This window comes from Zootoca vivipara, chromosome 15 (genome assembly GCF_963506605.1).
Source record: "Zootoca vivipara chromosome 15, rZooViv1.1, whole genome shotgun sequence".
Classification (NCBI taxonomy): Eukaryota; Metazoa; Chordata; class Lepidosauria; order Squamata; family Lacertidae; genus Zootoca; species Zootoca vivipara.
In genome coordinates, this window is record NC_083290.1 from 8,877,110 (window position 1) to 9,154,975 (window position 277,866).

The window sequence follows — 277,866 nt, forward strand, 5'->3', positions numbered from 1 at the left end:
GGATGGTGTTTAAAACTGAGGTTTGATTCTGAAGCCTGTGCTAGATTTCTCCGCTTGGCCATGACCCTGTGTGTGTATTTATTTACTTTACATAATATATACACACCCTTATTTGGGAGGGCTCAAGACTTCACTGCAACGGCTACCGATACGATTTTCTTTAAAAAGATAAAAAGTGAAGATTCTCATGGTATTGCTGTATGCAATACCCAACCTTCCACTTGCAAAAAAAAAAAAAATGGACGCAGTTGCCCCTTGATTATTTTTAATGTTCCAATAGGGATATCTCTCCCCCCCCAATGTCTTTTAAAAATGCTGTGGAATTAGTTGTCTTCTGGCAAATTCAGCATCTGTCATATGTTCTCCTTTTTTTTTTGCATCATCCAGTGCCAGAATGGAGCTTCAAAATAAATCAGAGCCGAGTGCAATCACTGCTTACTCATAACTCAGCCGTTCTTTCTCCTGCCCCCTCTCCCCATTTTTGAACTATTTTCGCAAGCATTTCCCAGGAGGAAAGAATGCAAGCCTCTCAAAACAAATTTTATTTCCGTTAAGACAAACGTGGGTCTTAAATTGAAAACGTTTTATACGTTTGGGGGGGGGTCTGTAATCATTTTAAACAGAAATTCACACGAGGCCCTGCCTGCCTGCTGCAGATGGCCTGTATGTTTATTGCAAGTGCATGAAATTCTGATGACCAGGACAGAAATACCTGTTCTGTCCTCACTTTTGCAAGGTCTGGGACTTGGCTAGTTGAGTGTCCAATGCACAAGTCCTTTCTATATTTAATTCTTCAAACTCCAGAGGAAATCCAGTACCAACCCCCAGGGATGAAGAGCCTATGTCCCTCCTAGATGTTTATTTGGACTCCAACTCCCATCAGCCCCAGCCAGGATGGCCAGCGACCGGGGATGTTTGGAGCTGTAGTCCAGCAGCATCTCTAGAGGCCCTGTCTTTGCAGGCATTCCTCTGTTCTCATTAGGCAGATGTGGAGAACCTGTTGTCGCCGAACTACAACTCCCATCATTCATGGCCACTGGCTGTGCTTGCTAGGGACTGATGGGGATTGTATTCCAGCAACATCTGAAGGGTCAAAGGTTTCCCACACGTGCTTGGCCATGCAGAGAGTCTCGAATCCCACCTCTGGCATCTAGTAAAGCAAGGAATGTTCATCCTCCGAAAACCTGGAGGGCCACTTCCAATCAGTGCGAAACAACTCTGAGCTTGAAAGATGGAGGTCTCAAATTCAATCCCTGCAATCTCCAGGTAGCGCTAGGGATTTTCTCTGCCTGAAAAGCTGCTAACAGAAAGTGTCAACAATGCTCTGCTTGATGGACCAATACGAGATTCAGTCCCACAGCATGTGAAGGGCCGCTGGTTGCCGGCCCCGGTTTAGAGATTGGAGATGAAATGGCATGTTTAACAGTTGCACAAAGCACTTGGCAGAGCGGCTCACGCCTGGCTTACTCAGCCAGCTTACTCAGAAGTAAATCCCATTAAAAGAGCAAAATGTGATTTGCTCGAGCCTGCACAATTGTCTCCTTGGTGCTTTATGCTCTTTCCTAGCTTGCTTTAAGAACTAAATTACATTCCCTGTCAACAGTGTCTGCAAACAGCATAGAAGCCATGAGGTATTGAAACCCATGTCTGGTGCCGGAAATGGCAGGCAAACGGCGAGAGCTAAGAAAACAAGCAGAAACAAATTTAGTTGTTTGCTGATGATGCACGTCTTTGCACTTTGATCCTTGGGATGTGCAGTTTTTCTGGGACCCATCTTATGATTGAAATTTGTATTTAATAAAGGGTTTCCCAGGCAATCTCAGATCCAGGTGCTTCTGACATCAGAAGAATGTCATCCTTTGGATGGTTGCTTGCTCAGGGAACCTCTTGATTCCTTCACTGACCAGTATGACAGGGCTTTTGTGGTGGTGGCCCCCAGCTGAGATAACCAGTTGCTTTCAGAGGAGGGTCTGCCAAATTTCAGCATCTTAGCCCTTTTGAAAACTGGATCTAAAGACTGCTCAACTTAGCCTTTATATTTGTTGTTGTTTAGTCGCATAGTTGTGTCCGAGTCTTCATGACCCCATGGACCAGAGCACGCCAGGCACTCCTGTCTTCCACTGCCTCCCGCAGTTTGGTCAAACTCATGTTCGTAGCTTCGAGAACACTGTCCAACCATCTCGTCCTCTGTCGTCCCCTTCTCCTTGTGCCCTCCATCTTTCCCAACATCAGGGTCTTTTCCAGGGAGTCTTCTCTTCTCATGAGGTGGCCAAAGTATTGGAGCCTCAGCTTCAGGATCTGTCCTTCCAGTGAGCACTCGGGGCCGATTTCCTTCAGAATGGATAGGTTTGATCTTCTTGCAGTCCACGGGACTCTCAAGAGTCTCCTCCAGCACCATAATTCAAAAGCATCAATTCTTCGGCGATCAGCCTTCTTTATGGTCCAGCTCTCGCTTCCATACATCACTACTGGGAAAACCATAGCTTTGGTGCCTGCTAAATATTATGGACTTCCCATTACCCCTGACCATTGGCCATGCCCTAAAGGCTAGCAGGTTTATTGTGGCATAAGCTTTTGTGGTCTGCTGAGCCCACATGAATGGTTGTCCTCAGTTGGAAGATATGTATACAGGGGGAGGGTAATTGTAGGGAAATTGAAGCAAATAGCAGAGGCCAACATGGTCATGAAATCCAACAAGTTTGCTCTGTGATACCCTATGCTAGGGAAGCACAGTGAATTTACAATGACATAAGAGTGATGACAGGGACCCAGGTGGCGCTGTGGTTAAACCACTGAGCCTAGGGCTTGCTGATCAGAAGGTCGGCGGTTCGAATCCCTGTGACGGGGTGAGCTCCCTTTGCTTGGTCCCAGCTCCTGCCAACCTAGCAGTTCGAAAGCATGTCAAAAACGCAAGTAGATAAATAGGAACCGCTACAGCGGGAAGGTAAACGGCGTTTCCATGTGCTGCTCTGGTTCTCCAGAAGCAGCTTTGTCATGCTGGCCACATGACTGGAAGCTATACGCCAGCTCCCTTGGCCAATAATGCGAGATGAGCGCGCAACCCCAGAGTCGGTCACGACTGGACCTAATGGTCAGGGGTCCCTTTACCTTTAAGAGTGATGACACAATCTGGGTTGCCCGGGGCAAGATAAGCAACTAACATATTCAATAAATAAATAATCTTCCTAGTTTGTTATGCCAAGTTGACACCTGATTTAGGAGACAAAGCCCTGGTGCCGATGGGAGTCCTCCTAAACAAGGAATCAAATGGGCGGGGTATTTTTATTTATTTATTTATTTATTTAAACTTCCAGTGGTGATGCTAAAACATCTCAGCAAGCTGTTGCCCTCAAAACTTGCATTTTAAAGTTAGTACTATTTCTACACCCACAAAACAAACAAAGAAACATCAGGACATGAGGCCTTTCCTTGTTTGGAGGGCCAAATATACTTTTCTTAAAAAGCAATTTATTTTTAAATACTGCTGTTTTTTGTTTGATGATATTTTAGTGACTATTTCTAACTTGTAAATATTTGACTGTTTTCAGAGACAGTGTGCAGAGGTTCAGAGTGTGTTTGCTCACTTGGAAGCTTCTCCTTTTGGCTAGCAATTAGATAGCAATAATTTCTTTGGCAGGAGGAGAAGTGTTAAAAAAAAAAGAAGAAAGTGAAAGCTTCTTTGGAGATCCAAGCTCCCTCGTTGTCATTTTCAAGCTGTAAGGAAAGTTTATAGCAAACAGATGGCAATGCCAGCCTTAGAACGAGAAGTGGTTTGAGCTTGCCACGAGAAACAGGACTCGAATCTAATTTCCATTCAGGAACGTAGACGAAAATCAGAGTCCCTCTGCATTTTTATTATTGCTCATTAAACTTTATTAATTCTCAAGAAACATATGGCAACCACACCAAATAGCTAAATACAAACACTATAAACACCTGTCACGTAGAACTCTTAATATTTCACCATACAGAAAAGCTATTATATTCATCCACATTTATTCTGCATTTACTCTTTCCAAATTCAGTTCGAGGATTCCATTTATCTTTAAAATGTCCTCTCTCTCTCGGCTTACCATCTCTCGCTCTGATGAATTCTGTAAGTTTGCACATCATTGCAAGCTTCTGGATTTTCACTAACCGTCCTTTCCCTGTTGGTGGGGCCCCTTTCCCCCACCCCCCCACCCCATTTTGCTGGGAGTAAGCCCCAATGAACGCTGCGAGGCTTCTGAGAGACATGTATAGGATCACGGGCTCGATGAGGAGTCCTGTGTAGCTTTAAGCTGTGTGCTCCTGCACTGGTAGTTGTTGCTTGGATGCAACAACACATCCCTTCACCTGCTCTGCCTCCCTCAAAAACAAGAGGGGACGAGATCAAGAACTTGCATGTATGATATACCCTGGCTGCACCGATGTCAAACCGAGGGATCAGGTGAAAAAAGATCCGGTAGCTGTTGTGCATCACTTGAGCATTCCATGGAGGTGGCAACATGATTCCACCTTCGTCTCCAAGGGAGATGGCCGTTTATGTCTCACATGAACAGTATATCCTGGTGAGAAATGGATGGTGAAAATCGTTTAGATTTGGGGAGTCTAAATGCAACCGGAAGTCAAAATTACTTTGTTTTAAGAGCATAAGGAAGATGCTTCTGCTGTCACAGTGGCCGTCCAGGCAGTTCTGGGAACCTGGAATAATAATAATAATAATAATAATAATAATAATAATAATAATATATTATTTATACCCCACCCATCTGGCTGGGTTTCCCCAGCCACTCTGGGCGGCTTCCAACAGAAAAATAAAACACAATCTATTACATTAAAAGCCTCCCTGAACAGGGCTGCCTTCAGATGTCTTCTAAAAGTCTGGTAGTTGTTTTCCTTTTTGACATCTGTTGGGAGGGCATTCCACAGGGTAGGCGCCACCACCGAGAAGGCCCTCTGCCTAGTTCCCTGCAACTTGGCTTCTCGCAACGAGGGAACCGCCAGAAGGCCCTCGGCGCTGGACCTCAGTGTCCGGGCAGAATGATGGAGGTGGAGACGCTCCTTCAGGTATACTGGAAAGCAGGACAGGAGCACAACAAGGCTCTCCCCACTTGGGATTCCTTGCTACTGGTGTTCCTTAGTTGGTTTTCCAACTAGAGGGGTGGAGGGGAGAACCGTAGAGTCTGGTCCAACCCCCTGCAATGCAGGAGTCTCAACTAGATCATACATGGCAGATGTATAATCAACCAGCTTGAAAACCTCAGTGGAAGGAGAGGCAGCAACCTTCTGAGGGTGTCCATTCAAACAGCTCTTACTGTCAGAAAGTTCTTCCCAGGCATGATGCCTTGCCCCCCGCGATCGAGGGGGCCCAGAGCCGCGTGACATCAACACACCGCATGCCCCAATTCTGGCCAGAATATTCCAGCCTCCTGTTCTCACAGCGGCAGGGTTTAGACTAGACTCTTAGGCCGTTCCAGCTCTACAATTCTATGCCAACCAAACGCCTGTCGGAAACCTCCAACCAGACCCTGAATGCCACACTCCATTTCCCAAAAGCTGCCATCCAGAGCCCTACTGACTCCGACATGGGACCAGACCGACCCCAGAGGCGGTGGGTGGGCTGTTCTTCACTGAAGGTTTTCAGGCGGTGGCCGGCCACCCATCTCCCAGGGCTGCTGAAGTTGCAAGATTCCTGTGCCGAGCAGGAGGCTGACCTCTTAAGGATCCCTCCCACCTGTATTAACTCCTCGACTTTTATGTTCTGAGCACACGAGCCACGTCGCTGTTCTCGGTGAACGTGTCAGTCCTAAAAAAAGAGAGAAATCGATGATTGGGAGTCAACAACTGAATCGGTGAAGAAATAGCTAGGAATGCCAGAAGGAAGGGCTTAGAATGCATCTGTTGCTCCTCTCGCATCTTTCCCGAGCTAAACCTCTTTGGTCCCTTTGACTTTACGGCAAATAACTTTGTTTAACGTGCCACTCGCCGTCTTCGCTGCCCTCCTCTGAACCCATATCTAACTCAAGAGGGCGGCAATCAGAGCCTGGAATAAGAAACAAATAAAAGGAAATTCTGCAGCAGCGAATTCACGCCTGCCTGCATCCGGATGATGAGGTCATGCGAGAGAGAAGAGAGAGTACTTCCACTCATGCCTGTGTTTTCGTAAACGGAGGAGAGCTCTTTCAGGGTAGCCCCTCCGCAGCATCTTGCCCAGCATTTCTGAAAGCAGCCAACCAGGTGCTTATGGGGGAGCACTAAAGCAACAACAGACCGGTCTCCAAGTGTGTCTAAGCAGCTGGGGTAGACTGCCTCTGAGGATGGAAGCTCCGTTCCTAACTTACGAAAGGTACAAGACAGGTGGGAGCGGCTACACAAAGCTGCAGGGTGTGGAGGGCTCCGTTTTAGGACACTCCATTCGATTTCCCACTCAAGTTTTCTTTTATTTTTTCATCCCAACAACTAGCAGGTATTGCAATCGGCTGTTTTAGGGAATATTCCCCTCTCTTGGGGGGAGAGAGAGTGAGAGCACACTTCTTACACTATTATTATTATTATTATTATTATTACTACTACTACTACTACTACTACAACAATTGTTTTTCTGATCTTCTGCAAACCCCAAAGCCTCCTAATACCTCCTTCTTGCGTGTGGCACAATAAGCAAGGGCACCGAACACCAGAAACAGAGGAAGAGTGATACATAAATATTCTATTTATTTTTGCTTTATTTCTTATGCCCCATTTCAATCACTGAGATTTCTGATGGGGATTACTACTCCTACTCCTACTACTTAATAGTCACTTGTCTCGCCTGCCTCCTTCCAGCAACTCCTGCAGCCAAACACCTTGCTCTGCTTTCCTTTGGACCACATCAGCGAGGCCAGGGGGTGGGTCTTGTCCTCTGGGAAACCCAGGACCTCCATACACACTGCCCAGGCTTGCAGCTCGAAGGTCTTCAAGCAACTTACAGCAGAAAAAGAAAAAGATCTACATTACATAAGGGGGGAAAGGGGTGAGAATCATATAATACATTAATATTTCATATAACATAACATCCATGGGGGGGGGGGGATAACCATACCAGCCATATAAATAGCAGCAAGCAGTATTAACAATACTCAAAACAGTCAACAAAGCCACACACTGACCCACTAATTTGCAAATGAGCAAAACCTTGGCCTCCCTCAACCATTCGTATCAAACCAATATGCCCCCTCTCCCTGAATCACCCAGAACTCTGGGGTCAAGGCCAGTGTTACAAATTGGTGGCGGGTGGCTCCAGAGTCCTCCAGGGATGGTCCAGAAAAAGTCTCTCCTCCGCCTCCAGGGGGAGCAGCAACAAAGCAAAGCAGGAAGATGGCAACGAAGGCGCTTACCTGCTTTGCAGGTGACCCAGGTACTGCTCTGCTGGTGGGGGTGCACTTCTGGTGGCACCCCATGCAGGCCCTGAGTTTCCCTAAGACTGATCCCTCAGTGTAGCAGGCCCTGTCCTGTGGAACTCTCTGCCAGTGTTCAGTTTTAATATTATCAATTAATGCACTGATTTTCAGCAGTTCCCCAAGGTTGCAGGTGAGGGCCTCTCCAATTCCTGCCTGGGGAATTGAGGGATTGAACCTGATTGTTTTGCATGCAAAACAATATGAGCTACAGCCCTTTTTCAATGCAATGTTGCGTTCTGGGCCTTATACCCTTGAGTTCTTTAAGCACCAAGACTTGGAAATTTCTCCCTCACGTGGCATTCCTGCACTCTGCACTTGTCCAGGGGCACCATTTATTTTTGATTTCTCAATCATATTTTTACCCCAGCCTCAGGATGTTGTGCCAGATACCCACACTATTTTATCTTGCACAACAACCCTGTGAGGCAGGGCAAGCTAAGGGAGAGAGAGAATGTCATTGGCTCAAGGTCACCCAGTGAGCTTCATAGTTGAGTAGGGGATTTGAACCCCGCTCTTCCTGGTCCTCATCTGACACTCCAACCGCTACACCACACTGCCTTTTAAATTATTCCTTTGCCCATTTTACGGTTGAGTATCAGAAGGGCAGTGCGGTGCAGTGGTTGTTAGCACCCCTGACTCCACAGGGAGCCCCAGGTTTAACCCCTCGCTCTCCTGCACTGCAGGGGGGTTGGACTAGATGACCCTCAGGGTCCCCTCCGACTCTACAGTTCTACCATTCTCTCCTCAGACAAGCTCTCCCTCTGTCTCTCACCCTGACCTACCTCACAGGGCTGTTGTGAAGACAAAAGCCCAGAACAAACCCTCCCTACCTCCATGAAGCCCTTAGTGTTGGAGGAGCAGCTTCCCAAACCCATGGAAGCGCCAGGCGGCGGGTGTTTGTGTGAGCGAACGTCCGAGAACTTTGCCCATGCTCCGGATCCCTCTCGTCTCCTTCCTCTCCCAAGCTCACACATAGTAAGGTAGGCGCAACGTGCACCCGCCCTCACAAAAGCACATTGTTACCAAATAATCCCCCCCCCCGCGCGCGCTTCCCGTTTCCTCCCGGCTCCCCGCCCCCACCCCAGGGAGGAAACCCCCCCCCGCCAAGGAGGCGGGCCCCGCTCGGCTGACGTCAATGTGGGGGCGGGCTCGGAAGATGGCTGGCGCTGGAGGGAATGCCCTCTTGCAACCGCAGCGCCGAGCGGAGCGCAGGCTTGGCGGGGCCGCGCGGGGGACGCTGCTCGGGCCGGATCGAGGAAGCGCCCACCATCGCCCTCCTTTTGCACCAGCGGCAGGGATTGCAATCGCCGCCTGGGTTTTAATTTTTTAATCTCTATATCGATCTATCTCTATATTTCCTTCTTTATTTTTTATTTTTTGGAAAGAGTTCCCGTTCGCCACCTTCCCTCGTTCAGCCCTGAAAGCACCATGAGTCTCCCTGAAGATGCAGTGAAGGAAAAATTGCTCTGGAATGTGAAGAAGGAGGTAAGAGAGAGAGGGGTGGGTGGGTCCTCCTGAGCACTTTTTTTGCACAATTCTTTTTGAGGGGGTCGTCCCTCCCAAGGGACTGATCCCCGCCCCAAATCATCTTCCATTTTTCCCATCTCTATCTCTCTGGAGTCTTCCTTTGCAGTTTAGGTCTCTTCCCCCCCCACCGCCAGAGGCCAGATAGATTCCCCATCCAACTCTCACCCCAATTCCGGTGTTTGTTTGTGGGCATTTGAGGAGCGTTTCGTTCAGAGGTGCTGGAACTCGGCTCGGCTGCAGCTCGGCTGCGAAAAGGGGGCTTGGTTTGTTTTTGAAGAACGAAGGAGTTGCTTTGAGAAAGGTCTCTGGGCAGCCATGCCTCCCCCCTGGGGGTTGGGGTGAGTCGGAGGGGCCAGCACCCCCCTCCCCGCTTTCTCAGCCCAGAATTGGGGATCAGGTGGAAAAACGTGTGTATATATGCTGTTTATCGAATGGCGAAGGAAAAGCACTCTGTGCAAGCTCAGAGGTTCCCTTTCCCCCTTTGCTCACACTTTCCATGTTGCAAAGTACTGGGTGCAGGTGATATTTGGATTTCAAATGAACACACATACATACACACACTCTTTCTGTGTCTGTCAGTGAACACCATACAGTATATTTAAAGCACACCTCCCTCTCCATGTGAATCCTGGGAACTGTAGTTTACTCCTCGCAGAGCTACAGTTCCCAGGATTCTTGCAGGGTGTGTGTGCCCCCAAAGTGAATGCTCTCATATATATTCTGCGGGGCGAGACTTATGCCTTATTCTTAATGGGACTTACTATGTATTTAATGGGACTGACTCTCTGGTAAAGAGCACACAGCAGAACCACAGCTTGGATTTGACCTGGGGGCCTAGGACTCTATAGAGCCTGATTTCTTCCTAGGTTCTGCTTTCGAAACACCCGGCAAGCAAATCTGCACCCAGTTTGGAAGCTGCTGTGGATGTTTTTCATTCGAGCCTGGGGTTTGTCAGGCTCAGCTGTCAAGCGTTTGGGCTCTGTGAAGAGAGCAGTTTCCCTGGTGCATCTTCAGTTAAGCTGATGGCTACGTCCTCCCACTCCCTACTACTGGTTGAGTAACCAGTCGCCAGCCTGACACAGTGTCTCTGGGTGTGTGCAGAGTGCCGTTCTCCCCACACATAGCTGGAAGAGGACTCCTTTGTAAGTCTGTAGTCTGACTAGCAGAGCAGAACCGGGGAAGCAGCCTCAGACCATGGCTCCATCATCTAGCTCACTATTGCCTACATCGACTGGCAACGGGGCTTCAGGCAGGGGACGTTCCCAGCCCTACCGTTGGGGATTGTGACCTGGCCGGAGGCGAGACAACAAAGGCATTTTACTGGCACCTGGCTGGTTCACTTTGAAGACTCTGAGCACACTTCCCCAAATGTCTTTGGAAAAAGCCTTGTCCTCTGTAGGCAAAGGTTGCCTATTTGTGTGGGGAGGGAGATGCTAAAAAGAGGGGATCTGGAATACATTTTTTGGGGGGGGGTGCAATTTATGGCATACTGGCTGAAAGCACCAAAAGTCTTCACCAGCTCACTTCCACACCCACCCACCTTGCCTTCAATGAGTCTTGCACAGAGATAGAGTAGCAATCTCTCTTTTTTTGGGGGGGGGGAGAAGGATGGCGATGGATGCTTTGGTTTTGGGGTGGGGACAGCAGGATCTAGAGGGTTTATCTCCACGCTTTCTCTCTCCTCTTCTCCGCCTTCCCCCCCTTTATCAGTAGCCGCGTCCTCAGTGACGCAGATGCTTCTGCCTTGCTGGTGTGTGTGTGTGTGTTCATCGAAGTGTGTTGGGGACATGAATTCATTCAAAAATTGCAAGAGCTGTATCCCCTGATGCATGTTAAGTAGCCCCGGCAGCTTGATTTAAAGGGATCTGCTGTGAATTACCTGCCTGGGTTCTAATCCATCACTTAATTGATCTGAGAGCTGCATAAATTTGCATATGAATGACAAACAGAGGTACTGAAGTGGGAGGGAGAGAAGAATTATTATCTTTCCAAGGAGTTAGTTTAGCTGGTGCAAAAATGGAAAAAAGTTTCCCCAAAAACACATCCGTTTGTGTGTGAAAGAGAGAGAAGGAAGGTACAAATCTTCCTAAGAAAGAGTTGGAAGGAGCTCCTTGTGTGCGAGAGAGTGTTATAACAGTCTCTTCCACTCACAGGGCTTGCAATATGATTATCTTAAAGATGTACTTGGTTGTATCCAGTGTTTAGATGTGCTTAGAGCAGACCCAATGAAATTAATGGCCATGGCTGACGTAGGTCTATATTTTCAGTGAATCTACTCTGAGTAGCCCAATATGTTTAGAATCCTAGAACTGTGCAATCAGAAGGGACCCCAAGGGTCGTCTAGTCCAACCCACTGCGATGCAGGAATCTTTTCAAATCCACAACCCTGAGATCTCATGCTCACCCAACGGAGCTTTTATTAAGGTGGCACTTTTCAGTCAATCAAAACTCAGATCTATCCAGCTAATCAACGCATGGCCTATACCAGGCAGCTTCATGCAAGCCAGGAATCTCTCGTGGAAGATGTGAAAATTGAGATTAAAAGCATAAGAAGAGTTTGCTTGGGAGGAGGCCAAGGTCCATTCAGTCTAGCATCTCAGAGTGACTGACTAGATACCTCCGGGAAGCACATAAGCAGGGCAAGAAGCCAGTAGCCCTGTCCTGACCCCCCTCAACCCCTATTAAGAGTTAGGGATGGGCAAGGGATTTGATTTGGTTTGCATTTAAAGCCAAATCTATCGAACTCACGCAGTTAAGGGATACACTGCTCCTCAACACAGAGGCTCTATTTCTAGCTATCTGTGTTAATAAGAGCAGAGTCCTTTGAATTGTGCTCAGCGGCCAACTAGATGCCTCTGGGGAAACCCCAAGAAGGGCTCTGAAGCTACAGCCCTCTCCTGGTGGTGTCCTCAGCAAGCTGGAATTCAGAGATAGGACTTGAACCCAGGGCTTCGAGTTGCAAGAAAGGGAAATCCGACTAAACATCAGGAAGAACTTTCTGACGGCAAGAGCCGTTCGACAGTGGAACAGGCGCCCTCAAGATGGGGTGGATTCTCCTCCATTGGAGGTTTTTAAGCAGAGGTCTGTCTTGCAGGCTTTAGTTGATAATTCCTGCATTGCAGGTGGTTGGACTGGATGACCCTCGGGGTCCCTTCCGACTCTTTGCGATTCTGTGATTCCAGGTAGACTGCCCCTGGACGTGGAGGTTCTACGCAGCCATTATGGCTCATTCTTAGTCCTCTCCTCCTCCATGAATTTGCCTGTATCCCCTTTTTGAACCAGCTGTGCCCATGGCAGCGAGTTAGAACAATGAAATAAAGGCTGTGTGTATTAATGAGATTCTCCGGGCTGCTGAGATGGCTTGCCTGATTGCAGCTGTCAGCAGTTCATGAAGCAGTTGCGGAATATGCGCAAATCTCTGGGGTCCTCCTAGGCCCAGGGCGCCCCAGGTTTTTGGCAGAGTTGCACCCAGGTTCCCAGGAGATCTCTGCCTCCCCCCCCAACATTTATGGAGGGTTTTATAAAGGTTTATATAACACAGCCAGCAATTGAGGCGTGTCTTGGAGACACAGTTTTCTACGCAAACCCTGCTTCCTGATAGGTAGACAAACAGGAAAGTTGGGGAATCCTGGAGGCCGCACTCCCTTCTGGGAGGCCATGTGCCCTGGTGGGCAGGGCCAGAGGCAAAAGTGGGTGGAGCAATAAATGTGAGTTTTACCTTCTTGCAGTTTTACCTTCTAATTTATTGCACACTCTTCTTTGCCCTCTGTCCAGCCAATAAAGCAGCATTATAGAAGTTCTTAGCTGCCAAGTATCCCATTTTTTGCAGGAAAATTTTTCGCAGGAATATTTAATCCGTTTCTCACTGTTCTCCCGAATGGAGAAAAATCCCAGAAATTCCCCCGGATTTCCTACCTGCCAGGGAGCCTCCATTTTGGGTGCCGCTCTTCCCATGTGTGGGCACCTGAAATCGGGCAGAGCGGCACCGGAAGTCGCTTCTACGCATGCCCGGTGGCCATCTTGGTGGTGGCCGCATGGCAGTGGCCGTCACCAAGATGGCCGCCGCCATGCGACCACCACCAAGATGGCTTGTGGGCATGCGTAGAAGCGACTTCTGGTGTCGCTCTGCCTGATTTCCAGTGCCCACACATGGGAAGAGCGGCCCCGGAAGTTGCTTCTACGCAACTTCCGGTGCCGTGCCACTGCTGATCCCGCATTTTTCAGCGGGAGGCTTGGCAAGTATGGAAGTTATGCCCGCCATGCAAACATAGCTGCCAAGTCCGGGTCCTAAAGATCCGGGATCGGCAGTGCGCGCATGACCGGAAGTTGCGTGACGCAACTTCCGGTGGCGCTTCGCCCTTCTATGGGCATCAGAAAATGGCGCCGCCGGCGCCGGAAGTCGCTTCCGCGCATGACCGGAAACACGTAAAAGCGACTTCCGGCGCCGGCGCCATTTTCTGATGCCCATAGAAGGGCAAAACGCCACCGGAAGTCGCGTCACGCAACTTCCGGTCATGCGCGGAAGTGACATCCGGCGCCGCCGGCGCCATTTTCTGGTGCCCATAGAAGGGCAAGCGGCACCAGAAAAATGGCCTGGTAATTCTCCTCCATTCATAGCTGCCAAGTGTCCCGATTTAAGGGACAATACCGGGATTTTCTGCTAAACGGGAGACCGCCGGGAAACGGTAAGAAAAAAGGGGTTTTCCCGGCGGATACGGGATACTTGGCAGCTATGCATGCAAAAGGACCCGAGGCGCTTTTAGATTTCCCACAATGCCTTGGTGGGACACTACATGGCGGCCATTTTTAGGAAATTTAAATGGCAGCCAACTGCTAGGAAAAAGTGGTTTCAGGGCAAACGCTGGCAGTGGGCATTGGAAGGGCAGTAGTGCCCCTGGTACCCAAGAGTGCCTGGTGTTGATGGCAAACCTGCCCCCTCAAAAGGTTCCGGAAGCTTCCTTTGTGGGAACACCCAGCCCACCTTTGCTTAAACCACTTCCTGGCCACGCAGATGTATTTTGATTGCTAAAGTGTTCTCTGATTTCCCCCTTTCCCCCGTGGTGTTTAATTCTTCTGCATCTTTTCACGCCGAAGCAGTAAATTAGGCTTTTGCGTGCGGCAAATTGTTGCCCTTGCCCTGCTTGGGAAACTGCTAAAATTGAGTTCCTTTTCCTGAGCAATATGTTTCTCTGTCTCAAACTGATCCGTTTCAGGTAAATCTTCGTCCTTGGGGGAACATTTAAGAACTTATTTGCAGGCTTGGATTTTCTGGCGGCCTTGCTTGCTGTTCCCACTGGGAAGCAATTTATTTCCTTGACTTTAAGAGAAAGGCAGGCCTGTAAAATGTCTCGAGAAATTTGGCTCAGTTGCCTCCCGACATTTACCTCCTCTTTGGGGAAGCCTGTCCTGATGAGAAGTGTTGTGAAGCTCGCTGGTCTTTCTCCAGCTGATTTATGGGTTTCTGCAAAACTGAACCAGATCGACATGGGCGATCCAGCTTTGGCCCTGGGCGACTACTCAGTATGGGCTGTGCAGACCCACAACTCCCAGAAGAGTGCAAGAGGTGGTCTCTGTGCTGGGAAGGGGGTCTAGAGTAGTCAAACTTCTTTTGGCCAAGGAGCTACTCTCACCCACCACTTTTCCACACAGCTTTCCCCCTCCTCAGCGGTGTTCGAAATTAGCCAGGTGCCTTTTCCACCTGACTATTGACCATTTATGATCAAGTGAAGATTCCTGGACACCAGGATGGTGCCTGACATCTCCACCATTTGGAGATGCATACCTGGCGATTTTACATTCCGTTTTGGCGACTGCAACTTTGGTTTAAGGAGCCATTTTGCACGGTAGCTTATGTAACTGAGTTTCTAGCACTGCTCTCCAGCACTCGCTTTACAGGGTGTCACTGGTAGTTTACATCTTTGCTCATCCCGACGCCATGCCTATCTTTCTCTCTTTGCCACTGCCACCAAAATCAGTGGGGCGTTGGGGGCTTTTCAGGCTGGAGGATAGTCAAACTAGAGTCTAGACTAGAGGTGTGAAGGCATTGAGCAGAGAGTTATGACTCAAAAATGGTCTGTGTTCTCCCACATCCTTCTGGGCCTTCACATAGCTAGTCTAGACCCCAAATCCTTGGTGGGCTTAAAGGTCCAAAGCAGCCATTCTCAACTTTGGTTCCCCAGATGCTCTTGAACTACAAATAATAATAATAATAATAATAATAATAATAATAATAATAATAATAATAATATATTATTTATACCCCGCCCATCTGGTTGGGCCTCCCCAGCAACTCTGGGCGGCGGCTTCCAACAGATTAAAATACAATAATCTATTCAACATTAAAAGCTTCCCTAAACAGGGCTGCCTTCAGATGTCTTCTAAAAGTCTGGTAGTTGTTTTTCTCTTTGACATATGATGGGAGGGCGTTCCACAGGGCGGGCGCCACTACCGAGAAGGCCCTCTGTCTAGTTCCCTGCAACTTGGCTTCTCGCAATGAGGGAACCGCCAGAAGGCCCTCGGTGCTGGACCTCAGTGTCCGGGCAGAACGATGGGGGTGGAGATGCTCCTTCAGGTATACTGGACCGAGGCCATTTAGGGCTTTAAAGGTCAGCACCAACACTTTGAATTGTGCTCGGAAACGTACTGGGAGCTGATGTAGGTCTTTCAAGACCGGTGTTATGTGGTCTCGGTGGGCGCACCCAGTCACCAGTCTAGCTGCCGCATTCTGGATTAGTTGTAGTTTCCGGGTCACCTTCAAAGGTAGCCCCACGTAGAGCGCATTGCAGTAGTCCAAGCGAGAGATAACCAGAGCATGCACCACTCTGGCGAGGCAGTCTGCGGGCAGGTAGGGTCTCAGCCTGCGTACCAGATGGAGCTGATAGACAGCTGCCCTGGACACAGAATTGACCTGCGCCTCCATGGACAGCTGTGAGTCCAAAATGACTCCCAGGCTGCGCACCTGGTCTTTCAGGGGCACAGTTACCCCATTCAGGACCAGGCTCACTACTGGCCATGCTGGCCAGGAAAGATGGGAGTTGTAGTCCAACAACATCTAGGAACCCAAGGCTGGCCTAGAGTCTGGACCCTGAACAGGAACATTTATAATGTTTGGCTTCTATTGTCATTGCAGCTTGGCAAGTCACCTTTCACACTGGATGCCAATCTGTTTCCAGGCTCAGTTCAAGTTGCCAGTCCTGGCCTATCATCTAATGGTTTCAGCGGCTAGGGGAATGGAAAATCAGGAGGGAGAATGGATTGGAGTATCATGAACAAGGGCACTCTGCGCTGCGAGATTTTGTTGCAGGGCTCCCCTGATTTTAATTCCAATTCCTGTTTGCTCCTGTTTTCTATGCAAGGTCACATGGCTTCCCCCAAAGAATACTGGGAACTTTAGTTTAACCCTTACAGTGCTATAGTTCCCAGCACCCTGAATAAAGTGGTCAAAGATCTTGTGAACTGCCCTGAGATCTTGTGATGAAGGATGGTATATCATCATCATCAAAGCAGCACACAAAAATCAATGAAGCAAGAGTAAAACATAGCCTATAATACATCTGTCATATTAAAACAAGTAAGCCTTTTGTTTTTTAAAAAACCACTTATTTATTCCTCATTTTGCCGTAGTATCTTGCTTGCTCTTCACAACACAGGAAAGAAACACCTCCAGGTTTCTTCTTCCCTGATTTCATTGTGTTGGCCAGGTGCTGAAATTTTTCATAGAGGCTTCCCTATATCCAGGGCAGCAAGATCCTATTATCTACGAAGCCATTAGCTAAATTAAATGGATTTCTGCCTGTTTTGGAGAGGGTTCAGGGCCTCCAACGTAAGACCCAATCTGTGCTCAGGTCTGTGTGGGCATGAAAGGAATGGTGCCCATTTTCAAACTGCATCTCCAGGCAGTTTTTCAGGGCAGAATCATAATTCTCTAGCTGGTCGGAAGTTGGGGGCGCGCGCACGAAAGTCTCTTACACGTTTTTTTTTGCTCAAAGCGAAGCAAAAATGCCCAACTGTCACCAACGACCTGCGTCTGATTCAGAGAGAATGGATTGTGTTGCTCCACTGCCTGTAGCATCTTAAAACTTTTGCGGTTGTAATGCATGGTACGTGTCTAGATCTGGAATTAGGTATGTGGGGTGGGTGGGCACCCCCCTCCCATGATCAGAAATACTGCCAGCATGTCTGTCTGCCACCACTGAGTAATTCTCCCATCCTCGACGAGAGGGCAGGAGGAAAGTGTGATCTATCGCAGTCCTCCCTGACATAATGTGCAATTTGCGGTTTCAGTTGGACTAGAATATGCTTGGTGGATTTGTGCCCATCTGGGAGACATTTTGCTTGTTTCTGTTGCTTCCCTCTTTGTAGTGATGGATGGCTGTATCCTCTAGACTCCCAAGCACAGAGAAACTTGCACTAGTTCTGAGCATGGGGTGAATAATCAGACACCAGCAATCTTTGCTCCCGTTTCTTTCTTTCACAAGAATTCTCTTGCCTTCCCTGGTCTGCAGTGAGCTCTTGTCTGCCGCTGGAACTGGCTGCCATGTGGGGTCCCTGCCCTGGCTTGCCACATGGGGTCTTTTGCTTTCCATGTAGGGTCTCCCGTTGCGACGTGGTGTCCCTGCCTGCTGCGTGGTGTCTTTGGTTTGACACGATGCCTTATGGAAACGATGCCTTTGCCTTATGAGGAGCGGCTTAGGGAGCTGGGGGTATGTTTAGCCTGGAGATGAGAAGGTTAAGGGGTGATATGATAGCCATGTTCAAATATATGAAAGGATGTCATATAGAGGAGGGAGAAAGGTTGTTTCCTGCTGCTCCAGAGAAGCGGACACGGAGCAATGGATTCAAACTACAAGAAAGAAGATTCCACCTAAACATTAGGAAGAACTGACAGTACGAGCTGTTCGGCAGTGGAATTTGCTACCGAGGAGTGTGGTGGAGTCTCCTTTGGAGGTCTTTAAGCAGAGGCTTGACAGGCATATGTCAAGAATGCTTTGATGGTGTTTCCTGCTTGGCAGGGGGTTGGACTGGATGGCCCTTGTGGTCTCTTCCAACTCTATGATTCTATGATTCTATGATATGGTGTCTCTGACTTGCCACTTGGAGTCTCTGGCTTGCCACATGGAGTATCTTGCTTGCCATGTGGCGTCTCTGGCTTGCCAAGTGGCTTCTCCGGTTGCCACGTGGTGTCTCTGGCTTGCCACATGGAGTCCCCTGGCTTGTCTCAGTCTCTTGGCCCTTTGTTCTGCTCACTCCCCTCAAAACCTGGACCTTCCCCAACGCAGAAATCTATATTATCTCAGGACAGTGCTTTCTGGGTCTTCTGCCAAGGCAAACAGGGAATGGAGCTGGTTAAGACAACACTGCTTGTTTGAGCGAGCAGGGAGGGGGCCGCTCCGTAGTTCAACAAGGGTGCCCAGGTGTTGCCTTAGTGATGCCACTTAGAGGCCCATTCCCACTCCCTCTCGCTTCCTGCTTGTCAACGTGCCAAGCTTTTGCCTCCTGCCACTTCTCCGAGAACCGGCTTGCATCCCGGGAGATCTGCCCGCCTTTCCGAAGTCAAAAGACAACCCGATATAGTTCCAGGCCGGGCATTTTCCCCTCACGGAGCTACCAGTTCTCAAACTGGTTCAAGAAACATTCTTTCTTTTGGGGGGAACTCTGGGAGTTTGTGAGGGGACGAGGGGTCACCTAGCACCCCTCGGCACCTTTAACAAACGACAGACCCCAGGATTTTTGTGGCTCGAGGGACCAGGACAGCTTAAAGGGGTATAATGCTGCTTCAAATGTATGGGGCAGGTGTGGCCCTAGTCGTTCAGGGGCCTCTTTCTATAGGGCCTCATCAGTTCAGGATTTTCGACAGGCTTTAAAAGCCCACTTCACTTCAGGTTTATTTTTCTGCTAGCGTTGATGGTGCTTGTCATGGCCCTTGGAGAGGAGTTGCGGCAGGGAAGTCGGGCTTCTTCAGGGAACTAGGCCGGAGGTTTGAGGCAGTGAAGGACTTGCCCATGGGGCAGCCCCAGATGCACATATGGAACAAAAAGCAGAAGAGGAGGCCAGTATCTCCTGACCCAAGGAGGTTTCGTTACCCTCCTGTGGTTCCTGGTTCCTCGGAGCGACTGATTTCTGAAGCAATATTTGAGCTCTGCTGTTCTGGAGTCTCCAGCCTGAGCCTCTTTCTTAGTTGCCCGGTGCTATCAGAACAAAGACAATGGAGGCATAGCAAGCTGGCTTACGGCAGGCCAGACTGCCTGTCCATCTATCGCAGTGGTTAGAGGGAGACCTGGGTTCAAATCTCCTCTCAGCTACGAACCCTATCCATAACGATAATAATGATAATAATAATATATACCCTGCCCATCTGGCTGGTCTGGCTGGCTTCCAACAAAATATTAAAAATACAATAAAACATCAGACATTAAAAACTTCCCTAAACAGAGCTGCCTTCAGAACTCTTCTAAAAGTCAGATAGTTGTTTATTTCCCTAACATCTGATGGGAGGGCGTTCCACAGGGCGAGGCGCCATGACACCCAGGGCGGCAAATTGCCATGCACCCGGGGGCCGGGGCATGGCATTGCTACGTAACGACGCATGCGTGTTACGTGACGACGCATGCATTGTTACGTGGCGGGGTATCGATGCCCCCGCGCCTCCAAAGCCCCGCGCATCCAGCTACAAACTCCAGGTAAAAAGCCCGCTCAGCGCTTGGTGTGGACTTTTTACCGGGAGGCTCTAGGCTCGGCTTGGGAGTCGCGGGGGTGGGGGCGCCAAGTGGCGCCCCCCCCCGAGTGGAACCTGGGGCGTACTGCCCCACCCCCCCATTGCAAGGCCCCTGGGCGCCACTACCGAGAAGGCCCTCTGCCTGGTTCCCTGCAACCTCACTTATCGCAGGGAGGGAACCGCCAGAAGGCCCTCGGCGCTAGACCTCAGTGACCGGGCTGAACGATGGAGGTGGAGGCACTCCTTCATGTATACTAGGCCGAGGCCATTTAGGGCTTGAAAGTTCAGCACCAACACTTTGAATTGTGCTCAGAAACATACTGGGAGCCAATGTAGGTCTTCCAGTGTTATGTGGTCTCAGTGGCCGCTCCCAGTCACCAGTCTAGCTGCCGCATTCTGGATTAGTTGGAATTTCTGGGTCACCTTCAAGGGTAGCCCCACATAGAGTGCATTGCAGTAGTCCAAGCGGGAGATAACCAGAGCATGCACCACTCTTGTGAGACAGTCTGCGGGCAGGGAGGGTCTCAGCCTGTGTACCAGATGGAGCTGGTAGACACAGAATTGACCTGCGCCTCCATGGACAACTGTGAGTCCAAAATGACTCCCAGGCTGCGCACCTGGTCCTTTCGTGGCACAGTTACACCATTTGGGAACAGGGAGTCCTCCACATCCATCTGCCCCCTGTCCCCAAAAACAGTACTTCTGTCTTGTCAGGATTCAACCTCAATCTGTATAACTCTTGAGCTCCTTAGAGAAAAGGTGGGATAGAAAACACAATAAATAGAATAGATAGATTATTGAGAGTGACAGGCAGTAGCTCTCTGGGGTCTCAGGCAGAGGTATTTCTGCCCCCAGCAGAAAGATCCTTTTAACTGGAGATGAATGAGTATTGCACACCTGGGATTGTCTTCTTGCAAAGCAGGTTCTCTATCTCTGAACTGCGGTTGCTTTCTTCTCCTTTTGCACAATCTTTTTATTAATTTTTAAAAAAGATTTTACAAATTCTTTTAGACAACACTCAGAGCAAATCTCACATATCCCCACCTGCCCTTCCATGGTGTTCTTTTCTTACCATATAAAAAACGGCTATATTACTCATATTTTACCCATTAATTCTAGCTTGTTAAACTACCAATTCTCATCTGTTGCTATACTTTAAATCCTGCGTACGTTTTAACGTAATCGCGATCTTTTTTAAAATCAAATATTCCACAAAGTATTTCCATCCTTCAATAAATTTTCTTCTTTAATTCTATCAGTCAGGCTAGCCATCTCAGGGTATTTCATCATCTTCATAAGCCAATCTTCTTTCATCGGGACTTCTTCTTTTCCACTTATTTCATTTTATTTTTGATTTTCAATTTTATACATTTCAGTAATTTTGCAATCATTTTAACATTTCGAGGCTCGACTGCCTTCCCCCTCTTTCTGCAGTTCCTTAAATTTATTTTTTGCATTTTCCGCGTTTTCCAAATTAACTTAATTTACTCATTTATTCATCTACTTTAAATATCTACTCTTATTAAACTGCAGGTTATTACATTAATCCTGCCAGTGTTCTTATCTGTTTACAGTTTATTTATAAATATGCAATAAACCATTTCCATTCTTTCTTTTTAAAAAAAGTTTGTGGTCTTGATTTCTTATTTTTCCGGCAACTTTCACAATTTCTGCATATTCCATAAGTTTTTGTATCCGATCTTTTTCGCTGGGACTTCTTCTTCTTCTTCTTCTTCTTCTTCTTTCTCTTCTTCTTCTTCTTCTTCTTCTTCTTCTTCTTCTTCTTCTTCTTCTTCTTCTTCTTCTTCTTCTTCCTGCTTTTGCACGAAGACTATTCTTGCCGCCATTGTAGCATACGTAATCAAATTAAAACAATTCCTTCGGAAGCTCTGGACCAGTTATACCTAACAGAAAGGCATCAGGTTACTTGGGAATCATTACTTTAAACATTTTTTTAAAAAAAACTCATTATAATATAATCTTCCAATAGCCTTTCGCCTTTATGCAGGTTGAACCGTGTTTGCTTTCCAAGCATGCTGGTGCTAGGCCAGCTTGTCCACTTTGGCTGCGTGACACTTGGCTCCTTCCTCGACGGCAGAGCAAGTCTGACCAAAATCGTCTGCAAAACCTATCCAAGAGCACTTGATCCTTCGACGTCTGCTTCTTCTTCCGTCCTGCTGTGGCTTCCAGAGATGGATTTCCCTGATGGACCAAACTCCAAGCCTGGAGTGTATTGGCGACTGCTATCTGCCTTCTCTATCTGCCCTGCTATCTGCCCTGACTGCTATCTGCCCTGAGTGCTCACTGGAAGGACAGATCCTGAAGCTGAGGCTCCAATACTTTGGCCACCTCATGAGAAGAGAAGACTCCCTGGAAAAGACCCTGATGTTGGGACAGATTGAGGGCACTAGGAGAAGGGGACGACAGAGGACGAGATGGTTGGACAGTGTTCTCGAAGCTATGAACATGAGTTTGACCAAACTGCGTGAGGCAGTGAAAGACAGGAGTGCCTGGCGTGCTATGGTCCATGGGGTCACGAAGAGTCGGACACGACTAAACGACTAAACAACAACAACAATCTGCCTTCTGCTCAGCGATGTAGAATCACAGAATCATAGAGTTGGAAGAGACCACAAGGGTCATCCAGTCCAACCCCCTGCCAAGCAGGAAACACCATCAAAGCATTCTTGACATAGGCCTGTCAAGCCTCTGCTTAAAGACCTCCAAAGCAGGAGACTCCACCACACTCCTTGGTAGCAAATTCCACTGTCGAACAGCTCTTACTGTCAGGAAGTTCTTCCTAATGTTTAGGTGGAATCTTCTTTCTTGTAGTTTGAATCCATTGTTCCGTGTCCGCTTCTCTGGAGCAGCAGAAAACAACCTTTCTCCCTCCTCTATATGACATCCTTTTATATATTTGAACATGGCTATCATATCACCCCTTAACCTTCTCTTCTCCAGGCTAAACATACCCAGCTCCCTAAGCCGTTCCTCATAAGGCATCGTTTCCAGGCCTTTGACCATTTTGGTTGCCCTCTTCTGGACACGTTCCGGCTTGTCAGTATCCTTCTTGAACTGTGGTGCCCAGAACTGGACACAGTACTCCAGGTGAGGTCTGACCAGAGCCGAATACAATGGTACTATTACTTCCCTTGATCTAGATGCTATACTCCTATTGATGTAGCTTCTGTCCTGTCTTCGTGTCCTCCTGGATCAGATCCGCGGCTGGCTGGGCCTTCGCAACGCACGGCGCTGTTGCCTCACCTGCCTGCCCACACATTCTGTGGCTGTGAGTCAGCTGGGGTGGGCAACCTCTTGCCGTTGCACCCCTCTTAAGTTGCCCGGTCGTGGTCGACAGGAGAGGAGAACAGGTTAGCAGCTAGCTGCCTCTTGCCAAGTGCTGCATCACTGTTTGCTCGAGTGCAGGAACCTGGGAAGATTTTGGCAGCCCACCCACATTCCCACACCGCGAATGTGCTTCTCAAGTGGTTTCAGGATCCAAGAGTCTTGCCTTCTGCACCCACCTGTTCCACCAAACTTGTAACTCGTATCATAACAAAGAAACGAGATTCATCTGGCATTGCTTGTTTTTGAGAAAGCCATAGGATTCATCCTGCAGTGTTTTTACTCTTCACCGCCTCCTCCTTTTCAGACAGACACCCTAGACAGGCTTCATTGCCCTGCACAGCAAGCACTTGGGCTCAGAACTGGTTAAGCACTTGGGGTTGACTCCAGCTGTGTTTCGATGCCCTTCTAAAACACACTTCGCCAACCGGCTGTCCTCCAGATGTTTGGAGCTTCCAGCTGTCATGCTCCCATCCCAAAACAGAATTCCCCAGGGGAAAAAAGGGATTGATTGTTTAACCGTTTTGGGAACTGTAGCTCTGTGGACAGAATAGAGATTCTCAAACCACACTCAGTGCCCTTCAATTTCCTGGGATTTTTTTTTTGGGGGGGAGCCATGTTTGAAAGTATTTAAAGTGGCTTGATGCTGTTTTAAATGTGTAGTGCAGATGGGACTTTAGCCAGCATTCCTTAGCCAGCAAGTGAATTTGACCATAGAATCACAGAATTTTAGAGTTGGAGTGGATCCTGGGGGTCATCTAGTCCAACCCCCTGCAAGGCAGGAATCTCCACTAAAGCATCCATGACAGATGGCCATCCAGCCTCTGCTGAAAACCCTCCAAGGAAGGGAAGTCCACCACCTCCCATAAATGGGATGTGGGTTGGTTTTTTTTGGGGGGGGGAGTCAGTGTCTCTGATTTTTTTTTCTAAAAAAATGTTCTGCTTCTGCAAATCTCAAGTCTGCTGATCCGTTCCTTTTGTGGACGGGTGGCGTGGTTTTGGCTGTCTGATGAATGGCAGATGCAGCCAGAACGCTGGGAAAAGAAGGAATAAATAATCAAACAGGATAACCTGGCTGTGGCTGTCCACTCACATTTGGCTTGGCCCAGAGATCCAGAGACAATAATGTTTCCCAAAGCAAGCGAAGAGGGGTGGGTAGCACACCATGCTTCTTCTTCTTCCTGCAGAGGTTTTTGCCCGTTCAGTGTGCTCCTCCGTTTTCCTTCCCTCCTCCTCTGCCTTAAGCCAATTGCTTTCAAATAATTCTTCTTTCAATTTGCTTTCTCTCCAGCTGTGTCGGGAAGCATCTCTCCCCCCCCCCCCAGTGGTGCTTGCTGCAAAATGTCAGTGCAAACAAAAACTAAACCCTCGGTGCCTTCCTGCGCGGCCTCCTGTTCGGTTTGATCTGATCCTGCACTCGTTTGGCTTCGTTCTAAGGCAGGCTTGAAAGGTCACTGCGAGACATCTTTCGGGGATGCTTGGCTCCTCCTCGTAGGGTGGAGATTTGTTTGTTTGTTTTTGTTCTGCTGCTGTTGAAAAATAGCCGAAAGCACAAAGTTAGAGCACTGCTTTCTTTAATCGACTGACACAGCAACGCCCAGCAAAAACTAGCGAGGGCCATGGGATTGTCACTTAGACTGAACATTAAAGCAGGCTTGCGTGTTGGACAGAAAGAGGTGGATAAAAGCTCCCTTGTGACACCTGCTTGTTTTAGGAGGATTTGAGGGGGTGATTTGGAGCAGAGGAGGGGTGTGTGTGTTTGTGGGTGGAGATGGCACTTCAATTAACAGTTTTCCATCTGCTACTTTTTCTCTTTTGATTCCTAATTAACTGCCCCCCCCCGCCCTTAAGAGAACTTAGTGGCAAGAGCTCGCCCACTCTCTCATCTGGCGGATATAAAGGATCGACAGAGACACCCATTGGCATGAGGGGGCCACCAGAGGGCAGCCTGGCAATGGCCCCCTTGACATCGGCCGGGGTAAAATTAGTCCCCAAGACCCTGGAGGATCTTTGCCAAGGGTCATCTTGTCCAACCCTCTGCAATGCCACTGGGATAGATGGCCAATACATTCCTCTCATTCACAGAGGCATAAACCTCAATGGGAATATAGGACAGAGAACTCAGCCTTCTACTGAATCACAACATTGGTGCATCTATCTCACTGTTGTCTGCACTGACCAGCAGCCGCTCTGCAGGGTCTAGTTAGCCCTACCAGGAGATACTGTTGAGGACTGAACCTTGGATTTTTTTTAAAAAAAATTAAAATTTGCATAGAATAGCAGATTGCGGAATTGTGGAATTGCAGAGCTGGAAGGGACCATGAGGGTCATTTATTCCAACCCCCTGCAGTGCAGGAGTCTTTTGCCTGACGTGGGGCTCGAACCCACAACCCTGCAGTTAAGAGTCTCATGCTCTACAAGCTGAGCTATCTCAGGCCTGCCTGATGCCCCGCCACTGGGTGAGCTGGGGTCTTGCAGCCGAGAAGCAGAGCACATTTGCCTGTGAAACTTCTGTGTTCAATGCTTGGCATCCCCTGTCATGAAGGAATCAGGTACCAGGTTGTGGGGAAAGGTCCTCGCTCTGCCTGAGGCCCTGGAAGCCTGTGGTCTGTTTAGGTGAAACCTGCCTTGACAAACAGCCCAACCTGTTGCCGGACTCTCTAAGGTTCTCCCTCTGCGTCTTTATGATCCATCGAGTGTCGCTTTCCACGCACAAACTTCTTTATTTCTTCCTGTTCAGGTGAAGCAGATCATGGAAGAAGCCGTCACCCGGAAGTTTGTGCACGAAGACAGCAGCCACGTCATTGCATTGTGCGGTAAGTGAATAATTGTCGTGTTACGATGCACAAAACCGTTGCGTTATCATTGCATCATGCAGCAAGTGAAAATTGTTGCCTCGCCGCTGTATTATGTGGTAAGTAACAAAATTGCTGGAGCTCCAATCTGGTGTAAACTAGGGTGTCCTTTGTAATTTTCCTACCATGCAGACTCTTGTGTGTGTGTGTGTGTGTGTGTGTGTGTGTGTGTGTGTGTGTGTGCTGCAACAGCTTTGCAGCCCAACAGAACCGCCTGGAATGCATGTTGCAAATCATGACTACATAAGCCACAGTTGACTACACCAGCTTTGATTAGATTGTAGCGTTTAGAGAGCCAGGAACTTTATTGCTGAGCCGTTGTTGGGAGACCCCTCTCTTCCCCACACAGAACTACAATTCCCAGAGTTCCCTGGGAAGACGGCTTGATTGTTAAATTACTCTGGGAATTGTAGAGAAGCATATGAATGCCTCCAAACAACTCTCAGGCCCTTAAACAACAGCACTTTCCATTATTCTTTGGGGGAGCCTTAACTGTATGATACGGCTTTAAATGCATAATGCAGATATGACCTATGAGATGAGAGGTCATGTTACAACATCAACTTCATTGGACTGGTCATGTTGTGTGGAAGCCTCATCATCTTCCAAAGCAACTACTCTATTCCAAACTTAAAAATGGAAAGCGTGATGCTGGTGGTCAACAAAAGAGGTTTAAAGACTGTCTCAAGGCAAATCTAAAAAAATGTAGTATAAACACCGACAATTGGGAAACACTTGCCTGCGAGCGCTCCAGTTGGAGAACAGCCTATACCAAAGAGGTGTCATGGGCTTTGAAGACACTCGAACTCAGGACACAAGGGAGAAACGTGCTAAGAGGAAGGCATGCTTGGCAAATCCACACTGCGATCAGCTCCTGCCCGGAAACCTATCTCCCCACTGTGGAAGCACATGTGGATCCAGAATTGGCCTCCACAGTCACTTACGGGCTCATTGTTAAAACTGTTTCTATGGCTACAAGTGATTGCCAAACAAGTTACAATGCTGTTGCTGTTGTTGTTGAGGAGAACTTCTTCCACAAGTCCCAAGTATCTTTAATTTTGTTTAGGAATCACTTCCTATCTAGCATAGCATCTCAGAATTATAGTGTTGGGAGGGACGCTGAGGGTCATTTAGAGAAACCCCCTGCAATGCAGGAATCACATATGATAATAATTCATTAATAATCATTTTATTATTTATACCCTACCCATCTGACTTGCTTGCTCCAGCCAGCTAAATAATCCCTGATGGATGGCCGTCCAACCTCTGTTTAAAAACCTCCAAGGAAGGAGAGTCCGCCACCTTCCAAGGGAGACCGTTCCTGGCGTTTAGTTGACGGGGTTTCAGAATGCAATGCAAACATAATACAGAGCACAATGAAAACATAAAGAAAATGACCGAGCGGGATGGAGTGGAGTGGAAGTCGAATGGGATAAGTGACATGAAACAAGTGCCATTGGTGGAGATGTAAGGCAGAATTTGGGTGTGATGTGTATCACAAGAATCTGCATTATGCCAAAGCATAATGCATTGGGTCCATCTAGCTCAGGCATCCCCAAACTGCGGCCCTCCAGATGTTTTGGCCTACAACTCCCATGATCCCTAGCTAACAGGACCAGTGGTCGGGGATGATGGGAATTGTAGTCCAAAACATCTGGAGGGCCGAAGTTTGGGGATGCCTGATCTAGCTCATTATTACCTACACCAACTGACAGCAGCTCACCAGGATTTCAGGCAGGGAAATCTCTCCCAGCCCTACCTAGTAATGCCATTGGAGATTGAACCTGGGAGCATTTGCAGCCAAGGCAGATGTTCTGACACTGAGCTATGGCCCCTCCATGGTCACCAGCCTTTTTGAACCAGTGGGCACAGAATACCCCGTGTGCCCCTCTGCAGGAGGGAGGCAATGCAAGGCCTTTTCAGTGGTGGCTCCCCGCTTGTGGAATGCCCTCCCTGGGGAGGCTCACCTGGAGCCCCCTCAGTTTAGTTTAAGGCACTCTTGGCCCTTAGTCTGAAGGGTTTTTAAGTATTTCTGACTTCTTTTGGTGGGGCGGGATCTGCTGGCGCTGTCTTCTATTTGTATGGAGGCGCGTGTTTTGTTTTTTAGGTTTTAGTGTTTTTGTCGTGTTAGCAGGTCACTTTTGAGTCATTCTTAGGAGCAAAGTGACTAATTAAGTAACAAATTAATAACAGTAACTCCCTTAGGAAGTACAGGCACTCTACTAACCCTTAAGATATTTGAAGGTGGTCATTGCATGTCTCCACCTCGCTGGTTTCCCCTTCTGCTTCCTTCTGTTGAAAAGATTGTGGATGTACTGCAGAGCCTGGCACTAGACAGATAAAGATTCCATTTGGGACAAACCTCTTTCACATGGTCCTTCTATGTAGTACATTCCCTCCTGCTCAAGTATTTGAGTGAATCATTTTATGTTTTGCAGCGCTGCCGTGCGGAGGCAAGTGCCGTTCCATTTGATTGACACCCGCTGTTCAACAGTGGTGGTTTTTGATTGATTCCCCACTTTAAGGAAATAAAATAAGATCCCCCCGCTAGGCCTCTTTACTGGCACAGAGGCTGGTTTCGTTTCATTTTGTGGAGTTGTGGCTTGTGCTTCAAGTGACAATTTTACTGGCAACGGGTGTTTTGTTTTGTTTTCCATTTCGCTTTTTGTTAACAACGCCTGAAACGTTAGTTGCTTGGCAGCCCGTCCCAGCTAGGAAAAGGTTTGTATTACAAGCTGCTTCCCCACCACCCCAGGAATGGTGTTTTTTTTTTTTTGCAGGCCCCATAGAGATGGGAAGTGTTTGCAAAGTTTATGTAGCGCGTCCTCAGCAGGTCAGATGGTTGAGCTGAAGGGAGGCGAGGCGCAGCACAGGGTTAACCTATGGAACTATCTGCCACAAGAGGCCATCTATTTGGATGGATTTAATAGAGGATTGGACAAATCTATGGAGGACAAGGTTATCAAGGGCTGCTCACCACGATGACGTATGTTCTAGCTTCAATGCCAGCAGCTGTAATGCTTCTGAATGCCAGTAGCTGGAAACTACAGGAAGGGAAAGGGCAGGTTTTGTGTTCGGGTTGTGCTTGGGGGTGTCCCACAGACATCTGGTTGGCCACTGTGAGAACAGGATGCTGGACTACATAGGCCACCTGATGTCTGTTCGTCTTGCGTTATTCAAATCATTACGTTATTCAAATTATCAGGAAGTTTTTAATGCTTGATGTTTAATTGTGTTTTTATATGTTGTTGGGAGCCGCCCAGATCGGCTGGGTCAGCCCAGTCAGATGAGTGGGGTGAGCGTTCGAAATTAGCCAGGCGCAAGGTGCATTTTGTGTGAGCTGGTCTGTGACCGTGAATAAAATTGAATTGAAAAGGGTGCATTTTGCACCTGTCTATTGGCCACTTGTGACAAAGTGATCTGGTCTGTTTGTTCCAGCATGTTGCCCCCCCCTTTTAAACATTTTTCAATTAGATGTTGTCAGGGGATTGTTGCGGCTACTCTCAAGTAAAGACACTCCAGTCCGCTCTGTCTTTCAGAGTTTTATTGTGCATATTATTTACAGTGCAGAGATATCAGAAAACATGGCTGCCTAGTCCGGTTCAGAACCCGGCAATGGCTTCCGTCGCGTCTTGGACCAGCATAAAAGCCTGGGCACCCCAAAGCGCCTCCCCCTAGCCCTGCATGTGGGCGTGCACCTCAATTCGGGCGCCGGAAGGGGCTGCGTTCCTTCTCCCGTCCTTTGGCTGGAGTGTTGCAGAGGCTCCGACACCTCACTGCGCTGCCCTTCCCTCTCTGGCCAGCTGGGTGGTGCCTTGGCTCTGACGGGTCTGAGAGCCCTTTCTCCACCCCGCTCCATTCCTCATTCCCTCCTCCTGACCCGCTGCTAGTCACTGGGCCAAGTGCTGGTCAGGATGACTGGGGGGAGGGTCCCTGTAAGGAGTCCCCCTGACAGATGTATACTAAAAGAGTACAGTAAAAAACTGAAATGCAGCATAATAATACATCGACACATTCTAGAAAACGTTATTATACCAAAGCACTTAATTATCACAGCAGTGACTATTTAATAATCTTAAGGTAAATATCAATAATATCAGTGATCAATTATGAACCTGCCTGCTGTTGTTGTTGTTTAGTCGTTTAGTCGTGTCCGACTCTTCGTAACCTCTTGGACCAGAGCAAGCCAGGCACTCCTGTCTTCCACTGCCTCCCGCAGTTTGGTCAGACTCATGTTTGTAGCTTCGAGAACACTGTCCCCTTCTCCTTGTGCCCTCAAACTTTCCCAGCATCAAGGTCTTTTCCAGGGAGTCTTCTCTTGAGGTGGCCAAATTATTGGAACCTCAGCTTCAGGATCTGTCCTTCCAGTGAGCACTCGGGGCCGATTTCCTTCAGAATGGATAGGTTTGATCTTCTTGCAGTCCATGGGACTCTCAAGAGTCTCCTCCAGCACCATAATTCAAAAGCGTCAATTCTTCGGCGATCAGCCTTCTTTATGGTCCAGCTCTCACTTCCATACATCACTACTGGGAAAACCATAGCTTTAACTATACAGACCTTTGTTAGTAAGGTGATGTCTCTGCTTTTTAAGATGCTGTCTAGGTTTGTCATTGCTTTTCTCCCAAGAAGCAGGCGTCTTTTAATTTCGTGACTGCTGTCACCATCTGCAGTGATCAAGGAGCCCAAGAAAGTAAAATCTCTCACTGCCTATTGTGTTCAATTGCAATCTCCCCCCCAAGCTTTTTTCTTTAAGTCTTTAAATTCGCAGCATTTCATTGCAAATTTCCCTAATATACTCTGCTCAATATAGACATTTTTGCAACCAATTCCCCCTAATACGGTGCATTTTTGTACGTCATTTTCACTAATACATGCATTTCAATGCGTTATTGTGAACACCTTTAGCCTGGTATATGCATTCCTTAGCAATAGCTGGAGAACTGCATTGCAGAAAAACAATTCACCCACCCAGGTCTTGGTTACACAAGCCAGTTCAGTTCCCTCATCCATGATCACATCATTGATAAGGCTGGTTTTTACTCCCTCCCTGACCTGCCATTGAACAGCGCAACCAGGTTAGGAGCCTCTGTAGCCAGGCAGCCAATTCTCCGCTGGATCGGATCAGTCGAGGGGAATAGCCTGAATCAACAATTAAATGGCTTTGTCTACTTGCAAATCAATCGGGTCTCTCTTGATTTAAAACCAAGCCTGATAAGCACTTTTTTTAAAAAAAGTCAAATAAGCCTGAGCTTTGCAGACAGATTGATTCTGTGCACAGTTCCACATTCCACACACTTGCAGAGAATTGCGGTCGATTGACAGCCCTGGTAATAAGCGATGTTGTGCTTCCTGAGGCCCAAAAATCGATGCAGATGCAACACCCTGATCTCTTGTCTGTCTTGTAGGAGTTGGAGTCAAGCAGCCTTCAGGGCATTTGTTGCCTGTGGTCGCTGAGCCTAGGAGCCGTCTGCAAATAATGCATCTGTCTGGAAAGGGTGTGTGTGCGACTTTGAGGCTTAAATGCAGGCCGCCCCGGTCAAACTTAATGCAGCTTTCTGGACAGTGTTAGAAACTCAGATAGATAGATATATCAGCTAATCACCAACTGACACCTTAAATCTAGGTTATGGTCACCACAACAGAGTGTCTAGGTGCCTTTTTTCTATACATTGCAATTAATAATAATAATAATAATAATAATAATAATAATAATAATAATAAATTATTCATTTCATTTCTAGATCTCTATATTTTAAAGGGGGAAAATCTCAAAATGGTTTACAAGACTCTAAAACATCAAATAAAACAAATTGAAGCTTCAAGGGAAATATTTCAGATCCTTCTCTAAGTGACATTTTGCTTTCTCCATGCTTGTTTACCTACTTAATTTATAGAGCTGCCCCATAGCAGAAGTGCTCTGGGGAGCCGGTGTGGTGTAGTGGTTAGAATGTCAGACCAGGACCTGGGAGATTGGGGTTCAAATCCCGCCTCAGGCCTGAAGCTCCCTGGGTGACCTTGGAGTCAGTCACACAGCCCCTTAGCCTACCTCACAGGGCCGTTGTAAGGAACTGACCGAGGAAGGAGGTGAACCATGTACTCCTTGGAGAAAAAGGCGGGATATAAAGGCAATAAATAAGCTCTTCTGCTTACCTGCTTAAGAAAACTGGAGGGGCCAGCCAGATGGAGACTAGAATCACCAAATTGGCATCCACTTGGTCGCCATTGGACCTGCGCCAATCGCAAAACGCACCTGGCACCAGGGGAATTTCTCACCTGCCCACCTCTCTGAAAATCCCTTCCTCTTCTGTGATGCTTATGTGGAGGAAAGCAAGAAAGCGCTTGGGGAAGGGACCTTAGCTCACTGGTTAATAATAATAATAATAGTAATAATAATAATTATTTATTTATTTATTTATACCCCACCCATCTGGCTGGGTTTCCCCAGCCACTCTGGGCGGCTTCCAACAGAAAAATAAAATAAAATAATTGATTAAACATTAAAAGCCTCCCTAAACAGGGCTGCCTTCAGCTGTCCTCTAAAAGTCTGGTAGTTATTTTTCTTTTTGACATCTGGTGGGAGGGCGTTCCACAGGGCGGGTGCCACTACCGAGAAGGCCCTCTGCCTGGTTCCCTGTAACTTGGCTTCTCGCAACGAGGGAACCGCCAGAGGGCCCTCGGCACTGGACCTCAGTGTCCGGGCAGAGCGATCGAGGTGGAGACGCTCCTTCAGGTATACTGGACCAAGGCCGTTTAGGGTTTTAAAGGTCAGCACCAACACTTTGAAGTGTGCTCGGAAACGTACTTTCAAGACCGGTGTTATGTGGTCTTGGCCGCTACTCCCAGTCACCAGTCTAGCTGCCACATTCTGGATTAATTGTAGTTTCCGGGTTACCTTCAAAGGTAGCCCCACATAGAGCACATTGCAGTAGTCCAAGCGAGAGATAACCAGAGCATGCACCACTCTGGCTAGACAGTCTGCGGGCAGGTAGGGTCTCAGCCTGCGTACCAGATGGAGCTGGTAGACAGCTGCCCTGGACACAGAATTGACCTGCGCCTCCATGGACAGCTGTGGGTCCAAAATGACTCCCAGGCTGCGCACCTGGTCCTTCAGGGGCACAGTTACCCCATTCAGGACCAGGGAGTCCCCTACACCTGCCCGCCTCCTGTCGCCCACACACAGTACTTCTGTCTTGTCAGGATTCAACCTCAGTCTGTTAGCCGCCATCCACCCTCCAACCACCATCCTTTAGACGCACCCAGGTTTGATCCCTGGCAGATCCAGGTCAGGCTGGGAGCATCCCCTGCCTGCAACCCTTTAGGGCTGCTTGCCAGCCAGTGTAGACCTGTGGTTCTGAAACATTTGCTCTTGGCCGCCCTTTCAGAGTAGTAAAAATTTGCTCGCGCCACACCAGGTTCATTATTGATTAAGAAATACGTTGGAAAATACAAAGAAACAAATCCTAGCAGTGCTTGATTCGTAACACAGAACACGGCTGCTTTATAAGATGATCGTGAGGCATCCGGAAAAACAATGCAGCTGCGTAAGAACATGACTCAAGCCCCCCCCCCCCAATATAATGATAAAGGAGCCTCTTACACAAACTTAAGTGAGAGGCGCGAGCTTGCTTTTGCCGGGATTCCAAAGGCAGATCTGTATATAAAGGCAACCCGGCGCTGCTCCTGGCACCCAGGAAGCCCCAATAAAGAATGGGAGAATGAATCTCCACTGACTGGCAGCGAGGCTTGCAAAACCCCAGACCCAATCAAGAGCGCCAAAACTGTTCGGTAAGGAGAAGTGTGCTTGCAGGCGAGTGACTCACCCTCTTGTGTAGGGCGGCTTTCAAAAATAGAACGGGAACGAGCCTCACAACAAGCTGGATGAGAGGGGAGATAAGCAGATGTAGATAATATGAGAACGTAAGAAGGAGCCTGCTGCTCTGGCATCCTGTTCCCACCATCCTGTTCCCACCGTGGCCAGTCAGATGCAGGTGCAAAACCTGCACGACCCAAGCGCATGAGCGTTCTCCCCCTCCGTGGTCTCCAGCAAGGAGTGATCAGAAGCATTGACCGCCTCCAACTGTGGGAGCAGAGCAGAGCTATCATGTCCAGTAGCCTTTTGTAGCCATGAATGTGCCTCATCCTCTAGGCTGGTGGCCCTCGCTGCTTCCTGTGTCGGTGAGTTCCGTAGTTTCACTATGCACCGCATGGAGAAGTGCTGTATTTTATCTGCCCTGCATCTTCCATCATTCAGCTTCAATCAAATGCCCACGGGTTCTAGTATTACAAGAGAGGGAGGAAAACATTTCTCTATCCACCTCTTCCACGCCAGGCTTAATTTTATAAACTTCCATCCTGCTGCCTCTTACTGGCGTTTCCTCTAAACTGAAAAGTCCCAGGCGCTGCAACCTTTCTTCATAGGGGAATCGCCCAATCCCCTCAGTCAGTTTGCTTGCCCTTTTCTGAAACCTTTTCCAACTCCTTTTTGAGGTGGGGCGACCAGAACCCTACACAGTACTGCCAAGTGCAGTTTGCACCGTAGATTTCTATAATAGCATTACAATATTATATTGGCAGTTTTTATTTTCAATTCCAATGATCCCGAGCGTGGAATTTGGCTATTCGTACACACAAACAATTCATAACCCCCCCCCCCCCAACACAAATCAAGGCCATTCTTCCAAACCTGTTGGAAAGGCTTGGCAGTTCTCCTTTCAATTAGCCAAGGTGTGATCACAACAGCCAACCTCACCTCCGTTGATTAAAAACACTAATTACAGGCACCCTCTCACATTCCGTGTGGGAAAGTGGTTTCCTTCCCAAGCCTCACTAGGAGACCTTTGCAACTGCGAGGCAGCTGGCGAGCGATTAACTTGCACTATCATATCTATCAACACATATCCAGAGGCAGATACTAAACAGAAGCAAAGCAGTATCGGATTCATCTGTGATGCAGTGGGGGAAGCCAGAGGTGGAGGCTGAGCCAGAAGCAGGCAGAGTTTGCAGTACTGCAAGAGTTTGCCACTGCCTCCTATCTCTGCCCCTCCCTCTCATAGAGGTGTTTAAGCAGAGGCAGAAGAGGAGGAGATGGAGGGAGAAAGTGCAGATAAGCAGGCCTGGAAGGATGGAAGAGGGAGGTTCTTCCCTTGTAACTCTAGATTTCATAGAATTGTAAAGTTGGAAGGGACTGCAAGGGTCAAAGTAGGAATCTTTTGCCCAACTTCGGACTCAAACCAATGATTGAGTCTTATGTTGCTACCGACTGAACTATCCTGAGATGGCAGAGAGGGGGAAGCAGATCGGCCCGCTCTCTCCCCTACCCCTCTTGCGGAGTGCAGAGCTTCATCACTGGATTGGGCGGAGCACTTAGGCCTGCCAGAAGGAGAGGGGGCGGCAGCAGAGCTGGCGGCAGAAGGAGTACCACCTTTGTAGGTGGGATCAGACACACTTGCCCAGCAGGTATGTGGTGGAGCCGTAGGGGAAGAGAGTCCCATTAATGAGTCCACTGCCTCTTCTTTTAAAGCTCGGTGGGAGGGATGTGTCCTTTGTTGGGACATCTTTAGGGCTTCCGTTCAGTTCTAAACGCTCCTGTTCCTTGGCGTCTTGTTTTCTAGACCTTGCCCTTGCAGCTGAGCCTGAGCTACTACCAGCCTGAATAAAGACCTCTTCCTTGCTTTTCAAAGAACAGCTGCTGCCTTTGTGTTTTGGGGCGGGAGCTTGACAGCTTCCCTCCATCAGCTTTATGAATGAAGTCTGGGAGCATCGTAAAGGCTAGCAGATTCCCAGCCCACTTTCTCCAATCTGTCTGTAGCCCCTGAAGCCTGTGCCACAATAAATCTGAGCCGTTTCCCCCTGTGCTGTGAGAATCTTGTTTGGCAGTCAAGAATAACCCTGAAGGCCTAAGAGCAGCGACTAGCATCAGAGGCCTTTGGAAGGGAAACAACCGCATTGTCTCCTGGAGCTGTCCGTGGTGCTGATCTGGTGCTTTTCCAGTTAAGCTCCAATATCCTTCAGGCTTTAGAGAACACCCCTTCCTCTCCTTTCATTTAGCAGAGCTTTGGCTCATTTGATATTTACCCAGTGAGGGCTTTTGAGTGGAATATGACTAATAGGTTCTGTTCTTTGTGCGTGCGTGTGGTATTCTGATCTTGTTCTTTTTGTAGTTGCTGGTAGCCTTGGGTGCTCTTTGAATGGAAAGTCAGGTTAAAAACCCTAAATAAATAATATCCGACTAGGAGGAGAGTTGGCTGGCACAAAACATCACAAGGTCTTTGTTCCAAACAAAACACAGGAGTTATTTTCTCAGTCCTTCCCATAAGCCTAGGTTGGTGATCTGGGCAGGGCAGCTGTGAACTTGGTCAACGCAGAGAGCAGGACCTTTCCCTTGCTGTGACCCACACTTCGCCTTCTCTGGCTCAAAGGTCCACCCCCGGAACCCTCTCCTAAGAACTCTGAGCTACTGAACACAAAGTTACAGGCCTGGGATTCAGAGACAACTGACCTCTTCCCTTCCGCACATCTAGGAGGTGCTCCCAGGGGGCAGGGTCTCACTCCAAAGGGGTAAAAGCCTTTCAACAAAAGCATTTATCCAAGAGAGTAGGGCTCCAGGTGCAGCATAGTCTCAACTAATCAGGGTCATGGAATCGTAGAATTGTAGAGTCGGAAGGGGCTACGAGGGCCCCCTTCAATGCAGGGATCATTTGCTCAACGTGGGGTTCCAACTCACGACCCTGAGGTTAAGAGTCTCATGCTCTACCGGCAGAGCTATCCCAAGTCCATCTCAAGCACAGAGAATCAATCTAGCTTCCAAACATAATCCAGGAGCAATCAGGAAACAGTCCAGAGTCGATATCACAAGGGAGGGGGATTAGAAATGGGAGCGCAGCCCACAAGGAGCCGGGGGCCTGTGTGGTTTCTGGAAGGCTCAGTAGGGATGCCTTCTATATGGTGGCTTCCAAGTCCACAGCCTAACCCTAGCTGCTGGTAGTGTTGCTGCCCTGGGCTCCACTGGAGGAAGGTGTGGGCACATAAGTCTATTCAACTGATCAAGTTCTAGGGATTCTTTACTCAGGAGCTGACAACCATTACGCCTGAGTTGTGAGATGACTGGGCCTATAGATGAATGTAAGAAGCGCCCTGGTGGATCAGGCCAATGGCCCATCTAGTCTACCCATCCTGTGCTCACAGTGGTCACCCAGATGCCCCAAGGCAGGAGCTGAGCACAAGAGCTCTCTCTCCCCACTTGCGCCCCCCAACAACCAGTGTCTAGGGGCGTAATGCCCCCGACAGTGAAGTTCTTCTTTGGCTTGGACCTTTCAATGCTCAAGGAACAAGGGTTGGCTGCCCATCCCCAGACAGCTCCAAGGGTTTCCCAGCAGGTCACCCACCAGAGGGTATCTCTGGCACCAGTTCCAGGAGACCCTTGCCTGCTCCTCAGGTTCCTCCACCTGTGGACTGTCTCATCCGTCCGTTGAGGACTCGGTGTCTGGCACTGGGTCACAGCTGGGCATGACATCCCCCCCTCCCTGACTCTAACGCCACCATCTGACAAGCATGTTCCACCAGTGTGCAACCCTGGAAGGTTTTGCTGGTGTGAGGTTGGAGAATCCAGCGGCGAATTTGCTCCCTCCATTCTGTGACCTTTTTCTTTTTCTCAGGCTCTCTGCCAGCAGCTACTCTGCAGTGAAACGATTGGACTGATCCGTCCATTGCAGTGTGAAGAGGCACATGCTACTTCGCTTGCAGCCATCACACCCTTTAAGGGAGCGATGTGGCCATGGGGACAGGATATGCTCCGCCTCTGTGTGCCACCTTGTAGAGCCAACAGAAACACTGCTCCAGAGTTCAGGTTGCTGCCGTCATTAGATGACCAAGCCTTTGGCAATATCTTTACTGCCGGCACAGAGTAAATTCTTTGAATCGCACAGCCCATTAAGTGCTATTAATAGCCATTGATGGTACAATATAATGGCAGCACATTGCTTATTACCAGCAGGGACCAGGAAACTGCATAAGACCTCTGTGTTTCCGTGTGGGTTGTGGAGAAGCTGCACAGGACCTTCTCTGTAGTGGCAGACGTAAGCCGTGGATATCCCAGCAACCATCTCCAGTCTGGAAATGGCTCGCTGATGTGCTCAGAAATGGCGTTGCTTGAAAACTCATGCCACAGGGAAGGTTGGTGTAGATCAGAGGTAGGGAACCCGTGACCCTCCATATATTGTGGGCCTCTGAATCCCATCATCCCTGATGTGAGGAGTAGGTCAACAATAAATCACATGGCATAAGTGAAGTTAACCCTTCAAACAAGGTCTCCTCAGGAGGTCATGCCTAGTGAGCACAGCAACTCAACCCGGTTGATCTTGCCTCTATGAGGCAGTTGTGGGGACAGAAGTCTTTCCACAGTTGCCTAAGCCTCTTCCTTACCCAGGTCCTTCCTAAGCAATCTGAGACCACATCATCATGTCTGGCTTTGCTCCTCCCTCTTCATGCCTCTTCTGGTTCTGGGAGATCAGCAGGAGAGGCAGACACCCTGGCCTCTTCACCAGCCTGACTCATCTGTGCCTCTTGGCCTCCCTTCTCTCTGGCTTCCACCTCTGCTTCTGATTCGTGACTTCTCTCTGCCATACACTCTTCCTGCTCACTAAACCCTGTTGCCTTCTCCCTCTAACCATTCATTGTCATCCCACCATCACTGTCCGGGCTCTGAGTCTTCTTCCCTTGGGGGTTCCCCAGCCTCCCACCACTCCCCTGCATCCGGCCAGTCCATGACACCTGGTCATTGGTCATGATGGCTGGGACTGATGGGAATTGGTGGCCATCAAGTTCTGGAGAGGTGCAGGTTCCACACCCTTGGTGTATGGACTCGTCTTCTTCAGCCTAGTTCTCTCCAGATGTTTTGGACCCTGGCTCCCATCAGCTGCAGCTAGCATGACCCATGGCCAGGGGGTGTTGGAGGCCTACAATATTTGGAGCGCCACAGGCTCCCCACCTCTGATCTACACCAACCCTCCCCTGTGGCTATGTTCCCATCAACCTCAACGTTATGCTGCCATTCTCACTGGAGCTGAAGGGAATCGTTTCCATTCTCCACCAGTACGGCTGATGGCCAGGAATGATGGGAAATGTAGTTCATTAGCATCTGAGGAGGCCAGAGGCTTCCCACGTCTGCTTTGCCGCAGGGAATTAAAAAAGGGGCATTTACATCTCCAGTGTTAAATATATTTGCATAGGCCCTATTTTGTCAGTTCAGCGTGGCTTGTGACATATCTGGAGGCGGTGGAGGGGGCTCTGAACTGCCGCCGTAATTGCTCTGCACGGCTGACACCCAGGTCTCTGGCAGCCTCTGCGTTTCAAATTCCCCTTTTCACAAAGTGGGTATCAGCCTTTCTAAACCGTATACGCATTTCTCTCTCTCTCTCTCTCCCCCGGCCTGAAAGCAAAAGCCTATTACCGGCAATTAAACCGAATGTAATTTTCAAACGCAGAAGACAACCGTGGACAAATTGAAAAGCCCACATTCTGTTGAGAAGGCTTATCTCCAGAATTGGCTTTGGCGATTAAAAAAAATAAAATCCAGAGGGAAATGTATTGCAAGGGATAGGGAAAGAATTCTTTCCTGGTGTGCCTATGAGAAGGAGAGATAACTTTCCACACTTCCTGAAATGTGTAAGAATTCACACAATCAATTTTGAGGGGTGGGGTGGGGAGATCTGCTTATTTGTTTGCATCATTTCATTTCATTTGAACTGATCTGCATCTTGCAATCATAGTCTGAGGCCCTTCTTCGTATGCCTCCTCTGTCAAAAATCTGGAGAACGGGCATTGTTATTCTTTTTGCTTGTTACTGTTTGTTCCTATGGTATGTCTTTTTTGTGTGTTTTCCTCTTGTAAACGGCCCTCTGTGGTCCTTGGATGAAGGGTGGTATGGAAACTTAACAAATAAAAGTTAAAAATAAAATATCTGTTTGCTGGGGGGGTACCATAAATGCAGTTAATTGGGCCTGGTGGGGTGGAAGGCAGGGAGCCCAACAGTAGGTGGCGCCAGAGCCAATGACAGCAGTGGTTGTGGACACTCACTGGGACCCTGGGGCAGAAGACAGGGAGCCCAGCCCGTGGCTGGAGCCTGAGCCAATGGCAGGCAGATCCTGCTCATTCTCACCCCCCATCCTCTTCCCTCCTGCGGACTTCTACAAGGGGAACTTTGCTAGGAGGTGGAAGCTGAGAGGAAGGGGTTTGCACGGAACCTTGCCAAACAGAGCAAGATTTAAACCCTGCGCCACTTACCAGCCGGTGAGCGAGGGTTAACTCCTGCAGAATGGGCTGCCTGCACCAGTCCCCAGGGAACTGGCCTCCACAGACAGTGCAGGATTGAACCCCACCTGCTACCCATCAGCCGATGTCTCAGCTGTTGACCCAGGGGTTCTGGTTTCAGGGAAATGGCCTTCTGCGGCAAACCTCAGCTCAAAAGCCATCAATTGGTTGTCTGAAGCAGCTCCCCCTGGCAAGCTGGTTTGAGGCGTCACGAAAGGCCAGCAATTTTTTACCTCCTTAATTTATTAGTATTCTCTCTCTCTCTATCTCTCTCTTTCTCATCAACAAGAATTGGGAGAGTTGCTTGTAAGGTTTTCTGCCTTGGTTTGCAAAAAAAGCTTGACCCCTCCCCTCGGGGTGCTATGCAGATTGTGCTTGATGAGGGAGGGGGCTGTTTGTATTGCGGCCTTTCGCTTTGAATGCACCACATTTTGCCAGGTCCCGCAGAGCACATCTGGAAATCGTTTCCCCCCCCCCTGCCATTTTGTTGCCATGGTAGCGGCTGTTGGTGATCCTGAAGTTTTAAAATACCTCTCGCCACCTGAGGACGTGGTTGTCTCCCTCTCTTGTGTTCTTCTGCCAAGGAGCAGATTATTGGTTAATTGTTCTTTGTGTATCAACAAACCGTTATTTTCCCTGAGCTGACTAATAGGATCGTGGCGCTAATGGTAATGAGACAATTAGTGCAATCATCTCTCTGACCCGCCTCCTCCACTCTGGTATTAAACGAGCTTCCCGTTTTTTTGTGGCGGGGTGGGAGTGAATTTTTTATTCTTATTTTAATGGAGCTTGTGTTCCAAGAAGACCCAATAGGTGAAAAGGGGCCGGTGTAATTCTCAAAGTTCGGCAACTTGCTTTATTCAGTTTCTGGGGTGAAAAGCAGTTCTGCGCAGGCCATTTGAACGGCGTGTTCCTAAGTAGTGATGGAAATATCTGTCAACTTTGGTTCTCTCAATTTGTCATTGTTCACATTTCGCAGGAATCTGTGATTAATAAATAAATAAACCCTGAAAGTTCACCAGGATTTTACGGTAGTGCAAATGTCTCCTAGCAGAGGCATTTTCATATCCAGTTTTGACTAATGTACACATTTTTGCAAGCCACTTTCCCTAATAGTATGTATTTTTGCATGTTGTTTTCACAAATATCTTCATTTCCATGCACTCTTTCCCCAAATAAAATGCCTTTTCGGGAACATAGGTTGCTTGGAGACCTGCGCCACAAAATTCAGAAAAGAGTGAAATTTGAAGGATAGCTGTTTCATTGTGCATATTGTTCCAGAGGGCCCTTTTTATTTACCTTTACAGCTTCCGGTGCCTCCTCTTCCCAGTCTGCTCCCTCTTCTCCTTCTGACCACTTATCATCATCCCACCACCAATCCCTTGGCTCTGAGCCTTCTTCCCCTGGGGGTTGTCTTGGGGGTTGCCCAGCTAATGCATCCCACCACTTCTCTGCATCCAGCCAGTCAGTGACAGGCCCTTCCTCGTTTTAACTCAGTTTTAACTCAGTTGCTGAATCTGGAGGGGTTTGTGTCTTTAAGAGCAACCAGCTGTCGTCCCTTGCTACACGACTGGGAGGTTGTGTGTGTGTGTGTGTTTGCATGGTTTGTTTTCACCTCTGGTAACCCGTCCCCGCCAAGGAACAGTTTTAGGATCAAGAGATGCACAGGGTACTTGTATACAGGTGTATCGTGGTAAAAAATATACAAGGAGCTATGAAGAAGGCTAGCAAGGTAAATGTAGCATTAAAGATTCAGCTGTGCTTCCTTTACGGAGCTTATCCATCAAGGTTTATATATACCGGTAGTTGTTTAGTCGTGTCCGACTCTTCATGACCCCATGGACCATAGCACGCCAGGCACTCCTGTCTTCCACTGCCTCCCGCAGTTTGGTCAAACTCATGTTGGTAGCTTCGAGAACACTGTCCAACCATCTTGTCCTCTGTCATCCCCTTCTCCTTGTGCCCTCAATCTTTCCAAGCATCAGGGTCTTTTCCAGGGAGTCTTCTCTTCTCATGAGGTGGCCAAAGTATAGGAGCCTCAGCTTCGGGATCTGTCCTTCCAGTGAGCACTCAGGGCCGATTTCCTTCAGAATGGATAGGTTTGATCTTCTTGCAGTCCATGGGACTCTCAAGAGTCTCCTCCAGCACCATAATTCAAAAGCATCAATTCTTCGGCGATCAGCCTTCTTTATGGTCCAGCTCTCACTTCCATACATCACTACTGGGAAAACCATAGCTTTAACTATACGGACCTTTGTCAGTAAGGTGATGTCTCTGCTTTTTAAGATGCTGTCTAGGTTTGCCATTGCTTTTCTCCCAAGAAGCAGGCGTCTTTTAATTTCGTGACTGCTGTCACCATCTGCAGTGATCATGGAACCCAAGAAAGTAAAATCTCTCACTGCCTCCATTTATTCCCCTTCTATTTGCCAGGAGGTGATGGGACCAGTGGCCATGATCTTGGTTTTTTTTTTTATGTTGAGCTTCAGACCCTATTTTGCACTCTCCTCTTTTACCCTCATTAAAAGCTTCTTTAATTCCTCCTCACTTTCTGCCATCAAGGTTGTGTCATCTGCATATCTGAGGTTGTTGATATTTCTTCCGGCAATCTTAATTCCGGCTTGGGATTCATCCAGTCCAGCCTTTCGCATGATGAATTCTGCATATAAGTTAAATAAGCAGGGAGACAATATACAGCCTTGTCATACTCCTTTCCCAATATCCCCAAACCTAATATTTCCCCAATATCCCAATATCCCCAATATTTTCCCAATATCCCAAATATTTCCCAATATCCCCAAACCTAATATTTTCCTGTGGTGTAGCCCCAGGCTATTGTTTTCATGTTTAGCTCATCGTAGAAGTATGCGAAGGCAAGATATTCTCGTTAGGAGACCCTGCCAAATGCATTCGCAATTTTGCCTGTAGCAAAATTGCAGAGAAAGAGAGAGATAAGTATTTATGAAAGGGGCAGTGACATGCCTGATGTGGCCTGCTTCTGCATGCTGATACTTTGAGCTGATAAGCGAAAGGCTGATCGTCTGGCGATACTGCAGGAGGGGTGTGCCATTGTTTCGCTCCATTGCATGCTCCTCAGAAACAAACGACAACAGCGAATTCCAGGTCTCCAAGCTTTTCTATCAGGTGGTAACACTGGATTGGCACACTAGTATCACCTAACCCAGGCATAGGCAAACTCCGGTCCTCCAGCTGTTTGGGACTACAATTCCCATCACCCCTAGCTAACAGGACCAGTGTTCAGGGGTGATGGGAATTGTAGTCCCAAACATCTGGAGGGCCGGAATTTGCCTATGCCTGACCTAACCAACTGCCTGTGTCAGGAGGATTCTGGGATGTTGTGCTGCCTAAATGGTCTGTACCTCCTTTCTCTAGCCAGCAGGGGCCCAGGTAACCACTACATGTACTTTATTTATTTATGTTACAGTAATAAAGCATTGTTCTTCATGCAAGGTTTTATCTGGTGTTTTCCAGGGCTGCCAAAGCACTTCAGCATGCATTATCTTGGTAATTTGTTTACAGCAGCTCTGCAAAAGTGGCTCGGTACTTATTGTACCCATTTTACAGGTTGGAGGGAGGGGAGGGGAGGCGGCAGCCTAGAGGGAAAGCAGCCTGCTTAAAGCTGCCTAAAGAATTTGTGACAAGCTGGGGGCTTCCTTGGGTGTGCATTTCAAGTCTCTTTGCAAAGCAATGAGGGGCGGATTTGCGGGAGCGAATCAGGTGTCTCAGCGAAGCCTATAAGGAGGTTGTGAAGTTAGCAGCCCTCTCACTTACCCAAGGAATATGCTGGCAAACATGGGGTGTTGAAATGAAAATACAGCCGCAAGTTATTTTGATTTCATTTATTGCATTTACATCCCACCTGTTTCTCTAAGAAACTATAAGGAATCATGGATTTGTAGAGGGTCATTTAGTCTAACAACCCCTGCCCCCCCCGGCACTGCAGGAATCGGAACTAAAGCATCCATGACAGACGGCCATGACTTAAGGTGGCTTACATGGTTCTCCCCCATTTAATTCCCCACTATTACCCTGTGAGGTAGGTTATGCTGAGAGGCAGTGACTAGCCTAAGCATCATGGCTTAGTGGGGATTTGAACCTTGGTCTCTCAGGTCCTAGTATGGCACTCTAATCACTGTACGACACTGGGGCTGTTGTTAAATTAAATGCTGTATTACATTAAATATAATAATTATCAGATATTTCTTGTTTTGTAGACAAAGGCCACTGCAATGTAGTTCTCTAACAAGCCAGACTGGGCAATCCTCATAATTAATTTTTAGGAGGAATCTAAAAACATTCCTGTTTTGGTGGCTGAAAATTCTGTTCCTGGCAAACCTAAAAATATTACCTGTAGGGGGGGAATAACCCCCCACACACACACGGCTGTGCCCCTGCTCATTCTGCTTACCAACCCCCCTGTGATCTTGTTATTGACCCCTAAAGCTTCCCCTTCCCACCCCATGCAGAACTACTAGTTCAGTTTTAGTGAAGCCCCTTGGGTTTATCTCGATGCAAATCCTGGATTGTGATGAGGCACCACAATGGGGGCAGTGCGACGACAGCCTTACATTTCTATGTATATAGGGAGATATATATATATATGATGCAGTTACGTAAGAGTTAACTGTGAAGATTAAGGTTGTCATGTCTGCTGATCTGATGTCTGCTGAGGCTGCTTTTGTGAATCTTCTGCTGAAGGCAGAGAGAAACTGTGCTGGGAAGATAATTAGATTTTCTTCTTCTTCTTTCTGTCTTACAAATGCAATTAGGAGCCTCTGGCTGCCTGATTTCTGAAGCTGGAGACCTCTGTGTTTGCATTACTCTCCCCCACACTATCCTCAGGGTTCTGAGGTCCAGCTATGGTCAGAGAAGTCAAACAATGGCCTTTAAAACATTGCAGAAAAAGAGCAACAAATCGGGCGGGGAGGAGAGAATCACAAAGCAATCCTGAAAATAACGAGCAGTACCACACTCTCTAGTTTTCTCTCTGGGAGCAAACATTGGCAGGAGTGGCTCAGAACATAACAGAATTGTCCATACACCCGAGTCACCACTCTTGCAGGGAAAAAAACCATTTCTGCTGGTTTCCCCTTTTTAAGTGAATGTACCAAGAGGGACACGGGTGGCACTGTGGGTTAAACCACAGAGCCTAGGGCTTGCTGATCAGAAGGTCAGCGGTTCGAATCCCCGTGACAGGGTGAGCTCCCGTTGCTTGGTCCCTGCTCCTGCCAACCTAGCATTTCGAAAGCACGTCAAAGTGCAAGTAGATAAATAGGTACCGCTCCAGCGGGAAGGTAAACGGTGTTTCCGTGCGTTGCTCTGGTTCGCCAGAAGTTGCTTTGTCATGCTGGCCACATAACCTGGAAGCTGTACGGCGGCTCCCTCGGCCAGTAAAGCGAGATGAGCACCGCAACCCCAGAGTCGGTCAGAACTGGACCTAATGGTCAGGGGTCCCTTTGCCTTTTTTACTAAGAGGGTTTGGAAATGGCAGCTTCTTGAATGTGGTAGAAAACTTAGCAGGGGTGGGCATCCCTTTCTTAAGATAAGCATTTTGCAAATCTGGGAGATAGCCAGACAAGCCAGAAGTTCCGTTCTCTTACCTTTGTATTTGTGATGAGGAGGAAAATTGCTCCCAATAAGCTCCTCTGCTGAACAAAATAATGGGGTGGGGTGGGGCTCTACATCTTCCTATCTCTGTGTAAATAATTTTATTTATTTAATGTTCCTGTATGCCTTTTTCTTTTTGGTCATAAGAGACCCCAATGCAGTTTTACATGAAAATAAATAAATCACATCATTGCAAATCAGAGAACGCAATGAAGAGCGCAGTGGAATATAAGCAGCAGTGCTATAAAGCAAATCAACAGGACAGTACTATAAAGCTATAAATCGGCACCATAAAAAGAAACAGACTCGAGGCTCCAAAATTGGTCCAACCAGAAACCACCAAAAGTGAGAGGAAAATAGAGAACATGGTTTCTGTTGAACAGAGAACTTCTGACAAACGTGTGGCTGCTCTGCCCTCCTGAAGGAAGGAACGTTTCAAAACTGGGGGCAGCGCAATGTTGTTTTATTTTTATTTATTCCAGGAATTTGTAAACCACTTAATCACAGTCTTCCTCTGAGGGGTGTATAGGATCAGTGTTTTGGATTTGGATGTATCCCAAATACCAGGCAGATGTCCTTTGCTTGATAGGGATATATGGCTGGTCAGAGACAAAGTAGAATCTAGGGATTCCAGGGTGGAATCTAGACACATATTTAAAAAATGCTGTGAAAATGCTTTTTTTAAAACACGTTTTAAAAATTAAGTTGAATTTGCCGTAAGCTCACCATTGAGTATCACTTAAAACACGCTAAAAACTTCATTAGGTCTGCATAGTTCTGTCTTAAAGTATTCCTTTTTATGAACAGACGCCAATTTTATTCTTTGACCCATATATTTTTGTATTGTCTCTATGCCAAAAAAGGTGATTGATTGATAGTTTTTCTTGTCCCCAATAAACGTTTCCAGCACAAAAGACCCCAGATCTATTTGCCTGTAATATGGCAGACTTTATCCACTCGGAGGGAATAGCATGCCTGCAAATTTCATCTACTTCTGCCAAAGGGGGGGGGGAGCTGTAACCATTTAATTTATTATTATTATTATTTCCCAATAACAAATGTGGGTGCTTTGGGGGTGATGGACTCGGATCTGTATAGGAGAGCCTGTGAAGCTCCTCAGTTGAAGGCGGGGTGTTTGCCAAAGTGCTGAATCAGGGTCTGGATAAAATATTCCGGACAGTGTGCGTCCCTAATATGTGGCACCTCCCAGTTGGAACATGCTGAGCTATTATCTCAGGATGGAAGTTGCCAAAAGGAGCATATTTCAAAGGCAGGGGGGAAGCTCTGTTCAGAGAGTCAAGATCTAGGAACTCCTGGATTCAGGGCTCTGGGAAGGCGGCGCTGACATGCTTTTCAGAAATATTCTTGCAAGGAAACAGCAGCGTGCCGTAGGCCAGCTCTGGGCTGTCGTAGTTGAAATGATTTCCTGAAGCAATAAGGGAGAGGCAAGCACGACTGCGGCAGGAAAAGTCCAATTAACTCTTCTTTCCTGCATAATTGTCACCTGGAGTTAAATTATAAAGGAAGAACCCTCCTGACGGAGCCTAGGTTTTTATTACTTTGCTTCACTTTTCTGTTTTGATGCATGTGGTGCTCTCTCAGCCAACGGGCAGCTTCTCAGCTGACGTACGATTTCATTAGTTCCCTCTCCTGTCTCCGCGGGTGTTGTGCTGACTAGTCTAGGCTGATTCCACGGCCGCTCGCTTTCCTTAATGTTCAGCATTAGTTAGGCTGGGATAGCAGGATGGTCCTGTTGAGACCAGGGATGTAATACTCCCCGACACCCTTCCCTTTCTTGCCCCTTAATCAAGTCAGCCGACTGAGGATCCAGGATTGCCCTCCAGTGTTAAACTGCCGAATTCACATTTACCAGCTTTTCCTTAAGAACAGAGCCCTGTTCTTATATTTACCATTCTTACAGTGGCCAACCAGATGCTTCAGTGGGAAGCCCACAAGCAGAGCACGAAGACAAGTGATATTCAGAAGCATTAGTGCCACCAACAATGGATGGAGATCATACGGTAGCCATGGGCTGGCAGCCACCAAAAGCCTTATGACCCGTCCTCAACTGTTTTTTGACCTCCAGAGTTCTCCAAGTGTCACAGACTGGTTGGACGTAGAGAAACGGTGGGAGGCAGGAGGTGGGGGACGTCCTGTGGGATGAAGGCGCAGAGCCCAGGGGATTGGTGGTGGGATGATGATCAGCAGTCAGAGGGAGAAGCCTGGGAGGAGGAGGAGGAGGCGACAGAAGCAGGAGAGGCAACAGGGTTTAGTGAGCAGGAAGAGGCTGGAGCAGAGAGCAGTCCAGACTCAGAGGCAGGAGAAGAGGGAGGCCCAAAGAGATTAGTCCAGCTGGTGAACAGGCATGGGTGTCTCCCTCTCCCGCTGTGAGAAGCACCTCACTCTCCTGGTCTCCCAGAACCAGGAGAGAGATGAAGAGGGCAGAGGAGAAGTTAGCTTCATGCTGGCGGCGCAGTCTCAGATTGCTTGGGGGAAACCCTGGAGAGGAGGGGACTTGGGCAGCTGTGGGGAGGTGGGGGACCTTCAGTCTCAGCAACTATTTCAAGGGGGCAAGACCTGCCGGAGATGAGTTGCAGTGCTCCTGTGTAGATCCTGTTTTTACTTATTGAGAGTGAATTCAAACCTGCTCAGCACTCTCCCGTCTCCGGGGCTCCAGGTAGGGCGTCTCTCCCAACCCTACTTGGAGATGCCAGGGATCGGATCCTGCTTTGCGTTGGTGATAGTGTGCGCCTCCAGACTGTCGGGTGCTTTCTGGGAGGGATCCAAGCCCATACTGGAGCTTAAGGTTGGTTATTTCAAAGGAGATTAAAGGACTCCAGTGCAACAGATGTACCTTGAAAACACCCGCCCATCAAAATAGATGTTTTGCAGTTTGGAAAGTGACAGTGAAAGGCACAGAGAAGTGTGGGGTGAACAAACGACCAACGGGAAGATGTGCAAGCACCCTGAAGCAAATCGGGATGGATGCTGAGCAAGCAGTTCCTCTGAAGGGTCCCGGGGAACTCCCTCCATTGATCCAGACCTTCCGACAGTTCTGATCTACTGAGCTGACAAGCTGCCTGTCCCGCATTCTCCCCACCTTTAATTTTGTTGGAGCTGATAGTCTTCTGTGCACCCAGCTCATGATGGAAGCCAAAGACAGCAATCGTGCCTTCCTAGGCTGTGTGTGGGAAGCCCGGAAGGTGAAAAAGCCATATGTCCTGTCTCTCCCACCCACACAGGCAGTGGCTGCAATCTGGAGCCTGCCTCCCAGACACAGATGCCATCTCCAGGCAGGGCGTGTGTCTCCGTGTCCCCGAAATGGAATTAGCATGCATGCAGATTGGCTGTTCCCTGGCAGCAAATGAAGGTGTTTTAAGGATGCTCAGACAGGGGCGGGCTCGGTTGAGAGCTTACGGTGACATAGAATGGGTCAGCAGTATGGACAAGGGAGAGGTTTGATTCAGTGCACCTGGAAAAGTGAACCCACTGAAAACACAGTTCCTGAAGCAATTGCCATCACTTCCGACGTTTCATTTTCCCATCATGGGAGCACGACGTATTGTCCGGGCTTGCAAAGCACCGTACAGACCCCTGACAACCAGCTGATCAGGTGACTGCAAACCTCCTTTGGCCCAGCTGAGTATTTGCCTGCCCCTCACCCGATGTCATAAACGAGAGGGAGAGAGGAAGAGAAGAAAAAGGGGGAGGGAATTGGCTCCAGCAATGTGGGCCAGATCTCGCAAACAATTCCAAGTACAGAACACAAATGTTCCAAGTGTTTGAGTGTTTGTTTTGTTTTGGCGGCCGCTAAAGGCACCTTTTTCATGGGCTGCAAGAGTGGATAAGAGTTGCAGCAATATTTACCAGTATGTTCCTTCCAGTATTGCAACACTAGCCTTTTGGCCACCAATGTAGAGTCCACTTAACTTTGCCCCTCCATTAAGGCCCAGAGCATTGGGATGTTACTGTGTATATAGCATGGCGTCATGGACTGGCTAGATGCAGATGAGTGGTGGGTGACACGAGCTGGGGGACCCCAAAGGGAAGAAGGCTCAGAGCCAGGAATTGGTGGTGGGATGACGATCAGTGGTCAGAGGAAGAAGAGGGAGCAGACTGCGAGGAGGAAGTATCAGCACTAGGAGAGGTGACAGGGTTTAGAGCAGGCATCCCTGCTCTCGCTTGGACTACCGCGCTCTATGTGGGGCTACCTTTGAAGGTGACCCGGAAACTACAATTAATGCAGAATGCGGCAGCTAGACTGATGACTGGGAGCAGCCGCCGAGACCACATAACACCAGTCTGGAAAGACCTGCATTGGCTCCCAGTACGTTTCCGAGCACAGTTCAAAGTGTTGGTGCTGACCTGTAAAGCCCTAAACGGCCTCAGTCCTGTATACCTGAAGGAGCGTCTCCACCTCCATCGCTCTGCCCGGACACTGAGGTCCAGTGCCGAGGGCCTTCTGGCGGTTCCCTTGCTGTGAGAAGTTACAGGGAACCAGGCAGAGGGCCTTCTCAGTAGTGGCACCCGCCCTGTGGAACGCCCTCCCACCCGATGTCAAAAAGAAAAACAATTACGATAAGCCTTTGGTGCTTATCGATGGAGCTGTGTAAGTCGCAGAAAGATCCCCCCCAAAAAAGACGCAGAGTTTCCTCTCGCTCATTCCCCTTACATGTTTGAATGAAGTGTGTGATTTTTCTCCAGCTATGCCAGCCTGGGTGTGAATGCAAAGGCTTGGTATTTTTCCCACTGCTGTTGTTACGAATGTTCCGAGTTTGGGTCAGAGATGTTCTGCCTTTTTTTTCTTTTACAAAAGCAAAATGAAGTCTATCTTCCCAAATGGATAATGCTTTTCTCCCCCACCCACCCTCCCTCTTTTTTTTATATTATTTTAAGGCTGCAAAATGCGAGTTTCTTTTCCCCCAGAGGTTGCCCGCAGTAATTGACACAGGCAAAGGCAAGCACTTGTGGTCAGATCAATCTGGAAAAGAGGCAATCCACTTTATGTTATCATTTTCTTGGGGAGGGCTGTGCGGGTTGGAGGAGCCTGTGCTCCCTGCCTCTTTCTTCCCTTTCTCCTTTTCCGAATTTAATCACCGATCACCTGGGGTTGATCATGGATGAAACATTCCGTGGGTGTTAAGCGCCAAGATTGCGATGCGGCTCAGTCCACTTGGTAACTACAGAAATTCAATACGTGGGCATCTTCTGAAGCGGCAGGAGAACACATTGTGAAGGGCGGGGAGGGGGGGAGAGAGTTAAATTCAGCCTCCAGTAATTTTGCAAGCACGTTTCGGACTTCTTTTTCGGCACATCAGAGTGGTTAAACACTTCTTGCTTCCGGGTGATCAAAAAAGCAGTGCTGGGGTGCTGACCTTCCTCGCTTCAGGAATCTCAACCTTTATCGTCTGGTCTGCAGCGGGAGCCCTTTCTGTTTGTTGCTCCAGCAGGAAGGGATTTGGGGCAGATCCACGAGGAAATGGGAGGGGGTAGGCTTTGGAATGGGCACACTGCAAATTTGCAGGTGAAACTCGGAAAGTTAGAATATCGTCGAAAAGTGCATTTCTTTCAGTAATGCAACTTATTATTTTTTATTTTCCTTTTAACTTTTACAAATGCATTCTTTTGGAAATTCCACAGTAATAAAACAAATAGTTACAATAATTCAAAAATAAACATTGCTATTGTTGTTGTTTAGTCGTTTAGTCGTGTCCGACTCTTCGTGACCCCATGGACCATAGCACGCCAGGCACTCCTGTCGTGCACTGCCTCCCGCAGTTTGCTCAGTCTCATGTTGGTAGCTTCGAGAACACTGTCCAACCATCTCATCCTCTGCCGTCCCCTTCTCCTTGTGCCCTCCATCTTTCCCAACATCAGGGTCTTTTCCAGGGAGTCCTTTCATGAGGTGGCCAAAGTATTGGAGCCTCAGCTTCAGGATCTGTCCTTCCAGTGAGCACTCAGGGCTGATTTCCTTCAGAATGGATAGGTTTGATCTTCTTGCAGTCCATGGGACTCTCAAGAGTCTCCTCCAGCACCATAATTCAAAAGCATCAATTCTTCGGCGATCAGCCTTCTTTATGGTCCAGCTCTCACTTCCATACATCACTACTGGGGAAACCATAGCTTTAACTATACGGACCTTTGTCGGCAAGGTGATGTCTCTGCTTTTTAAGATGCTGTCTAGGTTTGTCATTGCTTTTCTCCCAAGAAGCAGGCGTCTTTTAATTTCTATTACATTTCATTAATTACATTCCATTTATAATTGACCCGCCTAACGTCAAATAATTACAATTACAATTACAACAAAGAAAGGCTTGACATACCTTGCTTTGCATGTCATGCATCTATGTCATATACTGGTTTCACCTTTTAAGTTGCATTACTGAAATAAATGTACTTTTCGACGATATTCATCTGTACGTGGGCCACAAACAGACTCGTTTGAATCCCTAATCTCTTGTTGCCATGGGTGCCTTCTGCCCCGTTGGGATCTGGCCTGGCCTGGCAGCTTCAGATGCGGGTGGGGGAGGAAATAGAAGGGGCAGGGCTTGGTCTTGTCACCTAGACCCAGGCGCTGCCTTCATAGGTGGGGTCCGTTCATGCACCTGCCCAGGTGGGCCATACATGTGGGGACACAGCAGGTTGGTTGGGTAAGAGGGTCTTGCTCATGCTGCCTCACCTTTAAAAGCTTGGCAGGAGGGGCGTGTCCACTAATGGGACATCTTCTGTTTGGTTGTGAACCTCTTTGCTTGATCGTGTGCCTTGGAATCTCGACTTCCAGACCTTGCTGAGCCTGGACTGCTCTTAGCCAGAATGAAGATTGCTTCCTGGCTTGCAAACAACAGCAGTGTTTGAAATGAACCAGGTGCATTTTGCGACCAAGTGAAGATGCCTGGGTGCCAGGGCCCAGCCTGACATCTCCACCATCTGGAGATGTGTGCTTGGAGAATCCTTGGATCTGGGCTGTTTTCACACACTAATACCCTTTCCCTTAGAATTCTATCCGTTCTTATTTGTCTGCACAATGGGAATGAATTTCTGGATCCAAAATGCTTTTTCTGTGCAACCTGAGCAGTAGCAATCATCATTAAGAAAAAGGGTTCGGAATAGGCCAATATATATGTGACTGTCCCTGGATCAAGTGACTTTTCTTCTTTAAATTGTTCTTAACCTTGCTCTAGGTTGCCACTTGAACTAGCCGGGTGGTTTACCGAGAATCAATCACAGTCAGTTCATTATTTGAAAAAATAAGACTTTAGAGCAGGGGTCCCCAAACTTACCTTGCCGAGGGCCGGTGCCACCAGCACCGATTACCCTGCGGGCAGGAGCGCGCGCCCATGCGCATGCACCCATGCGATTTCCGGCGCACTTCCGGGTTGTCGGAACACCAGAAATAGCTTTTGCACATGCGCATTGGCCTCCTCCGGCCTGGAAGTGCGCCGGAAATAACGCTTGCGCATGCACACAAGCTATTTCCGACGCTCCGGCGACCTGGAAGTGGGCGGCCGCGCCGCGCCGGTGAGAGCGGGTGGCAGCAGCGGGTGGCAGGGGTTGCCAGGGGCCGCATAAATAAGCCTTGCGGGCAGCATCTGGCCCGTGGGCCTTACTTTGGGGAACCCTGCTTTAGAGCCATCTTGCCCCAAAATGGCAACTAAACATTCTGTTTTGGCAACTTTAACCTTGGTCTAAGGAGCTATTTGGCACCTAGCTTATACAGTGGTGCTTCGACTTACGAAGGCGATCCGTTCCGCGGTGCTCTTCGTAAGTCGAAGTCTTCAGTTGTCGAAGCATCCGTTTTGCGCATGCGCGAAGCGCGATTTTGCAGAACGCGCATTCGGCGAAAAGACTTCCGGGTTTGCCGACTTTGTAAGTCAAAACCTTCGGGAGTCGAGTCATTCGGATGTCGAGGTACCACTGTACATCTGAATTTCTAACACTGAACAGCAGCCACTGTCATTGTGTTTTGTGACAGGAGCCTGATGCTAGTCAGAGGTAGTTCTTCATTTGTACGCCCAGGTCATCCCATCATGGCTTAGGATGGGATGCAGTTAGACTGCTGGCTCCTCCCCCTGAAGCGCCACCTTGTAGCTTTGTAGTCTTCGCTATCCAGGCTCTTATTTTATGCCTGGCTGTGGTTGACGGACCATCAAGTCCATCCACCCTGAGCTTCCAGGGACACCCACCCCTGAACTTTTGCTCCTATTGTTAAACAGGAGCCTGTGTTTGCCCCCGAGGCCACAGAACTCTGCAGCGGAGTGGTGTTTGCTCCTTGACACGCTTGCCTTCTTATTTCCTCCCAGGGGTGGTGGAAGCTTGCCTCCTGCACATGCTCAAGAGACGGGCAGCCGGCTTCCTGCGGACCGACAAGATCGCCGCCCTCTTCACCAAGGTCGGCAAGACGTACGACGTTGCCAGCGATGTGTGCAGGAAAGCCCAGGAGCTGCTGCAGCAGGTAGAAGGCAGGTGAGGGCTAAGGTCCGCCTCCGAAGGGAGTCCGCAGCTCAGTGATGAAACCTTGTTTTGCAGAATTGGCACGCCCACCCCACCAGCCCAGTCCCGGAGTTAGATCTGCAGCGTTTTCAGTTGCAAGACTGGAGCGTGTTCGTTTCTGCACACTGCAAAGGGTTGGCATTGGGGGGCGATATCTTTGGGCACCGGCCAAGGACCCCAGCACTCTCATGCCCCCACCCCCCGGCCTTGATGCCGGCTTGCAGGGACACATTTTAACAGACTGGTTCCAGGCATGCATTGCGAGGCTAAGAGAGACCTTGCTTGCACTCTTAAGAGGTCAACTCAGACAGGTTTTTCGGGTCCTTTATTTCTTGCCCCGTTTAAATATTTGCTTCAGCTGTGAGCTGCCACATTTTGAACAAGTTTATATTTAAACAGCCCATGTGGTGATGCAAAAGGGTTCTGTGATGGCTATGCAGCAGATATTAAATCAGTGCTGAAAGGGGAGGGGGAGCGTTTTTTTAAAAAACAAACAAACAAACATTTTATAACGTATATAAAATGGAGAGGACAACTGTAACAGCAGACAGAAATCAAAAGGCGAAAAAAGAAAACTATGAAATGGGCACACAAAATGAGTACCGTCGCTCGGGTTTTAACATGGGTTAAAATAACAAAATCCAAGTAAGGACTAACGGTATTATCAGATTATCACGTATAGTTCCTGAATTGCCAGGTTGGTTACAAGGGTTGGGCATAAAAAAAATGCCAAAGCGTTTTAAAAAGTGTTCTAGTCCCTCTAAAACAGGCATCCCCAAACTGCGGCCCTCCAGATGTTTTGGCCTACAACTCACATGATCCCTAGCTAACAGGACCAGTGGTCGGGGAAGATGGGAATTGTAGTCCAAAACATCTGGAGGGCCGAAGTTTGGGGGTGCCTGCTCTAAAATATCAAACTATGCATAATTTCCTCCATTATAGCTATATTCCGTACCATTAGTTTTCCAGTACCATTGATTTTGGACAACAATAGTTTATTTAGCAATATTTATTGTTTCTGTCAAAATGAAGCCATCCTTTGTTTTTGTGAATGCTCTGGGAGGCTACTACTGTACTCAAATTGGCAAGGTGTTATGGGGGGGGCGGCGGCGGCAGCCGGTCTCTTTCGCACCCCTTCTCCTCTGAGTCTTGTTCCGGTTTAACCCAGAATTCCCTGGGAACACACTGTTCTAGGTGCCGACTGTTTGGTCTGCGTTGGCCCAGACCCCAAAGGCATGACCCCCAAGTGCAAGTGTGCCCATGTGCACGCTCACACAAAAACGCCCCCCTCCCAAAAAAAGAAGCCACAAAAGAATCCATCTTTCTTTTTTCCCTTTTCAGGTCACCTTTAAGAAAGCTGGAGAATATAGCGAGGAGTTTCAGCTATCAGCCAGCGCTTCTTTCTCTCCTCAGGTTATTAGTTTATGTCAAGTGAGAATTAGAGGGGATAGTCCAGCCTGCAGCAATCTGGTGTGTTCTGGATGTTTTGGACTACAACTCCCATCAGCCCCAGCTCCCAAGGACTGCTGGGAGTTGTAGTCCAAAGCATGCAGAAGCCACCAGATTGCCAAAGGCTGAGCTAGATAAATAAAGGTTTTTTATTTTCTTTCCCCATAGTCCGGCAGATTGAAGGAGGGAGCAAAAATGTTTCCGATGGAATTATTTTTCTCCTCCTTGCCTCCCCCCCCCCATCCATCCTCTCCAGTTTAAACTAGTTTACCAATGTCAGTAAGGCTTGTTTAACTGCTAGCATGTTCTCCTGTCAGCTGTTGCTTCGACACTCTTTCGAAAACGGACCAATTAGGCCTCCTGGTTTGGAAATGGTAGTTCCAGCCAACGCACAACAACATCACAAGTGTGGTTCAAACACCTGTCTAATGCTAGAACAGGGAGGTATCCAAGGGAGCCAAAAGTTGGACAATTCAGGGCAGATAGAAGGAAGTTTATGGAGCGCATAAACTGTGGAACTCACTGCCACAGGAGGCGAGGGTGGCCACCAGCTTGGAGGACGAAATCAGGGACAAGGCTGTCAATGGCTACTAGCCAATGGCTACCAGCCATTGACAGGTGCTCTCCACCCCACCCCACCCCAGAAGGGACCCCCTGAGGGAATGCAGGCCTTGCATTTGGGGCGGCCACAGAGTTGTCAATCCCTCTCCAGACAAATTAACCCGTGTTTGCGATGAAGCTTTAAACTCTCTCTCTCTTTTGAGAGTTTTCAGGCTTTCTTTATTTCTCTTTAGCAGGAGAAGTCAGCCGGCTGGCCAGGAATCCCTCAAGAGGCAGACGTCCACCACAAGCAAAGCCCCTGCGCTGACCCCACAAGCGGTCAAGCATATCTGGGTTCGCACCGCTCTGATCGAAAGGGTGCTGGACAAGATTGTGCAGTACGTGGTGGACAACTGCAGGTAAGGGACGTGCCGGAACTTGGCTTTGTTTTGTTTTCCAAAAGGAAAGAGAGCCATGAGTGGCGCATGCTGTCGTTATAAAAAAGCTATCAATGGTGGGGGGGTGGGGGGGCTGGAGAACCTTTTCCAGCCTGAGGGCTGCATTCCTTACTGGGCAACGTTCCGGAGGCCACGTGCCACTAGTGGGCAGAGCAATGAATGGAGGCTCTCTCTCATCATTAGTAGTCATTTTGATTTATTGCCCATCTTTTACCCTAAGATCCCAGAATGGACCATATTAATTTAAAAAGCAATGTTAAAAACAAATGTTAAAACAGGCATCCCCAAACTGCGGCCCTCCAGATGTTTTGGCCTACAACTCCCATGATCCCTAGCTAACAGGACCAGTGGTCAGGGATGATGGGAATTGTAGTCCAAAACATCTGGAGGGCCGAAGTTTGGGGATGCCTGTGTTAAAACAAATTAAAATCACAACTTAGTCAAGTCCTTCCTTCCTTCCTTCCTTCCTTCCTTCCTTCCTTCCTTCCTTCCTTCCTTCCTTCCTTCCTTCCTTCCTTCCTTCTCTCTCTCTCTCTCTCTCTCTCTCTCTCTCTCTCTCTCTCTCTCTCTCTCTCTCTCTCATCTATCTATCATCTTATCTATCTATCTATCATCTATCTATCTATCATCTATCTATCTACAGTATCTATCTATATCTATCAATCATCTATTTTATTTTCCTTTCTTCTTTTTTCCATCTTGCTTCCCTTCTCTTTGCTCCTGTTTCTTTTCAGATTAGATTTTTTAAACACTTCTTTTATTCTGGCGTCGGGCATAATCCTTGCGTATCTTTTGATGAGTAGCACACCTGGAACTAGAGGCGATGCTTTCCTTCTCACCGGTCGACGCGGAGCAGCTGGCTTCCGCTGAGTCAGTTCCCCCTCCGTGTTAACAATATGCCTCAGAGAGGCTCCTGTGTGCTGTGCCCCCAAATCTGTACCAACATATGCTGATGCTGCCTCTTTCATTTTTGGAAAAAGATTGTCTAATGGGCAGCAGCCAAGGCAAGCCACCGAGGTGCAAAGGCAGCCCACACTGCTTCCTTTTTTTAAAACCAGGAAAATATTCCTAGGCGGTGGGAATGACATCAGCGCTCTTAGGGGGAAGAGTGAGGACTCCTGTTCCCTCTAGTGGTGAAATGCCATTATTCCCACCGTAGAATCAGAGAGTCATAGAATTGTAGACTTGGAAGGGACCCCCAAGAATCATCAGGTCCAACCGCCTGCGATTCAGGAGTATGCAGGGATAGAACCTGCAACCTTGGCATTATCAGCACCCACGCTTTAAGCCAGGCATAGGCAACCTCCAGATGTTTTGGGACTACAACTCCCATAATCCCTAGATAACAGGACCAGTGGTCAGGGATGGTGGGAATTGTAGTCCCAAAACATCTGGAGGGCTGGTTGCCTATGCCTGCTCTAAGCTAAGAAGTATTGAGGGCAGACTGAGGTTGGTGTGCCAGACCTCCCGTTTGCTGGAAGGCACCAGCCTCCACTCTGGCCTGGAGAACGGCTGCCAGTCAGAGCAGGCAACCCTAGGCTCAAGGAGCAAATGCTTTGCCAGGGTCTATAAGCCAGGGGCCCCTGTGTAAGAAAGCCAGCCCTGCTTTTTTGTTGTTGTTGTTCTGGGCTTTGCTCCTTTCAGAACGTGGCCTGTGTTTAAATAATAATAACAACCAGAAGAACCTCTCTCTCCTCCGCACGGCAAACTTCATTAACGCCCGTGCTCCTTTTTTTCATTGAAAGGTAAATGTTATTTTATCGCCAGTCGTTTTGTGTGGTTGCTCTCTTCCAGCAAATATTACGAGAAAGACGCTCTGCTGGCAGATCCGGTCTGTGGGCCCATCTTGGCTTGCCTGCTGGGTGAGCATCTTTCAAATGTTATTTCTGTGTGCTTTGGAAGAGCGCTGTTTTGACAGTCCCCGTGTGGTTCCCTGAAAAGGCATTTGCACAGATGATGAATGTGAGTCAAGAAACGTGATGCTATTGCACCAAAGGAAAGAGCAAGGATTCGAGGAGAGGAAGGGAGAGGAGGTTCTGTGAAGCAACAGGCTCTAACTGAGGCATGGCTGAGCTTTTGGCATCAGCATCAACAATTTTCAAACCCCAATTTTCCTTTTCTGGTAAAAAGAGGAGTGGGCTATATGTTCTATGGAGCTGGGTCTGGGTAGGGGAACCTGTGACTCTCTAGATATCATTGGACTCCAACTCCCATCAGCCCCAGGCAGCATGGCCAGTGGTTAGAGATGCTAGGAGTTGTAGTCCACAACACCTGAAGGGCACCACCATTAGCTGTCCCTGGTATAAAGGCTGATAGGTATTTAAATCCTGTTTTGCCAAGGGCCAAGATGCTGGATTTGGTAGATGTCCACAGGCAATTAGTTGTGTAATCTGAGGGCCACCACCAAGAAGCTCCTGTCACTGGGAATCAAGCAGTACCCAAATTTGAGATAACCTGGAAAACATTTTATTTGCCTGTTCCTTTAGACCAGGGATGAGGTCTTCCAGATGTTGTCGTACTCCAGATCCCACCAGCCCCAGCCAGTATGGCCCTGTAGTCAAGGATGATGGGTGTGGGAGTCTCACAACATCTGGAGCCCCCATCACTGGCTTAGATCTCTTTAGTTGAGGAGAAGCTGCTGACTTTCTTCCACCCCTGAGAAGGCAAAAAGGAGTTTCCCAATTCCATTCTTTCTCTCTCTCTTTTTGGTCTGTTCTCAGTTGGACCCTGTGCCCTGGAATACACCAAGCTGAAAACGGCCGACCATTTCTGGACAGACCCCTCGGCCGACGAACTGGTTCAACGGCATCGCATCCACGGAGCCCACGGCCGGCAAGACTCTCCGTCCAAACGGCCGGCGTTAGGAGTGGGTCCTTTTTTCTCCCTGATGTGGCAGCGCAGCCTTTACCATTCCGTGGCCCTTCAGATGTTTTGGGGGCTATAGCTTCCATCGGGCCCAGCCAGATGATGGGAGCTGAGGTCCAGAATATCTGGAAGGGTGTGGCAAACATGGTTATAAACAATTTAAGCTGCATGCACACTGTATGTTTAGGGCACTTTTGAAGCACGGCTCTACCCCAAGAATCCTTGGAAGTGTAGTCTGTTAAGGGCTCTGGGAATTGTATTTCTGTGGGTGCCGGGGGCAAACTACAGTTCTCAGAATCATCTGGGGAGGGTGCACTGAAAAGGCATGGTGGGTATGGAAGCACTGGGAGGAATTCAACTTTGTGCTACGTTGAACGTGCTTTCCGTACAAGCATTTCAGCTTGCCAGGCAGAACAACCTCCCCCTGTGCCGTGTTCTGAGTCCTCCTGAGCCAATTTTGGGATGCAGGGGAGGCACAGAGGGAGGAGAGTGGGTGGTGGGTGGGAAGTCCATTGCAAAAGCAGAGGTTCTTGTGCAAAAGCAGAGGTTCTTCCACCAATGGGACTCATTGGGGCACCCACCCCTCAGACTGTAAATCAGGCATCCCCAAACTGCGGCCCTCCAGATGTTTTGGCCTACAACTCCCATGATCCCTAGCTAAGAGGACCAGTGGTCAGGGAAGATGGGAATTGTAGTCCAAAACATCTGGAGGGCCGAAGTTTGGGGATGCCTGCTGTAAATACTATAGAGTCATCAAATTGTAGAGCTGGAAGGGACTCTGGGGAATGTGCAGCTGTTCCATATGGGGATCAACCTGCAAATATATATATTCATAGAACTGAAAGTGATCCCAGGGGCCTCCTAGTCCAACTCCTGCAGGAGGATTGTAGTGCCCTCATTCATAGGTTGTGCTTCTATGCAACAAGGGATTCACAACAAAACTCCCCCTCCCCCCCCCGCCATTACTGGGCTTACTCGAAGGAAAGTCACTTTTTTGCATGTGTAGGGAATTTTTTTAAATGTTTGATGTTTTATTATGCTTTTATATTTGTTCGAAGCTGCCCAGAATGGCTGGTGTAACCCAATCAGATAAATAATAATAATAATAATAATAATAATATAAAGAATTAATTTATAAATTTAATTACTTTATTATTTATTATTTAATTAATAAATTTATTATTTTATTATTTATGGGTTGTTTGCTGCTGCTACTACTACTACTATTACAGAAGCATAAAACTGAACATTAAAATATAGCAGGACTTCTGAATACTCCTCATTGGACAGTGAAGCCCATCAAAATCAATATGATTTCCTTCTGAGGAATTTAGACGGCAGCCTTGCTGAGAAATGCGACGCTGTTCCTCTTTCGGGAATCTAATATGGGGCGAAGCTTTTGTTGTTTCCATCACCCCAGAAAAGGGGACTTCTCTTTGGTGTCTTGTATCACCATTGCCCTCTGAGCCAGCATGACCAGGGGGACAGGATCAGGCGATGGCTTGAGTCTGGCTCCTTGCTGTGCTCTCCCCCCCCCAAAAAAAGTTGTGGCAGCAAATTGCGGGTCGATATGAGGGGATCGTGCCCTTCAAAACTCCATTTGGGTTAGGGCAGAGTTTCTCAAGCTAGGGTCTCCAGCTGTTTTTGGACTACAGTTCCCATCATCCCTGCTAGCAAGGGATGATGGGAGTTGTAGTCCAAACAACAACTGGAGACCCAAGCTTGGGAAACCCTGGGTTAGGGTAAAGCCAAGGAATAACCACAACTTAACAATGAAAATATAATTAACGTGAGGCCGCCTCTCCCACCAAAGCAGGAAGTTATTCACAGTTGTCTATTGCTGCCAATGCAACGGTATCCTTGCGTGTGCCCTCCCCCCCCCCTCCAGATTCGGAAACGGCACTCCAGCGGAAGCATGTCGGAGGATCGCTTTGCTGCCTCGGCTAGAGATTACGTCGAGTCGTTGCACCAGAATTCCCGGACGCACTTGCTGTATGGAAAGAACAACGTCCTGGTTCAGCCCGTAAGTGCTTGTATCGTGTGGCGTGGGGCAGAGGGACACATCTTTTTTATATTGGTGTTAGAAAGAGGAAGCTGTGCTTTTCCCCGGCTGTAGCTGTGGCTGTAAGGTAAGCTCTGAAAATGGTCCGCTACTCACTTGATCCGGAGAACCCCACAAAATCTTGCAAAGTCAAGGGGGTCCAACCTTCGTGTTCACTTTAAGAACACACGTGAGACTGCCCAGGCTATCAAGGGTATGCACATCCAGAAAGCTACCAAGTACTTGGAAGGATGTGACCCTAGAGAAGCAGTGTGTTCCCTTCCATCGTTACAATGGTGGCATTGGCAGATGTGCCCAGGCCAAGCAGTGGGGCTGGACACAGGGGCGTTGGCCAAAAAAAGAGTGCTGAGTTCCTCCTGCACATGCTTAAAAATGCTGAGAGCAATGCTGAGCTCAAGGGTCTGGATGTAGAGACTCTCTGGTAATTGAGCACATTCAGGTTAACAAAGCTCCCAAAATGCTACAGGGCTCATGGTCGCATTAACCCCTACATGAGTTCTCCTTGCCACATTGAGATGATCCTCACAGAGAAGGAGCAAATTGTCCCTAAGCCAGAAGAGGAAGTTGCTCAAAAGAAGAAGATATCTCAAAAGAAACTGAAGAAGCAGAAACTGATGGCTCGGGAATAAACATCTATTCAGTTCACAAATAAAAAACAAAATTTAAAGAATTAATTAATGGAAGAAAGGAAACTATGCCAGGAATGAATGAAAGAAAGGAAACTGTGCCAGGAACCCTGCTTCTGTTCCCAGCCCCCCTACAGATCCTGCCCCCCGTCTTGCGTGAGCTAGAGAGGTACGGGGCCTTGTTCAGTAGGGCTAGGAGATATATCTCAGCTGGTTCTTCCTCCCCTAAGGTGGAGAGAAAGAGCAGCAGAGGTACATTCCATACTGTGATATACAGTGATACCTTGCTTCTTGAACTTAATCCATTCGAAAACCAAGGCGTGGTTTCTGATTGGCTGCAGGAGCTTCCTGCACTCAAGCAGAAGCTGCGTCAGACGTTTGGCTTCCGACAGGGACGTGGGTGGTGCTGTGGGTTAAACCACAGAGCCTAGGGCTTGCCGATCAGAAAGTCGGCGGTTCGAATCCCCGCGATGGGGTGAGCTCCTGTTGTTCGGTCCCTGCTCCTGCCAACCTAGCAGTTCAAAAGCATGTCAAAGTGCAAGTAGATAAATAGGTACCACTCTGGCAGTAAGGTAAACGGCGCTTTCATGTGCTGCTCTGGTTCGCCAGAAGTGGCTTAGTCATGCTGGCCACATGACCCGGAAGCTGTACGCCGGCTCCCTCGCCAATAAAGTGAGATGAGCGCCACAACCCCAGAGTTGTCTGTGACTGGACCTAACGGTCAGAGGTCCCTTTACCTTTACCTAAACGGTCGAAAACTGGAACACTTACTTCCAGGTTTTTGGCGTTCGGAAGCTGATTTGTTCATCAACTAAGCCATTCAACAACCAAGATTCCACCATATCGGCATATCACACATTTAAGGTAAAGGGACCCCTGACCATTAGGTCCAGTCGTGACACATATTTAGCTGCTGGTATATCGCAATGCTGGAAACCAGATGTTGCCGAGCCCTGCTGTACCTTTAAAGCAGTATCATACCCCTTTAATCAGCAAATAACTCTCCATGGGAAACTCTGGGAATTGTAGCTCTGGGAGGGGAATAGGGGCCTCCCCGCAACTCTCAGCACCCTCAACAAGCTACAGTTCCCAGGATTCTCTAAGGGCAAGCCATGGCTGTTCAGAGTGGTATGATTCTGCTTTAAATGTGCAGTGCAGATGAACCCAAGTTCAAGTCACTTTTAGCCTGTCGTCTTAATAATCCCAACAAAGTACTGAAGGAGAGAAAAGAGTCTGGAGAGGGGTATATATTAATTCACCTCATTTGCCAATATCACGATCTCTCCAGAATCTTGGCCGTTAAGTGCAGCATTACAAGCCAGCTGGGGACCTGTGTCGCTTCACGTCAGAATTAAAAGTCATGAAGTGGACACCGACAAGGGAATTCATTTAAAGACATGAGTCACAAACAGGACAGAGAGAGTTGGAAGCATTGCGATGAGTCACCAATTCGTGCAAGTCAATGAAGGGAAGACCGGAATGTTGGCTTCATTTACATCTAGGTACCTGGGTCAAGGAGACCCCGGCTTTGACATCACACGTCTCTCCCTCTCTCTGTGTGTGTCTCTTTGCTGTGCTCAACAGGACGTCTCGCAGCCTTACTGATCCTCCACAGCTGCCTAGAAGCTGGCTGTGCATTCAAAGTTCAGGATATGCAACAGAGAAACATTATACCTCCCTCTCTCTTAGCAATAGAATTGGTGGGACATCTATGGAAGCTGAATGTCGGGAGATTCAGGACCAATGAAAGAAAGTCCTTCTTCACACAGTTAGGGCATACAGTGGTGCCTCGCTTAACGAATGCCCTGCTTAACGAAATTTCCGCTTAACAAATGCCCTGCTTAACGAAATTTCCGCTTAACGAAAGGATTTTTCGAGCGGAGGTTGCCTCGCTAGACGAATGCGTTTTACGAAAAATTCGTCTAGCGAATCGCGGTTTCCCATAGGAATGCATTGAAATTCAATTAATGCGTTCCTATGGGCAAAAAAAAATAATTCAAAAAAATTCAATGCATTCCTATGGGATTCGCTAGACGAATTTTTCGCTATAAGAAAAGACCCGTGGAACGAATTAATTTCGTCTAGCGAGGCACCACTGTAGTTAAATTGCAGGACTCTCTTCCAGAGGAGGCAGCAATGATTAATGGCTTGGATGGCGTTAATAGAAGATTAGATAAGTTCTTGGAGGGAAAGGTTCTAGTGCTGTGGAGAGAGGGAGCACAAGACTTTTCTCTGCCTCCTTTCTGATTTGCAACCCAGAGCCTCACCTGCTCCCAGGTTCTTTCCAGTTCAAAGTCGTGCTGTTGAAAGGTTTGGGGCCCATTAGGGATGGGATGTGCAGAAGCAGTGTCCCCAATAATAATAATAATAATATAATTTATTATTTATACCGTACCCACCTGACTGGGTTTCCCCAGCCACTCTAGTCGGCTCCCAACAGAATATGAAAGCACAATAGAACATCAAACGTTAAAAACTTCCCTAAACAGGGCTGCCTTCAGACATCTTCTAAAAGTCAGAAAGTTGTTTATTTCCTTGATATCTGATGGGAGGGCGTTCCACAGGGTGGGTGCCACTACCGAGAAGGCCCTCTGCCTGGTTCCCTGTAACCTCACTTCTCGCAGGGAGGGAACCGCCAGAAGGCCCTTGGCGCTGGACCTTAGTCTCTGGGCTGACCCTGGCTCTTCTAGTTCTTGCGGTGCACTTTCTCCTACATTTCTCCTAAACCGTTTCCTCTCCTTATTATTTGGCTGGCTTCCCAAACAGAAAGATGACATGGAGGCCATCCTGGGCTACCTCTCTCTCCACCAGTCAGCCGATTCCCTCACTCTGAAATGGATGCCGAATCAGCTCATGAACGGGACGCTGGGGGACCCGGAGCTTGAGAAAAGGTAAGACGCAGAAGTGGTCCTGCAGCCGTTGGGTGTAAGAAAGAAGTCTGGCAGGTGGGGGGCTGGCTGAGGGCAGACTGGGCTTGTTTGGGGCAAGCGCACCATTCGCTGTAATGCACCAGTGGGGAAACTCAGGCCTGGGTGGGGAGTGCAAATGCGGTGCTCTAGGGCTCTCTGCCTGGCCGTCACCAAGGAATGGTGAAAGGAACCAGCTGGGGAACCCCCAAGGGAAGAAGGCTCAGAGCCCGGGGAATGGTGGTGGGATGACGATGAGGGAGAAGAGGGAGAAGACTGGGAAGAGGAGGCGTCGGAAGATGAGGGGTAACAAGGCTTAATGAGTGGGGAGAATCGGTGGCAGAGGGAAATCCAGAATCAGAGGCAGAAGCTGAAGCAGGAGAGGAGGGAGGTCAAGAGGCAGAGAGGAGGCTGGCTGGTGAAGAGACCCTAGTGTCTCTCCTTCCCACTGGTCTCCCAGAACCAGAAAAGGGCTGAAATGGGTGGAGCAGTGGCAGGCTACGTGCAGGCACAGTCTCTGATTGCTTGAGGAAGGTCCTGGAGAGGAGGAGACATAAACAGGTGTGGGAAGGTGGAGGCCTTTAGTCTCTGATTTTCATGGAGTAATACTACTAGGAATGAGCTGCTTGATCTTCTGCCAAGTCTGGGAAGATCGTACTTTTGCTAATGAAGAGTTAACTCCAGCTTTGAATGGTGTGATTTACTGCTGGGTCGCACTTTGACACTGGCCTTCAGATCTCTTTCCAGGCCACACCCCTCCCTGGCTCTGCTTTGTTGCTCCCTAGGCTAAGATGTGCTTTGAACCCTGATATTGCCTCTTTCTCGCCTGGGCGGAGGGCAGAGAAGGGGCATTTGCAAAACCCCTCTACTCCCAAAGCGGGTGCTTTGTGCTGATACTGCCGGTAATTTTGTTTGTTGTGTGTTGCCTTGACAAAAGCTTGGATTATTAGTCAATCAATCAAACAGTAATTAAACAAAAAAATTCCTTCAGTAGCACCTTAAAGACCAACTAAGTTTTTATTTTGGTATGAGCTTTCGTGTGCATGCACACTTCTTCAGATACCTTCTTCAGATACTTCTTCAGGTATCTGAAGAAGTGTGCATGCACACGAAAGCTCATACCAAAATAAAAACTTAGTTGGTCTTTAAGGTGCTACTGAAGGAATTTTTTTATTTTACTTCGACCCAGACCAACACGGCTACCTACCTGTAACCAGTAATTAAACAAGTATCTGAAGAAGTGTGCATGCACACGGAAGCTTATACACGGAACAAACTTAGTTGGTCTCTAAGGTGCTACTGGACAATTTTTATTTTTTTTTAGTAATTAAATTGATGTTGGGTTGACAGGGCCTTGAAGAAATGACCACCTTGTATTTCTGTTTGTTTATCTTATTACATGCATTCAGCATCTACTGGGACTATGCTTTGATTGTGCCATTTAGCCAAATCGTGTGCATCCACTGCCATCAGCAACGTAAGCATCATACGCTCTTTGTCATGGGGAATCTGGGACCTTCCAGAGGGTCTCTGGACCATATGCACTTTCTCCGGTCAGTATGCAGATTCTCCAAGACCCAAGCCACCTTTTCCAATTTCTTGTTCAGCAGTGTGCAATCTACACTCCTCCGGCCCACCTGTCCTCTGCCTAATCTCACATGGCCCACAATGGCCCACAACACACCTTCCCATTGACTGGAGAAAATGCATATTGACCAGAAATGTACAAAATTCAGTCACAGTATGCGCATCATTGAGGCCGAGAGGTGGGGTCTTGTCGTCTGGGCAGCCCAGGACCTCCATACACACTGCCCAGGCTTGCACCCCGGGGACGTCAAATGAATATGCACCTTCTCCAAGGCTTGTTGGGGATTATGCACAATGACAAGAGAATGTACAAAATTCAGTCGCAATATGCACGTTCTCCAAAGCCTGTTGGGGATTATGAATATTGACCAGGAAATGTGCACAACTCTTCATGGAAAGATTATGTGCACATTCTCCCTGAGACCTGGTAGGTATGTGCACAATGGCCAGGTCCCCCCCCCCATTAACCACTCTACTTAGATTCCTCTTGACTTACTTAAACAGAGCTAACATTGAGGCATATTCATTCCTGCAGCAGAGCGAGGGGGGACGTTGGTTCTGGTGAGCCAAGATGGCATCCAACGGCCCCCACTTCACTTCCCGCCTGGTGGACACCTCCTTGCCTTCCTTTCTTGCCTTGAAAACGGCCTTCTGCCCCGTGGACAGTTGGAGCCTCCACTGTGGTCCCAGCAGGGAAAGGTGAGCCCTCTAGCCTGGCAAGTAACGCCTTCCGTATGGACCTGGCAGGACAGTAATGGGTAACCTCCGGCCCTGGTGATGTCACTGGACTCCAGTTCCCATCAGCCACAGCAGCCAGCATGGCCGGTGGAGAGGGATGATGGGAGTTGTAGTCCAGCAGCATCTGTAGAGTCACAGGCTCCCCATCTATCAGCGGCACCTGTAGGGATCCCTGCAGAATCCCCTAAAGCTGTGTGAGGTGCTTTGCAGCCCCAGCAATCGACTCCCTGTTGGGCCTTCAAAGCTTGCTTATACCTGCACTGTTTAATTTCAAGTGGCAATTGGTAGGTGGGCGGTCCCATCGACCTGCCCAGTTCCCCACTCTGCTGTGTCCAATCAGGGTCTCTCTTCCAGTCTCAACCAACCATATGCTTCCCAGCTCTCGACGGCTATGCAGCTCACCCAACCAACTAGTACTCGGTTAACTTTCATGAAGGGGAAAGTTGCAATTTGGCAAGCAGCTGCTGAGAACTGCTCCACTGCAGGGTAGAGCACTGCTGCTTGGGATCCACCCAGCCACCCAGCTGTGCCTTTTTCCAGGATACCTAGTCCAGTCCACCACCCGGAGTTAGTCAGCATTCTGAACATGCTCAGTCCTCTTTGGGCTGTTTGAGGATGCAATCAGCAAACCCCAGGATTTCCAAGCCTTCCCAGACCTTTGTGTGTTCATGTGGGGGGGGGGTGCCATTATGGCTGTATAACTGATGGCACACCCCTCTTGCACATCAGAAATAGCGGGAGCAAGATAGACCATTCCTCCTCCTCCATGAGAGGCCAAAAAGAGCCCTGGTAGATTGCAAAAAAGCGGCGTCTAAACTAGAAGCCTATTCTCATAGTGGCTAGCCGGATGCTCTTCAGAAGCCCCCAATCAGTCCTTGAAGGTTATATTGCCCTCTCCGATAGTTGTTGCTCCTTAGCAACTGGTTCTCACTGATAGACTGCCTCTGAACATGGAGGTTTCATCTTAGCCACTGATAAGAGACCGCCCTGCTCCATTAGCCACCTCTTCCGGCAATTGACTTCCACATCTTGCAAGGGAGCCCTCCTTTGGCCTGCCCTGGATTTACTGCTTTGTCGGGTAACCCCTGAGATCTAGTGTCCTGAGAGAGGGATTTAGAACTCTCTACTACAGCCTCTCTGTGAGTCACATCCTGTCTGATTGCCCTGTTTTACATTGTAGGGCAAAGTGTTCCCCAAACTCCGGAAACGGAACACCCACAACAAGACTGTGGATCTGGAAGAAATGCCGGCAGCTATGGAGACGGCTGCAGATTACGTCTTCAGGATCATTTACCCAGGCCATAGGCACGAAAACAGTAAGAACCTCCTTTGTTTTGTTTTTCGTTTTACATAGATGACGGAGAAATGCAGGTAATTTCTTTGGCAGCAGCGAGGCGACACTGGGGATTTCCTTGAAGTTTTTAGTCTTTTTTAGAACATTCGCACTGTGCCTTTTTGATTTAAATTGCCCTCGAGGAAACTTAAAAATTGATGACACTGTCAAATACAGTTACATTTAAAAATAATAATAATTAACGAACTATCATCAGGGTCAGGGATGGGGAACCGGTGGCCTTCTATTTTTATATCAATTTTATTAAGAGTTTTCAACATATGATACAAAAAAATACAGTGGTACCTCGACTTACGAACAACTCGACAACCGAATTTTTCAACTTGCGAATGGGGCAAATGGCCGCACGCTTACGAATGTCTCGACATCCGAAAGGAAACCGCGGCGGTTTTAGAGAGGGATTTTTCGACTTACAAATTTCTAGATAGGGTTGCTTCGATTTACGAATTTTTCCGTTTTCAATGCATTCCTATGGGAAATCACGTTTCCAATGGCGCTTTTCGCCTTGCGAATTTTTCGACCTACGAAGGTGCCTTCGGAACGGATTAAATTCGTAAGTCGAGGCACCACTGTACCCAATTAGTCTAGAGCAGGGGTCCCCAGACTTACCAGCGTTTGGGCCGGTTCCCACCGCGCCGATCGCGCGGCGGGCCGGAGGGCGGGGGAGCGCGCGCCTGTGCGGGCAGGCGGGCGGGGGAGTGCGCGCCCGTGCGCATGCACATGGGTGCTTACTGGCGCGGCGGCGCGCTTCCAGGGTGGGGAAAGCGCCGAAAATCCGTTGTGCGCATGCGCGTGGGCCTCCCCCAACCCAGAAGTGCACCAGAAATGACTTCTTCCGGGTCGGGAGAGGCCCATACGCATGCGCACAAAGGATTTTCGGCGCTTTTTTCCCAACCCGGAAGAGCGCTGCCGCGCTGCGCACCATAAGAGCGGGCAGCAGCGGTGGGCGGCAGGGGTCGTCGCGGGCCGGATTGGCAGGCTTATTGGGCCGCATCCAGCCCCCGGGCCGTAGTCTGGGGACCCCTGGTCTAGAGAGAGAGAGAGACTTACCAGCAAATTGGCATTGCATTTGATTTTCCATGAGAAATTATCACGTACAGAAAATTGTGAGTTGTAGAATTCAACACAGTCATTGGCAGTGTGTGTCTCTCTTTTTAAAAATAAAAATAAAATAAAATTGAAGGATCTGCCACAGGGAGTGAGAAGCTGCAACCCTCCAGATGCAGGTGGACTCCCAAAACCGACCATCCCAGCCAGCATGGTTAGTGACTAGGGGTGATGGGAGTTGTAGCCCAATGATTCATCATGCCATGGATGTGTTAGTTGAGATGCCTGCATTGCAGGGGGTTGGACTAGAGGACCGCCGTGGTCCCTTCCAACTCTACAAATCTGTGATTCTGGAAGGTTGTTTGTGACATTGGGGGGGGGGGAAGAGATGTATTCCATTGTGTGCAGTCTTCCTTGACTAACTGAGTAGGCAAGCCATCTTTCGACAACTTTTGGAAGCACCAACCCCAGCTGTTGGGCTGTTCATGCTCGGCTCTTAGAGATGGATGCCTGGGCCTTTGGTTGGAAGGTGGCCTTCCTACCGATCCATGATGTCAGAATCTTGTGTCTGCCCCCTTGTGGAGGGGAGGATCCAGTTCCCTTTGCTTCAGACATGTCCTTTCAAAGCTTGACTGGTGGATCCCAATGCCCGCTTTGTTTTTCTTATTCCTCTTTCACTATTTTCTTTGAGCAGTAACTATTAACTACCACCACTTAGCTGCCAGCCGCTCTGCCTCCGTCGACGATGACGAGGACGACGAAGACAAGCTGCACTCAATGCTATCCATGATCTGCAATCGGAACCTCACAGATCCTAAAAGGATGAAAGGTTTTTATCCTTCTCCCCCCCGCAACCCCACTCCCTCTTCATCCCCCGCCTGGCAGCTCCAGAGCAAAACATACTTTCTCACACGCAACGTGCAACAGTGCTGGCATTGCTGCAGCCTTGAGACGCGTTCTTCCGGGTCAGAGGAATTGCAAGGAGGCCATCTTGGGAAAAGGGAAACCTAAGAGACCAGTGGCTCTTTTGTCCCCTGTTTTCGTTACAAACCGTCGCTAACTCCCTTCTCTGCTCTGCTTAGATGGTAGTCTGTGCTTAGTACTCAGGGACCTTGAACCAGAAAAGCTTGTAGACATGGCCGTCCACAGTGGGGTGGCAGTGAAGAAGGGGGTAGTTGTCCCCATCCTGCTGGGCAACCCATTATTATTATTATTATTTATTATTATTATTATTATTATTATTATTATTATTATTATTATTATTATTTATACCCCGCCCATCTGGCTAGGTTTCCCCAGCCACTCTGGGCGGCTTCCAACGAATAACAAAATACATTAAAATATCACAGATTAAAAACTTCCCTAAACAGGGCTGCCTTTAGGTGTTTTCTAAATGTCAGGTAGTTGTTTATCTCCTTGACCTCCGATGGGAGGGCGTTCCACAGGGCGGGCGCCACTACCGAGAAGGCCCTCTGCCTACGATCCCAGTTTTCATTTTTTTTAAACAAGGTTTCTCGCCTTTGTCGAACCTGAGGTGACAGGCAAAATGTGTGTGTTTCTAATTTCTTTAGAGAGAAACTTGCCTGTTCCTTTTTCATTATGTTATATTGTTGTTGTTATGTTATGTTATGTTATGTTATGTTATGTTATGTTATGTTATGTTATGTTATGTTATGTTATGTTTGTAGGGTTTACTTTGCTGTCTCCGCACCTCCCCCCCCCCAATTCCTGCCCATGCCTTTAAGGTGGTGTGTGCTAAAGCCTCTTCAGGTGGACAAGGGAACTGCGGGTGTAACATCGGGCCTCCTGATTGCCAGCCTATGTGAAGCCTCCAGATTGGTCAGGCCTGATATAAATAAACAGAGCCGAGCCTTTTTGGGGGGTCGAATGCCTTTTTTCGTACCAGCATTACTCAAAGCTCAGGCTTATACTGTAGGCATTGAAGCTGCAGCCCTCCAGATGGACTCCCAACCATCGTAGCAAGCGAAGCAAAGGTGATGGGAGCTGTAGCACGGCAAGATCTGGAGGGTCGCAAGCTTCCCACCCCTGCCAAAGATGGTGGCACGCAGGTCTCCAGTTTCCACTCCATAAAAACCAATACCACATGTCTGAATCTGTCCACAGTCTGGCTCCGACAAAGGGTATCTGGGCGGATGCAACACTGTGAAGAAGGCAATTGGGGTACCAGATCAAAGCCTGAGCCTCTGTCCTCCCATCCTATTCCAACACGGATGGGGGACCATTTGTAGCCTGAGGGCCTCATTCACCTCTGGGAAGCCTTCTGGGGGCCAAATGCTCATGGTGGGCGTGGCCAGAGGTAAAAGGGGGTGGAGCGACAGGCAGTCATGCTACCTGTTGTACAGTGGGCTAGTTTCTACAGATACACCCTCTTCCATGCAGGCAAGCAACAGGCATGATCAAGAGTACAAAGATATCCCAGCCGGGCATAAAACACACAGGGGGGATGTGAAGCAGGGCCAGTGAAGGGTCTGGCCTGGCTTGAGTTCTCAGGGCCAAACCGAGAAGCTTGGAGGGCCACATTTGTCCCCCCCCCCTGCACACTCCCAGGACTGTGGTTGCTTTGTCCTCCTATGCCTGGTGCTTTGTCACTCCAGCACACTCGGTCAGCAACTTTTGCTGTCTGGATGAGCAAGCAGGGAAGGGCATGGAAGCATAGAATTGTAAAGTTGGAAGGGACCCCAAGGGTCATCTAGTCCAACCCCATGTGCACCTACATGTCAATAGCCCCACACACATACGTGCATGTGCGCAAGAGCCATGTGGCATCCAGAACACACACACACACACACACACACACACACACACACACACACACACACTTACTTTCCATAGAGCTGAGGGTGGGGCAGCAACATTGGCAGCCAGGGCTGCCATACTTGTACCCCATTTTAAATTGACTCGGGTTATTTTTTGTTTTGTCCTGCAGACTTTCTATAGCCACTTTGCACATCTCTCTTTGGAGAGAGGAAAATGTGGGATATAAATCTGATTGCAAACAAGCAAAATAAATATTTTAAAAAAAGAAATTTCCCCAAAGTCTCTCTCTTTCTCTCTTTCTCCCTCCCTCCCTCCCTCCCTCCCTCCCTCCCTCTCCCTCCCTCCCTCTCCCTCCCTCTCCCTCCCTCCCTCCCTCCCTCTCTCTCTCTCTCTCTCTCTCTCTCTCTCTCTCTCTCTCTCTCATATAAATAAATAAATCTATAGTGTCAGGAACATGATTTCTTAGGGATAAAGGGAAGAAAATCCATGCACATAGAAAATTAGCATGTCAGGCAGAAGACTTAAGTCTCCCTGACTTCCTAGTTTTCAGTGTGTGGGGAATGTTTATAGAGGAGAATTCAGCCCAGTGCACATCGGAAATGATGGGACAGAAGGCAAGGAGCCCAACAGTAGGTGGCGCCAGAGCCAATGACAGGCAGAGCCAACTCATGCTAGTTTTTTCTCCCTCCTCCTCGCTGCTACAAGAGGCAATACCGGGACCAAGGATGAGAAAACTGACAGGTTGTTCTGTCAAGCAATGCACATTACTTAAGCAGATGCCATAAGACCTTGAGGTGCAGAGTCTCTCCTTACCCAACCTACCCCTGGCGCCTTGACCATTCCTCTGGACAGCATAATGGCAGCACTCTTGCACCCACCTCTCTCTCCATTTTGCTTTTGAGTTCCTTGCCACCCCCTTTTGACATTTCTTGCATGCAGCTGAAAATCTGGCCATGATCAGGAAGATTTGCAGAAACCCGATTAAAAACAAAAAGCAAAAAAACAAAAACAAAAATGAGCTCTCGTTTCTGAAGATGCTGTTCACTCTAATTCTTCACCAGTTCTGGTACCTTTCATCTGAATTCTTAGGTTCTGTGGGGTTCACCTTAAAAGGATACGGTTTCTTTTAATCAATAAAGACCTTCCAAAGCTGTCTTTTTCTTGTCTTGTGGAGGGGTGGGGGGTGGGGGAAAGGGGAGGAAAAACCCAAACCACTCCCCACCCCTTTCAGATTGGTTGGCCAAATGGTTTTTGGGGTGGGGGAAGTTGCCATAAATACTGGCTTGTTCAGCTCCTTCCTGAAGAATTAAGGTGAAGAGCATTTTTTTTAATCCTCCCTGCTCGCTTTTGCTTTAATGGAGTTTGGCTTCTATAGCATGAATAATACTAACCGCATTCTCCGTTCCAACCCTTATACCTTTCTGTTAACACTTTCTGTTGCAATAGTAGCTGAATCCATTGACTGCTCCAACCCCACCCTGAAACAGGCCACTTTTTGGAAACATGAATACACGCTATGTCGGCTAGCCAAGTTGCATGTTTTGGAGTTCCTCCTCTGTTCTTATTTCCTAACCCTTTTCCTGCCAAAATCTGAAAGCGCAGCTGCGGGGAGATAACCTCGCCAACCCGCCTCCTGCTTGCATGTTTTCCGTACAGCTGCCTTGTTGGGGCCCAAGCCATTTGCCTTAATGGACATCATGGATGAGCTGACAGCCAGTCGTTTATGAAAAGGCATCATCCGGTTTAAAAAGAGGGAGGGGAAATAAAGGGGTGGTGGTGGTTCACCAGCCTGGCGCCCTCCAGGTGCCACAGACTACAACTCCCATCATCCCCGACTACGAGCCATCTGACTGCAGGTGATGGGAGTTGTAGTCCATCCAACACATCTGGAAGGCTCCATGCTGACTCTCTGTGGCTTACGGAATCAGGGTCGCAATTTTTCCTTTTTCTTTTTGGTATAGCTATATTTGCCCCTAAATCAGGCACCCCCAAACTGCGGCCCTCCAGATGTTTTGGCCTACAACTCCCATGATCCCTAGCTAACAGGACCAGTGGTCAGGGATGATGGGAATTGCAGTCCAAAACATCTGGAGGGTCGAAATCTGGGGATGCCTGCCCTAAATGGAGCAAAACAGAAGCAGAGTGTTGCAACTTGTTGGTGTTGGTCGGGATGGTGGTGTATCGGAGGGGAAGCACACTGCAAATCATGGCAGCCTATTTTTTCTCTTCCCTCTCCGTCCTTATCCAAATCTCAGCCCAAAGGACGCACGATCTGCTCCGAGGCTTCGTATCACGCTGAATATTTCTCCCTCTCCCCCGCCTCCCCTCCATTTCTCTCTTTTGCCTAGATATCGGCGACACATCCGAGATGCAGGGGTTTGGGGCCAGCTTGTTGTGGCAACTGGATCCGTGCAGCCAGGGGTCCAGCTGCCTCTCGTGCTCCACCGGCAGCTCCCCTTATGATGTTCCCAGCTGCTGCACCTGCATTCACGACAGGTGAAATGAACTACCCGGCTGTTGACCTTGCTTTTGGGGGGGGGCTCTCTGTGTTAGTGCAAATATTGAAGGATAGGTGGCGTTTCAGTTTGCATTCTGCTTTGGAAAGTGCAGATTTTACAGGTTGTGCTTTAAGTGCATGCTGAATTTAATCTCTCCTCCATTCCTCATTGCCATAGCTGCCAAGTCTCCCGTTTTCCCCGGGAAATCCCCGTTTTTCCAGCTGTTCCTAGCTGAAAAAATGGATTTTTTTGTTTTTCCCCAGTTTATTCTGGCGTGGCGGCCATTTTGGAACCGGGCGGAGCATGCTCAGAAGCGACTTTTGATGCTGCTTTGCCCAGTTCCAAAATGGCTGCAGTGCGACTTCTGGCGCAGTGGCCATTTTGGAACTGGGCAAAGCAGCATCAAAAGTCACTTCTGAGCATGCTCCGCCCAGTTCCAAAATGGCGGCAGCACTACTTCCGGTCTGCTATTTCCGCCCGGTCCCTTATTTCGCTGACAGCAACTTGGCAGGTATGCTCATTGCCAATATGTGCAGCTTTGCGGCAATCACGATTGTTAATTCACAAAACTCTTGAGAACACAGAAAAGCAAAATTAACGTCACCAGCACTGTCTCTGTGCTTTCTTTTTGACCTCACTGTTTACAACACACCCACATCCACACACCCAAAATGATAAACTCAGGAGCTGCACTGTGCATCTGATGAAGCAGACTGTAATTTACGAAAGCTTATGCCAGGCACCCCCCAAACTCGACCCTCCAGATGTTTTGGGACTACAATTCCCATCATCCCTGACCACTGGTCCTGTTAGCTAGGGATGATGGGAGTGGTAGTCCCAAAACATCTGTAGGGCTGAGTTTGGGGGTGCCAGGCTTATGCCATAATAAGTAGGTTCACCTTTAAGGTTCCACAAGACTCGTAAGTCTGGTGCAGAAAAAAAACAACAGGGTTTCTCCTCTGTAAATTCTTCTAGGTCAGTGTTTGCCATCTGCATTTTTTTCTTTTCTGTTTCTAATAAATAAATATTTTTAAAATGTATATAGAAATCACATGCACCGTGCAAACTCTAAATGATAGTACAAATATTAACAAGAATATCATATAATGCAACATAAACCTTTCGATATTCCTGTGACACCTTAATACAAAACCTTTAACAGTGCAGCTATATATTTTCAAAGAAATGATTAGATATATATTGAATAGCCATCTATTTTCTTTAAATCATCTCTAAAATCTCCGTATCAAACATTTAAATGTTTGCTTATAACATACATTCTGTGTATAAATTCATTTCATTTACAGCAGCCATCTGCAATCTGACCTTTAAGATTTAAAGCCACCTGCAATTTCTATGAACACTTCCATTTTTCATTTCATTTTATTTTCAAAAAAGCATTATTTTCTGGAATCTGCCAATCCAGGAAATTAATTTGAAGGCAAAATTAACCTGAAGGCACCATTCTGTTATTTATTTACTTATGGTGATTGCATCCTGGCCCTTTAGTAAAAATAAAATAAAATTCCAGAGCAGCTTAAAATATCCATTATTGGTACCATCTCTGCACTCAGGATTACAATCTAAAAACACATGGCTGTGAGGGGTTGTTGTGGCTACTCTTGAATAATGACCCTCCACATCTGCTTGTCTTTCAGATGTTTTTATTGGTGCATATTATTTACAGTGCAAAGTGTCCATAAATCATGTCTGCCTCAGCCCGAGTCAGAATCTCGCAATGTTTGCTTTCTGTTTCGCGCCCAACATAACAGCCTGGAAACTCCGAAGTGCCTCCCCCTGCTCCGACGGGGAGCCATTCGCCTCAATTCCGGCGTGGGGGGGAATGGCCTTCCGGCTGACTGTCTGCCGGTCCCTTCTTCCACTGCTCTCTCTCCCCCTCCCCTTGGAGCAAGGGCTCTCTGATGCTGTAGGAGCCTTGGTTCTCCCTTTCTGTTTCCTGGCTCTTGTAATCTGATCCAGTGCTTGACTTACTGCTTGGCGAGGAACTCAACCTGATTTGGGGGGGGGGTTGTTCCCTATAAGCCTTCCCCCTTACAATGACACACAAGTCTATTGAGATGTTGTCAATCCCAGGGGCGGAGGAAGGGGGGTGCGGTGGTTACGGGCCTCCCCGGGTGTCACCACTGAGGGGGGTGACAAAATTCCGGGTGGCACTCACCGCGGGGCCTTCCTGCTGCTTCCCCCCCCCCAGCTGTAGGCTGGCTGAGTGGGAGGAGGCAGGCAGACTCCGGAGGCCCTGCTGTGTGCCCCGCCCCTATGGGTGGCTCGCTTCGCCCTCGCTCTGCCCCTGGGCGCGCCGCCCCAGGCGCCCGAGCGACTTCCTCCTCCACTGGTCAATCCAGTCATCTAGGTGGTTAAAGGGAGCGGGTGACAACGCCGAGCCAGAGTAGCAGACGATGACCAAGGAGACCCCCCCCCCAGTTCAATCCCCATTCAGCCATGTGCTTTTGCTCGCTGGGCTCCAGGCTAAGAGATAGCGACAGGCCCATCTCTTCTCGTCGGGTTGTTGAGAAGTTTCTTCTAAAAATAAAATTTAACATGTGCATTTGTCAGTTTACAGCCTTTGGATATTTCTTTCAACAGGACCCCTCTAAAAATGTTGTGCCAAAGCATGAAGAAACAGATTATTTCCAGAGCCTTCTATGGATGTAAGTACAGCCCATGTTTGCAAGTGAGGGGGGGGGGTGTAAGTCCGCTGTCCCAATTGAGATGTATCATGTTTTGCGTGGAAGTAAGTCTTCAGATGTTTGAAAGAGACTCCTCTTTCTCTCTCAGAGCTCTCTCAGAGCTACAATTCCTAGAGGACCCTGGGGGTGGTGGTTAAACTGCTCTGGGAATTGTAGCTGTGTGAGGGGAACGGGTACCAATGGAAAGTTCTCTCCTGGAGCAATGTGGGGTGATATTCAGGGGTGATATTTAGGGGAGCAGATGGCCCTGTGGTCTAAACCACTGAGCTTCTTGGGCTTGCTGATCAGAAGGTCAGCAGTTCGAATCCCTGCGACGGGGTGAGCTGCCGTTGCTCGGTCCCAGCTCCTGCCAACCTAGCAGTTGGAAAGAACACCAGTGCAAGTAGATAAATAGGTACCGCTGCGGCGGAAAGGTAAACGGCGTTTCTGTGTGCTATGGTTTCCGTCACGGTGTTCTATTGCACCAGAAGTGGTTTAGTCATGCTGGCCGCATGACCCAGAAAGCTGTCTGTGGACAAACTCCGTCTCCCTCGGCCTGAAAGTGAGATCCCATAGTTGCCTCTGACTGGACTTAACTATCCAGGGGTCCTTTACCTTTACCTTTGCCTTTTTAATCAGTGGTACTGCAATGCATAGGGAAGGGCCTTAAAAGCCCTTCCCCTCTTAAATAAACAACAATGGGATATCAGCTCTGCCCAAGGCATAACGGATAACAGCAACAGCCGGGGGAAAGAAAGACATAACATCTTACAAGGGCAGGAAGAAACACCAGGGACAGAATAATTTCCACACGCAGGAAGAACGAGGATTTAGTTTTGAGTTCCTCACTTGTAGATTTAGAAATCATTTAATGTGTCCACACGAATAGAAGTTTATTAATATTGCAGTTGTTGTATGTGGGGTGATGACCGGAATGTAATTGAAATTAATAAGATTTTTGGAACCATCAAACCATCAAATCTAGCATGCGAGGGGGTACACTTTATCTAAATTATATAATTCGGTATTTGAACAATTGGTATTAATAATTGTATTATAAATTGGTATTGTTATAATGAGGCTATTATTGGACTGTAATTGAAAACTAATAAAATTATTATTAAAGGGGGGGGATTAAAAGCCCTTCCCCTGCCCCGTGCACTGTGATTCTTAACCTGGGTGGGGAAGGAGTTACCTGCCAAGTCCGTCCAGAAATTCACAAATCCTTTTCACAGCTGGCAGCCATGATCTTCAAATAATCCCAATAAATCAGATCTTAAAACCTCTGTGATGATTTTCTCCAAGCCTCTACTAAAAGCAGCCTTTTCAGGGGAGGTTTTGCCAGATCACAACCGTATACACACATCTAATGTCATTATTTATGGCTTCCTCCCCCTTTGACTGTTGTTTTAGCCGGCTCTGTCTCCAAAATGGCGGAAGCTGTTTTTGTAACTGCGTCATATCTCAGAAATTTCTTGACAAGTTTCCAGCTGCTAATGAGCTTGCTTCTCTCTTATGTCCATAAATTTAGGGACTCTTTAGCCACATTCCAGGCAAGTCCCAAATTACAAACTTTAGTTATTTATATTTTCAGTTCACACGGTCTATATATTTAAAAAACCATATTGTCTCAATAAATTTCCAACATTCCGATCTCGCTTGCTTTATAAATGCTATATACGGCTCTTCCGGAAGGAGGTTTGTTAAGTAAATAATAAAACACAATAATAGAGTTCTAGCCTCCCACCTTCTGCTCCATCACATACCATTTCTTGCCCTGGTGAAAAACATTCCTCAGTTATCTCAGTGGCTGTGCTTTGCAGAATAAATTCTTGTCTAGAGCATGTACACAACTCATATCCAATTTCTCTCTTAAGTCATGAAGCCCGGTTCTGCTCGTAGAATCAGCATCCAGGAGATCCAGACTCCCCATGGGGGCTTTCCATCCAGTGCCCCCAGCCCCTCCTTCCTTCCAAAGTTGAAGCTGGTGGTGGGCACCTGCGGATGAGACTGCGTCTTCCCGTACCCCCGGGAAGATTTCGGGAGGCTGCGTACACCCATTACAGCCTCGTTAATTACCTCGTGGGGGCCGGAGAGATGTTATTATCAGCCATCTTCTACGGCGCCCGGGCAAAAGTCCTTTTAAAGAACTTTCTAAAAAGCATGTGAAGCACTCATTCAACTTTAAAGTGGCACGTTGTCCAGTTCTCCACTAACCATCTTTTTCTCTCTCCTCCGCCTCGAACCCAGGGCTCGCCTACTGCCGCCACTTGTCGACCGTCCGGACGCACCTGTCTGCTCTGGTAAGCCACACCATCATCCCTCCGGACAAACCCACGAGTGCTGCGGGGGGCCTGACGAAAGAGGTCTGGAGCAAATATCAGAAGGACAAGAAGGTAGGAGGCCACCCTCTGCATTTATCGATTTTATAGAAATGCTCTGCTGCTTGATATAATAAGAAACTCAAGCACGCGTGCATGCACACATATAAGCACACCATATGTAGTGCACATGCGCACGAATAACCGTTCCCTCTTTCCATTCTGTCCCATCTATCTATAAAATCAGGCGCGGGAAAACTTTAACTCTGAGGGCCACTTATTGATTTATTTTGTAAAATTCATACACACTCAATTGTTGCTTTTTAAAAAAAACACCACCTAGAAAACTTCAAAGTGGCTTGTTGTTGTTTAGTCATTTAGTCGTGTCCGACTCTTCGTGACACCATGGACCAGAGCACGCCAGGCACTCCTGTCTTGCACTGCCTCCCGCAGTTTGGTCAGACACATGTTGGTCCAACCATCTCGTCCTCTGTCGCCCCCTTCTCCTTGTGCCCTCAATCTTTCCCAGCATCAGGGTCTTTTCCAGGGAGTCTTCTCTTCTCATGAGGTGGCCAAAGTATTGGAGCCTCAGCTTCAGGATCTGTCCTCCCAGTGAGCACTCAGGGCTGATTTCCTTCAGAATTGATAGGTTTGATCTTCTTGCAGTCCATGGGACTCTCAAGAGTCTCGTCCAGCACCATAATTCAAAAGCATCAATTCTTCAGCGATCAGCCTTTTTTATGGTCCAGCTCTCATTTCCATACATCACTACTGAGAAAACCATAGCTTTAATTATACGGACCTTTGTCGGCAAGGTCTCTGTTTTTTTTTTTAATATATTTTTATTGAGGTTTTTTAACAGGCACAAAAATCCAAGAAGAAAAAAGAAAAGAAAAAAGGTATATAAAAAAAAAACAAGCACAAAAAAAGAAAAAGAAAAAAGGCTTCCCCGTCCCTCCCTACCCGGGTCCATTTCATATCTTATCTTTACAGCTTTCATATTATACAAAATAATATATTTCTCACAATATCTTATTTTTTAACTATTTCTTTAAATTTCCCTTAGCCTCTAGTTTCCCCCTAAAAAGAAATACCCCTTCCTACTTTCGAATTCTAATATACCCCTTCTCTTATTTATCTCACTTCCCACCCCCTCCCCTCCCCTGGTAGCAGTTTCCCTTATTCCCCGACCAGCATCCTTATACTATCCAAATTCAAACCTTTTATCCATCCATTTAATCTATTTATGCACCTTTCTTACCCCACACCCTCTCTTAACCATTCCAGACCACCCTGATCTTCCTTCCTCCCATTCTGTTGTTTTAACATTTCATCCAGTCTCTCACTCTTGTCCTCATTTTCACTGTCCCCTATAGTTTCCAGTCTCTCTTCTGGCTTGCACCCCCTCTCTCTCACTGGGGGGGTACAAACCAGAATTTTCCTTCCTACGACATTTTGGCTGTCCTTTTCTGGGGTCTGGTCCCCCTCTCTCACAGAGCGGACCAAGTCCTCAGGTCTCTCTTGAGCATATTCTTCTGATGTCAGGTGGTTATTCAACGTTTCCTCTCTCACAGGTTGCGTTGATTTCTCAGTCTGTTGCTCCTTATTCTCAATCTGTTGTGTTGATTTTCTTTCTTCTTCCAATTCCAGAACTTCCGTAGGAGGTAACTGTTGTTGGTCTTCCTCTGGGGACTGGAAAATTCTTTTGCCATAACGTATTTCTTCTGACATTTCTCGAATAAAATCCAGAATGTCCTGTAGACAAACTTCCTCTGTTTGCGTCATGGTTATTTTGGCTGGCTGCCTTCTTTGTCGTCTCGTATTACCGTGGGAAATGTCTCTCAATCCACCAGAGGTGGTGCTGTATTACATAGGCTAATTTCTTTGTTTAATCCAAAATTATTCAAAAATCAGCTTCTTTCCAAATCAATTTCGATGTGGTATCTTAAATTCAACAATTAACAGTACTTTCTCTTTATAAGTCCTTATATTTACCGGCTGGTCGTGATTTCAGGCTCCTGCCCCTGGGTTTCAGAGGGGGCTTATTATTTCAATTATAAATTTTGCAGATTGTCCAAAATAATACTTTTCCCTCCCCCTTGGTTCTGCCACCTAAGGGGGGGATTGCAAGTTCAATTTTTTAGAAGGATCCACACCTCTTCGCTTTTAGCGGCTGCGGGGGTGTTCGCTGTAGCATAGCCTTCCCGGTGTGGGGGGGGAACGACCTCCGTTTCTTTTAGGTTCCCCTCCCAGGTCCGAATTCTTTTTCCAATCAATAAATTTCTTACTTACAGTCCAGATCTAGTTTTTGGAGGTATCTGTCGCTCCTCCGTCTCCAGCTCGGAGCTTCTCACCGCCGAGGTAGCAAAGGACCCAAGGCTCCGCCATACGCAACCGGCTCTCGGGGCTCTAAAAAAAGAGCTTTCCGGACCGTGCATCAGGCTGTTTGGAGCACCGCTGGGTTTCCCATGGCCCCAGAACGCACAATCTGGGGGTTCTCCGGGGGGGCGCGGCGCCCACGCAACCCCCCCCTCCTCGGTGGCGATGGGTGCCTCGGGAACCGAAGCAAACCCCGCTGGCGGCAAATGGCGGCAGACCGGAAGTCCGGTGATGTCTCTGTTTTTAAGTGGCTTAGACAGCCTTAAAAGGAAAGCAGATAAATCCACGGAGGCGGAGGAGGGTTCTGATTACGAGTCCCACCCTTGACAGCTGAAATCGAACTTCCATGCGCCATGGCAGTGTACCTTTGAGCACCAGTTGCCGGGGGAGAAGATGCCGATGGCATGAGAGGCCTGTTGCTTTTGTGCCCTGCTCTCGGGCTCTGGCTGGCCACCAAAGCAAAGAGCAGTGGGTGGATTTTGTTGTCCTCTGATCTGGCAGGGCTCCCCTAGTCTTAGCAGGGAGATTCTGGCCCATGGCATCTGTCGCCTGAGTAGAAATGCTCACAGGACTTCCATGATTGCCGCCATGATTTATGGAGTTGGTGCTCGACCCCCACAAGGCTCCTAGTCCTGCAACAGATTCTCTGGAAGCAATTTGCTTAAATAGCCCTGAGCCCATTGAAGATGCACTTGATGATAACAGGCCATTAAGAAACCATTATGAGATGCAATCAAGTTAAGTGTTGATGGGTGTGTCCCCCCCCCTTTTTATTATGTTGCTGGATCAGATTAAGGCCCATCTTCTCTTGTATGTTGTTTTCTATCAGATGCCTCATGATGCTCCCAAGGGAGGCAGGAAAGTGATAGCCCCAGACAGCCAGGAGTGGAAGAGAGCCTCCACCGAAGAGCCTTTTAGCCACTGACCCAGCAGGTCCTCCAGAAATCCTCTAGACTAGAGCAGTGCTTCCCAAAGTTGGGAGCGCAGCTCTTGTTGGACTACAACTCCCATCATCCTTAGCTAGCAGGTCAGGAATGATGGGAATTGTAGTTCAAAAACAGCTGGAGATACAAGTTTGGGAAACACTGCTTTAGAGTAAGGACGAAACTTGACACACTAGGCCTCACAATTCTGTCGGGAGCTGCCCAGACAGAGTGGCTGGGGAAACCCAGCCAGATGGGTGATATCCACACACACCCTTCTGGGGTTTTTTTCTGGGCCCACTGCTCAAATAAAAAAAAAATCACATTTTTTTTTTAGGCCTTCCCATCTCTAAACCATGCCCACCTGCCTCAAAGATCAAGCCAGGTGTGGGGCAGGTGGAGAGGTGGCTGTGATCCCTGCAATGCAGGGGGTGGACTAGATGACTCTGGGTGTCCCTTCCAGCTCTACAGTTCTATGATTCTAAAGTCGAATTCAGCACACACATCGGCTGATTACGCAGGGAGTTTGTTCCTGCTCTGTGCAGGATTTCAAAATTCAGTTTGGGGTCATTGCATTGTTTTTTTCTGCAGCCTTGCTTATTTGAAACACATGTTTATACAGTGTTAGATGCTGGCAATTTTTTGGAAGAAAATATTTGCTGGTATAAATATGATTATGAGGAAAGAGTTTAAAAATGTCCAGAAGATAGCATTAGCTTAAGTTAGATACCTAATATATGAGGCTTGGCAATCGGTCAAGTTAAATGGATTCTCTCTGCCCTTAACATCTGCAAAAAGATTGATACTGTACTGATATGTTGGAAGGAGGAAAATATAGCCTCTTTCGGTCAATTGATGGAAGATATGACAACTTTTAGCAAACATGCGCTGGATTTTGGAGAAAGCTAGAGAGTTCCAGAAAAATGTCTACTTCTGCTTCATTGACTATGCAAAAGCCTTTGACTGTGTCGACCACAGCAAACTATGGCAAGTTCTTAAAGAAATGGGAGTGCCTGATCACCTCATCTGTCTCCTGAGAAATCTCTATGTGGGACAAGAAGCTACAGTTAGAACTGGATATGGAACAACTGATTGGTTCAAAATTGGGAAAGGAGTACGACAAGGTTGTATATTGTCTCCCTGCTTATTTAACTTATATGCAGAATTCATCATGCGAAAGGCTGGACTAGATGAATCCCAAGCCGGAATTAAGATTGCCGGAAGAAATATCAACAACCTCAGATATGCAGATGACACAACCTTGATGGCAGAAAGTGAGGAGGAATTAAAGAACCTTTTAATGAGGGTGAAAGAGGAGAGCGCAAAATATGGTCTGAAGCTCAACATCAAAAAAACCAAGATCATGGCCACTGGTCCCATCACCTCCTGGCAAATAGAAGGGGAAGAAATGGAGGCAGTGAGAGATTTTACTTTCTTGGGCTCCTTGATCACTGCAGATGGTGACAGCAGTCACGAAATTAAAAGACGCCTGCTTCTTGGGAGAAAAGCAATGACAAACCTAGACAGCATCTTAAAAAGCAGAGACATCACCTTGCCGACAAAGGTCCGTATAGTTAAAGCTATGGTTTTCCCAGTAGTGATGTATGGAAGTGAGAGCTGGACCATCAAGAAGGCTGATCGCCGAAGAATTGATGCTTTTGAATTATGGTGCTGGAGGAGACTCTTGAGAGTCCCATGGACTGCAAGAAGATCAAACCTATCCATTCTTAAGGAAATCAGCCCTGAGTGCTCACTGGAAGGACAGATCGTGAAGCTGAGGCTCCAATACTTTGGCCACCTCATGAGAAGAGAAGAATCCTTGGAAAAGACCTTGATGTTGGGAAAGATGGAGGGCACTAGGAGAAGAGGACGACAGAGGACGAGATGGTTGGACAGTGTTCTCGAAGCTACGAACATGAGTTTGACCAAACTGCGGGAGGCAGTGCAAGACAGAAGTGCCTGGCGTGCTATGGTCCATGGGGTCACGAAGAGTCGGACACGACTAAACGACTAAACAACAACAACATGACAACTTTTGCAGCCCATTAAACAAATCGCTTTCAGGCAAAAGATTATGTGTAGGAAAATGTAATGATATTTGGAACGTACGCCATCGTACGGTATTCATTGAAACCATTGCGACCCAGGAATCAATGTATATTTGAGGGAAACAGTAAGTTCATCCATTTACGCATATGTTATATTGTAATTTTAATTATATCTTGCTGTCATACTGTTTTAAAATGTTTTATGTCTTCTTTTTCTTGTTCTTTTTCTACTTTAACTCATTGTAATATTCTTCATAATAATATTAATATTATTAATAATAAAACAAATCCCTCTCTTTCCTTTCTTTGGCTCAGAATTACAAGGAGTTGGAGCTCCTCCGGCGAGTTTACTATGGCGGGGTTCAGCACGACATTCGGAAGGAGGTGTGGCCGTTCTTGCTGGGACACTACAAGTTTGGCATGACCAAGAAAGAGATGGGCCGGGTGGGTACTTCAGGATAAATTTAGATGCTTGATAACTGACCTGGTCTTTTTTTGTGTGTGTGTGGGCGTGGGGGAAGGAGTGTTTCTTGAAGATGCTGTTAAGACAGGGAGGTTCAACGTCAAAGTGTCTCCATTGCGCTCTCAGCTCCACCCTGGGCATTTCGAATGACAAAGTGCTGCAGAAGAACTTTTGGCAGCAATCCTCTGCTGTGTGCAGCAACAGACAAGGCAAATCTCGGTTTCTCTAGGGAGGCTTGGTCCTCGATGCCTCCTCTGGGGCAGGTTCACCAGATAAGGTAGTGTGGTTCCCAAACTTTATTGGTGCCCCATTCCCTTGGTTGCCATAAACACATCCCTATCCTGCTGTTTAGTCGTGTCCGACTCCTCGTGAACCCATGGACCAGAGCATTATTCAGAATGCCATTCTGCACAGCCCACTAAGGAAGATAACGATGCAATAAAACACAAAACGCTGACAATTTATTCAAAATTCATTTGAAACCTATTTAAATTAATTAAATCAACAAAACGGATGACCTCGATCCGGCGATAACAGCTTTTCAGGCAGCCCTGTTTAGGGAAGTTTTTAATGTTTAATAGATTACAGTGGTACCTCGACTTACGAAGGCGATCCATTCCGCGGCGCTCTTCGTAAGTCGAATCCTTTGGTTGTCGAAGTGTCTGTTTTGCGCATGCGTGAAGCACGATTTTGCGCTTCTGCGCAGGCACAGAATGTGCACGCGACGAAAAGACTTCCGGGTTTGCTGACTTCGTAAGTCGAAACCTTCGTAAGTCGAGGCATTCAGGTGTTGAGGTACCACTGTATTGTATTTTAATATTATGTTGTAAGCCGCCCATAGTGGCTGGGGAAACCCAGCCAGATGGGCAGGGTATAAATAATAAATTATTATTATTATTATTCAAAGTCTGAGAGTCATTTACGCCCACCGCCCCCTTACCTCTTAGGCAACCTTTTGAGTAATCCCCCCCCCCCAAGGGATGGGAACCACTGAGGTATAAGGGGTTAAAATCATAGGGTTGGAAGGGACCCCAAGGGTCATCTAGCCCAGCCCCAAGGGGGCCCCACCCTTCTTTCATTTTTTATCCCCCAGTCTTTCAGAGTAGCAGCACCTACGCTTTGGAACTCCCTGCCTATTGACATCAGGCAGGCGACTTGGCTGTACGGTTTTTGGCAAGTTTCCTTCCTCCTAAGTTGTCCTGCCCCTGCCTACCCTGGCCACATCACTTTGGAGCTAATGCTAGCCGGGTGTGGAGTTCATTGTGGCTTCTTGCTGGCTCAGTTTCAGAGCCACCGAAAAGAAGGGGTTTTTTTTTAGCACCAAGAACTCTGGCCAGAAATTTCAGTGTTAGGAATAAATCCTACTTGCAAGTTACAGTCAAATACGGTATGTATTCTGTTAAGACTAACAGTCTTGAACAGAACAAATGAATACAAACAAGAAATGAGCTTCAAGTTCACTAGAGCAGTGTTTCCCAAACTTGGGTCTCCAGCTGTTTTTGGACTACAACTCCCATCATCCCTAGCTAGCAGGACCAATAGTCATAGATGATGGGAAATGTAGTTGAAAAACAGCTGGAGACCCAAGTTTGGGAAACACTGCACTAGAGTATATATAGTTTAAAGTGTTACAACTTAGAAAATAATAGTACATTACAGTGCAAAGACACAAAAGCTATCATCAACGAATAATATCCGTAAATGTCAGTCCAATTCCAAAAGTGTTCAAAAGGGTCGTTTTATATAGAGCCAGAATGCCAAGTCGATTCAGTTTCAGAGCCGGCACACAGAAGGCCCCAGGTTCTGTTCCCAGCACCTCTAAGTTGGGCTGAGAAACCTTCCGCTTCCAGTCTGAAGGGTTACAGTCCAGGAACGAGACTGTACCCTGAAGAGACCTGGCCTAACAAAGCCGCCTCGTTGTGTATTAGGGTGTGTCATTTTAGGGCTCGAAACTTAACTTTTTGCCATTTTTTTTCAGTGAGGGGTCTTAAAAACAGGTTTTTGGGTGTGGGGAATTCAAACCTGGCATTATTTTCGTGATGGAGCAAGATTTAGCTAGGTAAATCTATGTTTGGTTAGAAAACCACATAAATAACAGGAGAATTGTGTTATTTTTAGCATCAAAACATTTACCCCAACTCCAGAGGGTAACGTAGAAATTGTTTTTCATGAGGGTATACCAGACTCCTAGGGTGGGTTTGGTGAGGTCTTGCTGGTTACCTGCCCCCCACAAGAGATAAACAGCACCCATGAAAATAGAAAAAAGGGTGGGTCACTGTGCAGACCCAGCTTATGCTTATATTTATCCCCAGGGTTGCGATTCAAAATATGAATTGTTTAAAATATAAAAAGCGCATGAACTGCTCCTGAAAACCACATCATTTTAATTGTACCTTCTGAAAATGTCAGGTAATGCTCGCAGCAACAACAATAACAGCAAGATGTATGCAACCCTTCAGCATCTCCCTACGGCGAACCAAAATGTAATTATTCCCTAAGTGGGAGTGACAAACGATGGTTATAATTGACAATAGATGTGCAACAGGAAGAATCTGCCCAGAGCTCACTGGCGGAGGTTAAGATGCTGATGACAAATGAATGATCATCTGCAGAGTCCTGAAGTTTCTCATAACTAGGTTCTGTCCCAGGAGAGAAATGGGAACAGCTGCAGGCTGCAAGGTCAGCGCGACCTTGGGGGTTTTGGCCAGAAACAAAGTGTGCAGATAAAGTCTGGAGGAGGGCGATTTGCCTCTTTTTCCCAGCGTCTTAGCCCCCTCCTCAAAGTCTTTTTCTTTTCTCTTGTCTCACAGCTAAGATAAGATTAGTGGCGAGTCAAAGAGCGATTCTTAGGTTAAGGTTGCAGAGGGGCGGCTGCCGCCTTGACCTCAAGCCCCACGTTTCCCCTTCCTCCGAGGCTTCTATCTCCTTTCTCCATGAGCCTGGGCAGCCCGAGTTGTTGGTTGTTCGTTGGGGGTGGTGGGGAAGCGGTGCACGGTGGGTCAGGCATGGAAGGCGGAGGAGGAGGGCTGAGAGCGGTGGTGGCAGCGGCGAGGCTCGGGCAGCGCGATGCCTCCCTTCCCATTGGAGCAGCTCCAATCCCATTCATACTTGCGTGCAAGCAGGAGGGGGCAGGGATCCCTCAGCTGGGAAGCGAGATTTCCCGTTGCCTAACTGAGAGATCCCTGCCCCCTCCTGCTTGCACGCATGCTCAGATAGGCAGCATGAAGCCTCCCTTCACAGCTTAGTTGCTGGGGTCAGCGATGGTGGAGGCAGCTCCTGAAGCCAGCCAGAGCTAACTGCTCCGGGCTGCTGAGACTGCCGCTGCTGCGTTTCCCGGGGACATCCCGGGGATGGAATTTGTCTGGGGACTTATTTGCAAATCCGGGGACTGTCCCTGGGAAACGGGGACGTCTGGTAACCCTATCTTAGGCAGGGTTCTGAAAGCTTTCAGCTGGCGATGTTGCCCAACCCTGGGCCCCCTTCTCTCCCGCCAGAACCTCGGGTGCGCATGGGCAAGACGAGTTTATGATTCAGGGGCGTTTGGGGCTCACAACTCCCATCAGCATGGCCAATTGGTCCATGAGGCAGCAAAATCCTGTGGGTTGGCGCCTGACCTGCCGCCGCCGCCACAGAAGTGAGGGAAAGTGCCGGCAGTGGCTTCCAGTGAGATTCCACTGCTGGAGGCTGCCACCGCGCGCCTCAAGGCTGAGGTAGCCGGAGGCAGCACATTCCTGTTTAGCCTCGGGCGGCGAAATGGGACGGGCCGCCCCTGTTATAGTCCAGCAATCTCTGGAAGGCCCCAGGCTCCCCATTGCTGCAGGAGAGGCGTGTGTAAGACTCCCGCAGTTGCTTTTGGGAGAGCCGAGGCCGCAGTGGTGATGGATTGCGGTGGAGCTGAGGAAACAGAGGATCTTGGACTAGAGTGAAGACCTCAGAAGATTTGAAAGGCACCTGAGGGGAAGTTAAGGCTTCATTTAAGGCCATCTGAGAAAGCTTGTAAGTTAATTTCAACTGTGTTAACAAGGGTACTTGGCTTAAGGTTGTTGTCTAGGGCAGGAGTGGAGAACCTGTGGCCCTCCAGAGGTTGCTAGACTACAACTCCCATCATCCCTCATACTGGCCAGGCAGGCTGGGACTGATGGGAGTTGTAGTCCAACATCGTCAGAAGAGCCTCAGCTTTCCCTGTTGTGAAAACCTTTCAGAACTAAACCCCCCCATTTTTTGGTAATGTACACAATATATACAGTGTTTACAGTGGTGCCTCGCTAGACGAATTTAATTCGTTCCACAGGTCTTTTCTTAAAATGAAAAATTTGTCTAGCGAATCCCATAGGAATGCATTGAAATTTTTTTGGATTTTTTTTTGTCCATAGGAACGCATTAATTGAATTTCAATGCATTCCTATGGGAAACCGCGATTCACTAGACGAATTTTTCGTAAAACGCATTCGTCTAGCAAGGCAACCTCCGCTCAAAAAATCCTTTCGTTAAGCGGAAATTTCGTTAAGCAGGGCATTCGTTAAGCGAGGCACCACTGTATATATATTTCTTAATTTTTGTTTTCTATGTGGATACTATTTCTTGTTTCCTCCTTTTTGTGTGTGTCTTATCTCACTCTATGTGCTTGTAATTTTTATTTTTTAATAAGGAATATACCCCCCCCATTTCCCCCAAAATAAGACATACCCATAAAATAAGCCGTAGCAGGATTTCTAAGCATTTGCGCAATATAAGACACCTCCTGAAAATAAGCCATAGTGTGTCTTCTTGAGGAAAAATAAATATAATACAGTGTCTTCTGCAGAGATTTCCCGAGGCCTTTCCAGAGATGACTTCCTGACAGTTTTCCGCCCCCCCTTCCTTTCTGAAGGTCGATGAGGAAATTGCGCTCAGGTATCAGAAGGTGATGGCCGAATGGAAAGCCTGCGAGGTGATTGTGAAGCTCCGGGAGAAGGAGTCTCAAACGGCCACCAAGTTCTCCTCTGGCAGCAGCATAGATAGCCACGTCCAGCGGCTGCTCCACAGGGACTCCACCATCAGCAATGATGTAAGGCGATGCACCTTGTTGTACACGAGCGGGTCACACACCTCTTTGCTCCGACATAATGCAGAGAAGGTCCATAAATCTAGTCCAGGGGGTCAGCAACTAGAGGCCTGATAGCCCCGGTTGGCTTGAGGCCTAATTTCATTTGGCCCTTGGCCTAGTTTCATGCAGGTGCAAAGGAAGGGAATGGGAATGGGGAGAAAGAGGGAGAGGGAACAGGGTACCCTGCCCATCTTTGGCTCTGGCTCTGGACCCCCCATCTAGGCCCATCCATCTACCCCCCCCAGCAGATTGATTTGATTTTGATTTGATTTATTATATTTCTGTGCCACTTTTCATCTAAGTTCCAGTCGCCATACCATGGCACTAGTTACAGGTAGGTAGCCGTGTTGGTCTGACGTAGTCAAAACAAAATAATAAAAATTCCTTCCAGTAGCAGCTTAGAGACCAGCTAGGTAAGTTTGTCACAGGTATGAGCTTTCGTGTCCATGCACACTTCTTCAGATACACTGAAACAGCAGTCACCAGACCCTTATATATATAGTGAGAGGGTGGGGAGGGGTATTACTCAGAAGGGTGTTGGGAATGGGTGATTGGCTGATAGGAGTGGTAAACCTGTTGGTGACTGTTAACGACTGCAATTGGTCTTGCAGGAAAAAGCAAGGGGTGAGGTGCTAAAGAAAGCTTTATCGTGTATAATGAGATAAGAATCCAATGTCCTTATTCAGACCAGGTCTCTCCATGGTTTTAAGCTTGGTAAGGAGTTGCAATTCAGCAACTTCTCTTTCCAGTCTGTTTCTGAAATTTTTCTGTAATAAGACAGCTACTTTGAGATCTTGTATAGAATGTCCTGGCAGACACCATGGCAATTTAAGGTCCAAAACAGTTTACTGCTGCGGAAGATAAGGCTTCAGCAATACAGTTCCAGACGTGTATATATATATATATATATATATATATATATATATATATATATATATATATACCCAAACTGCGGCCCTCCAGATGTTTTGGCCTACAATTCCCATCATCCCTAGCTAACAGGACCAGTGGTCAGGGGTGATGGGAATTGTAGTCCAAAACATCTGGAGGGCCGAAGTTTGGGGGTGCCTGCCTTAATCACTTATATAGATGGTACTGGGCCATTGCCATAGCGACTGGCTTGGCTGACCTTGCACCTCTTGCCTTATCTCATACATGGGGTGTTTTGTGCCCATGAAAGAACTTTGCCCCTTCCTCCATGTCCAGTTCTTCCAACTATATCAGGTGGTGCCTCAGACCTTCACATTCCTGCTGGAGGCCTATGTGTTCGTTGAATCCTTCCTTCCTTTCATGATAAAACATCTTGCCCTTCAGGTGTTTATATCCGTCGATGAAATGGACCCGGTAGAGCGAGACCTGAAGGTTCAGGAAGACCCATCTTTGACCAGGGTCTGCAGCGATGCGCCAACAGTCATTGTGGCCGTGGAGCAGCAGCAGTCGGTAGAATTTGACTCCCCCGACTCCGGGCTCCCGTCCTCCCGGAATTACTCCGTCACGTCGGGCATCCTGTCCAGCATTGATGACGGGCAGAGCGTCTGCTTTGAGGACGGGGCCGAGGAGGAAGCTGGCTCTGATCCACAGAGGCAAGATTCCGATCAGGATCCTCAGGCCAAGGGCCCGGAAACCCAGGAGTTAGTAACCGAGGAACAGCTCTGTTCCCAGATGGACTGTAAGGAACCTGCAGAGGCGGCCATCTCCGTGTGTTCTGCGTCTTATACGGTAGGTAAGAGGGACCCTGTAGAGATGGGCAACCTGTGGCTCTTCAAATGTTGCCGGACTACGACTCCCATCACCCCTGACCATTGGCCTTGCTGGCTCAGGCTGATGGGGTTTGGAGTCCAACAGCATCTAGAGAGAGCCACTGCTTCACTATTCCACCCTACTCTCTTGGACAGCCCCGAATGCTGCATTTTGGTGATCCAAAAAGTCAGAACTCTTCAGGTCTGTTTCATTGGGCCCTGCCCTCTCTTTCCCCCCGAACTTAAAACAATGCCCCCTTTTTTGCTTATAGGACGGCAGGGCATATTGCAAAGTTAAACAAAGCTGAACACATTTTAACCAAGTTAAAAAATCAACTAAACTTTTGAAAAGAAATATAAGCAATCTCAGTCTTGAGTCCGGATAGACAGGCCTCAACGGAAGAACTATCACCAGGCATCTAAAGCAATATAGTGTTGCTTAGAAGAATGACTCTGCAAGTTCTGCAGGTTGAGGAGTATGTGCCCATAATTGGGGTGCTGTTGCAGAGAAGGCCCCGCGCCCAGTGGCCTCAGTAAGCAAGGGCGCCTGAAGCAGGGCCTCCGTTGAAGATCTCAGCAAATGGGTGTTTTTATGGGGGGAAAGGGTCCAGTTGATTTGCTGTCTCCTCACAAGGAGGAGCACTTGAACACAGAATGAAATAAGCAGTGTTCCTGGTGTAAATGAAGGGCTGGGATGCATTAGATCAGGGGTAGTCAACCTTTTTATACCTACTGCCCACTAATGCATCTTTCTTGATGGTAAAATTTCCTTACCGCCCACCAGTGCTCGATGGAAGGAGGATTCAGCTTGTGCCGTAGAACCCCCTACCGCCCACCTAGAATCCCGAAACGCCCACTAGTGGGCGGTAGGGACCAGGTTGACAACCCCTGCGTTAGATCAAAGTTGGGGAACCTTAGACCTGGGCTAGGGGGGGACCTTCATAGGCTATGTTTTGACAGATCTAAATCAATCACACTGAACTGCAGAACTGAGTAGGTCCCACACAGAATTCCCAAAGGAATTCTAAGATACTAGTCCTCATGCTGGCTGTAGCGAAAGAATGAAATGCAATGAAAAGCGCATTTGAACCTCTTGGGGGTTTTTGGGTGGTGGTGAAAAACCTTTTTTGCTCTCTTCCCCCCCATTACAGAAGGCAAGAGATACAGAACAATTAAATCAAGAACAAATAGATTAAAAAACAGTTTTTATCCAAGAGCTAGAACCATCTTAAATGCTGTAACTAAATAATATGACCTTGGGGGGTTGCGATGTTTGTGTATGTGTGGCTGTAATTGTGTTTTTGTTTTTATGAGATGGCATTCAATTTCATTGTACTATGTACAATGACAATAAAGTATCTATCTATCAATTAATAAATCAATGATAATTATAATAAAATTTAGTAGTGGTTTTGTGTGTGTGTGTGTGTGTGTGTGTGTGTGTGTATGTTTAAAACACACTCAAGTTTCCAAAATATCAGATTGCAACAGAGAAGTCGTGTTTTATTCAGCAACGCCTCTGTGACGTATGCTTGTATCTTCTAGATAGAAATGTTGGACACTGTTGCCTTAAACTTGCACAGAATCGATAAAGATGTACAGAGGTGTGATCGGAATTATTGGTATTTCACCGCTGAAAACCTGGAGAAACTACGGAACATTATGTGCAGGTAAGTGGAACCCGGATGCTCGCAGGCGCAGAGTCTGGGATTCAGCAGGGGTGGAGCCTGACAGTTTGAGGGTGGAGCCTGTTGGAGCAAGGGGCGGAGCTACAGAAGCAAATAATGATAATATAGTCCGAAAACCAGGTTAGGAGAGTAAGAATTCAAATTTTCAGGAGGATGTTCCAAGTTCAGAGAAGCTTCGTGAGAACTTTCCTCCGGATCCCAGTTTATTTAAGAGAGGTTTCAAGCGTATGACTCCATTTCCCTTCCCTCTGTTGCAGTTACGTTTGGGAACATTTAGACGTTGGCTACGTCCAAGGAATGTGTGACCTCCTGGCTCCACTCATGGTTATACTTGACAAAGGTTAGAAGTCTTCATGGTATCTGTGCAGCCCCATATAATATATATATACAGTATTCCTTTATACCACACTTCCACATTCATGCTAAGCCATAGTTTACCTTAGCTTACAATGACGTAAGCCAGGGGTCAGCAACCTTTTTCAGCCATGGGCCGGTCCACCGTCCCTCGGACCATGTGGTGGGCCGGACTATATTTTGAAAAAAAATAATGAACGAATTCCTATGCCCCACAAATAACCCAGAGATGCATTTTAAATAAAAGTACACATTCTACTCATGTAAAAACACACTGATTCCCGGACCGTCCGTGGGTCGGATTGAGAAGGCGATTGGGCCGGATGCCTACCCCTGACTTAAGCTATCCCAAAGCCACCTTTTCTGATTATTCAATTTGTCAGGGGTGGGTGCTGAATCTTCCTGGATTTACTAGAACTTACTAGAATATTCTCGTGCTTTCTGGACAAAGCATGTCCACAGCTGTTGTTATTCTTAGAGTCCTGTGAGAACTCAAGGTCAGTGCTTAGAGACAGAGATATAAACCTGCCGCTGAGCAACGCCTGAATTCTTTGTCGTCTTCTTTTTCTCTCTGTTTTGGTTTCTTTATATACCGTGTGTTTTTGCTTCTGCAAAAGCAAGGTTTTTGCCTTGTTGGGGATCCAGGAAGTTCCTGTATGCTTTTTAAAACCTCGGTAAACTTTTACTGAAGAACTCTGCCTGTGTGTTTTACTCCTTTGTACTCTACACGAAGATGAACTTCCTTTACTCTGCTGATTTGGAGTTGCCCAGTTATGGAGACACCAGTTTGCTGGACTTGGGCCCTGGCCCTGACAAAATTTTATTCTAAATACAACTGACTGATGGACTTTTTGGTGTGAGAGAGAAAAGGAACTTGTAATATCTGGAATTGAAGTTTGAAAAAATATTGGTATACAGAATGCAGAATGGTTGGATGTTATTGAGTGAATACTATATTTAGCTGCAGGACAGAGAACTTGGAAGTCTTTTATCTTTATGATTTTCTCTCTTCTTTCCCTTTTTTCTGTCTTCCTTTATTTCTTTTCTTCTTCTTCTTTTTGCCTCCATTCCTTTTTAGATCAAGCATTTCTTTTCTGTGTATTACATAAAATATACTTTGCATCGAGTATGAATTTTTGTATATCTATGGGCAAGTATCAATAAATATATATTTTAAATCTATCTATCTATCTATCTATCTATCTATCTATCTATCTATCTATCTATCTATCTATCTATCTGATGGTTGTACTGGTTCACAGGTCAATCCTAAACATGTCTACTCAGAAGTAAGTCCTATTGAATTAAATGGGACTTACTTCTAGGAAAGTGGAGTTAGGATTGCAGCCTTAGATTGCAAGCTTAAACACTAGGGAGTGAGCCCCATTGAACACAGTAGGGCTTACATCTGAGTAAACATGTATAATAGGATTGCACTGTTTCTTGATTAAAAAGCAGATTTACCCTTTAAAAAAGCACTGCTTCACTGTTCTTGTTTTAAATTAATTCCTGTCTGTGTTTGATTTCAGATGAGTTGGCTTACAGTTGCTTCACCCACCTCATGAAGAGAATGAGTCAAAATTTCCCTAACGGAGGTGCCATGGACACACATTTTGCAAACATGAGGTCCCTGATCCAGGTGAGGCTTTGCATGCCTATGTTTTTTTTAAAAACCACATTCAACTGTCCTGTTCCGTCCATTTGAAGCTGAAGGCAGTTTAGCGAAATTAAAATGGGCACAAAACGAAAGACTGGAACCAAATTAAATGCAATCCACGAAACAGCAGCACTAAACCAATGTTTTGCTGCCCACAATTAAAGCCCTCCCCCGAAAGCTTTAGTGCAGCTGGTGCTCTCCAGATGTTTTTTAGTACAGGGGCCGTAGAGCATGTGCAGAAGGCCCCAGGAGCGATCCCCAGCATCTCCTGTAGAAACGGGAGACCCTTCTCTGAAATCCTGCTACCAATCATTGTAGACAATCCTGAGCTACATGCATCAATACCCAGCCACCGGCATAAGACAGCTTTCTGTGTTCCCATCACCCCCCAGCAAGCATGGCCATGCTGGCTCTGGCTGATGGGAGCTGTAGTCTCAAACATTTGACGGGCGCCAGGTTGGCAGACTTAGTCAGTGGCACAGAATTCGCCTGGCACCTAAGGGCCAAATGAGGTTTGATCCCTCCTTCAGTTTCCTGCAAGAACGCTGGGACAGACATCCCATTTGTCCAATCGCCCTGCTGTTGATCTTGTAGCGGCGCTGGCTGCAGATTTTGGGCCATTGGGCAGGACGGCATCACGGCTGCCCATTTGCTTGCCTTCTCCCTCTAGGCCCCATCAGCACATAAATCCAGAGGTGCGCAAGCTTCGTGTGGCCCTCATACTGTATCTAGTTCCCAGCTCACAAGCGCAGTGTCTCCCATTCCCATTATCCCTGCACAGAGGAGGGCATCGCTCAGAGGTTCAACCATGGAGCGCGGCAGCTAGAGTGGCCTAGAATCCTTTGGAAAGATGCTCTAGCCGGCACACTCCGTGGTCAGGCGCCTGAGTGCAGGTGGGCATCCTCTGCTCAGTTTCCTCTCTGGACACCTGGCAGCCCAGAGCTGAGGACGGTGGGGAGGGAGGGGCTGGAGCAGCTCCCCACCTCTGCTATCTCTGGGCAGGGGGCCAGTTCCTATGTGGACTGTGCAATTATTCTGACTTCTCAGCGCATCTCCCTAAAAGGGGGAAAGCTCTGCAGCAGGGTTGTGAGGGCAGCTCAAACGCCTCCCTGGGACTTACTTCCGAGTAGACACATGCATGAGATCAGGCCGGCAGGTCTGGAAGAAGGGAACGTTATAATAATAATAATAATAATAATAATAATAATAATAATAATAATAATAAATTATTATTTATTATTTATACCCCGCCCTTCTGGCTGGGTTTCCCCAGCCACTCTGGGCGGCTTACAACAGAAAAATGAAAAAAAAAATTAAACATTAAAAGCCTCCCTAAACAGGGCTGCCTTCTAAAAATCTGGTAGCTGTTTTTCTCTTTGACATCTGATGGGAGGGCGTTCCACAGGGCAGGCGCCACCACCGAGAAGGCCCTCTGCCCTTGGCTTCTCGCAACGAGGGAACCGTCAGAAGGCCCTCGGTACTGGACCTCAGTGTCTGGGCAGAACGATGGGGGTGGAGACTCTCCTTCAGCTATAGGGCAGGGAGGTGCCTGCAAACTTAAATCTGGAGCCCGTGCGCTTGGGCTGGAAGAGATAATGAATGATGGTTGACACGGGTTCGTGTGAGGAGAAGAATGGATGCCAAAGTGTGGAGAGGAGATTGTAAAGGAGAGTGGGGGGGGAGAGAGAGAGAGAGCGTGTGGAAAGGGGCATTGTGGGAAATTAAGATGGTCCCCAGTGCCAGTCAGAGCACCTGGCTGGAATTCTGTTTCAATGTGGTGGCCAGCTGGGAGTCCATCATCCGCCCAAGGTCGCCAGGTTCTGATGCAGCCCCCTCACCAAAAAGAGCCTTGTGGCACCTTAGGAACCAAGCCTCCTATCTCCTTCTGTGGCCATCACCTGCCTTGAGCTCCCCAGCTCTTCCCGCTTCTGGGTTGGAGGCCCAAAAATCTCACCTGACGGCCAGGCCATGGTTGGTGTGGCCTGCTGCCAAATCTTTGCGGTTCAAAATCCTGAGACCTTGCAAGCCCCTGATTACACAGCTGGACTGTAGCTCGGATATCTGTGTTGTCAAATATTCAAAACTGGAACTCATTTTGTCTCTGTGTTGGTGTTGTCGTTTTCAAATCCCCCCCCAAAAGATTCTGGATTCCGAACTCTTCGAACTGATGCACCAGAACGGGGATTACACTCACTTCTACTTTTGCTACCGTTGGTTCCTGCTGGATTTTAAGAGAGGTAAGATGCTTGAGCCACATATTGATCATGGGACCAGAAGGGTTGGGTGGCATCTTGGGGGGGTCATCTAGTCTGACCCCAACGTGCGCTTAGTAGATTCTGCCATTTCAGGATGCATAAACAGCATCCCTGGCAGGTGACTCCTCCAAGTCTAAAGATGCCATTAGAGATTATTTTTATTAGTCTTATTTTTTTCCCATGGGAGTAGCGGGTGGGAATTAATGTCGTCAAGAAAACTGTTGTGACCATGATGCGTTTGAGTAACTGTCTGCTCTCTGCAATGTTTGTTCCTTCCCTTCAGAATTGTTGTACGAGGATGTTTTTACAGTGTGGGAAGTTATTTGGGCAGCAAAGCACATCTCTTCAGAACATTTTGTCCTTTTCATTGCCTTAGCACTGGTAGAGGCCTACCGAGAGATTATCCGCGATAACAACATGGACTTTACTGATATCATCAAGTTTTTTAATGGTAAGGGAGCCTAGCTCAATGCAATTTCACTCTCTCTCTTTATCTATTCTTTTTTTCAAGGACTCCGATGTTGTTCAGTTTAAGATTGTGGACGTTTAGGGAAAGCTTTTTGTTTTGTTTGTTTAGGAAGAAAGGGATTTGGGCAGAGGGAGGACAGGAGCAGATCAGAATTCAGTCCCGATCATCTGTATTTTGGAAAGCTTCCTGTTTTTTTCCACCAGTTCTCTATGGTTGGGCATGATAGTTCCTGAGGCAGAGGAGCAGGTTTCTGTCTGTGTTCAGATGCCGCCACACACCATTTTGAATCAAGACGGTGGACCAAACCTTTCAGAACAACTCAAGATTGTCACCAAATTTGGTGTGATGGTTCCTGAGATCCAGGAACAAACTTTTTGGATACAACCCAGTGCCACCTTGAATCAAGACAGCAGGCTGCAACTTTCAAAACTGCGCTTCTTCTAATCATTTTTTTTGTTTGGTTTGTTTCTTAAAATGCCTGAGCAACGGCAGGTACGAGGCTTCCACTTGGAAACAAAAGCTATGCTTTCCTTTCTGATTATTCTCATCTCAAGCTGAAAGCTGTGAACTTGTTCCTGGGATGAACTGCAACAGAAAAAGGCACTCTCTGCATCTCAGAAGTGTCAGCATCCTAGTCTACATTTTCCTTGACATTGAACTTTTTGAAAATGGGGCCGTTGGGTTTTTCTTTGTAGTTTCCAGGTGAAGATAGCTCAGCGGTTAATGTGAACAAAGAGCATATCTGTGTTATCTGTTTTCTGTGTGGGCTTAATAGCCATATATCTAATTGGGGAACAGGAGCTGGAAGAGCAGCTGTTTTGGCTCAGTGTTTTTAAATGATAAGAAGCACTTAGAAGGCCATCTCGACCCAAGGATGCTCTGTGGTTTTAGCATGGACATTACATGAGCACGTAGTGCTTAAGTTAAAGCATCCGGAACTCCATTGCTAAATTTAGTCCAGAAAACTATTCTAATGGACTATTGTGACTCGGCAAGGTGGACCGGGCAACTGCAACGTGACTGCGGCATTAATCTTACATGGACAGCTCTGGTCCTTTAAGCTGCAAGCGTCCAAGTAATGGGGCTAGAATAGCCTTATCCCAAACAAGAGGTTTTGCTGAGTATTCCTCTAGTGAAAGCTTAGCTAACTGGTCAGTTGAGCTTATTGGGAACTGATATAAAAATGGAGGGCACAAGGAGAAGGGGATGACAGAGGACGAGATGGTTGGACAGTGTTCTGGAAGCTACGAACCTGAGTCTGACCAAACTGCGGGAGGCAGTGGAAGACAGGAGTGCCTGGCGTGCTCTGGTCCATGGGGTCACCAGGAGTCGGACACGACTAAACGACTAAACAATAACGAGGAGCCAATATATACACTAGTGGCCAAAATTGTGGAAACCTTTTGGGAAAAGTGTATTTCTGAGGTTTGAAAAAGGAAGCACAACTGCATATCAACTAAAAAAAGCTATTGCATATAAAACTAAGTTGTGCTTCCTTTTTCTGTTTATTTGGCTACAACTTTTGATAGAATACAGATAATTGAACAAACTTTGTTGCATTACATTCTTCATTAAATTTTCTTTCCATCGAGATATATTTTTATGGTATTACTAAAACAAAAAGTGGCGTTATGATCCAACAAACCTCAGACATACACTTTTTCCAAATGGTTTCCACAATTTTGGCCACTAGCGTGTGCTCCCAGGCACTCTCAGCTTCCACCACTCACTTTTGCCTCTGTCTCCTCACACTACTGGTCCTCCCCCTCCTCTTACTTCTGTTGCGTGTTTTGTGCAGAAATGGCAGAGCACCACAGCGCACAGGAGATCCTGAAGATCGCGAGAGATCTGGTCTGCAAAGTGCAAACGCTGATCGAGAACAAGTGAGCGCAGACGCAGAGGAGGAACGAGAGCAGCAACTGCAACCTGGCCTGCACCTTTTAGGGGGGGGGGAGGAAGGGGGAACGAGAATTTGCCTGCACTTGTCACTTCAATTAATGGTTTACTGGCATCTTCTTCCATGTAATAATGTTTGTAAATACCCGAGAGAGTTCTTTCCAGGAGAAGAAAAAGCACACAGGAAAAACAAGGTGGCTTCCCACCAGGAGTTGAGGTTGTGTACAAGAGTCTTCACTGCAGACTCTGTATTTCAGGGCCAAAAAATGTTTGTCTTTCGTTTCTCCAGTTTGTGGCGTAGAGTTTCCCAGTGGTCAAACAGTGGCGAGCATGTGCAGAAGGGAGACTGATGTGTGCGGGCCACCCCCCACTGTAATGTGTGCAAAGCCTTGTCCGTCTTTGAACCCACCTACCCACTTGCAGGAGATCCTTCCCAACGCCCCACCTTCTCGCCATTATTTCAAGAGCATCTCCCTGTTCTAAGCCAGCAGCATCTATGAAAAGCTGCTCCAAATTCTGTGACGAGATCGGGCGTAGACCGAGGTGGGGCATCCTTCTGAGGTGTATAGGCAAAGGACCTTGTGCCGAAAAAACAAGCCTGTATGTCTCTGTAGCTCGTCTGCAAACTGGAGCCCCCCCCCCAGCGTTTGCAGCACAACGGAAGCTCTGTGGAAGTTAAGTGCCAAAAAACAGGCTTCCCTTTACTTATGTCACCCCTATGAAGCATTTTATCCTGAAGCGCTTGGCCCTGAACAGGGAAACCAAGATAACCAGCCACGGATAGAGAAAGCTCACCAAAAAATAGTGGGAAAGGGAAGGCAGGTAGTCCCATTTCCCCCCCCTGCACAACGAGGGCTAAGAACCTTGATTTTTCTTTTAAAAAAGAGAGCAACCAGCCAAACTGTGGAGCCCCAAGAGGTGCTGAATTCTACAAATGCATGAAATAATTATGTATACTTGCCCCGATTTCCTTCTCCGTTGCCAGTTTGAGGATCTTTCAGTTTTTATGGCGCCTCGTCGTTCTTCAGCTTTTTCTGTTATATAGACCGTTGTGAACAGGGCGAAACCTTGTTGCTGGTTTGCAGAGGCTCACAGCCCGCCTCGCAAGGGGTGCATCACCCTTCGTGATTCAACCCAGTGCTGGAGAAAGATATGGGTGGTGGGGCAGCTAGCCCCCAAAGCATCGCTGGCTTCCATCTAGTTGGGTTTGTTTTGTTCCTTTTCCCTTGGAATGCAATAGAGGGAAAAGTCTTAATCAGGAAACTGACTCTTTTTTTGGCTAATGCTGGCATGCTCACGTGGTTTGTCCCTTAGTCCTGTCGTTTTTCCTCTTTCTTCCTCGTGCCAAGTTAAGTGTTCGAAACATGCATGGTTCTGCCAGACAGTGTTGCAGGTGAGGAAACTGAGTTTCCGATTTTGTGTGCATTTTCATTCAGTTGAAAGGTGAAGTCTTTAAAATCCCCAAAACGCCCTCGGGTCTCCCCTTTAACCCTGATGGGTTCATCCATGTTTTAGAAATTAAAACACAGTGCACTACATTTTTGGAGAATGTATTATATACACGACACTTTACTATGTAAAAAAAAAAACAGAGAGAGAAAAAGGAAACACAACCAAAAGAAAAAGAAAAATTAACGAATTTAACTGTGCAAACTTTGTTGTACCTGTTTATTATAATGTTTCTGCATAATAGTATTTTATGAATATTGTGTACTGCCTTATTTTTGTCAGGAGCAGAATATTTTCTTTATTGCTCAAGAGTTTATTTATCTTTTAAGTGCAACCAATGGATTAAAAGAAAATACATATTGTCAAAGGTTTTTCTAATGAGTAAAAAGTTTTCTTTGTCGCTCATAAAACGAGAACAATGACCCTGTAAGAATGGAAGTGTGACTTTGCCACCTAAGACCAAAACTTACATCTAGGCCAGACTTCCTACAGTGGACAAGCAATTATCTCCTTTGGTAACAAGGGTCATAAACTCCGACAATGAGGACTCCATTCAAATTATTGTGGGTTCTTATTCTTCTTGTTTGTTGCTTGTCACCAAAAGTCTCCAGCGACTTACAGCACATTTAAATATATTAATATAAATGGGCCGTACTATAAAAATGAAACAAAACAACCCCCATAATAAGCAGCCACAGGAAAGGTATGGTCCCCACACTGGTAGCCGCAAACAACATCTTGCTGCGGCGAGCATTCCAGAGACAGGGAGCCACCACTGAAAAGGCCCTTCTCCTGTGTCACCACCCTCCATGCCTCCCTCAGAGGGAGACCTAGAAAAGAGCCTCAGAAGGATGTCTAAACATCTGGGCAGGTTCATAGCTTGAGGGCGCGTTCCAGAAGATACTGTGGTCCTGAGGTGCGATGAGCTCTATTGCTCAAAAGCAGCCTTTTGAATTTTCAATCGCAGTTTCGACAGCACTGGTGGTTCTATGATCTGCTTGACTCGAATTGCGTCAGCCACCAGGATGGCCATGTGAAGGCCACTTTCAAAGGCAGCCCCATGCAGAGTGCAATGCAGTAGTCCAACCCTGAGGTCATACCGGAGTCCTGCTTCAGCCATCCAAAGCAAAATGGCGTATCTAGGCCAGCATCCTGTTCTTGGTCGTGACAAAACAGCCCCCACACCACTTCCCTGAAAACCTCTAGCTGGATGTACAGGAGGAGGAAAAAGAGGTTTGCCAGGTGACTTCAACTGATGCAGCTTGCTGTTCAAAATAGACATCACACATCCCTAAAGCAGAGCCACAAGCAGGAGAGGCCAGCATGTTCAAGGGAATACTGAAATGCACCCAAGTAGCAACAAAACGTTTCCAATTTTCTGAACAGCTTAATGAGGACTAAACATGCACAGCAGTCATCTAGAAAAGGAAAACGAGGAGAGGGGTGGAATGGACTGGCAGGAGGCAAGTCTAGCCAGAAGCGCTCCTCATAGATTGCAACATTTCATCGCAGCACAGGCTCGGAGCTTATTACGATTTCTGTGCAGCCTTAATGCAGTCATGCAATTACAGATGCTGACACTAGGTGGCAGACTATCCCCATTGCAATAGATGCTTAGGAAAGGCCAGGCCTCTCTGCAACAAAATGTTACGGTTTGCACAGGGCTCTGCTTCAGGGTCCCAGCCAGACATGAACTCTCTGCCAGGATACACCCGCCTCTTCTCTGCCCAGGTTCCAGTCCCCCCCCCCCCCACCAAGAAACATGGTGCATTCACATACTAGCATCCTGCAAAATGTTAGAAGGATCTCCATTCAGTGCGCCATTGTTCATGCAGCCCGAACTAGCAGTGAAGCAGGTGTTTATTCCCAGGTAAAAGGGGACAACCTTGCAGCCTGCATCTCATCCTTGCCTCCTTTGATGTGGCTCTGCTCTAACTAAAGCAAGAAAGCAACATATTGACCATGGAGGCTGGTCTATTTGGGCAAATGTACCAATCTGTTTGTCCTCACCTGCCTTACTTACAACCTGTCCAGGGGTTGGCATTACCTGTCAGTTTCCTTCTCCTTGAGTCTCTGGGTCACCCATGGAGAACTCAGCAGAGAGGAGGATGGTGGCAGTAGTAGAATTGGTTGGCTGTGACGCCACCTACTGTTAGTCTCCTTGCCTTCGGCCCAACCAGCTGCCAGTGACACATGACCTGTAGGCACCCCATGAGTGTGTCACATGCCTGGATGCATCTCCCCAAAATAGGTAGAACAGAACTTTGGACTTACCATATTCAGATCCTTCTCTATAGTGGACTGTATCCTTGAATGGGTGGTAATCCGTGGCACCGAGAAGAGGCACATAGAATTGCAGAGTTCGAAGGGACCCTGAGGGTCATCTAGTCCAACCCTCTGCAACGCAGGAATCTTTTGCCCAACGTGGGCCTTGAACCCACGACCCTGAGATTCAAGAGTCTCGGGCTCTACTGACTGAGCCACTCCGAACGCATCTATGGCAGATCCTCTGCAATGGAACAGGTAACCACAGAGATGAATCTAAGGGGCTGTTGTTGCCCCCACCCCCCAACAACTGGTATTCAAAGGCATTCTGTCCTGAATCAGAGTCCTCCCCCCCCCACTCCGCTATCATGGATATCAGCCACTAGATCCAACCTCCACAAATTGATCTTATCTCATTTTAAACCCAGCACTCATGGTATCCCAGTGCCCCAAGTGATTTCTGCATTGAGTGTGGCTTTCCAAATCTACTGCCAATTTCACTGCATGACGCCCAGGCTCTACTCTCATTGGAGGGGGGGAGAGAGAGAGAAAGGAAGAATCTCTTACTTTATAAGAACCCAAGAGACCTGTTGCCTTTGTCCATGGAGTTTTCTTGGCAGGGATACTGGAGTGGCTTGCCAGTTCCTGCTCCAGGTGAATAACGTTTAGTCAAAACTCTCCACTATGACCTGTCCATCTTGGGTGGCCCTGCACGGCATAGCTCATAGCTTCTCTGACTTATTCCAGCCCCTTCGCCACGACAAGGCAGTGATCCATGAAGGAGCTGGACCATAAAGCTCCATTGGCGAGCCGAGAGCTGGACCATAAAGAAGGCTGATCGCTGAAGAATTGATGCTTTTGAATTATGGTGCTGGAGGAGACTCTTGAGAGTCCCATGGACTGCGAGAAGATCAAACCTATCCATTCTGAAGGAAATCAGCCCTGAGTGCTCACTGGAAGGACAGATCGTGAAGCTGAGGCTCCAATACTTTGGCCACCTCATCAGAAGAGAAGACTCCCTGGAAAAGACCCTGATGTTGGGAAAGGTGGAGGGCACTAGAAGGGGACAACAGAGGACGAGATGGTTGGACAGTGTTCTGGAAGCTACGAACATGAGTTTGACCAAACTGCGGGAGGCAGTGGAAGACAGGAGTGCCTGGCGTGCTCTGGTCCATGGGGTCACGAAGAGTCGGACACGACTGAACGACTAAACAACAAAGAGACCTGTTGTATCAGATCAGTGGCCTATCTAGCCCAGCCTCCTGTTCTCAGTGGCAAATCAGGTTCTGGGAAGCACAAAACTGGAGTACAACACAGCTCTCTCTCCTCAGGTGGTTTCCACCAACAGGTATTTGCAAGCATACTGAAGCAGCCAATCACAGCTAGTAGCCCCTGACAGCGTTATCACCCAAGAATCCTTTTTTGGTAGCCATCACTGCCTCTTGTGGGACCCAAACCCCTAGTTCAACTACACACTGTGTGTAGTCCCTTTAGGCCTGTCCCGAACCCGTCAGCACTGCGTTTCATGAACGTCCACGAATTCCGGCACTATGAGAATTGTAGGAAAACATTTCCCGATCCATTTTCTACATGCCACACATTAACTTCATACAATTCTATCATGTTCCCCTACCCACCGCCTCCAAAATCTGGAACAACAGGCTGTGTTGCTGCCCCCTCAAAAGAAAAAGCAAGCGGTGTCTGGGAAGGAAAGCAAGCCTGGCATTTTAAAACTCTGTCTTAGGGTTTGACCTGAAAATCTGACCCACTCGGAATCTCCAAGGGAATGAGTACTATACTATCTAGGGGAGGAGCCAAAAGCAAGAGTGGGAGGAGCTTGTTTCCAGCTGCTCATAGCTCCGCCTTCCGTGTTCTTGAGGCTCCGCCTCGGAGGCAACAAGCCAAAGCCTCTCTCCCTTTCTCTCTTCCCCAGAAATGTTGAGGAGCCTTGCTTTGTTCCTACCAGGTCCCACTGGGCTGTGCTCCTTCCCTTAAAAGCTCCACTCTTCTGAGGTTGATATGCCTGGCAGATCAAAGTTGAACGAGGAAGCGTCCACCCCCAAAAAACTGGAACAACAACAACAAAAGCCACACACAGAGGCCACTGGGTACTTGGCAGGGAATTCTCAACCCTCCCTGCAGCCACAGATCCGAGAGTAAGGCACAACATGGTCCTCATCTTCAGAGGAAATGTGGGTCAACCAGGCCAACTTACTACCCAGGGGCTCTTTATTTCCGCTTTCAACCTGGGCTTGTGAAAACACCTTGAAAAATGCAGCAACTTATGAGGTTGTCATCTCAGGGGGGGGGGGGGGACCGAGGCACCATAAACCCCATTGAAGTCTCTCATCCCAATGCCCACTTCCTGGGCATGACTTGATTCTCTCTTGCAGTCGTCTGAATGGGGCCATGGGAACCTCAGCTGGGCTGAATACACAGCAGCAGAATTCGACCGCCCCCCCACCCTCAATCCACGCAGAGAGAAAATAACGTTATTGCAAATCGTGCATGTTTAAGAAGAAGAAGAAGAATTAAAAAGCGGCAAAGGGACAAAGGCGAACACAGCAAGTAGTTTATAAAACGAGACCGTTTAGGAATTACAAAAAAAATAAAGTCCAGTTGTGTGCAATTTTTTTCTCTCTCCTTTTATTAGACAGAGGGTTTCCTTAAAATGCCAGTAACAAGTCACAGTGATTATTGATGGTTGAACTGAAATGCAAATATACGGAAAGGAAAAAAAAATACTGCAACATGTCGCGTATGTTTTTTTAAATATGGTTTTACCCTGGTCCACCAAACCATCTGTCTTTGAAAGATGCTCATTTAAAAAGGATAACTCTGTCTTCTCTCTCCAAAAGGAAGAGATTATTGTTTGTTTGTTTGTTTTTCAAATTTTCTGTTAACGTGTCTAATATTCCTGCAAAGGGGGAGGGGGGAAGAAATCAGCCTTCTCAACGGCCTTCATTTGATAACAATATTTATATATATATGTAGCTATAGGCAGGTAGATATATATATAAATATATAATATATATATTTCTATGATTCTCTTCTTCTTCTTCTTCTTCTTCTTCTTCTTCTTCCTCTTCTTAACTATGCAAAGTCTCTCCATAAAGAGATCAGCCTTATTTTTTTTTAAAAAAAACAAACCTACGAAGAAGCAACGCATTAAAAAAATAAAAATAAAACGGGGTAGGAAGGGGGAAAACGTCTTAAGAACATCATTATAGTCATACTTCGTTGATTACATGGAAAAAAGGGGGGATTAATAATCACTATGTAGGACTGTTCATTAAATGTTCTGATTGGGGGAAATTCAAGTGCAGTAGTAGCAGGTCCTGATTTTTCTCAATTACCAGGCTGCCTAATAGAAATCAGGAAAGGGAAAAGAGGGAGGAGAAAGAAGAAAAGAACAAGCGTGTGTCTTGTGTGTGTTAATCTTTTTTTTTTGTATGTCCCCATTCCCCCCCCCTCCTCCCCAGACCTGTTGCACCCTCCCCTCTTCCTCCTCCCTCCTCACTTCACAACGGGTGGTAGGGGTGGGGCAACGCAGTTTGGAATGTATGGAGTTTCGGCCGGGCGCCCGGCGGCCCCTAAGCCAGCTTCAAGGTGCTCACTGGGAAGGAAGGCATGGTGACCATTGTGACGGGGTTCAAGACCGTCTGCCCCACCAGCTGCGGGTGGTGCACCACCTGAGTCCCGACGGCCGGCTTGGCCATGACGGCCGGCTGCCCCAGGCCGGCCGTTCCGTTCACTTGCTGGTGAGAGATGGTGTGGGCGATGTGGCTGACCACCGGCTGGCTGACCGCCACGGGCTGCGGGTAGAGGGGGAGCTGCTGGCCCAGGTGCGCCACGTGGTTGAGGGCGGCCGGGTGCACCGTGATGTGGCCGATGGGCTGGGCGGCGGCGGCGAGCTGCACCTGCGGGCTGGAGGCGGAGGAAGGGGCGATGTGAGCGATGTGCTTGGCCGGCGGCCCCTGCAGGACGTGGTTGACAGTCTGAATGACGGAGGCATGCGTGGTGGCAGTGTGGGCGATAACAGTCGATTGCACGGTGGAGGCCGCCACCAGGTGAGTCTGTGCGGGGACGATGGCCTGGGGAGGCACCAGTGCTTGGGGCTGAAGGGGGGGCTGCGCGTGCGGCGGCGGAGGGGCGTGCTTCTGGGCCAGAGGCAGGATGGACGGGTGGTGCGAGGCGGCGAGGGGGAGCGCTGCCTTCATGTGCTCGGGGTGCTGGCGGTGGGACGGCTTCGGCAAGGAGTTTGCCGGCCGGTCGTCTTCCATGTCTTCGTCCATGTTATCTTCACCCTCTGTGGGGAGGACAAAACGAGGGCACGTGTTATTTATTACATCTTTGAAATTTTTACTTTTTGGGAAATGATTTCACAAATATAAAATTATAACAATGCAACCGTAGGTAACGGGACCCCTGACCATTAGGTCCAGTCGTGGACAACTCTGGGGTTGCGGCGCTCATCTCGCGTTATTGGCCGAGTACAGCTTCCAGGTGGCCAGCATGACAAAGCAGCTTCTGGCGAACCAGAGCAGCGCAGCACAAAGAAACGCCGTTTAACTTCCTGCCACAGCAGTGCCTATTTATCTACTTGCACTTTGACGTGCTTTCAAACTGCTAGGTTGGCAGGAGCTGGAACCGAGCAACGGGAGCTCACCCCGTCGCGGGGATTCAAACCGCCGAATCCCCGTCGCGGGGATTCAAACCGCCGACCTTCTGATCGGCAAGCCCTAGGCTCAGTGGTTTAACCCACAGCACCAGCCGCGTCCCAATGCAACCATACACATCCACATTTAAAGAATCCTCCGAATCTCTGGACTTCCCACCTTCCCTTTCATGGGTCCTATTATCAAACCTTTTCTACTGCATCTTTTTCCAATAGTACGTATTTTGTATAACTCCGTTATCTCCATAGTACTTGCTCTGGGTTTGAAATGAGGCACATTTTGCACAAGGCTATCGACCGCTAGGGACCAAGCGAAGATGCCTGGGTGACGCCTGGCATCTCCACCCTCTGGAGTTGCGTGCTTGGGGATCATTGAATCTCGACTGTTTTCAGGCACTAATGCCACATTCTGTAGAATTCTATCAGTTCTTTTTTATCTACAAAATCGGAATGAATTTCAGGAACCATAATGTTTTTTTCTCTCTGCAGCCGGAGCAGGAGCAGTGAAAAGCTTTACAGTTAATTGCTGCAGCTTGTCTTCACTTACCGCACCCCACTGCCCTGCTGACAGCTGCAAAGAATATCTTTACGTTATGAATGGTCCGTGTCACCATTAAGAAAAAGAGATCAGAATAGGCCAATGTGTATATAGTGACTTTTCTCAACATTCATAACCTAGCTCAAGGTTGGCCACTGAACTAGCCAGATGTTTAACTGAGACTCAATCACAGTTAGCCCATCATTTGAAAGATAATTTTGTCTTGCCCAGATATGGCACCTAGGCTTTCTGTTTTGGTGATGGTAACCTTGGTTTAAGGAGCCGTGTGGCACCTAGATTATACACTGGTGTGTATCCCCACTCTTTCTGCCAAAGGAGTTCAGATGTGTTACACAGTGAAAATTATTGAAGCTTTTTTTTTAAAAAAAAGAATTCCAATGTAGATGCAGGCAGGGAAGGTCTAGATCAGGCATCCCCAGACTTCGGCCCTCCAGATGTTTTGGACTACAATCCCCATCATCCCTGACCACTGGTCCTGTAAGCTAGGGATCATGGGAGTTGTAGGCCAAAACATCTGGAGGGCCGCAGTTTGGGGATGCCTGGTCTAGAATCATAGAATTGTAGAGTTGGGAAAGGACCCTGAGGGTCATCTAGTTCAACCCCCTGCAATGCAGGAACCTTTCGCCCAATGTGGGACTTGAACCCATGACCCTGAGATTAAGAGCCTCACGTTCTACCGAGTGAGCTACCTCAGCCTCAGCCTCTAGCAGTTAAAAGGCTGATTAGAAGGTGAAGGTCTTCAGAAGACACCAGAAACAGACAACAGAGATGGTGCCTGTCTAATGATGGCATCTGCAGATGTTCACCTGCCAAGCACAGTGTTCTGGAAGGTATATTACAAGGGGTGAGATAATTTTTCAGGTATTCTGGCACAAGTTTACACACGAAAACCAGCACCCCGACCTGAGCGCAGTAGCTAATTGGCAACTACAGTGGTACCTCGCAAGACGAATGCCCTGCAAGACGAATTTTTCGCAAGACGAATGCGTCTTGCGATCTGATGGTGACTCGCAAGACGAATTTGTTTTGCGAAAAATTCGTCTTGCGAATCACGGTTTCCCATAGGAATGCATTGAAATTTAATTAATGCATTCCTATGGGCAAAAAAAGAAATTTCAATGCATTCCTATGGGAAACCGCGATTCGCAAGACGAATTTTTCGCAAAACAAATTGACTCGCAGAACGAATTAAATTCGTCTTGCGAGGCACCACTGTACTGGTACCACTGCCTCTCTGGAACATGTCCGAAAGTTACAGGCAGTCACTTCCTGGCGTAGTCAACAAAGACCGCACTACCCCTATCATGAGATGGGAAGTGTGTGTTGGGGCTGCACCGCTTCAGCCTCCATATAAAAAAAGCAAATTTTAAAAAATGTATTTCATTCCCGCTCATAGAAAGCTAGTGTACAAGGGGAAAGTATTCTGTCACCCTGAGAAGCTAGCTTTCTACCTCCAGGGAATTTGTTTGCAGGGAGGTGCATTTAAATCGTGTGAGCCTGAAATGGTATAGCCTCAGACACGGCAGATGGGGAGGTTTCCTGGATGGTGCGAATCTGGAACAGCTTGTTGGGGCACGTGCAGAGTTGCTGGCATGCCACAGTGGGCTGGTCCTGGATGGGAGTTTAGTACAGGGTTTAGAATGCAGCCTACGGCACAGAAGAACGCAGGAAGCCATCTTATACAGAGTCACACCAAAGACCATCTAGCTTGGAGCTGGCTATGCTCCCTGCAGGATTGCAGACAGGATTTCAACCGAAGATCCTGAGGACTGGAACCTGGGACCTTCTGCCCACGAAAGATAGCTCAGTTGTCCTGGAGGACTCAAGCTGGCAGAGCATGAGACTCCTCATATCAAGGTTGTGGGTTCGAGTCCCTTCCAGCTCTCTGATTCTACAAAGCAGGTGCTCTACCAATGAGCGACAGCCGCAAGTGCATCTCTGTGCGCCCCGCTTCCCCCAAAAAATCAACCCACCACACCACCAGGCCCCACTGGGCAGCATTTCCGACGCACCTGACGCAGTCGAGGTAGACGCTTGATCGTCCTCCGGCTGAACCGTCTGCCGGATAATCCGGTCGATCTCCAGGATATCCATCCACTGGCTGAGCTCGTGCTTCAAGTCCGCCAGCCGCTGCTGCGTGGCGATCTTCTCCCTCGCCAGCCGCTCCATCTCGTGCTCGTACTCCTTCTCCTTGCGCTTCAAAGTCTGCAAAAAGGACCCAGATAAAATAAGGAGGAAAGCAGGCGCGGAAAGGAGGACCACTAATAATAATAATAATAATAATAATAATAATAATAATAATAATAATAATAATAATTTATTATTTATACCCTGCCCGTCTGGCTGGGTTTCCCCAGCCACTCTGGGCGGCTTCCAACAGAAAAATGAAATAAAATAATCTATTAAACATTAAAAGCCTCCCTAAACAGGGCTGCCTTCAGATGTCTTCTAAAAATCTGGTAGCTGTTTTTCTCTTTGACATCTGATGGGAGGGCGCCACCACCGAGGAGGCCCTCGGTACTGGACCTCAGTGTCTGTAGATTATATGTATTGGGAAAATTTTGGGGAAACAATACGCAGGGTGAACAATATGGAAATAAAAGGGAAGTCCAGGGGAGGCGGTAGGAAAATACGGAAAACTGTTACGAGAGATATTGTTAGAGGATGTATATACGGTAAACCAATGAAAATTATTTTTTAAAAAATAAATAAATCAGGGGTCAGCAAACTTTTTCGGACTGTCCCTCAGACCTTGTGGGGGGGCCAGACTATATTTTGAAAAATAATAGTGAACAAATTCCTATGTCCCACAAATAACCCAGAGATGCATTTTAAATAAAAGGACACATTCTACTCATGTAAAAACACCAGGCAGGCCCCACAAATAACCCAGAGATGCATTTTAAATAAAAGGGCATATTCTACTCATGTAAAAACATGCTGATTCCCAGACCGTCTGCGGGCCGGATTGAGAAGGCAATTGGGCCGGATCCAGCCCCTGGACCTTAGGTTGCCTACCCATGTTTTAAATGCTGCAAACACACCAGCGCTTCTGCATAGTAAAGAACATGCTATATGTGGAAAGCGTATGTTAATCGCCACCCCATGGGTGATGGGCCATGCGGCAAGGAGCCTCGCCAAGTCACAGCTTCCTGGATCGCACAAATGTAGAGGAACGGGTATGGGGCAGTGTGGCGTCGCGGTTAGAGTACTGGGCTAGGACCTGTGTGGACTTGGTTCAAATCCCTGCTCAGCCACAATGCTTACTGGGTGAGCTTGGGCCAGTCGCTGCCTCTCAGCCTTCTCTACCTCGCAGGGTTGTTGTGAGAACAAAGTGAGAAGGAGAGCCATGTCCATCACCTTGAAAGCAATGGAACTAAATAAAGACACAATTTATGCACAGAATAAAGAGAGCTGGACCATAAAGAAGGCTGATCGCCGAAGAATTGATGCTTTTGAATTATGGTGCTGGAGGAGACTCTTGAGAGTCCCATGGACTGCAAGAAGATCAAACCTATCCATTCTGAAGGAAACCAGCCCTGAGTGCTCACTGGAAGGACAGATCCTGAAGCTGAGGCTCCAATACTTTGGCCACCTCATGAGAAGAGAAGACTCCCTGGAAAAGACCCTGATGTTGGAAAAGATGGAGGGCACAAGGACAAGGGGACGGCAGAGGACGAGATGGTTGGACAGTGTTATCGAAGCTATGAACATGAGTTTGACCAAACTGCGGGAGGCAGTGCAAGACAGGAGTGCCTGGCGTGCTCTGGTCCATAGGGTCACAAAGAGTCGGACACGACTAAACAACAACAACAACAACAACAACATGCACAGAATAGACCCGCTGAAATCAACAGACCCACTGAGCAGGAGACAAACTTTGGATACAAGCCAGTGTGTTTTAGCACAAAGGCACAACAAAAGATGCCTAATGTCCCAATGACACACAATTAGCTGATAATTGGGGTGGGAGAAAGATAAATACAGTACCACTTCCTAGCTCTCAGGGATGCTTTTGGGAGGCTGTTCCCAGATTCCCCCTCCCCCTTAAAACGCCACTCCATCTTGGGGCAACCCTCTGAATTTTCACATTTCTGCAAAACAACGCTCTTCACACACCGGGAATGCAATTTTTTTCCCCAGCTCAAACCTGCACCCTATAAAGCACAGAAAGATCAAGGAGTCAAATCCTCAAAGCATGAAAGCCTGACTCCGGAAGGGCTGTGTGGGGTTTTCTCTGGCAACCACGGCATGGGAAGGTGGCGGAGGGGAGGGGAGGGGGTTGGCGGCGCTGCTGGGCAAAGCAGCCAGAAAAGGATGAGATCAGACCTCTAGTCGCACGTGACCAGATTCTGCTTCTCCGCCACTGCGGTCTAAGCGGCAACTCCAGGAGCCGGGCTAATGAAGTGCGAGGTGCATTTATACTGTGGAGAGGTTTGCAGGAAGGGGAACCAGACTTTGAGCCCCTCTCTTGCGCTCCCCATCTGGCGGGAGAGCAAACTCGTGTTCTTTGAAAGCAACCATAACAAAACCTCTTCCAAAAATAAAAGTGTTGAAGGTGTGCTTGGGAAGCTTCCTGGTGCAGAGTCAGGCCATCGGTGTCTCCCCTCCTCCTCCCCTTGTTAATGCAGTACTGCCGGGGGTTTCTCAGAGCTGCGAAGGAACCCAGAAGCCATCAGGCTCAACCCAGGGTGCAGTCCAGATTCGGCTACGGCACCTCCAGTGAAGGGGCGCTCAATGCCTTCTGCCCCCTGCCTGGACAAGCACCCCCAAAATGAAAAGGCAGAATGTGTTTACGTTCCCCCTCCCCACCGTGCCCACTTTCCTGAGCATCTGAACGAAGGCAATTTGAAAACAGAAACTGTCCATATGGTTGGGAAACGGGGGGGGGGGGCGCAGGGAGAGAGAATTAAAGGAGGTTTTTATTTGTGGATCCAATTGGTGCAGGGTAGATTCAATACTGGCCCAGCCCTCACTCAAACTAGCCAACCTGCAAATTTGGATTGTGCTTTTTTTCAGACTCTGCTCCTGTACACACACAAAATTATACAAATATCCTTGCATAAAGAAAGCCAGCATGTCAGGGAAATGGATGCACACACATTCTCTGGGATGCTTGCCTTCTATGTGCAGGGATTTTATTTTTCTTATTTTGCATATGGGGAAGAAGCGTTCCAGCATGCTCCCCGTAGGCTGAGGCGATACAAGCCAGGACACATGTGGCTTGCAGCCCCAGTAAGAAGTAGGCCCTTGAAGGGAGGGATGGTGGCAACGTACAACTTGGCTTGTTTACTGAGAGCGCCGAACGCTATACGCTTTGCTGCACCAGATCAGGGCACATGCATGGACTGCAAAGGGTCTTTCCCTCCACCCTGGGGAGTTGCCCTCTTGCAGTGTTGCAAAGATACTTTGCAAACACACACACACCATGAAATCTAAGCCTACAGGCATTGTGCAGAAAACCCTCACGAGGGAACAGCAGAGGTACACAATTAGCAAGAGCGAGAAAAGACAACGGAGAAAGATGCTTTCAAAACACACACCTAAAAAAACCCAACACTTTCCTGCCAATGTCTGCAAAGTGCTGGGAAAGTGGACTTTTAGCTTTAATTGTCCGTCATTCTGAGGACCCCCAAATTCAAGCGATGTCCCCTTTACACTCTGCCGATGGACAGGCACCCGATCCTGGTTTTTGCTTAGTCATGCATTCCCAGGAGGCTGCGGGACAGACGCCCGCCCGCAGGAAGAGAGTCAGCAACTCCAGTCTTCCCTCCAGCTAAACTCTGTCACCAGCCTCAGCCTCGCCCCTCTCCCTCCTGGGAAAAACAACTTGACCACGTGCTATTTCCCCACAGCTGCCCTCCTCACACAGCAGATTTCAACGGGCACATTGATTCTGCCGCCAAATCAGAGAGAGGGTTGCCTGGCCATGAGGGATGTGCTTTAGCAATGCCCAGCTAGCAGAACATCAAGCACTCTGCCCAATAAACTCTCCTTTGCTCTCGGCAGCTGATCCTCAGTGGGGTCAATGGCGGGGAACTGGATACAACATTGGCTGGAGCCGCCTGTGCCCGAAGGGATTTGGAATCGAAGCGGGGAAAGTGCTTTGCAGGCCCCAGACAAGCAGCCGGTTTTGGGGGCTTGCAAAGCATTGCATGACATCAATGTGACCAATGGGTGGGAAGGTGAACCACTGAGCGGGGGTGGAGGGGTCTGCTGTACCAGTACCAATTGAGAAATGTGCTGGCAAACAGCACCAGGCAGGATTGGACTCTCCACCCACCGGCTGATGAGCAGAGACTTCAATCTTGCTCTCTTCGCAGGGGTCTGCTTTGCCAGTGCATTCCTTGCAGGGAATGTGCTGGCAATGCTGGATAACTCAACTGGTTAGAGCGTGGTGCTGATAACACCAAGGTCACAGGATCAATCCCCATATGGGACAGCTGCATAGTCCTGCATTGCAGGGGGTCGGACTAGATGATCCTCAAGGTCCCTTCCAGCTCTCTATGATTCTGTGATACAGACCCCAGCAGGAGAGAACCATGTCCCTCTCCCTAGATGGGTTCTAGGGAAATGGCCTTGCAGGCCAAATTGGGTCACCGTCTAGAGGGGCTGGGAGCTGGGGGCACTGTCATACAGTGGTTCCGCCCCTTCCTCCTGGGCCGTGTTCAGAAAGTGGTGGTGGGGGATGAGTGTTCGGACCCCTGGGCTCTCACTTGTGGGGCTCTGTCCTCTCCCCCATGCTTTTTAACATCTACATGCAACCGCTGGGAGAGATCATCAGGGGGTTTGGGCTGGGTGTTCATCAGTATGCGGATGATACCCAGCTCTACCTCTCTTTCAAATCAGAACCAGTGAAGGCGGTGAAGGTCCTGTGTGAGGTACCACTGTATTTTGCAGGCTAGTAACGGTGTACGTAGCTCTTCCCAACCTTGCTTTACCCTCACAACAACCCTGCGAGGCAGGCCAGGCTGAGAGACGCTGGCTGGCCCAAGGTCCTAGCCCAACACTCGAACCATTGCACCACAGTGGCTCTCCAAAAGCACAACCGGGGATTCAAACTCACGAGACTCTGGATCCCCACCTACAGCCACTTTTACCCACTGTGCTCTGCTGAGGCACAAGGTGCATTTGCTGTTCCACCCAATATTGCCACTTGGCCCCTGGATGCTTGCGCAGAGAAGAGTACGGCCCTCAGTCCCCACTAAAAGGCTGAGAGGTGGCAGGTTGAACCCAGGACCTCGTGGCAGCTCAGCTGGTGCAGCACACACTTTGCATGCAGACGTTCCCAGGATCCGAGCGAACCAGCCTCCCTGCCAAGGTTCCCTTTCCGGCTTGGCTGATCCGGCAAGCCCCCTAAAGGAAACGACGGACACGGCAAACACGTACGTGCCGTAGCAGGACAGAGTGGCTGAGCCGGGTCCGTAACTGGTGGAATCCTCAAAGCAGCCAGACTAAGGAAGCTCCCCCCCCCTCTCCTGCTCTCTCCAAGGAAAGACAAAGGTCCGAGTCAGATGCTGCCTCCTCCTCATACTCCCCCCCCCCGGAAAACCATGTAGGGGACTATCTGCGGAGAGCCGTCTCCTCCTCCTGGCGGAGCTTAATTTTTATCCTAGTACCAGCGGCTTGCAAAACTCTTTCTCAGAGCCTAAACCTTCCTAACCCCCCCCCCACCTCTCATTTCTATTAGTCTGACAGATAGGGAAAGTGGGTCAAAAGGCAGGAAAAGCGGGTGGGTTGGCCGGGTGTGTGTGTGTGTGTGTGTGTGTGTGTGTGTGTGTGTGTGAGTGTGCAATCCAAGCACGGCGACATTCCCAGATGGTGGTCGGCACAGTAAATGCCGCTTTTAATGGGTATTACAGGCCCAGCATTTTGACCCAAGGGGGTTTAATCGTCTTGTGGACAAAGGGGATCGCTTTCTTCAATACCAGCTTTTGGGTTTCCGAGATTCGTTCCAATTGCGCAGGTGAAATAGAACGGAAAGAATTCCGACAGGATGTGGCATTAAGGGTGTGAAAAGAGTCGAGATCCAGGGATGCAACTCCAGGTGGTGGAAATGTCAGGAGTCATCTCCTTCGGGCACTTGGTCACAAGCGGCCATAGCCAGGTGCAAAATGCGCCTGGTGGATTTCAAAGGCTTAGAGCCAGGTGCACTCTCTCCTGGATAACCCCTGAATGAATATTTAAGACAACAACAGCTATGCTGGCTCAAACGGGAGGGAATCCAAAACACACAGGACAGCAACAACTCCTTTATAAAGTCTGTTACCAAAGTGTGACAAAACCGTGAGCAAACTTTAGAGCCCCGCAGAACTCTTCATCAGGGGTTCAGACACACACAAAACACATCAGGTGTTTGCTAAATGCAGCCCTCCCCTGGAGGGGAAGAATCCCATCATGCATTTGTCACGAGGACGGTGGCAGTTTTTAGTTTTTTAAAAAAACGAAACAGCAAACACACCGGGGGGGGGGGGAATACACCACGAGGCAAGCTATCGCATGGGATTGGGTTGCTATAGCAACAACGCACCTACAGGCTCCGGTTCTGGCAGGCTTGGCCGTTGCTTGGGTAGCCACATCTCTCAACTGCATTTCGAACCTGGGATGTTTTCATTTTGTTTTTCTCTTTGCTGCCACGGCCCCAAAGAGCTGGTCCCGGCCAGAATGACCGGCACCCCGATTCTGTGTCGTTTGCAGGTGGACACAGGTGGATGGGGAAAGCCTCCTTTCACCAAATAAATGAGGGAGGTGTGTGTGTGTTTGCACACACACACACACACACACACACACACACACACACAGCATCAACTAGGATCCTAATGGAATTCTGTGCTGGAATTCCAAAGCTGAGCCAGTTAAATCGTGTCCAAAACCATTTTTTGCTTGCTCTTGCAGCAGGTGGGCAGCGAGCTTAAAAAAGAGAAATGTTTCCGTTTCGTTTCCACAACCAAATTCTGCTACTGGCCTCAATCGTGCCAAGGAAGACCAGCTAGCACACACTTGGGAGAATATTTTGCACACTATATTCATGGGTGGGTGGGTATGCTGCTGAACCTCTGGGTATCATACTGAGCTCCCCCCCCCCCAAAAAAAAGCTCTGCGTGATTTCACCTGCCCGCCAGAGTGGACAATATCTGCAGCCCCTCCAGGTGAAGGGGGGAGCCAATTCCCCTCAGCCCCTCGACTAGCATGGCATGGATGATGGGGGCTGGAGTTTGGCAATGGCCCTGCTGTTTGGCCCTACACCAACACTGGGAAGAAGGAGGTGGTTGAAATGAACCAACCAGTGGCTTGGGGAGGGGACCCACCGCTCCTCTCTTAGGGAAGCAAAGCAGTTGGGCCACCAGACTTCCAAAGCACATGGCTTCCCCCCAAAGAATCCTGGGAACTGTAGTTTGCCTTTTGCACGGGTCCAGTTTCCAGAAGCCAAACAAACTACAGACCCCAGGATTCCATGGGAGGAGCCATGTGTGTGCTTTAAATCAGACATAGGCAAAGTCGGCCCTCCAGATGTTTTGGGACTACAACTCCCATCATCCCTGACCACTGGTCATGTTAGCTAGGGATGATGGGAGTTGTAGTCCCAAAAACATCTGGAGGGCCAAGTTTGCCTGTGCCTGCTTTAAATGAATGGTGTGTCTCAGCAACATCTGGGGTAGCCAATGTGGACCCCTAAGGTTGCTGGGGTCTCCAATTTCCATTAGCTCCAGCCAGTGTGGCCAGTGCCAGAACCTCTGGTGGCCTCTGCAGCACTCCCTCACCAGCTGGCCCTACAAGAAGGTACACCCAATGGGGTATTGCTGATCAGCCCACAGTTCTGCAGGAAGAGGAGAGGATGGGGCGACTTGCAGGCAAGGCAACCGCAGAGGTGGAAAGCTGAGACTTTTGACACTGCTGGATCTCAAGAGACAATGGAGTACGCCTCTTCTCTTTGGTGCCCAGACGACAAGACTCACTGACGCAGCCCAAAGGAAAGCAGAGGGAAACATTTGGCACCAGCAATAACAATAATAATACTACATGTTGGAATTGCCTTTATCCCATTTAAACGCTTTCTCTTTTGTGCATTGGCCGCCTTGGGCTCCTTTGGGAGGAAAAGCAGGAGTGAAATGTGATAAATAATGAGCCCCCTCCCTGAACAATGATCACTTCAGGGGCACCATTTAGGCCTCAGCTCCCATCTGTCAGGAGGCGGAGGAGGCGGGGGCAGCCGCAAGAGAGGAGTTGGGATTCCTCTCTGGCATATGGTGGCGCCTAGGCCAGCCTCTGTGGGTGGGGAAGTCTCTGGATCTGTGAGTCATGGTTCCCACCCACCCACCCAAAAGAATCCTGGGAGCCAGCATTAGAAACTGAGATATGAAAGCTAGGAGCTCAATGGCACCTGAGACCTAGGTTAAGGGCGCAGCAAGTCTAGGCGTGCTTTAAAAACACACACACACACAAGAATACGGAAGCTGAAAATGAACGAACTGCTGCTAAAACATTATGTTCATTTTTCACATCGTCTAGTCCAGGGTCCCCAAACTAAGGCCCGGGGGCCAGATGCGGCCCAATCACCTTCTAAATCCGGCCAGCGGATAGTCCAGGTCTCAGCATGTTTTTACATGAGTAGAATGTGTTCTTTTATTTAAAATGCATCTCTGGGTTATTTGTGGGGCATAGGAATTCATTCATTTTCCCCCCAAAAATATAATCCGGCCCCCCACAAGGTCTGAGGGACAGTGGACCGGCCCCCTGCTGAAAAAGTTTGCTGACCCCTGGTCTAGTCCTTCCTCTGCCCACCCCCTAATATTCTTAAGAGGGTCTGTTCTCGTCTACAGAGTAGCTGGAAGTAGGGAGGCAGAAAAAAACCGTCCTTTCCTCAGGGGCGTAGCAAGCCGCCGTGACACCCGGGGCTGTGCATGCGTGTTATGTAGCACAATTCAAAGTGTTGGTGCTGACCTTTAAAGCCCTAAACAGCCTCGGACCAATATACCTGAAGGAGCATCTCCACCTCCATCGTTCCGTATAAACTTGATGAAATATCAATAAATATTCACAGCACCCCTGCAAGGTAGGTGAAGCTAAGAGACGGGGACAGTGACTATCATCCCAAGGTCACCAAGCGAGTTTTATGGGCCGAGTAAGGATTATGGGTCGAGTAGGGACCCAGGTGGCGCTGTGGTTAAACCACTGAGCCTAGGGCTTGCTGATCAGAAGGTCGGCTGTTCGAATCCCTGTGACGGGGTGAGCTCCCGTTGCTTGGTCCCAGCTCCTGCCAACCTAGCAGTTCGAAAGCACGTCAAAATGCAAGTAGATAAATAGGAACCGCTACAGCGGGAAGGTAAACGGCGTTTCCATGTGCTGCTCTGGTTTGCCAGAAGCGGCTTTGTCATGCTGGCCACATGACCTGGAAGCTATACGCCGGCTCCCTCGGCCAATAATGCGAGATGAGCACGCAACCCCAGAGTCGGTCACGACTGGACCTAATGGTCAGGGGTCCCTTTAAGGATTTGAACCCGGGGCCTTGCTGCACAAGGAGTGTGTTTAAAAGAGCCGCACGCCTGGAAAGACTCGCTTTGTTTAAACGCCCTTGCAAGCAGAGCATTTGAGGCAAGGCCCGCCCTGTCACTACTCCACCGCGTGCCCGCATTTAGGACACAGCAGCCTGCATTTGTTGCTGTACAAATATTTCCCACTTTTTGCAGCCGACTGTAATTAAGTCGCTCGTTCTTGCATCCGAGTAAAGAAAACAAAGCTCCGGGGGCAATTTCTCCCTGTGCCTCGCCTCTGGAAGAGTGCTGCGCTGTGCAATTTGCAAATGGGAGGTTAAAAAAATAGGCCTTATTTAAGAGGAGAAAAGGAGCGGCAATTTGCTTATAAGCGTTCGAGTAGAGCCACTGAATGGTTCCATGGGCTGCAGAGACCAAGGTGGCCGAAGAAAAGGGCCGCATCATCTCAATGAGACATCTGGTCAGATTTCTCTCTCTCCTTCCCTGACACCCACCCACACCCGTGTTCGAAATCCACCAGGCGCATTTTACGACCAAGTGAAGATGCTTGGGTGCCATCGGCACCTGATGTCTCTGGAGGTGCGTGTCTGGGGATCCTGAATAATACCACATCCTGTAGAACTCTATCCATTATAATCTGCACAATCAGAATGAATTTCAGGAACCAAAAGCTCATATTAAAAATACGAATTTTGAACCGCCTGGCCCCAATTTGCAACTAGCCATTCTATTTTGGTGACTGTAACCCTGATCTAAGGAGCCATTTGGCGCCCAGCTTATGTATCTGAGATTCTAACACTGACACACACAACCTGCATCATTTGATGAGGTTTCACCATCCCACGGTCCTCATAAGGTCTAGCAACATGACTAGTCATCTGCTTATGAAGCAAAAAACCACAGCCACGGAGCACACAAACTCAGCTGTAAGTCAACGGAATAAATAAAGGCTGCTATTGGAATCGAGCAAGGAATTGTAGTACAAGGGCTATTGTTTGGTTGGGGGGGGGTGGCCCACCACCAATAAGGTCAAGTCATCCAAATCCCAGCCCCCTATATTATGATCTAGTTATTTCAAATATTTATGACCTGCCCTCTATCTACACCAGGGGTCCCCAAACTAAGGCCCGGGGGCCGGATGCAGCCCAATCGCCTTCTAAATCTGACCCGCGGACAGTATGGGAATCAGCATGTTTTTACATGAGTAGAATGTGTCCTTTTATTTAAAATGCATCTCTGGGTTATTTGTAGGGCCTGCCTGGTGTTTTTACATGAGTAGAAGGTGTTTTTTATTTAAAATGCATCTCTGGGTTATTTGTGGGGCATAGGAATTTGTTCATATTTCCCCCCAAAATATAGTCCGGCCCCCCACAAGGTCTGAGGGACAGTGGACCGGCCCCCTGTTGGAAAGGTTTGCTGACCCCTGATCTACGCAGACCCCAAGGCGGGCTACAATACATAAAGGAAAGCAGACAATAATCAATCTATCTGTCTATAGATATAAAATGGTAACACAGCAGCCGAGTAAATAAAGACAGGTAAAACACAGCAGCCCAGGCTAGAATTGCCATGTCCCACAATGCAACACCGCCACAAGAACATCGCGGGATCGAGCCCCACCCCCTGCAAAGAGGCGCATATCCCGCGTTCCATATTCTGCATGTGTAAAATAAAGAAGCGGGGGGAGGACCCTGCCGGTCTCCTAGGTAACGAAAGCTAGAGTTGCCATAGCAACCGTTTCCTGCAACCGGCTCTTTCAGACAGTGGCGCCGATGGCAGAGAGGTGCCTTCCCTCGATTCTCCAGCCACAGACAGGAAAATACGATTGGGGTGGGTGGGTAGGTGGGGGGAATCTCCGCACTACGGTGTCATTAGCATGCAAAGAAGAGGGAGATGGGGGAACCCAGGCTAGACAACACCGGGGTGGCTGGTGCAGGTTTTAATGGCTGGGGGTGGGACTGCGCAGGCCTTTCCGAGCTAAGATTTCAGGATGGCCTCTCCAGCCACAGGCCGTGTGTTTTCTTCTGAGACACCCCCATGAGAGAGCAAACTGGGATCTGCCCACGCGGCCGACTGGAGGTGAAGCTATGAGCCGTGGATTTTTCACAGGCAACTCCTAAGTTATGTGGCGGTCTGCGCAAGGGCTCCTGGGATTGCACTTGCAAAGGCTTGTGGGATTGCTAGGCGCTGTTTCTGCACCATTTCCACGCTCTCGGGGCGCTTTTCATGCCACTTCCAGGTTCACAGTGATGTGTGTGTGTGAGGTTGCACACATACTGAATGCACATAAATGGGGAGTTGCCTGTGCTTATTTTTTATGCTCCCACGAGGAGTGAAAGAGTAGAAAGCCAGCACACCAGGGAGAAAGCTTTTCCGCTTGCAGAGAGCTCTGTGGGTGGGGTAGGAACACAGTTTCCTTCCCCTTCATCTGCAGGCTGAAGTGGACCATCCCATTCTGCTGAATCACAGAACCGTAGTTGGAAAGGACCTTAAAGCTCATCTAGTTCAACCCCCTGCAATGCAGGGATCACAATGTCAGTGTGTAGAGATTTAGGCTGCAGCTGAATAGTAATAGTAATAATAATAATAATACATTGGTACCTCGACATCCGAATGCCTCGACTTCTGAAGGTTTCGACTTACGAAGTCGGCAAACCCGAAGTATTTTCGCCCCGCGCGCGTTCTGCGCCGAAGTGCAAAATGGACGCTTCAACATCCGAAGGTTTCGACTTACGAAGAGCACCGCGGAACAGATCGCCTTCGTAAGTCGAGGTACCACTGTAATAATAATTTATTATTTATAGCCCGCCCATCTGGCTGGGTTTCCCCAACCACTCTGGGTGGCTTGCAACAGAAAAATAAAATAAAATTATCGATTAAACATTAAAAGCCTCCCTAAACAGGGCTGCCTTCAGATGTCTTCTAAAATCTAAAAATCTAAAAATCTAAAAATCTAAAAATCTAAAATCTGGTAGCATACGCACCACCAGAGATGTACATATTTATTAAATATTATTCTGCAGCAAAGATTCCAAGCAGAATGCTTTCTCTGACACACACACACACACAGAGAGAGAGAGCATTTTGGGTTCAAAACAACCAGAAATCCTCTTTGCTTCTACCACTCCCAGTTTCAGAGTTCTCACGGACAATGCCCACATATTTTCAAGCGTTTCTTACAACTGGCTTAGTTAAGTAGCGCCGCTGCCTCTAGCAGCTTTTTCCAATCAATGCCTTCGTTATTCTCCTTTAATGATCTGTAATTGTTGCTTATTGCATTTTTTTTCCGTTTTGCCTGCCGGCACATTTGGTTATCACCGCCGTCAAAGAGCAGGATGTAAACAGAACAGCAGCGGGCTAGAAGTTTTCTCTTCTCTTTTGAGAAGTGGGGGGGGGGGTAGGTGATATTCTCTGCACACTTGACACCCAAAAGCAAGTGAAAAAATCCTGCGCCTCCACTAGACACAGGGTCGGAATATAAACATAGCAGAGTTATAAGAGATTTGTAGCTGATGCATTTGGCTGGCCGGTGTGGGGGAGGGGGAAGGGGGCGAACTTGGAGATGCTTCCGCGACAGAGAAAGTGTCAGGACTGTGATCTCCATGGCAACCTGCCACGGCCTATTCCAGCTCCTCTCTCTCTCTTATATATCTAAATTATCGGACCTCAATTGTGCCGCATTTTGCCAGAGCTTTAAAATAACACCAGCACCTTAAGGGAGATGGCTTGCATTCAAAAGGTCACACGCTTTGATTGGCTGATCTGTCAACAAAAAGCTTTTGGCGATTTAACATCGCCAAAAATCTGCAAAGGAATTCCATTTCTGAAGCTGCCTCAGCAATGATGTCATACTGCTCTCTCTCTCTCTCTCTCTCTCTCTCTCTCTCTCTCTCTCTCTCTAAAAAACATGCTAAAAAGGGCCCTGCTTGGGTCAGGCCAAAGTCTGACATTTTCTCCACAGTGGCCGACCAGGTGTCCCCCTGCTATGTCAGGTGTGGCCTTTGGCCGTCCTGGTGTCCCTGAACTACAACTCCCATAATCCCCGGGCACTGGCCATGCTGGCTGGGTATGATGGGAGTTGTAGTTCAGCAACAACTGGAGGCCCAGAGGTTCCCACACTTGGACGAGGTGATGCTCATGGGCTCTGCAAGTCTACTCCTCAGTGCCCCAAGGCAGGATTACACTTGCCCACGTAGGGATAAAGAACCCCCTGGCCCATTTTTAGTGGCGCTTTGCTATTAAAATGACCACACGCTACTTTCCCGTTTATTCCTCCCTCTGCTTCCCAGGTTGCACTTCAGATTGTAAGCTCCTCGGGGCGAAGCCGCATGCACAGATGGGACGCGGAAACAGAACGAAACAAAAACAAACAAACAAGAGTCTTCAAAGAATAAAAGTTGAATAGCACCAAGTACAGTGGTACCACGCAAGACGAATGCCCTGCAAGACAAAGTTTTCGCAAGACGAATGCGTCTTGCGATCTGATGGTGAAAAATAAAATTCAATGCATTCCTTTGGGAAACCGCGATTCGCAAGATGAATTTTTCGCAAAACGAATTAAAGTTGTCTTGCGAGGCACCACTGTAACTTGTTCTCTTAGCACAACGATTTATGCTTGTGCAAGAATTCTCCCCTCTCCTCCTCCCTCCCTAAAACTAATATGGGGGATTCCCCCAAACTCCCAGAGAGGATTCGGGGAGGGTGCGGGACTTATGCAGAGGAAATGGGAGGTGTGTTGCGCAAATCCTTATGTCAATGGAACAAGTGTATTAGATACCACTCATAGGGTTTTTTAAGGTCAGGAAGGGAGATCAGTTTTGGGGTTGCTTTGAGATCTAAAGCCCCACCCAAAAAACCAAGGAAAAACTCCCCCCCCCCAAAAAAAATTTCCAATCCCCCTGAAAAACTAAAGTATTTTTGGGTTGAGAAGTTTGTTTGTTTTTTCACAATGATGAACAAAATGTCTGACAGTATGTTTGCCCCCCCCCCACAATCATTTCCGAAAGTGTAGAAGGGGAACTGTTGCAAGAATGTCAATGGGTTCTGCTTTCTGGTTTTTGCCTGCTCCTCACAAACCGGCAAAACCAGAGAGAGGCCAAAGCGGTTGCATACAGTTCAGCTTCTTGTAGCTACTTGTAGCTACTGCTTGGCAGGGGGTTGGACTGGATGGCCCTTGTGGTCTCTTCCAACTCTATGATTCTATGATTCTACTTTTGAAAAATACAGTGCATAAAAATAAATTCCATTGTCAGAATAAACTGGACTTTAAATATGACAGGAATGATCGTTCTACGGTAAGCCAAGTTATAGACCATGCATTTTAGAATAACAAAGTGACTTTTGATATGTACTTTTAAAAAAAATAAATGCATTTTTTTCCAATTTCCAAAAAAGTTATTTCCTGGGGGGAAACATCTCCACACACCTTCATTTTTTTTTTTTTTTTTTTGGAAACGTTAGATCTCTAGGGTGGTTATTCAATTATTGCACTGACTTCCCAGCCTTCACCCAAAGCAGTTCAGGACAAATACATTTCTCTCCCCCCATTCTCACTTGAACCTCACCACAAGCCAAGGGATAAATGACTGACCCGAGGTCACCCAGTGAGCTTTGTGGCAATTCGAACCCAGGCCCTCCTTGGTTCTATCCAGACCCTCTAACCCAGGCACCCCCAAACTCAGCCCTCCAGCTGTTTTGGGACTACGACTCCCATCACCCCATCATTCCCAGGGATGATGGGAATTGTAGTCCCAAAACAGCTGGAGGGCCGAGTTTGGGGGTGCCTGCTCTAACCACTCCATCCCACTGACTTCCATGGCGTCCACTGTCCAAATATGTGGCTTGGGTGCATCTTGAGAAAGGCAGGCAAAGCTATATACTGGCTAAAAACAAAAAAACAAAAACGCTATTTTGCTTTCGGCCATGCTGGTGGGGTGGGCCATTTTCCAAAACCTCTTTCCCAGCAAACCACTAACACAGCACCGCCACAGTGCCTGGGAACCACCTCCTCTTCCTTCCTCCCTTCCTTCCTCCTCCTGCCACGAAATGTCCACAAGGGCGCCCTTTAGAGGCTTAGGGAAATCTAAACTGCTAGTGTCCTCTTGACCTACTTTCCAGTGCTATTAAGTGTGCCGGCCAGTTAAAAGGCAGGAAAGCATAGAGTATGGTCTAGAATCGGAGTTTTCTGAAACACAAGAAGTGGAGGAAACACAAGCAATGGGGAGCCTCTGCACAGGCCTTCATTTGCTTCCAACAAGCAGCATCACCGACCTGCCTGTCTCCTTTCTTGCAGCCAGCCCAGAGGGGGATGCTGTCAGCTCCCCCACTGCACCTACATTTAGTCTCAGCATTTCCCCTTGCAGAGCTCAGTGGTCGCGGGGGGGGGGGGTAGTGGGGTACTTATGGCCCTCCAAATCTTCCTTCGATCAGGGCCGCAGCCGCCCCATACATTGAAAGCATGGTGATAATAATAATAATAATAATAATAATAATAATAATAATAATACCGGTAATAATAATAATAATAATAACAACAATAATAATAATAATAACAATAATTTATTATTTATACCCCGCCCATCTGGCTGGGTTTCCCCAGCCACTCTGGGCGGCTTCCAACAGAAATATTAAAAACACAATAAAAGATCAAACATTAAAAACTTCCCTAAACAGGGCTGCCTTCAGATGTCTTCTAAAAGTCAGATAGTTCTTTATTTCCTTGACATCTGAAGGGAAGGCGTTCTACAGGTGGGTGCTGCTACCGAGAAGGCCCTCTGCCTGGTTCCCTGTAACTTGGCTTCTCGCAACGAGGGAACCGCCAGAAGGCCCTCGGCACTGGACCTCAGTGTCCGGGCAGAACGATGGAGGTGGGAGACGCTCCTTCAGGTATACTGGACCGAGGCCCTTTAGGGCTTTAAAGGTCAGCACCAACACTTTGAACTGTGCTCGAAAACGTACTGGGAGCCAATGTAGGTCTTTCAAGACCGGTGTTATGTGGTCTCGGCGGCCGCTCCCAGTCACCAGCCTAGTTGCCGCATTCTGGATTAATGGTAGTTTCCGGGTCACCTTCAAAGGTAGCCCCACGTAGAACAATTGCAATAGTCCAAGCGAGAGATAACTAGAGCATGCACCACTCTGGCGAGGCAGTCTGCAGGCAGGTAGGGTCTGAGCCTGCGTACCAGATGGAGCTGATAGACAGCTGCCCTGGACACAGAATTGACCTGTGCCTCCATGGACAGCTGAGAGTCCAAAATGACTCCCAGGCTGCGCACCTGGTCCTTCAGGGGCACAGTTACCCCATTCAGGACCAGGGAGTCCTCCACACCTGCCCGCCTCATGTCCCCCACAAACAGTACTTCTGTCTCTCTACTGATGCCCCTAGCCCTGAACCTGTTTATTTCTTTTATATCTTTCCTCCAAGGGGGTCACATAAAGTGGTGAAGACAGTTCCCCACACCTTATGACATCCCTGTGCGGTTGGTTTTAGGCTGAGAGACTTCAACTGGCTCACGGTCACCCCATGAGCTTCATGGCTGAGTAAGGATTCGAACGCTGGTCTCCCAGGTCCTAGTCCAATGCCCTAACCGGTACCGATCACTGGCTTCAGCACCACCCCAAAAAGAGGAATCCTGGGAACTGCAGTTTCAGAAGCAGCTTGTTTTCTCCTGCTCTGGAGGGTAGGACTTGAACCAATGGCTTCAAGTTACAAGAGATTCTGACTAACCGTCTCCCTTGGGAGGCTGTGGACTCGCCTTCCTTTGAGGGACCCAGGTGGCGCTGTGGGTTAAACCACAGAGCCTAGGGCTTGCTGATCAGAAGGTCGGCAGTTTGAATCCCTGTGACGGGGTGAGCTCCCGTTGCTCGGTCCCTGCTCCTGCCAACCTAGCAGTTCGAAAGCACGTCAAAATGCAAGTAGATAAATAGGAACTGCTACAGCGGGAAGGTAAACGGCGTTTCCATGTGCTGCTCTGGTTCGCCAGAAGCAGCTTTGTCATGCTGGCCACATGACCTGGAAGCTGTATGCCGGCTCCCTCGGCCAATAATGCGAGATGAGCGCGCAACCCCAGAGTCGGACACGACTGGACCTAATGGTCAGGGGTCCCTTTACCTTTACCTTTAAGCAGAGCTTGGATGGCCATCTGTCTTGGGATGCTTTAGCTTCAGATTCCTGCATTGCAGGAGGTTGGACTAGATGACCTCTGAGGTCCCTTTCAACTCTACAGTAAGATGATTACACAGCACTGGATTCCCAAGACATGGAAGGGCAGAAGTGATGCAAAGGTCACCAGCCAGGTCATCAAGGCTCTTTAGGTTTCGAATCTAGGTCTGAAGCCAGATTGAAATGGGTCTAGATGATTCTTTTCCTCCAACCACCACTAACTCAATGGCCTTGCCCACCCATTTAAAATGGTTTTTAAATGTATAGTTTCATTTAAGTGTCTATAATTCAGGTACAGTGAATGAGGCTTCCACCCATGGCAGTGCTTGGGGGGGGGGGATGCATTTGATAACCGACAGCTATTCCAGTTTTTGGTGTTCCCTGTGATTAGTAAGTATCCTGGAAATACTATTGACTTTACTGAATTGTATTAATTGTTGTAGTTATACAGCCCCATGTTTGTTGTCTTTTAACACTATGATTTGGGATTATCGATTGCCGCTTTGAGCATTGGATAAGCGGAATGCAAATTAAATAAACTCAACTCCTCAACTCTCCCTAGGGAACTCTGGGGGGGGGTCTTTTAACAAATCTCAGCATTTCCCAGAATTCTTAGGGGGAAGCCATGACTGTTTCAAGTGAAATAACTGTGCTTTAAATGTATGTACTGTGGAGATAAGGCCTAGAATACAGAGATTCATTATTAAGATCATGAAGGATCCCTATTCCGTAACCGAGCTATTTAAAGAAAGCAGGCGTTTGGTTTTGCCTGTGACCTTAATCAGCTCTTTCCTTCTCCTTGCTGAAAGAGCTGTTCTTAGAACAAGGCTTTTCACGGGACAAGAATTGCGCTGCCCAGTCACCAACCACAAGCTAAACAAAAACTGCCTAGGTTCCAGAGAGTCCCAATGACCACAGCTTTCATGTGCGTTCACAGAAAGACCACCAAGTTTCTAGTCCTCGTGACATTGAAAAGCCAAAAGAATTCTTCAGTGCAGAGGTGGGGTAGATGGGGAAATCCTGAAAATACTCCAGACAGACAGCCTAGTAATAAAATACTGTAATCATCATAATACTCATAAATAACACTCCTCTCCCCCACACTTTTACAGGCCATAGACCAGGCATCCCCAAACTCGGCCCTCCAGATGTTTTGGGACTACAATTCCCATCATCCCTGACCACTGGTCCTGTTAGCTAGGGGTGGGGTGATGGGAGCTGTAGTCCCAAAACATCTGGAGGGCCGAGTTTGGGGGTGCCTGCCATAGACTATTTAACAGCCATAGGCCTGGGCAAAGAGTAATGTTTTTGCCTGGTGCCTAAAGACATGATGGCGCCAGCTGGGCCTCTCTGGGGAGAGCATGCCACAATCAGGGAGCCACCACAGAAAAGGCCTGTTCTCTTGTTGCCACCTCCAAACCTCTCTGGGAGGTGGGGACATAGAGAAGGGCCTCAGATGACAAGTGCAGGATCTGGGTCAGTTTGTATGGGGAGAGGTACTGAGTAATGTAGGAGCAATGTAATGCACAAAGCAATGATGTTAAACAGAGGGGGTTTTTTTAGAAGACAGGAAGGAAAAGAGAAGAAACGTGTCATGTGATTCTAGTTTCAATGTCATGTGATTCTAGTTTCAATGGCCACGTTTTCAAAATTCTTTCTTGGGCAATGAGGACTAGAAGCTTAAAAAAACCCCTCAAAGCTAGGATCCTACCAAGAACCTACAAGCCACGTAACTAAAGCTTTGGGTGCAATATGCAGCCTGCCAGCTGCAAACTGTCAACTAAGGTGTAAAAAGCGAGGGAAACACACATGGGGAAAAAACTATTTTGATTTGACTTCAGTGCCTTGCACAGCCCCTCTCCCCACACCCCCTCCCCCAGGGCAGTCTGTGCTGCTACCTCTTGCAAATTAACCAAGCTAAGCTCATACTCCTCATAGCTGACATTCCAAGGGGCTGCATAAAGTCCTTTTACCAGCAGGCGCCTGTACGGGTCACACTACAGCTTGCACCCAGGCACTTGGGGGTGGGAGGAAGGGGGTAGGGTACTTAAAACTGCTCAATCGAGAGATTTCGGAAATCTGCTCAACCACATGTTTTTGCAAAGGTTTCCACTGTAGTAATCAGCAGTCTTCCCTTTCAGAGAAAAAGGGTTAGAGTGTCTTATCCACGAGACGCTTTTTCGATTGCTATCAATATTGTTATTGTTGCTTTTTTATTTTTTATTTTTGTTCCTACGCACATGCCTAACTGCTGTTGTTGGGAGTCATTAGTATAATGAGCTATACTTACCATTATAGCTAAAAGAAATAATCCAACGGCCTTCAAAATTAAAACGTTCGGCAAGGAAGGGAAGTAATAAAAGCCCTTATATAAGAGTATGTGGGGATTTGATTTACAAAAAAGGAACAAGTATAATTGACAGCAAAAACGACTCCCATCTCACCCCTTTCGCTTCTTCTATTGCAGGGGTGAGGGGCCTGTGGCCAATCCTGGACTCCAGCTCCCATCATCCCTGGACTATGGCCAGGCTGGCAGGGGCTGATGGAGTTGGAGTCCAACAACATCTGGAGGGCTACAGATGTTCCCCATCCTTGGTCTATTGCCTGCCAAATCCTCAAAACTATAGGTTCAGAAAAACTAAAACATCGGGTATAAAATAAAACCAGCACCACCTTCGTTCACCAAAATGAACCCAGAGAGTACATACATTAAAATGGTTATGGTTTTAAAACCCAGACTTTGAAAAATATGTATTTGGCACTCCCAAGTCGGCCAGGAACATTTTTTTAAAAAATGGTTGTATTAAAACAGTACTAAGCCTTTTGAGAACCACTAAAGGCTATTAGGCAGAACAGGGGTGCAGAGTCAAAACTAAACCTATCATTTGATTTCAACACCAGGGCTCAGTGTTGAAAGATGAGAAATAACAGTGTTTCTGAACACACGCAGAGTGCTCTTTTTTCAGCGCTCAGCAAGCACAGCCCAAGACCCGGGTGTGCGGGAACTGAGCCCCCAAATCGCAGACTAAAGCATCTAGACATGTATAAACCACAGCAGTTATTTGGTGGTGGTTGGTGATTTAGGGTTGAAAATAAGCAGGCCAGTTTTTTATACCATTTTGCCCGAAAAGCAGTGTTAATTAAAAGAAGTGTGCATCTCTTTCTCCCTCTCCCTCCCCCCCCCTCTCTCTCTGTGTAATATTGATGCGTTCATTCAACAAGATTTAAGTAGCGGTTAGTTTGAAAGACTAGGACCTGGGAGACCTGAGTTCAAATCCAGATATGAGCCTCACAAAGTGATCTTTGGTCCAATCATTGCCTCTCAAGCCTAGCCCACCTGACAGGGTTATTGCAAGGACAAAATGATGAGTCAGAGAACTAAAGAGACCACCCACAGCACCTTGAAGAAAAGCTGGAGTTGTTGCGGTAATTGTTGCTCTCAAAAGATTTATTGTTATAAGAATGCAATTTTTGGGGGCGGGGGTAGAGAATAAATGAAGGGGAGAAAAATGAAGCCAAGGGTTTTGCGGGGGGAATATATTGGATGAGGAGTGGTTCTCTGACTTATCTATGTACAGCATATAAAAAGATAGAAATCAAAGGGGAAGAAAAAGCCATGGGCCTGAACCAAAACTTTCCAAAACCAGATGGGAGAGTTTTGCAAACTGCTCCTAACTACGCATGGAAGGGAGTAAGCCCCTTCCATTCCGTATGCCCTACTCTCAAGTAAACATGCACTGGACTGCACCCTTAGACACATGGGTTGTAAAACCCCACGCTGGAATTAAGAGGTCAACATAGGAGCTGGATTGTACTCCCAAGGAAACTGGGACGGGTTGTGTTTTATTTTTTAAAAAAGAGCAAGCCTCCCTTTAGGGAACCTGGGTGCAGTTCTTGCTTCTCCCCTCCGAGCAAAACCCCCGCCTGATTACCCTGGAGAGCGGCTGCCAGCCAGCGTAGGGCACAGACTGAGCTCGGCAGCTTCCTACGTTCCCTGTTTGCGGTTTTCCAGGCAGGCGCATTGAAAAGAAAAGGGAGGGGGTGGAAATCGGGAGGTTGCTAGCAGCATAGAGCCGCAGCAGTTGGTTGCACAAGCTGAAATCCCTGGCTAGGCACCCCACCCATTGGCCAGGGGAACAGACAGGCATTGCTCGCTCCCTCCCTCCCTCCTTCCTGCAGGCCGCAGCTGCACGGGTAACCTCGTGTGGCTTGTTCCAGCTCACATTCCTGTCTGGGCGGGCAGCCCTGGTGACGTCACTCGGCTGGGGCCAGCCATGTGCTCTCTGTACACGTGGACGAGCTGGCGGGAAGAGAGCAGAGGAGGAGCAGAGGAGGAAGGCCAGAGGAGGGGGGGGGAAGCAACACGGTTGCAGTGTCCTTTGGCCGCAAGGCGGGGAGGGGGACACACACCACACACACACCCCTCCCGTTCTCTGGGCATCTCCCCATCCCTTTCCAAGAGCAGAATGCAGCTTAGAGCAGAACCAGGAATCCTGAGCGCATACAGAGAAGCACATGGCAATGTGCCAGGGTGCCACCTAATCGCCAATTCTGGAAAGGGTGGAGGGGAGAGAGGAGTAAAGCTGCACACCCACTACTAGGGGGGCTTTGGGCATCAGTCTTGGGGGGCTCCTGGGCCCAGACGCAGCGTACACAACAAACCGCAACAGAACCGAATGTAGAGGAAGCCGCCGTCTTCTCGGTTCTAATGCTAGGAAACCAGAGCAAGCTTGCCAAGTGAACACCCAAGCAAACCGGTGGGGGGGGGAGGGATTTTCCCAACCAGGTGCAGTCAGTGGTATTTATTTACGACACGCGCTCACAGTGAGGGACAGCCTGGCCTTTTGCAAAAAGCTTGGCAAACGAGCTCATAAAAAAAAGAGGCCCAGGGGGGAAGATTTTGGCTCAAAACGCAGCGAGAATGAGACACAGGGAGAACAACAGGGCAACTTGCCCTCGGTGTGGTCCAGCCACTTCTATCCAGGTGACAAAAGGAGTCCACATCACATGTCTAATCAGCACAGACAGGCACACACACACACACACACACACACACACACACACAAAAGGTTCATAATCACAGACTGAGAGGCTCAAGACACACAGAGAAAGTACGCCATCACAATGCATATTGAAACTATGGAATCTGTTTTGCTAGCACAAGGGTGGAAGAAGGAAGAAATACCAACGAAAGAACAATGGCAAGAAAAAATGACGAACTATGTGGAACTGGCAAAATTAACATATAAACTGCGTGAATAGGATAACCGGGAATTCAAGGAAGAATGGGAACTTTTGAAAAAACAACAAAGAGACTTACACTCACTGGCAGGTTTTGAATAAACATACACAGTTTTTTTATTAGAAGAATGTGAACAATTAGGGAAATGATATGTATAATTGTATAACGTGCAGAAATAATATGGGAAAATACATCAGATAAGGGAGCTGAGGGAAGTCTGAGGAGGGGGGGGGAGAGGGAGGGGTGAGGAGGGAGGAGAAGGGGGGGGAATGGGGAAAACAAAGTTGGTTGTAGTATTGATAAATTGTATTGATCTAGATAGCATCTTAAAAAGCAGAGACATCACCTTGCCAACAAAGGTCCGTATAGTTAAAGCTATGGTTTCCCCAGTAGTGATGTATGGAAGTGAGAGCTGGACCATAAAGAAGGCTGGTCGCTGAAGAATGGATGCTTTTGAATTATGGTGCTGGAGGAGATTTTTGAGAGTCCCATGGACTGCAAGAAGATCAAACCTACCCATTCTGAAGGAAATCAGCCCTGAGTGCTCACTGGAAGGACAGATCCTGAAGCTGAGGCTCCAATACTTTGGCCACCTCATGGGAAGAGAAGACTGGAAAAGACCCTGATGTTGGGAAAGATTGAGGGCACTAGGAGAAGGGGATGACAGAGGACGAGATGGTTGGACGACTAAACAACAAACAACAACAACAACATTGATTTAATGTTGATTAATAAAAAATGTATATATATATAAAAAGAAACTATGGAATTCCGTTCCCGCTAGAGGCACTGAAGGGCACACCCACTCAGATGGGCTTCGAAAGAGGGTCAGAGAATGAGGCTGTCTATGGCTGCTAACCCGGATGTCTCTGTTGTGCCCTCACCGTTGGAGGCAGTGCGCTTCTGAATACCAGTTGCTGGAAACCACAAGCAGGGTTGCGCCCAGGTCCTGCTTGCAGGTGTCCCCTTGGGGCATCTGGTTGACCACTAAGGAGACAGGACGCTAGACTAGATTGGGCCACATGGCTCGTCCAGCCGAGCTCTCCTTATATTCTTCTATCGGGCTGACACATGCAAAGACGTGGGACGCGAGAACCAATGGCTCAATGCTGCTGGATCTTCCACGGGCAGAGGGGAGGTATCATTTGGCTGAATTTCCCAGCTCTGGGTCTCCGGTCTCACTATAACAGGGGCAAGTGAGGAAAGTGGGTTGTGGTTCCAGAGAAGCGGACACGGAGCAATGGATTCAAGCTACAAGAAAGAAGATTCCACCTAAGCATTAGGAAGAACTTCCTGACAGCAAGAGCTGTTCGGCAGTGGAATTTGCTACCAAGGAGTGTGGTGGAGTCTCCTTCTTTGGAGGTCTTTAAGCAGAGGCTTGACAGGCATATGTCAAGAATGCTTTGATGGTGTTTCCTGCTTGGCAGGGGGTTGGACTGGATGGCCCTTGTGGTCTCTTCCAACTCTATGATTCTATGGTTTGCTCTAGAAAATGCAACTGCACTCCATGCTCCTGCTCTCTGGACCCCGCCTTCTTAGTAAGGCAGACAAAGGAGAGAGATCCAAAGTCCTTGCTTCCAGTTGCTAAACTCTGACTCAGATTTTGCTGACAAACCTGTCTTAGAATGAGTCCGGGCAGGGACAGGAGTCCATTCCTGGGGCAGATCCCTTCTGGTGGTGGGCACCTCTTTGCATACAAGAAAACTAGCAGGCCAGGAAGCATGAGCTTCCATGCTAGATTTCTACGAGCGAGACCAAGCACAAAAGCACACAGAAAACACCCCAGAGATTCCACAGAGAATCTGGTTTTTGTACCTGATCGTCAACTTGGCTGTCTGGCCGGACTTCTCCCAACATTTTCGCACCTCTGCGCACACACACGCAGAGTTAGGAGCCCAGCTGTTGTCAGACCAAAGGTCTGCCTATGCCTGTATACACGTTTCCGGCAGTGGTCAGCCCAGATGGATTCCAGGAAGCCCACAAACAGCCTTGGAACTTGGTTGTCTCTTCTGCTCACATGCTAGCGAAATCTCAGACGGGCACTTCCAAACGGCAAGGCAATTTAGCCAGAACCCAAAACAAAACAAGAGGCAATGGGAACATTTTATCGTTTACCCAGAGATTATCTTAGTACAGTGGCTCACCAAACCTTCTACTTTAAAATTCCTGAGAGTTTTGAAGGCCCTCTCGGTAACATTTCTGCCTGTTTGGGCAACCGCAATGCACTGTGCTAAATGCTGCATGGTTTTTAACTGAATCAGCATTTAAAGTCTTAATTCTAGCCTCCCATTAACTTTGCCGCCAATCCTCTCCACTCCTTCCCAGTGGCTCTACCTCCTCCGATCAGTCCTGCTCCATCCTGCTCACCTACCGGGGGGGGGGGGGCTGCCATGGACCAGCCATGGCACCCACTCTGTGCACAGCTCCTGCTGCTCCTTGCAGACCTGCCACGGACCACCTGAGTGTGAACATCGCAGACCAGAGTTTTGGAACCCCTTTTCTTTACAGGATGTGGGAGGTCCTCCTAACACAACGTAAAAAGAAACGATGTGCTTTTGGCATTAGGTAGAGATGGTGCAGGTGAGGTGCTAAGCAAAAATAAAAACTAAGCCTACTTTGCCCAGGAACATCCAAAGCACTCTCTCTCTTTGCATCTTTCATTTTGGACTACTGCAATGCACTCTACGTGGGGCTGCCTTTGAAGGTGACCCGGAAACTGCAATTAATCCAGAATACAGCAGCTAGACTGGTGACTGGAAGCAGCCGCCGAGACCACATAACACCGGTCTTGAAAGACCTACATTGGCTCCCAGTACGTTTCCGAGCACAGTTCAAAGTGTTGGTGCTGACCTTTAAAGCCCTAAACGGCCTCGGTCCAGTATACCTGAAGGAGCGTCTCCACCCCCATTGTTCAGCCCGGACACTGAGATCCAGCGCCGAGGGCCTTCTGGCGGTTCCCTCATTGCGAGAAGCAAAGCTACAGGGAACCAGGCAGAGGGCCTTCTCGGTAGTGGCACTCACCCTGTGGAACGCCCTTCCATTGGAGGTCAAGGAGATAAACAACTACAGTGGTACCTCTACTTACGAATTTAATGCGTTCCGAACGTACATTCGTAAGTAGAAAAAAATTGTAAGTCGAATCCCATAGGAATGCATTGGGGGGGGGGAATTCGTAAGTCGAAGCAACCCTATCTAAAAATTCGTAAGTAGAAAAAAATCCTATCTAAACCGTATCCAAGATGGCGGACGGAGCTCCATTCGTAAGTAGAGGTACCACTGTACCTGACATTTAAAAAACATCTAAAGGCAGCCCTGTTTAGGGAAGTTTTTAATCTGTGATATTTTAATGTATTTTGGTATTTGTTGGAAGCCGCCCAGAGTGGCGGGGGAAACCCGGCCAGATGGGTGGGGTATAAATAAATAATATTTTGCGCAAGTTCTTCGGTGTTTTGCTAGCTGTAAAAGGGATAAAGGGCAGCAGGTTAGTGAAGTGCTGGGGGAAATCTTCCTCGGCTATCTCCTTGGAATTCTGGGGGCCAAACTAGACAATGCGTTAAAAGGTATATAGGCACCTAACACATTTTTTAAAACCTTAAAAACAACAGCCGTGAAAGTGGGAGGAGAAGAGTTAGGACTGGGGCACATTGGGGGTGGGGGGTACGCCCTTTCCCTGTGGGTCCTGATCCCAGTGAAACGCACACAAACCAGCTGCTGCTTCCAAGTCTACAACTGTGAGTGCCTAGAGATCTCTAAACGGCAACTGGCGTTTCGTCAGCCCCAAAATGGAAAACGAGCAAAGTCCCAACAATGCGAGAATGGCAACTTAAACTGATGGAATTTGTGCAGCTTACGAACCTAACATATAGAATAATAGAACAAGAAGAACATATGCTTAAAGAAGATTGGAAAATGTTTATGAATATATGGGGGGGGTTGTGTTTATTTGAAAACGTGGGCAGCACTAAGATAAATTCAACAGTGCAAGTAAGTTTTTATGGGTGTAATAATGGAATACTGAATGGTTTATTTTATATACAGAATATGCAGGGATTTATGTTATGCACACACAAAAAAACAACCCACGGAAAGAGGAGAAGGGAAGTCATTGATATTTCAAGGTTATTTAAATGAATATTATAAAATGTGAAACAGAAAATTTAATAAAAATTATGGAAAATAAATAAATAAACTGCAACGGGAAACTCTGGAAATAAAGAGTTCTCAGCTCTGCACAAAGATGTGTAAGAGCAAAGCGCATATGATCAAGCAAATGTGTGCAAGGCGTGTGTTCACTCATGCTGACTATGTCATGAGAATGAGGACACATCTTTTCCCCAAGCTCCGACGGGTAGCACATTCCAAAAGTGAGAGAGAAAATATTCCTTGCTATCAGGAGAGACCATCTCCTGCTAAGGCTGCCTGCTGATGAATCACCATTAACCTAACACAGCCATCCGCTTAACAGAAGGATGGTCAGTTAGCAGCCACCGCAATACTACCACAGCCATAAGGTCTAGGAACTTTTGGAGCTCTATGGAAAGCTCGGGATTCTCAGAAAGCGGGATTCACCCCGCAGCATCACAGTCTGTTGCGCCTGTGCTTGGCCTCCACCTGTCTCGAGAGACAATGAAGTGCATCTCCGGGGGTGAAGTCAAACCACCGGAGAATCACAGCGCCTGCTGTGGCTGCAGAAACCGGCAAAACGTTAACTGCTCCTGTGCTGTTTTTGCTGCATTAGCAGCAGCAAAGTGAACTCTCCAAGGTGCAAGCCTGGGCAGTGGGTATATAGGTCCTGGGCTGTCCAGACAACAAGACCCCCCTCTCAGACTCGCTGATGTGGTCCAAAGGAAAGCAGAGCAGTATGTTTGGCACTGGCTTGGCTGCAGGAATTACTGGAAGGAGGTGTGCAAGGCGCCATCCAACTGTCTTAGGGACACCTCTTCAGATGGGTGTAGGGTTTACTCCAGGAGTAGGCAACCTCAGGCCCGTGGGCCGGATGTAGCCCAATTGCCTTCTCAATCTGGCCCGCGGACGGTCTGGGAATCAGCGTGTTTTTACATGAGTAGAATGTGTCCTTTTATTTAAAATGCATCTCTGGGTTATTTGTGGGGCAAAGGAATTCGTTCATTTTTTTTTTCTTTTTTGAAAATATAGTCCAGCCCACCACATGGTCTGAGGGACGGTGGACCGGCCCAGGGCTGAAAAAGGTTGCTGACCCCTGGTTTTCTCCTTAGCCTTTTCTTCTCCCCGCAAGACAGGGGGTATGGTTTTTTCCTCAGAGTTTACTCCCAAAGGCTTTCAAACAAATGAGTATCGCCGTAAGGCAGTGGAGGTTGAGGATCAGAGTGTTCCTTCTCCTAGGTGGGGCTACCTTTCCAGGTGGATGAGCCCCCATCTGCCCCTCACTTCCCTCTAAAGCACATGTAGAAACTGCTACCTTGACAGTAGTCCCCCCCCTCTTTCCAAAGCCCAATCAGCAGGAAGAGACCAGTGGCGAAAGGGGCCTCCCCTCCCTTCAGCTACAGGGAAGGCAGTAGCCGTCTAGAAGATTTGACTAGCGATTGCTATCTCCGTGACCAATGGATGAACTCCCAAACAAAGCTCTTGTCATATGTGTCCCCACCCACCCACCCCCCAATTCCTTGAGGAATACTTGGGGCTTGCAACCTAAAATTACAAGGCTGCACATCGCAAGGAATTTGGCTGCGTCCCCTGCGATGCGGAAACAAGCCGAAACTGGATGATGGAAAAGCCAAGGGGGGGGTTGGAGGAGGGGGGGGAGATGGAAAATGGCTTTTGCTGCTGCTGCAAGGATTATATTTTGGCTTGCTGAACACGTGGATTACGTCTGCTAGGCATCTGAGGACACCAGCTCCGATTTTCTCCGCTGCTCATCTCCGGCAGAGAGAGAGAGAGAGAGAGAGAGAGAGAGAGAGAGTTCGGTCGCCGCTGGGGGAATAGTAAGATGCTGCTTGTCACAGCTGGGAAAGGAGGATGAGATGGCAAGCACTGCAAAGGATGGCACCAACATTCTGGAACAGCCAATATATATGTTCACAAGGGGATTTGCAAAGAATAAAAGTGCCCTGCGAGGGACCAGCACTTGCCCAGTGTTGGGAAATCTACATTCACGGAACGTGCTGGTTTTCATCGCCTGCAGCATCCTGGCCTATGACGTCACAACTGTGAGTTCTGCTCCCTAGTGCAACAGGGAGGGGAAGAAGGTTTCATCCTCTACTTTCTATTGGCGTTTATGGACCTCCGCTTCCCACCTGGAGTTTCCCCTGGTTATAAAAAGCAGCTGGGTATCAAGTCAGATCGATAATGGTCTGCCTCTATTGCAGTGCTGCTTCCCTTGCTTGACCCCACAATGGGAGAAAAGTCCCGCAGGATCGCAGCAAGAAAAAGACCACCTAGCCCAGCAACTTCTCTTTTGGGTCAACCTTTGGTGAGAGCAGGGACGGGGAACCTGTGGCTGGACTACAACCCCCATAACCCTCTGCCCGAATATTTGAATGGGAAGCATCTAAAGCATATATCATAAAATCATAGAATCATAGAGTTGGAAGAGACCACAAGGGCCATATGCCTGTCAAGCCTCCGCTTAAAGACCTCCAAAGAAGGAGACTCCACCACACTCCTTGGTAGCAAATTCCACTGCCGAACAGCTCTTACTGTCAGGAAGTTCTTTCTAATGTTTAGGTGGAAGCTTCTTTCTAGTAGTTTGAATCCATTGCTCCGTGTTCGCTTCTCTGGAGCAGCAGAAAACAACCTTTCTCCCTCCTCTATATGACAACCTTTTATATATTTGAACATGGCTATCATATCACCCCTTAACCTTCTCTTCTCCAGGCTAAACATACCCAGCTCCCTAAGCCGTTCCTCATAAGGCATCGTTTCCAGGCCTTTGACCATTTTCGTTGCCCTCTTCTGGACACTTTCCAGCTTGTCAGTATCCTTCTTGAACTGTGGTGCCCATAACTGGACACATTACCCCAGGTGAGGTCCGACCAGAGCAGAATACAGTGGTACTATTACTTCCCTTGATCTAGATGCTATACTCCTATTGATGCAGCCCAGAATTGCATTGGCTTTTAAAGCTGCTGCATCACACTGCTGACTCATGTCAAGTTTGTGGTCTACCAGGACTCCTAGATCCTTTTCACATGTACTGCTCTCAAGCCAGATGTCTCCCATCCTGTATTCGGACCTTTCATTGTTTTTGCCCAAGTGTAGTACTTTACATTTCTCCTTGTTAAAATTCATCTTGTTTGCTTTGGCCCAGTTGTCTAATCTGTTAAGGTCATTTTGAAGTGTGATCCTGTCCTCTGGGGTCAAATAACTGCATACCCGTCGTATAAAAATAAAGAATATAAGGGGGGGGGGAAACTGTTGAAAGAAGAGCTTAAAGACCTCTGGGCTCGAACGGTCAGGAATCCAACCACCATGACAGATAAGGAAATACAAAAAGGATATTTGAACTAAATAATATACTGTCCCAGCAAATAAGAATTTATGCTCACCTGTGTAAGACAGAAATACTTGGAGAGTGGTGAAAGACCAGTTAATTTTTTTGTCCGATCATTTAAAACAAAAGCAGGATAAGGCATTTATCCCAAGTCTTAAAGGCGATAAAGGTAAAGTCTATAAAGACTCAAAAGATAGTAATGACCAATAACCCTCGGCCATCAGCCACACTGGCTGGGATGGATAGGATTTGTGAACAACACCTGGGCGTTCACAAATGTTTGCTGCCACGCTGGGCCAGGTGAATGCTCAATGGAAGAGATGGCATTCCCATGTCTTCCTGCTAGGATGTCCACTCCCACACCAACACTTCAGTGCAGAATGCATGCTTGCCAACCACAGATGTTTCTCCGCTTGCTACTACATAAGTATGTACAAAAGTGAGAGCTGGACCATAAAGAAGGCTGATCGCCGAAGAATTGATGCTTTTGAATTATGATGCTGAAGGAGACTCTTGAGAGTCCCATGGACTGCAAGAAGATCAAACCTATCCATTCTGAAGGAAATCAGCCCTGAGTGCTCACTGGAAGGGCAGATCCTGAAGCTGAGGCTCCAATACTTTGGCCACCTCATGAGAAGAGAAGACTCCCTGGAAAAGACCCTGATGCTGGGAAAGATGGAGGGCACAAGGAGAAGGGGACGACAGAGGACGAGATGGTTGGACAGTGTTCTCAAAGCCACCAACATGAGTCTGACCAAACTGCGGGAGGCAGTGGAAGACAGGAGTGTCTGGCATGCTCTGGTCCATGGGGTCACGAAGAGTCGGACACGACTAAACAACAACTACATAAGAACATAAGAAGAGAGCTGCCGGATGAGGCCAATGGCCCATCCAGTTCTGAGAGCAGCCAACCGAATGCCTAGAGAAATCCTGCAAGCAAGGCCAGAGCACTCTCCTCACCTGTGAGTTTCTAGCAACTAGAATCCAGAAGTATTACTGCCCCAGATAGTGGAATAAAACAGTCTTACCCTCTGCAAATGCAACCGCATGGTAAGAACCCCCAGTTTTTGAAGGAAGGTTCTCATGTCAGCTCCCTGTTAGAAAATGGGAGCGTCCAAACCAAAGCAGACAGGAAGCCGCCCACCCCCCAAGAAACAGGAAGATGCTGTCAACAGCGCGAAGCTGGCCAGAGAGGGGGCCAACACCTTGCTGGTCCTGCAGTCACCTCTAGCAGCTCTCCCTGGACAGGTGGCACGGACGGCAGTTTCCAGGATCATGCAGAAGCTGCAACAAACCGCTGCAGTAGATGAGCACTGCATATCCTACTCCAAGAATGAAATGGGCATGTTCCCAGACACCAACAGTGCTGCCTACTACAGTGCAATCCCAATGCTCGGCTTTTTCCATCAAGCATGATGAGCTGGGACCCTTGTCTGCCCTCTGACTCGTTTCCGTAGGACTTCATCAGCTAGACCACAGCATAAGACTCAGCCACCGGCCACCTACCCTCTACAAACACACTGCCCCCCGTAAAACAACAACAACAACAACACCCCAAACTTTTAGGAGGATTCACCTCCAGTTTTGCATCAAACGGAATGTCTCGGCGGGTTTGTCCGTGGTTAAATCCAACTCAATGTATCAGAAAGCAGAACGGCATCCTGGCAACGTTAACAAAAACATGCATGTCTGGATGTGCATAGACGTGGAAGAATTCAGGCATTGCCCCCAGATGATGGTGAAGGAAGCGTAAACCATCTTTCTAAAGTGACGGTCTGCAATCTGCTTGCAAACAAAGATCAGGAGCAATGGTTTGAAGCAGGGTTTGCAAACCAATGGTTTGTACCATCTACTGTTTAGGTAAAGGGACCCCTGACCGTTAGGTCCAGTCGTGGACGACTCTGGGGTTGCGGTGCTCATCTCGCGTTATTGGCCGAGGGAGCCGGCGTACAGCTTCTGGGTCATGTGGCCAGCATGACAAAGCCGCTTCTGGTGAACCAGAGTAGTGCACGGAAATGCCGTTTACCTTCCTGCCAGAGTGGCACCTATTTATCTACTTGCACTTCATGCTTTCGAACTGCTAGGTTGGCAGGAGCAGGGAGCGAGCAACGGGAGCTCACCCCGTAGCGGGGATTCGAACTGCCGAGCTTCTGATTGCCAAGCCCTAGGCTCTGTGGTTTAACCCACAGAGCCACCCGTGTCTACTGTTTAGCAGTGCCTAAATGAATAAACCATAGTTAAGAGGCATCTCAGAGACTCAGTTTGCACATTACGGTAAACCACAGTTAATGGGTTGCTGCAAACATGCCAATCTGGGCTGTTTTGCTTCTCCGTTACTGAGTGGGGTGGGGTGGGGTGGACATAAATCACAGACTTTGGCTTAGCATTGTGTCCAAATCAGGAATCGTGATTTGTTCCCCACATGTAAGAGGAGGGACAAGCAACCCCCCCCCCAGACTGGCACACCAACGGTAATACAAGTGTACAGTAACTAAGGAAAATAACCAGATCAAAAAGCTATGCACCAGCACATAAACCAGCACCAAACTATCACAAAGCAGCATAAGATGAACGAAAACAGCAATTTCAGGACAAAATCCAGCACAGAGACTTGGGGTGGGGGGAGAGGAGGAAGGAAGGAATTAAATTATTTCCAAGAACTGAAATGCCCTAAAAGGCCTGGGAGAAAAAGGAGTTCTTCACCTGATGCCCAAAAGATTCTAACAAAGGCACCATGTGAGCCTCACTGGTGAAAACCATGCACAATCAGGGTGCCACCACCTAGAAGACCCCGTCCTTAAGAATCCTACAATGGTAATCTGAAGGTTCAGGAAGGCATATATAAAAAGGACTAGGCATGAAAGAAATAAACACACATACATGCACATATCTGTTTCAGGCCCCTACCTGGATATATCTCAAGGCACTCCTTAGGACGCTGAGGTTTGAGGTTTTCTTGTCGTCGACGTTGGGGATGTTCCGCTTAAGGGTTTCAAAGCATTCTTTCAAGTGGGCACGTCTACAGAAACAAATCCCAAAGTCACCCCCTCGGTCACAGCACACTTGGAACAAGGCAGGAGGGTGCACCGTCACAGCGGATCAAGGAAACCCATTGGCGGAAGCCTAAGGCAGGCGTTTCCAACCTGGCACCCACCGGACAGATGCTGGAAACCGAAATCCAACAAATTCCAGGGAGGGACTGGCCAAGGGATAGCATGTGTACAGTAACTAGGTTTTTTGAACCTGCTCTGGACAGCAGGTCTACCCAGTGGCCTGCAGTACGGTGCAGTGAAACTGCAGTGCGTTGCAGTGAAAGTGCAGTGCCAGAACAGGTATAAAACACCAGGCCTTTTTTTTCCAGCCAGAACTCAGTCCCAGCACCTCTCAGGTGGGCGCCATTACCATTATAAGAGAACAAGGTGTTCATGGTTGAGTTCTGGCACCTCTTTTTCTAGAAAAATGGCACTGCAAAATACCCTCACCCACACAAATTACTTTTGTCTCCATACCATTACCTAGGTAAGATATCCAAAAAAGTGCATTAGCAAGTGCTTTCTCCTTGAAAACCATGAGAAGTCAATGTTTAATGGGCATCCGCAGAGGGAGAAAAGGCAGTTTCCCACCCTCTGAGAACAAACCATAATCTCCAGTTTTAATAGTTTTTTAAAGGAGCATTTGTAGAGCCTGAGATATGAGGCACTTTTATTTTCTTTTTCTTTTTTTTGGCGAGAAGCTAGCCTGCTCCCACCTTTCATTATTTAATTTTGCCTGCCCCCACCTCCAGTTTCTGCAGAAACACATCCCCCCCCCCACCCCATAACTGGCAAGCCAGCAACCAGCACCAGAAAAAACGTGGTTCAAGGTGGGTTTGCAAACCGTGGTTTGTCCTGGGAGATGACATGATTAAACCATGGCTGGAAATCATACAGCAAACTAGAATTGCAGAAGCCACTGTTAATAAATCATATTGTGCGCTCATGATGGTTTGGTGTAGCATCGCTACTGACAAACCAGCTACAACCTGGAATGCTGAGCAGGTGGGATAGCAAAAACAGCACCAGGCACCTTTGGTACCCTGGTTTGCCTGCTGCACATCTGGAAAAACAAACCATTGTTTGGGTTCTGAACTATGGTTAGTGAAACCAGTGGTTTGGCACAGTGTCTGAATTGATTCCCCCCCCCTTTTAAAAAAAAACAACCCAGAGAATCTCGTCTACCATAACTGACCTCCCTGGGAAACCTCTGTGTCCCCTGAAACAACAGCTGGAATGCCCCCACCCCGGTCTAACCTCCAGCCGACCCAAACAGTCCACTGGTTACGTGCAAAACCGGTTATCATTTTGCATTCTTCTTCTTTTTTTAAAGCTACATACCTGTTTTTCTCCAATTTATTATGGACTTCCCTGGTGCCAACCCTAAAGTCCAAAAGAAGAAGAAAAAAAGAAAATGAGAAGTTGCCATCAGCACCAGGTTTCAGAAGAGCTCTGCACTTAAACCTAAAAGTTTCCAAGCGGAGATTTGGCTGGGGTGGGGTGGGTGTGTGGGTAACAAGAGCCAGCTGTTGCAAAGGCTTTGCAGCTCAATTTAGGGACGCTGACTTGCTGTTAGAGGCTAGAACTAAACGAGATCATAGACATGGAAGGAATTCCTTGGAATAAGGATAAACTCTCTCTCTCTCTCTCTCTCTCTCTCTCTCTCTCTTACCTTTCTCAGCCTGATCTGGCCACAGTGATCCATGCGATGGTCACCTCTAGGCTTGATTATTGTAACTCGCTCTACGCGGGGCTGCCCTTGAAACTGACCCAGAAACTCCTTACGGGGTCCTCGCCGCGGGATCACATTAATCCAGTGCTTTACCAGCTGCACTGGCTCCCGGTGGAGTACAGGGTCAGGTTTAAGGTGCTGGTTTTGACCTTTAAAGCCTTATGAGGCTTAGGACCTTCGTACCTATGGGACCGCCCCTCCCGGTATGCCCCGCAGAGGACATTAAGGTCCACAAATAATAATATACTGGAGATCCCGAGTCACAAGGTGGTTAGACTGGCCTCGACCAGGGCCAGGGCCTTCTCAGTACTAGCCCCGACCTGGTGGAACGTTCTCTCTCAGGAGACTAGGGCCCAGCGGGAGTTGTCATCTTTTCGTAGGGCCCGCAAGACGGAGCTGTTCCGCTTGGCCTTCGGACTGACTCAGTCTGACCCCGATGTTACCCTCCCCTAAGGCTTCATCCTACAGATATTTAAATGAGGTTGCACTTGTAGATTCCTAATTTTAAAATTGAATTTTAACATTGTATTTAATCTGCATTTTAATTGAATTGTTTCTTTTATGCTTGCTTTGATATTCTTGTTGTTAGCTTGACTGGGAAGGGCGGGGTATAAAAATTATTATTATTATTATTATTATTATTATTATTATTATTAATTACCCACACACCATCTCTCTCGCAAAAAAACAATTTTACACGTTCTTATGCGTAGCAAGCTAATGTGCTTCACTCAAATTATTCCTTCTGATCCTTGAACCCAGGGTCCTTTGGAGCAGAAGACACCCCCCAGTCTCACAGCCCATGTTTTCACAGGCACACCGATTGCCACATCCCCTGTTGTCGTGGCAACAAAGGCATCTGTCTGCAGCCAACCTGCCGAGGGAAACACATGCTGCTTAACAAATCTCCACGCTGAACCCGAAGGGCTGGGCTTTGTCTGCAGCACAGAAAAGCAGCAACAGGACCCACTCGCTGCACAATCTTGGGTCATTTTTTTACTGGGGGGTTGTGTAGAGGAAGAGAAGTTCCCTAATGCAACAGTTTGCATTCAGATGAATGAGGCAAACAGCATCCTCTCGTGCTGTAGGTCTTCAATTGAATGGCTTGGTCTTCTTCCATTTTACAGATATGGGGTTGTACCCAATATTCCTCCACCTCAGAGAAGAAATTGCTGGGACCCAACTAACTTAAATCCATCCGTTTCAATGGATCTGCCCTCAGAATACAGTGGTACCTTGGTTTACGACCATAATCCGTCCCGGAGGTCCGTTCGTAAACCAAAACAAGTCGTAACCCAAGCCACACTTTCACCAATGGGGCCTCCGAAAAAGCTGTTCGTAATAAAAAAATATATATATAAATTGTTCGTAATAATAAAAAAGGGTCATAATCCAAAAAAAGTTCACAAACCAGGGTGCGCACTTCCGGGTTTGAATTGGTCATAATCCAAAATGGTCATAAACTAGGCTGTTCGCAAACCAAGGTACCACTGTACATATAAAGCACAAGGAAGCCACTTTAAACAGGCATGGCTTTCCCCCAAGGAATCCTGGGAAATGTAGTTTGCTAAGGGGGCAGAGGGCCGCGAGGAGGCTCCTATACCCCTTCACAGAGCTACAATTCCCAGAGTAGTTTAACAAGCCGTCCCTCTTCCCATTGGCCTACAGAAAAGTGTATCCAGCTCTTTCAAGCGTTCCACTGGAGGTATTTCCCCAAAAATGTACTCTAAGAGGAGCCTAGTTACATTAAGCTGATGGCCCAAGTATCCCATCATCCTGTTCTCACACGGTGGCCAATTAGGGGAAGCCGCCATGCAGGGCCAGAGCAAAACAGCACTCTCCCTTCCTGCGGTTTCCTGCATTCAGAAGGTATATTTCCTCCAACAGCAGAGGCAGAACACTGCCATCATAGTTAGTAGTCGCTTCTTGGCAACTGGCCCACAGTTCCGGATTTCCACTGGAGATGTGCAAACTTGAACCTGGGAGCAACTGAATGCAAAGCATGCACTCTACCACACACACACACACACACAAACGCTTGCCTTTGGTCAAGCCAAACCACTGGTCCACCTGCTTCACTGGCCATCTATGCCCACCTGCATCAGATCTACAGCGTCTCAAATAATGTTCCTTTTTATTTATTTAAGTTATTAACAAAGCAAAAGAAAAACCTCACAGCATGTAAACCAGAAGAACGGCCCTCAGAAGGACCAGGGAATTATTATTATTATTATTATTATTATTATTATTACTATTACTATTATTACTATTATTATTATTATTAAGTCTTTGCCTGATGCTGGAAAGACATTGAGATGCAACTTGAGACAAGCTGCACAGATGAGAGCCTTTTTGAGCCAAGCTTCTCTTCATTCCCCCCACTTCAGATTTGGCCCAGTGGTTGTTTATTATTATTATTATTATTATTATTAGGGGGTGGGGTGGGAATGTTCTACACAAAACAAGGCAGGATCCCGGGAATTGCAGAGTGTTGGACTAAATGGTTCCTTTCCAACTCCACCAGAGCTGCCCCCCAGTGACCCCACACTCACCCTCCGGGCCTTTTCTTCTGCTCGTTGGGCTTGACGTCCTCCGACGAGGGAGCCAGCTTGACGCCGAGGGGCTGGTGGTGGGGCTGGTGGGGCTGCAGAGGGGGAGGCTGAGGCTGGATCGGCTGTTGGACCATGTGGTGCTGTGAGATAGCCAGCACCGGCGTGGCATAGTGAGGCAGCTGCTGCTGCTTCGGGCTCCCAGAAGGGGGCGTGGGGGCCTTGATGTCCGGAAGAAGCGAGGGGCCGGTCTTCTGGATGACGGGGGCCACCAGGGGGGGCTCCTTGCCCAGGCCGGGAGCGCTCACGAGCGGCTGGTGGCGGTGGACGAGGGGCGGAGACAAGGCGTTGTGCGCCGCCGGAGGGGCGGGGCTTGTGACCACGGGGATGGGGATGACGGAGATGGGGGCCGCCAGCGGCGGGGGAGGGGGCGGAGGCGGGGCCGGCGGAGACAAGGGCACGGCCGCCATTTCGAGGCGGGGCTCCTCGGGGCGAGCGACATGGTTAACCCTAGGCACGCTGGCCTTCTTCTGCTCCTGTTCGCGCTCCAAGCGTAGCTTTTCGTGCTTCTCGTTCTCCTCTGTTCGGGAAGGGAAAGGGGGGGGGAGAAAAAAAACCACAGTCATTATTGACAGACATTTGTTCCTGCAGAGCAAGGGTCTCCGTGTTATAACATACTGTATTTTTCCGTGTATAAGATGCCCCCTCTTTTCTGGGACTCCAAATTGAGAAAACGGGGGAAAATTGTATCCATGTATAAGACGACCCCTATTTTTAAGATTAATTTTTCAAGAAAATAACCCAGTCTTATACAGTCATAGCTCACTGGAAGGACAGATCGTGAAGCTGGAGGCTCCAATACTTTGGCCACTTCATGAGAAGAGAAGAATCCTTGGAAAAGACCCTGATGTTGGGGAAGATTGAGGGCACTAGGAGAAGGGGACGTCAGAGGACAAGATGGTTGGACAGTGTTCTCGAAGCTACGAACATGAGTTTGACCAAACTGCGGGAGGCAGTGCAAGACAGGAGTGCCTGGCGTGCTATGGTCCATGGGGTCACGAAGAGTCGGACACGACTAAACGACTAAACAACAACAACAATACAGTCATACCTCAGGTTACAGCCACTTCAGGCTGCGACTTTTCGGGTTGCGCTCTGCGCCAAAACCGGAAGTACCGGAACGATACTCCCCACATCTCCCTGGCTTCCCCCTGCCCCATCTTGTGGGTGCCTCTGAGAAGAGAAATCATTCCCCTTTTCTCTAACCCTTGCCTGAAACCCTGGGGAGCTGCTGCCGGTCAGTGCAGACAATACTGAGCTAGAAGGACCAATAGTCTGACTCAATTATCCTAGAGCAGCCAGAACACTCTGCATAAGCTCGGAGGTATTCATTGCGACTCCTTTAGACCCGAAGCCTGATGGAAGTCGGCCAGGCTCTGCCTCACAGCCATTTCGTTTCTTTCTTTTTCGTTCTCCTGACAGGGAAAACAGACCAGTGAAACCAGTTCCCCTTGCTGCCGCGGAATCCAGTTCAGCCTGGCAGCTTTCTCGGCGGCCTCCATTGGCCTGCCATGTGTTTCGACAATGCACTGTTTGAACTCGATAAATGAGATTTGGGTGTCCTCGCTAGGGCTGGGCAATGTCGGGTTTTCAACATCAACGGTTGGCGATATACCGCGGGTGTTGAAAAAAGCTGTGTTGGCCCCACCCAGCAAGATGCCGGGGAAACTGCCACAGCTCTCAGCTTTTACCCCAGCGCCTCAGGTGCGAGTCCCCTGCCGATATATCAATATATCGCCTAAGCCTAGTGCTCGCCTTGCCAAATAAAACCATGCATTTGAAGAGATTTATAACCCCCTTTCCCATCTCTGCACACCCACGAGGCAGCTTTAAACAATATAAAACAGTACAATTAAATACTTAACAGCTAAAGCATAAAAACACAAACAGCAGTTAAGAAATACGCACCAAAGGCAGACAGGAGACAAGGGCGGGGGGTTATCGGGTGTCCCCAAAAGCCCTCTGATTTAAGAGTCTCAGGCCCCAGCTGCATTATACATTGGAAGCAGTATTATACCAGTTTTTAAGCGGTTAACAAAGAAGCCTGGGAACTGTAGTTTCTAAAGGGTGTCGAGACTTGTTAGGGGACCCAGCTAATCCCCCAAGAAAGCTATAATTCCCAGAGATCCCTTGGCAGAGGGGCTGTTAAAAACCACTTGGGGAATTGTAGCTCTGTGAGGGGAAAAGGGTGTCTTCCTAACTCCTCTCTTCCTAACACCCTTAATAAACTACAGTTCCCAATATTTTTTTGGGGGGGGGAGCCATGATATGAAGCCACTTCAAAAGCAAAGTGCAGATGGCACAAACGTTTGAAATGGCTAGACCAGGGGTCCCCAAACTAAGGCCCGGGGGCCGGATGCGGCCCAATAGCCTTCTAAATCCGGCCCGCGGACGGTCCAGAAATCAGCATGTTTTTACATGAGTAGAATGTGTCCCTTTTATTTAAAATGCATTTCTGGGTTATCTGTGGGGTACAGAAATTCGTTCATTTTTTTTCTTCCAAAATATAGTCCAAGGTCTGAGGGACAGTGGACCGGCCCCCTGCTGAAAAAGTTTGCTGACCCCTGGGCCAGACCCATGCAACCACCCTGCCCTTCCTTCTGCAGCCAATTCTTTTTGCTGGGGGATAAGTCACAATATTATGGCGGACAAGAACCAAGCACTGCAGGATCAACCCCAATTCCAAGCAAGATGCCTCCAGGAAGCCAGAGAGAGAGGCTTATTGGGCGGGGGGGGGGACAGTAAACTCCCCCCACCCCAAGCTCAAGTTTCTCAATGCCTTTGCACAGAGCACAGCAATCGTCTCCCTTCGCTGGCCCCAGGAATATTTACGCAGCAGCTAAAAAAAACCAAAAAAAAAAAAACCACACACACACCACCTAGGAGAAAACAGGCCAGAGTTCTGGAGCAGGTGAGCCGAGAGAATTACTCAACCGCAAGAGGCTGCGGAAAAAGCTCCCTCTCCCTCGAAAACACCGGGAAGGGGGGGGGAACCAGCCCCCAAGCACGTGTCTGCCTGCTGTGCACTTTAGAAGACAACACGGCAGGTCAGCTGGGTGGCAGCCAAGCGGCAGAGAACTTCCCTCGCCCATGACGCACCACGTCACCACCACCGGGAACGGCCCAAAGACCTCATGATGTAGTCGCATGCAGTATCTGCAGTACAGGATGCCAGCTTCTGGGGCGGGGAGGGAGAAAGGGGGGGTGCGGATTCCAGCAGCCGAACTCTCAAGTCGCCACGCTGTTTGCAGGATAACGCAACTGCATCAGGCGAGTCGGGAAGAACGCAGCAAAACTGACCCAAAGCTCCGATTCTGCAGTGTTGCACGCTTTGCTCAGGGGCGTTACGCAAGCCCCGGGTGCATTTTGGCTCAATGGATCCAAGGAGCCCCGACCTTTAAACTGAGGTTACGGTCACCACAACAGAATGTCAAGGCACCATCCCCTTCCCACACATACAGATGCGAATCCTGCTCCAACAGAAGACCTTCCTCTGTCACCTTAAGGACTAGGAGTGTCAACTCTCAGGGTAGCAGGTGGCACTGGTGGAAGGGTTCTTCGAAGCTAGACAAAATTCCCAGAAATCTTGAGCCCCATGCTTCCTCAGTTAATCCCTACAACGACCCTATGAGGTAGGTTAAGAGGCTGGGACTGACTCCAAGCTTCAGGGCGGAGTGGGGATTCGAACCCTGATCTCCCAGGTCCTAGTCTGACACTCTAGCCCAGGCATTCCCAAACTGCGGCCCTCCAGATGTTTTGGCCTACAACTCCCATGATCCCCAGCTAAGAGGACCAGTGGTCAGGGATGATGGGAATTGTAGTCCAAAACATCTGGAGGGCCAAAGTTTGGGGATGCCTGCTCTAACCCCTACACCCCACTTGCTTCCTAGAGTACTTCTGCTATGGGGCAGCTCTATAAATTAAGTAGGCGAATAAATATGGGGGAAAGCAAAATGCCACTTTGCTTCCCTTGAAGCTTGGATTTGTTTTATCCTGGATTATTTTGACGTTTTAAAGTGTTGCAAAGCACTTTGGTATTTTTTTCCTTTAAAATATAAAGTGGTATAGAAATTAAATGAAGAATAACAACAATAAATCTCACAGGGGGGCGGGAATGGCGCCTTGACATTCTGTTGTGGTGACCATAACCTGAGTTTAAACTGCCATTTGGCGATTAGCTTATATATCTGAGTTTCTAACACTTCATAGTGGTAGGGAGTGACAATTTTAACCTGGCCAAGAATGAAACAAGGGCTGTATGAATACCATATATTTAAAGCACACCGTCCATCGGGCAAAAAAAGAATTGTGGGAATTGTAGTTTACCGCAGCACCCTTAAGAAACTATAATTCCCGTGATTATTATATTTTTTTTTTGAGGGGGTGCTTTAAAAGTATGATCTGTACGCAGCTCAGGTCACGGTGGAGGGTTCCCTTCCTCGAGGAAACGGAGGAGCCACAGACAGGAAGGGAAGTTTTTGGAGCATGACCACTGCGATATGTCTTCTACCTGTGGCTCCAGGGCAGGCACCCCCAAACTGCAGCCCTCCAGATGTTTCTGGCCTACAACTCCCATGATCCCTAGCTAACAGGACCAGTGGTTGGGGAAGATGGGAATTGTAGTCCAAAACATCTGGAGGGCCGAAGTTTGGGGATGCCTGCTCTAGGGATCTATCTTAGCCGCAGGGGTGACTCACACCTGCCCAGCTGGGTGGGGAGTTCAGGTAGGCGTCACCTGACCTAGATGGAGGCTTGTACCCACTGAGTCAGCTCCTATTCCAAAACTTTCTTCCCACTTCCTGTTACATAAACATACCCAAAGAGTTACGCCAGACGTCACAAAGTCGCATGCCATGGCCAGCTCAACAGGTGGCTACCACAGGTCAACCTACGGGCAATGGCGCCACTTATGGGGAAGAAGCCATGGGGTCCCCTCGACAGAACGGAGCATGGGAGCTCTGCAATGCAGCCAGGCTGCCTTAGCACATGTGGAAGCGAGGGAAGAAACGCACACCTGTAAAAGACAGGATCCCCCTCTCACCTGGTCAGAACATACAAGGCCAAGGCAGTGCTAGAAACTCAGGTTATCTAATCCAATTGCTGGGCTAGAAAAATAAATAAAAACTCCAGTATACAGATGCACGCCACATGCTCTTAAAATTAGAAAAGCAAGACCCAGAGGCTAGTGCTTGGGATACGGAGCTGGTTTCAGCACCTCTTCAGCTGCAGGTTTCATAGCCTTGAGCATCAGTCATCCCAATCTGGCAAATGGGTACGCTGGTCAGTATCGCTTATCCACAATATGATGAATCCCAGGGGAGGCTATAAAACACTGTCGTGAGGCACCCCCTTGGTATCACTGAAGGGCTAAGCCAGGAGTCCCTTCCAGATGTCTAAAACTACCTGTCATCTATATTCTGAGCAGGGTGACTGCTCCTGCTCAGGCTGCACAGAGATAGCAATTTGGTTCCGGAAATTCATTCCGAATGTGCAGATAAAATATAACTGATAGAATTCTACAGGACGGGGTACTAGTGTGTGAAAACAGTGTCCAGATCCAATGATCCCCAGATGGTGGAGATGTCAGGTGCCATCCTGCCACCCAGACATCTCCACTTGGTTGCAAGTGGTTGGATGCCAGGTGCAAAATGGCGCCTGGCGCCTGGCTAATTTCAAACACTGCTCTGGAACCTCGGAGCACAGGTTCATCCTTGAATCAGGGAAGTGCAACATAGATAACCATCACTTTACAGCTTGGGGAGATGGAAGACTGACAGCAAAACCATTCGCGCCACCGTCCCCCCCCCGCTTCGTTTCCCACTGATCGAGCGGCCCCCGTGCGGCCCCCAGCTCTGCCAGCCAGTTTGTCTGGGTTTTGCCTCAGCTACGGTAGGCGGGGGCCCCAGAACTGAGGAACAATCTCTGCTTTGAAACAGATTTCAAGGGAGAAGCTTTGAAACACCCAGAAGCGTAGTTGGGACATTGGCCTCCAACCATCAAAAAGGAAAACAGAAAAGCACACACAAAGGTGACCTCAGGTGTGACTAGTTTTCCCAAGTAGGTGACTTGCTTCCCTGTAATCCTTGCCAATGAAAGGTTGTTGTATTCTTTCCCAACTTCCTTGAAAGGTAGGCCGGTGTAGCCTCAGAACCACCCTAGGAGGCAAGTCAAGGAAGTAGTTACCAAAGGGAAAGAGCCCATTCTACAGATCCAACAACAGTAGAGACCTTATTTAAACCATTGTTTCCCAAGGGAGTCATTGTGATAACTGCAGAAGAGCCTACATTATCACTTGATGGCCTCAGCCAAAGGAGCTGAGTCTTTCGCCTCCAGCCATCCTCTTCCACGAATCTGCCCAGCCCCTTAACCTAGTGCCATTTAAGTCAATAGCCGTGACTGTGGCAGAAAATTCCCTAAGTTGATGATGCAATGAAGACAACATTTATATAGACGAATTCAGGTAACTGGGACACGAGTAGCAAACACTTTTAATTGTAGGGAAGCTGGGGGTGTATGGGGTGTTAAGGGAGGGGCAGTGCCTCTAACAGGGGACGTGTCGTGCTCCTTCTGGGGTACTTTGTCTGCCTTTGGTCCCCCCACCCTGCACTCAGCTCTCACCTGTGGCTCCTAAAAGATGTCAGCATGTGACAGCGGCCACACGGGGGAACGGCTTAGACTAAGCCAGGTGAAGGTAGCCGATGGGTCTCAAACCCTCGGTGAGTTATGGACTTCCCCTGCGTGCGAAGACGGGTGCTTCTACCTAGATTCTAAGTACCCCATCGAGGAGATGGAAAACCTTAAAACCTCCATTGTGCCTTGCGGGAAATCTTCAGGAGAAGAAAAGGCTAAGGAGTAAACGCTATGGAAAGCCAAAGTGGAGTCCCTAAGGCAGTTGGATGGCACCTCTTTCCGGCAACTCCTGCAGCCAAGCTAGTGCCAAACGTATTGCTCTGCTTTCCTTTGGACCACATCAGCCAGGACGAGAGGGGGGTCTTGTCGTCTGGGCAGCCCAGGACCTCCATACACACCAGCCAGGCTTGCACCCCAAGGGGATCATGTAACAATAATAATAATAATAATTCCAAGATGGCGGACTTAGGAGTCCTCCAAGGTTTGCAAAAAAGCTTTAGGAAGCACTTCACTCACACGCTGCAAGAATTTGTTACAGATCCCACCTGAATACTGCCGTCTCACTTCTCCCAGGCCTTGTGTAACTCAAACAGCACCATCCACAACTCCACCATCCTTCCTCTGCATAAGAGAGAGGTACTGGCAGACTCAGAGAAATGGCAAGATATGCAGGAGGACTAAAAAAGAAAAATAAATTGACCCTTGAGGGAAAACACCCGAAAACAGCCTAATGAGGACTGAGCATGCTCAACAATCAGTGTGTGTGTTTATGGGGATGAAGAGATAATGGGAACACTTAAGGGATTAAGTAACGGAATGGAGTTCTTGAAAGAGGGCATGGTCGGCCGAGTGCCACCCTGAACTGGCATGCACTCCACATTGCAACATTTTCTTGCAGGCTCCAGGTGGAATGTCTCTAACAATAGTTTATCCCAATGTTACCTCTCATGGGGTGAACTTGGGCCAGCCGCTGTCTCTCAGCCTACTAGCCTACCTCACAGGACTGTTGTGAAGATAAAATGAGGAAAGGAGAACAATGACTACCAGCTCGATCTCCTGGGAGGAAAGGCTGGATTCTAAAGGATGATGATGCAGCAACAACAACGACAACAACACAAGGTACGTGGAAAAAGAAGAATCTATCCTGCAGCTCTAAGGCTTCTTACTTTTTGCTGTTGTGGTTGAATTTCGATTTCCTTCTCATCCACCTTTCCTGGAGTGACTCACTGCTGAGACAATACGTTTCAGGCTACCTCCCATCAGATATGACACACACACACAAGACACAGACATTTGATCCTCTGCTGTGGTTGCAAAAGGTGTGCCCCCTCCCCTTTGCATTGGAGAGGCCTGCCACCCATGGCAAGCAACAGGAAGGCAAGGGAAGAAAACTAAAAAGGGGGGGGGAATTCCCCCAAGTCTTTTGGCAAGGGATTTCACATGGTGAGCAGGACTAAAGGCATCGCTTGAAGATTTAATCGCACCTGCACAAAGCAAGAGACCTTGAACCGCCCCTAACCCCACGTCACAGGGAAAAACCAATCCAGATTTCAGAAAAGCCAACACAGAGCTGTCAACACAGGTAAGGTGCTGGCGTTCCGTCCCATCGACGTGCAGGCCACTTTGCACTGAAGCCAAATTATCGGCTCCCTGCCCCAAGGAGCTTGCAAAGTAGAAATCGCCCAAGTGTGTGTGTGTGTGTGAGAGAGAGAGAGAGAGAGAGAGAGAGGAACCATGGACAGAGACACATGGAGCCTCCTTAAAAAAACAAAACACACACACACACCATAAAAACAATCCCAGTACAGAGGCAAAGATCTCCATGCAACAGGCTTGTTTTCAGCGGGTGAAAAGACAGCCGAGAGGGTGTAGGGTTTAATATTTAATGGAAGTGCATTCCAGAGGGCAGGTGCCAGGACACTGAAGACCCGATTGCAATATTGTGTGGAATGCACCTGATTAAGATGGTATATGCCAGAGGCCCCCCCCCCCCGTCTGCAAAGCACAGGGATCAACAGGATAAAACAGCAGGTGAGACCATATTTCAGGTATCCGGATCCCAAGCTCTAGGGGACTTTATACGCCGAAACCAGCACCTTGAGCCTAGCCAAGCAGGCTTGGGAGGGCAACAAGCGGGTCCTCCCTCTTGCGGACAGGTGTCACTGCTTCGGCCATATAAGCAATAACGGTCAAGAGAACTGAAATAGATTCAGAAGGTGGTTTAATCATGCTAAGCCAGACACAAAAAGGCCCAGAAATATAACTGCACTTAAGTAGTAACTGGCTCAGTCGGCAGTGTGAGAGACTCTTAAATCTCAGGGTCGTGGGATCGAGTCCCACATTGGGTGAAAGATTCCTGCATTGCAGGAGTTGGACTAGAGGACCCTTGTGGCCGCTTCCAACTCTACAATTCTAGGACTCTATGGAATTATTGTACGTCAGATTGGAGAACACCCATCTCCTATCCTGCCAGTTGCTCAGGCCCCAACACCCTGCTAGGGACCATAAGGTGCCTTTTCTTCTGTTCTGCCCCACCTTAATTATTTTCCTGGTCCAGGACGTCAAGCAGTGCTTAGCAGCCAGATCTAGTCCGCGTTTTGATTTCCCACAATGCTCCTGATGTTAAGTGTTGCTCAAGGGCATTGCGGGAAACCAAAGGGGGACCTAGACACAGCCGTCTCGCGCTGTTTCAGGAGCCACTCAGAGGAGTGGGGCCAGCCAGAGAACACTTTGCCTAGCTCCCTCCCACCAAACCTGGAGCCAGTCCAAAGATTTAAGGGCCTCTTCTAACCCAGAATCTTGCCTGCCACATGCAGCGGCCAGCTAGCAGCGTTAGAAACTCAGCTACGTAAGCTAGGCGCCAAATGGCTCTTTAAACCAAGGTTGCAGTCGCCAAAAAAAGGAACGTCTAGTTGCCATTTTGGGGCGAGATGGCTCTCAAAAGTTTTATTGGCCTGTGACTGATTCTCAGTTAAACATCTAGCTAGCTCATACGGCAACCTTGAGCTGGGTTAAGAAGTTTAAGAACATAAAGAAGAAACGCCACGTGATCCAGGGACAGTCCACACACACATATATATAGTGGCCTATTCCGAACTCTTTTTCTTAATGGCGACACAGACCATTCACTAACGGAAGAATGTTCTTCACAACTGTGAGGCAGGATAAGTGAAGGCAAGATGCAACAATTAACTATAACGTTTTTTGCTGCTTTGGGTAATCCACAAAAACAGGGCAGGGACTCAACGATGCCCCTTTCTGGTTTCCAGAAGCACACCGCCCAACCACGGAGGATGCACAATACATGGCCCAGGTGCAGGCAACCTTTGACTGTCCAGCATGGCCAGGGATGATGGGAATTGTAGTCCAGGAACACGTGGAGGTTCCCCACAGCTCACCTAGGCTTATCCACGGAACTGTCTCCAAGACACGGCCACTGTTGCTCTGTCCCTAGCTGTCGCTCTTCCCCTGCCCACCCACGAGATGTGGATTGAAAACCAGACTTTAGCACGGCATACTAAATCTCAGATATTGCCCCCACCCCACCCCGCTATTATGACTATTGGTTAATAAGGGTAGCTGATGGGTCTCAAACCCTGTGCAAGTGAAGACATGCTCCGGAGGAGACCAATTGTGGGTCCAACGGCCAAGAAGGCGGTTTCTGCATGTGCTGTAGAAGGAAGTAAGATGGGGCTTGTCCACCTGGAAAGGTAGACCATCCAGGAGAATCTCCGTTGACTTGCAGGAAATCTTCGGGAGAAGAAAAGGCAAAGGAGGAAAAAACCCTACACAAATCTGGAGAAGAGTCCCCAAGATGGTTTAATGGCGCCTTGAAGGCCTCCTTTCAGCAACTCCTGCAGCCAAGTTTGTGCCAAACGCTTTGCTCTGCTTTTTTTGGACCCCATAAGTGAGGCCAAGAGGGAACTCTCTTCGTCTGAGCAACCCAGGACCTCCATGCACACTGCCCAGGCTTGCGCGCCAGGGAGGTCACTTCAGTGCTGCTAACGCAGCAGTTTGACTTCACCCCTGGAGGCGCACTCCATTGTCTCTCGAGACAGACAGATGCCAACAACAAGCTGGTTTTTTTTAATAAATGCAAGATATATCAGTGAGTTCTTAAGAGAAAAGCATGGCAAATTGTGTTCCAAGCGAGGAACCCATTTCATTAGGAAACAGGTACAACTGTGGTCACCCACCCACAGGCCAACATGCCTCCACGATGTTGCTTACTGAGCTATGAGCCATATGTAAATTTTCAAAATCAAAGCTGTGGATTAAAAAAACCGGGAAAGGGTGAGTAGGAAGGAGATGATAGAGTAGCTACATGATGGGTCTCAGACCTGCCCTACATACATAGCAGCAGTTTCTGTGCACTCTGGCTTCCGTCACGGTGCTCCGTTGCGCCAGAAGCAGTTGAGTCACGCTGGCCACATGACCCAGAAAGCTGTCTGTGGACAAATGCTAGTTCCCTTGGCCTGAAAGGCAAGATGAGCACAGCACCCCATAGTCGCCTTTGACTAGACTTAACCGTCCAGGGGTCCTTTACCTTTTTACACAGCAGCAATACCAATGTAGTATTATGACTCTGTAGCATACCCTGTTTCTCATATTTTAAGACATACCCATAAAATAAGCCATAGCAGGATTTTTAAGCATTCAAGGAATATAAGCCATACCCCGAAAATAAAACATAGTGATAGGCGCAGCAGCAATGCCGGCCGCAGCAGGAGGAGGAGGAAAAAAATAAGACATCCCTTGAAAATAAGCCATAGTGTGTTTCTTTGAGGAAAAAATAAATATAAGACATGTCTTATAATATGAGAAACACGGTAGTACAAATTCTTGTTGGCTTGCATGTCTGAAGCTGTTGTTACTTCAAGCCAATCGGAGACAGATAAGAGATCTGGGTTAAAAAAAAGGAAGGAGAGATTCCCCCCTAAATGCACCTAACTTTTATTTATCAAACAATATTTAAATTATTCTACAGCACAGTCCACATGCCTGGGGCTGATTGCAGGGACATGGCTGTTGTTTGCTACAAGCCATAAACAGATAGTTGAAGGAGATCTGGATTAAAAGTCTATTTATGACCCCTAACAGTACAAAGCTATATCCATGCAAGCAGTTCAGAGTGTGCGCAGTGCTATAAAGCATAATGAAGATTAATAGGATGTAGGTCGGGAAGATCCCAGACTCGGCATCCCTCACCACGACTATTTTTAATCCAGAGCTCTCCTCCTTTCAGAATACAGTAGAAAGCAGCATGCTGGGTTCCCCCCCCCCCCAACGGATCTTCACCAAATTAATTTTCATTGTTAATATTCCCAAATTCTATGTTGTCATTCCACGGAGCACAGCCCGGAGCTCTGAGCTGCCTACATGGTGAAAACAGCAGGTCCTTACCACGAGCCCCGAATGCAAACAATTGAAACAAGAGGTCTGGAGGAGTTTTTAAATCTGTTATTCAGATTTTTCCTGCATGCCATTTCACATCACCCTCGTTATCATCATCACCAACGTTCCTGCAGCACAAACAAGTGAGGGCAGGCCCTCCCCACCACCCTCGTGTACGCACAAGCGCGCGAACGAGAGCGCGCGCACACGCGCATAGTTGCAAGAATGAAAGCGCGCATCCAAGCAGCAGCGGCAGCAACGCCACCAGAGAGGGAGTGTCCCCGGCGCACGTGGTCGAGGGCAGGGCCTTGACACGTCACCCGTTCCCCGCTAGCCAATGGAACGGGCCTGGAACGCAGAGCAAACACGCAACGTTCCAAACCTGGGGGAGGGGGAAGAGAAAGGAGGTGGGGAAGAAAATTAAAAAAAGATACAAGCGACGCCAACGTTCCATTGTGCACTTAGATCTCGACCACGCGCTAACGCAGCATATCTCCGGAATTTTAATTTTGTGCGTGTAGCGTGTGTGTATGCGGGGCGGAGGGGATCGCTTCCTCCCGCATGCAGCAACAGCCCTTTCTGGATCTCTCCCAGCAGATTTCCCAATTAGGGGAGCGGCGCATCATCAGACGAAAGAGGCGGAAATAGTTTTTTTAAAAGTGCATCATATGACACCCCCTCCCTCCCTCGCCTTAAGATCGGGAGCGCAAACAGCCCCGCCACCGCCCTGGAAAAGCCTCCGCCGAGCACGAGAAGGAAACGCTCCCCCCCAAAAAAGGAAACCCAACAGATTCAATGAATAACTGCTCCTGATGATAAATCAGGAAGCATCGTCGAAAAAAACAGAACAGGTTCTGTTTTGTCACGGGGAGGCAGCAGGGAGGAAAGGTTCCTCTCTCTCTTTTTCTATTACGTTTTTTTTTTTTTTGGCGCATAACTACATGACATCGTAACCCACCCTCTGATCCAGACCGCCTCTTAAAAGCCTGCGCGCGCCTCCTTGCATTCACTATGCGCCTTAGAAAGTTTAAGAAGGAAATAATTAAAACCGTATGAAAAGGACGGATCGCTGCCGGATGCATGAATGAAGAACCGCAAGGGCAGGCAGAGACCCAAGCATAATTAATTATGGCTATTACGTGGGCTGCATCGGTTAACTGCGTGCGTGTTGCAAAGGGTTGTTTTTCTTCCCAGCCCTCTGCAGGGCGGAAAGGGGTCAGGTAGTTTATTTTTGGGGGGTGGCAATAAACGCGAGCACGGGAATCGGAGAGAATCTGCCCATACGCAGGAAATGAATGGGCTGTATTTTTATTTTAGTATATACATACATGCATATCTCGGCTAGCATGTGTCAGCAAATTTAGAGCAAACGCAGAATGAAGCATTTAGACCACGTTGACAGGCTTCTCCCGCCCCCGGCTGTAATCCTAGACGCATTTACCTGGGAGTAAGTCCAATCTATCACAACGGGGCTTGCTTCTAAGGAGACATGTCCACAACGCGCCTGTTAAGCGAGGCAGCCTGCTTATCCTCACAACCGCAGCCTCGTTAGGCAATCTCTTATTTTTCTTAACCCGGTACAAAATTCTTTCCGCTCACCCCGCCCAAATGTTCATTAAAACAAAACAAAAAAAGGGACAGTTTGCAAAAACGGGAGGAGGAAGGGGGAAGGAGGGAGAACCCGACTAGAAACCCCCACTGAGGGAACCGACGAGAAATCAGAAGACCTGCTCATCATTGCAAAATCTGCGCTACGGAGGAGAAAGCAATAGCAATCATAACGCAGTGCAATTATTTTTATTTTGAAGCAAAGCGGGGAGGAAAAATTCACCTCCTTAACCCGCCAAAATAAATACGGTTGCTTCGGTTGGGGGGGAGCCCGAGGCGCTGTTTGCTCGGCGGCGAATCCGAGGGGACTTACTCCCGTGTCAAATGCACGCGCAAGGCTTGCAACCCGAGGCGAAAGCGCTGCAGCCCTGTGACAAGGGGGAGTGAAGTCCACGGGTTTCCGACGAAAAGCGGGTCGCCTCGCGCTGCAAAGTTGGTTTCTCTTCCAACAATAAAAAAGGGGGGGGGTAAGATAAACCCCACCGCGTGCATTAATTTTAATCATTCTGCGTTTCTTTCAAAAGGAGAGACAGAGATCTTAATTCTCACCACCAACAACACCCCCACCCCCCTGGCTTACCACGTGTTTTCTGTTGTTGCTGAGCTTGCCATTCTAGGTACCTGGCCGCTTCTAACAATGTCTCAATGCTCATTTCTCGGGGCTGCGTTTCAGCGGAGGATCCAAAGTCTTTGGGGATACTTTAAAAAAAAAAGTGGCGAAGGGAAATTCCACGCTGCCACCCCCGCGGCAGGATCCTTAATTTTAATGTCGGGGCTTGGTTCTTTTGCAAAGGGGGAAGAGGGAGGGGGGAGGAGGGAAAAAAAAATAAAGAAGCCGGAGCCAGCCAGGCGATCGCCCCCTCCGCCCCGAGCCCCTCTGCGAACCTTCCAGACAAGGAAAGGGCTTTGTAACAAGATGGCGATGTGTAACAGAAACACAACAAGAAAAAAAGGGACTGACACTGCCCTCAGCTACTATACGGAGAATTGCAGGCAAACCCCGGACTGGATTACAGCGCTTCGCCGGACGGGAGCGCGCCTGCTTGCTTTTCCTTTTGGTTTAATTTTTTTTTACAGGACGGGAGTTTCCGCTTAGACGTCTCTCTGCGCAGCATGGCACGATTTTTGAAAAAAACAAACACAAAGCCCTCTTCCTGGGCGGTGCCATTCCAGGCTGCACGTGGAGGCGGGCATGCTCGGGTGCTTTCCTGCAGGCATTCTTTGCACGTAGAAAGCTAGAGTGTCGGGTTCAGCCTAACGCTGTGCTCCAATTATTTCTTTCACAGGGGCAGCCTTGATCGTATCAAGCCTGCACCTGCCCCCTGAAGTGTTAACTGCAATTACAATACACAAATACACACATCAGGCTGCATTTATAAATTTGGCCAATGGGGCTGCATAAGCACCATATATTGAAAGCACATTTAAAACACATGCCCAAGAATCCTGGGATCTGTAGGGAATCCACAATTCCCCTTAGAGAGCTACAATTCCCAGAGTCCCCTGAGAAGAGGATATGAATGTTAAACCATCCTGGGAGAGAAAGGAGGGTCTCCTAACAGCTCTCGGCACCCTTCACAAACGAAACCTCCCAGACAGGGCAGTCTCGAGCAGGTCGGGCGCCCTGGCGCTGAGATCGCTCCGGCGCCCCCGCCCTCACAGCGCGCAGCATGGCTTCCGCGCGGCTACGTGCACCCTGCACCACCAGGACTATACCTAGAGCCAGCCCTGCTCCCATAATTCCTTGGGGGAAGCCATAGTTGTTTCAAGTGGTATGATAGTACTTTAAATGTATAGTTCAAATAGGGCCTGAAAGTCAATAGTCAGCAAGAGGGAACACAATTGAACTTGCCTCTCATCCCAAAATTTGAGGCAGGCAACCTCCCCAGTTGACAGCTACTGTATATTTTATTAATGCATATAGCTTTTAAATACTGTTGATTGTATCCCTATTTTGATAACTCTGTTATGTCTCCTTCTTTTTAAAGACTGCTGATTTTATTGGCATTTTCTCATAAATATTCATAGTATTTTACATAAAGCGCTTAGATAGAGCTGTGTTTGTTTGGATTGAGCCACATATAAAGCTGGCTAGGCAACGTGATGATTTTTTTATTCTCCTTGTCTGCTAAATAGCCTTGGCAGGAAGCAATGGTTTGTGGGGCAACATGAAAGACAGGTTCCTGCAATGGGTTTTGTTGTGTCCACATATTTGCAATGCTAATTATTAATCCGTTAGGTGCTGTTTCATAATCCTTGGGCAATTTGGCCTATTAATAGGTATCAATAAACCTGCCCTTCTAACTACTGTATCTTTTTGTGGATGTCCCTTGATCGCAACTTCTGCTAGATTTCGCCCCGGATCACTGACCTGGCACAGAGGTCTCACTCATCATGGGAATCCGACCCAAACCAGACTCCTTGCAGCTGGTGAGAACAACTTTGTGTAGGCCATGCATACCAATGTAAGTATATAAGTAGATAAAGTAGGTATGTAAAGGTAAAAGACCCCTGGACGGTTAAAGGCAACTGTGGGGTGTGGCATGGCGCTCATCTTGCTTTTCAGGCCGAGGGAGCCGGCGTTTGTGCACAGACAGCTTTCCGGGTCATGTGGCCAGCATGACTAAACCGTTTCTGGTGCATGGAGGACTGTGATGAGTGCCAGAGCGCACGGAAACGCCATTTACCTTCCCGCCATAGCGGTACCTATTTATCTACTTGTGCCGGTGTGCTTTCAAATTGCTAGGTTGGCAGGAGCTGGGACAGAGCAACAGGAGCTCACTCACCCACGGGGATTCGAACCGCCGACCTTCCAATCAGCAAGCCCAAGAGGCTCAGTGGTTTAGACCACCATCTCATTCTTCTCCTGGAGAAGGTCCCGGCTTCAAACCCCGCCATCTCCAAGCAGGTCAGATAACAATCCCCTCCTTAAATCTCAGAGAGCTGCAGGTCAGTCAATGCAGTAAACCTACAATTTACATGCATGTTTGTGCACATTCAGCTTTACGCACGGGGCAAAATAAAAATTAAGAAGTGGGGTCATAAAGGAGGCAGCATTCTAGGATAAATGACTCTGGCAATCCTGCCTGCCATTGACCCCAACATGGTTTGACAACAGCTGATTTTGGCTTTTGGCATGATTCCCGGAAATGTAAGGTTTTGCACTTAGGCAGGAAGAACCAGATGCACAAATATAAGATGGGGGACACCAGGCTTACTAGCAGTACATGTGAAAATGATCTGGGGGTCTTGGTGGACCACAAGCTTAATGAGTCAACAGTGTGATGCAGCAGCAAAAAAAGTGAATGCTATTCTAGGCTGCATCAATAGAAGTATAGTGTCCAGATAAGGCAAGAAATAGGACCACTCCATTCTGCTTTGGTCAGACCACACCAGGAATTCTGTGTCTAATTCTGGGCACCACTGTTTAAGAAGGATGTTGACAAGCTGTAATGTGTGCCAAGGAGGGCAATCAAGATGATCAAGGGTCTGAAAAGTAAGCCTTATGAGGAATGGTTGCGGGAACTGGATATGTTTAGCCTGGAAAGGAGGAGACTGAGAAGAGTTATGATAGCCATCTTCAAATATCCGAATGGGTGTCACATGGAGGAGGGAGCACACTTGTTTTCTCCTGCTCTGGAGGGTAGGATTTGAACCATTGCAGGGGGTTGGACTAGATTACTCTTGGGGGTCCCTTACAAGTCTACAATTCTATGATTCTATGTACAGTACTGAGCTATGGGAACCTATGGTCTGACTCAGTACAGTATAAATCCTGTACAGTTGCACAGGTCTGCAGTGGGGGTGGCTGGGGGCTTCTGCAATTGCCAGCACTTTTGCAAGCTCGACTTCCTCCCCACTCTGTCGCAAATGAGGTGGTTGCTGTAGCTCCTCCTGCGGTTCCTCTTCCTCTTCGCCGCCTCCTTCCCCTCCACCACCATCCCGATTCCGACTCCCCCCCCCCCCGTTTAGACTCTGGCCCGGCGCTGCTTCCCTACTCCGCCGCCGGGTTTTCCGGGCGATCCTCCCCCCCGCAGTGCGTTCGCATGCTGCTGGAAGACGTCACCCGGGCTCCGGCCAATCGGCTCGCAGAACAACAAGGCATGGAGCAGCTCCACATGGGCACTCTGCTGCGTGTGTCTCCGACGGCGTCCTCTTTAAAGGGACAGAAGCCCCTTTCGGCCGGAGTCTCTCCCGGCGCTCCTTCTCCGGCGTCCTCCCACCCCTCCAGCGCGCGGGGAGGAGAGGGGCACGTGGTCACCCCCGGTGAACTCTGGCGGGGGAGGCTGCGCTTCCCTCTGCGTGCCAATGGGAGAGAGAGAGAGGGTTTTTCCTTCTCGCGCTGCCGCTGCTACAGGCAGCAAGAGGGAGCTGGAGCGCCCAGTGATAGGAGGCTGTGGAGGGGAGGCGTCCCCTCCTTGTCAGCGCCGCATCTCATCGCAGAGAGCTGCAGAATATGCCGCGCACGTTTCGTTTTGTTGCAAGAAATCCGCTCCTATTCTTGAAACCCAGGGCTTGCGCATTGGATGCGTATGGGGCCAAATAATGAGCTTTTTATATATACTGTATAATGAACTTATATATATACACACAGTATAATGAGCGTGTATGTATGTATGTATGTGTATGTATGGAGAGAGAGAGAGAGAGAGAGAGAGAGAGAGAAAACCCCACGGAGTACAAGGGAATTTGCTCCCAGGAAAGCCGGAGACGTCTGTAGGATTGCGCCTTCGTTGAATGCATGCCGTGTAAGGTAGATTGTAAGCTCCTGCGGGCAGGGACCTGATCAGTCTAATGCTGCTCTCTCTCTCTCTCTCTGTTTGTGTGTGCGTGTGTGTGTACTGTACTGTACTGTACTGTACTGTGTATATATGCAACAACAAAATAACCACAGAAAAATAATGTATTAATGTGAGAGAGGTATTTCCCCCACACTGGTATTGGGTAAGTGGATACCTCCAGGTCTATCTTTACGGCTGCAGCCCTGTACTGTACAACGTAGTTACCTGGCAGAAGGTCTCAAAGTTAATGGCGTTTGCTTATGAGTAGGATCTTTCCCATTGAATCTGTTCCTTCTGCTGTCCCTGATGAGCCTACCGGTAGGAAGGTACTTCAGACCACGGGTCTATGTAGTTTAGCATTGTCCACACTGACTAGCAGATCTCAGGCAAGGGTCTCTCTCTCTCCCCCCCCCCCCGTCCTACCTGGAGATGCCGGACTTTGAACCTCGGGCCTTCTGGGTGTGAAACGGTTGCCCCTTCACGGAGCCACAGACCTTACGTGGCAATCTATATATTTCATACTTGTTTTTATGGTTTCACATTGGGACGAGGGACCGAGTGCTGGGAGGGCTGTCTTGCAGGGGGTTGGACTAGATGGCCCCTGGGGATCCCTTTCAACTTATAGATTCTACGATCTCATACGGCCAGGGTTGCAAGGGCGGCTATGGCAAACTGCACAGTTACGGAAAGCCCTCCGCTTTCCTTCTTTTGCAACACTTGGAGGACCAGGCGGCGGGGGCGCGCGCGCACACACACACACACACACACACACACAGAGAGAGAGAGAGAGAGAGAGAGAGAGAGAGAGAGAGGAGGCAGGAGGCGTGGCTTGCCCCAATCATACCCACGTGGCTGACTCTGCGGGAGGCGGCGCTTCGCCCAACCCCGGGACCTATCTGGGACAATCTGTCTAGTCATGGCTGGTTGGGAGCATGGCGCGTTGCATTCTTAAAGGAGCCTCGCCCTATTTCCACCCAAAAATGGGAGGGGGGGAGGAGGAAGCACGTGAACCCGGAATGCGTGATAAGGCAGGCGGAGGAGGAGGAGAAGGAGGAATTATTTGGACAGCAAAACAGGAAAGGCTGCTGGGGACGCGCTTAGCAGCCGGGCGGAGGGAGGGAGGGAGGGAGGGAGGCACCGCCTGGGTCGCGCCTCCCTCCGATGGTGTCAGATGAGATCACATGCAGGCATGCGAGGCAGCCCCGGGCGGGAGCGAGCCTGGAGGAGGAGGCGGGGGAAGGGGCAGCGCGTGCGTGTTTTGCAGGATGAATGACAGCCGGAAGTCAGGCTGCAGAAATCGCACCCCGCCCCCGCGCCGAGCAAAGCTGACCTCGCTGGCTGGAGTTTCTGGTTTTCCTCTCCCGGGAGGAATGTTTCGCGCTACCCGTGATTCATTATTTCCCGACAAGATGCAAGCAGTCGCAAAGAATAAATGCAGACGTCCCGATCGGGATGCAACAGAGTTGAAAACAAACTCCCAACCAAATTCATAATAGGGTCCTGCAGTGAAGGTGCAAGAATGGAATCCAGAGTTTGCGCCTCCTTTTCTCTCATACTCATTGCTCTGTTTACCATCTAGCCCAGCCCAGGGGTAGTCAACCTTTTTATACCTACCACCCACTCATGCATCTTTCTTGATGGTAAAATTTCCTTACCGCCCACCAGTGCTCGATGGAAGGAGGATTCAGCTTGTGCCGTAGAACCCCCTACCCCCCACCTAGAATCCTGAGACGCCCACTAGTGGGCGGAAGGGACCAGGTTGACAACCTGATAAAAAGAGTGCTGGAGAATTCAAAAGTCTGCACATCACTAGCCGCAGCAAATGGGAGACCAACCTGCTCCCATCCATTGACCAACAAAGCAACAGCTTTTCCGGTGCTTGCTTTCCTCAGCCCTCCCCATGCCTTTTTCCTTTTGTATCTTGTTCTGTACAGTGCTTTAAAAATGCTAGGTGCTTAATAAGTATGATAGATAGATAGATAGATAGATAGATAGATAGATAGATAGATAGATAGATAGATAGATGATAGATAGATAGATAGGCAGGCAGGCAGGCCAATGCCCACATCAGCAGTCTGACTACTGTACCACGTTCTGCACCAGCTGGAATGATTGCTGGGAGAAGCAAAGGGAGAATAAATCTTCTTTTTTAAAAAATACATTTTATTAAATTCCCAATTAAACACATTTAAACAATAACAAAACAAACCACAAACACAACATAAACATAATAAACACAAAATTTTCCTTCTAACCATCTTATCAATTATTACAATTTTCTTTGCTCTGCCGAGCTTTGACTTCCCTCCCTCCCCCCAATCAGATTTTTTTCTGTCCATTCCTGTCTTGCAGTTTCTTTATTCCTTCTATTTAAAGTCAATTCGTAGGATTTATTTCAGTCCTGCAAGTGTCTTTAAACTTCTACAGTTCTTCTCCATACAGTCCACAAATTTACTCCAATCCTTTTGGAACTTTGACTCTTCCTGGTTTCGGATCCTGCTCGTCAGTCTTCCTAATTCCGCATAGTCCATCATTTTTGTCTGCCACTCTTCAATCGTCGGTAACTCCTGAGTTTTCCAAGTCCTAGCCGCGGTTGTCGCATACATAAATAATACTTGATCTTCTTTCACAATCTCCTGTCCTATAAGTCGTAATAGAAAAGCTTCAGGTTTTTTGGGAAAGGTATATTTAAGAATCTTTTTTGCATCTTCAGCAGAACAACCAGACGCCTCCATCTGCCTTCCAACAGTTTGACTTCACCCCCAAAGGTGCACTCCTCCATTGCCTCCCGAGAAAAGATGGATGCCAGCAACAACAAGGAGCTTCTGAACCAGGCCCAAGGGCAGTCCCACAAAGAGTGCATTGCAGTAATCCAGCTTCAAGGCTGCCAACTCATGGACTACATGCAGGCATGTCCAACAGGTAGATGGTGATCTGCCGGTAGATCACTGGACGTCTGCGGTAGATCACTGGCTCCCCCCCCAAAGAAGCTGAACATCTGTGGCTCCCCTTAAAAAAAGCTCAACATTTTATCTCCTCCCTGAAAAAACTCAACAACTTTAACCCGAACCCACCAAAATGGGCCTTTCTCTTTCCTAAAAAAAGCTCAACAACTTTGACCTGAACCCCAAAAAAGGGGGTAGATCACTGCCAGTTTTTTTAAAAATATATATATTTATTGATTTTATAAAACTGAAAAAAACATATAAAACACAAAAATACAAAGAATCACATAAAATACAAAAAGCAAAAGCAAACCCTATTTATCATTCATGTGTTCTGACATTGTTGACTTCCTCATGTCCCTCCTAACTGCGTTTCATTGTATATCATCCTTAGTAATTTCTATATCGTACTTCTTTCTATAATCGTACTTCAAACCATCTTATTTTTACCTTGACTAACATATTTCACCTCTTATTACTTCCTTAACAAACATTTCAATTCTTATTTAACACTTATATCTAAATCTTAATATACTATAATACCTCTACAAATCCTCCTCTACAACCTTCATGTACTTCCAAATCTTATATTAAACATTCCCAATATTGCAATTATTTCTTAAATAAACTTTAAATTTCTTCCAATCTTCTTCCACCGACTCTCCCCTCTGATCACTGCCAGTTTTTAACTCTGTGAGTAGATCGCAGTCTCTTGGGAGTTGGCCACCCCTGGCTACAGGAACAGCCGTAGCTGGTGAAGCAGACAAAGCTGGCCAAATGCACTCAAGGCTGGATCTAGACACGTCAAAGAAGCGATTCAGCGTTAAACACGTAAACTCATACAGGGAAACCCGGGACTCCACAGCGCTGTCTGGTGTCACAGTATTACATCGCATATACAATGCATATAAACACTTTTTCTTTACCAATTTAGCTGAGTCCCCAGGCTCAGATCTGCATCACGGTGAAGATTTAGGAATGGGAGCTCCAGCATCAGAAACAACCTGCCTCAGATAACACCCATTGGCTGGGGACATTCAGCTGAGGAGGGCTTCCCAGGATAGCTCAGTCGGTAGAGCATGAGACTTTTAATCTCAGAGTCGTGGGTTCAAGTCCCACATTGGGCAAGTTTCCTGCATTGCAGGGGGTTGGACTAGATGAACTTCATGGTCCCTTTTCAACCCTACAATTCTGTGATTCAGCTGGGATGCTGGACCCGAGAGACTTTTGATGCGATCAAGCAGGGCTCTTCTTATAACGACAAGGAAGCAATGTTGGTGCTTTTCCAATGGGATGTGGGTGGTGGGGAGGGATTAAAAAACCTGGAGATTAAGCCGAAAAGGGAATATGATTTCCAAAGACCTCGTTTCCCACTCCCAGCTGCCATACTAAGAGGTTGTGTGTGTTTTGCTGGGTTCTGCCATACAATAGCCTGTTTGTTTGGCTTTGCAAATCACTTAACCAAGTTAGGGTAGTTTCCCTCCTCCTCCTCCTCCCCTCATTGAAAAACAAACAAACCCATGAAGGGGATGATTTATCCAGCAGCACTTTCAACCCAGCATGGTTCCAGGAGAGGGAAGGAGGAGGAGAAGAAAAAAGCCTCTTGGCTTTTTTTGAACCCTGGCCTAAGATGAAAGAGAAGTTTCTAAAAATACAATAGTTTTTTGTTTTTTTAAGCAAATCACTTGTCCTTCGATAACCCCATCCTTGGGAACAGTTAGATTACGTGCTGAAAGTAAATAATAATAATAATAATAATAATAATAATAATAATAATAATAACAACCCTAAAGCCCATCATGGGGTAAAACCTTTATTAGATTTGAAATAATTAAACAAACAAACAAACAACGTGGGAAACTTTCAGGTTGTCTAGAATTTTTCAAGATATTATACAAGGAAAAACAGTTTAAGAAGTAGAAAAATTAGGCTGGATCTTATGGGTGTGAGGACTGCTTGAAGCAGACTTAGAATCATAGAATCGTAGAGTTGGAAGAGACCACAAGGGCCACCCAGTCCAATGCTTGAGGTTGGTGGGGCAGTGCCCCCTTTGCCCTCTGGGACCAGCCTCCATTGTTTCATACAAACATGCCCAATTCGCACTTCCTGAAATACACAGACCAAAGGAAAATTCCCCCGAATTTTCTGATGCAGTTCTCCAGCCAAACAATTTGCACAGACTGAAAGAGAGTGCACATTAAAACATCACTGCAAGCAATATGCAAAATTGCATCACGGTTGGGGAAATTACTTGCAAAAGGGTGTCTGTTGTGGAAAAGTGTACAGGGAAAAAACGTTCCAAAACAGAGCTGAGTTTTGCAATGCAGTTCGCTAGCTGAGTAATGTCTACAAAAATGCATATGCTAGGGTATGCAAAAATTAGCACAGAAAACCATGACAAAACTGCTTCTGGAGAAAAATCACACAATAAAGCTTATTAATTTCCAAGAGGACCCTAAAAAATAATAATCACAAAGTGATGTGGAAAATCAGACTCAAGATTTTGGGGGGGGATTAGAATCGGAGAGGAAGCAAAACTGATAGATTAACCTATCGCTGTTAGGTCAAGGCCATGGATAAACTTTTTGAATGATATTCTAGTGCCTTCTCTCCTCTTTGTCCCTCTTCCAATTGGCTAGTTGATGACATTGGGGGGGGGAGATGAATCTCTCAGTTTTGGTTTCTCATTTTTCCAATCTCAAACTCAGTCTGCCTAATTTCTGCATGTGATTCCATATTTTTTTGTTCACATGAACACATGTATGCATTTACATGCACATTGCTCCTAATATGCATCAGCCGAAACTGATGCCACAACATATTGTCATTTTTGGCATTTGAGACCTTCAGCCGCAGCTGTGACGAGTGCAGATCCAAGTTCACGCCTTGCACTTCTCACAGAGAGATACATTTTTGCACACGCTCTTTAGTTTGAGGACAGAACTGCAAAATTCTGAGAAGTGAATTTCAGAGGAGAGCCGACTTCTGGTTTGCATATTAGTCCAGTGTGTGTAAATGTGGCAATGCAAACCAAACGAGTTTCTTCCCCATCATTCTTTACAGTGCAATCCTACACATGCTTACTCCAAAGTAAGCACCGTGGAATCGAGTGAGGCATAAAAAGGTAAAGGTAAAGGGACCCCTGACAGTTAAGTCCAGTTGCAAACAACTCTGGGGTTGCGGCGCTCATCTCACTTTACTGGCCGAGGGAGCTGATGTTTGTCCGCAGACAGTTTTTCAGGGTCATGTGGCCAGCATTATTAAGCCACTTCTGGCGAAACCAGAGCAGCACATGGAAACGCTGTTTACCTTCCTGCTGGAGCGGTACTTATTTATCTACTTGCACTTTGACGTGCTTTCGAACTGCTAGTTGGCTGAAGCAGGGACCGAGCAACGGGAGCTCACCCCGTCGCGGGATTCGAACCGCCGACCTTCCGATTGGCAAGCCCGAGGCTCCGTGGTTTACACCACAGCGCGACCCTACACATGCTTATTCCGAAGTAAGCACCGTGGAATCGAGTGTGGTATACTCCCAGTTAAATGTGCAGAGGACTGCAGCCTTAAAATTGTGTGTTGCTCCAAATCTTGAAAGGGAGCAAAGAGGAAATAAAACCAAACCAAAACAGGAAGAAAAAAACCTATTGTTATAGAGTAAAAGAAAAGACTGTCAAAAGTTTCAGTGCAATAATATTAAAAAGCACATGGATTTTAATGCCAACTCTGCCATCTACTGGGCACAAGAGGAAGCACAATAACAAAAAAACTTGATCTGCTATTGGGGGACCAATCTGCATTTAACCCAGATATATTCTCAATTTTTCTCATCGACCTTGATGGCAGAAAGTGAGAAGGAATTAAAGAACCTTTTAATGAGGGTGAAAGAGGAGAGCGCAAAATATGGTCTGAAGCTCAACATAAAAAAAACCAAGATCATGGCCACTGGTCCCATCACCTCCTGGCAAATAGAAGGGGAAGAAATGGAGGTAGTGAGAGATTTTACTTTCTTGGGCTCATTGATCACTGCAGATGGTGACAGCAGTCACGAAATTAAAAGATGCCTGCTTCTTGGGAGAGAAGCAATGACAAACCTAGACAGCATCTTAAAAAGCAGAGACATCACCTTGCCTACAAAGGTCCGTATAGTTAAAGCTATGGTTTTCCCAGTAGTGATGTATGGAAGTGAGAGCTGGACCATAAAGAAGGCTGATCGCCGAAGAATTGATGCTTTTGAATTATGGTGCTGGAGGAGACTCTTGAGAGTCCCATGGACTGCAAGAAGATCAAACCTCTCCATTCTGAAGGAGATCAACCCTGGGTGCTCACTGGAAGGACAGATCGTGAAGCTGAGGCTCCAATACTTTGGCCACCTCATGAGAAGACTCCCTGGAACAGATCCTGATGTTGGGAAAGATGGAGGGCACTAGGAGAAGGGGACGGCAGAGGACGAGATGGTTGGACAGTGTTCTCGAAGCTACGAACATGAGTTTGACCAAACTGCGGGAGGCAGTGCAAGACAGGAGTGCCTGGCGTGCTATGGTCCATGGGGTCATGAAGAGTCGGACACGACTAAACGACTAAACAACAACAACAACAATATTCTCAATTGAAGGACACCCCCCTCCTCCCGTTTTTCAACTAAATTCAAGCACATGCAATGGGAAATGCAATAATATGGAAAGTGACAGGAGAACTTTCTGGAATGCACCAGCTAACATCTGCTAGGCACAACATCCCTGCAAACAAATAATAATGCTCCATGAATAGCCAACGTCATCTAACAGCCCCACAAACTTCGTGCAAATGAAGCACAAGATAAAACAGGCTTCCTCAACCTCGGCCCTCCAGATGTTTTGAGACAACAATCTCCATAATCCCTGCCCACTGGCCAAAAACATCTGGAGGGCCGAGGTTGAGGAAGCCTGAGATAAAATAAACAGATCGCTTGGAAACGAACACAGGTACTGGCACCAGAGAGCTTGCAAGCATCATCTTCTAACCAAAATGTGTCCTGTTCTTTTATTTGGCCACAAGGTGGTGGCCTATGCCCACCACACAATAACGTCAAACTCCACTCTTTCCCGAAATATTATTAGCATAAGCCAGCCTCCAGATCCAGTTTTTGCGATGGAGAATAGTGACGGGCAGCTTTCAGAAGAAACCGGAGCTTTAAATCTCCGCCAGTGCAATCCTATATGCGGTACAATCCTATAAAAGAGGATCAGACAAATGCATGGAGGATAGGACTCTGGAGGGTAGGACTCGAACCCAGGGCTTCCAGTTACAAGAAAGGAGGTTCCAACCAAACACCGGGAAGAACCTTCTGGCGATAGGAGCTGTTCGACAGTGGAATGGACTCCTTTGGAAAGTGATGCACTCTCCTTCCTTGGAGGATTTTAAGCAGAGTTTGGATGGCCATCTGCCAAGGACGCTTTCGTTGAGATTCCTGCATTGCAGGGGGTTGGACTAGATGACCCTTGGGGGTACCTTCCAACTCTGCAGTTCTATTATTCTATTATAAGGCTATCAGTGGCTACTTGCCACAATGACTGTGTTCTACCTCCACTGCTCTTCTATTAGGCAGCATTGCATTCAAAAATGGGCATATTAGGGGAAATTCTGGAGGATTTTTGTGTGGACTTAAAAAAAACCCACACACACCACAAACGGGGCAAAATGCATTGAAGATTAGAAAAACGAGAAACCATAATTGTCAGATTCATTCAGTGCAGGGGGACGAGATATTGAGTTCTATCAGCATAAGATACAAACATGGCATTCTGATAAAATTGGGCTTTAAAAACAAACTGCAAAGTAGCTAAGCAGCCTGAGAGATGCATTTTATATTTTTAATGACTATTTGAGGAAAAACAAAGCACCCAGGTGTTTTTCAAGAGGGTACACAAAGAGCCACGCTTGAGCTTCGCAGACAAGGAGCAAACATACATTATTCAGCATTTTGCGATGTTTCCACATTGATGCCTGACAGCGGCTAATCCAGCTTAATGCAAGGGCTGGGAGAGAGCCAACGAGTCAGCGCTTTCGGATGATGCGGAAAGCTGCTTCTGGAAACAGTTCCTCCGAATAAGACCCAACTTTCCTGTGTCACTACTCAGAATGTGAATATATCTGGGAAACCCTTTCGCCATAGTTTGGCAGCATGCGCTGTGGCTTTCTGCACTGGGGGAATCTGCGTCGTTCTGCTTCTGATGTGAACGTTGATTAAAATTGCTGCTTAAAAATGCTGGCCTGTGTTCTTTTCGGGCGCTGCATTCATTGACATCCTGCGTGCGAAAACAGGGTCTGGCACATTGAGCGGATGAGACCAATTGTGGGTCCAACGATCAAGAAGTGTCAGGGGATGGTCTGAAGAAGAGGACTGGGGGATGCATTGCATGCCAGAGCAGTTTCTCTCCGACGGAGAGCTGGAGGGGGAAGAGTCGCCCACCCCTTGTCCACAGCGCTTTCAGAAGCAGAGAGAGGGAGATAGAGAGAGAGACAGACAGACAGACAGACAGAGACAGAGACGCACAGAGAGAGAAGCCGAACAACTTAGGGAGTTACCCAGTTATGAGATAATGGCAAGAGAACCAGAAGGGAGGGGGCAGCTAGTCGAGACATCACTCACCACGGACCCCAGGAGGGAAGAACTCTGCTGAACAAGCAGAATATTAAGAAATGCACCCTGTGTGTGCATTTTTATTTCTTCTTTTTTAACACTGCATCATAGCCAACACAACACTCTATATACGCAGAGAGAATGCTGTATCTTTCCATTTGGCTCTAGGGAGAAGTTCTCTCCCCGGCAACGTGGCTGCTTTATCCCAAGAAGCACTCACCTTTTGACTCCCGCTGTTCTCCATTGGGCTAATGCGCTGTTTTCCAAACCCGGGGCAGCGGGGTATCAAACAGGCTTTCAGACTCTCGGCTGTTTTCTCTTGCAAAGCTGAAACGACTGTGGCTGGGTTCCTGCGATGGGCATTTTGGAAGGAAAGTGCCCGGTCTGGAGGCTCCAGCTGGTGCAAAAATGCTGCGGCTAGACTGTTCCTGGGGACAGACTCCTGCCAGCACATAACTCTGGTTCTCAAAAGCTTGCACTGGCTGCTCATATCCTGTGGACCAGGATACTAATTTTCAAGGTTCTCAACAAAGTAGGTCCAGTGTATGTCAAAGACCACCTGATCCCTGCTCTCCCTGTCTGATCACCGGGGACTTGCTCTTCTCCCGGATGTTTCCCAAACAGTCTTAAACTGCACCTACCTCTGACCTCTGTCCTGCCCTCCTCACTCCTGCGTTCTTGGAGACCAGGAGAGAACGGATCTTGTCACAGCAGGAGAAGGAGACTCTTCAGATTCTTCAGCAGCCTCTTGCCCTGCCTTCCTCTCCTTCAGCCTCAGAGTCTGAACTGCTCCCTGCCACTGGCTCTCCCTGTTCACAAAACCCTGTTGCCTCTTCAGCATCCAGCCCCTCCAGCCAATCTTTCCCCTCTGACCTCAGTGTCCCACCACAAATCCCCAGGCTTTCAGCCTTCCTCCTCTGGGGTCTCTCTTGGGCGGGTTCCCTGGCTGGTGCCTCCCACCACACCTCTTTGTCCAGTCAGTCCCTGACATCAGGTAGGAGGAGGATGGGAAGGGGAGGCAAAACCTATCATTGGGTCTGGCGCCACCTACTGTTAGGCTCCTTGCCTCTCGCCCAACCTGTGTCAATGGGTGCTTACAATGCAGGAGAAAGTCCACTGGAGGGCATTCTGCTGGGTCCCCTCAAACTGAGGGACAATCCTGTGTGTAGCAAACACATCCCACCCAAGTTATCCAGCCCCTGTAGCTTTGACACGGGACAGAACAGCCAACTGATACTTACCGTCCTGGCCATCTTTGGCGGGGGAAGAAAAACCCTCTTTCTGAAAGACCACATGGCTTTTCATTTGCCTAACGGAGCCAGAGGGCTCACTGGGCCAGAAAGCCAAAGTTACCATAGAAACAGTGCAACCACAGAGGTTCGGGTTTAGAATATAGGCCAATATTTCTGCTCAGCTGGCTGCTGGGCTTGATGTATTCTTCTGCCTACCCGGATTAAGCAAGGACATGTGGGAAAGTCGATTCCCACCCCCCTCCCCTCACACCAGGCAGTGGGAATGCCCTCGTCCCTCTCCCCTTCCTGGGAAAATGGTCTCTCTATGTGAACACACGTCGGCCGGGCCAGTGCTAAGAAACTGTTGCTGGGTTACTATGAACCAAGAAGCCTCTCTCTCTCTCTCTCGCTCCCTGGTTGAAGTGCATCTGATAAAGCACTGGGGAATGGCAGTATGAAAGCGAAGGGCTGGTGGCAGCTGCAGGATTTGCACAGGAGATGTCAACAGCTGAGCATCACGGCTGACCAAAGTCTTAAAGGTGGCCAGGCCGGAAAAAGGAGAGATATTGGTTCTCATAAACATCCCAGTTTACAATGTAAAGGATGGATAAGTCTGATAGGACCTAGGCACCTTTTGTGGTTATGTAACAGGACAGCAAGGGCCTTTGCTGGCTCCTAAACACACAGGGATTGTTTTGGGCAGACAGTCAGCGCTCCTAAAATATTGAAACAGGGCAAGAATCTGTGAAGACTGCAAAAACCATTTTTAAAAGAAAGAAAGGAATCGATTTATCGTTTTCCATTTTACAACAAAACATACAAATTAACAAAACCAAAAATAACATCAAATAATAACATCGAATCGACTCCCCATCTGTAGTTCCTTCCATTTTATCTCTACAGTGGTACCTCGACTTACGAACGACTCGTCAACCGAATTTTTCGACTTATGAATGGGGCAAATGGCTGCATGCGTACGAATTTTCTCGACATCCAAACAGAAACCGTGGCGGTTTTAGATAGGGATATTTCGACTTACAAATTTTTAGATGGGGTTGCTTCAACTTATGAATTTTTCCATTTCCAATGCATTCCTACGAAGGTGCCTTCGGAATGGATTAAATTCGTAAGTCGAGGCACCACTGTACTTTTGCATATCCACAATAATTCCTTAATTATTTATCTTCTCTGAAAATTTCCCTATGTTTTCTTTACTGCTCATTTTACCGTACATTAACCCTGCTAACATTTTAAGTTGTCTACAATATCCAATATACTATTCTTTCTTCCTGGTTCCTTATTCTCCCCGTGAGTTTACCCATCTCCAAATACAGTACTCCATCAGTTCGATCTGCCAGTCCTCCTTGGTTGGAACCTTTTCTCCCTCCCATTAGCTTTCAGTGTTTCTCAAATTTGGGTCCCCAGCTGTTGTCGGACTACAACTCCCATCATCTCTGACCACTGGTCCCGATAGCTAGGGATAATGGGAGTTGTAGTCTGGAGACTGGAGACCCATGTTTGAGAAGCACTGGTAGGTGCACCTTTGATTCAATTCGTAATCTGTGCCTGCCATTTTGTGACTGTGATTTTAGGTTGTGAAATCTGCAAAAACAAAGATATTTTTTCCGGGGTGGGGGAAGGAAATAAAATAAAAACAAATGGGCAAATCTTTCCAGTTTGACATCTCTCGGTTTCTCATTGTAGCAAATGTCAGTTGTTGTTTTCCGGTCCACTGTTGGATCCCACGGAAGAGGTGGGGCAGAAGTTGCAGGACCACGGAGAGCTCCAAGGGAGCCACTGGTTCGGAAGCAGATCTGGAGGGGTTTTCATGCCTCTGTCTCCAGACTGCCTTTTCCAGGTTCCACCAGCCTGTGGATAACTTTAGAATGAGCCTCAGAGACTAGCCCTCTGCTTGGTTCCCTGTGACCTCACTTCTCGCAGTGAGGGAACAGCTAGAAGGCCCTCGGAGCTGGACCTCAGTGTCTGGGCTGAACGATGGGAGTAGAGATGCTCCTTCAGGTACACAGGGCCAAAGCTGTTTCTCTTTACACAACAGCATTTTTTAATTTTTTTAAAAGCCCTTGTGAAATTTCACCAGTATCTTGCAATGCCTCCTGAAAAAAATGCACACTGTGGCGAATTATGCCATATTGTTTCGAAAAGCAGCTTTAAATGAGAACTGAATCAAAACCCACCCCACCCCCCTGCAATTCCTCTGTGGCCCTTATCATTCTTAAGTGCAGCACGTGTTGAAATCTCCTTGCTTATAAGCGCGCCTGGCAGCTGGGGAGACAGGTGGCTGAAGGCCACACCTTCCTCGTTCAGAGGCTCTCGCAGGGACGGAACATCTCAATCTGCAAGCGATCTGTGTCAGTTCAGCTATGACAGGAGCCCGCTCTCTCCTGCACTTTCCAATTCCCTCGGGATCCACATAATTACATTGAGCTATCCGCTGGAGGGGAAGTCAAGACAGAGGTACGGGAGGGGGTGTGCATTGGGTTTCTTTTCATTTTGTTGCCGCTGCAATACTAAGGGTCAGGATGCCTGTCTGTTGCAGCAGGAACCGTGTCAGCGTGTTGCAGCAAATGACAACAAAGCGGGGCGACACCCAGCGCTCTGAGCAGTTTCAAGCAAGCGGATCTCTCCCCCTGTTTACGTTCCCACCATGCCCCTGACCTAGCGCTGCTCAGAGACGTTGTGAAAAATTAAGATAGCCCCCAGACTGCAGGAGGGATTCAAGGGTATACTGGGAATTTAGGTTTATTTACTTATTAAAATTATATCCTGCCTTTCCTCCCAAAGGAGAGCAGGGCAGCCAACACTTCTGTGATATAATTAAAAAAATAATTTTTTTTGTAAGTCTTAAAAACATCTAAAATCAAACTAAAAGATAAATGAAACAAATTTAAGAACAGCTGCAGCCAAATCATGTGTCTGAACAGGCCTGCCAAATCAGAAAGGTTTTTGGCAGGTGTCTAAACGATTACGGTGATGGCGGCTGCCTGATGTCAATAGGCAAGGAGTTCCAAAGTTCAGGTGCTGCTATGCTAACGGAACGGTCCCTTACAAAAGGGGAAATGAACGCTCTGTGGCATAGAGATGGCTGTGGACAGGATTCCTGCGTTGCAGGGGGTTGGACTAGATGAGCCTCGTGATTCTCTTCCAACTCCACAGTTCTAAGCTCAACAGATCAAAGTGATTGATTGGGTGTATATAGCTTCCTTTGGTTTGTTTGCATTTAATTGGAATTCTGATTTGCGTGTGCAATTGAATCATTCGTTTGCTTGGAAGCCCGCTTGGAAGGTCTCAGCGCAAAGTTGGGCTGGGAGCGGCTGAAATAAGAGAAAAGCTTGTCCAGTGTATCGTAGGGTGAACTTGTGAAGCCCACTTCATCAGTTGCCTCTGCTGATGGAAAAGTCTTGCCTCCAGGCCAGATTAGGCATTAGGAGGGATGCTTGGCTGCTGTCTCCGTGGCAACCTGGCATTGTGCTTTCATGCTCAGTGTTTCCCTGCCACCCACAAGTGACAGCAAATGGCAAGGAGTGATGTTGAGGGACAGCTATGAGAGTGGTGACATCACTTCCTTTATGGACATCACTTCCTTTATGGATAGTCTCGGTTGCAGCTAAGGCCCGACAGAACTGTCAATTAAATAAATCTTCAGCCCAGTTCTCTGCATTTCCACATCAGTTTGTGATTTATTTACTTATTTCTAGAGGCCTCGCGAAAATTCTCCAGCGTTTTCATTCACATTTCCTCTAATGTACACATTTTTGCAGTGCAATTTTCCGTAAGATACATAATGTTATTTTCACTAATGTATGCATTTTGTGTGCAAGTTATCTTAATATACCTTTTTTATGTTGTAAACTGCGCTGTGATCTGTGAACGAAGAGGGGTATGTAAATTTAACAAATAACAGCAATTAGTATATGCATTTTGGTACACATTAATTGACTAAAAGAACTGCACTGTGATATTTGATGTATGTTCATGTTTCTTGGAAGCCGCCCAGAGTGGCAGGGGAAGCCCAGCCAGATGGGCGGGGTATAAATAATAAATTATTATTATTATTATTATTATTATTATTATTATTATTATTATTATTTATTATGCAGTCAAACACTGAGCAGTGTGAATTTCAAAAGACGGCATACAGGGATCGAAACACAGCTATCCTTCAAAGCGTGGGAGGTGTCTGAGGCAAAGAATGCATGCATTTGAGAAAACAACATTTAAAAGTGCATTATAGTAGGAGAAAATGCATTGCAAAAATGTGTATATTAGGCAAGAATTGCATATGAAAATGCGTATGTTTAGGAGAAATTTGCACTAAAATGCTGATGGATTTTCATGATTTTTTTTAAAAAAAATCATGAACCGATGTGGACTTGTGCAGAATGGAATTTAAGTCTGGAAAATGAGAAACAGAAAGAAACAAAAACGGGCAGATTCACTTAACTCTCACTGCACATCCTGACTGGGTCTTATTTCTAAAAAGCAACTGATGCCTGAGGAATGTTCCACTGCGCCTGTTTTTAATGTGCAAATTTTAGAAATCCTGAAGCGGAATTCAGGTGGAATCCTGATGAAAAGGCACTTCCTGGAGCAATAAAGAGACAGAGCGTGACGTTTGCTGACTGCAGTCTCTAAGCAAGCAGCCTGTCTGATAAAAGGCACGCTCCACTTTGTGTTAAACCACCATTCATGGTCTCTTCCCACGTTTAGGAAGAACTTGATATATGCTCTGTTGAGCTTATATGCTTCCAGAGAAAATCCAACACCTTCCTTTCTTAGGCCATTCAGCATCTCCGAGTTAAATTCTGGGATGTGAGAGCTCAATTATTCCTCTCCTGCAACGCCTGTCATTTCAGCCACATGTGGCAGGAAGAGAAATCAGGCGAGACAAATGGCTGTTCCTTTGGTCCGTTCATTCGTCTAATGACAGGTGTGGCCGTCCTCCATAATTAGCCATCAAGGAAAGATCCTCTTCACCCTCCTCTGAAAAGCAGTTAGCGGCCTCTGTCTAACTTCATTAAGCTTTGACAGTTCGCCGTGTACACATCTGTTTTTCGTTTGCTGGTTTGATTTGAAGAATGAAACAGGGGTGCAATCAGAGGAGAGTTCAGGCTCATGACTGACAGCAGAGTTTACCTGGTTGCTCATCAAAAGCCGTATCTCAAATGCATCGCGACGCTGTTTTCAGAAACGCCACCAGCTTTTTCGCATGGAAATCCCATTCCTTGCACGTACCTGCATTGGAGCTGCACACTGGTGTACCTACCAGCATTCAGCAGTGCGGCATAGTGGTTGGTGTGCCCCAGGCTGTGGCTGAAGAAACCCAGGTTCATATCTCCCCCATAGCCACAAGGCTCACCTTGGGCCCGGTTCCTCTCAACTGATCCTAATGTGAGAAATGAGGCAGGCAAAGAACCACATATGCTACATTGAGCTCCTTAGAGGACAGCAGGATATAAACAATTTCAAAGTTATAATAATTGCTATTTATTAAATTTGTATACTGCCCTATAGGGACCCAGGTGGCGCTGTGGGTTAAACCACTGAGCCTAGGGCTTGCTGATCAGAAGGTCAGCGGTTCGAATCCCTACAACGGGGTGAGCTCCCATTTCTCGGTCCTAGCTCCTGCCCACCTAGCAATCCGAAAGCACACCAAAGTGCAAGTAGATAAATAGGGACCGCTCCGGCGGGAAGGTAAACGGCGTTTCCGTGCGCTGCTCTGGTTCACCAGAAGCAGCTTTGTCATGCTGGCCACATGACCTGGAAGCTGTCTGCGGACAAACGCTGGCTCCCTCGGCCTATAGAGCGAGATGAGCGCTGCAACCCCAGAGTCGAACACGACTGGACCTGATGGTCAGGGGCCCCTTTACCTTTTATACTGCCCTATACCTACCTTCCTTCCTTCCTTCCTTCCTTCCTTCCTTCCTTCCTTCCTTCCTTCCTTCCTTCCTATTTTACCCCATACATCTGGTTGGGTTTTCCCAGCCACTCTGGGTGGCTCCCAATAGAATATTAAAAACGTGATAAAATATCAAACATTTAAAACTTCCCTAAACAGGGCTACCTTCAGATGTCTTCTAAAAGTCAGGTAGCTGTTTATTTCCTTGACATCTGATGGGAGGGCATTCCACAGGGCGGGTGCCACTACCGAGAAGGCCCTCTGCCTGCTTCCCTGCAACCTCACTTCTCGCAATGAGGGAACCGTCAGAAGGCCCTCGGCGCTGGACCTCAGTGTCCAGGCTGAACGATGGGGGTGGAGACGCTCCTTCAGGTATAATGGGCCGGGGCTGTTTATTTTTTTAATATTTTTTTTCAGCCATTGCTCACTAGGATTCCCCCCCCCCATTTCAATTAAGAATTATAAAAAAACAGCCAGAAAGCTATAGGAAGAGAACATAGAACAATAGAAATATTGGAATTATAGGAATTGCTCATCTGAAAGCCCCCTCCCTTCTCCATTAGAATGGATTGGCTAAAATTAGTACAAAACCCCTAGATTTTCTTTTTTCTTTTTTTCAAATTCAAAATCCATATTCATATTCTAACATAAGCCTATTACATAGATTACCTAATAAAAATATACATAATTACTCTAGGCTTCCTTTTGCTATATGTAAATACAACACAGTTAGAAAATTTATATTATAAATAATATTATAGATTCCTACATGCCTCCCACTCCCCTTCACCCATGTGTGATTTCAGTATTTTACTTCTTCCATCTTGTTGTGTTGTTATAGTTTCATAATTATTCAATTAATTCTATTGTTCTTTTCTTGCTTACCCCTGCACATTTTACCCATTACCTATTAATATTTCAATTCCGGAACAATATTTTTTCATGTATTCCTTCACACCATCCCACTCTTTGATTATTCTCTGATTTGAGCGGCCTCTAATAATTGCCATTGCCAATTTTGCCATTTCTACAAACTCGTAGAGTTTGTTTTGCCATTCTAATAATGATGGGATTTTCTCCCCCTTCCAATTCTTTGCGATCAGTATTCTGGCCGTTGCAGTTGCGTAAAGGAATACCGTTTAGAGCTATAAAGGTCAGCACCAACACTTTGAATTCCGCTCGGAAACGTCGATCTCAGGGTGGTTCACAACAGCAAACTGCAATATTAAAAAAAGAAGAAGACAAAATCCATAATAAAAATAAGAACAAAAACAAACTAGTAATCCCCCCTCCACCAACACTTTAAAAGGGCATTGGATGTTCATCAGCCAAAGGCCTGGTTGAAGAAGAGGAACGTTTTCATCTGGTGCCTACAAACTCATTGTGGCCACATTGCCATTCTCCGGGCTCTGAGACATCTTCCCTTGTTGTTGTTGTTTAGTCGTTTAGTCGTGTCCGACTCTTCGTGACCCCACGGACCAGAGCACGCCAGGCACTCTTGTCTTCCACTGCCTCCCGCAGTTTGGTCAAACTCATGTTCGTAGCTTCGAGAACACTGTCCAACCATCTCGTCCTCTGTTGTCCCCTTCTCCTTGTGCCCTCAATCTTTCCCAACATCAGGGTCTTTTCCATGGAGTCTTCTCTTCTCATGAGTTGGCCAAAGTATTGGAGCCTCAGCTTCACGATCTGTCCTTCCAGTGAGCACTCAGGGCTGATTTCCTTCAGAATGGATAGGTTTGGTCTTCTTGCAGTCCATGGGACTCTCAAGAGTCTCCTCCAGCACCATAATTCAAAAGCATCAATTCTTCAGCAATCAGCTTTCTTCTTCCCTTGGGGGGGATCCCAAAGCTGGCTCCTGCCACCATTCCTCTGCACCCAACCGGTCCACGACCCATTATGCTGAGCAGCAGCGGATAACCTGTAGCAAACTCTTGCGCCTGTCACTTCCTCGACATCTTTTTAATCGCCGACTTCCAAAAAACAAAGCAGCTGGATTTTTTTGAGCAATTTCCACTTGATGGTTGGAAGCAATTCCAGAGTTATTACGGAGATAATGAAGTGGAACAATTTATTAGTCTATCATCACTAAACAAATGGGTTTCCAGTCATATTAAAGCCTTAATGGAGTGTTCCGAGGTTAACCATCTTGCGAAGTCCCCGTAGGCGCTTCTCTATATGGGGTGGGGTAGGTTTTGAAATAAATAAACAAATGAGCAAGATGGCTCCTGTAGGCTTGCAAGCTTCATCCTTGGACACGCCAAACCATACCTGGTAGATGTAATGAGGGTTTATCGCAGCAGTGGTGAACAGCGCAATCAAATTGCAGATTAATTTCCCTTCTTTTCTCTGTTGAGGGATGATTGCTTTAATTAGACAGAGCCCCATGAAAGCCATTTCCCTCTCCCATATTAATTCTGGGCTAGCCGGAGGCTATTCTGCGCCACATGGCTCCGTGGAGCGCCAGCCCTTACTGCTGCAAGCGGGCAGCCAGCCTGCCTAGCAACCGTGTAGAGCGGAATGGTTTTTGCTAGGCCTGACAAACTTAAGAACTAACTTTGCTAGCGCAGGGCAACGACCCATCGAGCCTGGCATCCTGTTCTCACAACGGCCAAGCAGGTGCTACTTGGAAGCAGCCCATAAGCGGGACCCGAGAGCAACGGTGTTCTCCACACTTGAGATTCCCAGGAACCAGTATTCAATTCTCTCCTGGACCTGGGAAATAGAGGAGCGGGAGAGGTGCTGGCAGCAGCAGGATGAGGTGTGGAAGCCCTTGGTGTGGAGACACCAGCCTGACCTCGCTTCCCCTCTTCCTGACCTGTTCTTTACTCTAATTCTGCAGCTTATCCTGCCTCTGACTCTTGTCTCCTGGCTGATACTGGTTCCCCCAGTCAGAACTCCACTTCTCCCGGTGCCCTCACCCAGCCACCATTCTCAGCTTATGTCAGGGGTCAGCAACCCCCTCAGACCTTGTGGGGGGGGGCTGGACTATATTTTGAAAAAAAATATATGAATGAATTCCTATGCCCCACAAATAACCCAGAGATGCATTTTAAATAAAAGGACACATTCTACTCATGTAAAAACACCAGGCAGGCCCCACAAATAACCCAGAGATGCATTTTAAATAAAACGACACATTCTACTCATGTAAAAACACCAAGCAGGCCCCACCAGGGGTGTAGGAAGATAGGGGCGGTGGGGGCGGTGCGACCTGAGCAGCGCGATCCCAGGGGCGCCATCGCGGCTGCCCAGCCCGCCCCCAAAATGCGCACCCCACCCCCCAAACGCCCGCCCGCCCCTACATGTGCCGTGCTCCGCCCCCAAATCGCGCATCCCGCCCCTGTGCGTGGCGCGCCCCGCCCCAAAACATGCACCCCACCCCTGCGTGTGACACACCCTGCCCCCAGAACACGCGCCACGTCCTTGAAGCTCCGCCCCTGTGCCCCACAAATACCCCAGAGATGCATTTTAAATAAAAGAGCACACTCTACTCATGTAAAAACACGCTGATTCCTGGATCGTCCATGGGCCGGATTGAGAAGGCGATTGGGCCGCATCTGGTCCATGGGCCTTAGTTTGCCTATGGCTTATGCTCACCACTGTTGGGTGTGGACTTCCTGCCTCCCACCCTTATTACTGAGCTGCAGTTCCTTCCCTTTCCTCCTCCTCAAATGTTCCCCAAATCAGCCGCCTAGGGGTGAGCAAGTCTGTCAATTTCGGTTCTTCATCCTTCCATGCTTAGATTCCGTTCTCCACATCAGTTTGCATGTTCTTCTTTTAAAGAAAACATCCTCGTGGAAGTGCATTGACTTGCTAGTGCAACTTTCTCCTCATCTACACAGGTTTTTTTTTTGTAGGCTATGTTCCTACCCTCCAACATTTCTTCAATGAAAATAGGGACGTCCCATTCCATAATGATAATTTTACTATTTGTACCTCACACATCTTACTAGGTTGCCCCAGCCACTCTGGGCAGCATCCAACATACATAAAAACATAAAACATTTTTTTTTAAACTTCCCTATACAGGATTTCCTTCAGATGGCTTGGGGGGTCAGATAACTCCATACCCTTCAAAAATTCTCCAATGAAAATAGGGAGATCCTAAGGAAAAGTGGGACATTCTGGGATCAAATCAGAAACTAGAACGGATTCTCTGAATCAGGGACGTTCCTGGAAAATAGGGGCACTTGGAGGGTCTGTGTATTGCCTAGCAAACATTTATTTTTATTTTTGCAAGTGACTTCCCTCTATGCAATGCATTTCTATCACCACCAAGATATGAAATGTGAAGCAGGTTTCCCCCTAGTCTATGCATTTTTGTACATATTACTTGGCCAGAGGAGGGCACCCCAAAATTCAAATGTGCTGCGGCTGTCAAAAGGTGCTTTGGTCTGTGTATTGTCCTAGGACAGGCATCCCCCAAACTTCGGCCCTCCAGATGTTTTGGACTACAATTCCCATCTTCCCTGACCACTGGTCCTGTTAGCTAGGGATCATGGGAGTTGTAGGCCAAAACATCTGGAGGGCCGCAGTTTGGGGATGCCTGTCTTAGGAAGTGCAAATGAAGCAGGGTGAGCTTTAAAGTCAAAACAGGCCCACATTTCCTCTCCATTCGAAGGTGTCCCTGACATTTGGGGCTCCGTGACCCAACAGAGGTGCCTGCCCTGGGCCCTCCTCCTCACCTCTGCCACTTTTGCCTCCAAAGGAGAGGACTGTCTTTATCAAGAGGTTCTCCCCTCAGCCCTTCGGCTATGGGCAGCTGCCCCCAGCCCTCTATTGTGCCGCTTAATGGACTGGTGAAGCCGGCCGTGATAACCTGGATGATTTTCATGCATGACAGAGTAAAGGAAAATAATCCCCACGGGCTCTGGAAGGCACAAGGGCTTCTCTTTCCAGCTTCCGACTGCGCTGCGGTTCTTTCTGCTGGAGTCAGCTGCCTCTGCGGTCCTTTAAGAAAAAATCATTTGCCCACTGTCTAAGAGGAGGAGGGAAAAAAAAACTAGGTTAAGGCTTTTCAAAGTGGAAGGAGAAAGGGAGGGTAGGAATCACAAATCTGCCTGGTCGTGTCCCTTCCCACAAACCTCGGCCCTTTGCAGCTTAAACCTGATTATACCTTTAAAAAATCACATTCCAGGTACTCTATTTTTGCAACCTGTTTTTTTTAATAATTTCCTTGGAAAGAGACAAACCACATGGTTTTATTATATCACAGCCCGCTTTGCAGCAGGCATTCCTTTGCGCCGATTAGCTCTTATATATTCCACACCCCGCCAAAAATTAGATTTATTTATAAACCACTCATGCGTCGCAATGCAATCATCCGGGTTATGCTGATATAAGCCGTGGCTGGGGGCCGTTTTATGTGGCTGCCTGGACCATGAAAAGTGTTGTCATTGCCTGGCTATGCCTGCAGGGGGCAGCAGTTCCCCTACAGCAAGGGTGGGGGGAGGCAGACCTCGGAGGATCACAACTCTAAATGGCGTTCCCCCCCTTTAGCGCAGTTATGTAATGTTCACGTATAAAAGCGTTTCTGTACCACCATCTCATGTAAGAGGTCAAGGTTGTGTTCAACAATATATACAAATATAATAAATTGGGTCCTAAATGGTAGCCTCTCAGCCTAAGCCAGGTGCCTCTAGTTGACTTTTTCTTAAAACAGATCCCTGGTATCAAAATTTCTCCTGCAGCTCAGAACATAGCAGTTTCCTAAAACACACAGGAAAAACCTGCTATAAATAAGTCAGAAATTAAATCGTTATAACAAAAGGGGAAAAAAAACTCTATGGAAAATCACATCATTTTTTTTGCTGTCCAGCGCCATCTGGTGTTGCATGTTTATAAGCAGGTGGGGGGAATGTAGAATTGCACCAGCCTGACCAGAATGAGGGAAAGAAGAGTGGAGTTTTGGGGGGAGGGGCATGCGATCGCTCTGAACACCTATGGCTGATGCTAGAATCCAGCTGATCAAACCAAAAGATGTAGTTTGGTTGTGCCAGTTCTGATAAACACGGGGCGTATGTACCCCCTACACACCTGTGCCAGGGATTGCTTCCATTGCCAGGTGTTTGCCTCAAATCGTTGCTTTTAAGGACATGTGCACAGACCTGGCCTAAGGAAATTTGGCACCTGAGGCGAAGCACAAAAATTGTGCCTTCCCCACCAGGTGACTGAAGATCTACATTGGGAACGCTGGTAAGAAGAAACCAGCAGTGCCTCCTATTTCCGTTTTCCGTTCTGCCCTGTATTTGTCTCATGCAACGCTGTTTCTATTCTGCTGCAGCCTGCCTTCCGCCAAAAAATAAATGAATGTCTCAGTGTCCACTGTGACAGCATTCTGTACCTTATGTAATTTACACAAGAAATGACCATACTTTTCCATGTCCAAGACTGGTTTTTTTATTCAAAAATCATGTTCAAAATTTGGGGTAGTCTTATACATTGTGAGGACGTGGGATTGGTTGCTGCTGCGAGTCGGAGATTGTTATTGGTGGCTGCGGCAAGGGCTGGCGTTGATTGGCTGTTGTTCTGGCAATTGGGTGGGTAATTTGCTGCTATTGTCGGTGAGGGGCAGAGGATAGTTTGGTTTGCCGCCACGTGCGAGTGGCATTGGCGGTCTAGGGGTGAGTGATTTTTGGCATTCCCCCACCCCAAAAAAGCTCAGCAACTCTGGGCAATCCTTCCCCTAAAAAGCTCAACAACTTTGAGGAATCCCCCCCCTATTTTCTTAATTTTGAGTCCCCCAAAATAGGGGGCGTGTTATACATGGGAGCATGTTATACACGGAAAAATACAGTACATTGTCATTATGTTATTCTACCTCATGCATTTCATTGCAATGGAAATACAACACAAATGGGGGCGGGAAGCAATGAGTTATATATTGTTTGTGGGTTGAAATGTATGTGTCCATTTCTATATTGTAAGTCATTTAGAGTCACCACTGAGAAAAAAGGTGACCAATAAACTTAATTATTATTATTACCGGTAATTTGTAATGTTTGCTGCACTGAGAAATGACCCAGAGACGCCTCTTCTCTGTTAAAGCATCCCATATTAAGATTTAGATATAAGGGTAAGATAAGAATTGAATGTTGTTAAAGAATTAATATGAGGTGAATTTTTGTTAGTTAAGATAAAAATAAGATGATTGAAGTATGATATAGAAATTACTAAGAATGACATACAATGAAAAGCAGAAAGGAGGGTCTTGAGGAAGTCAACAATGTTAGGATACATGAATGATAAATATGGCTGTTGTTTTTCTTTTTGTATTTTGTAATTTTGTGTTTTATGATTTTTGGGTTTTTTTGTTTTTTGTTTTATTTTGCTCAGTTTTATAAGATCAATAAATACTGTATATTTGAAAAAATAAAAAATAAAGCATCCCGTTCTTTTCTTCTAACAGGGGAAACTCTATTTTCTTTTGAAGTACATTGTAGCTATTTGCTCAGATATTGTGTGTGTGTGTGTGTGTGTGTGTGTGTGTGTGTGTTTTACACACAGAAGATACCCACGCAAACTAACGGGGCAAGTCCAGAGATCCAGATGCTGATCTTCAGCCTCTGGGAACGAAGGTGCCAAGTTCCAAGGTCACAAATGATTAATCTCTACGTATGAACCTCGAAAGCATCAAAGCTTCTTAATCGGTGCCTCATGCCGTACATCAAAAGCAGAGCATGCTATGCAGCCTGTGCAAAATAATGAACTGAACCTTCCCAACCTGATTCTCTGGGTGGCAATTAAAACACTCTGCAGATGAGATCTTTTAACCTCTGCAGGGCCCTGTGGAATTACGATGTTCGCAATTTTCTGCGCTGTTTTCTGTCGTCTGCGGAGGGCACGGGGCTGTGTATATTTGAGCACAGCATTTCCACTGATTTCGGGTCTTCAGAGAGCTTTAGTGCTGCTAACAGGTTGACCAGACTATTGTAGTATTAATTACAAGTCGCTTGGAGACCTTCAGAAATACCAATAAATAATAGTATAGATTATTTGGCAACAAATTGTTATACAATTGTTCAAATATCTGGGCCAGGTAATCCGATCAAACAGGTCTTTTTTGGCACACAGAGATTATATTGCTACAAATGCATCCCAAGCAGCTATGCAGATAAGATCCTTATATGCCAATAAACAGGCACAAACAGTGAAAGTGGCTTTGAGACTTTTTCAAATGAAAGTCCTCCCACTACTTTTGGTGGGCATTGCTTTGGGTTCACGCAGGGATTTTTTAAGGCTGGAATCCATCCAATCGCAATTTCTTAGAGCCATCCTCAGGATCTCCCCTTCTGTAGCGGGTGCGGTCATGCAATTAGAGGCTGGCTGCCAAGCTTTTCGATACGTGGCCCTGAAAGCGAAGCTTTGGCTCTGGCTTAAGCTATGCTTAAACCCGTGGGTTTGGTCCCCTTGATATGGAGGGATGATTTTCAATCCTCCTGGGAAAGGGAGGTCTTAGATGAAGTACAGACTTACGGACTGTCACACCTTTACTTGGAGTCTATGACATACAGTCAAGCTAGAGCCGTGATTGCTCAGAGACTGGGCGATATTGCTAGACAAGAGGACATAGCCTGCGTGAAACCAGGGATGTTCCTGGGGGAGCAGATCTATCAGGTTACACCAGCCCCTTATCTCGCGGTAATCCACTGTGTGGAATACCGCAGACTCCTCACTGCGGCCAGACTGAATGTCCTCGAATCTGCGGTATTATGGGGAAGGTACAGGGGAGTTCCATATGATCAGAGAACTGGCCATTGTGCCTTGGGAGAGGTAGAGTCCACCGAACATTTCCTCCTGAGTTGCCCTTTCTATGTAGATTTAAGACAATGTCTCATAGCCCCATGCCTATCTCAGCTTAGCTCTCTATCCAGAGAAAGTCAGGTTGTACATTTGCTGAATAATCCCACTGGGAAAACAGCTTTCTTGGTGGCCAAATTTCTCTTCCTAGCTCCCAAGCGTCGTAAGAGTAAAATTGACTGCATTGATGCGGGTTTATCTGTATAGCCTTTATTAGTGCTGCCCATGTTTTATTTTAGTTTTTAGATGTCTTAGATGTTTTAGTTTTCTACTGAGAAATGTATATTTTCTGACTGACGGTCGAATAAAGAATGACGATGATGGTTATACAATTGTACACACATATGCTCATGATACTCTCACAACCGAGCGAAACCGAGGCTATGTTTAGCTGATTTCCTTAAGAATGGATAGCTTTGATCTTCTTGCAGTCCATGGGACTCTCAAGAGGAAACTAGTCTGGCCATTTCCCGGAATTAGAAGGCTTGGTTAGATTGTAACACTTGCTGGATCCAGGGATTAGAGGGGTCTGGCACACAAACACACCATTTGCACAGGAAGGTCAAGGAGGGCTGGTGGGCCTGAGGAGATGAGTTGCGTCCTGGGTTCCAAGCGCTGGGCAGAGAACCCTGGAGGGCTGCGTGTGGTTCTTTACCCCTATTGGAAAAGAAGCAGATGTAAGTTGGGTCAGACTAGATGAACTTTGGGTCCCTTCCAACTCTACTTTCCATCTCTGAAATTCTGTGAACACCAGCACCAGAAGCAGGAAAAGCCAGCTGGAAATCGGCATGCCGCTTTCAGCCAAAGAACAGTGGTTAGGTAAACCTGAGGCCCGCCAGTCTGAAGCAAACTCTCCGCTCCTGTATAAACAGGCTGTAAACTGACCGTTCATGCTGGGACCTTTCTGCTCTGAGATTTAGCCTTAGGTCAAGACAAGCCCTTCTCTCCAGCCCCAGAACCTTATCTGCCACTGCTCATTTTGTAAACTTCAGCAAGCGGGTGATGTGGCAATAATTTATTCCGCTGGGCTGTTTATGTTTTGTGTCAGAAGGGCTACTTTTTGCAGGAGACAGTCTTGCTTTTGTGTCAAATTGCTCCCAGAAAAAAAGGCTCGTTTATTAGCCGAAATACAATATTGCCATTATGTCCTCTCTGGCATCGGAGTGGCAACCGGGCCTCAGAGCCAACTTAATATGTCGGCTGTGGAACTGAGGTCATGTGTGAACCGGGCAACGTTATGACGCCTTCCCAAGTGTACAGCTCGCGCCTCAGCTTCCCTCCGCCTCGCGCAACTCTGCAACTCGTGGACATCCAATGAAGGCGAACATTGGAAGATTCAGGAAAGACAAAAAAGGAGGAGTTCTTCACTCAGCACCTCTCCCACAAGAGGCAGTGATGGCTGAAGTGTAGGTGGGTTCCCACAAGGCAAGACACAGTGATAACAGCAGGCATAGGCAAACTCAGCCCTCCAGATGTTTTGGGACTACAACTCCCATCATCCCTAGCTAACAGGACCAGTGGTCAGGGATGATGGGAGTTGTAGTCCTAAAACATATGGAGGGCTGAGTTTGTCCATGCCTGGATAACAGCAAGAACCCTTATTGAACTAACAGAACTGGACAACAGGGGCAAAGCAACTGCTTATACACATTTCTGAAGGCCTGGGCCACTCCCACTCCCAACGTGATTGGCTGTTTAAACTTCCAAGCTGCGAATCATGACTCAGAGTTTAAGGGCCAATGGCAGAGGCCCAAATCCTTAAATGTCCTGTGATTGGATATCATGTATCTTATCAGAGCACAGGGGCTCAGAATCCTCAGTCCAGGCTCAGCTCAGGCAAACACAGACAACTGAATACATAACAATGGCCATTATCTTTGATGGTTTTGAAAGAGGATTAGACAAATTAACGGGGAATCAATGCACAGAGTCATTATAGCTATGTTCTGTCTCCAGGCAGCATGCTTCTGAATTGTAGTTGATGGAAACCAGAGGAAATGGTGGTTTTCGCAGTGGCCAACCAGATACTCAGGGGGAGCCCACAAGCAGCACCTGAGTACAATTGCACCCCCACTTCCTGTGCCCTTTTGAAACCTGGATTGAAAGGCCAGTCTATTTTGACAGCCGTTATATCAGGGACAGTCAATGAGGTGCCCTCCATGCACTTTGAACTTCCACCTTCCCCAACCGCTTGGACTGATGGGTGCTGGAGTCCAACAACATCTAGAGCAGGCACCCCCAAAGTGCGGCCCTCCAGATGTTTTAGCCTACAGCTCCCATGATCCCTAGCTAAGAGGACCAGTGGTCAGGGATGATGGGAATTGTAGTCTCAAAACATCTGGAGGGCCGAAGTTTGGGGATGCCTGATCTAGAGGTCTGCGAGTTCCTGGCCTTCATTCAGCCTTAGGAACATTGCACCTTCCCGCTCACAGTTCTCCGTGGCCTCTCAGGCAGAGAGGGGGTTCCTTTCCCACCACCTGCTACCCAAATCTTGGGGATGTCAAGCTTTGAACTTGTGACCTTCTGGATGTGAAGCACGTGCCCCGCAACCGCCTCTTCTTTCTGAGCCAATAGAAACCCTCCTTTCCAGACCCCAGGCTGGTGGCGAGGGCAAAGGCATTCTGAACTGGCTTAGCATCCTTCTCTGCTTCCTAAATTCCAGGAGAGAACCCTGATGGGCACAGCATCCTTCAGAAGCAGTGGGCCAGATTCACGTGGGGCGCTTAGGGGAACAGGCGTGAGTACACAACTGCATTGTGAGCAGAGGACAATGGCAAAAGGGACATGACCTGCGCTGTATACACCACCTGCTCAATTCCTCTGTAACTCACACACACACACCTTCCCGGCAAGGTCACATTTTGTGTCTTCGTTCTGGTGATCTATTGTGTCTCCGAGTTGCCCCCGGTGATGGACAGCTCTGTGTCCCTTCAACAAGCTTCTCGGTGGACGGCTGCAGATTATGGCTCAGCGCCTCCTTCTCCGAGGAAGAATGCGTGCCCCACAGATCTGCCGCAGCTGGGGGACAGGGATGGATGGCATCACAGATCGGCTCAGACGGCCCTTGGCACCGGCACTGTGCCGCGGCTTCCAGTTGGAAGGGCACTAAAAAGCCCCCATTGTACCCACGGAGGAAGTCGGAGCTGCCAGGTGTCCCAGATCATCCTGGCCTACTGACTTGGCTCTGGTGGTTTGGGTTGTTTTTTTTCCTCCCCCAAGACAAAATGTGAGGAGTGGGCTTTTTTTGGCTTTTTAAAACTAGTCGAGACCTGGTGTACTTTCAGAGCCATGTGCAATCCTCTGCCTCATTTCATACTGGTGGTAATGAGGAGGGAAAAGGGACTGGCAGAGGGAGGGAGGGAGAAGCGATATAAGATTCCAATCCTTACCTTACCTTGTGTGTGTGCACAAATGTGTGTGGGGATTGCCAAACTGGGCTTTTTGGCCCCGGGTGAAATAAAGCCTAGTTTCGCCCCTGCCCAAGGAAATTGTCCTCTCCAGAAAAACAAAATAAAATTCGGCCAACCTTGCCTTAGAGCAGCAGATCACTCCCTACAGCCATACCTTGGTTTTCAAACAGAATGCGTTCCAGAAGTCCGTTCGACTACTGAAGCGTTCAGAAACCAAGGCGTGGCTTCCAATTGGCTGCAGGACATTTCTGACGTATGGCGGCCCTAGTTAAATAAAACAGGATAAAATTCTTTTCCTATACATACATGTGTATACATTATTTAAATTTGTATTTTAGAATTTCTGTTTTGTTGGAAGCCGCCCAGAGTGGCTGGGGGAACCCGGCCAGATGGGCGGGGTATAAATAATAAATTAAATAAAAAAAAATCATATTGCTTGCAAGTCCTACTCAGAATAGACCTATTAACAATAATGGACAAACGGGCTCATTACTTTCAGCGGTTGTATGCTGAGTAAAACTTGGCTGGTGACGACCCATTGCTATTTCCCACATGCAATCAATTAATTAATGGCTCAATCAAATTAGGGACTCGTATGATTAAATCAATCAAATTGCAGAAGTTAATTGGCTTACAGCACTAAGTTATGCCCTTTTAGAAGATCCTGAGGATGATGGATGTAAATTTAACACACATTGGCAGGACTCAGAGATTCTAGCAAAACCAGACCACACAGGCTATATGGCCCACCCTGATCCATAGGACCTTACAATGCTATTTCATCAATAATACACACAGTTCATTATATAACATGCTGATATCTATGAATAATTTAAGTCTGTGTGAATAATTCATCTTAGTTTCAAAAAAGAAGGGGAGGGGGTCTTGCTGGTTAAAGGTGAACGGCTGTTTAGGGGCATCCAAAATTACATTCAAAATCCAGAAGTGAAAACTGGGAGGAACCAAAAAGGAAATGTCCAATTTTGTCATGCAGGCTATGTGCAAAATGATCATAGAACTGTGGAGTTGGAAGGGACCATGAGGGCACTCTAGTCCAACCCCCTGCAATACAGGGATCTTTTCCCCAACATGGGGCTAGAACCAACAACCCTGAGATGGAGAGTCTCATTGTCTACCACCTGAGCTATCCAAGGAAGTATTGCAATAAGAATAAACGAGGGCTTAACTGACAGGTGAAAACAATTAAACAGAGGGACAGTCAGTATTTCACAGGAGAGATTCCAACACGTACCTGATCTTGAGGTTTGTGCAATTAAAGTGGATCAAAGTGCGCTGATCCAGTTTGGAAAAGAACTCTTCTCTACATAGGGAATGAAGCACTTTGATTTATAAAAGGGGCTCCACTCCTGCTATACACTAACAGCAAACTCAGTTTGGTCGGCATCAAGAGAGCATCACTTGTGCAAAAGAGGAAAGTATTGGCAGGCTTGAGTGTAGTACCATTTTGTAATGGGGAGGAAATTAAGGAGGGAAGAATCCCAAAATCAATCTAATGAGGACCGACGTAGCAACAAAATGCTTACAGACTGTTGTGGGGAGGAATGAGAAAACCAGAAAACCAGGGAGGAGGAAGAATGGAATAGATATCCTGAGAAATGACCTGGCTAGTTGGCTGTAATCTTGACCAGGAGCTGTCTACGCTGCAACGTTTTGTTGCAGGGTCACACGTTCAGAACCTCCACGGCCCGGGGTAGAATTCCTCTAGATAAGATGATCAGACCAACAACAGGATCTTCATCATGCTGTCAAGTTTTCTCTAGAGTCCGTTGGATCTTCAGAGTTCTTTTCAAACCCTAGGCAGACAGTGCAGGTCAACGCCTCTCATTTCAGTTTCAATTTTATTTTCTCTGACTTCCCAGAACCTTCAAAGGCTTGGACGTATATTTGCCCGTAAGAGTAAACCTGTGATACCTGCTGGATGGAAACGAGACTCCATTGCCTGGAACTGTTCGAGGGCAAGGATGTGTGCAGGACGAATATGTTCATTAAACTGTCAAGGTATAATACTGGATTTTACAGCTTGAGTAACCAGGCCAGTGGTTGCGGCACGCTGTCAGTTACAGGTCTGCCTTTGCTTAATTAATGGTAAGGATAGATTGATAGGGCTGCCTTGAGCCAGGCGAAGAAAGAGGATGGCAAGGAGCGAGTTTATTCAAGTGAAGCAGGAAGTGGAGTGAGACCTGTCTCCGCCCCACCTTGACCCAGGCCATTCTGTTCTGCAGCTGTGAATCCAAAATATCTGAACTCATGGTCACAAAGGTGCAGTAGAATCTCCTTTCGTTGTAAGTATGGACTGAAAGAATGAGAAGGAAATTTCCCCCTCTCAAGTGAGCTAAAGGTAAAGGGACCCCTGACTATTAGGTCCAGTCGTGACCGACTCTGGGGTTGTGGCGCTCATCTCGCATTATTGGCCGAGGGAGCCAGCGTACAGCTTCCAGGTCATGTGGCCAGCATGACAAAGCCACTTCTGGCGAACCAGAGCAGCGCACGGAAATGCCGCTTACCTTCCTGCTGTAGCGGTACCTATTTATCTACTTGCACTTTGACGTGCTTTCGAACTGCTAGGTTGGCAGGAGCAGGGACCGAGCAACGGGAGCTCACCCCGTCACAGGGATTCGAACCGCCAACCTTCTGACCGGCAAGCCCTAGGCTTTGTGGTTTAACCCACAGCACCACCTGCGTCCCCTCAAGTGAGCTAGAGGAGCTATTTCCATGTTGAGCAGGGCTAAAAAGTGTGCTGGAGGGAAATTCAGATTTCAATGCAAGTCTACCTAATTTGCACTTTCCAGCATTTTCATGCCTCCAGGTTTTGTGCAATGCGATTCTCCGGCCAAATAACATATACAAAAATTTGTGGCTAATATTGCAGGAAAGCGTGCCTCCCCCCAAAAACCACATATGAAAAGCATTCTGTTTGGGCACTTTGTTTGCAAAAATGTGCATGTTGGGAGAAATTTGCATTAAGATGTCCACAGATTTGAAGCTTGGAAAAATGACAAGCGGAGAAATTGAAATTGGCACGTTCTATTATGAGCTCCAGGTGGGTAAGGGTGGGGCTGGCGAGAGGCAGCAAGGGGGTGGGGCTAGATGACCCTCAGGGGACCTTCCAATTCTATGATTCTGTGTTGGAGGGTATGATGATCCCGGATTTAACAGCAGGACAGTTTAATGGAAACCCACATGCCATTGCTTTGTCCTCACGCTCTTTAGGTACAAGAAAAATAATGGCCATGCTCTCCCCATCAATATTTAACCATATTTGCTTCTGCTGAGTAAGGCCCCATCTGCCATCTGGGTGCTAATAAGCAAACAGCTTAAAAGGGAATGTTTTCAATTTGGCCTCCAATAGTCCGATCACATCTTCCCAGCTCTCGGATCCTTCGAAGGGCGTACAGCTAATGTTCCTCTGCTTTCTAAAAATTATTTTATACACACACATTGACTGCAGCCTTTCCACATTTGGCTGGACAATGTCACCAGGAGGCCTGCGGACTCAGCTGTTACAATATTATTTCACTTTTTTTTTCTGTGACGCGGCTCCAGCATTTTGCAGCTCCTTTCACTTTTTATAAAACCTGCAGGTTGCATTTGTTGTATTAGAAGAAATATTCACCTCCTAAGTGAGAGAATAAAGGAGATCCATCTCCATTGCTGGCTTCAGATATCATCCCTGCCTGATCTGCAAGCTCCAGCACCATCTGTCTGGCCACAACCTGCAGGGATGCCAGATAACTCCGACCAAAACAGAAACAGGAGCGGCAATTGCTGATTTTTGCTTATTCATCCCATGACCACAAAAGAAATCAATCGCCATTCGCCATTGTTGCTTTCAGTCTGCGATCAACACGTAATTGATTATAGCTCCCCACCATTTGCTTTGTGTTGAAATGAAGTTTATATAGATATAGCTCTAAAATCGTAATGGGAAATTTGTACATCAAATCCAGTAACTGGTTGAATAGACAATACAACCTTTAAAGCATATTCAAAGCACATCTTCCTCCTCAAAGAATTCTGGGTGCTGTAGTTTATCCCTTACAGATTTACAATTCCCTGCAGCCCTTCACAAACTACAGTACTGTACCCAGAATTCATTCTCTCTCTCTCTCTCTCTCTCTCTCTCTCTCTCTCTCTGTGTGTGTGTGTGTGTGTGTGTGTGTGTTTGAATGTTTTTTTTAAGGGAATAGAGCAGCCTGTGAAAGGCAGGCCTATTTGTCTGAGAAGACCCGCTGCTTCTTTCCTTTAGGCAACATTCCTTCTGTTTAGTTTTTTTTCTGTGCCCTTCAGGGAACGTGGCTGCCTTTGAGTCTGGCTGGGCCACCAACATCATCTAACCCAGGGGTTCCCAACAAAATTTTCTCGAGGACCCCTCATCGAGCCGCTATTGTGACAAGGACCTCCATTAATTCCTAATCCTAAAATTAAAAAGTGAGAGCCAAATTAAGAGTCTTTTTATAAGAGTCCAGGGAGGAGGGAGGGGAATGGAGAAGACAGGATACCTGTGCAGTAGCGCACAAATGAAGTCGACGCGTGCAAAGCATCTTGGGGAGGTGAGCGTTAGTAGAATGCGCGCGCTGCCTCTTTGCAAAACAGTAGTGTTTGTAAAGCGCCACCTAACGGCATACAGAAGAACTACTGCCTCATCTAATTCTAGTTTTGCGCTAGACTCTGCTCATGCAGGAAGCGGCCAAAACAAAAAAATCTGTTATCATACGAAATATATTTAATATATTTTTTATTCTAATAGCATCTTGCGGACCCCTCTGGCCTAGCTCGCGGACCCCTGGGGGTCCCCGGACCACCTGTTGGGAACCACTGATCTAACCCAAATTTTGTCACAGCAGCCGTGCTGCACATGGCACATTCAAGGTGGAATGGAAAACAATGCCTTCTTACATCCCAAATGATGTGTAAACTGAATGTTGAGCAGGACAGCTTGGTGCTCTAAATCAGGGCTGGTGTCATGGGGCTGTCAGGCAAGGCATCTCCAGAGGAAGGAAGTAACTCTTGTCAAAAGTACACTCACAAGTTAGGGAAAGGCATGTGCATGAGTCCTACTCTTTTCCAGCTAGTCCTAGGTGTGAAGAAGCAGCAACAGAGAGTTGTAGGACTAGATGACCCTTCTGGTCCCTCCCAACTCTACAATTCTACGATACTATGGTTGTATTCTATGAGCTCGGCTTATGTATCTCCCCCATCAGAGCTGCGTGTAACTTTCTGCTCTTTTCTCTTTAATCCTCTCCTGGTCCTGGGAGACAGTGGAGCAGGCAAGGTGGGGGGGAAGAGGAGGAGGAGGAGGTGTGGAAGCCTTGACATCTCTCTCCCTCCTCTTGCTCCTGTTCTTCATTCTCCGATCCTGCAGCTTGTCCTGCCTCAGATTTTCATCTCCTGGCTGTTTCAGGCTCCCCCAGACAACGAATCCCTTCTTCCAAGACAGTCTCCAACCCGGCTGCTATCAGTGTCCACTCATCAGAATTCAGCCACTGGGGTCTAGCCAGTCCATGGACTACGCTACATTGGGAAAGAAACTGCGATTTGGTACCCCCAACCTCTCTCACCACCAAAGGAACACAAGCGAATAGTAAAGAACCCGCACAAGTGACGTTGACACAAAATCTCACACATACATTAAGTAAAAGAGAAACATCACCACCCGACTCCACCCCCACTCACCATGGCCCCTTCCACCTCTTTCCCCCTTTTCTTCCTAATGTAACGCTAATGTCTCAGCAAATGAAACTGATCTGTAGAAAAATGTAACTTGAAAAAGAGACATTTCAGATACTTTTGTAAACCAAGAAATCAATAATTAGAAATACGTTAAAAAACAATAGCGATTCGAATGCACTATAAATATGCAACACCAGATGGCATCAGAGCAAAAAACCTTAAAATGCAATAGAGATTTTTTTTCTTTCTTTCCTTATAACGATCTAATTTTTGACTTATTTATAGCATACCGCCCCTCCTGTGTTTAGATCCACCCTATGCTACCTGCCGTTCTCCTGATATGGATAGGTTCCAGCTTCCACCAGCCCCTCCCACCATGACCAAGGCCTATGAATGCTGGGAGTTGCAGTCCCCAAACATCTGGAGAGCCACAGGTTCTCTGCTAACGCTCTGGATGATTAACCTGTTCCACACTGCAGATGTGCAACGAAACCCCAGTGTACTACCTCAGTGTCCGGGCAGAACGATGGGGGTGGAGACGCTCCTTCAGGAATACTGGACTGAGGCCATTTAGGGCTTTAAAGGTCAGCACCAACACTTTGAACTGTGCTCGGAAACGTACTGGGAGCCAATGTAGGTCTCTCAGGACCGGTGTTATGTGGTCTCGGTGGCCGTTCCCAGTCACCAGTCTAGCTGCCGCATTCTGGATTAGTTGCAGTTTCTAGGTCACCTTCAAAGGTAGCCCCACGTAGAGCGCATTGCAGTAGTCCAAGCGGGAGATAACTAGAGCATGCACCACTCTGGCGAGACAGTCTGCAGGCAGGTAGGGTCTCAGCCTGCGTATCAGACGGAGCTGATAGACAGCTGCCCTGGACACAGAGTTGACCTGCGCCTCCATGCACAGCTGTGAGTCCAGAAAGACTCCCAGGCTGCGCACCTGGTCCTTCAGAGTCACAGTAACCCCATTCAGAACCAGGGAGTTCTCCACACCTGCCCGCCTCCTGTCCCCCACAAACAGTACTTCTGTCTTGTCAGGATTCAACCTCAATCTGTTAGCCGCCAGATCTTACGATCAGCGTTTGCACCTACCCATCACACTTACGATTCAGCTGATTCCTCCTCTTGCCAAATTAGGCTAAGTGACCAGGGGGGACGCAGTGGCGTGTTGGAAGAAATAAATGCATTTGCCCCAGGAAACAGCACCCAGGGATCATTCGTCCTGATTTGTTTTTCAGGATGAATTCCCCAGATGACCTGTTTATTGAGCATTTGCCCTAATTTATTTGCACCAAATATGTGCGGTGGGCGTACGAAATCACCATCAAGTGGCAGTTGTCCTGCATTTTCCAGGACTTTCCCCCAACACTTGGGCATCTTAAAGACAGTCGCAGGTGGGAATAAATAACAGAAAGGCAAATTTAGATTGCAGAGTTAAAGTGGACGGGTTTTTTTTTTGTTGTTGTTGCATAAAAACCCACTTCTCTGCCCTCTTCCTACCCCACTTACTTTTTGCAGTATGGAAAGTCATGGGAAAACACACTGGAAAATGTAGGATAGCAATTGCTTCACACAAAATTGTGTGCATAAACAGATCAGTATTAAAGATCAATAAACAGATTGTCTGGAAGAACCCTTTCTGCAAAAGAGCCTCTTTTTAATTTTTTAAAAAGTGGTTTTGTTATGCAAGAGTTATAGAGTGTCAGCGATTTTTATTATTATTATTATTATTGCAATATACCTGCTTTCTTTTGGTTAGATTACGAAGGCACACTTTTTTGCATGAATAGTGCATACTGGCATCTGAAGCGACCTAGTCATACTGCTTTCGACTCCCTTTAAAGCAATTGTCAGCCTCCAATCTTTGCCTCCTCACCCCTATGGAACCGTGGGGACTGCAGTTTTTCATTTTTCAAAAAGGACAGGACTCCCCGATCTCTGATTTTTGGTAAGCATGATTGCAGAACTACAGTTCCCAGGGTACCTTGGGAGGAGCTAATATTAGCACAGTTAATATTAACTCGCCGCAAGCATGATGCAACCCAAGCAGGGAGAATACAAACAAAACAAAACATCAAGCCCAATGTCAGCTATATTGTTGTATTAATAATTGACCTGTCAATCTATTCTGTATCTAACTTTCTGTTCTTCTGTCTACTTGAAATTGCTATCCTGATCAACCTTTCCCAGCTCCTAAATTGTACTTTGTCCATTTCCTGGTGAACGCTACCAGTCCAGGCGAGATATTTGTTTGGTCTTGGGTAGGCCTTGTCTCTGAACAGCCCTGGGGCCTCCAGAGAATCATATAATGCTCACGCGCCACAAGTTGTCACCAGACACCTTGCTATGTACGTCGACTGGGCGTGGGGGATGCCGTCATTGGGGAAGGGGAGGAGGGAGAGGAAGGACAGAATAACTGCACACGAGTGAACCACCAGCCAGCACGCCGGTTGCTGAAAACATCACCACGTCAGCAAGAAGGAAAGAAACCCCGCCTTGCTGTGAGCATTCCTGAAAGGGAGCATGTGGGCAGCGATGCTTGCAGCGAGCTAGCTCCTCCGGTCCTCATTTGGCTGCTCCTGTGGCAGCTCTGCTAAAAGAGGGAGGGAGAGAGGGAGGATGATGCAACCGCTTTGGCTTCACTTGTGGCAGTCGCTAGGCCGTGCCCTTTTCTAGAGGAGGAGACCAGGCATGTGAATCCAGGACTGACAACAAAGCTAGGCCGGAAGCAGCAGTGCCAGAGATCAGAGGAAGATCACCTTCCCCTCTTCCTTGTTAACCGTCTCTAAGCAAGAGAGAGCGGGTCACCACAACTTCGGCTAAATGCTTGAATTAGGGAGACTCTGGACTCTTAGTATGCTCCAGGAGGAATTCAAGCACATACCCAGATTTTTTGTTCGTGCAATTAAAAGCAGAGTAAAGCACTCATTTGTCACCTTAGCACAATGTTTCCACTTTAAAAAAGGCATAGGGATGGATGAATCTGCCCATTTCAGCTTCTTGCTTTTCTGAGGTTCAGTTCAGTTCTCCACATTCCTGTGTGAGCTTGCAAATTTTTTTTAAATAATTCTGGAATTCTTCAGCCTTTTAGTGTGCACTTCTCCTAACATACACATTTGGCCTAATATACACATTGCCAAAACCAATATCTCTTAATTATATGCATTCTGCAGGTTGTTTTCGAGCATTTTGTATATTGTTTCCCCTTATATACATTTTCCTGTGAACATCGTTTCATTGGAGAATTGCATCGCAAAATTCAGAAAAGTGCAAATTTTGAAGGAGAATTCCGTTCCAGTCTACATATTGTTTGGGGAACTGTGACCCGTGTTAAAACGCAAAGTGAAGCTTGGAATGAGTGATTAACAGGAAGACGTGTAAACTCTCTGCAAACAAATTGGGACTGAGGCAGGACGAAGGCTCAATTGTCTACCCGCCCTATGAACAAATCAATGCTTTCAGAACAAATGTGCAGCGAAGACTTGAGCTTTGTGCAAGGAAATCAGGGTGAACGCTGAGCAAACTAGATGTTGAAAGGATCACATAGAATGGTTGTGGGTGTCTGTCCCTGTTCCCTTGTCCACTGTTTTTAAGAAGGTTACAAGGGGTCCATGGTTTGGCTAAAAACGTAGTGGTGCTTAGGTGCTGCGGCTTCAAGCTCCCTTCCTTTCTCCCCACAGTTCTGGCACTGCTTCCCATTCTGTTCCAAAATGTCTCTGCACATTTTGCAGGGTTACAGGTAGGTTGCCCCATGTCTGCAGTTCAAATACACTCAGCTTAAAGACCCACGAGGTAAGTCGAGAGGGGCTCATGCGGGCAACAGGAAGATACACAACATGGCTTTGGTTGCACCTTCAACTCAATGCTGGACTTGGCAGTAGCATGGCCAGTTCTGTAGTCGAAAACTCCTTAATCGCCTAGGACTGGTTGGCCAGGCATCTCTAAGGCCGTTTCTGCACCTATGCAGGCAGCTTTTGAACTGCTAGGTCGGCAGAAGCTGGAACAGAGCAACAGGAGCTCACCCCATAGACTTCTCTGTCCAGGGGTCCTTTACCTTACATCAGGCATCCCCAAACTTTGGCCCTCCAGATGTTTTGGACTACAATGCCCATCTTCCCTGACCACTGGTCCAGTTAGCTAGGGATCATGGGAGTTGTAGGCCAAAACATCTGGAGGGCCGCAGTTTGGGGATGCCTGCCTTACATTGTAAATGCAACTTCTTTATCCCAAGTCGGAACACAGGTCCATCTAGCTCAGAACCATCCAGACACTGACAACATCTGCCCAGGTTGTCAGATAAGAGCCTTTCCCAGCCGTACAATCTCAGATTCCTTTTTTGTTCCTCACTGGCCCACACAAATAGTTGCATGCTTATTACGGCTGTAGCTCGTCTCATTTGCCTGGGCTGAATTCAGCAAGGCTTCCTTATGAGTAGACATGGTATTGTGCTTAGCTAGCAAAAATGCTCCTTCCAAACCGATGCCACATTCAGCATGCTAACACGACACACAATACTAATTCCCAGATGTTTGTAGTGCATTTGGTGCAGGCCAGAGGAGTGTTACCACTACACAAAATCAAGACTGGCACATGGCAGAGCACAAATGGGCGATGCCCACTTCATTCCGGTTTGGGGAGGTCGCCCGCCTCTTTGGCTTTGGGCCAGGCTGATTTTTAATTGCAGCCTGATGGAGCTGGCACTCTCCTGGGCTCGATCAGCTCACTTGGCAAGCTAAGTGGAGAACAGGCCACCTGGCTAATAAAAGGGCTATGGAACATTTCGCTAGCTTGACTGTCAGCCTGATGAGGCATTTTTCTGTAGCTGACATTGAAAGCAGCCTCTCTTTTCATACTTGCTCAGCGGGCTTGCCTGAGTTTGCATGGTCCCCAAGCAAGGAAGACTCGTCCCCCTCTCCTCTCTGCCGCCAAGGATAAAGGGAGGCCTTTTTCATAATTGCTAAATAGCACTCTCTTCCCCTTTCAGTTTCCTTAGTTTCGGGTGGGCACAGCTCGTTGCCACATCACCTGTCCTGAATCCTGGTCTCTTAATGGTTGCTGATTGTAATTTAATATTTCTGCCTGCATCGCTGTACATGTTTATGACGGTTTGCATATATAAGCACATTTCTGACAGTGGAACTGGGTGGGAATGATGAACTCAAATTCTGCTCTTATTTACCAGTCAGGAAGGTAAAACAAAACAAAAAATATGACTGCAATCACAGTATGGGAGTATGGAACATAAGGGTTTGTAATGCAAAATTCAGTCAAACTCCTGAAAGTGGTTGTTGTTTTTTAAGTCAAGTTTCTGGCCCTCATGGTTGTAGAAAGAAAACAGAAAATGTGTACAGTAATATCTGTCAGTGTAGAATAGCTAGAAATGGGTTTCCACTCCTGTTCCTTTGTTTTGATATTTGTTTCCTTCTTCGGTTGCCTTTGGAGATCTGTGCTGTGGGTTGGGTCTACTCTAGCTTGCTTCTTTTGCTCCTCAGAACCAATGAATGCATTTGCAGTGTATGTGTGTGTGTACAGAATAAAGTGACGATTCCATTCCATTCCCCTTTACAGGTGCCAAAGCACCTCACATACAAGTTGTCTGTTTCCCTGTCAGCTTGCTGCTTCCTCTCCATCTCCCGGAGATTAAGCAGCCAAGTTATTCGGTAACAGCTCATTGGCTCTGAGGCTCTTCTGATGATGCCTTTTGCTGCCTCAGCCTTTTTCTACCCAAGAGAGTGCTTTCTGTTTTCCCCGGCTGACAATGCAACCCTTTGGCAAGGACCCACATTATTGTTATCTTTTTTTAATCTTCAGCTGGAAAAGGGCTGCAGAACAAGGAAGCACAAGTGTCCTTTCTGAGCGTGACATTTACTGCCGCAAAGTGTTTGACTGTATTGCCTCTGCTCAGCATGCTATTGCAATTCTGGGAGTATGGGCTTACAAAAAACAACCATCAGCCAGGTTTCTATCTCTGGTGGGCAGAGCTCATGCAGTCTCAACAATCTCAGGGGTTGCCAGGAACAGTATATTTCACCCACAAATGGGGAGCTGCCACTGAAAAGACCTTGTCAAGGGTCACTGCCAACTGGGGCAGCTCTCAGTGGTAGCATCACCAGCAAGCTTTACCTCTCAATCATAGGGTCTGAGATGGCTGACATTATTTGGGTAGCCTGTGTATTTCATAACAAATATTATATTTCCATCCTGGTGCTTCTTGTGTGGTTATATCAATTATACGACACTTCTAGCCAATTCCCTCAAGTTAGCAAGGCAGTCCCGGCATTTCTAAATTTGTAATAATCCTTTTTAATAACCACAGTGGCAACAATAAATAAATGAATATCCAGCTTAAAGATTCCTGAAGTGATCACTTTTGTAAACATACATGTAAGATATGGATTTACACGTAGCTGTGAAGGAATACACAACTAGATCTGTTAACAGCTAGAAAATGCTTATCTAATTGTGCAACAGTCATAGTACATAGCTACTGCCTCCTTCATTAGTTATTTCGAAGCCTTGATCAGTGTGTAATACTACATGTTTTAAAAAAGTAATTTACTGGGCTTTAAAATAAGATACACTGTACAAGATTAGGTTGTTTCCATTTCTCTGACCCAGGTTGGACAGGAATAGATTTCTACAGAGCAGTAGGCACAGCATGTGTAAGTAATGACAGATAATGCTATCAAGGACTTTTCCTAGAATGCGAGGCTTAAAGCATCTCATTAAACAGTACAGGATTCCGCTTAGTCTGATGTACTGCGGCTTCAGGAGTGATATTTATGCCAATCGGAGGGCATTATCCTCCACGAGGAACAGAGCACTCCCAGCACGACCTCGGTGCATTTGGATTTCCTTTGTCCCCACAGGTTGGCACTTCAAAATGAGAGTGGCAGGGGCTAATACAGAGACTTACAACTGAGACTTTTCATTTGATTTCACAAAGAGCGCACAGATAGGAAACTGATGTGGCCAGTATACACCGTAAATTGGTACAGTCCTCATGCAATGGATTGCAATGATGAAGGGGAGCTTTTGTGTGCAAGTGCTTCTCCCTGATGAGGTGCATGTTTCGTAGGGAAAACCCTCTGGACAGAGAAGGATAGCAGAGCTGAAGACACATGAGGATTCAACCACAAGTGGGCAGCCCCTTACTTAATATACCAGCGATGCTGAGAACCCAGAAGCGGCTGAAGCAGGCTAGTAGAGATTAGCAGCTTTTCCCTGATGGGTTCCTTTACTATTCTGTAACTTCACCCCAACCTGCATCCAACTCTTCCTGAGCTCTGAAATAACTAGAATAATTTATGGAATAAATTCCAGAATTAATTCCAGTTTGCTACAACTTTCATCTCCTTTACTTTGTTCGACCAATTTCCCTCTCGATGGTGGCAATCCAATGCACACTTATCAGGGGAGAAGGCAGATACAGAAGGACTTGCTTCTGAGTAAGGATGTTGAGGAACTGCGTAAACAAAAGGGGGGTTATGGAAATTGCTATAGTTCACTTGTTCGCCTGCAGTCAGGAATGGAAATCAGTCAAGCAAATATAATTTGTATCAGTTCAGATTTTTAAGTCCACAAAAGAGATGTATTTAATGACTTTCTTTTCACATTTCCTTTTCATTGAAATGGATTTAAGTCTTGAAAATGAAATAGTGTTTGGTGAGATGATTCATGTAGGATTTGTGGGGAAATGACATGCAGTGGAACAGAAACAGCACCGATTGTGACCATTAAGAGTTAGAATGGAAATTGCTGCCTTCTTACATCCCTACTTCTGAGTAATCTTGCATAGGATGGTGCTGCATGCTACCAATGTGCAGGTGCGAAAAAATAAAAAAATGGTGTATCTGGCATTCAGAAGCATATTGCCTCCAACAGTGGTATAAATTAGGCCAGGCTTCTTCAACCTCGGCCCTCCAGATGTTTTGAGACTACAGTTCCCATCATCCCTGACCACTGGCCCTGCTACCTGGGGATCATGGTAGTTGTAGGCCAAAAACATCTGGAGGGCCAAGGTTGAGGAAGCCTGAGTTAGGCATTAGGATTTGTGGCCTCTCTGATAGCCTTATTCTTCATCCATGATAGCCTTGGAAGGAAAGGTTGGGTGTAAATGTCCCTTCAACTTTTCAGCATCACAAGGAAGTATGGAGGAAAGGACTAAACTGCCAGCAGCCTCTTGGATGGGTGAGGCTGGCTCACCCTAAAATTTAATTAACACTGTTTGGAGAGAATCACAGGGCCCAAAGCCGGGAACTCACAACAAACTAGAAAAGGTTGTCTTCTGCTGGTCCCCTGAGCCAAAGCAAACTGAAGTCTGGCTGTCTAAAGACAAGAACAATGTGGATGTCCCTGTTTTCAAATTGCAACCTTATCTTTTCTCTTGAGAAAGAAAGAAAAAACACCTGAGACCATGGTATCTGGAATTTCAGGGTGTGCTTGTCTTGGTCCCCCATGATGACAGAAATGTCTGTGAGAAGAGAAATTCTGCTGACATACTTGTGTCTTGTTGGACCAGCATGTCGTTGGAACAGGTGGAGAAACAAGGTACTATGCCTGGTTTTTTATATGAAGATACCCAACAGTCAGGCCCCTAGCCTATCTATCTAGCCTAGAAGTATCTGCTAGGCCAGATACAACAAACAGCATCAAAAAGATTCCATCAAAAAGGTTTATTGCATTTGTGACCATGGGAATACAGTAGTTATAATGGCCATTATGGAATGTTACCTGGGAAGAGCCTTTTGTATTACTGCAGCACATCCTAAATAATTTCTTTGCACGATTTCCACTCCCCCGCGGACTGTGACAAAATCTTTAAAATAATTGAGCCTTATATTCTGGATTCTCTCCCAACATCTATATTGGGGGGAAATAACTTTGCCTCCAGCAGAGAGGAGACAGACACCTTCAGATTTACATAATGTTCATTCTGTTGACTTGGCATACTCTCCTTATTTGATTCCCCTATAACCACCTTCCCAAACACCTCCTTAAAAGGGCATGCTATTTCTTAAAACAAAGAGAAAAGGAGAGCAGCTCAATAACCATAACATTTTAGAAACGTTCTATTGATTGCACGCCTGGGATCAATGCCTTTCTACACCAACAAGCGGCATGCTTTGTAACCTGTCAGAAGGACGTCAAAATGATTATTGTATTCTCTTGCATGATAAAATGTCAAAAGTGGTTTAATTTAATATAGCTTTCACAAAGCCACCTTAATACTAAAAGAGCTACTGTGTTATGTCTGGAAGTGGCTGCAGATTTAATGGCAGAACCTGCACAGGGGGATGAGGCCGGGTGGGGGAGGGAGGGAGCTCAGGGAGAAAGAAATGCTGATGGTTGTCAGAGACGTCCACAGGGATTATTCTCTTGGAATGAACTGAACTCCTCTCATTTTGAAAGAGGTAGCAAACTGCCAATTGATTCCCACCACCTCAAAATGGGAAAAACAAACAAAAACCAGCTGGTTGTTATATATTGAAGGATGGGTCTGATATAAAATTGCGCAACTGATGGGGGCACAGCAGGGGGTTGGACTAGATGACCCATGGATCCCTTCCAGCAATTTATTGAAATGTTTTCATGAAGAAGAAGAAAAAAATCCCTATTTTGTTATTCTTCTAAGAGTATTTCTAAACACCCAACTCATAAAAAAACCGTGGTGGTGTACAATAACGTCATTAAAACGTACTAAAATAATAAAATCCAATATCAGTTCTGCTACAAGGGCCTTTTAAAGGAAGTCTCAGATGATTCATGAAATTAGGAAACAAGACATTCACATTCAAAGGAAAACAATATAGATACTTCATAATTACTATTTTTTGTTTTCCAGTGTGCTGTTCTAGAAGGCAGACAAATTTCATGTCTGAATGCCACTGGCAGCTTTAAAATTATGCCTGCTATTATTTTAATAAAAAAGGGTGCCCCCCCCCGCACTATGCTCCTCTCATGTATATTTGTGAGGCGTTACCCCCCCTTTTGCTATTAACAATTTATTGAACTATTTTCATGAAGAAAAACAATCCCTATTTTGTTATTTTTCTAAGAGTATTTCTAAACAGCCAACTCATAAAAAATTGTGGTGGTGTACAATAAAATAATTATAACGTACTAAAATTATAAAATCATTCAGAGCAGAACCAATTCCCAACATTGAACTAAATTAATTCTCAAAAAAACAACAACACTTGATGGAATGTTTTTGGCAGGCAGTGAAAAAGCAGAGTGGTTTAAAAGAGCACCCCCTCCTCTTCTTTTGAATACTGTATCATATGTATATATCATGTTGCATACATTCTATACATTTAAAGCACACTCCCCCTCCCCTCCAGAACCTTGTGAACTGTAAGGGTGCTGCAAATTGTAGCTCTGTGGGGGCAAACTACAGTTCTCAGGATTCTTGGGCGGGGAAGTGTTTTAAATGTATGGTGTGTCTGCAGCCATAAAAAGGGAATGTATATATATGCACATGTACAGATGCAAATGGATAAGCCATATAAAACACCCCTAATTGTTAGCTAAAATTTACACAGTGAGCATCCACCTTTGATGTGCTCAGGTGACATCTAGACCATGTGCAGCTCCAAGAACACCACCCAAACACAGGTCCCCCCTCCCTCCATGTAAATGACTGCAGTGAGTGACCCTTTTATGATATCCTTTCTTTGCTCCTCATATATCAAATCTGGTGCATGCAGAGAGGAGAGAAAGATTGGCAGCCACAGCTCTTAGAATAAATAGCTGATACTCTTAGGGAGGGACGTACAAATCTGTCAGTTTCCAGGTCTCTCATTTTCTCGTTTTTCCAGCCTTCGGATCATCCCATTTCTATATTGATTTGTGATATTTTTTCTTTAAAAAGTCTGCATGAAAATTTGCACTCATTATTTTAGCTCATTTCTTTAAATATACTGTTAGTGTGTTTAGTTTTGTTAAGCACGTTTCTTTTTGCAAGCCATTTCCCCTATCAGAATGCATTTTTGTACATTAATTTCACTGATATATGCATTTCTGCACACACTTTTCACTAATATACACATTTTTGCATGTATTATACAGCTGGAGAACCATATCACAAAAACTGGAGAAGAGCACAGTGTGGCGAGGAGGGGTGTTTTACCTTTACCTATTAGTTTGAAAGTGCACGTTTGGTAAATTAAATAAAAACCGAATGAATAAATCCCCCAACACAACTCTTGGGCCAATTGACTGGAGGACAGTAGCATGTATATCCTCTTGGAAGAACAGGGAGATGAGATCTCCCACCTGCAATAATACGGCAAAACTGCAACTACCTTTGAGAGAGCAGTACGAGCCATTTGAAGAACTACATCAGGCAATCTGTCTTTTCCTTACACATCGGCAAGATGTACTGTATAGGAAGAAGAGATAGGAATGGGAGAGGTTGCCCAATGCCGTGTGTATGTGTGAAGAGTGTGAGAGGTGAACCATAGGCCTGGATGAGTCTCTCTGCCGCTACAGCTACCCGCCCAGCTACAGCCAGGACCAAGCGAACTACCACACAGCAATGGCAAGAAGGGATGATTAATAATAATAATAATAATAATAATAATAATAATAATAATAATATATTTATTCCCCGCCCATCTGGCTGGGTTTCCCCAGCCACTCTGGGCAGCTTCCAACAAAATATTAAAATACAATAATTCGTCAAATATTAAAAGCTTCCCTAAACAGGGCTGCCTTCAGATGTCTTCTAAAAGTCAGATAGAGTAGTTGTTTATTTCTTTGACATCTGCTGGGAGGGCGTTCCACAGGGTGGGCGTCACCACCAAGAAGGCCCTCTGCCTGGTTCCCTGTAACTTCAATTATCACAGGGAGGGAACCGCCAGAAGGCCCTCGAAGCTGGACCTAAGTCTGAACGATGGGGGTGGAGACACTCCTTCAGGTATACTGGGCCGAGGCCATTTAGGGCTTTAAAGGTCAGCACCAACACTTTGAATTGTGCTCAGAAATGTACCGGGAGCCAATGTAGGTCTTTGAGGACTGGTGTTATGTGGTCTCGGCAACCACTCCCAGTCACCAGTCTAGCTGCCACATTTTGGATTAGTTGTAGTTTCCGGGTCACCTTCAAAGGTAGCCCCACGTAGAGTGCATTGCAGTAGTCCAAGCAGGAGATAACCAGAGCATGCACCACTCTGGCAAGACAGTCCATGGGCAGGTAGGGTCTCAGCCTGTGTACCAGATGGAGCTGGTAGACAGCTGCCCTGGATATAGAATTGACCTGTGCCTCCACGGACAGCTGTGAGTCCAAAATGACTCCCACGCTGCGTACCTGGTCCTTCAGAGGCAAAGTTACCCCATTCAGGACCAGGGAGTCCTCCACACCTGCCCGCCTCCTGCCCCCCACAAACAGTACTTCTGTCTTGTCAGGATTCAACCTCAATCTGTTAGCCGCCATCCATCCTCCAACCGCTCTCCAGACCTTCACAAGACCTTCACAGCCTTCACTGGTTCCGATTTAAAAGAGAGGTAGAGTCAACTTTGTGTGTGTAGATGGGTGGGTGGGAGAGTTTCAGTTCAGTCTCTTATTACCCCCCCACCACCACTCTGATATAGGTTTTGGTATGAACATATGTATTTCCTATTCCCTGTTGTCTTTGTCCATGGAGTTTTCTTGGCAGGGATACTGGAGTGGCTTGCCAGTTCCTTCTCCAGGTGGATCACATTTAGTCAAAACTCTCCACTATGACCTGTCCATTGCTTCTCTGAGTTATTCAAGCCCCTTCGCCATGACAAGGCATTGATCCATGAAGGGGATCAATGCCTGGCGTTGCTATGGTCCATGGGGTCACGAAGAGTCGGACATGACTAAACAACAACAACAACAACATTCCCTAGAAGTGGGGTGAGGCAAAGTTAGAAGAAGCTGGGGCTTTGAGTATCTCTCTCTCTCTGCTACGAGGTTACCTGAAGCAGGAAAGACTATCTCCCTTTGATAGATGAAAGGGCTGATATGCAGAAACCTAAACATGGAGGGGGAAAGAAAGGTATTGTCACTGCTCCAAGATGGGTGGGTTAGATAGGAGCCATTTTCTTGGAGGAGATGACTATGCATGCCATAAGAAGAGCCCAGCTGGATCAGGCCAGGGGCCCATCTAGTTTGACATCCCTGTTTTTACAATGGCAAACTAGATGCTTTGGGGGAGCCCGCAAGCAGGATCTGAGCACAATGGCAGTCTCCCCTCTTGTGGCTTCCAGCAATTGGCATTCGGGGGCAGACTGCCTCCAACAGTGGAAGCATAGTCACGTCTTCTTTTCAGCCGGAACTCAATTCCGGCACCATTCTAAGAGTACGAGGGAGGTGCTCATGGTGAGTTCCAGCATGCCTTTTTCTAGAAAAATAGCACTGCCCACAGTATATAAATAAGATCCTTAGCACCGGAAGACAAAGGTAGTAATAATTCCATCATGCTGAGATGACCTACAAACGACCTACAAAGAGCTTACTGGCTTTGGCTTTTGCCACCACAGAATAAGTTTTATGTGATATATGTAGGTGACAGAGATAATGGCATCGGCAGGCATGCCCACTGACTCATTAAATTAAATGGTAAGATATTTCTAGGAGTTAATTTCCTTCAGTAAATACACGGACAGCTAGTTATGACAATATTTGTGCCGCCAGATTTATGCCTGATTGACAGAGCATTAATCTCCCATACCAGGTCCATGCAAGCGATTCTGCATGTCATTTCATTAAAAACAACTGATTATATTGCTGGGTGGGATAATTATCACTGCTGCTCTGTAAGCAATTGCTGGCAGGGTAGTACTGAAAAGCAGTGGTCTTTGGGGGGCTGCATGAGTTGGGAGTGGCACAAAGGGGATTGCCTTTCCTTGTTATTCATCATCTTAGCGGAGGAAGGATTCTTCTGTACAGAGTGATGGTTATCCAGCAAACTTCATAGCTGACCAGGGAATTTAATCCGGGTCCCCATGGTGTAAGTCCAGCATCTACTATAGTGTACTTGTTCTCAAATTAAAACAGGTTAATAAATGAAAACAGCAAGTGACTCAAAGCAGCAGCACCAAATTCTGTAAAAGTCTTAAATTAGCCTAACATACTAGATTTAACTGATAGTAGCTTAATAAAGGAGCCTTCACTTGGCATCTAAAAGCCAATGACGTATGAGCCGGGCAATATGCCCAAGGAAGGGATTCCATAATCAAGGTGTCACAGCTACTGAGCAAAGCCTCTCCCTAGTAGCCAGCCACCCTCAAAATGAAAACTGCATTTTGAAATACAGCCTTTTATGCATTTCCCTCCAAACCAGCTCTGATCCTAATTGAGAAAAAGAATGACCTAGCTGCTTTTAAGCCGGTAGTGTATAAATAGCATGCCATTCCCATCAGGCCCAATTGGAATTGACATACTGGCCGGAGCTGATGGGAGTTGTAGTTCAAAACACCTGGAGGGCAACAAGTTCAGAAAGGCTGGTGTAAAATGTCAAGCAGCCCTTATATTCTCCCATCCTGTGCATGATCTGGGACTGCCTGCTCTTCAGGTCTGGTAGGACCACAGAGCGCCTGCCGCTTACCACTGAGTGGCCATAATTTTAGGATCAGGGCTTTTACAGGGCATGTGCTGTCCAAGTTCTGGTCCAGGATACTTGCCATGCTTGCGCATTTCTGCTGCAGATAGACTAGCCTGTAACTCCTTTTCCTGATTTATTTTTAGCTAAGGAAGTGATTTATGGAATATAGCCACAACTCAAAGCTTCTACTTTGGGAAATAATGGCTTGTACCCAGCATTGGGCATAGTCAAAGCAGACCCATTTAAATTAATGGAAGTGAACGGGGTGCCAACTTGAATAAAATATTTGGGGGGGGCAATTAAGCCCTACCCTGCATAATTGATCACATGATACGGTGCATGGACCCCATTTGAATGGCAATGCCCATCAACTTTGGGGGGGGGCGGCCCCTTCAAATATTTTATGGGGGTCAAAGGCCCATTGGACCCTAGGATTTGGCTCCTGTGGAACTGAAGGAGTACCTTCTGCACTTTAAGTTTCTTATCTGCTTGAATGCAGAATCAGGGCCCCATGTCAGGGACTCTGATAGAGAACTGTTGGGATTTAGGTGCAGATGTGGGGAAGGACCTGGGAAATGCATCTGATCCTTTTATAAAAAGGAGTTCTGGAGGCAGGGAGTGGGGCAGGATCAGAGGAGCACACTTGTGTCCCTACCAAGTTAGAGACAGATGGAGAGAAAATTCCTGGATTAGTAACCTTGGATACTCAATAAGTGGTAGTCCTTATACGAAGAAAGGAGCAATCCTGAGTCCCTAAAGGGAGTAAGTGTACACAGGGAAGCAGACCTCATGTAGTGTATCCCAGGGATCAGAAAACTTTTTCAGCAGGGGGCCGGTCCCCTGTCCCTCAGATCTTGTGGGGGGTTGGACTATATTTTGAGGGAGGGGGAAATGAACGAATTCCTATGCCCCACAAATAACCCAGAGATGCATTTTAAACAAAAGGACACATTCTACTCATATAAAAACATGCTGATTCTTGGACTGTCCGCAGGCCAGATTTAGAAGGCGATTGGGCCGCATCTGGCCCCCGGGCCTTAGTTTGGGAACCCCTGGTGTATCCCTTTACCTCAGTGTTTGCTGACCTGGAAACATGGATAGCTCCTGGAAAGGAATGGCAAGAGAGTTTTCGCCTTCTTCATACCTGTCCCAGAAAAAAGCCAAGTCACAGTTGCTTCAGAAAGTAAGGACTGCACTTACTGTTTGTAGGAGAGCTTTTAAGTTGGGATCACTGGCATGGACAGGGGCAGTGCTTCCCCCCCCCAAAAAAAAAATGTTTAGGGGGTACTCTCATTTTCGTACTCTTATTGAATACTGCCCCTCAATGAGGTCAAACTTAGATTCACAAAATGTTTAGGGGTATGCGTACCCCTGCGTACCCCCCCCAAAAAAAAACACACAAAAAAAAACACTGGACAGGGGTATTTAGAGCATGCTGTAATACCTAATAAAAGCTGCTGAGGTTGGTATTGAGAAAGGAAGCATGATGTGCCCCTGTCCTAGAGTGGAGAAGACTGGCTGAGCTCCGTTAATTTCACTGTATCTATTCTGAGTAGAACTTAGATAAACAACAGTGTACTTACTGCAGTTTCAACCTCACTTTCTTCTGTGTTTTGCCATGGTTTCCAATTAATATAATGGGCACATCTTATTTAACAATAGACTCAATTAATAACAAAGGCAGATTGGATATTGCTAATGGGGGAAACAATTGTTCCATTCTGTGAGACTAAATTCAGATCTACGCTATGTGCCCTAAGCATTTCAACCAAACAGCAGTTGCTAAATTATTAGAATGCTATGGTATATTTGTATGCTTAAGAAAGTAACATGTAATATAAATTTCTGGTGCCTCACCGAAGCTTAGATGATATTGTGAGACCTCAGCCCACTGAAATTCTCTCAGAAATTCTTTTTGTTTTATTTGAAGAAAAAAACTCCCATAGATGATCACAGAGAAGCCTCTTTGATGCTATACACACATATCTGCATGCCCAATCTTCAAAGACTTTCTTTTTTAACAGAGCCATGGTTTAATACTTTTTAAAAGTTTTGTTCCTATTTCATACACCATTTGATCTTGTCTTCAATCACGCGAAGTGAGCTTTAAAATATAGTTTGCAGTCTTTCATTCCTTTTACCAGTCTTCCCTACTGAAAAAGCTCATAAAGACTAACGGCCCTTCTAGGCAAGACTGCATATGTTGGTTCTTTTTCATTATTAGCATGCTTCTGTCACATTCAAGACAGCAGGGAGACCTGATTTGTTACTTAAGAGCCATTAATAGATTACTACATCATAATTGAGTAGAAGCCACTTGTCTCCAGAAGTCAGTTGTTTAGCCAATTGCAATCAAGCAGGCTGGACACACATCTGTTTTAACACTGGTCTTACCTGTTGTCTAATCTACTGTATATTTTGGAAACAGTTTGTCTGTCTGTCCATCTGTGCTCTAAAGGTTTGGCTACCTCTTGAGATATTGCCGCCAAATTTGACACGAATGTTCCCGAGGTAGGGGCTGCAGTCTTGCTTGATGTTTGAATGCCAAGAGCCATTTTGAATCAAGATGGCAGACTAAAATATGACTAAAACTCACAAATTACACTGTCCATCTAAAAATCTCATAGGGGTTGTGTTATTTGAATTCCTAGGCAGCGCTGGACTGCTAGTGGAGGCTTGAAGGATACTAAAGTTTAACAAAAGCACTTCCCACAACTTTCATAATTTCTGACCATTGGCCATTATGGCTGGGGCAGATGGGAGTTAGATTCCAACAATATCTGGAGAGCTGCAGGTTAGCTGCCCCTGTTGTAGAGGGTGAAGCACCATTTACAACAGGGGTCGGCGACCTAAGGCCCATGGGCCACAAGTGGCCAACGTGGGTCATTTAACCGGCCCACGAGCTGCCCACGGAGTGATATCTGCTGGAGTGAACTGGCCCAGGCGAGGTAAACCTTGCCGACCCCTGATTTACAACCCCTTACATAATATGTCTGCATTATATATTTAAGTCAATTCAAGTTTTGTTCAAACCAATTCACCCATGCACCTCCATCTAAGCCAGATGGATTATACCTCTATAACAGGATGACATGTATCCACTTGCTATTTTGCGGCATCACAAAAGTACCAGGAACCCTTGAGAGGAAACCTTAATCCCAATCTGTGTTAAAGTGGTTGTAAAAGGTAAAGTTAAAGGGACCCCTGACCATTAGGTCCAGTCGTCACTGACTCTGTGGTTGCAGTGCTCATCTCACTCAATTGGCCGAGGGAGCCGGCGTACAGCTTCCAGGTCATGTGGCCAGCATGACAAAGCCGCTTTTGGCAAACCAGAGCAGCCACGGAAACGCCGTTTACCTTCCCGCTGTAGCTATTTATCTACTTGCACTTTGACATGCTTTTGAACTGCTAGGTGGGCAGGAGCTGAGACCAAGCAATGGGAGCTCACCCCGTCGCGGGGATTCAAACCGCCAACCTTCTGATTGGCAAGCCCTAGGCTCTGTGGTTTAACCCACAGCGCCACCCGCGTCCCGTGGATGTAGGAAGGTATTATTTTCATTCTCACCATGTACTGTATTTGCCACATTCAATACTGCTTCCATTCTGCTGCAGTTCGACTTCCACCAAAAACTAAACTAGAAACTATACAAAATTTTGAAAAACACTTTCTCTTTTCTATTAATAAAACGATAAAGAACAAAGCAAACTTCTTTTCTGAGTCACAACATTATGTGTCATGCTTGGTTGTTGTTGTTTTTTGCTATTATGTTATGTATTTTGTGTTTTTATGTTGCAAACTGCCCTCAGATCTTCAGCTGAAGGGTGGTACATAAATTTAATAAATTATAATACTGTAATAATATTAATAATAATAATCCATCTCACCAAAGTCATGACAACTGTGAATGATGTGTCAGCTCGGTCTGCTGTCCAGGTGCTAACTGTTGATAGAGAACCACAAGTCGCTCCACTTCCATTGGTGGTTCAAGCTCCACTTCTCTCTCTTCTGGTTCTGCCTCTTCAAAACAAATTTGGCTCCAACTGGAGGGCCCCTTTAATATGAGCTGTCCATCAAACAGAGGAGAGTTCTGCAAATGAAGACATAGAATTGAATCACAGAATTGTAGAGTTGGAAGGAAGGGTCTTCTAGTCCTGCCCACAACTGTCCCTGGGTGGGCTTGAACCACTAATCCTCTAGTTAACCATAAGCAGCATTGACCCACACGCCCACCCTACCTCCTATGCAGTTTAGAGTCCATGAGACCTGCTTCCAAGCAGACATGGGGTAGCCAGGGTGGTTTTGACCATACACAATTTTGGCTTTACATGCTCTCCCTGGAATGTAACCCCAGCGTAAATTGAGTCACCTGTCTGTAACTTTAAGAATGGCAACCTTGGTATACAATATTTGTTTTCCTCTTCCCTCCCCATTTCCTTTTCCTCCAATGTGGTGTCTATTAGACTGTAAGCCTGTGCACAGGTTAATCTGTGTACTGTCCCTAGGAAAATTAAAGTGCTTTGTAAATGGTAACAGTATTTTCCCAGTATACCCCTGCCTCCACTTCCTTGTGAGTTTTAGATTACTAGCTTTTCAGACAGTGAACTGTAGTCTTATACTTTGCAACCCCCCCCCCCACCCCTTTTGAATGAAAAGTTAGGGCTATTAATTGGCCAAACTTTAACTCTTACCTATTTTGGGATTTTTAAATTTTATTTTCTTTGAATTGCATTGTTTGAGGCCATTTTGATGGCTGAAAGGTTGTATTAGAGAACAAAACACCTACGTGGTGCTGTTAGCTCAACTAAAACTGACACTACAGTATTGTTATTCCAAAGCCTTTTTTGAGGGTGTGAGAGAAGCGCTATGAATGCTTTTATAAAAAAGGCACATTGAAGTAAAAATAAATGAATAAGGCCACCACCATATTATTTTTTACCTGGGAATAAGACCTATGGAACTCAGGAGGTTGTACTCCTGAGTAAATAGAGATTTAGCTTGTAAGAAGAACAACGATGTAAGAGCTGTTGAGAATTAATTTTAGTGGAACTAGACTGTGCAAGAGAATTCACACCTGCTCCGTCAGAAAAACGTGCAAGAGGACGTTAGTAATGTCATTAATAATATTAAATTTGTATTTCTGCCCATCACTGTATATTTCATGGGTGGTTTACCAAAAAAAGCTAAAAGATAATTAAAATGAACCGCCAGTCATCTAAGAAACATAAAAGACCCGATTGTTCAAAAAACAAATCATTGGCTAAGAAATTTTTCTTCGCTGCTTGTCTGTGAAGGATTACTGATTTCTGCGGGTGGGTTGTTGTTGGTTTTTTTCTTTAAGGGGGTCTTTAATTTTAAAATATTGTTTTGACAGCGCGACTTGTGAGCCGAAATGTTTTTGAATTTTGAAATGTTGTTGTTGGTTATCGCGGCTGCGGTTCGTCCGCCGCCTTGAGCTCGTCAGAAAACGCGACGATCACAACGACGATTATTTGAAATTAAGACCAAAAGAAGTATTTTAAAAATCATAATCATATTGTTGATGAGTGTGATAAGAGAGTAACAATGGTGATTGTAAACGGGAGATGGCTGAGGAGAAACCGACCGACCCCCACACAGGCAGAAGCGGCCAGGCGGGCTGAGGTAAACTGGCCGCGGTGCATGTCGGGAACAGAGTCCGGGCGGGTGCTGCTGCTGTGGCGGCGGCGGCGGCTACCCAAGTCGTCGCCGCCCATCCCGCGCCACCGCCTTCTCCTCGGCCGCGCTGCACGCCGGGAGTCGGCGCGCGTCGGCCTCCCCGCAAGATGGTCTCCGGGCTGCTGTCCCCTCCCCTCGCCGCACATGCGCAGTTCTTAAAGCGGGCCGAGCCTGCTCCCTCCTCCGCTGCTGCTCCCTCCCTCCTTCCTTCCTGGCGGCCGGGGCGCCACTGACAAGACCGGGGCGGGAAAAGGGCGGTCGAAGCCGCCGCTGCTGCTGCCGACGACGACGACGAAGGAAGACGACGAGCGCGACGACCATTACCGCCGAAGAAGGAACACCGCTGCGACCCCTCCGCCCGCCCCTCCTCAGCCAGCCTCCTCCCACAAGCTTCCTCCATCTTCTTTCTCCACAAGCCGGCAAAAGGGGAGGGGGCCGAGAGAGCCCTTATTCGGCGAGGCCGGCTCTGTGCCACCCCCGGGCCCAAGGAAGCGACCAGCAGCCCCCCCCCCCGCTCACTGTACGCGCTCACCTCGCGCGCGGAACCGGCACCGGTGAACTGGTGGGAGCGGCCTCGGAGGCTCGGGTAAGGCCGGCCGGCTTCTGGGTCCAGCGGGAGAATTGAGGGTGTCACACCTATAAGGCGCGACACGGGAGGCGCGACACGGGCTTGTACTGTGGTGCTTTGCTTTATTGTGGCTTTATTTATATATGTATAGGGTGGGTTGGGCGTGGGGTGAACAGGCGGTAGGCCCCGGCCGGGGCTGCTCTTGTTGCTGCTGTTGCCGCCGCCTCCTCCTCCTCTCTCCTCTCCTCTCCCTCCCTCCTTCCTTCCTCGCTTCTTTCCAGCTCGCTCTCAAAATGGCCGCCGCGCCCGTTGATATTGAGAAGGGGGTGGGGGGGGGAAGGGAGGAGAGAAGAAGGAGAAAGGGAGGGATGAGTAAGGCTTCCCTCCCTTCTCTCTGTCTCTCTCCCCGACTCGCATCCTTGCCGTCGTCATCGCGTGTTTGTGTTTTGCCCCCCCCCCATTTCACGCCCCAACCTTCATTCGCACGTCTCTCTGACATGCACGCTGCCCATTCTTCTCCTCTGTCGGATACCCCCCCCCTCTTCTCCCCTTCTTTCCTTAGGTGACTAGGCAAGAAAAACGCGTATGGCGTGCCTTCCTTTGCTCCCGCTCATCCACACACAAACGTTGTTCTTCCTCCTGGCCTTTAGCCACCCCTCTGCCTCTTTCCCCGCATCCAGGATCTCTCCTAAACATCTCTCCATGCACCCCACACCCCGCACCCACCTCCTGCCAAACGGCATTACCCTGTTTATTCATAGTAGGTGGGTGGGTAGATTGGTTTCCCCTCTTTACACCTCCCTTGATATATTATTACCTTCAAGGTTATTTTTGCTCTTTCATCCTACTTTCCCTTTTAACGGGAGTGGGGCACATGTGACCCTCTCTAATGGGGCTGTGCCTTGTTTCTCCTCTTTCACACCCGTCTTATAGGTGACACTTTCTTGTCTTCTAATAGGAAGCGAAAGGGTTTATTTTCCTTCTTACCCCTCTTTCCTGTTAGAGAGGGTGTACAAATGAGTATAGAGTTGTCCTTTGACTTCCAATTTTGTTTATCTATAGAGGAGGTCAGTGGCCCCCCACCTTGGCTGAGAAACTAGCCTCCCTTTAATGGAGAATCTGTTACATTTTCCATTAAAGGATATATATTTTTCCATTGGAGGGAGGGGAGAGGCTCCTAATACTGCTGTTTTACTATTATCTGAATTCTCAGCATCCTCTCCAGCCTGGATGTGATCTTTTCCAGTTCTTCAGTTCCTCAATTCTGCTGTAGCATCTCCGCCCCATAATCCTGCATTACTGCATTTCTCCCCTCCCCTCTGTACACACCTCTTCATCTCCTTTCTCTAGCTGGAGGAGTCTGATCACGCCCTTTGCTCTCTGGTTTCCTCCCATTCTCAAGCCATCTTTTAAAGCATAATTTGTTGGTACCCTCTACCTCCTACTACCACAGCATCTCTCTACATCCTCTGTTCCTAGCTCTATCATCTCCCCTTCTTGCATCTGCTTTGTCACTCTGAAACCTCATCATGCTAGCTTGCAGGCCCTTCGTGCTCTAGTCTAGGCCATCCTTTGCTCCCATCCTACTTTTGCTTCTGACATCCAGAATCCTGCTTTTCTTCAGCTTTAGTCCTCTACTCCCAGCTCTGTTGTTATATCTGTAGTATGTCTTTACTATCCTCTTATTCTTGAATCTCCCTTCTTGCAACCTCCAGTCCATTTTTCAGTTCCATATTTCTGTAAGCTTTGTCTCACAGCCCACAACTCTAGTCTCCTACCACACTCTTCTCTTCTTCATTATCTTTTCTTCATATTTACTGCCACTCCATTGCTTGACCACCTGCATTCCATAATGATGTTCTCTTCTGGCGACTTCACAATAAATAGGGGTGGAGGAGTTTGTAGTGATAGTGACCCCAATAAAGGCCTGGAAGTAGAGAGAGAGTCAGATTGAAATATATCATAGATCTCCCCCCCCCAATGCTCCTTGCATTTCTTTATTTCTTGTCGACAAAAGTGGGAGGAGAATTATTGTTTGTTGGCAAGTTGGCCTGCTTCTCTGTGTTGTTTGTTTTAAACAAGATGAGTGTTGGGGTACTGGCTCATTAAAATAAATGATCTGTGGTACACAACATAAAAGAGATGTCTGGCATCTAATCTGGTGGTCTGTCAAAAGGCCCTTTTCCACCAATCTCCCTGCAGTGACTGAGTAAGAGAAAAACCATTGCTAGGAGGTGGCTCAGACCTTCAGAACAAGCTGCAGCAAAAATGGGAGGAGGATGTCGGGGGGTTAGCACCTCATTGCTGGTAGAACCTCATTGCTGGCAGCTTAGAGAGGAAATTGCCCTTTTGAAAGATGGGGAGGAGGAGGAGTGATGCTAGAGATGCCAGCAAGGAATCTCATCCCATTAAGGTGCTTGTTTGTTCTGTATTGTTCAGAGTACAGCTCTTCAGCTTTGCGATTCTCTCTTCCCCTTTACCTTATTTCTGTGAAGAAGTTAGGGTGGGTCACACACTTATAGGAGAGGTTTTTGGAGTGGTGATGGTGGGTGGGGAAAAGAGAAATTTGGCACAGCCTCTGAGACTAGTCACATCCTATCCTATTTTCCTTAGTAGCCCTGGCTGGGGAAAAAATGTTCCGATACTACTGCAGTATGGCTTGATTGATGCAGGTCAAATATTTTTGCAGTGAGTTTCCTAGCCATGAGTGTTGGAAGCTATACAAACAGTATTCACTGTTCCTATCCCTCTGTCCACCCAAAAGGGTGGGTGGGTAGGTGGGTGGGGAAATAGTAATGTATTTAGGTGCATTAACCTGTTTGCATATTCAGTTCCCCCCCCTGGAATTCTCTTGCTACTGTGCATATGTCACATTTGTAGACTGCACTAGCAGGTGTGGAGGAGGGGGTGGAATGGCCCGAATTCTCAGATTTATAATTAAACAATTGTGCACCATTGAATTGCTTGGCGGTGTGGGACAGGATTTTTCAGTGTAGCTGAATTATTATTATTACTATTATTATTATTATTATTATTCAAAGGGGTTTAGAATATCCCTGAATCAGATATTTTGAACAAAGAGAACACTTTTGACAAAAAGCCTCTGCTACAGATACATTAGTTCGTCAGTAATGTTTTATGTGTTCTTGTTTGGTTGGATTGTGTTTATGGAGGGGCGAGTACAGCGAGCACAGCCATTGAGGAGAAAACTGGGTGGAGTAAGGCAGAAGCTGTGAAATGGCTAGATTACCCTTTTCATTGCATTCACACCACCCATTTTCTGCTTGTGTTTTTGCTGGAGTGGGAGGTATAGTAATTGCAGTAACAATGAAGTCTGTTCTTTAGGGAGGAGTCTAGTGGTATAGAAATCAAGTGGATGTGGTAGTCTTTATTTATCTCAACCCCCCCCCCCCGGCCCTTTCCGTAGAGCTTGATTTGTCTAGCAGTAAAGTAGCCAGTCAGTGTTGGGAAGCAAGGGTTTTTGTTGTTTGATTATCTTTCTGGTTGACAGATTTTCACTTTTTTACTTCATTTGGGCTATGATATATTTACACAAATAGTACATGTCAAATTTCTACATTAGTGAATGGTGACTTCATTTGTTCTTACATTTTGTGGTGGTTTTCTGTAGCAGAGTGTTTGTTACCTTTACACTCTGTCTTGTCTTGTCTCCCCTCCACAAGTATGATCAAATTGAGCACTGTTATCCTTTGACACATTTTTAAAGAGTACAGAAAAAAATGTAGGACAAAGGGATATGGAAAACACTCTGATGGAATGGTAAACATGATGTTCCATCTTTCTTTACACTTACCTAATGAAGGATGGCAGTGTTCTCATTGATATTCAATCTTTGTCATGCCAAATCCAATTCTTAAGGGTGAATATACATAGATTGTATTGGACAAAGCACAATTTGATTCTTATCAATATGGGTGTGGATTAAACTGTACCGTATACACAGTGTAATTTTCTAGCATTTCTTTTATGAGTGGCTACTGTTTCCTGCATTTCTTCAAACCAAATAGTTTAGTTGTTTGCTAGAGTGTCTATTGTATAAGGGGACTCAAACTCTAAATTGACCAAAACCATTGACCTTGAGATTTGGGTTGACCCTGAATGCTCACACTTAAGAAAATGCATATATGCAAAGAAAAAAATGGGAATTAATAGGATTATAGGTTCTGTTCTGTCTCCTCCCACTTTCAAGGCTTATATATAGTTATATAAATAAAGTTTTTAGCTTATATGTTTATATGATTTGCTTGTTGATTATATAATCTTCCTTTTGGCCTTGCTGAAGTGCAACCTAAAATGGAACACGTTTTAAATATGTTGTAAAGTTTGTGGCAAGGTTTAATATACTGGTACTTGCTTTTGGGTTAGAATGTCACACATTGCCTTTGAATATTATCCAGAAATTAAAAGGGTCTCAATTATTATATATAGTGATACTCACTATATTTATTGAATAGGTTAGTTTCATTAGGAAAATCTGTTTTTTGTGTTTTTGTTTTTGTTTACTTCCAAATGGTACTACCGTACTATAAGACTTTCTAAGGAGATGCCTACTGCTCTAGCCTGTGGTATTTACATTCAGGTGGCAAAAAGGTTTGACCCTTTCTATATTTTTCAGTGCCTGTTTATGGGTGGACAATTCATGTCTGACACATGGTGAATACAGAACAAAAATCGTAGCTGTCATTATATTAGCATAAAATTTTAACATGTTGTGAATGTTGGGGTGAACTTCTGCATCCTGGTGTGTGTGCTTAACATGTCTCTTAGAAGTATGGGAAACCTTCCCTAGTAAAAGGATGCATTGTCATGTTCTCAGCCTCTGTAAAAATATTTCTGGTTTATGATGTTGTACTCTGCAATTTCCATTCTTTCCCTTTTAAATTGTACCTTATATCATTTTAGTGACATTATGCTATGCATAATCTTTGTCAGTGCTGTAAGCTGAGTCATGGAATCAGTTGTGCAAATGGAATCATATCTGGGCAGAGGTTTCACTGTTCATTAGTGCATTTAGAATTGCAATCTAAGAGTTCAAATTTATGGCTTATTTTAGAATAGAGCCCAGATCCAAGTCCTGTCAGATTCTTAACTTTTTTGTATTGCTGTACTTCATTTTTTCTTGATTCCTGTTCATCCAAATCTTCATTTGGGACAATTACTGTCTTAACTACTTTCTTAGCTTCTGTACCATGTCTTAGGCATGATATGGTAGAGATGCCACTCACGTCATCTCTCAGTAGAATTTATAAATATGCATCAGAGTGGATTTAGAACTTCATTTTTATTAAATACTATAAAAAAACTCCTTTGAATAATCTGTTGATTGTTCAGTGTGGTGTAATAAATAGTGTTGGACTTTGAATGGGAAATCCCAGGTTCAGATGCCTGCTCAGCTTTAAAAGTTTATAAGCTAACCTTAGGCTGAGAGAGAATCACTGGCTCAGTGTACATCACAAGGTAGTTGTGAGAATAGAAGGGAGCAGGGACCTTATGTATACTCTCTGAGCTTACTGGAAGAAGGTGGGATAACTTTTCAGAATATAAAATTTAAAAATCATGAACAGCTGAAATGTAGGCAAGATTACTGTACTAGTATTTAAACAAGATAAATTCAGGAGTAGGACTAACAGGTTGTATCAAACTTCTACTCAGAGTAAACCTATTGGAATTAGTGGACCTAAGTTAGCTATGTCCATTAATTTCATTGAGTCTCCTCTGAGTATGACTTAATGTTGGATACCCAACATTACCCATACCCATTGTATATTATTATCAAACTGGGGTGCATAATGGAAAGTCAAAGATAGCAATAATTTAGCGAATAGGATACACATGGCCTGTCGAGTTAACCTTGTATGCTACCAGTCATAATGGGAACTCTGCTTCTGTCAACTGTAAAACAAGGGAAAAGATGCTTAGCTACTCTTGAGTACCACGCTTGCCTTAGCACTACTTTTAATGGAAGATTAATAGTGTCTTTGTTTGGGCATGGGACAATGTGTTTTAAATAGGATAAACCTGGATTGAGACTATAAATTAGAGTTCTGGTTTTGGAAGTTGTGGGTTCAATTGCAATAATCTGGGCTGGGCAGTCATTCATTGTTAATGTATGGTGTTTGCTAATTAAGGTGGGGTTTCAGAAGAAACATTGCTTGGCTTATACGTCACCTAACCTAGTCTACCATGCACTTTTAAGAGGAAAATTAAAGGATTGCTAGGAGTTTGACAGACTTGACTGCTGCTGGTACTCATTGACAGCATACTCTCTTCAATACAAATGCACAGCTAGGAATCAAATGTCTTCATTCAAGGTTACCCCATTAGCAGAGAAACATCTATGGTATGTCTATTAAAATTTGACATGCATCAGGACGATTTTAATCATTATTGTTAATCAAGTTTCCCATTTCGGATTTTTTTTTGAACAGCATGCCTGCAAACTAGTTGCTATAACAATTACCACATATTAACTGATAACTAAATGAGTCATTATAGGATTACAGTCTAAAACATTTGGCCTTGCAGCCCATATGTCTTTTGCACTGCAAAATTATACCTACTTAACTAGAATTCTGCTTTGTCTGACTCTACATATATACATACGAGGATACTAAGCAAGATGACTTGCTTGAAGGCTCAGGGTGCAATCAAAGTGAGATTTACAGCTCAGTCCCAGAAGTAAGTGTTCAGAACTTTCTTGAAAAGGAACTGGTGGTAGTTACTCAGCAAGTATTTATCAATGAGATGGAAGTGTCAATGCTGTTTAGCTGTTGTAAACACTCATAATTTGAGAACAGAATACATTGCAGAGTTGAGATACTTGGATGGTGTAAAATAGGATTGCAAGAAAATTAATGTGGGTCCCATCCTGGCGAGACATGTGATGGCATCTCCTGAGATATGACACCTTTGACACCCTAGTCCCTAGGTCCCATAGAAAGCACACAATAACTGAAATATGATGTATAACTTCTTATGTTTCTTATAATGCTTCAGTTCAAAGGTTTGATATGTCTATGATTTTATTATGGAATATTTAACTTGCTGTTTGGTATGCCATGACTCAGTTTTATGGTAAATGTAAACTTTAACCAGGTTTCCTTTTTAAACATTGGCTAAAGAGAAACGAAATGCCCTACTAGATCAGGCCAAAGGCCCATCTAGTTCAGCACCCTGTTTTCACAGTGGCCAACTACCCTGTTTCTCATATTTTAAGACATATCCATAAAATAAGCCATAGCAGGATTTTTAAGCATTCAAGGATTATAAGCCATACCCCGAAAATAAGACATAGTGATAGGCGCAGCAGCAATGCCAGCCGCGGCAGGAGGAGGAGGAAAAAAATAAGACATCCCTTGAAAATAAGCCATAGTGTGTTTTTTTGAGGGAAAATAAATATAAGACGTGTCTTATAATATGAGAAACACGGTAGATACCCAAGGGAGGCCCACAAGCAGGACCTGAATTCAGCAGTACTCTCCCCATTGATTCCAAGCCACTGGTATTCAGAGACATACTGCCTCCAACTCTGGAGGTAGAATACACCATTGTGGGTAGTAGCCATTACATAATTGTAGATTTAGTATAATTGAAATTTATCAATTCAAATCCAGTTCAATCCAAAATATATTTAGTTCCTCATCTCTTGTAAGAACTTCAAAAATCATACAATTTAATTACTTCTGTCAATGACAGATTTCCAAATTGATTTGTCAGCTTAGCAGATACACAATATATTTTTAGCCATTCTGTTCTAAGTTTTCTTACGGTCAACATTAGGAGTTCATACAGTGTCAGTTTGAGTACTGTCAACATCATTCCAAACCAAATACTATTTTAAAATTTCATCCATCCAAATTCCTGCAGTGCTTTTAGGTGGTTTAGTTATGCTTACGTGTTAATAATGTTGGTATGTTTGATAAATAAAAATTTGCAGTCTTAAGAGGTTGCTCTTATAAAGTAGTGTCTGATAACGCATTAGGAGGACAATTTTAAATGTGCCTTTTAAGTTGAGGTATTAAATGAAGCAATTGTTCTGACAATTCTGAAACATTGTGTGTGCTCAACTTAACCAGCAATGAGTTGTTTAAGGTTAATGTGTCCAACACGTTCTTGGATGGATCTTCTGGAACAAAAAGGTTTTCTCTGAGGGAGCCACTTACTGGTGCTCCAGGCATCTATGAAGCCATTGTTTCTGAGATGTCAATTTTCTCTTCCCATTCTTTTTTTTTTGACACATCATGGAAATGTTAACCTTACTGTTTTAGATGATGTTAGCATTATCTTCAGCATAATTTTCATAATGCTTTTCATAATTTTCGCTTCTGAAGTATTTTTTAAAAGTGTATCTTTGTTAGAGATTGGACACAGAAAATCAGCGCTCAGCTAGTGCTGAAATGGCACTTGAAGGGATATCTGCATTGTGGACTTAAAGCAGATTAACAATTGGGGCTGTTTGAGAACCATGGTAGTTTAGGGGCTAAAGGGTTGGGTTTAGGTTCATGTTTGAATTCTGCTTGGGGTTAGGAAAGCTAGTCAACATTGTTGTTGTTTAGTCGTGTCCGACTCTTCGTGACCCCACATTGTTTGAAGCTTAATGATAATTTAATGACATGTCTGAACTGACAAGGCATCAGCTGGCAAACCACAACTTTAAACAAATGGTTTGAAGGGGACTTGCAGACTGTGGTTTGGTGTGATGCTTGAATCAATAAACTATAGTTTAAACATTGCTCTGCCTCCGGAGGCTACTTCCTTGTAGTGAACTTGCAAAGCAAAGAAGATAAAAAGCAATGCAGGCAAGCTGCTGTAAGCTACATTTTTATGTCTGGTTAGCATAACAACCATCATTACAATGTTGTGTAAATTCAGCCATCGTCTATTTGCTTTATCTACCAACAATGCAGTCCTTCTTGGAGGAAGGGCCGTATAGAAATGTAACCAGTAAATGAAGATGAGAACACCGAAAGTGACCATAGGATTGTATCCAGTGCTAATCCTATTCAGAGTAGACCCGTTGAAAATAATGGCTGACTATCTTGGGTCCGTTAATTTAAATGTGTTTACTGTGTGTGTCTACTCTTAAGAAAATTTAGTTGGATACAGCCCAAGCATTTTATTCTTTGGAACATATCTATGCCTGGATCAGAAGATGTTCATAGATTGTATTGTTGTCCATCAGTACTAATCAGACTTTTATCAGGAGATGTTTCTGATGAGAACACTCTATTTTGTAATCGGTGATTAATTGATGCAATCAAATTTTTTCCTACTTTAATTACTATTGACTTACGGTATCTGTCCTTTCTCTTTAATGCATATGTTTTAATCCATGAATCCTTTTGGAAATGGATTCATAGTTATTGTCAGGTAACAAAAATAATGATTGATTTAAGATGGAATATACATATTTTTGTTCATACTGTTTCAGTGTGAGCTACTTTTTGTAATCCTGCAGCTGGTCTGAGGTGGAGTATGTTTACAGAGTTTTGTAGTTGTAATATGGTTGTCTTGCTGAAAGACTTACCTCCTCCAAGCAGAACATTTTGCCCATCAGTGGCTTTCTCTTATCCCACCCAGTCAAGTAATCTAGAGAAGTAATCCATGGAGAACTGATGTGTACTGCACTGAGTTGCTAAGTGGCTTAAAATGTGATGTTTTTTCTCCTTGACTATGAAAAATGAGAACTCATAACACCATGATGGTATGTTCTCTTTGCAGCATGTTATGATTTGGATGAGATGGGCTAACTACATAGGAATGCATATAAGGGAGAGTATTGCCTCTTTGTAAGTCCTACCATCCAATTCTGTTGCATTCTGTTTCATTGACTTTTAGACCTTGTTGCTGTTTATTGTTGTAACCAAGGGAAATCAAAGAGATGGTCACCAATTTCTGTGCCAGATGCTTGGCTGGCCGTTAGTGGCACAAGCTTTCTCTACATAACTCCCCTTCAACCCCATACGATTTATCTGGTGTTGACGTTAAAAAACTAATCAGATATGAATCTGTTCAAGTTGTTATTTGTTCCAGTAACTGAAGAGCCCATATAAATTGCAGGGAAGTGTGGTTATTAAGTGTGCCACTTTATTAATTAAAATACTGCATTCATCATTCCTCTTTCCACAATTTGTTGCTGGGCCAAAGCTTCAGTTTTCCAGAGTTTGGATCAAGTAATATAAACATTCCTTTTAATTATTAATAACTAATGAGGGCTCTTCTTAAGCACTATGTGTACTTCTTGGATCAAATTACCAATTTCTCCAATTTCTCTAATAATAAATAAATTGGACATACCCTTTTCAAAATGGTTATATTTTGCCTTTCAAAGGTATATGGAACAGCTGCAGTACTGGTGCAATGAGGCAAGTCAGGGAAGATGTGACTAATAAAGTAGCAGTAGAATTGTGAACAGGTAGTGCAGAACTTGGGCCATTGGGCATTCTCTCTTTATCTTTCCTATAATAGGAAATGAGATATTGAAAAATCAGTTTTCTCTGAATAAACCTAAGAGTTTGAATCTTTTCATGTTACAAATTGCCTTCCATCTTCGAGTGACTTAATTTTTCTTACAGTGAACAGTAGTGCACATGCAAATTGCACTGAGGAATTTTAAATACCTTCCTTTTAATCTAATGGATATCTGCCTTGTTAATTACTTGCACTGTAATTCTGAAAGTGTATTAAAATATCAGGTGATTATCACTCAAGGGACTGTGCCACACACACACACACGCTTATAGAAAAGTGTGAGAGGGCTTTTGTGTGTGGCATTGGGTGCTTGTTTTGCTCATACAGGAAAGACCAACAGCCTAGCTGTTATTAGGGTCATCAGTTCAATATACCCTGTTTCTCATATTTTAAGACATACCCATAAAATAAGCCATAGCAAGATTTTAAGCATTCAAGGAATATAAGCCATACCCCGAAAATAAGACATAGTGATAGGCGCAGCAGCAATGCCGGCCGCGGCAGGAGGAGGAGGAAAAAAATAAGACATCCCTTGAAAATAAGTCATAGTGGGTTTTTTTGAGGAAAAAATAAATATAAGACATGTCTTATAATATGAGAAACACGGTATGATCTGCAAAACAGATTAACCAATCAACTCCCTAGATTAGGTTTACATATACCCTACCAAACTTTAAGTATGATCTATTATTTAAGTGTAATATTATATTTAGATGCAGCAGAAGTAACTTCAGGAATTGTTTTCTGCATTACAGTGAAATCCCCGGCATGTTAACTTAGAAGCAAGCCCTACTGTGTCTAACATCCAATTAAGTTTACTTCAGGATTGCAGCTTTCAAGACGTGGGATCAGGCCTTTTACTAGGACATATGCAGATGGGATGGAGAATAAGTTTATTTTTTTAAAAATGAGAGGCAGTATGCCACTAACTACCAGTTGCAGTGGAACAGCAGACAAAAGTTGCTGCCATCATGTCCTGCTTGTAGACTGTGCAAATCACCTGGTTGGTCACTGTGGGAAACAGGAACTAGATGGACCTTTGATCTGATCTGGCAGAGCTCAGGTTCTTTAAAGAAATACGACTTTAATCAAACCATTCAGTCACCCTTTACATGAATTCAGAAAGGGGCTGTCCAATGTTTTCCTTAAGTGAAGCCACCAGTTTTCTCCAGGCCCAAATCATTGTGTCGGTGCTTGGTATTTGTGTCCTCATCAAAACTTTGAAGAACAGCAGGTAGCCAGGGTGCTTAGTACCATTTTCACTTTGAAGATGAGAATATCTTGCTCCCCTCCCCATGTCTGAAAATACTTAGTTATGTATTTGTATTTTTATATCATGCTTATGAGAGGGACCCAGTTTTAATGTTAGTTTCTAAGCATCTTTTGCATAATGAGACCACTCGTATTTTACTATGTTTTTCTGCATCATTGTTTTGGGTTAATATGCCTTCAAAACTACTGTGCCAAAATATCAACCCCCCCCCCCCCGGTCCTTATATTGTGAACAGGACCTTATGACAATTCTGTGTGAAGTAAGATTACTTGTTTAAAAAATGGCAGCTTCACCATCGCTTACAAGAGATCAAGGCTTTAGGTAAGCTACTAGTAGAATTGGGATCTAAAACAACTTTTGCATTTATCTACATGAAATTGTATCCCATGGTTACAGATACTGAATGCACTAATGGGATCATAATGGAAAAGCAAAAGGGAGGAGGTGGTGCAGGAGCTTGAAAGTAAACTTCTGTGAACATTTTTACAGATAATTCTTGCTTAAAGGAGCAAAATCCCTTTACAGCTCATAAATGCTAGTGAAATGGATAGATATTTAAAATTCATTTTATTTTGTAAAAAAGTGATGCATATAACAAATCCATGATGGGAGAGTGGCTTGTCTTTGTGGGTAATTTTTTTACAAAGGAAATATCCTGTAAATTCTCCCTGAGCAATTGACAACTTGATAATCTAGTCCCATCTCAAGAGAACCTCAGAGAGAACAAATGTGTGGTACTGCTTTTGCAGAGTCAAGGGACAGTATGACCCTTCTTTTGTCTTCCAAGACATGTAAAAATGGGTTGAAATAAAGGTGATGCATAGTCTGATACTACACATACTTTGAAGTAGCCTTTCTCAGTTCCGTGGCTCTTAACCCCAGGTTGTTATGTACAGTATTGCAGTCATAGGGTTGTTGTTTTTAAATACCACCTTTAGTGGAAACCAAGGTGGAAATACAGTGGCCAGTGAGGACTAATGGTACATTTGGGTAATACTGGATTCTTTAATAACACACAAACATCATCAGTGTTGCAGACAACTAACCATTGTAAATTTGTATGTTGCTGTATATCTTGAGAATGTTTGCATAACTAACATTTCTTGTTTGGTGAAATATTTTGTTTGGTCCAGATTGAAAAGACCCCCAGTTTTGGAATGGAAATACAATAGCCTTCTAGAAAGCTAAAAACTTGGGACAAATGGAAACTAACTTCTCAACTTTTCATGTGCTTTTTCTTCTACATGATGTTCAACTGAGGCAGTCAAGAAGCAAGAGCTGAACAAGTTTCCAGAATGTACCACTGATCCAAATACCTGATGTTAGTCTCTGATTTGAAAACATTTTTTTCCAGCACAGAATTTAACACACACACCAAATTAACACCTACCTTTTCTAATTTGAATTTCAATTTGAAAACCTTTTTCTTTTTATCTAGCTTAATTTCTGTAGGTGGACTTGAATTTTTAAATTGATTAGAATAATGTGTGGAAAGTGATCCCATGAGATGGTTGATTATTTTCTGTTACCGTATTCAAATTTTGAAAACCTTTAACTCATTGCTTAAACTGCAAAATCTGCACATGGATTTTAAGTTCATTTCTTGTATAGCACTGAGTGATAGTGGGATACTACATTAATTTTTAGTAGTAAATCTCTGTATGTTACTCGTGAAAAATGTCTGCGTTTTGGTGACATTACTGAAAACATAATATTCTGCCTCTTGCACTTGTAGTATCTTCTTGCATAATGGGGGTGCCATGAAGACAGAAAATAAGATTAAAAAATGTACACAGGAAGCTGCCTTTAAAGAACTGATCCTAGTTAGGAACTTTGAAAGGAAATTGAGAACAAAGCACATGGGAAGAAAAACGGCCAGATCAAAAGCACTTCAGCCATCTTGGCACTATAGTAACCAATCAGGCCTTCCTTACAAACAGACTGAGCAGCATTGACTTTATCCCAATAAGTTGCTTTTTGAGCAAAACATTCAAGCAGGCTATAGAATTACTACCAGGTGCTCCTTATAGCTTTTCCATTGTGCTTGAAACTTTAGTAGAGTGGGCTAGAGATTTACTTTTTAAAGGACTCAGTCTGGTTCCCATGTTCGCTCTGGGACCAGTACAGCAATATATCCCTTTCAGCAACCCTGCCAACTTCTCTGATTGATCTTGAATCATAGGATCTGAGTCGGAAGGGACACTCGGGATCATCTAGTCCAACCCTTGGCAATGCCAGAGTAGGCAGTTGTCCTTTAAAAGGATAAAACCTGCAACCTTGGCATTATCAGCACCGTGCACTAACCAACTGAGTTATCTAGCTGCCAAGAAAGAGGTTCTCAAACTGGTCTGTGGACCACCAATGGTCTGCAAGCTTCATTCAGGTTAGAATAGAATAGAATAATTTATTGGCCAAGTATCAACCATACTTGGAATTTTGCTTTGACTATATTGCAATGTAAAGAAAAGAAAAAAGTACCTCATACAACCACTATTCCCCTCACAATACAACAGCACAGCGAAAAGACCCCATACCACCAACTGGCCTCCCTTCCACCCACAACTACAGATTTAACAATTTGATGGCACAAGGAAAAAAGTTATTCCTGTGCCTAGATGTTTTTGTATATAGAGTCCACAGTGTATATAGTCTCCCAGTTGAAGCAGGGAGACAGGAAATCCATCCCATTAAGTATTCATATGGATATTTAATTGTACTGAATTGCTTTTTAAATTTCTTATATTGTGTTTTACTGTACTAGAATTTGAATTCTATGGAATGCAATAAAATACAATATCTAATACTGTATAAATGAATAAAAAACACAATTAAAAAATCATGCAGAGCACAGCTCATTACAATTGCTAAAATGGCCAAAGAAATAATTTAAATAGTCCATCAAGACCGTAAGCAATTAGCAAGTGGTTTGTGGAGAAAAGAAGTTTGTAAACCACTGCTCTTAGACAGTGGTGCTTTCAGGGCAGGACTTTAAGACGAAAGTTTGGGACCCTACTCAACAGAATAAGAAAGAGGAATCCCAAGTACCTGAACATCTAATATTAGGTAAAGGCAAAGAGACCCCTGACCATTAGGTCCAGTTGTGACCGACTCTGGGGTTGTGGCGCTCATCTCGCGTTATTGGCCAAGGGAGCCGGCGTATAGCTTCCAGGTCATGTGGCCAGCATGACAAAGCCGCTTCTGGTGAACCAGAGCAGCGCACGGAAACGCCGTTTACCTTCCCGCTGTAGCGGTACCTATTTATCTACTTGCACTTTGACGTGCTTTCGAACTGCTAGGTTGGCAGGAGCTGGGACCGAACAAAGGGAGCTCACCCTGTCGCGAGGATTCGAATATTGGGTAGAAACCTTAATAAATTGGCCGGAAAGGCCATCTCATTTCCGAAGGTAAATATTAATCCCTATAGTCCTCTCTAAAGTGAATTTTATACAAAAAAATTTATGTGTTATGAGCAGGCAAGGCAGATAAAATGTTCCTGCTGCACTTGGACATTTGTTTTCAACTTTCCTGTTGTTTTGTCTTATAGTACTGGTCAGCAATCAAACCTTTGACCGCATTGTTGGCACTCTGTGCTGTACTTTTATCTGTATGAAAGATTAAGTTACCAGTATTAATATCAAAAGTGAAAGATGAAACAGCTATAACTGAAATGAAGATAGCCAGAAGTAGGTGGATGTGTTCTTGTGACTGTTTTTTCCCTTTTCTTTTTCTAAAAGAGATGTACAAGATTAAGTAATGGCAGCACAAAGGCTGGATGAACACTTTTCTTTCTGAACTCCTTAACATAGAATTGTTCTGGTATATATAATTAAGCTGGACAGGTTTAAGAGACATGTAGCTTAAAAGAGCACTAAGAAATACATGGTTGGATTTAAAAAATGTTTCCGTTTTAGAGACCTCAGAAAAGCACTCGCCACAATAAATATTAATTGGGGAGGAAAAAGGTGAATTTCCTAGTGGCTCTCCATGGCTGGTGCTGTAGGGGTTGAGTGGAGAGCAAGTAAAACCAAAGGCAATACAAATCAGTCTTTTTATTGGAGAATTTTTATGACACACATATGCACAGCCCAGTATTATGAGTTGGACCTATGTAAGACGCGGGTTGCGCTGTAAACCACAGAGCCTCTTGGGTTTGCTGATCAGAAGGTCGGCGGTTTGAATCCCCACAACGGGGTGAGCTCCCATTGCTCGGTCCCTGCTCCTGCCAACCTAGCAGTTCAAAAGCATGTCAAAGTGCAAGTAGATATGGTGTTTCCGTGCGCTGCTCTGGTTCATCAGAAGCAGCTTAGTCATGCTGGCCACATGACCCGGAAGCTGTCTGCAGACAAACGCCGGCTCTCGGCCAGTAAAGCGAGATGAGCACCGCAACCCCAGAGTTGTCTGTGACTGGACTTAACAGTCAGGGGGGTCCCTTTACCTTTAAGACAAACAAGCTTATTAAAAAAACGTAACAAGAGCCTGTTGGCTCAGTGGCCAACCAATTTCCTATGGGAAGCCTGTAAGCAGGACCTGAGCGCAACAGCACTCTGCCCACCTAAGTGTCATCTAGTGTTAGTGTTCTTTGTGTTGGGGTTTTTTAAAATATGGAAATACAGTGTGTGTGCATGAGCGCTGTTAAGTAGATGGGAGCAATAATGTGCACTCACATGGGGAAATGGGGTGTGTGTCTTTGATTTTGTTGCTGGAATTGACACTTAAATGGATCTGTTTGTGTATATTCAAGGCTCAAATTGGTTTTGCTCAAAAAACACAAAAGGCAGCTTGATTCATGCTGATGTTTGCTAAATGCTGTTAAAATACACTGCTTTCTTTTAAACAGTTTACTCTTGAATTTATCCTAGCATGGGCACCTGAATCTTGGTTGCCTCAAATCTTGATCTTTTGACCCCCTACCCTAGCCTACCACTTAAAATACTGCATCTGCTCTTGCAACAGAATGTATGTATTTCTGCTGGCGAGAGTTCAGCTGATGAGAGATGTCACTGGTAACATAAACTGCTTTACACACCTCATGAACCATGAAAGTTCTTTATATGATTTTAGAGTTGGTTTGAGCAGGGTTGTTGAGCCTTTAACAACTATTGGTTAAGTACTTTTAAACATGGAAAAACAGTTTTGGTCCCCGATTTGCTTTTGGGCCCTTCACCCCATCTGCAAAAAAGGATACAATTTTGCCAACTGTTTTTTGTTTAGCCAAGCCTATCCAGATACGTCAGTGTGCATTTTCTTATGTAATTTTAGCCTCTATATTTTTAATGCTTGATTTTATTTATTTATTCAAGAAACTTGTTTTAACATTGATGTTTATTAGGTATCCCAATGTATATATATTTTTATAAACCGCTTAGAGGCTTTATTTACAATTAAGTAGCAAACAAATAATGTTACTAAAATTATGTCACAAAGCATATGTGTGTGCCATCTCTTGCTAACATAGCAGAGGACGCTATTGGTAATAACATCCTAGCTATTCCAACAAGAATACAACATTTCATCAAATATTTTCCAGGAAAAATTGTAAGGTGGGCACTTACTGGCCAAGCTCAGGTTACATTGAGTAGGTTTTTAGAAATTTGATTTGATTTTGCTGTTCGCGTATTTTATATTTTAGCTTGTGTTGTAACTACTCCAAGCCTTTGGGACAGCATAGAATAAAAACCTAAAACAAGCTTGGGTATGAATGCTTATTGACATTTTGAATTTTTTTTTTGTTTGATTGCATTTATATTCCACTTCTCCCATAGGGGCAAGTAGCTGATACAGAATTTTTTTCTAGTTGAAAATCTAACATCTAATTATTCTCCTCAGCTTCCTGTTGTATGTGATACTTAAAGGTAAAGGGACCCCTGACCATTAGGTCCAGTCGTGACCGACTCTGGGGTTGTGGCACTCATCTCGCGTTATTGGCCGAGGGAGCCGGCGTACAGCTTCCAGGTCATGTGGCCAGCATGACAAAGCCGCTTCTGGCGAACCAGAGCAGCACACGGAAACGCCGTTTACCTTCCCGCTGTAGCGGTACCTATTTATCTACTTGTACTTTGACATGCTTACGAACTGCTAGGTTGGCAGGAGCTGGGACTGATCAGCAAGCCCTAGGCCAGGCATCCCCAAACTGCGGCCCTCCAGATGTTTTGGCCTACAACTCCCGTGATCCCTAGCTAACAGGACCAATAGTCGGGGAAGATGGGAATTGTAGTCCAAAACATCTGGAGGGCCGAAGTTTGGGGATGCCTGCCCTAGGGTCTGTGGTTTAACCCACAGCGCCACCTGCGTCCCTATGTGATGCTTAGGTCACAAATTAAGTTTTAGCTTTGTTTTTTGATTGTTTAGGGAAGTTTTTAATGTTTGATGTTTTATTCTGTTTAATATTCTGTTGGGAGCTGCCTAGAGTGGCTGGGGAAACCCAGCCAGATGGGTGGGGTATAAGTAAAATTAATTTATCATCATCATCATCATCTAAGACGGGTTTGTAGCTAATGGATGGTAGAGAATCCCAATCCTTTTCCTGCAGCAATTTTTTGGTGTTGGTAAATTGAGAGATTCTCCAATAAGTAGTCATTTGTATTATTTTGTACTGTATATGAAATATTTTGCAGGGGAGCAAAATGGTGAATAAAACTGTATTCTGCCAGTCTATTGGTTGTTGATGGACATCTTCTAGAAAGTTTTGACTGCCAATAGCATAGCAGCTCAATTGAAATTGGTGTAAATTAAGTTAGACTTCTCCACGTCTCAGAAAGCTTAACTAATGATGTAAAGCACTTTTTCGGACGACGACGACCAAGTAGCACTTGCACTCTTCTTTAAAACACATCTCAAAGTATTGGTACTGAGAAGCATTGCATTCTTGCATGGAAGCAGCTTTGGTGTCTGAATTTTTGGTGATGAATGCTTAAAAGATTTCTAACTTTCCCACACAATAACTTTGTAAGAGTGTGAGTATTTGTTTTAGTATGTAGTGGTTATAATGCTGACAACCATGAATCTAGTCCTGCACAAAATTTTTCAAAAATTAAGTCACACAGGCAGTCTGCAGCATTCTTATCTTGTTTAGAGCTACCATGGTTTAGCACTATTATGATCAGGTATATTGGGCTCCTTCTGTGCAGCACTTTTTATCCAAACCAACCAACTGCAGTTAGCTATGTTTAGTCTCAAAACAAGCCAATTTCAAATCACTGGGTATGAAGCTGGCCTTCTGAAAGTAAACCTAGTTAATGTTAACCACAGTTCCTGGTTTGGATGAAATTATAAACTACACTTAACTAAAAGCAGAAGCAAAAATTTCTGAACTCCTGCAATGCTGCTCATGAAAATTGAAGGAGAGCATGTGTACCTGGGAGGAGGCCAAGTTTTGTTCCTGTTGTATTAAGCCCCTGGTTTAGCTTTGTGTCTGAATGTGGTTACTGTGTCTATGGAAGAGGCAACTGGGGAAGCTGCACTGTCTATAAGAGTTTTATCTAACCCTAGTTTGGTTGAACTTAAAAGGCAATCTACCTACAGTACTTGAATGATGCACTGGTTGTGTGTGGATAGCCATTCATGTGGAGTAAATGCACTTTAACCAGATCAAAAGGTCAGGGTCCTTAGTCTCTCTTGGTATTAGCATATAAATAGCAGCTAATGCACCGTGGTAATTCTATTTAGACACAACTGTGTGTTTCTATAATTATTAGGAAGTGCATTTGCTTTAAAGGGGAACGTTCATGTTAGAACCATCTTTGGTTCAATGCGATTTGATTCCATGTACGTAGGTTGCACATCTTCCACAGTAAGCTCTGTGTGAGGAATTTAAACAGCAATCAAATTCAGGTGAAGAAAAGCCAATAAACAACAAGTATTTTTAAACAGGTAAAGTTTGTAGTTTGGAAGCGCAGTGTGATGACACAGGAAAAAACTTATCTCTCCCTACTTCCCCACTCTGCTTACTTGCCTGGAGTGAATTCCATGCACTTTGCTGTATGGAACCAGTGGTGACCAGGGAAGTAGTAAAATACAATACACTCTAGTTGTCATGCATTAGGGTTGCCATATGTCCGGGATTTCCCTGACACGTCTGTATTTTGGCAGCACCCCTTTCCGGGCTGATTTTTGCATTTTGGATTAAATGTCCAGGTTTGGGTTATTTATTTATTTATTACATTTTGTGTGTGTGGAGGCATGTACATGCTCAGAAGCCGCTGTGTCCCGGAACAGGAAGTGGGGTGGCCTGGAGTGGCCTTCCCAGGGCCGCACTAGGCCCCATGCTGGTCCTGGTGGCTGCCAGGCCTTGTGCAGCTTTCCCGGGGCTGCTCAGCTTCCCATCATGAGCAGGAGGCCAAAGACAGCAAAGGTAATAGAGGGGAAGGAAGAAGGAGCAGGCTGGAGAGGAAGGGGTCAGAGGCAGGGAGGGGGTGAGCGAGGGAGATGCGGGATGGTGGTGGTGGAGTGTCCTGATGGTGGGGTGTGTGTGTCTGGGTTTTTGATCCTCGGAATATGGCAGCCCTATCACACATGGCATGCTGCTGTATTGTCCAACATTTCTTTCCTCTGCCTCTCTTTATTTGATAAATTGTTCTCTTGGGAACATAGGAAGCTGCCTTACACTATTTCAGACCTTTAGTCCTTCCAGTTCATTACTGTCTACTACACTAACTGTCAGTGGGTCTTCAGGGTGTTTCTGACCAGCAGTCTCTACATTTAGGTATACTGTTGTAGGGTGATTACAACTTGATTTTGATTGATCCTCTATCTTAACCATGGTGATAATGAAATATGGAAGGTTGTGGCACGTACCGGTATTTGAGTGGAAGGTTCTTTGCTTGGGCCTCTGACAGAGAGAAAAGAGTTAAAACAGCTGATTTTGGGGGCTCTTCCCTGGCCAGACCAAATCTAGCATGGGTTGGATTCGGTGACTTACAATAACCCCTCCAGCTATATGTTTAGAATGAAGGTTGAAATAGGCTTGCTTCAAGGTTAAGAAGCACCTTGCAAAAAGATTAAAGAATTTCACTGGATGGTGCTCTTACTCTGCTTGGCATGGAGTGCAGAATATCAGGTAGGATCAAAAAAGCTGCTTAAGCTCATAAAATTGATTTGCATCTTTTAAAAACAGCTGACTCTTCATTTTGAAAGCCTCCTTAATTTCAAATGCAGTTTATTATTCAGCAAGAGTGGCTGTTGTTCAAGACAATGCAAATTCCTTTGGAGTCAAGTAATATTGGATTCGGTTTGAGACTGTTAGTATCCCAACAAAATATTGATTTGCTGCCATTAGAATTCCAACCTCCAGCTTATATGGTAAGCATTCTTCTAGTCTTCCTCCTTATGTAGGAAAATGAGAAATTTAGGATGATCAGATGGAATTCAGTAGGAGTTATGCATTAATTCTTCCCAAGCGTAGACTAGTTTAAAGTGCATAAATTATTGTAGACATCTTTTCTGTTTCTGTTTCAGAATTATGATGCAGACTTCCAGACTTGTTCGTTTGTGCTTTTGGGGAAATACTTACTAGTCACAGCCTTTATACCCCTTTCTTGAGAAAGAATGGCTTAAGAGTAATAAAAACAACACAGTCTCTACCTTCAGCTTAGAATCTGAAAAGATGTGACACAAAATAATAAAGTGATGGAGAGGGAAGAGAAAAATGACATCAGGCTCCTGATAAAAAGTCATTACAATGACCAGCTTGAAGGGAAACAAGCTGTTTATAGTAAAAAACAAAGTAGGTCTTAATGAGTCACGCCATCTTGGAAGTGACTGTAATGCAGGCAGAAGTTGTTGACTTTACAACCACCTTCCCTGACAGATGTTGCCTGCAGCTGATAGGAGTTGCAGTCTAAAGCATCTGAAGGGCACTGTGTTGGGAAAGGCTGCCTTACAGGGTGTGGCATGTTCAACCTAGCTGCATAGGCCAGTGACTTATTCCTCCCACTGCTGCGGGTAGGTTCTCAGGGGCCCAGTTGATACCATCATCCTCACAGCAGATAGTTGCTGTTCTTATAGGCAGTTGGTTCCAAAATCCTGGGGAGGGACCACCTTACCTGGCCCAGGTAGTGAAAGCAATGAGCGGATATGGTAGATCCCTTTGGCAGTTCTTTTAAAACAGGGAGGCTACAAATGGCATCTGGTAGCAGTTTGTTTTTAATGCACGTTGACCTCTTTTCCTGGATCTAATTTATTTCGATTGCCTGCTAGCTTTGGTCGCTGCTAGTGACTTGTGGCATGCAGAACTTCTTGTCAGAGTACATACATAAGAACCAGGCAGTGCTTCTGGCACTATGCAGGATGATGACACTGCTGTTTACACAGCAGCAACACCTGCAGTACTTGGATTCCTTCTAAGATCATAGAGGCAGCTCTTTGTCGAAATGGCACATCTGTCCTTGCTGAGAACTGCAGCAGTGGAATGATGCCAGTTGAGAGAAGAGGCACTGTGTGTGTGTGTGTGTGTGTGTGTGTGTGTGTGTGTGGCCAACCCAACAACAAATATTCTGTCTGACTCCTAAAATGATAGCAAATTGTTATCATAGGTGAAAGAGTCAACCCTCTATCCGACCCCATGCAAGCTCTGCTGAGAATCTTTAAATGTTCATGACTTCTCATATTGGGGGAATTAAAAAAGAGTCTCCAAAGTAGTGCTAATAAGAACTCTAATGAAGTTAGCATCTGTAAAAGAATGCTAAAATTCTTGAGGAGCTGAATTGCTTTCTGTGTGCAAAATTCCAGGAAAAGTCTCAAGTGTTTCATGTTTACCAACTGTAGTTTGACACCCAAGTTTTATGAAAAACTATGTAGATACAGTAAGCTTGCAACTTACTGGCATTTAACTTGTGTGCATTCAGCTTCATGCTCTTGGTAATTTAAAAAGTGGGGGGGGGCAGGTGCCTGAGGAAAAAAGACTTTGGCAACCCCACATGCCATTGAATCCAATGTGTTTTGACTATATGCGATTTTGGCTTTAGGCGAGATCGTGGAATGTAAGCCCCGCGTAAGTTGTGGGCTTGCTTCACAAGTTGACTATACAGTATACCGTACTTAAAAAAAGGACACACAAAGTATCTCAAGCTGATATTGAGCAGCTCTTTTCTTCCTCGTTGATCATTTTAAAAATAGCATTTAGGCAGAGCTTTAGGTGGGTTGGTATTATCCTAATGCATATGGGGTAAGTAAGGCCATCTAGTGAGCTCATGGCAAAGTTAACACTTGGTGTAGATACTTAAAGTTGTGTTTTCTTTTTTAAAAAATAATTTTGTTGTGCTGTTGCTTGGATATTGCTATGCATTAAACCAGTGCTTTTTTCTGGGAGTACGCGGGGGTATGCATACTCCTAAACATTTTGTGAATTTAAATTTGGCCTCATTGAGGGGCAGCATTTCAACATGAGTAGGAAAATGAGAGTACCCCTAAACATGAAACTCTTCTCCCCAAAGTGCCACCTTTATACCACCAAGGAAAGTTGGTATGGACTAGTTTCATTGAGGTGTGTAGTAAACCTGTGTCTGAGTTGTACCACTTCAGTCTGGTGTTGTTGTTTTTTGCTGCACTTAATCTTTGCTGCACTTTATCAACTGAAAATAATGGATAATCACAAATCTCCCTTTAAAGGTTTCACTGATAGTTGTTTTTGTAGGACTGGCCTAGGAGAGGTTCTATGGATTGAGTGTGTGGCAGTTTGGCAAAGTAACCCTGCCATTCTGGTGTCATCAAGGCTTCAGATTTCACAAGAGAGACAGTGACAACATACAAAAATAACGTAAAAGTGAATGCTTTTTCATAGAATCGTAGAGTTGAAAAGAACCACAAGGGTAATCTAGTCCAACCCCCTGAAATGCAGGAATCTTTTTACCCACAGAGGGTTGAATCCATGGCCTTGAGATTGAGTCTTATGCTCTACCGACTGAGCTGTCCTGTCTGTACCCCATAAAGAAGTGAAGTGTTCAATGATAGCTGTTAACTCATTAATTTATTTAATTACTTGAGTTCTTGGGTCACTATGGTACTCTGTAACCTGCCTGTTAATCTTTTGCATGTTGAATGTAGTAATAATGTTATTGGACTATTGTCTGTAGTTCACTGGGTTTTGGCTGATGAGTCATGACTTGAAACTTGCTCCCTAATTTGTATTGGATTGTATTAGTGGTGTCAATACCATTTTCAGTTTTAAAACTGTTTTAAGAGGAGGAGAGAACATTTTTATACTGTAAGACTGACTGTTTTTACAGTTGTTTCTACTTCTTGGAGACCCCTGCCTACAACTGGAGTTCTGTGGGAAGGTAGCTAAGGGTCTCTAGCAAACTAATTTACACCTCATCAAGTGATGATTCCCTTAATTATTAAACCAGTACAAAGCCAATATAAAGCTTGGCATGTGTCCACCACATACTGAGAGAAAGAAAGAGCATGAGGAGCAAGGTGGAGTAGTAAAAATAAAACAAAATAGTGATTTTCATATGGCAGGATGAAGCTAAAGGTTGTCCTCATTCTATAGGTCAACCCTAGTAGAATTACAAAAGTATTTATTACGTTTTCTGCACTCTGTATAGTTGTTGCTTTTCTCTCTTTGTTATGATGGATGAGAAAATTATATGCAACCCTTACTTTTCTCAGCTTCTACCAACAAGACTTACTTTTTTGCCCAGGTATAGGATCAGCCCGTTTAATGTGTTTGAACTTATTGTTTTTTCTGTGTTAGATGCTTTTATGTTTTATTAGCTATGTTTTATTAGCTGTGTGTTAGATGCTTTTATGTTTTATTAGCTATAGGCTGTAATTGTCTTTTAATAGAATATTGTACACTGCTTAAGAGTTTTAAAAAAACCTATTCAGCAGTTTATAAATGTTTTCAACAAATAAATAAAAATAAATTTTGTCTAATGAGTAGTCAGTACTTTGTGCAATTATTGCTATGAACAACTTCTGCAACACAAACTCTTTCATTTTCTAGATGGAATGAATCTTCCTTGTTGAATGCATCCTGTCTGCTTGGTGGAGTTTACTTGTGGAGACACATTGTCCTTTGGGTTGAAGCCACTTTGTGGCAGACTGAATTGTGGATCCCAGAATCCCAAGCTGCTTGACGAGGAGGAGACAGCTGAATCACGTTAACTTGACATCACAGCCACAATGGTGCTGTCACAGAGGCAACGAGATGAACTGTGAGTAGCTCGAGAATATTAATCTTACCTTGCTTTCAGTTGGCTGTTATGGATCGGACACGATCATGTTGTCTTAACCAGTTTTAAAGCTTTCTGTAGGCATCTTAATCAGAATGCACTAGACATTAGTTTTTAAAAAATAATTAAAAAAATAGATCTGGCCACAAAGCAAGAATGAATAAATGGGTTTAGTAATTTTGTGGGATGCTCCAAATGCTGGAGCTAAGCAGTGTGCTGGCCATGATGTTAATTTGTTTTTTGGGAGATGGGTGGGCATGGGATGGAATTTGTACTCTGAAAAAAAAAACCCTTCCTACTCAACTTGGCATGCTTTGTAAGCACATGTCTGATATGCTTCTGTTAACTTTGAAGCTGTGGTTGTGGGCTCTTCCACATGGGATATCAGGAGTGGGGCAGGTGGGAATGGCTTGGGAAAAACTGCCTTGCAGGCCAAATTGGAACCCAGTTACCCCACATTCTGGAGGTTCCTTACTCATGCTACAGAAGGTCCTTACAAGAAATAGGTGGCAAGTCAAGTTCTTTTCAGGTTTATTTTTACTGCTCAGAGGGCTGTCTCTGCCAAGTCTTCAATCTAGACTGAGCATTTTGTTCCTGCTGCTGCTGCTTTAATGATTGTTGATGCAAGAATGAAATTTTTGTTTTATTGTAGACCATCCTTAGTGCCCCTGATTGGTTGGGCATACATTCTTTATAAAAAGAAAAACAGACCTATCAAAAACCTATACAGAAAAGTCTGAGTACATTCCTGACTCCCTGTTTTTCTTCCCTATCTGCCTGTCATTTGCCCCAGATTTTTTATATTGTGAGGTTGTGGACTGGAACATGAGTGTTTTGCTTGTACAATATCTAATACATTTCCCCCTTAAATATTTTCAACCCACACTTCAGTTATAGTGGTAGGACTGTTTACAAACTTAATTGTTTTATTCTAACTCAGGCATAGGCAAACTCAGCCCTCCATTTGTCCTCCTAGCTAACAGGACCAGTGGTCAGGGATGATGGGAGTTGTAGTCCCAAAACATCTGGAGGGCCAAGTTTGCCTTTGCCTGTTCTAACTTGAATACCAAACCAGCTCTTCTCAGTTGGGCCTGAAAACTGGGTAGGAACTGTTGCAGTTTTCAAAGTATGGCTAATACCCATGCCCAGTCCCAGTCCCAGTCTGCAGAATATGGTTTCTATATTGCTAACAAAAGTTTGTGAATGGAGAAGAATAAATAATTGTAATGCTCACTTGAGGAAGGGTTTATTTGCCACAAATGTACACCTATTGCAATTGCTGGTGCACATTTTTCTGTATTTGGGGGGTTTGAAGCAGAGTTGGTTTGCATATTCCAAGGAGAGCATTTAGTGAGTAGAATGTCTTTGAGTTCTATTAACTGGATAAGCAAGATAAGGATTCACTGAGGCTGAGAACACTTGCTCACAAAGGGCACTGCTTTTCTGTTTCTGCATGAGTTGGTGGTAGACAAAATTATTTGATACTCCTGTTAAGATACTTACGGCATTCCAAGAACTTAACACTGTATGTTAAGCAAACCTGTAATGCTGGCAGGGTGATCTTTCATCAGTATTTGAACAGTTAACCGATTGGTCAGTTAATTGCTAACTGATCTGCTGACAAATATTGTCCTGCTTCAGCCAGCCAAGTAAATGCCAGGTCCCTTTCATTTAGGCCACAGTCTACCTTGACTGTCAGAGCACCATCTGTTAGAACAGGGGTGTCTCTTTTGTCCTCATCACTGCAGGGGTCAATATCTGATGCTTTGCACTGACATGCATGCTAATCTCTGGAGCATGTGCCAGCATTGTGATGTCTGCTGCTGTTAAATTGACTTCTTGCTTTGCCCATTCTTGGTCACATGGTAGCTCAAAAACAACTGCAAATGGTTGGAATAAAGACCGTGTGTTCTGAAGTTTTAACTGCATAACATCTGCAAATAGGATGACAAATTATGTGACAAATGCTGAATTTCTATTTCCACGATTGATTTCATTGATTAAAAACATCGTCTAGTAATGGCTCTGCTGGCAGTCATGAGGAGGAGCAGAAAGCTATGCAGAGCCTGAAGCTTGTACCCACACTTTCAACCCTATCTCTGCAAGATTTTAAAAAAAAGAGAAACAAAGTTCTGTGCCTTCCACAAATTAGTGTATTTTTACACCCACACCCACACACCTGTTTACAAGGGAAGGTGACTCCTAGCCTGCACAGTGCCTCTGATGACTACAGCATCTGATGACTAAACAGCATTTAAATGAAGGTGTGGTTGAACAGCCTGCCCACACTTTTGCTTGTAACAGAAACTAAAATTGTTTTCAGGAGTTGAACTGGAGTCATGGTCTACACATGCAGGAGAATTAGGTGGGAGGGAATGCCACTTCTCATTGCTCTCCTGTGTGCTAAGGGTCTTCCAGGTCTTCCAGGTAAAAGTTACCAGGGATACCCTGTGGTATTAGTTTTGATTGCAGAGCATTTTTAATACAGTGAAGCATTCAGAAACTGATCCGGCCACAGTTTGAAATGAGAATAGTCCATTCTGCCACTTCATTTTTGCTGCATGTAAAGACCAGGCATAACAGTTTGTTGCTGCATCTCTTTGGGCTGTGTTACGTTATCACAGTGTGTAAGTGCATGTGCTCCATAACTGTGAAACCCCTTACACTGCTCTTCCTGGGATTGGTGATGATGTGTGTCAAGGTTAACTTCTGTTTCCTGGTCTTTCATTTTAAGAAATAGTGATTGCCTCCAAGCCTTGCAGAATTTAGTCAACCCTGCTGTGAGCAGATACAGATATAAGGTGGGATATAGAATAGTCCAGTATTTTAAGGAATACATGAAAATGTCTGCAAAGTACTTCCAACATTTGATTTTGACCCTGTAAATCAGTGACGGCCAAACTTGGCCCTCCAGTTGTTTTGGGACTACAATTTTCATCATCCCTGACCACTGGTCCTGTTTGGCCATCACTGCTGTAAATGAATATTATTATTCTAGCCCATGTCTGTCAACACTTGCAATGAAAATGCCCCTGTAGACCAGCAACACCTGTGTGCAGGTAGGTGATATAGCCAAAACAAAGACAATGAAGCCCCCAAAGCAAGCGTCAACGTACCCTCATTTTTTAGTTTTGTTTTATTGAATGTATATCCCACCTTTTCTCCAAGGAGCTCAAGGTGGTGTCCATGGTTCTGGCACCCATTTAATCATCAAAACCAACCCTGTGAAGTGAGGTAGGCTGAGGCAGTGACTGGTCCCCAAAGTCGCCCAGTGAACTTTGTGGCCAAGTGGGTATTTGAACCCTGATCTCCCAGATCCTAATTTGATACTCCAACCCACTACACCACACTAGCTCTCAGAGTTAACATGTTGGCTTGTTAGCCATTTATAGGTTTGAGAGATTCATTTTGTTTTTGTTCCATCTGGTAAGGGTGGGGCTGCCTCAAATTAGCAGGTGTGACGTTGCAGAGGAACAACAAACACAAGGAACTTGTGCATCCTGTTACTGCTCAGCAAGGGTGCATCTGAAGATGTCAGGCCAATGCAGTGCAGGTTTTGCAGACATCCTCGTGTGCATGATACTTCATGACAGGAGGACAGAGTTGTGAAAAAGGCATTAGATTAATGTTCATCTAACTCGCATTTGATAAGTGAGTCGGTGATTTTTTTGTAAGTCTGTAGGCACCCTGCTATGAACCTAGTCATTATAAAAAGCAATAATAAATGAGCAGTAGGAATGCCAGTACTCGTGTTGTTTTAAATCAGCGGTTGCTAACCAGTGGGCTTCTGGAAGTTGTTGGACTCCCATCCTCCAGCAAGATATTGGGAGTTAGAGTCCAGCAACATATGAAGGACCACATTTTCCTTTCACCTGCTTTAAACCACAGCTTAAATTAGACCTAGCATCCTCTTAGTGCAGACCTGCCAAGCCAATGCAATGCAGTTCTTAAACTGTGAGTTAAAGTGAACGAGTAATGTGCTGGTGGTGCATGCTGCTCAATAGTCTCAGTGCTGCTGCTTCCCTGGTCTTTTCTTCAGTGCACCAGGGAGCAAGCAAACCAGAGGCTGGCTTGATGTTAAAGTGTGAGTCAGCACTCAGGAATTTTTCTCTCCTAACCATGATGTTAAACCAAGGTTTGTTCTTGGCTTGCTGTCATGGCTTGCTAGTAGTGCCTGTTCATGTCTAATGGCAAATCAGTCTCTGTGTTTTATTTCCTCCCTAGAAAACTGAAGAAAGGAGTGAAGCATGTTTTGCTTGTTCATCTTAAAGCATGGTTTAAAATAAACTAAGGTTTAATGTGATTGTTAATTGGGACACCCCCTATCACAGGGAAAGCCCAAAATTTCCAGTCCCTGTTATATTTATTCCACTGAATAATTAAACTAAGTGCCTTCATATATAGAGAGAGAGAGAGGAAGAGGAAGAGGGAGCATGAGAAATCTTTTAAAAAAATAAAAGGGAAAAAATCCATTATAGCACAAATTGACATTAAGAATGGGGATATTCTCATTCTCCTGTTGACATTTAGAGATGCAGATGCTTCATGATCTCTGCTCCACCCAACAAAGAGCAGATTCTGGGCCAGGAGGCAGTTCCTTCCAACAGTTATTGTACTGGGACCTCTGTAGTAAATAGTCTTAGGTTCCAGGTGGCCTTGTCTCTGGTGATGCATGTTAGCTTTGTTAAATTTCTTGCAGGCCAATTTGAAGAGAGGTTCAATTGAACCATTCTCATCTTGTCCTGCTTGTCCATTGTTCTTAAAACACCAGAGAAGGGAGTTTAAGCCAGCTTTGCAACTCTGCTAAAAGCTCTCTGAAGTGGAAAGGTTTTCAATCTGCCTTCAAAAGGCTGGAAGAAGTTGCCAAGGGAAAATTTTGGGGTAGGAAGTTCATAACTGCCATATCACTGCCAAGAAGCGACTAGATCAGTCTTCACCATCTTGGTGCCATTTGGGTTTTTCAGACTCCCAACAATCGTTAGCCCCTGGCTGGAATGGCCAATGGCCACAGGTGATGAGAATCGTAGTCAGCAAAACATTTGGAGGGCACCAAATGGGTGAATGCTGGTCTAGATCATATGACCATGCACAGTACCTCAGATAGCAGGAACATTTGCAAAGGAGACTCTGGATGGTCCTAATGTATAGAGGAGTGTCTTGTAACCAGTTTTTATTTATTTATTTATATGAAGTTCCTGGAAGCAGTCATTGAAGGATTTGGTGTGAGGTGTCAGAAAATATGCTGATGACACCCAAGGTGGTTACATTGAGTTAAGACCTAAATCACCTGGGACCCCCCAAGGATTTGAAAGAGCTCATTCTCCCATACTGATCTGTTCATCTCTTTAGATTGGCAAATGAGGCCTTCCCGTTGGTTCCTTCTTTGGATGAGATAGGAGGTCTGGGATCTGGGGAAGGATCTTCAGTGGTGCTCTGAGTATATGTAACTCTCCACTGAGACCAGGGTGGATAAAAATAAAAAAAATCGGCATTTTTTATTTAAATCGGATTTTTTTTTATTTAAATCAGATTTTTTAAAAAATAAAATGCTTTTTGAGGAAAATATATTACCATCCAAAGGTTATTCCATCATGAAATAAAGATTAGTTTTTTAATTATGTAGAATAAGGTTGTATATGTTTAATTTTTTTTGGGTAAATAAATTCCATTAATCCATTCACAATGTCATGCTCTTCCAGAGGTTTTTGTAAGATTATTGGGCAGTTTCTCTGCCTGCAAGATATTATCACAGATGCTTGGTTTATTTTGCAGTTCTCAAAACTGAATTTGACTCCACAGAGATCACATGCCTCTTCTTCACAGCAAAAATGTTATAACATGAACAGAGTTAAGAAAAAATATCCTTAATCCTATTGTTCTACAAACCTATGAATACAGCATCAACCCCTTCAGTGCTAAGTTTCAAGAAGTTCAGTGAATAGAATAGAAACAATATTTTTCTGATTGTTTGGAGTGGATAGTATGTAAGTTTTTCATGTGTAGGCTGGGCTGACAGTCTAAGTTTCTTAAAATATATATATTTTGTTTTTGTTTAGCCAAATTAGTTAACAAACATGGATGTTTGTTTAAGCAAATAACATATGCTGTAATGTTATTGTTTTAGTTGAATAAATCTTTTTAAATTGTTATTATTAAGGTAATGATTATTTTTCTCCTTCCTAAGTACAACAGAAAAATTGTCCAAATACAGTATGAATGATTAACCTATTAAACTGGGGATAAAAAAACTAATATGAAAAGTTGTTATTCTAAAAATCTTCATCTACCAGCATATTAAAGTTATACCAGCAAGAATTAGTCTTTATGTAGAAAACTATGATTTAAATCAAGCCTTACTGACTAGTGATTTAAATCAGTTTGATTTAAATCAAATCCACCCTGACTGAGACACATGTTTCCATTTCGTATTTTAAACAAGAAGTAAGGTCCCAACTTTTACCAAGATTTTGGAGGGGAGTAGTAGGGCTTTGACGAGTTTTTCTTCTTTTGTACTGTTTGTTTTTATAAAGTTGCTTTCTACATTGTAATTTTGATTCAGTGATTTTTTTAAAAATTAAATTCCTACTTGTTCTATTTTTGCGCACCATTCTGTGAATGTAGGGGTGTGTGACGAACACACAAAATATGAAATAAAAGATATGGGAGGGAATGTTGCTTCAGATACTCATGCTAAGTAAGACTTTTAGGGTCAAAACCAGCACTTCAAGTTGAAGATGGAAACAGGTGTTGTGTGGTCCTTCGTGTACCAGTTACAAATACAGATGCTGGCGTTTTTGACCTGTTGAAGCTTTTGAATTCTCTTCAAATGCAGATTTGCACAGAGTGCATTAGAGTGATAGGGCAGATATCTCTTACCAAGGCAAGGGTACAGCTGGCGTGCTTTGTGAAGAAAAAGGCACTCTGCACCACAGCCACCTCTTAGGAATCATAGAGAAGCCCCATTCTGTGGATCAGCAGTTCAAGGATGGATATGATGGATATGATGGATATGGATATGATGGATACGCCACTGTCCAGGTCCTGTTCACTAATTCGTTTTTTTTTAAAAAAAATAATCATTTTAAAATTCATTTTTATTAATTTTCCAATAAAAACAGCTAATTAACATATAATCATAATCATAATCCAATTAAAAACAATAAACTAAAATAAAAAGACCAAATTGTAATCCGAATTATTAATTGATTTTTTCCGGGCTTCCCATAGTCTGGACTGCTTGAAGAATATCTTCCATATCTCGTTCCTGCCTCCTTCTTGCTCTGTCTATTTACCAGTGCAGCTTTTCCTGACTTCATTCCAATCTTCCAATCCAGGCTGTTGTCCTAGTCCTCATTTAAAGTTTAGTGACGCAGCAACTCCTGTGTTATTAAGGTGTAAGTTACTCTCATCCGGGCTGCAGTCCAAGTCTGTCACTTGATGTAAAGCATACTGTTTGCATCTTGCAATGTACCGGTAAATAAACTATTCCACAGATATAAATCATTTGATGATTGATCGGCTTTTGGAGACATTTCCCCCTCCTGGGCCCTAGGAGGGGGGCTGCTAGACATCCATTTAGCCTTCTCTCTAGCACTTAATGAAAAAACTCTGCAAACAGCTGCACTGCATGTTATCCCTAATTATTATCTCAAATCACTACAAAGTCAGCCAGCAAGCATCTCCACTTCCTTCGAAACAGGGAGGAACTTGCATTTTTCTGAGCTGCGTCATTAACAAGCGCCATCTTGTTTCTTCTTTTCTTTATCAAATCTCTCAAACCAAATAAAGCTGTGAAATTGAATATCCAATTATAAATAGAAGTCCATCTGTACTCCTCAAAATAAATCAGGTTTCTTAATGAGGCTTGGCATAGAAAAACCAATTGTAAGTATTGTGAAGAGAAAAAAAAGATCGTACCAAGACCACCTTAGTTCAAACACCATGACGAGAATCTCTTTGAATTTCGAGCCTTGAAGTCCTAGCCAAGGACTGTACAAATCTGAAGGTTTTTTCTCAGTCTTCTTCGGTCCAGACTATGTCTGTTTATTGTCCAAATTTAATTATTTTATCAAACAGATATTTCCGGCTATGAGAGTGGCTTTGGAGAGTGCTCTGTGACCCAGTGTCCTGCCACCTGCACCTTGATGCAAGCTGACAATCTCGGACAATCTGCGGGTCTTCGAGACAGTTCCCCCCCCCATCCTGGGGAGTCTGCCAGGGCTAATTACCCCTATATCAGCCCTGAATTACTGACACGGCTGGGGTCCGATCGTATGGGAGTCAGCCATTTCCCACTGCCGGAAACAGGAAGCCCTGTTCATTAATTTCTTGATCAAAAAATCCTACACTTCCCATCACTTCTGTCACACCTGGGTTGAGTTTCAGTTTATTGGTTCTCAGCCAGCTCATTACTGGTTCCAAGCAATGATTCAGGGTTTCCACTGCCGCAGTGGGATTTAAGAAAAAGCATAATTGAATTTCATCAGCAACACTGATGATGGTAAACTCCAGATCCTTGGACAACCACCTCCAGTTAGCAATGTCTAGATATTTGAGTAATAGGAAAAGCCCCTGAGATTATTTGCATTGGTCAGAAGAGGATATCTCCCATGCCGCCTGGCACAACAGTAGAAAACTCACCTAACCACAAGGGAACCGTAGCAAAATTCCCCATTCCTATTAGGTGGTCTAGGATGATACCATGGTCTCTTAAGCATCCGAGAAGTTAAGGCAAAACAACAAGAATGTTTTTCTCAATCAATGTCCTGGCAGTAGATAACTATTCTCCTACAGCATGCTAGGAACCTTTTTTTATACTACAGTGAGTATGGAGGGAAGTTATAAGGACCACCGGAAAGTTCAACAAACCATTGTGCACAAAATCCAAATCAGAACTAGCCATTAGTCATAATTTCCCTTTCAAAGAAAAAGGGAAGGAGTATTCTTTTACTTGTTCCAGTCAAATATGTTTGGGTGCATAGCTTTGTGGATGGGAGGGGGAGAGAAATTTCTACAGAATTATAAAAAGAATATTAAGGCATGAAATTTACAGCTTGTACAAATATAAAAGAGAACATGATGAAGATAATATATAGGTGGCATTTTACACCGGAAAAGATAGCAAAAAATTATAAAACCAATTCGAAAGAATGTTGGAAATGCAAAGAGAAATTAGGAAATTATTTCCATTGCTGGTGGCAGTGTGAATATATGAATTTTGGAATAATGTGTATGAAAAGTTAAAAAAGATGCTTAAGTTTACATTTGAGAAAAAAACAGAAATACTTTTATTAAGTATGGTGCCAGATAATTTCCCTAATGACAGGAAAAATATATTACTATATGCATGTGCAGCAGCTCGACTCCTTATAGCAAAGAATTGGAAAGGGGAGAAAGTACTAACAATTGGCGAATGGCAAGAAAAATTAGTGGAATTCATGAACTTGGCAAAGATGACAGCAGCAATTAGAAATATTTCGATACAGAAAAGCAAGGCAGAATGGAAATATGTTGAAGAGTATTTAAAAAAAGAAAAGATAAATACAAATCTGGTGATATGCTTCGATTAAAATACATATAGAATGAGCAACAAACGGATAATAAATAGAGGAAAGGCCAATTTAGCAGATAATATGTGGACAGAGATAAGTATATATGGATATATTGGTGCCAAAAAAAAAAAGATAGAGTAGGATAAGGAAGAACTGACAAAGGGAAGTGATGTTCAAACAATAGGAAGTGTTTTTTATCTGTACTGTATTTCTATGTTTATGTATGTGCTGCTCTTACATGTATGTATGTGTACATATATCTCATATGCATATGTATGTGCATGGGTATATGTATATATGTATATACTATATTCTTTTTCTTTTTTCTTTCTTTCCCTTTTCCTTTTTCTACTTTATTTTTCCCCTGTGTATTTATTCTTCTTTTTCTGTTTGGATTTTTTTCTTCTTCTTTTGATTTGGAGTTGTTTTTTGTAATTCTAATGTATAATTTATGATTTACGATTTACGATTCTGTTTTGTAATTACGAAATACGAAATAAAGGCTTTTTTAAGTTCAAAAAAAGAGGAAAAAAAGAATATTAACTAAAGATCTAAATATGACTTCGTTTAGAAATCGAGCGATAGCAGATTACCTTCGTTCTAATGGCTATGAAGAGGCATACTCTGTTTTTAAAAAGGAAGCAGAGCTTGATGTGGTGAGTACAGACTTCATATTCCTTGTGTGATGCTCCTGATTAACCTTTCTGTATGCAGTAACTTTCCAAATAGAGGTAATGGAATGGAATGCTCACAACTCTCCGCAATTAACCTGAATGGTTACTTAAGCTTCTACAATCAGTGACTGTTAAGTTAACCAAGTTTGTGGAATTGTTAATTTTCCACCTACGGTATCTTTACTTGAGGTCTGTACATTGAGAATGCAAGGTAAATGGACCAAGATATTCACTACTACCGGTAGCCACAATGGCCATGTTCCACCTACACTGTCAGACACTGTTGCCTCTGAATGCCAGTTGCTGGGAATCACAGGTGGGCAGAGTGCTGTTGCGCTTAGGTCCTGCTTTCCACAGGCATCTGGTTGGTCACTGAGAATAGGATGTTGGACTAGGTGGGACATTGCCTGAACAAACAAGCTCTTACAATGTTCACATGTCTATAAACCTTTGCACCATGTCACATTGTCCTTGAAACTAAAAAAGCATGAAGCATATCTCATTTCACATTGTAGTTATTAACTTCACATGGCCTGCCTCATTAAAAGAAAAACCATTCCTTAATCCATGTCTATAGGCTTTAACTGTTCTAGAAAGGACTTGGTTGATCACCTTTAATTGGGGAATTCCTTTGGAATAGTTCTAGCTATGCATAACGTATACAACACATTTTGAAATCAACATGTTTTACACGTGCAGCAACAACTAAAGGATCCAGCTATTTACTTAAAACTCAGATTTGGGAGAGGTTAAAATGGGTACTATAAATTTCTTCAGTGGCAACTCTAGCCATATTTCATCACATACCAGCCAAAATATCACATAGACATAGAAACCTTTCCAAAGGACTGTGGAAAATGCAAGAGCGGTCCCATATAGGAATGCTCTTTCTAATAGAAGTTTTTATACCATCTGCAGTTCTTGTTTTCAGATTATTTAGGATTTCTAAACAATTCCATTCCATCTTGGTATAATATTTAGGTGCACTTTTAAGCACATTTTTTGTGAGACAATGTTGTTTTGTATTCACTTGATTCTGCTTCTTGCAAAGCCTTGCCTGGACTGCCATGGCCTTGCTAGTAGTGTGTAATTGGCTACCAGTTTATCCTCACCTCATGTGTACTTTCCTGTCTTCCTCTTCCTTTTATCCTGCTGACCTTATTTGAATAATACAGGTAGAAACAGCAGTGCTGCTTCTGTGTTCCATGCTCCCGACAACAGCAAGCATGCAGTTTATACAACCTAAATGTTAAGTGGTGGAGTTTAGGCTTTCTTTGTAATGGAAGTGTATGTCTACCAGCCTTTAGGCATTTGACCCAACTCTTTTTGAAATAATTGAAACTCCTAATTCAGCTCTTACTTTGCAGGTTTTGAAGGAGGAATAGCTATCTTGGTGTGATCTATAAATACTGTGCTATTTCTTCAGATCATATAATCGACTCTGAACCATTTAAATATATGCTAATCTCCTAAGTACCCTTTAGGCCTACCAATCATGCTGTAAAAGCGTAGAATTTTGTCTGCCTTAACCAAAGTACCCACTTGAGGCCCTACATTTCATTTCCCCAAATCTCATTCAAATAAAGTCCTGGTTGTAATCTCATTGTACGCGTAATTGAAAATGGGGCTTGATGAAAGGAGTGCTGGCATACCCATCAACCTCATTAAAAACTCTTTCCCCCAAAAGGTAAGGAGGAGGACCTGGATATGCTAAGCAGCCTTGTTATTCAGCAGCCATTAGGGAGATGTGTTTCACTTCCTTATGAGAGAGCTGTGTAGTGAAGCTGTGGGAGTATGAATTAGGCAGAACTCTTAATGAACTAAAAGACCCCAAAACCCAAGCACCAGTGAATTGGAATCTTATCCGTGCAACTGCTTCAGGGGCTACATTTGGTTCCAGCACAAATTAGTTTCACAAATAACCCCAAATTCCCCCAAGCACAGAGGGTGGTAATGCCTCCACTGTGGCCTCTTAACCAAGAAGATAATCCAATTACCAGTTCTGACGTTCTGCTATTCTCCTGCCTTTTACAATCTCCAGTATTGCTGGACTCTATGAGACCCCAGAACTTAAACATTGCATATAGCATCTGTTTGCATTTCCTTCGATTTTTGAGATTGACATCTTCCCTTAATTTATAGGGCACACAACTTGTTTAAGTAAAATAATTAACATTATTATTATTTTTACAGTTGTGGGGGAGCTGCTTCACTTTAACCAGTGCCACTCCCTTTGACATTCATTTCTCAGCTGGTCTGTGGTTTCTGGCCATGCCTTTGTCGAACACCCTGACTCCACAGATAATCAGAATGGTGGCAGACCAGAGAGGAGGGTGTGATTTTTTTGGCTTTCATAAACTCTGAGAACTTCCTGTAAGCTAGATGTTATTTCCCTGAAGAAATAATGTAAGGAGGGAAACTTGCTCAGGATGCTTCACCGGATAGTTCAGTGCTTGTGTCTGCTTTGTGCTCTTGGTTGATGTTGGATCATGCATGTCCTGAGGATTGTGCCTCTTAACACAAACCTGTTCGTCAAGGTCATCCACTGAAGAATACAGCAGTGGTTTCTTGGCAGAGTAATTGACAGAATGTGTGTGAACATGGCACCGGCTGCCACAAGACGGACCCAAGCTTAGGGGATCAGACAAATTCATGGAGGAAGATGAGCTTATTAGGCACAATAACAAAACAGAACCTGTACATACGTTTAATGGCACTGTGCCACAGAATACTGATTGTTGGGGGAGCAACAAAACATGGAGGGTTATTGCTTTCATTTCCTGCTTGATCCTTCCCAAAGACATCTGGTTGTCCACTTGTGGGACGATGAAGTTAGACAGTTTTGGAAAATGTGTATTGACCCATCATTCCCATTAAATCACCACACGTGCCAGGGGGGCAGTTCATTGCAGACACATTAAACAATTCACATCGTCCAAAGCGGGGGAAGACCCCCCCAAAAGCACAGAAGCACTTGTGAAAGCAGATGGAAGGAGCTTCTCCCCCCCCCTAAATACCTAGTTCCTTTGGCTTTTAATCTGGATGTGTTTTATCTCTGGCTTCATACATGTTTGCATCCAGTTACATGCAAAGGTTTGTAGGGTTTCTTGATAAGCCCCACAACTCCATGCCTTCAATTTCTAAGACAGTAGAAAATGCTATTCTTATAAAAAACAGTAACTGGCGAAATATTGCCCTACTATTTATGTGTTCACAACAATTGTCTTGATCTTCAGAATGAAGAGTTAGATAAGAAGTATGCTGGACTCTTGGAAAAGAAATGGACATCAGTTATAAGATTACAAAAGAAGGTAAGTGCAAGCCTCAGTTGGTATATTGCTGGCAACACTGCTGCAGTGCTTTTAAAAGAAGTATGCAAAACAAACTATCCGGTTGGAAGTCCATACTATTATAATCGGTTTTATAATTTTTGACCTGACAATATATTGCAAATCATGATTTATGTCTGTGTGTGCTATGCAAAAATCACAATGTGTGAAAAACCGTGAAGTCAGTCAATGCCTCTACATAGCTCCATTCTTATTTCAGATATTGTGATATATCAGTATATCATGATGTTTAGCGGGTGATATATCACGAAGTTGAAAACCAGGTATCACCCAGCCCTACTGTTCCCCTCTGCATAGTTCCATCCTTATTTCAGACATCATGATAAATCAGTATATCATGATATTTAGCTGGTCATATATCATGATGTTGAAAACCACATAACACCCAGACCTAGTCTCCTTATTCCTCTAAATGTGCCCACTGGTCTCAAGGCTACGGGGTATGTAGGAGATAGGATCCATCTGAAGCCTTGGCAGGTTTTTGCTTTAAACAAACAGAAGCAGCATTGTTAAAGGTAATAGTAGCAAGGTTATTTGATGCAAAACGCAGGAAAGAGAAAAATTCTGGCTGATAAGGATGGAATGACAGAGCAGTAGACTTGCACTCATATCCAAGGAAACAAAGTTCAGGTAAAGTAAATATGACGACAAACACATTTTCTCAAAACTAAAATGAGCTAAGGAGAGTTGGATTGATTTCAAGATAACCAGGCAGATATTTTCCTGTGGCTCTCAGGTTTTGTTTGGTTCCTTTTAGCTGTTACAACTTGTACTTGGAGCTAATTTGAGAGCTGTGTGGCACAGTTCCAGGGCTGCTGTAGATTTGGTGATGGCCAATGTGTGTTGGTCCTTCAGGACTTGCAAGGTAGATGTCTTACACTTTTGTTTGTTCTCTCCGCTCCTTTCTCCCTGCCCTCTCTCCAACCTAAACCTCCATTTAGGTTATGGAATTGGAATCCAAACTAAATGAAGCCAAGGAAGAATTTACTTCAGGCGGGCCACTCGGTCAGAAGCGAGACCCTAAAGAATGGATCCCTCGTCCTCCAGAAAAGTATGCGTTGAGCGGACATAGGAGTCCTGTCACAAGAGTAATTTTCCATCCAGTTTTCAGTGTTATGGTTTCTGCTTCAGAGGATGCCACAATAAAGGTAAGACTCTTCAATAAACCCTGTCTGTCTTGCAGCTCTCCAGAAGTGTGCACCTCAAGGGATTGCTGCAGGCTATTGACACAGGAGGTGTGAGCTGATCAGAATTGGGATATGGCTCCCATTGTGCTTATTGGACTGTGTTGGCCCAAGTTATAGTTACACACACACACACACACACACACACACACACACACACACTGTATATACTCGAGTATAAGCCAACCTGAATATAAGCCGGGGCACCTAATTTTACCCCAAAAAGCTGGGAAAACTTGCTGACTCGAGTATAAGCCGAGGGTGGGAAATGCAGCAACTACTGGTAAATTTCAAAAATGAAAATAAATACCATCCTATGCCTTTCCCAGCTGTTGGTGGTGGTGGTGGTGGGGAGAAGCTCGTCACTTCTCCCTCCCCGCCGCCTCGCACAGAGCAGGCAAAGGATGGGGTTTTGGAGAGTTGCAGCGTAGTGCTTCTCCGAACCCCCAGTCCTGTGCCTTTCTCCGGCGCTGCCTACCTCACTCAAATATAAGCCAAGGGCGGCTTTTTCAGCACATTATTGGTGCTGAAAAAGTAGGCTTATACTAGAGTATATATATAGTGTGTGTGTGTGTGTGTGCGCGCACACACACACACACTAGCTGGCCCTGCCATGCGTTGCTGTGGCTCATCCCTGTGATTTCCCCCACCCTGTGCCGATCCATGACATATCCCCCCCCCCCGTGACTGGTCCCACCGTGTCCTGACCTATCCCATCCCCTCCTCCCCACAACCCCCACCCAGGCGAGTCAGTACCTCCATTCAGCCTAGTCTGTAAAGGCTTCAGCCTAGTATGTAAACGGGAGCCAAGGTACTGTTGAGAGGGAAGGTTTTATAGGTGCAGTACCAGTGCAGCCGCCACTAGAGACTGCTGGTTTGTAACCTAGTTCTTTTCCCAGCATGCAGTTTTGGCTGAGTTGTATGTTCTGGAACAGGGTTTTTTGGGGGTCTTACATGGCCCAGGTGTGGCATTTGTTTTTGCAAACTTTCTAAGGTCCTTCGGACATTCGCATGGGACATTGTGTCCAAATTTGAACCCAATCGGTCAAGCGGTTTCGGAGAAAAGTGGAGACCCACCTACATGCCCCTTTTACATTTATATATATATATAAGGTAAAGGTAAAGGGACCCCTGACCATTAGGTCCAGTCGTGACCGACTCTGGGGTTGCGCACTCATCTCGCATTATTGGCCGAGGGAGCCGGCGTATAGCTTCCAGGTCATGTGGCCAGCATGACAAAGCCGCTTCTGGTAAACCAGAGTAGCACATGGAAATGCCGTTTACCTTCCCGCTGTAGCGGTTCCTATTTATCTACTTGCATTTTGACGTGCTTTCGAACTGCTAGGTTGGCAGGAGCTGGGACCAAGTCACAGGGATTCAAACCGCCAACCTTCTGATCAGCAAGCCCTAGGCTCAGTGGTTTAACCACAGCGCCACCTGGCCATCTTTATATATATAGATTTTGCAAAATGGCATTCTGTGTTTGTGGTCACCCATCGAGATGCAGAAGCTTCAGTTAATACGCAGCCTGGTGGTTTGCCTCCTGAAGCTGGTATGGGTTGATGTACCATTCTCAACCAGTCTCCGAAGCCTGCATTTGTTTGCTGCAGGCACACTCCTGGGCACAATATAATGTACAATCTTAAACAGTTTAGGATTATTCAAGTATGCCACTTATTGTACTGTACTACTGTGGCTCTTAGTAAGAACACCAAGAACACATGATGAGTATGTTGACTGTAGTTTCCAGTCTTTGGGACTCATTCAGGTGGAAGCTTGCTGGAGCCTGAATCTCCTTATAGCTTGATTCTCAGTGAGGTGGTCAACCTGTTATCTTGGCTCTGAGGCTCCACTTTGGGCCATAACTCTTGCTCTTCTATACACAACACAGATTCCCTCCACAAAGGGCTAGGCTTCCCCCTGACATGCTAGCTTTCTGTATGCAGGGATAATGGTGGTGATTATTGGATGGAGGAGGATTCAGTCACTGTGAACTGGTAGAACACAGGTTGGCCACCTTGGTGAGTACTGGGCCCGTATTTTGTTGGGGAAAGAATTTTCTCATAGAACAAGGGTCCTCAGACTTTCTACCCAGGGCCCACTTGGGATGGATAAAAAATTCAGGCCCACCAGTCAAAATTGTGGTGCTGGGGGCAGAACCAGTTATAAAAGTGTGGCAGATGGAAGCAGAATTTGGCACAATCAGCTGGCAAATACTAGCGTAACTTTCTTCTGATATTAATGCATCATTGGAAGTAGCTAAATACTTTGCCACAGCATTTTCCTTGTGGCAGGTTGAGTTCTATAGCTCAACTTCCCTCAAGCTAAGTGCAGACATTTGTTCTTGGAGGCATTGTGATTCAGCCTCTCTATTTCAGGCAGTGTTTGCTGATCTAGTGTCTTTAATTGGAGACAGCTTTTCTTCTATATTTTTTGTTCCCACCCCCACATGCCTCTCATAAGTATTTTAGCCCAGCTTCTGTAATGTCTTCCCCCATTCTCCTTTTCCACTCAACTTGTACTTCATTCATACCCCCAGAACTGCTAGTTTCTTTCATCCCTACTTCCATGTCCTTTTTCATTCACCTCTGGTCCTTTCCCCTCAGAGGACTCTCCGCCCATTCCCTGAACTTCTCTGTCTCTTTGCCACTTTTACTCTGCGTATAAGGAGTTGCTGGGGCTGGCATTGGTACAGCCAAACAGCTTTGGCGCAGTTAGTGGGGAGAGGCTGGCAAGCGAGGAGGCACTGGCCAGACTGGTAGTGAGTATATTAATACTTAAGGGCTGTGTCTTATAATATATTGTTTTAATACATCACCTGAAGCAATTGGGTTTTTCATACATGACCCATGAAAAACAAAAACAAACCCCAGCACACCTTTTGCTCTGGAGTCGCAAGAGACTGAGTGAACAGTGGAGGACGGGGTAATCACAAGACAGATCCTTAAATAGCTGGGCCCTAAAGCAGTGGTTCCCAATTAGCTAAGTACTGCAGATCCCCTGTTTTTCAAAAGCCAAGCCCCTACTTTGGAAAATTGTGGTATCTCTATGGTAGTTTTTGTTACATGAATGTCTGCAGAACACCAGTTGGAAATACCGCTTTAAAGACTGACTCGTTCCCTTCATACCCCCTTGGCTGCTAAGGAGGCCTTCTTGGTAGTTCCACATCCTTCAGAAATTAAAGGGGACCATGGCCCAACAGAGGGCATTTTCTTTGGGAGTCCCTAAGTTGTGGAAGTCATTACTGACAAAGATGTGTCTGGCATTTTCATTATATATTTTGTGGCAAATGCTGAAGATACACCTCTAGCTTTTGACACTTGAGAATGTATATTTTTAGGACCCACCTTATTTCTGTAGTTTTAAGTTGCTTTAAACTGTTTTTAATAACTGTTTTAATTGTTGTGACCAACGCTGGGACCTTGGGGTGAAGACAAATGGAATAGTATTTTTAAAAACTTGTGTCCTGCCCTGCATCCAATGGCTCATTTGGGTGACTGGTTCCTCCCATTTTTTTGTCCTGGCTTTATTCTAAGTTGCCAATGTGTGCAAGGCAGATATTCAAGAATTTGAAATAGAGTTTTCTACTGGTATGTCTGAATATTGCTTTTGTCTCATAGAAAGCAGGAGTTTTATGTGTCTGCACAAATAAAGCATGTGCGTCATCCCATAGAAAGGGAGTCTGCTCTTGTTTAAGGCAACAGGAAGAGTAGCAAAATGTGCTGTTTTCTGGCTTATTGATTTATTTTGGAAATGGGTTGGGCGGAGAGAGAAGGAGAGGTGCTTATTATTGTCTAATTAATTTGAAAAGTCAGTATACCCTTCAGAAATGTTATTGGCTCTTCCCTTGCTCCCATTTCTTTCTTCCATTTTGAATTAATGTTGAACAGAGTGCCAGACAGCTGCTTTGAATGCAAATGAGAGCCTGTAAGAAATATATGTATTTTGTGAGGGCAGATGTTCACCAATTTCTTTGTCTGCTTCCTAGGTATGGGATTATGAGACAGGTGATTTTGAACGAACCCTGAAGGGCCACACAGACTCAGTGCAGGATATTTCCTTCGACCACAGCGGCAAGTTATTGGCCTCCTGCTCTGCAGATATGACAATTAAGCTATGGGATTTCCAGGGCTTTGAGTGCATCAGAACCATGCATGGTAAGGAATTGAGGAACCCCACACTTCGATTGTGAATTAAAATCAAACCAGTCCAGACTTGACCCTTTCTTGAAACTGAAATTAGGAAGGGGATGCAGAACTCTTAAACCAAGGTTGGGGGACTCTGCAAGATAGCGATTTGCAAGGGGCTTCTAAGAAATCCCTTTCAGTGTGCTTTGCAGATGCTGCTAATCAGCTGATTTATGATGCCTGCCCCACGCCTGATGGTGTGTAGGGCAGATAGGCATGGCTTTGGCTTTGCAGGTCAAATGGGGGAGGGCTGGAGGTTTCCCACCCTCGCCTTACACATATGATGTGGTAAACTCACGGCTGAACTATACCACTTCAGTCAGCAGCTATGTGGAGGGGAGGACACCACATGATTGAATGCTCTCCTTTCAATAATAATTACTGCACATGTAAAGCTAGTTGTTGGAAAGAATGATTCTAGCTTAGCTGTTTCTCTGACTCTCCAGCAGAGAATTGTTCTGTATGAAAGAAGATAATCAGGGGGGTTGTCACTTGCAATCTGAAATTGGTGTAGTCAAAACAACAGACCCACCATGTTCGCATTTTGAGTTATTAGATAAAAAGATGGTTGTTACCTGGTCAGTATCCTGAGTATATTTTGCAGCCTGTGGTTGAAATGTTAACAGGCTTGTGTTCCCTGTTGCTAGTTTGATGAAGTGGGAGCTGTAAGGCTTTAATATGGGCCCATTTCCTTAGCTTGCTGGGAAATGAGACGAGGCAATCTTGCTCTACTGCAGGCATCCCCACACTGTGGCCTTCCAGTTGTTTTGGTCTACAACTCCCATGATCCCTAGCTAACAGGACCAGTGGTCAGGGATGATGGGAATTGTAGTCCAAAACATCTGGAGGGCCGAAGTTTGGGGATGCCTGCTCTACTGTATAGTATGGTTAGAGCTGGAGTACTCATGGGAAGCATCACATTTGGGTTCATTCTGTTGCCAGCTCTATAAGAATCTTGGATATTTCCCAAGGAGGGAATACTATTTGCTCCATAGTTGAAACCTGCCTGCCTTCTGTGTGTTCAGACCATAGCCTGCTTGTTTGAAGCATTGTTAACTGCTCGAAACAATGGGAAGGACTCAACATTTGAAATGTGGAAAATATGACTTGAAAGGGATTGGGTGAATTAGGCTAGGCTAGAGTTTTGCAAATGTGAATTCTGCTTCATGCGCAATTCCCCGCCCCCCTCCGCTCTGTTCAGCTTTCTGGAGGCAGCTGCCTGCCTGCCTTACCAGGGGAAAATAGCAGAAGCAGAGGTTCTGGCCATTTCTTGTCGCTGCCTAGGAGTGTCCTTAAAGAGCCTGGATAAGCAGAATGTGCCTCTATAACTGCATTTACGGCCTGAGGAAAGGAGTACTGGACCCAGCATGGGAGGAGATGGTTGCTGTTTCCCATAGAAGCATTGGGGAGAGAAGCTTCTTACATCACACTGAGCTTTGGAGCAATACAAATCAAGCCTTTCTGTGAAAGAAAGACTTGGGCTGCTTCTGTTTGCCCCCAAAGCCAACAGGATAACTAGATTTCCCCGCATCCCTTGCCCCTTGTCTGCTTTGCACGCTTGGAAAACTTTGGGGAGGGGTTTCTTCATGCAGTGACGGAGCAAGGAAATCCTCTAAAGAAGAGTGTTGCTGCTTCCAGCTGCTTCTAAGACTTTTGTAGTACAAAGATGAGAGCTGTGTGATACCCTCCCCAGGTCTTCTGGCATGCATGCAAGATTTGGGCAACGGGGCAACGGTGTTTTCACATTTGCACCATTTTGCCTGTCCTTTTCAAACTTTTGTTACCAGCTCAATGATATATTTTTGAGATGTGGCAACCAGAGTGTTCTCGGTATTTCAGATATGACCATCTGATGCCTGCTTGTCTGGAACACATGGTACTTCACACTCCCTCTTCACTGCTGCAGCACCCCTTTCTCTTTTGCTGGCAAAAGTGCTGAACATCTAATGCACCTGCCTTGTCTGACTTTGAAACTGGGAAATGCATCCATGATAGTTTCATGTTGCTCATTACAGCCTGCCAGTGGTGTGTGTGTGTTGGGGTTGGGTTAAGCGCCCTGGTTTCTTGCTCAAGTTTATTTAAGAAGAACTTAGATTCACGAGATTCTTTTTTGGAAACCATGCAGTGCACTTCTTCTAATAACCAGACAACCACTGTAGACATCCTGTATATCTCTCAGTTGGGTCCCTGGTTTGCATATTGAGGGTTACCATACAGGATTATTGTTGCTTGTGTGAATCGAGTACTCTTCACACACATTGTGAGCTAACACAGTCACAGCAGAAGCCTGATGTAAGCGTGTTTGTTGTGTTGTTTTCTTCTTCTAGGTCATGATCATAATGTTTCTTCAGTAGCCATCATGCCCAATGGGGATCATATAGTCTCTGCCTCGAGGGATAAAACCATCAAAATGTGGGAAGTTCAAACAGGGTAAGATCTTGCAGATGTGTTCATGTGACGGAAGAAACAGTGCCTGGTTGCTTTTTGAAGATTCTCCCTAATGCAGGGGAACCATTATGTGCTCTTGTTGTTGGACTTCAACTCCCATCAGCCCCAGCCAGAATGGCCAACAGTTGGGAATTATGGGAATTGTAGTCCGCAACATCTGGAAGGCTAGTGACTGGTGGTATATGCCATTGGTCTTCAGCAAGTGGGATAGGGCCCACAAATGGATGAACAGCCTGATGTAGGCACTGTTTGGTGCAGTTGCTCTTAAAACATGCAGAAAGGTGGAGAAGACGGCAAGCAAAGGGATATCTTCTGTACAAGCTTAACTGTTATACCTCCTTCCGATCCTGTAGCTTGGTGCTTCTTGGAATCCTATTAGATCTCTGAGAGAAGGAATGACAAACTAGTATGTCACCAGTGTAGAAATGCTAAGAAGGAGAAAGAACTGTATGAGGGAAGAATAAAACTGGCATAATTAATGTTCATTTTTTTAAAAAAAAGTCTCAAGATTGCCTCAATGTTGAGGATTCTCCCAACTTCTCCTTCTGATTTATATTTTGTATTACCTTTTGGAAATGGATTCTTTAAATGATCCAAATAACTTTTGGTTTAACCTTCTTCTGCTCGGCCCCTTGCTCTAGCTGCTGTTTTCTTCCTGTCCATTCGCCCAGACTTCCCCCAGTCTTCTCAACCCAATTTAGACCTTTCATTTATCAAAACATTCTGTTTTCAACTGCTGCCAACACCAGCATTGTCCCTAAACCATCAATACTTCAATTCTTGCTTTATATAGTAGTGTTCTGTCAACAGCGGTCTTCTTTTTGTTTATTTTCCTTGCAAACAGCTACTGCGTGAAGACTTTCACGGGGCATAGAGAATGGGTCCGCATGGTGCGGCCTAACCAGGATGGCACGCTGATTGCCAGTAGTTCTAATGACCAGACGGTGCGTGTTTGGGTGGTAGCAACAAAGGAGTGCAAAGCTGAACTCAGAGAACATGAGCATGTGGTAGAGTGCATCTCTTGGGCTCCAGAGAGCTCTTACTCCACCATATCGGAAGCTACGGGATCTGAGGTATGGAGTCTTATATTGCACTTCCCTCCCCTCCCCTCTCCTCTCCTCCATGTAATTTCAACCTCTTACTCTTCATTGGGGCATGCATGGACATGTGGGATTTGTAGTGGCTGTCTTGTTGCCTCGGATTTCCATCACATGCTGGTGCTGTCTCCCACAGCCATTCCACCCCTTTGATTCAGATAAACATCTGATCTAAAGCTCAAAGTCCTTTTTTTTTAACTCAAAAAGGAAGAGGTGGTGGCTTTGGGCAAATTTGTGTGGTTACATACTGAAAATCCATTTTTTAAAGAACATCTCTCTCCCCCAAGTGCACAAGACTCTTACTCCTTCTTGCTCAGTGCAGTGTTCTGGAGCTCTGTTCTAGAGCGTGTCAGAATCCTACATACTTGGCCTCTTGAAATAGGCTTCATGGAAGTGACTTTTCTTTTCTGAATTGTTTGGGGCACCACAGTGGACACGTGCTATCACTCAACAGTGGCCAAGTTTGAACCTGGTCCCTTTTTTCACCTACTTAAAATAAAAAGGCGTATGTGTGTGATTTAAGGTCATATCTCTCAGCTAACTTCTTAGCTGCTTCACTTTCTCTCCTCTGCCCTCTACTGGCTTGTTGCAGAAATAATTGCCCAAGAAAAGGCATGGAAGATGAAGGGAGTTGTGAAGTCGTTTTAGCCTGAGCCTATCCTGGCTTGGATATTAATGGAGGCATGTAGAAGGGAGAGACATACACTTAAGAATTCCACACTCTTAAGAGAGATTCATGCGTTTTGGCTGAATGTGAACAATAGATTATGGAGTTGTGAGTTTATCTCTTTTGTTCTAAGAGCAAAGGATCGTATGGCAGATGCCCCTGGTTCCCTTCTCTTTTAGACTTCCCAGTTGAATTTTGGGGGAGTGTCTTAAGCAGCTCTAGTGGGTGTCTTGAGTGAAAGGAGAAAGGGGAGTCGCACATATCTGAAAGAAGGAGGTGTGAGCCTCGGTGGAGAATAATGGTGAACAGAATAATTGGCAGTGGGCATGACAATCTGACATAGAAATTTGGCTTCAGTGTAAAACTCAACAGTCCAAAACAGTAGCGTAATAACTTTTTATGGTAATGGGCTAAATAGTCACACCAGTTAGTGACTTTAAGTGACTTTAAATTTTCAAGAACTCTTCTTCAGGCTGGATATTGAAGGGAGGGAGTAAGAGAGGAAAAAAACAGCCAATGGAGGCCAAATTCGGCAGGAGTGCCTAGTGCTTGGAGGACATTTCTCTCCCCTGCCCCACATGTGACTCCAGGCAATGTCATTATTGAGTGGTAGGAAACTTTCTTCTAGTTCTAAGATTTCTTTGAGTGGCTAAACTATGAGCTTAAAAAATGCAGACAGCAGTATTGGTGCATTAGAAAAACAAGCTTCTCTTTAAATATAGATCATTAATTGTAATTGAACATAAACAACATTTTATGTTCAGTGGCAAAGTCTAAAGAATTATGTTCTAAAAGTGTGTGAATGTTGCTGCTGTGTTCATTAACATAGAAGTGCTTGATTGACTTCCGAGTCCTGTTCACCTGGAGCACAACTTTCTTTTTGCTTGCTTAGGTCTCAGGTACTCCAAAGGTGAGTCTGCATTTCTACCACCTGAAATATTCCTTTTTGTAATTTCCTTCTCTTTCCTTTATAGACTAAGAAGAGTGGCAAGCCTGGGCCTTTCCTGCTTTCTGGCTCTAGAGACAAGACCATTAAGATGTGGGACATTAGTACTGGCATGTGCCTTATGACACTTGTAAGTTCCTGTGTGTCCCCCTCCTATCGGACTGCAATCCTGTATACTGTTGCTTCATAAGGGAATAGATGAGACAATATTGCCTGGATGACCTAAAAATAGTCTCTGAGGAATCCAGCCAGACTAGTTAGAATGACTAGAATCTGTACAGATTGAAGGAATAATTCATCACAGGGCCCTGTTCTTATCTGGGGAATTCAAATTCCTATAGTTTCAAGGCGGTTAGTTTGGGGCAAGTAGTGGAATGATCTTACTACTGGATTTCAAATCACGTTGTGAATGTTCAGGTGTGCGCACAATGCAGTGGTACCTCGAGTTACAAACGCCTCAGGTTACAAACTCTGCTAGCCTGGAAGAGTTACCTCGAGTTGAGAACTTTGCCCCAGGATGAGAACTGAAATCGTGTGCCGGCGGCGCAGTGGCACCAAGAGGCCCCATTAGTGGAAGCACGCCTCTAGTTAAGAACAGTTTCAGGTTAAGAACGGACTTCCGGAACGAATTAAGTTCGTAACTAGAGGTACCACTGTACTTTCTTGTGACCTTGTGCCATTTTCTCTTTCTCTCTCAACAGGTGGGCCATGATAACTGGGTACGTGGCGTCCTGTTCCATTCTGGGGGAAAATTTATTTTGAGCTGTGCTGATGACAAGACCTTGCGTGTCTGGGACTACAAGAACAAAAGATGCATGAAGACTCTCAATGCGCACGAACACTTTGTTACCTCGTTGGGTATGTATGTGCACTTATTCCAGCACAGTGCAGCTGAGTGCAGACCTACGTCTTCTCTGTAGGTTGGTCTTTACCTGGAGCCCAACTCGTAAATCAATGGCACCACTCTTCAACTAAGAAGGGATGCGCTGCACTGCATTAAATACTCTCTAGACTGTAGAAGTATACCTGTCCCAGGCTGGCTTAAAAGTCCCCATGCTAAAGAAAATGTCTGGCCTCCCTCTCTTCACAAAAGAAGAAAGGGGAAGGGGGCATGTTGGAAGTTACAGGGAAAGTATATGCTGGTAGTGTTTTGCCAGGCTGGTGAAGACAGTTGGGTTCCATTTGTTTCTGTGCAGCAACCTTTTTTTCTAGCAAAGAAAAAAGTGGAAAAATTAGTTGCTTGTACAGGCATAATGAAAATTGAAGCTGGCTTCAACAGGAGTGAAGCTCCTCTATATCCCTTTGAGGTAGAGGTTCCCTGTTCCCTGTTGCTTTGTTCAGAGCTGGTTGTTCCTCTGCCCCCACCTCTCCAGCTCACAGGACCCATAAAAGCCAAGCTGCTTTACATTTATTGGCAAGCCATTCCTGACTTGCTGTGCTGACTGTACTGCTAATGATGGCTGACGGATGATCTGTGACGTGGGCCTTTCAGCTAGTGGTTTGCTGACGTAACTCAAGGTGCGTTGTATCAGTGGCACCATCATTTTTCTTTAAAAAAAATAATGTTGAGAGGAGGAGGGCAGAGTAAAGGTATGTCTGCACTGCTAGTTTACACTAATAGTATGCATCTTCTGCTGGCATGGCTGTCCCTGTGAGAGGGGGAAATAATGGGGTCTGTAGTTTAGGGTAAGCTGGGTATCTCCTCCTTTCACAGATCTGTGCACAGAGGGCACTGCTCAAGGTTCCTTAGGGAGAAGGAGCAAGTGTGTCTTTGGAACCCTCCATTAATAGAACCCTCACCCAAGAGGACACTCAGGCAGCTTCTCCATTGCCTCAAAATACAGGTTTTGGATGAAAAGCTAAAGGAAAACAATGAAAGCCGGCAAGTCCTAGCAGGTTCCCTTCAGGCATAAACTCTATACAGCGTAGGAAACAATAAAGATTTGCCATGGCCAGTCACAGTATATGTCCTGATTTTTAAAACCTTCTGGCTGATCCAGCATCATGGACGTTTTTCAGCTCTAGTATTGACCTATCCTTTGTGGTGCTGTTAGTAACTTCCTGTCTTCCCCCGCCCCCCTCTCTCTTGCAGATTTCCACAAGACAGCGCCCTTTGTGGTTACCGGCAGCGTAGATCAAACAGTAAAAGTGTGGGAGTGCCGTTGATTGAATTCACACCTGGCCCACCCCCCTCTTTCCCTCCCCCTCTGGATGCACTCGGATACCATGGTTACCCATTGAGCTCTGTTTAAAATAAATATTGTCCTTTCATGTAAATTATTCTGGATGTAGATTGAGCTTATTAAATGTTACACACAAAGTATTCATGCATGGTGAATCCAAATTGTATACTGTAAATTTACATACGTTGTCTAGAAGTACCATAGGTTTAAGGACATGGGCTGGCATTGGTCACATCAGACCTGCGAAGGCAGAAGCTGGTTGGTTGAATTAAGGGCACTTAAACCAGCACCACCACCAGCAGCAGCAAAATCCCGTTCTGTGCTGGATAAACTGAACACCCATTCTCTTCTGTTGGGTGGTGCCTATAACTAGTGACTCTCATACGGATTCTTTTTTTGGGGTGGGGGTGGGGAGGGCTCTTTCAAGAAACACGTATCTCTGTAACAACATCACTTAAGTGTGCTTAAGAAGTCTAAGGATACTAGATAAACAAGGCTGCAACTTAGAACCTTATGTAATTAATGGAAACTAATTAAAACTTCCAGTTTTTTCTCGTCATGATATATTTGCCAAATCAATAGGATATATTTTTATTTTGGCTTCCTATCACGTTTAAAAAAGAAAAGAAAAGGTTGGTATCCTTATACTAACAAGCTGCAATATAGGAAGAGAAACCTTGGTATGATGTGATGTGTATTTTTTTTTTAAAGAAATGGTTGTTGGAGTTCTATTGCATTCTAACACTTGGCGCTTAATGCTTTCCATGCAAAATGTGTCTTAGGGAGTCTGTCGGTCTTGCTTGAACGTAGCTCTTAACTGGACGGTTGGACTTAAATCTCCCAGTTGACTCCTGACAGTTCAGCTTTCTGTTGGCTTTGGTTGTGGTTTATCAGGCTTGTGCGATGTCCACAATATCTGAGGGTGTCATCCTCTCTCCTCCCCTGCTTTCCCTGGTAGTTGGTGAGTGTGCAGCAAACAGGGTAATAGTGGTGTGGTTCCCTCTCCTTTCAAGTTAGCAAAAATGTCTGAAAGCAGGACAGGGAGCCAGAGGATGGTCAGATGTGATGGGACATGAGAGCAGAGTTCGCAGTGCTCAAAAAAAAAGCACTGTAGAAAGAAAGAAGGAAACAGGAGGAGGAGAACCACTTATGCTAGCAGGTACTTTGCAAGCTTCTAGATAACCTCACAACCGCATGTTAAATCCGCCTGCTGACATGCAAAGCCTGCTCTTGTTACAGAGTTTTGAAGCCAGCTTCAGTATGGAAGCTGCCCCCTTAATTTGAAGAGCTCTAAAAGAAAGACCTCCCCATTCATCTTTTTTCCAAGGAGCAAGCATCGTTCAATCAGCTTTTTATTGGTCACGTTCTGTTATAGGCATTTTTAAGTCCAGTCCTTCACGAACCAAGTCTGTTCCAAAAATCCACGTATTAGCCTGGACAAACTGCCGGTCTGACAAATTTTAACACACTTGCTCTGTGGCTTTTAAAAGAACTGGCCCTTTTTTAAAAAAGCAACCAAAAAACCCCCACTTGTTTGGAGGGTTAGATGCATGTCAATAGAAATAAGGCTTAATCACACATTTTGGTTCTCCCGCAAGAAGGATTTTTTGTGTGTTTGGCTTCTTTTTGGGAGCTGGGAAACCAAAAGCAGTGAATGACTTGAAAGGGTGGGGAGTAAGTTAGGGTGCAAGTCCTGACTTCTGGAGAATGCAGCTTTTTAGTGAGCAAGTTTCCCACAAGCCGAATCGTACACATTTTGAAGTCTTACCCTCATTTTAAAACTGTTTTTGACAGGGAATTCATTGCTGTTTTTGCCTTTTTGAGAATTTCTGAATCTGTAGTGGGACAGTCAAAGCAATGCTGGTTAGCAGTTGCAAAATAATTCTTGGCTGAGGTGTAGAAATCCTGGTTCTTTTTATTATTATTTAAGGGTTAAAGGTAAACTCTGCATTTACAGAATCTGTGAAACTAAGGCATCTATTAACACGGGAGCTTGACCACTATTCCCCTGCACTCCTTTGAACATAATAAACGGTTTTAGGATATAAAAAGGAACCATTTTGTAGCCTCTAGTAGTCACGAAACCTCCTTGGCGTTGAGTGACTTTAAACCTGTAAGCTACACGTCCATTTAGCCAGTTTGCAATAATAGGCGAATTACCATGAGTGGTTGTACACTGCACCAGCAGTTACACCCCTGGTTTTAAAACAAAAGAAAATGGAAAAGGGGGAGGAGATGGTGGTGTGGAGGAGTCGTCCCTAGTAGTTGGCTTTTGTGCTTCTCTCCGGCTATCTTAATCCTGTGCCTTTTCTTTTTCTCCTGTGAAGAGTCTCAAGCGCTGAGGTTTACTGGCTTGGATTGAAAGAGGATTTAAAAATTAAAAATAAAAAATTATCAGAAGGTATTCAGGAGTGTATTGCTGTGTGTTCCGTCACACAAAGAGCGGCATGCTGTTTTTAAAACTGAAAGGGCAGTGGTCAAGCACCACGCTTCCAAACAGACCAGTTTCGGTGTCCAGTCTCTTGAAAGAAAGCCACAAATACATACATAGACACGTACGTAAACACACACACACACATTCCAGAACTGCATGGATTATTAAGATGTGCCCAAGAAAATAAATAAATAAATCCTAGATTCATTTTTCTTTTTGAAAGTGCAAAATCCACCCCCCACCCCCCTTTTATGATTTGGACACAATCTGAGAGCTGATGTCTTGGAGCATCCTGCACTTTACCATTTTCATTTAAAAGCCGTCCTGCTTTTGTGTGTGGTGTGACCAATGAAGTGCCCAGAGCACAATTTTTTTTAACCCCCCCCCCCCCGGGAAAATACTAGTTGCTAGCAAGTTGTCAAGAAGCTGTGGAGCACTGTAGTATTTTGAAAGCTTTGGCTCTCGTCTCACCAAGCTATTCCTACCCCTCCGCCCCTGTTCTAATCTGTTGACAC

General features: G+C 46.3%; 3 protein-coding genes, 1 non-coding gene and 1 pseudogene across 11 annotated transcripts; 4 read left to right on the forward strand and 1 right to left on the reverse strand.

Moving 5' to 3' along the window:
* Window positions 1–8,568: 8,568 nt before the first annotated feature.
* SGSM2 (small G protein signaling modulator 2) lies at window positions 8,569–102,977 on the forward strand. 8 transcript variants are annotated; one of them, XM_035139270.2, is made up of 24 exons: window positions 8,569–8,906; window positions 25,748–25,823; window positions 54,095–54,257; window positions 56,528–56,692; window positions 58,526–58,593; window positions 59,452–59,597; window positions 61,485–61,619; window positions 65,051–65,175; window positions 66,600–66,667; window positions 67,313–67,476; window positions 68,696–68,831; window positions 70,611–70,745; window positions 75,043–75,190; window positions 77,797–77,861; window positions 80,130–80,275; window positions 85,866–85,994; window positions 90,884–91,060; window positions 92,414–92,818; window positions 94,384–94,508; window positions 94,784–94,866; window positions 96,410–96,519; window positions 98,678–98,774; window positions 99,076–99,243; window positions 101,060–102,977. In XM_035139270.2, exons 1-24 carry the CDS (start codon window positions 8,850–8,852, stop codon window positions 101,146–101,148), a joined length of 3,180 nt encoding a protein of 1,059 aa, XP_034995161.1. In that variant the 5' UTR covers window positions 8,569–8,849; the 3' UTR covers window positions 101,149–102,977. The 8 variants fall into 8 exon arrangements, with proteins under 8 accessions (XP_034995161.1, XP_060124321.1, XP_034995164.1 ...); XM_060268338.1 differs by having other exon boundaries at window positions 99,169–99,243; XM_035139273.2 differs by having other exon boundaries at window positions 70,635–70,745.
* LOC118096904 (large ribosomal subunit protein uL22-like) lies at window positions 61,672–62,326 on the forward strand (annotated as a pseudogene).
* A 4,513-nt stretch (window positions 102,978–107,490) lies between the features above and the next one.
* Window positions 107,491–164,404, reverse strand: MNT (MAX network transcriptional repressor). The gene is made up of 6 exons (XM_035139355.2): window positions 164,054–164,404; window positions 149,785–150,361; window positions 146,842–146,883; window positions 145,376–145,487; window positions 112,121–112,313; window positions 107,491–109,180 (listed from the first exon to the last, which is right to left on the reverse strand). Exons 1-6 carry the CDS (start codon window positions 164,124–164,126, stop codon window positions 108,465–108,467), a joined length of 1,713 nt encoding a protein of 570 aa, XP_034995246.1. The 5' UTR covers window positions 164,127–164,404; the 3' UTR covers window positions 107,491–108,464.
* Window positions 164,405–172,252: 7,848 nt separating this feature from the next.
* TRNAK-UUU (transfer RNA lysine (anticodon UUU)) lies at window positions 172,253–172,326 on the forward strand. The gene has a single exon. It is a non-coding gene; the product is annotated as a tRNA-Lys (tRNA).
* A 50,958-nt stretch (window positions 172,327–223,284) lies between these two features.
* PAFAH1B1 (platelet activating factor acetylhydrolase 1b regulatory subunit 1) lies at window positions 223,285–277,119 on the forward strand. Its single transcript, XM_035138966.2, has 11 exons — window positions 223,285–223,712; window positions 248,402–248,612; window positions 258,753–258,837; window positions 262,092–262,166; window positions 263,147–263,353; window positions 267,378–267,546; window positions 269,904–270,006; window positions 270,869–271,097; window positions 272,763–272,864; window positions 273,436–273,592; window positions 274,827–277,119. The coding sequence occupies exons 2-11, from the start codon at window positions 248,581–248,583 to the stop codon at window positions 274,898–274,900; spliced, it is 1,233 nt and encodes a 410-aa protein (XP_034994857.1). The 5' UTR covers window positions 223,285–223,712; window positions 248,402–248,580; the 3' UTR covers window positions 274,901–277,119.
* The last annotated feature ends 747 nt before the right edge of the window (window positions 277,120–277,866 follow it).

Bases quoted from the DNA above. Each gene is read 5' to 3' on its own strand.
- PAFAH1B1 (XM_035138966.2), top strand. From the start codon at position 248,581: ATGGTGCTGTCACAGAGGCAACGAGATGAACT. The intron at 258,838-262,091 runs GTGAGTACAGAC...CTTGATCTTCAG, and splicing joins AGGAAGCAGAGCTTGATGTG to AATGAAGAGTTAGATAAGAA. The intron at 273,593-274,826 runs GTATGTATGTGC...TCTCTCTTGCAG, and splicing joins ACACTTTGTTACCTCGTTGG to ATTTCCACAAGACAGCGCCC.
- SGSM2 (XM_035139270.2), top strand. From the start codon at position 8,850: ATGAGTCTCCCTGAAGATGCAGTGAAGGAAAAATTGCTCTGGAATGTG. The intron at 25,824-54,094 runs GTAAGTGAATAA...ATTTCCTCCCAG, and splicing joins CCACGTCATTGCATTGTGCG to GGGTGGTGGAAGCTTGCCTC. The intron at 65,176-66,599 runs GTAAGACGCAGA...ACATGCATTCAG, and splicing joins GACCCGGAGCTTGAGAAAAG to CATCTACTGGGACTATGCTT.
- MNT (XM_035139355.2), bottom strand. From the start codon at position 164,126: ATGAGCATTGAGACATTGTTAGAAGCGGCCAGGTACCTAGAATGGCAA. The intron at 150,362-164,053 runs GTAAGCCAGGGG...CTTCCCGAACAG, and splicing joins GCAACAACAGAAAACACGTG to AGGAGAACGAGAAGCACGAA. The intron at 112,314-145,375 runs GTAGGGGCCTGA...TCCTTTTTGCAG, and splicing joins GTGCCTTGAGATATATCCAG to ACTTTGAAGCGCAAGGAGAA.